Source organism: Zootoca vivipara, chromosome 7, assembly GCF_965207765.1.
Source record: "Zootoca vivipara chromosome 7, rZooViv2.hap1.1, whole genome shotgun sequence".
Lineage (NCBI taxonomy): Eukaryota > Metazoa > Chordata > Lepidosauria > Squamata > Lacertidae > Zootoca > Zootoca vivipara.
This window is the reverse complement of record NC_142590.1, coordinates 25,836,271-26,124,628: the sequence shown is the minus strand read 5'-3', so window position 1 is coordinate 26,124,628 and position 288,358 is coordinate 25,836,271. Positions and strand designations below refer to the sequence as shown.

The 288,358-nt window shown below is 43.0% G+C and overlaps 7 protein-coding genes and 2 long non-coding RNA genes across 15 annotated transcripts; 6 read left to right on the top strand and 3 right to left on the bottom strand.

Moving 5' to 3' along the window:
* Positions 1-59,680: 59,680 nt before the first annotated feature.
* On the bottom strand, positions 59,681-89,562 carry ODF2L (outer dense fiber of sperm tails 2 like). Of its 5 annotated transcripts, XM_035123836.3 has the most exons (18): positions 89,388-89,562; positions 86,818-86,916; positions 86,206-86,360; positions 85,440-85,566; positions 83,914-84,045; positions 82,543-82,605; positions 81,786-81,857; positions 79,929-80,045; positions 74,379-74,564; positions 72,312-72,421; positions 71,579-71,714; positions 71,056-71,166; positions 70,261-70,362; positions 68,960-69,118; positions 67,910-67,995; positions 67,668-67,830; positions 62,822-62,947; positions 59,681-60,276 (listed from the first exon to the last, which is right to left on the bottom strand). In XM_035123836.3, exons 1-18 carry the CDS (start codon positions 89,403-89,405, stop codon positions 60,148-60,150), a joined length of 2,091 nt encoding a protein of 696 aa, XP_034979727.3. In that variant the 5' UTR covers positions 89,406-89,562; the 3' UTR covers positions 59,681-60,147. The 5 variants fall into 5 exon arrangements, with proteins under 5 accessions (XP_034979727.3, XP_034979729.3, XP_034979728.3 ...); XM_035123838.3 differs by lacking the exon at positions 68,960-69,118; XM_035123837.3 differs by lacking the exon at positions 83,914-84,045.
* A 6,705-nt stretch (positions 89,563-96,267) lies between these two features.
* Positions 96,268-118,410, top strand: LOC118088755 (calcium-activated chloride channel regulator 2). Its single transcript, XM_035122805.3, has 14 exons — positions 96,268-97,269; positions 101,299-101,436; positions 102,680-102,830; positions 103,820-103,928; positions 104,598-104,766; positions 106,249-106,476; positions 107,276-107,503; positions 109,030-109,207; positions 109,404-109,510; positions 112,017-112,238; positions 113,159-113,429; positions 113,999-114,169; positions 115,459-115,695; positions 117,345-118,410. The coding sequence occupies exons 1-14, from the start codon at positions 97,081-97,083 to the stop codon at positions 117,770-117,772; spliced, it is 2,826 nt and encodes a 941-aa protein (XP_034978696.3). The 5' UTR covers positions 96,268-97,080; the 3' UTR covers positions 117,773-118,410.
* A 2,292-nt stretch (positions 118,411-120,702) lies between these two features.
* LOC118088756 (calcium-activated chloride channel regulator 1) lies at positions 120,703-149,206 on the top strand. Of its 2 annotated transcripts, none has more exons than XM_088673842.1 (15): positions 120,703-121,079; positions 130,870-131,113; positions 132,739-132,879; positions 133,623-133,773; positions 134,419-134,530; positions 134,931-135,099; positions 137,077-137,298; positions 138,602-138,826; positions 139,007-139,184; positions 141,185-141,291; positions 142,114-142,338; positions 143,972-144,242; positions 145,580-145,747; positions 146,542-146,787; positions 148,472-149,206. In XM_088673842.1, the coding sequence occupies exons 2-15, from the start codon at positions 130,949-130,951 to the stop codon at positions 149,014-149,016; spliced, it is 2,925 nt and encodes a 974-aa protein (XP_088529968.1). In that variant the 5' UTR covers positions 120,703-121,079; positions 130,870-130,948; the 3' UTR covers positions 149,017-149,206. The 2 variants fall into 2 exon arrangements, with proteins under 2 accessions (XP_088529968.1, XP_034978697.3); XM_035122806.3 differs by having other exon boundaries at positions 130,788-131,113.
* Positions 149,207-149,350: 144 nt separating this feature from the next.
* LOC118089221 (calcium-activated chloride channel regulator 1) lies at positions 149,351-190,273 on the top strand. Its single transcript, XM_088673847.1, has 15 exons — positions 149,351-150,109; positions 163,477-163,654; positions 165,732-165,872; positions 166,968-167,118; positions 168,048-168,159; positions 170,245-170,413; positions 171,074-171,295; positions 173,079-173,303; positions 175,032-175,209; positions 176,765-176,871; positions 178,590-178,814; positions 181,677-181,947; positions 185,429-185,593; positions 187,281-187,520; positions 188,729-190,273. The coding sequence occupies exons 2-15, from the start codon at positions 163,502-163,504 to the stop codon at positions 189,262-189,264; spliced, it is 2,895 nt and encodes a 964-aa protein (XP_088529973.1). The 5' UTR covers positions 149,351-150,109; positions 163,477-163,501; the 3' UTR covers positions 189,265-190,273.
* Positions 186,601-209,349, bottom strand: LOC148685011 (uncharacterized). The gene is made up of 2 exons (XR_015950972.1): positions 208,601-209,349; positions 186,601-188,728 (listed from the first exon to the last, which is right to left on the bottom strand). It is a non-coding gene; the product is annotated as an uncharacterized LOC148685011 (long non-coding RNA).
* LOC118089223 (calcium-activated chloride channel regulator 1-like) lies at positions 201,806-225,116 on the top strand. Of its 2 annotated transcripts, XM_088673844.1 has the most exons (15): positions 201,806-205,079; positions 206,691-206,871; positions 207,251-207,391; positions 207,796-207,946; positions 209,344-209,455; positions 210,697-210,865; positions 214,140-214,361; positions 215,560-215,784; positions 216,576-216,753; positions 217,054-217,160; positions 218,240-218,470; positions 219,247-219,511; positions 221,342-221,506; positions 223,151-223,393; positions 223,735-225,116. In XM_088673844.1, exons 2-15 carry the CDS (start codon positions 206,716-206,718, stop codon positions 224,022-224,024), a joined length of 2,655 nt encoding a protein of 884 aa, XP_088529970.1. In that variant the 5' UTR covers positions 201,806-205,079; positions 206,691-206,715; the 3' UTR covers positions 224,025-225,116. The 2 variants fall into 2 exon arrangements, 1 of the variants encoding a protein (XP_088529970.1); XR_015950970.1 differs by having other exon boundaries at positions 201,806-206,871; positions 223,305-223,393.
* LOC148685010 (uncharacterized) lies at positions 221,502-259,616 on the bottom strand. The gene is made up of 5 exons (XR_015950971.1): positions 259,451-259,616; positions 258,592-258,728; positions 229,148-229,207; positions 222,810-223,376; positions 221,502-222,719 (listed from the first exon to the last, which is right to left on the bottom strand). It is a non-coding gene; the product is annotated as an uncharacterized LOC148685010 (long non-coding RNA).
* On the top strand, positions 233,110-253,137 carry LOC118089222 (calcium-activated chloride channel regulator 1-like). Its single transcript, XM_088673843.1, has 14 exons — positions 233,110-233,265; positions 235,799-235,939; positions 237,442-237,592; positions 238,064-238,172; positions 238,711-238,879; positions 240,197-240,418; positions 244,236-244,460; positions 245,343-245,520; positions 246,721-246,827; positions 248,002-248,232; positions 249,386-249,656; positions 250,209-250,373; positions 251,523-251,771; positions 252,504-253,137. Exons 1-14 carry the CDS (start codon positions 233,110-233,112, stop codon positions 252,959-252,961), a joined length of 2,832 nt encoding a protein of 943 aa, XP_088529969.1. The 3' UTR covers positions 252,962-253,137.
* A 127-nt stretch (positions 259,617-259,743) lies between the features above and the next one.
* On the top strand, positions 259,744-280,495 carry SH3GLB1 (SH3 domain containing GRB2 like, endophilin B1). Its single transcript, XM_035122500.3, has 9 exons — positions 259,744-259,942; positions 264,162-264,303; positions 267,765-267,893; positions 268,328-268,461; positions 268,706-268,798; positions 274,940-275,029; positions 275,904-276,004; positions 278,321-278,561; positions 280,022-280,495. Exons 1-9 carry the CDS (start codon positions 259,871-259,873, stop codon positions 280,127-280,129), a joined length of 1,110 nt encoding a protein of 369 aa, XP_034978391.1. The 5' UTR covers positions 259,744-259,870; the 3' UTR covers positions 280,130-280,495.
* Positions 280,496-288,358: the final 7,863 nt, after the last annotated feature.

Genomic DNA, 288,358 nt, shown 5'->3' with positions numbered 1-288,358 from the left:
AAGTCCATTATCCCTAACCAATGGCCATATGGGCAGGGGCTGATGGGAATTGTAGCCTTGAAGGCCGCAAGTTCCCCATCCCTGCTCTACAGTCACTTAGTATCTCTATGTGCTCTCTTCCCAGGACTGGCCCTATATACATACATACATATATATATATATATATACACACACACACACACACACACACACACACACACACACACATTGCAGGTTTCACCTTTCTGCATTTTAAATCAGTGTTTAATATTTGTTATTTTACCCTTATTTCTTTTCTTTTTTTCAGTTTTCAGTGTACCAGCACCAGCAGCAGTTTCCGCTCTCCATAAATAGAACATTCTGTTTGTAAGTTGCCGATCTCGATCGGCAATGCTGCACTCAGCCAAGAAACAGAGACAAGAGGCATAAAAATATGGGCTTCTTTATTTAGTGTGATTCCAAAAGGACTGGCAGCTTCTATTCTTTCTGGGATATGCCAGCAAAGCTCGGCGCTAAAATGTAGAGAAGAATTTAAAAGATGATGGAATGGAGGTTTTTTTTTTTACTGAATACAATTAGGGTACGATCTAAGAACCTTCCTTCTGGAAAATGTTCGAAGAACAGATGTAATTTGGAAGCAACACTGTGCCAAAAGAAACACAATACTCTTCTCTCCCTTTCTGCTGCTTTAACTTCAATTGGTTTTTTCCAATGCGTCTATCTTTACTGTGAAACTCTGTATAACTCTGTCTCAGAGGCTTCATCCAAGCTGTCCCCTGAAACATGCACAGGAAAAAGTTAAACAATACAAGCGAGGGCCCTGTGTACATTATAAAAGGAGTAGTGACAAAAAGATTGCCAAATCCACAGACATTATATTCATAACAAACCCTTATTAACACAATACTCCCACTGACTTCAGCATATTTTCCTGCATGAGGGATTTTATGTGCATGGTGAACATTTAAAAATGTCCTCTGCATGCAACGCAGTTATTTTTCCCACTGTGAAATATTTCTACCACGTACATTAAATTCCTTATCTATATAAACAGAACCTCCGATACTAATAATGTTACAGGAATTATGAGAACAGCTATTTCTCAAAGCAGTTGAAACACAGGAAGGGAAAAAAATTAGATTTGGTGCACCAAATCCCCGCTAGTTTTTATGGGAGAGAATTAAATACATCCTGAAGGTTGTAATAATAAATACACTTCCTGGTCATGGGCGTAGGCAGGGGGCAGGGGGGTAGTTGCCCCCCCCCCCCAGAAGCAAAAGGCTGAGGGGCGCAGCGTGGCGGCCCCAGGCTTACGCTCCCCGCGCACCACTGGAGCTTCGCGCAGGGAGCGGGAGCCTGGGGCCACCTCCTCGGAAGAGCTGAAAGGCACAGGCCACGTAGCCCCGCCCACATTCCCACTGTGGCCCCTCCCCTCCTGTGCCTTGGCCCCGCCCCTTGCCTCCCTAATTTTGATCCTGGGTACGCCCCTGTTCCTGGTTTGACGTGCTTCCTGCTGAATAGGCATAGGATTGAGCTGTACATCTCCTTGAAATCAGTATGGTTTAAAAATACTTAAGATGGCAATTCATGGTTTAGGGCAAGGTCTACTAGGAAGATCTCCTCTACGCATCCTAGTTAAATGCAACAGCAGCAGTGAACAATGGGGATGTAAAAAAGCAGCTGAGGAAGCCCCATGAAGTCCTTGCTGGTGGACATTACAGAGTCAGCATGCTGTAAAAACAAAAGTACTTACAGTACAGGATTTAGCTTAGGTGTGGCATCTGCACTGTGCTAGTTCCAAGCACACCCTGATTTGCAATGACTACCAGCAGTGCTTTTTTCCTAAAACAAAAACAAAAACGTTTAGGGGTCCTCTCATTTTGACTCAAGAAAATCACTATTTTATAGTTCAAATTGGTGGGAAATAAATACGGTAAATGGACACAAGTACAAAGAACATGCGCAACACTGTTATCCCATCTTTTGTTTTTACAGAGTCATCATTAACTTTACAATTCTTTGCTGGCTGTGATGATGAAAAACAGTAATTTTCCTACTCATACTGAAATATTGCCCCTCATTGAGGCCAAACTTTCACCAGTAAAACACCACACATCCACATTCCACACTGCTTCACACATTAAACGCTCGCTTCTGTCTGAGACTCAGGAAACCCCGGGAAAGGAAATGAAGCTGCCATCGGGGGTGGTAGCAACGAAACTGACCAATCACCATGCTGGATTCCAACTGCTACTTCACACATTGAATGCCCGCTTCTGACTGAAACTCAGGAAACACCATGACAGGAAATGAGGCTGCCATTGGGGGTAGCAACAGAACTGACGATTCACCGTGCTAGAGAAGAAACTAATTTTTTAAAAATATATATATTATTTTCTTCTCCCGTTAGATTCACAAAATGTTTAGGGGTATATGTACCCCTGCATCCCCCCAGATAAAAGCACTGACTACCAGTAAGAGTCTAGGGGCCCCACAACTAGGGCAGCCATTCAACAGTTCCGGGCACTACCACTTAACTTGCTAGCTGCCACTGAAAGCATGGTATCACCCAGAAGTTTCATTGCCCTGGCTAAATTTGAGGTGGATGTTCCCATAGAAAATAGCAACAACCAAGTCAGAAATTCAATAAGGGACTATTATTGCCCATTTCCACATACCAGAATTTAAGATATGCCTCTACAAGCATCCTGTGTCTCGTATAATTTAGTTTCGTTTGTTTGGTTGATTTCCTTTCCTCCCCCAGTGTCATTGTGCCTTTCTTAGTACTTCTTCTTTATGAAAAATGATCCCTTTTCTTGGGATTACAATTTTTTCTTTCAGTGGAAAAGAAGGAATGCTGAATTTGCATATACATATATCAGATGTTTTTGAAGAGTTGTGGAAAAGGGGAACACGAGCTATCTACCTGGGATTGCAAAGCAGCCAAGGCAGTACCGTGTTTCTCCGAAAATAAGACACCGTCTTATATTTATTTTTCCTCAAAAAAAACAAACACTATGGCTTATTTTCAGGGGATGTCTTATTTTTTTCTTCCTCCTGCTGCAGCCAGCATTGCTTATATGGCTTATATTCGGGGTATGGCTTATATTCCTTGAATGCTTAAAAATCCTGCTACGGCTTATTTTATGGCTACGGCTTATTTTCGGAGAAACAGGGTACCAATATTCTCTTCAAATGAACAAACAAGCAGCATTGTAAATAATTAGATTTTTAAGGTGCGATGGTTCGTGGAAAAGTATTATCACTGAGATGAGAAACTATAGTAGGAAATTATAGTCAGAATCATTGCAAGTTCATAAAATAAGGCAAAAATATAATGCGCCTTTGGGAAAGGAATGGTAGAGCCCATCAGTCTAAGAAGTATGTAATAAATATTTGACTTCTATATGTATGGTGTTTTTTTTGCTGTAGTTCCTGTGTCTGGCAGAAGAATCCTAAGGAAACTGAAGCTACTTCAAAAAAATTATTTCCTCTGAATACCGCAATATACGGGCTAGGCCATATACCAAGATTTATGGAATGTAACACAGCACAATATTTATTTTAAGTTATGTAAGGGAAAGCCAAAAATTATATTTGATTGCTTTGGTTAAAGAAAATATTACCAGTCTATCAAATATGGATTGAGGAAATCCAAGAAATGGAAAGCTTTACACCATGTCTTTTATGACAACTTGCTAAGCTTATATGGGTTCCTAAAATATTTCTCGTACTTACTACTTTGTGGAAATAAGAAAACTGCAACAAAGTGGTCTGCACATTCAGAATAATCTGGCTGGACACCTTTAGTGGGACTGTACCATGTCAGGCTGCTGTTTAATGGATCCGAATGTTTTCACTTTTACAAAAAACCACCCTGTGTATTGGGGGTTGAATTGAGCCAACCAAAAGGAAACGATTAGCAAAACTTGAGCTGGAGGAAAATAATGTTCTCCTTACAGTCAAGGAAGGAGCCATTGGGATGGATTTATTTTATTCATTTATTTATTTATCTATACTACCATATCATAAAATATAAGGGCAGTGTACAAAAAACCCCCAATAAAAATAGAATTTTAAAGTGACTGGCTAATTAAACAGTTGCAAAGGCCTATCATCATTTTAAAAAACCCTATCAACTTCCCTTTGGCCTCTTTCAGCTAATTTTTTATATATGTTGCACAGCTATGCATTTTATCTCCCACCTACCCACCCGCCCAAACTTCCCAGAACTTCCACTTCATCCCGTCATGGCAGCTGTTCCTTACACTGCCACAGTTGAGACTTCCTCTGGGGTGCATAAAGAAAACACAGGAAACCAATGCATCAGGGAGAATGCTTGAGCTAGATCAATTCTCTCTGGTTTGCTAGTTATGAACTGCAGGATGGATGCTTTGCAAGAGGACATTTAGCCACAGAATCCATCATTTGATTCTGCTGTAGTGCAGCCCTAACCTGACTGCACTGTATCAGTCCAAATGGGTTAGACCAGCTCTAATAGATTACATCAGCTCATATTAGTATTAGTATTTCGTAGAATGAAGGGAAAGGCAGCGCTTTCAGACAGTTGCATCTCCTATTATTTCTAAATCCAGAAAGGTTGCAAGTTAGGGTGATTGCGTATCCTACTTTACAAAGGACAGTCCTCAGTTTGAAATAGCTGTTTATTTGAAAGGCTGCCTGGTCCAAGTCCAATAAGATGGAGAACCATCAGAAGACGGGGAGCAGAGGATGTGGTGTTGCCTAGCAACAGTGACCATCTATAGAGAAGACTGAGCAGGCACTCAGATGACCTAGTCATAGTCTTCCCAACAATGGTGCAGACATACTGTATTTCTACCCTGTTTCTCATATTTTAAGACATACCCATAAAATAAGCCATAGCAGGATTTTTAAGCATTCAAGGAATATAAGCCATACCCAGAAAATAAGACATAGTGATAGGCACAGCAGCAATGCCGGCCGCGGCAGGAGGAAGAGGAAAAAAATAAGACATCCCTTGAAAATAAGCCATAGTGTGTTTTTTGGAGGAAAAAATAAATATAAGACGTGTCTTATAATATGAGAAACACGGTATTTAATGTATAGTGGTTATTTCTAGATTTCCATCTTTAAAGATAAGCTCTAACATGTACAAAGTGGTATCATCCTTTGTCCTGTTTTTTTGCACTCCTAACCCCTTTCTGGGGTGCTAGGTTTCATGCTACAAATCATCACTGGTTTTATCAGCCTTCTTAATTTTCTGCCTTACTGTTGTTGTTTTTAGCAGACTTTTGCACCATGATCAGTTCAGATGAGAAGCAATTACTGTATATTCCTGCGTATAAGACTACTTTTTAACCCAGGGAAATCTTTTCAAAAGTCGGGGGTCGTCTTATACGCCAGGTCGTATTTTTTATACAGCGAGTATATCCCAAACTCTATATTTTAACTGGAAAAGCTGGGGGTCGTCTTATACGCCCAGTCGTCTTATACGCCGGAATATACGGGTAGTAACTTTACTTTGTTGGGGCACAAAGGAGAAGCATTCTGCAGATATTTTAACATCTAATGCATTGACAGCCATAGCTACTTCTGTTGGTGGTAACTTGTAAACATGCTCACAGAAGCCAAACAGAATACCAGATCCCAGTGGAAGAAGCCCACTTTGCTCTCTCTATAATTGCACTGTGGCTCTTGAGTTTCGGGAAATGAGAAAACTATGTTTATTGCAGGAAGCACATACTTCATAGGAAATATCCTAATTCGATCTAAGGAGAAGATACAAAAGAGCCATGCTTGATCTTTCATCTCAGCAGGAGGCACACACAAAGATGTCTCTTCTCTCCAGGTGAGATGAAGAAGGAAGTAGGAAATGAGGTCAGCAGCCTTGAGAGTTACCAGTCTAATACTGAAAGAAGGCCAATAGTTCGGCAAAAGGAGCAGCGTCTAGGAAGGTTGGTGGTTCCTCACTATCAATGCTTCAATTGCAGCAATAGCAGCCTACAGCTGCATCTCAAGACTTCCAACAACTTCTCCCTCTGGTCTGCCTACAGTGCCCACCAAGGCCTTTTCTGGTCTCTGTGTGTATGGTTATTATTTAGGGATCAAGTGGCATGTGGGTGTGGCTCTAATTTAGAGATCAAGTGAGCCTTGGCTTCAATTTGGAGATCAGCCAACACCTGGGGGAATAAACAGTAAGTGGTTGCAGTAAGGCAAAAAAGCTGTTGCCTCAATTAAGCTCCAACCATTCAACCGATCACCTAGTTGCCCGATAATTTGCATGGCCAACCCGCCTGGGCACCAGAACATCTTGAAAACCCAAATATAGAAGTCGTCTATAGGCCTGAACTTGAGGTGGCGTATAGCTCGCAAGAAAAAGGCCAAGCCACAAATAACTATGCAGTCTTGAAAGGTTGTAAGATGAGCAGCTACAGAAAACGAAGGAATGTAGACAGGGAGCGAAATGGGAAAGCGTTGGGGGGGGGGAGATGGGTAAGTAAACCGTGAGGTGGAATGAAGGCTTTATGCCACAAGGCTTCTCAGGCTGAGAAAGAAGAAGTGCTGTGTTTAGGAAGCCAGTATGTGCTGCCCCCAAAACACATTCAGAAAGCCGCTCCTGAAGGAGGAGAAGTCCACGACAAAGCTACAAGCAAAATCTTTGCTGGAAGACTGAGGCGCCCTTAATGCAAACCATCCCATGGAAGCAGCTCTGCGCTTGAGTGGGAAACCTGTCAGATTTCATTTGAGAGATGGCACAGTATGTGCCTTACGAGGAGCCACGAGAAACCTAGGCAAACACCCAACAAGTTACACAGAAGAAGAAAGAAAGAAGTCGGTCAAGGGTATTTGCCAGATGATAAACTGATGAATGTTGACGAGGCAGGAGAGCAAAGATTTATCTAGCCAATTCATGTCCCAATCACATTTCAGTCCTTCCATAGAAATACCCATTGAATTTTTCAGAGGCAACAGCATGATATCAAGTTAACATCTAATGGAGAGGGAATGCAGCGGGCAAAACACCACCACCACCCAAATATAAATTTCTAGAAAGAACTGAATAATCAGCCTATTAGATTTATATCCTGCCTTCTCTTCAGTGAACCCAAGGTATTGTTCTTCCCTATTATCCTTACAACAAACATTGTGTGGTTATGTTAGACTTAGGGCTCATCCACACAGAGAGTTGAAAGGGACACTGCTTCTCTCATGAAACATTTCACTCATTCAAAACAAGTCATTTATTATCTTTTCAGTGAACCCAGTTTGGTGTGAACTATCCTCAAACTTACCTCACATACACTGCTAAACTGTTTCAAATTAGTCTGCTAAACTGTTTCCCAGCTATAAGCCATAGAGGCTACTCCCCGGTTTTTCATTTGTAATGCCAACTCATCCTTAAGATGGCTGTGACTCCATTATATGCCACTATAGATTTTCCATCCAAAAATGACCGCTCCCCACATCAAATGGGAGGCACATTTTGCATGGTCACGCACAGCCCCCTGGATCCCAATGCGGCGCCCAGTAGTACAGGCTGGCTTCGCCCTCCCCAGGCTGGATACCTGGAGGTCTCTGCCTACCTCAGCCAATCGGCATAGCTGCCAAGTACCCCGTTTTCCCCAGGAAACCCCCGTTTTTACTTACCTTTTCCCGGTGGTCCCCCGTATCACTTCGTCTCCCGTTTTTCTCTGTTATTTTCTCCTGCCAGAGGCCATTTTATTTCTTTCCGATTTGCCCTTCTATGGGCACCAAAAATGGCCGCCGCCGGCTTAAAAAATCGCATCTACGCATGTCCGGAATTGCATAGACGCGACTTCCAGTGTCGGTGTCGGCCATTTTTTCTGCCCATAGATGGGCGGAACGACACCAGAAGTTGCGTCAACGCACTTCCTGACATGCGTACAAGCGACTTTTGAAGTCGGCGGCGGCCATTTTTGGTGCCCATAGAAGGGCAAAGCGACACCGGAAGTTACGTCGACGCAACTTCCGGTGTCACACGGCTGCCGCTCCCGGATTCTGCAGTCCGGGACTTGGAAGGTAAGGCCAATCGGCCAATCTCGCCTGGGGAGGCATTGCCAGGGGATCGGCCAGGTAGGGGGAGGGACCACCCTGCCCACACAACAGAAGGTGAATCTTACCCGTGAAGCATCAGTTGGCTCCATAGCATGTTGTCTTGAGTCATTATTCCACTCGGGAGTCGTCTGCGGTTGGGGGGACTCCGCCTGCCCACACAAAATATTACTGTCAAGAAATAAGTTTGCAGACTCTGTTCAAAGAGCATACGTGGTAAACATTCAAAGAACATATATGAGTGTTGCCCCTGGGGCAGTGGCGGACTTTGGGCTTCCAAGTATCAGCAGGGCTCAGTGTGATGCCACAATTCAGTGCCTCTCGCCTTCCATTGTTCATCCTTGTTGTGGCGCCTTCGGCTCGGTGCGGGCGAATCGGTCATGCTCCCCTAAATCTGCCTCTGCCCTGGGTTCCAGGATATCTACAGAAAACCCATAGTGTGCTTTATTTCATCCCAGTCCACCCATTTTGCTCTCATAAGAACATGCTAAATTTTACATTTACATATAATATTGTGGTCTAAAGTTGTTTTCAGAATGCACCCAGGAGCTCTGGCCGCTCTTTGCAAACTTGCCGAGGGTTCCTCAATCAGACCAGCAATGGCAGGCCAGCTGCTCCGAAAGACATCCTGACCAGCGTTCATAGAATCATAGAGTTGGAAGAGACCACAAGGGCCATCCAGTCCAACCCCCTGCCAAGCAGGAAACACTATCAAAGCATTCTTGACATATGGCTGTCAAGCCTCTGCTTAAAGACCTCCAAAGAAGGAAACTCCACCACACTTCTTCAATATCCCTTTCTTCTCTTACGGAACCAGCAAAGAGCGCCAGGGACAGTGGCAAAGTCTAACAGGCCTGGTTAGGGCCTCACAAATCTCCTACAGCACAAACATTACCGTCAGATACCTCCCAAGGTTCCTGAGGAGACACATGGATGGAGGCAAGTTTGGGAGCTACAACTAATCGACGTGACAGCCCTTTTTACGACACGGCTGGGTACCACAAATGAAGGCATCCATCATGTAACCACATTTGCTCGCTCAACTGGCAGCTCACACTGAGGTGCGCTTGTAGTTACCACATTAGAGCCGGTTGTGAAGAGGGGTACTGTGAAAAGATAATTAAGGAATTAATGTGGTGCACATGTGTTGTTGTTGTTGTTGTTGTTTAATTAAATCAATTTTTTAAAAAGCCAGTGTTTCTCTGTGCCTTTGTCTCACCATTCAGGACAATTAGCCCAGTGATTACAGTTGCTAGTAATGCAAATAGAAAAATCGCATTGGGCAAAGGATTGAACTGAACTCCTAAGTGCATTTGCTGCCTCCTCTTTGTGGGAGGACCCACATCACAACTGCAGTGAGTAAATACAGCAAACATTCTGCTTTTATGGATATCATGTTTTATTTTTAAGTTGCCTTTCCATGTGTTTCTCATTATCAATTAATTGCTTTTGGGATTTTTCTGGGACAAAGGTTCTCCCCCCCACCCACCTTTTTTTAAAAGCGTAATACCAGACAGACAATTGGAAGTTTGTGAATAATAATAATCATCTCAAATCCTAGACTTCCTAGGCAGCCCTTTTAATAAAAAGTCTGAAAAGCCAACACATTTCTAAGGGCAGAAATGCACATTCCACTTCCACTCCACTCTGTGTCCTCAGTGGTACAGTCCAGGCATTTAAAAAGTGGGGCTGAGTAGGGCACAACTGCCAGTTGAGAAGGCGTAAGTGGGAGGAGGGCACTTGCTCCCCCCCCCTCCAACAACTGCCAACTGGGTTGTTCGTAGCTCATATCCCAGGCCAGGTTTGCAACAGGAGGGTGGTTCTGGAACTCCAGCTGTGGGAAGCTATAGAGCAGGCATCCCCAAACTGCGGCCCTCCAGATGTTTTGGCCTACAACTCCAATGATCCCTAGCTAACAGGACCAGTGCTCAGGGATGATGGGAATAGTAGTCCAAAACATCTGGAGGGCCGAAGTTTGGGGATGACTCCTATAGAGGAAAATTGGCCTTCTCCCTCTTTGTTGGAAATCATGCTATTTCAACCTCACTTTGCAAAGGAAAAGCTCGAACCAGCCTTTGAAGCATCAAAGTGGAAGCCAAATATGTTGACATTCTGCCTTAGTATCACACCCCCTAATAGCAAGCTCAGATAGTGAGTGGCAGCAGAAATGGATCAAAACAGGGCCACTGAGAAACAAAATAGACATATTGGCATGTTTAATAGTAACTTTGAGGTTTACACAAATAATTATAATAATAAAACTTTTTTTAAGAAACCCAAGGGGCAAACTGAGCTTGCTGAGTACTCATGGAATGTTGACTGTGAGTAAGAAAACAAAAATTGGGAAAACAAGGGGTTTTTCAGTGGAATAGTTGGCTGAAACTACGAAAAGAAACACTCCTTTTAGCGTAGGATACACTGGAACATTTTATTGCAAGCCCCACTTGTCTGCACCAGTGATACTGACTCTGTCCAAAAGGACACTTCAAAAAGTTTTGGCGCGCATTTTCATGCTAAGAAAATAGGAGTAAGCAAGTACAGTGGTACCTCGGGTTACAGACGCTTCGGGTTACAGACGCTTCGGGTTACAAACTCCGCTAACCAGGAAGTGGTTGCTCCAGGTTAAGAACTTTGCCTCGGGATAAGAACGGAAATCGCACGCCAGCAGCGCAGCGGCAGTGGGAGGCCCCATTTGCAAAAACACACCTCTAGTTAAGAACCGTTTCAGGTTAAGAACGGACCTCCGGAACGAATTAAGTTCTTAACCCGAGGTACCACTGTATTAAGCAACTTCGGAGCACATACACAAACTGAGGGACTGGAATTTAATACCCCTCCCTTTTTTAAAATGTGACCTTTTAATAGTCACGAACTATCCAAGGTTCAAGCAAAGTGTGGCATTCTTGAAGCTAAGTCTTTGCGTAGGTGTGATGCCAAATTTAGGCAAGACAAGCATGTTCTATTAGTGGGTCTGAATTTCCTGGCTACAACTGCGTGGCATTTCACTTTTTGTGTCAGGGTGTCCTGGTAGCCATACTAGGAAATCCAGAAACAATTCCTGGCTCACACAAAGAATGAAATCATACTATGAAAATATGGATGGCCAACTCCAGTACTATAATTTTAAGAGCATTCTGCTTTAATTTTAAGAGCATTCTGACCCTACATAGTGTATGACAGATAGTAAGCAACAACAACAAAAATATTATTATTTTTTTAAAAAATTGTGTCCTTGCCCTGAGGAACTTGCAAATTTAAATTTTGCATAACTTTTGAAAATCGCAAAACAACAGGACAACAATATAGGCTACAAAGTTGTTACAGTTGATTAGCCATGCTCATATAACAGCTCCACAGGTTTTGCCTCTGTTATTTCCATTTGGCAGATTGAAAACTAGGGCTCAGAGTCAATTGCCACACAATGGTCCTATTTACACTCATCACTAAACCATGGTTTAGCATTATGTTATGTACTGAGCGGAATCATAGAACAATAGGATCCAGAATCAGCAGTCTGATTGGTCCGCAGGAGACACCCAATCCAACTCCAGGTGGAAGTGAATCCGCAACCTGATTGGCCTGCAGGAGCAGCCAATCAGGCTGCTGGCAGAAGTCAATCCACAAACTGATTGGCCCACAGGTGTAGCCCTGAAGTAGCCAATCACGCAAAGCCCATTGTGTAAATAATGTATATAAGCAGATGATTTTGGGGAAAGGGCATTCTTCTTCTCCTTGATGACTACGAGCTGAATAAAGAGCATGAAATTCACTCTCAACTCCGAGTATATTTCACATTACATGGACAAGCTGAGCTTTAGACTCCCACACTCTCCCTCCCCTTTTTTGGTGCAGTCACATGGAAGTATTTAGAAGCTTTTGTTTCTTTTTTAGATTTCCCTCAGTCTGCCATTTCACCCAAACACGGACAAATAGTGGTTAATCTTCACTAGGTTTTGTTAAAAGCCATTCAGCTTTTTGGAGCCCAACTCCCAACAAACCATAGCTGAGATAGCCACTGTTTCTCCAGGCTCGGATCACACAGCCAGCTGTGGTTAATCTAAAACAGAAGTGGAAACCGAACTTCTTGCAGACATATGAAGAGGAGGTGGGAGTTGTCCTGAAACAACTGTTCAGTGTGACATCTACAGCAGACAAATGACTCCATTGGCATACTGTATGGAGTTGTTGCATTATCACAAACAATTTGCTGAATGCCTGTCTTTCCAAGTCAGTTTGCTGAGCAGAGGAAAAGGAACAAATATTTTCAGAAGGCCATGTCACTGAGATTTAGTATGATTGTACTCTGGAAATTCCTGAGGGAAGCCCATGCAAGGCGACAGTAAACGAGCCCTACACTTGGACATGGCTTGTCTTGCTTTTAGCAAAGGTGATTTATTCATTGGTTGAGAATATAAGGCCATTAAATGCATCACTTTCATAGAGGATAAGGCTACCTGTGGATACTAGTCTGATGGCTATGTTTCTTCCAGTATCACAGGCAATGTGCCTCTGAATACTCGAGGTTAGGGATTGGGCTTCTGTGCTGATTATGTGCTTCTTCCGATTGGCATCTGGTTGGCCACTGGGAGAACAGAATATTGGAGTAGATGGGTCTTAGGTCTGCCTCACTTTCCTTTCTGCAGAAAAGCCAACTGAAGCAGCTCCGAGAGAGAGAGAGAGAGAGAGAGAGAAAGAGAGAGAGAGAGAGAGCTAACAAATATAGGGATAAAAGGCACAGCATTTCTAAGCATATTTACATGGCAGTAAGTGGCTTAGAACACCAATGACATGCACTTCCAATTAAGCATGGTTTTAACATTGGCTGTATTTAAAGCCACTTAACAATTATCTTCAATTCTAAGCATTGCAGCGTCTCTTAGTTTTAAGACTGGTGGAATGGATCCTGAAAACAAGTTTCTGTATTATGCATTTCAGGTAGGTATATTCATAAACGACTATAGAGGATTTGGCCATACACTGACCTCAAAGGAGAAGAAGCTCTAGCCACACATTGCAATGCTCAATGAGTTTTCCATCTTTTACAAAGTTTGTTGCTGCCAGGAAGCAAAAGGAAAATGTTTCAAACCTTATATTTCAAAAACTAGCAAGCTTTTGAGATACCAAGGAGATAAGGAGAGGGCTTCTTACTCCTATAGCTGAAAGCAAGCAGAGAGTTTGTACTTCAGTGCTCTTTAGGTAAATATGTAATGTAAGGCATGCCAAGGGGAAAATGTTAAATCATAACAATCTGTAAATCATCACATAATTTTCCTAGATGCTACTACTATCCATTAGTCAATTTATCTTCTGTCTTGTAATATGATTTCTTCCTAAATTCACCATAATTTATAGAAATTATGCCTCCAGCACTAGAGCAGCTTACAAAGACATTGCAAGCATTGGTTTTTTTCCAGTCTGTGCTCTTAACAGCAAAAACAAACACTTGCAGCACGTAGGAAGACACCATGTACTGAAGTCCATCTAGCTCAATATCATCTATCCTGGCCATTAGCAGCTCACCATAGCTTATGGCAGGAGTCTCCTGAACCCCACTTGGAGATGTCAGGGGTTCTTCCTCAAACCATTTGCATGGCAAGCTTGTCCTTTTCCACCGAGATATGGCCCTTCCCTACTATTCAAAACTATTCGTGGAGCATGATTTTTTCACGTGGAAGAATAAACTTGTGCTGTGGCTCAGGTCCCACCCCCCACTCCCCACAGATCTCTTCAGGCATTCAATCTTCAAATCAACTCAACAATAGAAGGAACCACAGGAATGAGCATGCTAGCTCTGCCGGCCATTGTCATTCCGATGGCTCTTCGTGGCTTGGTGTGCGACAATAATCTTTGAATGGGGAGCACCTTGTATTCACAAAGGACCCCTTGTGCATTTCAGAACATAGACAAAACAGGATTCTAAACACATTGGCAGCCTTCATGTGTATCAGAGGCTGCCTATTCCAGAAAGTCAAGAATAGCAACAGGGAGCAGAGCTGGTGTGCTCACCCCCCACCCCAACCCCCAGCAATCTGTTTGTAAGTTAAATTAATACGGACACTCCGTCTGAAGAGGGCTCATGTCCTCATGGTGTTTACAGTCACTGGCTGATGTCATTCCCAACAGGATTCTTGCAAATTGTTAGAAGTACGTTGCTAACAGAATCCATTCTTCAGATTTAGCAGAAGCAGCAATTTCTGCTCCAAAAAGACTCACAGTGCAACACCACAATCCCATGTGTGTTTCCTTCAAAGCAGATGCCATAGTCTTCAGTAGGATTTACTCCCTGGTAAATATTCATGTTTACGTGGAAGTAATCTTCAGTGAATACCAAAAATGTAAGAAAATCTCTACTGAGTTGGACCAAAAGCCATCTAAATGCAACGCATTACGCTTCATAATATAGTAGTTATATTAGTCAGCAAACTAACAAAAATTTGGTCAGCCAGGACTCCATCTTCCCCAAGCCAGGTGGAAATGGGCCAGACATAAGACTACATTTTGAGGACTCACAGGCAGATCCATTCCTATATGCAGTTAACTACATACAATGACCCTGATTCTGGGATCATATAGCCCACATGCTCACTATTAGCCCATTTTACTTACAAATGCATTTGGGATGGGGAATAAAATTCCATTCTGTTTGCATTTAAAGGAATATCTACTTAATTCACGCTTTCTGAAACAATGTTTGTGATCTGTAACACGCACAGCCACCTTTCAAAATCCGCACTTTTCCATATTTTGCAACGCAGTGCTCCAGCCAAGTAACGTGTACAAAAAAATGCATATGCAAAGGTAAAGTGTGCAATTAAAATACATAGTTGGGTGAAATAGTATTTTAAAATTCATCATAGTAGGAGGAACCTATTTGCAAAAATATGTATTGGGCAAAATTGCACACATATATGTATACTATGAGTAATCTACTGGTGGATTTTCATGAGACTTTTGAAATAAAAAATAAAAATTGCAAATTTGATGTGGGAATGTGGAGAACTGAAGACTAGGAAATGAGACACGGAGAAAGGACTCATCCAAACTTCCACACGTCCTGCCACTTTCCCCTGGGAAAACCAACTCTTTCATGCTGAATTGAATCAAATGTCAACTGTGTTTTCCATAGACTGATGCTTGCTCCAATTTAGTGTCAAATCAGGAAGTTGTGGGACAAGCAGAAAACTGCTCAGACCCATGTTTTCTAGGAGCAGGATTGTGGAAGTGAGCCGAAACTAAAACTGAGGATTGGACCCCACTTCCATTTATCCTGTGCCTAGAAAACACGGGTCCATGCAGTTTTCCACTCGCCCCGTGTTCCAAGTAGGTCCAAGTAGTTTCCCCCTTCCCCGTTCCTTTCCCAGGGAAAACCCACTCTTTAGTGCTTAATTGGAGAAAACATCAATCTGGAGAAAACCCAAATTGCTGTTTGTTCCAACTGAGTGCTAAAGAGCTGTTTTCTCTGGGGGAAACCAGAGGCTTAAGAGGAAGTGTGGATAAGCCCTCATAGACCCAACCATCTCTATTAAGAGACACTCATCTCCCACTGTGGTTCTGGGCATATGCAAGAGGTCAGGATAGTTTTCAGGCTTTCAATCCAGCAATTCTACATGTAACTAACTTCTTGCCCTTTTACGGGCCTTAAATTGAGCAGTGTGGCACAGAAATCTAATACTGTAGTCGAAGAAGTCCCTGACACCTAGATGTAAGGGATGGGGAAAGATTAGGCTGCTTTGTTCCTGCGTGTCGAGCTACTGTGGAGCACAAGCAGTCTTTGTTGTTGTTGTTTTAAAGCTAACAAACCAGGCAACTCACTATTAGATTTCAAGGCAGCAGACTTCAGACAGCTCCAGCAGATGATTGCTATTTTTACCTCTCTTATATTATTAGTTAGAATGCTTTTGTTATTCAGTTCTAAACTTACACTATCTTAAAAAATCCTGGTTGTATTCATGAGATTTAAAGAAATGCCAAGAACAAAGCAGCTGCACAGAAAAATGGTCCTGCACAGAAAAATGGCACCATCTTGTTTTTTAAAAAACCATTGCTATTGTAAGTGAAAGTTATTATAACTGCTCCTTTTAAGCAAGGTCACATAGCACAAGCTGGCATGCAGAGTAAACCCAGAAACCACCATCAGGATGTACAGCTGCAGAACCTTCTGCAGCTTCCAACTTCAGCAGCAACAGCATTGCGTTTTCATTGTGATAGACAGAAAGTGTGTGTCAGGAGGGCCTGAGGTTCCTCAGACACTATGGGTTATATCCTAGAACCATAGAGCTGGAGGTCCTTATGGGCCAGCTAGTCTGGCCCCACCCCCTCAGCTTGATGCAGGAAATCTAGAGCTAGAGCATTCCTCCCAAGAGATGGCTGCCTAGGCTCTGCTTGAAGATCTCCAGTGAGAGACAGAATAGACCACAACCACCCCCTCTAGACAACTGGTTCTATCATCAAATTGTTCTGACCATCAAGACATTTATCCTAATCCTCAACCAAAGTCTCGCGCCCTGTCAATCATTCCCATTAGATCTAGTCCTGCCCTCTGGAACAGCAGAGAGAAACTTATTGGCTTCTTATCTGTGGCAGGCATTTGAAGAGTGCCACACTGAGTGAGATTCCTATCAGTAAAGAAACATCTGGTTCGAAGAGAGGGGAGGCAGATTTTGTCCTTACGGTAGCAGTTCCCCACCTTCCCCCTATTACTTTCCCTTGCAGAACAGAAAGCAACCAGGGCTTTTTTCCCCAGCTGGAACTCACCAGAACTCAGTCCCTGCACCTCCATTATAAGAAGGTGGGTCGGTTCCAGCACCTCTTTTTCTAGAAATATAGAAACCATTCACTTATATGGAAGAAAGTAAAGGGTGATACCCTAAGGAACACAGCTGAGATGGGGGCTAAACTTGCTCCCCCACCATGGTAACTCCAGCATCTAAGGTGAGGGGACATCTGGGCTTGTGGCTGATGTGGAGTAATGGTCTGAACCTTTATTAACTGATTTACAAATAGGATGGGGTAAGAAGGGAAGAGGCATCGTTACCAAGAAATGCAAATACTTTCATTGCACTTGTTCTCTACACAATATAGTCCTACTCCCACCCAAACATTTAGCATTCAGTCCTAAGCGCATTTACATGGGAGATTCAGTCCATTGTGCTCAGGACTTCCTTTGGAATAAACACGTAAAGGATCAGGCTACTGCTGAGCCCTTGTGTTGCCACATCTGCTCACCACCATCGCTGTAAGATGGAGAACCTGTTATCAAGGAAGAGCCCCAAAATAGCACAGCTTTCGCTCCTAGCATTTACTTTGCAGATAAAATGCCATAATTTAAGCAAAAGAGCTTTCATTCGCCAGTGCAAAATACAGCCATGGCTTCAAATGAATTCCATATGGCGGGTTTATAAGAATGGATAAATATGGCTTTAAGTAATCATTCAGCATAAAAAAACCAAGAACTTCTGGTCAAAAGATGGGAAATAGCTGGTGTTTAGGGGGGATGCCTCGGGTGCAAATTACAAGGATCGAGTTGAGGTGCTGCCCCCCCCATTATATTCTTACAAGCACAGTATGGAACAGGAAACCCCCACCCACATCTATCTATCTATCTATCAGTTGAGTGTTTCTTGCTCAGCACCAAGACTCAATCCGGAAAGGTGATCTGAAAGTTTCATATGCCTAGTGCCTCCTGCCTGAGCATTCATATACTTTTTCTATAATCCAAGGCTGTGTTTGTTCATAATATTCTGAAGAGGGGGTGTTTGCTTGTTAAAACGCCTGTTTTCCCATCATATGTGGGCTGGTCTCTTAAGATCACTTTCACATTTATGACAAGGCAGATATTTTAACCACAACCTTGTCGCAGATGTCCTCATTTCCGTGTCTCTTCGGTTTCTTTCATTAAAAGTACCTCTGCAAATAGATGCTGTAGAGCGTACAAGATAGATCATAGGCTTTGGAACAGGCAACCCTACTAATGCCTGACTAGGTGTGCCATATTCTTTTCACAGAGCCCGCCTTAGGTTTCTTGGCCTTTGCTTGCCTTGCTGTTTTGTTCGAGTTATTTTCTTGGCTCCCACTACTCTGTTTTTCAACTTGGTCATTTGTACAGCACAAGTGTTCAGAATGCTGATGGGGTTGGACCGATCTATCAAAGGAAGCTACCACAAAGGGGCCACTTGCGAATTGTGGGTGGTATATCTCTTCATTATGAACTCATCTGGAAGCTTTGGGTAAGCAAGCGACTCTTGAAGCATATTAGGTCATTGCTACTGAATGTCTTAACAGCTGAGCTAAGCAGCAGTTGCTAAGAGGCAACCCTTCTACTTTCATTCAGGCACCTTATACCATTCTTTGACACTTGGAACTGCTTCTGCTCCAAGGCTGCCAACTTTTAAGCTGGCTCCCCCTCCTATGTCTTTAAACCAGCAGCTTGATCTGTAGTCATTATCGGGCAATCCTTTTCACCCCCCTGCTGTACAAAGCTTCAGCGGCCAGTGCCTGTAGATCAAGGTGCTAATAAAGGACCAAGCCAATTTTTTTTCTCATCAGTTGGCAATCTTACTTTCCTCTTAAGCTACGACTGGTCTTTGCATCAAACAGGAAGCTCTTTCAGAGTGTTCGCCTTGGCACACTCTGGTTGTGAAGCCAAGCATGCTCAGATAGAACTCACTCTCATTGAACTTGCTGGGATATACTTTGAAATGCACATGCATAGACTGAAGATTGTCATCAGGCAAGGTTGGGGAACCCGTGGCCCTCCAGGAGTTGTAGAATTCCAACTCCCATCAACCAGAGCCCATGTGGTAACAACATCTGTAGTCTAACAATACCCTGATATAAGGGCTTCCTTTTGCCATGTGGAACTTAAAGTGGCATTCTGGTTTCCTCTATTTAAAGCCAAAAAAAAGAGCTTACAGTAACAATTACCTTGCAGTGCTCAGAATCAATATTCTTCACTTCACAATTTTAAAATTAGTTTGTGAACATAGCAGAATGGACAGGCTGGCTTTCTTGCAAGTGACATATTTTTTGGCTTTCCCACAAGCTGTTTTCTCTTTACACATTTTCCATGCAATTGCTGTATTTGAAGCGAAACACAACTGATGTGAGAACTTTTTGACCTGAAATTAATGGTTCATATTTTGCATCTTATATACTGATTAACTGATTTACAAAGTTAACCTTTGTATGAGAAACTCTGGTTTTGTAGCAGCCAATGAGAATACTGCATCATGTTCTTCTCCTGAAAATACGAGGAGCTAACTTTGCCACGTAGCTCCGAAATCACTTTTTCCCATGCTTGTGGTATGAAGCACTGGTCCTTTGGCATTTCAATCCAAAATGTGCTTACTAGAATTGTGGAGCTACAAGAACTTTAATCTTGTGAGGTTACCCGATTATTATTATTATTAATTTCATTTCTATACCGCTTTGTTGTTGTTTTAAAAAACAACTCAAAAGCGGTTTACAACCCACTAAAACATCAAATAAAACAACCCGGCATAAAACTTTACTGAAGAAAGTCAAAGTATACATTCAAAGCAACATATTTAACGGGGAACTAAATTTTTATCTTAAAGATTTAGGTATAAAACATTACACATGAGGTCAACTACAGAATACACATTTAAAACAGCACAACTAACAAGTGGAAAAGGTATTGCCATAACACTGAACATACCTGCTGCTGTTGCTTCCAGTTCTGCCAATGGTGGTTCATGGTGGCTGGTGGTTGTGGAAGCTCCGGCTGGATGACCTGGGTCTGCGTTAAGAGACAGCCAAGGTGGTCTCTGGCCTCTTCAGCAGCCTCAACTTTTGTAGCTGGAGTCAGTCAGCCACCCGCCTTCGAGGCCAAGTGGGAAACGGCCTACAAGGCAGGGAGCAGGTCTTCCAGGACTCACAGCCAAGATGGTCCTTAGAACTGGGCACTGCTTTCTGTATGTTACAATGCTTTGCTGCATTTCTTTAATTTTCACTGCTGCTCTTAGTAGTTTGCATTGATTGTTTTGCTGTATGTTTCTGTAATATTTGCGGGTTTTGTTCCACACAGCTTTTTAATGTTTCTGCACACCACTTTAGACATCATTCTATTTATCAAGTGGTATAAAAAATGGCCTTAATAAATAAGCCCTGAAATATAAAATGAAGGCGAGACAGGATTATTAATGTTGAATGCCCCCAGAGTAAAGGACTACAAATAATTAGGGAGTAATGTTAACATCTTATAATGTCTCAATAATGCACACTAGTGAAACAAAGGCAACCATCCTAACTAGGCACAGCTACTGAAATAAGACCTATTGGACAGAGTTGGTTTTACCTCTGAATAAATATGCACAATGATATGATTGGGCTGCATATCTCCAGGATTCAGTTATAAATGGAAAGCATGCCACTAATTTTCACGATCATTTCCCAAGGATAAGCTTGACCTAAGAAGTCCATTAGATGCACAAGATGGTATTAGACCATTGATTTGTATATCTGGTTCCAAAAGTTACAGGTAGGTAGCCGTGTTGGTCTGACGTAGTCGAAACAAAATAAAAAAATTCTTAGTTGGTCTTTAAGGTGCTGCTGGAAGGAATTTTTTTATTTTGGTTCCAAAAGTGTTGAACCAGAGTGAACTAAGTTTCGCACCTCTCCTGCTCTTAGGCAGGAGCTTCTCCCAGCCCTGCTGACCTGCACTTCCAACTGCAGTGAAGGAGGTGGGAACCAGTTTAGGGCTTCACACATGGTTCAGTGCCATTAAGCCAAAATAACCCAATTCAGAAAGGATGGTTTTACACTTGCCAGGAATGAAGTCCCAAAGTTGACATGTGAGGGAAGGAGCCCTTGCTCAGTCCTGGCTTCATAAACCATGGTTTACAAAGCGGGGGAAGATTATCCAAAACCATGAGTTAATGAGCTTAGCCATGTTTTAGAACTGTGTTACAAAGGACGAAAATTCAGAACCCAGGTACTGATATCAAAGTTGCTTACCAAGGTACACACATATAGTTACAGACTATATAAATAAATGGTTAAGCTGGCTGAATAATATATTGCAGCAATAATCAAAGGCAGAATGAATTATTGTAATAGCCCAAATTATTACCGAATTTGAAATAATTCCCCCTTGACGTTATAAAGAGTGCTTTTGGAGTTCACTCTCCTTCCCTTCCACTCTTCCATCATACTTGAAGCTTAATCTAAGTGAACTGAATAAGCACATCCACTTTCCACAGGTATTTCAACCTGCAATAACATGCCCTGTGCTTTGATGCATAGAAGATCCTTCAAAGCCTACAGCATTTCTCTGTATGTATATTTTAAAAGAGACTGACATTTCAAGATTTCCTGCACAGGCGTGTCATATCTGTTTGCATCTGGACTGCTCAGCTTTCATAAACTAAACTAAACTAAACTAAACTAAACAACTAAACTAAACTAAACTAAACTAAACTAGATGGACTCCTACAGTGGGAAGTGAATGGGTCACAGCGTAACAATTTTTTGTAGGTCTGGAGACTACGAAGACTCATAGGTTGCTGAAATCTTGCTGTCTGTTGTGATATATTTTTGCATGGTTCACAATCAGTAGCTGATTTTGCATACATTTTGGTTCCAGATTCCTCCTTCAAAAGAAAGAACCAACGGGGAATCACACATAGCTTCACCAGATTGCCTAGAGACTTCTAGCCAAACAGCAGAAAGGAAATTGACCCCCAAAACCCTCTGGTCCCATTTTATGCCCTACTGGGTCCAGATTCTATCCTACTTTGAGATGATCCAACCCATCAAAAATAATGTTTCCTCCCAGGTTTGCTACAAGTTTTTTTTTTTTTAAGTCCACAATCGTAACAATATAAACACAGTTTAAATGACAGTTTATACAAGATGGTTAGGTATGTAACCCTATACTTGAGATCTGCTTCCTGAGAAGAAGAAGAAGAAGAAGAAGAAGAAGAAGAAGAAGAAGAAGAAGAAGAAGAAGAAGAAGAAGAAGAAGAAGAAGAAGAAGAAGAAGAAGAGGAGGAGGAGGAGGAGGAGGAAGAGGAGGAGGAGGAGGAGGAGGAGGAGGAGGAGGAGGAGGAGGAGGAGGAGGAGGAGGAGGAGGAGGAAGATCTGCCACTCTGGGCAGATTCCAGCAAAATATAAAAAATAATAAAATGTCAAACATTAAGCATTAGGCAGAAGGCTGTTATGCCAGCAGAATATCAGATACACTTTTGCCATCAGAGACATGTCAGAAAACCACCGGCGATGTCCTCTGGCTACAGCCATTTCCAAGCACATCCTGAGGCCATCTTGGGCAATGACATAATCAGGGTACATCCAGAACAGTGTGCTTGACCATGCCCTCTTAGACTATCTGGAGGTATGTGGTAGCTGTTGCCATTTTGGGGATGCCCCAAGCATTGCAGTGTGGCAAGCTTTCCTGGGCTGCCATTTTCACTACAGCCAGTCGTTTCACAACAAGAACTTGACCCGTGATGTCTTGGAGATGTCTCCAGTGTGGCCCCTGTCTGCAAATGTCTTGACCCCTGTCTCTGGCATGGATCCATAGCTGGGACAGGACAGGAACCAGTTTGCTTCTCCAAGAAACCAAATATTTGCTATCTTTTCTCCCTCTGCCTCCCCTCACCCCAGCTTCTGTAGGCTTACCTTCAGCACGCAGAGAAATCTCTGCTGATGCATTTCTGGACCATGATGACACACAGCTTCTGGACCTTGGTGCGGTGCTGTGTCCTCTTCAGCACCCAGCGAGACCTCAGGAGCATCACACCCCAGACCTTCTCAGCCAACATCTGGATGTGCTTCCCCCTTGGGACAGTTGAACTAGTGACTCTGGGTACATCTGTGCATTGACTTGTGTGTCTCCTTGTCCTCAGAGTAGACCCATTGACTAGCATGTTGATTTCATTGGCTCAGTACTTTGAGTATCTTTTGTTGACCATCACCCCAAACCAGCTGATCTTCTACAAAGGAACTGTTTTGTTTCCTCCTTGAAAAGAAGGGGGTGAATGCAAATACAGAGTTCAGAGCCTTCTTTTGAAAAGGCTAATTTTGCTCTACATGTCTCCTGGGTGTTGTTGTGTTAAGTCGCTGGAAACAAAGGAGGGGTGAGTAAATGGGGAAAGGGTGGGTTGTGCACATCTTGTACATTTCTCATTTTATTAGCTTCAACTGCATTTCAATAGGACATTAACTCATTGCTGGGCTGAGCCCTATGTCATGAGGATCCTAGGGAAAGCATAACACTTCCACATGGTTTTCCTACTCGTTGGTTTCAAAGTTGACAGGAGCAGCAAATCTGCCTGGCAGCTGCAACTCAGAAGCCTCTTATGAGCTCTGTTCATGCAGGAGGTGAGGAAAATTAGTATATGTATGGTGACACACACACACTTCCTTGTTGTTTTTGACACCTTCTTCTAGACTCAGAGCATGTTCTAGCACTAGGTTTCTGTTATGTACTGAGCTGAATCCTAGAACAATAGGATTCAGAATCAGCGGGAGCTACCCAATCCAACTCCAGGTGGAAGTGAATCTGCAACCTGATTGGCCTGCTGGAGCAGCCAATCAGGCGGCTGGCAGAAGTGAATCTGCTACCTGATTGGCCTGTAGGAGCAGCCAATCAGGCTGCAGGCAGAAGTCAATCCACAATATAATTGGCCCACAGGTGTAGCCCTGAAGTAGCCAATCACGCAAGGCCCATTGTGTAAATAATGTATATAAGCAGATGGTTTTGGGAAAAGAGCCATTCGTCTTCTCTTCTCCTCCTTGATGACTATGAGCTGAATAAAGAGCATGAAATTCACTCTCGACTCCGAGTATATTTCAGTTTCCTTCACTGAGCATCCGTTTTCTTTTTGAAAGCCCTTGCGAATGGAAAATAGCTGAGTAATTTACTTACAACCAGGACAAAATATAGCAGGCCTTTATGTGCAAGCAAGACATTCAATTAAATAAAACTATATGAGAGAACCATAATTAAACGACAAAGGACGCAGTGACAGAGATATACTCTACAATGTCCTTATGCTGCAGTCCCGTACACACTTACTTGGGAGTAAGTTCATTGAAATTAATGAGGCTTGTATTGCCTTCTGCAGTTTATGCATGAACTCACAAGAAGCTGAGTTAATGGTAAATCAAATTTTATTCTTGATCTTGATGAGGCCTGAGAGGCCGCACAGAGTCGTAATTAACTCCTCCAGCCAGGCCACACCTCTGACTTGGTTCTCCAAAGGCTGGCCTCCTGGATCAAAGCTGTTTCTTTTAAAGGAGCTCCATGCAAGGTATTTGGCTGATAATATGTACAAGATTTACTTCAAATTAAATGTGAATAACATACCCTCCAACATTGGGATCAAATCAGAAACTGGGCAGATTCTGTAAATCCAGGACTGTCCCTGGAAAATAGGGACACTTGGAGGGTCTGGCATAGGGCTACACTATTAGTGCAAGGTCTGATTCAGTCCTGCCACAAATATTTAACAAAATTCGTTTGGAACACACATTCAAAATGCACATATTCACGCTATCTCAAACACAATAACAAAAAGGAGGGGTGGTCTCTTAAGAAAAGCCTGCTTGACCCTACATTAAAGGTGTTGTTGACCTTATAGATTTACAAGTGAGGACTCTTGCAATAAAAAGAGAATTTCTTGGGTTAAGTATAAACATGGAGATAAGAAAGCAGCGATTGGCCTCCTCTCCAATAATCAGCATAGTTGTTAAATCAGGAGTTTGAAATCAAAGCCTAAAATACCCTTCCCTAGAAAAGTCACAAAAACAAATATCTTCATTAATTTTAAAACATGTTATTTGGTATTCTAGTTAATTTCAAATATACCATATGTATAATATAACACACAGTAGTTAGAAAATATACAGATATAGCATTTTGTGCATAACTTTACAGGTATTCAGAACATTTTCCCAAGAATTATTTTGACAGACATTATCAGTAAAAATAAAATAAAATGCAATGTTCCCTTCCCAGCAATGCACAATCTTTTTTTCAGTGGGCTGGGATTACATCTCCAAATTGTAGTTCTTACTTAATGCATTTTACAGTGGTTTATATTGTAATCCATGTGGGTAATAGATGCCACATAAAACCTGCTTCTGTTTTCTTCCTAAGCACTAGTGATACATGCTTGATTATACTGTTTTACATGCCTGCTTGGAAATGTTTCTTTCAGCAAGCCTACCCAGGCACCTCATTTTGAAACATTTAATACACATGTCACTAAATCAGGTACCTGAAAAGCCTTGCTGAAACTGAAACGCTACATTTGTGTTACATATTTTATTTATTTATTATTTGATACACACAGACACACACACACACACACAGAGAGAGAGAGAGAGAGAGAGAGAGAGAGAGAGAGAGAGAGAGAGAGAAGAGAGAGAGAGAGAGAGAGAGAGAGAGAGAGAGAGAGAGAGAGAGAGAGAGAGAGAGAGAGATTGAACAACAGAAAGGGTGTGCTAGTCTGCTTACATGCTGTGAAAATTCTCTATTGGCATTTGATGGACAAATCATGCTGATTTTGCTAAGGAAAGCATCCAATGTTAAGAAGGGATTTCTTTTCTCCAGATTAGGCTGGCTGGCAACATCATCATGGGGCAGGGGATTTGTCTCCAACTCCCATGTGCCTTGGTCAACTTGGCCAATGGTCAGGGAAGATGGGAGTTGTAGTCCGAAGATGGGGTAGGCTGTTTTATAAAATGCAAATATAGCTCACTTGCTTGAAGCATCCCATTTTGCTTCTCCATATGTGTAAAAGGTAAAGGGACCCCTGACCATTAGGTCCAGTCATGACCGACTCTGGGGTTGTAGCGCTCATCTCACGTTATTGGCCGAGGGAGCCAGCGTACAGCTTCCAGGTCATGTGGTCAGCATGACGAAGCCGCTTCTGGCGAACCTGAACAGCACACGGAAACGCCGTTTACCTTCCCTACTTGCACTTTGAGGTGCTTTCGAACTGCTAGGTATGCAGGAGCAGGGACCGAGCAACGGGAGCTCACCCCATCGCAGGGATTCGAACCGCCGACCTTCTGATCGGCAAGCCCTAGGCTCTGTGGTTTAACCCACAGCACCATCCGCATCCCCTCCATATGTGTAATTCGACCTGAAAACATATCTGGCATAGTGTACCTAATGCATAACCAAGGTCTAAAATGCCATGTCTTTCCCGAATGCTGGGAACTAAACGGGCTAACCTTTAGGCTGGAACTTCAACCCAAAACTGACCTACTGTATTTGTAACAGCAAATTACCAATGCAGCACAAAACATTTCCAACTATATATGCTTGCTGGAGTTCCACAAGTGAAACAAGAGTGCAAAACCAATATAACATACAAAACAATAGCCCACTGGAATGTTCAACTGCAGAACTGCCCGCACAACGTCTTTCATACACTCGGCAAAATTACTTTTCCATCTTATTTCCCCGCTTGAACAACATTTCAAAAGTGAATGAATTTATCTTCCTGATGTATTTTCCAGCTTTCGCTTAAAAGAGGAAATGGAAAAGACTGCGGTTGATCCACTGAAACAAAAGAAACAACGACGCAGCTTCTGTTTTTCTCTCATATATATATATATATATATATATATATATATATATATATATATATGCGCTGCCCAAGTAAACTCTGCCTCTTGCCAGCCAGCTCTTTGAGGAATAATTTTTCTACCACCGCCCAAAAGGTGAACATTTATACGTACATACACATATCACCATGAAACAAATAATTTGGGCCAATTGATTCTTTTGGAACACTACAGCGCAGTCCAAAAGTGGTGACCAACTTTTCTGTGTCGTACATTTCAAAATGCAGAAATCCTTGACTTCTGTCCCTCGTGTTTTTGTCATTTGGCACGTGGAGTGGGGTGGGAAGAAGAAGCATGTCATACACACTTCTCAGGAATGCACCATGACAGAACATGGGTTGAAGACCGCAAGGTGGGATAAATCTCCATGTCAAAAACTGTGGGAAAGCTGGCAGTTCTTTAACATCGCTTTCTCCTTGACATCAAGATTTCTGTGTAGAGAGTGTTGATTTTTTAAAAAATGTGAGTGAGCATTCGGACATACAGATGACTCCTCCTCAACCTGCATTTTGACCTGGAACAAAGAGAAGCAAAGTCATGAATGTAGCTTACTGGTGGGGAACTTCAGGCTCAGCATGGGGCAGGCCTCAGCAGGCCTCACGATCCAGCTGTTGGGACTTTCCTCAGGCCACACCCTTCACCAGACTTACTTTCGTGTCCTCCTTGAGTGTTTTTGCCTGGCTGGAATATGTCCGTAATTCTGATAATGTCTTCTGATTACCTGGACAGAGAAAGGTGCAGGAGCGTGTCTAGAAACCAGCCCAAATGAGAATGCAGAATTCGGTTTGAAAAAAGGATTCCCACCCCTGCTGTAGGTAAATGTAGCAGACTATGATAGTTTCTCATACTACGTAATAAATCTAGTAGTCCGGCTGCCTCAAAGCACAGTGATGGGGATAACGGTAAGCTGACTTTCCTGGTGTTTTGCTGCTTGCAGGGCCAACCCAAGACATTTGGGCACCTGAAGAAAACCACAAAATGGTGTACGCCCCCTGCCAGGGAAAAAGGCAGGAAATCAAATTTACCAGTTCAGCTGAAGTGGGAATCAAAGGCCATCGAGGAAAGGGCCCGCTCTAAATTATGCAGGGTGGGTGCAGAGCCCAGAAGTCCCCAGAGGGCAGCCCCAGGGAATTTCCGCCTTAGGGGTGGAAGGAGACCAGCAGCTCCTCCTATTCGCCAAGAGGCCGCAGTAAAGGCGGCATTGAGGGGGCTGCTGAGGAGGCAACAGATCCGGCTTCTCAGGAGTGCGCAGCTGCCACTGTGGCAGTAGCTGCGGGTGATGCATTCCTCGGTGGCCGGACACACTGCCCCTAAGGATGCTGCTGCTGAAGGCAGTTGCCTCACTTTGCCTCGTGAGTGGACCGGCCTGGCTGTGGACGGGGTGGACGGGACAGGATGGCAACACCCACCTGCAATTCTTTGTACAGAGTGTCTGCCATACCTGACAACAGCAGGACAAGCTGCAAAACGCACAAGGCTCTCTCCTCCACACTATTCCCCACCCTCCAGCATCTGCTGTTTTCAGTGGTCACCTCTCTCTGCCAAATGGCAGGTCTTGTCCTGAAATGAGCCCAAAACAAGAAGGAAAGACAGCTGGGAGAGACTAGATTCTGGTTGTTGTTGTTGTTATTTATTAAATTTCTATACTGCCCTTTATCTGACGATCACAGGGCGGTTTACAATATAATAAAAAAAATACATAACATAGATTCATAGAACTGTAGAGTTGGAAGGGACCTTGAGGGTCATCTAGTCCAGCCTCCTGCAATGCAGGAATCCTTTGTCCAATGTGGGGCTTGAACCCACGACCTTAGATTTACTGTTCTACTGATTGAGCTATCCTGTATTTATTGAAACATCCTAATTGCTCATGGTCAATTTGATAATGGAATATTTTTTGCATTGAATCAGGGGTTAAATACTATAAAACTAATTAATAACTTGAGCTAAAGCATTTATACAAAAACCACCCTGGGTGGGGGGAGAAATATGCACACAGTCTAGCCAAGTACTATATATGCATTTTTAAAAACTATCAGTAGAGTCAGGATGTTCTTAAACCACTCCCACAAAAACAGAACAATGCAGTCATTCTGACATTCATGAGTTTCACTGAGTTAAACATAACTTACTCGCAAATAAGCATGTTCAGTGTTTTCACTTAGCAGAGTAATGCCTTATGTGTGCTATTGATGAAAATGATACGGCGCACTTTGAACACCCATAGGTAGGCAAACTTCAAAGTAGATCTCAGTGACTGAAGTAGAACACATTTCCAATAAACAGAAAGTGGAATCACAGCTTGAAAACATGAACAGATTTACACATTAGTTACTGGGTAGGCGGGTCTGTCACTAAAAAGCAGAGCATCACGCAGGTATTAGTATATTGCGTGGACAGGCAGAGTCCACCCAACCCCTAGGTGACCCCTGAGCGGAATAATTACTCAAGACAACTTGCTATGGGATTAAAATTGGCCACAACTTTATTAAGTTTCAGATGTAGGGAGACCTTGGCTCAGGCATTGGGTGTTTATCCTTCCCAGTCCCCAGCCAGGGATCTGGGAGACTTCAGGGTTATCCAGAATGTGTGGAGATTGGGCTGGCTCTGGAGAACACATGTTCAAGCAGAGAGCCCGCCCCCCGTTTTCCCGCCGTTGGAGGGGAGAGCAATGACAACCTCTCGGCGTATGGCCAATGCCTCCCCTCAAGACCTTTTTAACGGGGGTATCCACAAGGGGATGGCCACAAGGGGGGCATGGGTCACTGCTTCATGCCCCCCTTTAGGAAGATAGACTAAAGGATTCTGCTGAAGGCCTGAAAGTGCCAAAGGTGTGATGTTTTGCTATGGGAAAGGCAAAACCTGCCAAACCAGGAAAACTCCTTTCCGGCCCTTCAACAGCGACCTTGACGTAGCAGCACCTGCGTACCTGTGGAGAAGAGGTTAACCTGCAAAAGAAGACTTAACTGAGGGAGGGGATGGTGGGAGAAGCTCTGGAGCCAACTGCTGCTTCGCAGGTAAGATTCACCTTCTGTTGTGTGGGCAGGACGGTCCCTCTCCTTACCTGGCCAATCCCCTGGCAACACCTCCCCTGGCAGGATTGGACGATTGGCTGAGGTAGGCGGAGACCTCCAGGTATCCAGCCTGGGGAGGATAAGGCCAGTCTGAACTACCAGAGTCACATTGGGATCCGGGGGGCTGTGCGTGACCATGCAAAAGGCACCCCCCCCATTTGATGTGGGGAGCAGTCATTCAATATAATTTTCAGTCTCAAACTCCTTTCCTGCCTCGTTGTGGGTGGTCATGCCAAATTTGTATGCCAAAACTGTGGAGATTGGCTCACGAAATAAAATATCTTGCTGTGCATTGTGTTGGTTGATTATAATATATAAACAGACCTTGGTAATACAATATGTTACCGAGTCTGGGGGTTGGTTGATTATAACGTATAAACAAACCTTTGTTTTATTTTTCATGGCTGAAATAAGACAGTACTTTGGATTCAAAAGAGGTATGATATTCATGCTAACTTCTGTGTCCTACTAGATGCTTTTTTCTTTTTCTTTTTCTTTAAAGGTTTTCAAATGTTGCACCTACAGAGAACCTTTTCTGCATTGTCTTAAATTCTGCTGAGCTGAAATTGTGCCTAGAACAGGAGCGGGAAATCTCCAGATGCTTCTGAACTACAAATCCCATCACCACTGGCTATGCTTGCTGGAACTGATGGGAGTTGTAGTTCAGCAGCATGATGAGGGCCAAAGGTTTAGGTTTCCCACACCTGGCCTAGAACACATCCAGCAACTACCCATCAATGCATGTTGTACGAGAACCCCATAACATAGCTGCCAAGTTATCCCTTTTTTAAAGGGAAATTCCCTTATGCTGAATGGGCTTCCTCGTGAGAAAAGGGAAAACTTGGCAGCTATGCCCCATAATGGTGTGCAAGTCGTCTTTCAGGGATGCTTTCCCACTGTTGTGGTTGATCTCTTAATTGAAGATCCTAGATAAGCTTCCAAGGAATCCCAGGCCTTCCTGGGAATAAAGTGTGAAAACTACTGCACCGTAAGCAGCAAGTGGGAAACATCATTAACTTTTCTAATAAAATTACAATACCGTCAATGTTTCCATGTAATAAAAGTCAATTATAACCTATTCAGGGGGATTCATAAATACAGCTCTTATTAAGCACAATTCAGTACTGATCAGATCCAAGTCTATTTCTCATTGTCATTTCTATGTGTGCACACAATGAGTGGAGATTGCACCTCCTTGCTACCCCCCCCCCCCAATTCACATTCAGCTCCAGCCCAAACTCTATATGCATACAACTGTACACACAAAGGATCTGCATTAGGGCTGGAATAAGTCCATTCCAAACCACTGTCTTGCCTAAAACAGGTGCAATTTTCAGGGGCAGGGGCTGGAGTGAAACAGGCCATCTCATTTTGCCGGTGCTACCATCATTCTGCAGAGGACCGAGGTGTTCTTGTGGAGTGGCGGACCTTGAAGTCTCAAAATTTGGCAAGCCTGCCTCTTACTCTCCATTCTAAATAATAGTTACAGCACCCGCAAGGCTTCACGCCCAGTGGGACTGAACCGGTCGCTCTCCCCTAAATCCCGGGGTAAATAGAGGACGAAGTTCTGCTCTGGCTGCGACTGCCACTCCGAAAGTGGTGTTATTATAAGGAGAAGATCTGCAGATGCTATGTTAAGTAAGCCCCCGTAATTGCCCCTCTCCCTCCCTCCGCCACCCTGAAATGAGATACTGTTTTGCTCCAATACTCCTCCACCACCACCACCTCAAACCATTGACATGTTCCCTCTGCCATTTGTCAACCGAGTGGGTGAGCTGGGTGGCTGTTTGGGGCATGCCCTACTCTGTACTTATTCTGTGCTTAGAGCCCCTCCTGTGTACAGCTGGAGATGCGTAGAGCCCCTTCTCACATCTGGCTGAACATGTGGGAGTTGGGGGCAGGGCAACTGGACACAATCCTGCTCTTCCCCCACACAGTCAGAGTATGAATTCAGAAGAGGGTTACTATCCTCGCCTTGAAAAGCTGACAACGGAAGAGCTTCAAAATAGATTTGCGGCGCCTCATCCATATGAAATGTGTGAGCCTTGCCAATTTATCTGTTCCACAATTTTCTTAACAACTTACTTACTTATGACAATTCTCCATTTCACAGCAGCTAACTTTCTGCAGATGTAAGAAGATTCTCTAGTGGCAAGCAGGATGCATTTTTATTAGTGACTGAGCGAGCTCAGGAATGGGCGGTTATGAATGACTGGCAGCAGTCAATGACAAGGAAAGTAAATATTAGCTAACCAAAATCCCCATAAATGAATATTTTAGTGCATCTGATATAGTAGGTCTATGGCATCCTTGGCTACATATCCAATAGCCCAATCTAATCATCTTTTCAATGAATGAAATCTATTCATGGCTGAAATGGAGAATCCGAGCATAAATCTCCCATGGGTTGTAGCGTGGCATTGATTTATTGGACTTCACTTAATCTGAGCGTATTTGATATGAATGTCCTACAGTGTCTTTTACTGGCATACGCACCTCATAACAGTAAATCAGAATAGGATTCATCCATCATAAAAAAAAAATGCTGCCGACTGTTATGGAGTGGGGTTATCCCAGTTCATTTTAGCTCCCTGTGGAGGCTAAGGGCACATTTATGGAAACAATACTCCCATTTATCTTTATCCTGGCCCCTGTCCAAGCATTAGCTAACACAGATAGCACCATGTACCATTTCTGCATATTTTGTGAAGAGCCCAAATGTGGTGTGTTGGCATAGGTGCCAGCGCATAAAAATCAAAAGCAGAGAAATATGTAGCACATGAACTGAGCATACTATAGCTAGGTGCGATCTATTGCCCCTTAGCTCAACAATAAATGCCCTAGTCTGGGTAAAAATGAGTGGCCTCTGAAGCCAACAGAGGACTACTACTTGCTGATCATTTACTAAGGAATCTGCCCTAAGGGCACCTTAGACCTTAGACCAGGCGTCCCCAAACTGCGGCCCTCCAGATGTTTTGGCCTACAACTCCCATGATCCCTAGCTAAAAGGACCAGTGGTCAGGGATGATGGGAACTGTAGTCCAAAACATCTGGAGGGCCGAAGTTTGGGGATTCCTGCCTTAGACCTTAGACCTTCAGAGAAGATCTGTTCTCTTAGTTTTACCTTAAAGCCAAATTATGCAGAGCCCTGTTGCATCAAAAGCAAAGGGCTGTCAGTGCCCAGCCAGCCAGTCCAGGGCAACTTACAAGCATGGCATGAAGGAAATACCCCAGAGGTCAGCTGTGTCCCCATTGGTTGCTCCAGCGATGCCCGCAAAATAAATATCTCAGTAAACATTCCCTTCAAAAATCCACAATGCACAAGCAGCTGCTTGCTCTTCCTGCTCAGTTCCCACTTGGATTGCATCAACCTCTCATATATTAAATAGACCCCCTTAAACTTCCCCACAATAACTACAATAAAACTATAGCTACTTCCCACAAAAAGCCCTAAATCCAACATCATCCATAACTGTGGGTAAGAGGGAAATTCAGATGATTTTTTTTTAATGCATGCACGAATCAGCCGAATATTTTCCCACCAAATTAGCTTCAGCTACAATTATAACCTGAGACATTAGCCTGTTCTCCATCTGGATATAAATTAAGAGAACCACATTTTCATCGGCATGTGTTCATAAGATTTAATTTTCACTAAGGGTGGTATATTATAGAACTTCTAATTCTGGCGTTTAAGAGATGTGCAGTTAATTTAGGCCCCACAAATTTACAAAGGATCACATATCTGACCAAGGGCCAAACTTTGTTGTTGTTGTTGTTTAGTTGTTTAGTCATGTCCAACTCTTCGTGACCCCATGCATGCCAGGCACTCCTGTCTTCCACTGCCTCCCGCAGTTTGGTCAAACTCATGTTGGTAGCTTCGAGAACACTGTCCAACCATCTCGTCCTCTGTCGTCCCCTTCTCCTTGTGCCCTCAATCTTTCCGAGCATCAGGGTCTTTTCCAGGGAGTCTTCTCTTCTCATAAGGTGGCCAAAGTATTATCCTCCCAGCAACCCTGTGAGGGACATGTGGCTGAGGGTGTGTGACTAGTCCATGTTCAGCAAGCTTTCACAGAAACAGTCCAACAGGCTACATATTAATTCATTCCTTTTACATGGTTTTGTATCTATTGTGGTATTTTATGTATTGTGACTTGCAGTTAACTTTTATTGACAATACAGTGGTACCTTGACTTACAACTCGACTTACAAATGTTTCGACTTACGAACGGAGCTCCGTCCGCCATCTTGGATGCGGTTTAGATAGGATTTTTTCAATTTACGAATTTTTAGATAGGGTTGCTTCAACTTACGAATTTTTTTCTCCCAATGCATTCCTATGGGATTTGACTTACGAATTTTTTCGACTTACGAAAACCGCCGCGGTCCCCCCCACCAGATGTTGAGACATTCGTAAGCACGCGGCCATTACCCCCATTCGTAAGTCGAAAAATTCGGTTGTCGAGTCGTTCGTAAGTCGAGGTACCACTGTACGGACCTTTGTTGGCAAGGTGATGTCTCTGCTTTTTAGGATGCTGTCTAGGTTTGTCATTGCTTTTCTCCCAAGAAGCAGGCGTCTTTTAATTTCGTGACTACTGTCACCATCTGCAGTGATCATGGAACCCAAGAAAGTAAAATCTCTCACTGTCTCCTTTTCTTCCCCTTCTATTTGCCAGGAGGTGATGGGACCAGTGGCCATGATCTTAGTTTTTTTTTATGTTGAGCTTCAGACCATATTTTGCGCTCTCCTCTTTTACCCTCATTAAAAGGTTCTTTAATTCCTCCTCACTTTCTGCCATCAAGGTTGTGTCATCAGCATATCTGAGGTTGTTGATATTTCTTTCGGCAATTTTAATTCTGGCCTGGGATTCATCCAGTCCAGCCTTTCACATGATGAATTCTGCATATAAGTTTACATAACATTACATAACATGATCACATGTAATGTACCATATTTTCCCATGTATAAGACTAGGTTCCCCCCCTAAAAAATAATGCCCATAATTTGGGGGTGTCTTATACATGGATAGATCTCCCCCCATTTTTTAAAATTGGAGCCCCCCAAAATAGGGGGCATCTTATACATGGGGGGCGAAAAATACGGTATTTGTTCGGGTGTGTTAACAAAAGTTGCAGCGGGACGGGGGTAGAGTAAGGATTGGAACAATGCCAGATGAGGAGGGGAGATTTAGCCCAGGCACCCCCAAACTGCGGCCCTCCAGATGTTTTGGCCTACAACTCCCATGATCCCTAGCTAAGAGGACCAGTGGTCAGGAATTATGGGAATTGTAGTCCAAAACATCTAGAGGGCCGAAGTTTGGGGATGCCTGATTTAGCCTTTCCCAAGCTACAGTTCCAATTAAAACTCCCCCCCCCCTCTGGCAAAGCCGCTAATTTTTCCTGGAGGGAAGCAGCAAGCTACTATTTTTAAAAAAATATACTAAAGCCGACCAGATAAACTGAGGATTGTATTTAATGCCAACATGTAGTTTGGCCCTGTTAGAACTGAGTTTCGGGGTCTAACGAAGAGTCAAAAGTTGCTTCTCCAGAGCCCATGCAGATGTGAAGGGAACTCCGGTCATTGGTAGATTAATTGCTCTTTTCCCCTTCTGAAATACTATCGTAGTTTCGTTTGCTCTTGGTTATCTGGCTAAAAGTCACTGAACTCTAAAACAGTAACTTGCCAGCAGCTTTTCCTTAACTCCTTTTCCATTCCATTCTTACACATTCAGAAGTCATTAGCCTATTTCACCATGGGAACTAGATGTACTTTTGCTTGTAATTAGGGCTTCTTCCAGGGGACGGGGGACACAACAACTCCTAGATATCATTCTTCTTCTTCTTCAGCACTGTGGATTTCTAATGCTGGGGAATGAGTAGATTACATTTACTGTCACCTGAGCCAACCAACCCTCAGACAACAGAGCCCTCCATCAGGTTATCTGCTTTACACGTGGTAAATATTAAAAGCCAGTTGCAGAGCTGAAAATGCTCCAACACCCACTTTTCACATCTTCAAAGTAACATGTGGAAGTCCCATATGATGTGTGTGTGTGTGTATAGATATTATGAATTTGTATATACCAGATGTGAGGGACAAGTGGATTTACTTAAGCTGTTGAACAGAACAGGGGGGAAATGACATTTCGTTTTGACCTGGGTTTTTCAGATGCTTTCTCTTTTTGCTTCTGCTTGGGGAACATTGATGCAATTACTTAAATCCTTTGTTGCTGCTGCTGCTACTGTGGTGGAAAAAATAGGAAAGAACCCAGGGACATACTTTCGGATCAGCTAGTAACAGCCCTTTATCCATAGCAGCACATTCATCTTGTTGAATTAATGAGCACACTCTCTTGATTGATAATTTTATGCCATTATTTCTGTAAAAGTAGGTCCTCAGACTGTGGCTGTAGAACAGATGTAAACCAGGGAAATTGGGTTTATATTTGATGCTTCTATTATTCTACCTATTTATCTAAACCGCTGGTTCTTAAACTGGGATGTACAGATTATAACTGGTGAATGGTTTGCTTCTAGGTACTGTAGATCTGTGAAACTGCAGCGAACAATACTAAGAGACAAGAGGATTGCTGAGCTTTCTCCTCGAGAGACTTTCTCGTGCATGGAGTTTTTATGCTGCGAAAGCATTCAAATGTGCCATTTCCCCACCTGTTGAAGTGATCAATAGGCCGTATCAACTTTCTGTTTACAGAAGCCTAATGAAAATATTCAGGTTGTGAAACCTGACTTGTAAAGGCTTTGTGTCTAATCCAAAATATACTTTGTGAAGCAAACAGAGCAGAACTCACAAAGATTTCAGCTCATTCTGAACTCTGTTGCAGATAGTTCCTGAAGAGTGATGAGTAAGGCTCTAGACCAGGCACCCCCAAACTTCGGCCCTCCAGATGTTTTGGACTACAATTCCCATCATCCCTGACAACTGGTCCTCTTAGCTAGGGATCATGGGAGTTGTAGGCCAAAACATCTGGAGGGTCGCAGTTTGGGGATGCCTGCTCTAGACCACAAGTTTACAGTAAGGTAAAATCTGATTAGGCTGCATTTTCCATGTAGGTTCACACATACGTCAGTTGGGGATGCATGAATCCAATCGATGTCTTACATGTGAAAGCTCATGCTACTATGAATTTGTTACCCTTTTAAGTGCACAGGATTTTCCCCTCAGTCAATTACAGCATTCCATTAATGCATACACATCAATATCACATCACACTTTACAAAACAATATGCAAACAAAAACAATATTTGCACACTTCTCCAAATGTTGCAATGCCGTTCTCCAGGCAGGTAATGTGTACGAAAGTGGCATATACTAGGATAAAGTGTGCATAAAAAAGCATATATTGGTGAAAAAGGCATACAAAATGTAACCTATAAGACTAATGGCTTTGCAAAAATGTGTATATTGGGCAAAATATATACAGTATGAGGATAAATTTGAACCAAAATAGTGCTAAATTATCACGAGGCCTTAAAACACGAGACAAAACAAAACCGACCATTTCACCCATCCCTAATATGCATGCAGTCTTCACATGTTACATGCACATGCAGCAATCCCTTTTCCCCACCCTACCCCACCAACAGATAAGTGATTAGAAATCTGTAATACTTCAAGCGAATCTTATCCATGTCACAGGTGCAATGAATTATGCAACACAATCTTGTCTCCACCGAGCTAGTAAAAATGGCACTTCTTACAGAAACCTTTTTGAAGGCATAGCTCTTCTTGTTGCAATGTGTTTAGTGTTTAGTGGAGACATCAGACTAAGGCAGAAACATCAGAGCATCTCTAAAGTGAAGGTCTGACCCCAGGAGATTTTAAAATTTAAGAGTGGTTTTGAGCTTGTGGTATAATTTATACCATATGTTCTCTGATGTACCATTTTCAGACCAAACAATTTCTGTGATTAGACCTTTTGCACAGGAACAATCCACTAGTGCAGCAGCCCTGCCCTCCCCTTCAGTAGGACATGCCCTTTTATTGCATCTGGGATTTGATTAATAACTGGAGAACCCATAGCTTGGAATTATCCAGCTAAGAGGCAAGGCACAGAAAGGATAACATAGTATGCAACTCAGGTTTGAAAGGCGAGTAAGTTGTTATAATTCATTTTCTGTTATGCACATTTCTTCAAACAGAGGCATTGCTTGTGACATTCAAATTTATTTCTAAAAGGAACGGTATTTCCCAGAGATTGATAGGAAATGGGATTGCATCCTCAGACATGGCAGCCCTCCTTTATTCACTCAAACGTAATAAATATGGAACAGTTCCAATTCCATTTCCACACATCAGTCTTCGGGCTATAATTATTCCACCTTGCTATGTGTGGAGAAAGTTATAGACTCACCAAGGCACACATCATTTTAAGGGATAGGGCCAAGAGAAGGAAACTCCTAAACTCATATATTTAGAAAGCTAAATTGTTCATCTTCCATTCAAAATTAGTTTTTCATATTCAGGACTGGGGAGACCGGGGCCCATATTTTCCCCAGCCTTGGACCTAGGTAAGCAGAAAGGATTACACTAGATCAGTCACAACCTAACATATCTCACAGGGTTGTTGTTAGGAGGATAAAATCAGGTGGAAACTATATTCTGTAGAAATTGATAGAATACACAGAATTAGTAACAACGACCTCAAAATTAAGAAATAAAGATCAGTCGCAGATAAGAGATGAGTGGAAGTGTTTTGGAGAGTATCTTAGAGGGTATAATAGTCCATTTAACCCACAAGTAGGCATGAACATATGAGCAACAGATAACACTGAATAAAGTAAGATTTGAGATGAAAATGGGTGGAAGAATAGAATATGCAGCCCTCAAAAGACTATTTAGAACAGGCATCCCCAAACTTCGGCCCTCCAGATGTTTTGGACTACAATTCCCATCAACCCTGACCACTGGTCCTGTTAGCTAAGGATCATGGGAGTTGTAGGCCAAAACATCTGGAGGATCGCAGTTTGGGGATGCCTGACCTAGAATGCCAAGGAGAGATGGACTGGGAAGTCTGAGGATAAGGGATAAACGATGAATATTGCATGATGTATATATAAGTTGTAAAAATGCATAAATAATTTTTTATTTTTTAAAAAAAATCAGCTGGAAGCTGAAGAGAATCAGAACCACACAAAAGCCATTTTAGGCCACTAGCCACCATAGGTCAGCAGCCACTACACCGAGGCAAGAGGGTCATGTATTGCTTGTTCTGCTTTTTGTAGTCATAGAATCATAGAGTTGGAAGAGACCACAAGGGCCATCCAGTCCAACCCCCTGCCAAGTCGCTACCACTCCCTTTAGAATGTACTGTTGAGGAACAGCAAGGAGAACACACACACACACACACCCCGGGTAAAAATAGTGAAGATAAGGAAGTAATACACCACAGAAGTGAAGAACAAGTTCCATTCTCGGCCCCCATGTGAGTCAGCAGGGAGGCTATCTGGAGAAACCAAGGACAACCTGTGACCTTCCACATGGCAAAGGTGTTTCAGCCACTGAGCTATGACCCTACCCTTAAACAACCTTCATAGGCTAGCGAGACAGGGCTCACATTCACAAAAGCCATGGTGGTTGTGCTTCAGCAAAAATTATAGAATATTTCTTCAGTACTGGCAACAGGACAGCATCCTGGACTGCACCTGGGGGAAGCAGGCTGATTTGGTGGTACAGGGCAAGCCACCTGCCACATGCAAGTCTGCTCTCCAGTTCCTTACCGCTGCTTACTACCCAGCAGCATCTGCTGCCTAAGGCAGTTGCCTCATTCTACCTAAGGTAAGGGCCTGCCCTAGTCCTGTACTACCCATCCTTAGTGGTTCTCCAGATGTTTTTAGTTGTTGACGCACAACAACCAAATATTGTTCACTTGGGTGACCAAGTATGCTCAGTGTTTTATAATTCACCTGATGTTCTTCATAGCTCCATCCATCCTTGGGGACTTTCCACTGAGTAATAAAGGAAGATCACGAATGAAGAGCTTTAGTTTGAAAATGGGTACTTTGCCAAAATGAGAAAATTATCTCCAGCTGCAGGAGCTACACTGATGTTTATATCTTGCATATACTGCTGCTGCATCGTGTGTGTGTGTGTGTGTGTGTGTGTGTGTGTGTGTGTGTGTGTGTGTGTGTACCATTTATCTACCAGCACGATTTTCAGCTTAAATGTGAAGGGAGGAAATATTCATATTGGGCTTTGCAAGTTCTCTTTTCCTCCAAGTCTTGCTTTCCAAAGTTGGAACAATTTCAATTTAGAACGTGCACAATTTTGCTCAGAAAAAAAACAACCTACCCGACTATAGAAACCGAGTTAAGTTCACCAATAAAAGTGAACTTAATGTACAGAAATATGCATCTACGATCCTGGGAAAGATGAGACAATATGAACTGGATCTGAAACAAAATGCTGCATTGCTGAGGGATTTCCTGCCTAGGATTCTAGCCACTTCATTCCTTTCCCCCTCATTCTCCTGGTTTTGTCCTGCCACCAACCAGAGTCAGGTAGCTGTGGCCTTTGAACATGCACAGTTCTCATTGGGCTGTTGCAGTTCTTCTCTATTTAAGGTTGTCTTTTCCTTCTAAATAATTGCAGTTCTGCAACCTTTAGGGGTCCCCCAAACTTTATGATACTTCCATTTAGAAAACGGGTGATGCTGCTTTGGCTATGTTACCAGCAGCACCTTAATCCTGACCACCAGAAATGGAGGGAACAATATGGTTACAAGTGCAAAATCCGAGAGTAAAAAGAGCATACTCTCCGACATTTCTCCTATGAAAACAGGGACCGTCCCATTCCATAATGATAACTTTACTATTTATACCCTAAACGTCTTACTAGGTTGTCCCAGCCTCACTTTGTGGCTTCCAACAGATATAAAAACACAATAAAACATTAAACATTTTTTTAAAAAAACTTCCCTATACAGCAGGCATCCCCAAACGTCGGCCCTCCAGATGTTTTGGACTACAATTCCCATCTTCCATGACCACTGGTTCTGTTAGCTAGGGATCATGGGAGTTGTAGGCCAAAACATCTGGAGGGCCGCAGTTTGGGGATGCCTGCCAAACAGCATTGCCTTCAGACAGCTCAGGGGTCAGATAACTCCATACCCTCCAACATTTCACCAATGAAAATAGGGACATCCTAAGGAAAAACGGGACATTCCAGGATCAAATCAGAAACCAGGACAACTTCTCTAAATCAGGGGCGTCCCTGGAAAATAGGGACACTGAAAGAGGGTCTGAAAGAGAGGTCCAGTAATATTGTACTATAGAACAGAAGGTGATAAATGATTATCAATCTGTAACTAAGCAATCCAAGTGTTTTTAATAGCAGCAGTTCCTCACTGGCCTGACTCCTCTACACAGGAAAGATCAACCCAGGGCATGCCCTATGCCCCACCACTTGTCAATAAAGGCCCTTGAAACAAATGAAGTAGACATTTGTTTACTGCTACAGCAGAAGGTTAACAAAAAGTCAATGAGTTTCAACTCAGTAAACATAAATTAGTATGAATAATATACAGTTAGCTGCAGCTCTGAGGAGGATGCAAGATTTTATTTCCCCAACCCTACTCTCTGTAACAAGAGTGTAATTTCCAAGAGGAATATCTCTAGCTTCCTAAAGCACATTGTGTATATAATATACATTTTAATGCACCTCACTTAAAAGGTTGAGGATGCTAGGCTTACTTTTAAACACAGCCCATCGGACAGCTCATCCCTTTGAAGTAAGCGCCGTAAGGATTTTGGTGCTGTCAAAGTAACTCACTTAACTGTTAATTTAAGCTTTTCAGGCTATAGCTCTCAGAACATAGAATGAAAAGCTTGGATAACAAAATGAAGGGAACGTGAAAAGGCTTTCTTTGATCTGGAGTTCTTCCCAGTCGTATGAGATCACAACCTCTTCATTATGCTTTATTGACTGGAAGAAGTTGAAAGCTCTGAGAAGGCAGAAGTTGGCACTAGCCACCAGATTAAAATGATGCTATTATTGGGTACATACAGTAGTTCCTGGAGAGCTACGAAACCTGGGTTCTGAGAAAGCTTCCTTAAAATATGGCTCAATTGGCATCGTGAAGATTTACATGAATGAAGTTTCAGTATCTAAGACTAGGTATGTTCATTCATCTACACACAGAGAGAGCACACTCTTCAATAAAAGCTGATCTTTAGTGTTAAATCGGAACAAACAGCAATTGGGTTTGCTGCTCAGCCCCATATTTTCTAGGCACAGATCAGCGCCAATTGTGGACAAACCCATGGATGCAGCTGTATCCCTGGCCCCCATATGATAAGGAGGGGACTAGTTTGATGGTGAAAAAAAAAACTTTGCTCATGTTGGAGAAATAGCCGTTTGTGTGTTGAGGCATGTGCTTGTACAGCGGAGGAAGCAGAGTCTAATTCTTAGGAGCTGGTATCCTATTTTGTACTTAAAATAAAAATAAAAATCCTAATGTGAAATTGTCAGCCCATTTTAGATTCTCCAAAATAACGTGTGAGAGCACTTATTTTCAAAAACAGATGTATAGGGAGAGTCTGCAATTTCATCCTGTGCTGATGAGTATGTTTAGATATTACGGATCACTTCAGGCTTGCCTGCTGGCAGTCACTGCAACCATTGTTCAACTTTGGGAAGCACATAAATGAGTTTCAGGACAGACACAAATCAGTGTCTCTAATTGCGCATAATGGCTGCCTGAAGTCTGGAGGAATTGGGTGTCGATAATAATCAAATGAGGAATTTCTTTAAAGGCATCTGGTCCCAATGAAGACCATGCAAATCGCAGCTAGGCAGAGGGTCTGCAATAAGCAGCACACCATGGAAGTATGTTGTGTGTTTATTTATTTGCAGAATGGAGACCACATAAAAATGCCCCTCCATTCACTTTATTTCCCTGGAAATTGCATGCATTTGGAAAGGTCCAACGTTCTTTTCATGTACGTAGCATGAAAGTGTAGGGTTAGGAATGACAAATCTGTCAGTTTTGGTTTATTCTGGTTTCTAGGTCCCCCCCCCCCCCCGCGGTCTTAAATTTTCCACATTTCTGCATCAATTTGTGATTCCCCCCCCCCTTGGCCCTCATGAAAATTTATCAAAATTTTAGTGAATTTTTTTTAATGGTACAATGCATGTTTGTATGTTATGTTCATTATCATATGCAAAATCCAAAGTGCGGCAAAATCCAAAGGAGGATAGCCAAGTTTCAGGTCATACAGTATTTTGGGAAGTGCAGATGAGGTTCATATTAAAATGTGAATCCAACCAAATTCCTGCATCCTCTCTAGTTAGGAATGCTAATAAAAAGGTGTAGCTAAGCAATAAGATGGTGTTCCGTAAAGTATTACCCTATATATATCAATAAAATAGCATGGTGCTTCTTAGTATTGCCTCTCAGACTGTTGGTTGATGCATTAAAATATATCCCTGCTGATTGCATAAAATACAAAATGTTCTTTTTATTCCTCTCGTTTTAGCTCCAGAGATGCTGCAAATTACCGTATGAAAAAATGAAGCCCTTTGGGTATTGTTTAAGGGAATAAATGTTGAATCTGTTTTGTATTAAGACAAGTGAATCAGGTTATTATGGCATGATAGCCTTGATGGCCTATCCTGTGAAAGGCATTCAAAGAGCGTTAGACAATGTAGGGCTTCTTCCTTGCCTGACTAAATGTCTGGATCTGCACCAGCTGTAGCCAGTTACTTCACACCTCGCCTTCATTTGCTCCCTGTCAAGCAAGCAACCATTTTAAAATAAATCCAAAATCCTGTGTGAGCAAGCCCCTGGCCCCCCAATCTCTCTACTGAGCATATTTGTCAGTATACCTTAAATTCCAGGTGGTCCAGAAAGGGTCAAAGCAGCAACTTCTGTGGTGCCAAAATGTGCATGCATTTCCTCCCAATTTTTTAAGGCCGCTTGCATAAATGTGTTTTCTATCCCCACCCACCCCCACCCCGTGTTACTTTTACAAAAAGGAAAAGCTCTGTAAGGTTGTCCTTCTTTACCTAATTCAATGGAAACCCAATCCACATCTTGGTTATGATGGTATTAGCTGTTTAAGTTGGCATGAGAGAGTCAGAACTCCTAAACCAGGCTTCCTCAAACATGGCCCTCCAGATATTTTGAGACTACAGTTCCCATCATCCCTGACCACTGGTCCTGCTAGCTAGGGATCATGGGAGTTGTAGGCCAAAACATCTGGAGGGCCGCAGGTTTGACATGCCTGTTATAGAGGGTTGATTTCCTCAACTGAGACTTGATAAAACCATTCACCAGGGTTGGGGTTGTTTGTTTTTTTGCTGACGCTGAAGAGTTTTCTTCTCAGTCCATACTGGAGGTGCCTGAATAAAAGGGTGAGAGGGAAGAGTCACAGGGGGAGAGAGGCAGAAACAGGAGAGTCATCTTCACTGCAGCCACTCTGCCCAGCCATGCAAGAATAAGTTTTGTCCGGCTGCTTAGTTTCCATTTCTGTGGAGAATTTTATAAAGGGCCCTTGCTATCACAGAAAGGACTGCTGCTGTCCCTGTAAGGGGCTAGCACACACTAGTTTCGCCACACGGTCATGTCTCCCAAGCACTGTGGGGAAAATAAGCCACACACAACCTCCATTGTGTGAACAAAACTACAGATGCTGAGGAGATATCAATTTTACCCCATATGGATTAAAAATTAGCTTAAGATCTATTAAAAAACCACACCATGCATACTTTTTTAAAAAAGAGAGATCCAAATATAGTAGCTTTTAACGTTTCCGTGCCTCAATAATAACACAGCTGCCAGCAATATGTTCTTCTCAAAGGGATTCACCTAACACTGTACATCTGTTGTTCCTAATTTCAAAAGTATGGCCATACTTGGTAGTTGGGCCAAGGGCAGGTGTGTAGTTAAAACCTAATTTTGGACGCGCCACTATGAATGTTCATTATCTGGTCACCTTGCGCAAGAGGGAAATCGTAAGAGGTCTTCTTCCAGATGGTCACAGTGTGCTTTGACCAAAGAATCTTTTAAATAGTGCTGAAAAGTGCTATGTGTTACTGGAGATTCTGATGGCATGAGTCCTGCTAGGATGGTCATCATGATGTAATATCTTTTGATGGATGTGAAGTCCAAGGGGCTGGGTTTTCTCCAGTATGCATCAGCAGCCACATCTCCTTCTAAAGTTCGTAGAAAATTCTCAACAATGATGGGATAATTTAATACTAAACTGCCAGAAGCACTATCAGCTCAGCTGTAGCACCGATTTGTTGCACCTAATATTTTTTTTAGAAGCTTTTTAAACATGTGGCATTTAAAGGAATTAGAGTTTGCTTCTAGAATACAAACATTTCTGATTAAGATATACTGTTGTCGTTCCCAAAGCAGTAGTGTATCATAGCACATAAGTGGAGCACTTATAGCCGCCCAGAGTGGCTGGGGGAACCCGGCCAGATGGGAGGGGTATAAATAATAAATTATTATTATTATTAGAGCAACCATTGTGTGGCACATGGTAGCAAATTGCTCTGCCAGTTATCTCAACCATAAATATTTGCCAGAGGAATGACCACAAAGCCACCACTACAATGGTTAAAAGAAAATCTTGCAGTTACAAGAGAATCAACAACTGTACATGGGTATTCACCAATAAAAAATATCTATGCATATAGAGGATTTTTTAAAAAAAAAATCCATCTTCCCATGTCAGACACCCTTCACAATAAAACATTTATATATACAAATATTTCCTAGTGTTTGAAGCATTCCAGAAGAGAGATGGTTTGTGTAGCAAAATTCCACCCAAGGGCTTGCTAAGTATCACACAAGTTTGCATTAAACAGCATTTCGATCAGTTATGCGAAAATTAATTATAAGCAGTGTGTGGGTATGGGAACAATCTAGTTCAAAGAATGATTAATCAGCTCCAAGTGCAAGAAATGCTAAACAAAAATGATGTATTCCAGACTTCTGGATCCTGAAACCAAAGCCTTGCGCTTCTGCAAGGCTAGCAAACTATATACTGTACAGGGAAAACTCATCACTGGTCACAATAAGATGTCATAGGCCTCAACTGCACAGCAAGGAATCTTACCATTTGGATAACAGCTTGACAGCATCATTAAATGTATTAATTGCAGTTCCACTTACTCTAGTTAGCAAATGAAGAATGCGAGTCCATGTATGTTTTTAAAGCTGCCTTTTGCCTACCTTTAAGCATCTCTGCCATCTATATGCTCTCACATACCACATTACAATTTTCTACCAGCAATACTTTTTCTGGATAATCACAGAATAATCAAATTGTGGAGTTGGAAGGGGCCACGAGGAGCACCTGGACTGGTCCAGTCTCCTGCAAAGCAGAAATGATTTGCCCAATGTGGGGCTTGAACCCACGACCCTGAGATAAAGAGTCTACTCTACCGACTGAGTAGAATCCCCACCCAACAGTTAAAGAAGATTCAGCTATCACAAAAAAAGACTGAAAAACAATCAATGTGTTACACCTGAACAAAACAATCCTGTGCATACGTGCACAGGTAAAGAAAAAAGGTAAGACCCCTGGACGGTTAAGTCCAGTCAAAGGTGTGGAGCTCATCTCACTTTTCAGGCCGAGGGAGCCAGCGTTTGTCCACAGCCAGCTTTCTGGGTCATGTGGCCAGCATGAATAAACCACTTCTGGTGCAACGTGACACCGTCATGGAAGCCAGAGCTCACAGAAACCTTGTTTATCTTCCTGCCGCAGCGATACCTATTTACTGTGCTTTTAAACAGCTAGGTTGGCAGAAACTGGGGCAGAGCAACAGGAGATCACACCGTTGGGCGGATTTGAACTGCAGCAGGAGGCTGGCAAAACTCTACCCTGCTGTACACTAGCTACAATATTTAGTTTGAATCCAGATTCAGGAAGCTGCCCACCTTATCTTGAAGTACACGGTAAATGAGTCAACTCAAGGGCAGGATTCAAATTCACTTCATGAAAAATGAAACCATTAAAGTGGGGAGTCAAAGCAAACTAACTCCCCCCCCCTTTTGACAGAAGTTGTTATAATCTCATGAATACTGGCCCCTCCAGATTGGATGAAGCCAGCCAAATTGCAGACAAACACATCGAGCGAGAGTTGTGTTGGACAGTTTTGCATTTTGATCCCCCCCCCAAAGGAAATGTCAATTACTTTTATTTTATTTGGAGCAAAACTGGTTAACATTTGCCAATGATGAACACTGCCAAATTTCAGAATGATAGCTGTGGTGGTTCTGCAGCAAGGGCAACGAGGTTGGTAAAACAAGAATCAATTTACATCCTTTAGTGTTTGGCAACTAGTAAGACATGAGAGAGGTGCCCCTGGACAAGAGGCTTTTGTGCTAGGAGTCTTTAATGTGGATTTGGGTGGAGGAGTCATAGGGATTTTCTTCCCTCTCCACGGTTTCGGCTTAGGGGAACTGGAGGGGGCACCAATTCACGAGGTGCCCTAGAGGCCTAGATAGCACAGTGTACAGAGTAGCAAAGTGCTTTGAGTATAGAGCAGGCATCCCCAAACTGCGGCCCTCCAGATGTTTTGGCCTACAACTCCCATGATCCATAGCTAACAGTACCAGTGGTCAGGGATGATGGGAATTGTAGTCCAAAACATCTGGAGGGCCAAAGTTTGGGGATGCCTGGTATAGAGGATTAGGCTGGCTTTGGGTATCTGGAGCATAGCTGCCAAGTTATCCCTTTTTTAAGGGATTTTCCCTTTTGCTGAATAGGCTTCCTCACGAGAAAAGGGAAAACTTGGCAGCTATGATCTGGTGCAGCTAGCGGCATGTAGAGGCGTTGGCACTCTGCCCATCTATTCTGTGCCTCAATGCCTCCCATTAACCCCACCCCTTACTCCTCAAATCACAACCAAATTACCCTCTCGGTTACTCTCTGTCTCCTGAACCCCTGGGGCCTACCTGGCAGCAAGGCAGTATGTCAAGTCCCAAGTTCCACTGACAAGAAACACAGTTTGGGGTAAGTCCAAAGGTCAGAAAACACAGTCCAGAGTCAAACCCAAAGCACCATGCCGTAGAGGTCCAGGAACATCCAAGCCAAGGTCCATCAAAATGGGCAGTTGAGCACAGAGCACCTCATCTCTGCTTTCCCTTTGCATGCTGATTGCAGCATCTGGGCTTGACGAGGCAGGTGGCCCCCACCTGTCCTGAGCCTACTCCAGCTGAAGAATCATACACTTCCTCCCAGAGCTTGCGAGCCCCACCTGGCCTGAGCTGGGGGCCCTTGCCTGCCTCCGCCTCCTCTAGGAGCGCCACTCCTGCTGCTCCCTACGCCTCAGAGCCCACCGTGTTCATGGAGAAAGGGCCCCCTCTGGCTCTGGTTCCTGTTGCCATGGTTCCTGTGCACTGACCTCCATGCCCTCCCCATCCCATATCCCCCTGTGAGTACTTCCTTCCTCATCCGCTGCTTTTCCCAGTGTGTCCCAGTCCCTCTTCTCGTCATGCTGCCAGTTCGTGACACTCACGGCCATGTGCCAAGACACAGCTGCATCTGAATGGGCCCCGGAGGTGTGTAAATGGAGAACTCGGCCAATGCTTCTGTTTTTGTTCACAGGGAAGGAGCAAAATAAAATGAGAAAAAAAGAGACCGTTGCCTGTCCCTTGATTCCTGATGAAAAGAGTCAATGGGCTAGCCCTCTGGCCTTTAGTCAGCTCCAAAAACAAAAATAAATAAATACCTGGACTGTAACAGATTTCCGAATTGGTAAAATCCCTGTCTTTCAAGTACACAAGTAGGTTTTTATATCACCCTGCTTTCAAGAGGGGTTCCCGCTTTTATCCTCCCAGCAACCCTGTGAGGGACATGTGGCTGAGGGTGTGTGACTAGTCCATGTTCAGCAAGCTTTCACAGAAACAGTCCAACAGGCTACATATTAATTCATTCCTTTTACATGGTTTTGTATCTATTGTGGTATTTTATGCATTGTGACTTGCAGTTAACTTTTATTGACAATACAGTGGTACCTCGACTTATGACTCGACTTACAAATGTTTCGACTTACGAACGGAGCTCCGTCCGCCATCTTGGATGCGGTTTAGATAGGATTTTTTCAATTTACGAATTTTTAGATAGGGTTGCTTCAACTTACGAATTTTTTTCTCCCAATGCATTCCTATGGGATTCGACTTACGAATTTTTTCGACTTACGAATGTGCATTTGGAACGCAGTAAATTCGTAAGTCGAGGTACCACTGTAGTTTAGTACTTATTTATTGTAATTCTTAAGAGTGTAATTTCAGTTTATTATTCGATGATGGTTTGAGAGTTCATTTTATTGTGTTCTAGATGGTTGAATTATTGTGTACTAGATTTTATTCATATGCTAGATTACTGAACATTACTTTATTTGATCTAATTCGTTCCATTTTAAAGTTATGTTCTATTATGACTTTGTTTTGGATTATAATGCATGTGCATTATAACCACCATTAAAACCGCCTTGTGTTTTGTAAGAGAGGAAGGCAGTATACAAATTAAAATTGAAATGAAATATTATACCCTATTGGTTCTCTCCTTACTCCAATTATTTGCTCAGCTATTGCAGTGGGAGGAAATATGACTTAACAGCTACTGCACCACTCAAGCTCTTGCATTCCGGCTGTTTCTCTTCAGGTAAGCAGGCCTGTCTGTATTAAGGTGTGGCTGCATCCACCACTCATGTCCATCGGGACAGGTAATGACACACATAGCTCTTCCAAGTCTCAGGGCTGTGTCCTACTTACAAAAGATTTGCATGAGTATGCAAAACAGTAAACCCTCTTTTTGCCACAGAGAGGGCAGGTGGAAAAAGTTGTTGTTGTTGTTGTTTAGTCGTTCAGTCGTGACCGACTCTTCATGACCCCATGGACCAGAGCACGCCAGGCACTCCTGTCTTCCACTGCCTCCTGCAGTTTGGTCAGACTCATGTTGGTAGCTTCGAGAACACTGTCCAACCATCTCGTCCTCTGTCGTCCCCTTCTCCTTGTGCCCTCAATCTTTCCCAGCGTCAGGGTCTTTTCCAGGGAGTCTTCTCTTCTCATGAGGTGGCCAAAGTATTGGAGTCTCAGCTTCAGGATCTGTCCTTCCAGTGAGCACTCAGGGCTGATTTCCTTCAGGATGGATAGGTTTGATCTTCTTGCAGTCCATGGGACTCTCAAGAGTCTCCTCCAGCACCATAATTCAAAAGCATCAATTCTTCAGCGACCAGCCTTCTTGATGGTCCAGCTCGCACTTCCATACATCACTACTGGGAAAGTCATAGCTTTAACTATGTTGGCAAGGTGAGGTCTTTGCTTTTTAAGATGCTGTCTAGGTTTGTCATTGCTTTTCTCCCAAGAAGCAGGTGTTTTTTAAATTTTGTGACTGCTGTCACCATCTGCAGTGATCATGGAACCCAAGAAAGTAAAATCTCTCACTGCCTCCGTTTCTTCCCCTTCTATTTGCCACAAGGTGATGGGATCAGTGGCCATGATCTTGGTTTTTTTTTTTTTTTATGTTGAGCTTCAGACCATATTTTGCGCTCTCCTCTTTCACCCTCATTAAAAGGTTCTTTAATTCCTCCTCACTTTCTGCCATCAAGGTTGTGTCATCTGCATATCTGAGGTTGTTGATATTTCTTCCGGCAATCTTAATTCCGGCTTGGGATTCATCCAGTCCAGCCTTTCTCATGATGAATTCTGCATATAAGTTAAATAAGCAGGGAGACAATATACAGCCTTGTCGTACTCCTTTCCCAATTCTGAACCAATCAGTTATTCCATATCCAGTTCTAACTGTAGCTTCTTGTCCCACATAGAGAAAAGTACTTCCTATCAATAGAAAGAGTAGACTGCACAGGTGTCAAATGCCTCTACATGAATGTCAAATATTTACCCAATTTTGACCCTAGATTTATGTGCACTGCAAATAAGAGTCTGCAGAAAGTGCATTATTATTATTACCGACATTGATCTCTCTCCCTCTCTCTCTCTCACACACACACACACACAGGTATCCCTTCCTAGTTTTTCTCTTGACTTCTACAGTTTATTTACACCTGTTTTCAGGAGGGAAGAAATAGCGCACCATTTTTCAGCACACTCTTGTGCTGGATCTTTCTTCTATACAAAATATCCTGCAACCACATTCCGCCTTCTCAGAATAACCCAAAAGTTGCCAACCTAGCATTTAGCTTGTCGAAAAAACACACATTCCCCTCCTTTAAAACCAGGACTGTAAATTAAAGCTGCTAAAAATACATGTTTACTTTTTGTAGTTTATAATTCACAATGGCTTCCTCCCCACCCCCACCCCCCGCTTTTCAGGGTGGGGTTGGTAAATTGGTGAGTGGATTGTTACCACAGATAAGCATACTCCAAGTCTGTAAGGAAGTGCCTTGACCAAGAATAATCATGCGGTCACGGTGATAATTAAAAAGGGGAATTGGCATGACTGATGTTTTGGCGGGTAAGGCCTTAAGTAGTGCAGGTGGCTGCTGGGTGTCTAAAAACTACTCTAAAAATTAGATGGTATGGATGAGCCATGAAGGATTCCAGAGATTTCCTTAAAAACTAAGAGTGTGCACTAAATGTAGTTCCACATGAGTTTCTAGGTCGTTCCCCCCCCCCCAGCTATTAAAATCACACACACACCCTTTTTTTTAAAAAAAAAATGAGATTTGCTTTTGTCCTTCACCTTGAGAAGATAGAATTATATTATTCTTACCAGAAGGTTCAAGACCTTCTAGATCAATACATGGAACCAGTTGCTTGTACCCAACATGTTGCACTAAAGGTACGTCCAACAGCTTCTCACAGGATTTCAGTGTTCAGATTTAGTATACCTGAACTCTGCAATTCGAAGTCCACGTAGAACCCATATCGTCCTTGATGTTCTATATGGCAGACTTGGAATCAAAGGGTCAGCAGTGTTTGTTGGCTATTCTTCTCCAAACCTCCAGTTTGGGGTCCAGAAAACGACACCTGATTCAATTTCATTTCTGAAGCCAAAATATATTTGGGCCTAGTTAGTACCTGGATGGGAAGCCCTCTTATTTCCTTCCATACATTACAGCCAACCTCTACCAGGGAAAAATGGGATGCATACAAACATACATACATACATACATACATACAGAGATAAAAAAAAAGGTAAAGGACCCCTGGATGGTTAAGTCCAGTCCAAGGCAACTATGGGGTTGCGGAGCTCATCTTGCTTTCAGGCTGAGGGAGCCGGTGTTTGTCCAGAGACAGCTTTTCTGGGTCATGTGGCCAGCATGACTAAACCGCTTCTGGTGCAACGGGACACCGTGACGAGTGCCAGAGCGCACAGAAACACCATTTACCTTCCTGCCACCGCGCTATCTATTTATCTACTTGTACTGGTGTGCTTTCGGACTGCTAGGTTGGCAGGAGTTGGGACAGAGCAACGGGAGCTCACCCCGTCACAGGGATTTGAACCACTGACCTTCTGATTGGCAAGCCCAAGAGGCTCAGTGGTTTAGACCACAGCGTCACCCGCGTCACAGGGTGAAAGGTTCACAGGGATAACTAGAAGCTCATATATGGACTGGCCTCCAGACCATACAAGAGGCTCTGGTTTCCAGGACAAGAATGGGATGTATTATACTTATACTAATGGGCTTTGATCTCCTAGCCCATAATAAATAAGTTTCAACTGATGGCAAGTTAACGTCACTAAGTTAATCTTCAGCTAAGAGAAAGGCATCAATCACAGCTAGATATTCTCCAAAAGTCAGTATGGATTATGAGGTGGAACTCAGTAGTGGGGCTATGATGTTATCTGTACTCAGTGACTTTCCAGTCTCGTGGTGAAAATTTTAGCTCTGTTAACCATATGTCTCTTCCCTACCTAGAAAGTATCCTCACAGCCCGAATCACTCAGGACATCAATTAAGAAACACTCCATACAACAGAAAGTTGCCCGATAACAGGAGGCAGCAGTAATAGTTTAGGAGTGAAAAGCCACACATAAAACAATACAGGGCACAAATAAGCTAAGAAACATGTCTTTGGGAGATGGCTAGGAGTTCTTGTTTTCAACTAAGATAACAGAGAATAGCTAGTCTCCTTTGCTATGGTTCACTCTCTTTTCTGCATCACTGTGCCCTGAAAACAAATGATCCAAAACCTCATGAAGTTGTGGCTTCAACACAGGGTACATTTAGATGCAAAATTAAAACCAAGAGTTTTCTCCAACGGGATGAATTGTTTCCTCCTGTTTCAAAAACAATGACATGTATATACCAATGAATTGCATGCTGCTTTGTTTGTCTTCTCTTCCCTTGTGCTTCAAGAAGCCGTTTTCCTTTTTAAAAAGCACCCATTCATTTAAATATTTATTCTGTACCTTATTAAACACACACACACAGCGCGCTACAAAACTGCTCCAGGGATTTGTTAAACCATTCCACAACCCAAGGGCAACTGCTGAGAGGGCCCTCATATTATAGCCCCCATCGTATCTCTCTCAGAGTTCAGGTAAGTATGCTCTCAGGTATGATCTGAAGGTACATAAAATTAGTACCTTGGTAAACGTAGGTCTGGGTCTGGATGCACACACCCCTTAAGATTCCATGGTAGAAGGGAGGAAGGATATAAATTTAAGAAAACAAACCAACAAATAAAATATGGGGTGATGGAAACCTTTGGATATCAAGGAACCAAACCGGGCCCTTTTTTCAGTTCTGGCACCTCTCAGGTGGGCACTATTGCCGTTATAAGATAACAAGGGAGGGGTTCGTGGCGAGTTCTGGCACCTCTTTTTCTAGAAAAACTGCACTAAATAAGACCATAACTTTGAATTGGTCCTGGAAACAGACCAAGAAGCAGCAGAGGTGATTAAGTATTATTACGTGTTCATATTGCCTTGCCCAAGTTGCTAATCTAGAAACCACATTTTGTACCAACTGAAATTTCTGGATCATATACAAACACTGTCCCACATATGAAACACTGCAGTAATCTGTAACAGAATTACCCATAGGACAGGTACTCTTTAAATCTGACTGAATATCCAGAGCTTTGTTCCAGACAATGTTCAGAATCTTTAGCGGATTATTCAAGGAAAACCTGGCAGCCTTCAGCTAATGGTCCACGCAAGATGATCTCAATGCAAGGAACTCAAGTGTGGATTAGTATGCCTTGTAAGAAATTCCTTGAGGCAGCACATTTACAGAGAGAAGCCATTAAGTTTCTATTATCTGGCTGGAGTCACTCTTACAATAAGATTTATAGCAGCTTCATGCCATGGATAGGAAGCAGAGATAAAAGTTCCGTATCAATCCTGAAACACTAGTAATAGTCTATTTGGCAGGCAGGATTAAAGAGGATAGGGGCCCCCAGTTGCCGTAAGAGACTTGGGCTTCTGCTTTAAATTCCGTTTTCCCAGACACTGAACAAATCAAAAGCATATGATCATATGAGCATTCTTCAGCTTTAAACTCCCTTCTTCCCAAGCAAAGGGTGAAGCAATGTGATGAGCTGACTTCTCTTCTTCCAATATTTCAATCACTGTCTTTCTTTCCATTTTTATTTTTGGTTTGCTAGACTATAGACAGAACTCCGTAATTTTATAGAAAATCCAAAACTTGCCTTACTATGCATCTAAGCCAGGGGTAGGAAACCTAAGGCCCGTGGGCCTGATGCGGCCCAATCGCCTTCTCAATCCGGCCCGCGGACAGTCCAGGAATCAGCGTGTTTTTACATGAGTAGGACGTGTCCTTTTATTTGAAATGCATCTCTGTGGGGCATAGGAATTCGTTCTTCTTTTTTCCCCAAAATATAGTCCGGCCCACCACATGGTCTGAGGGACGGTGGACCGGCCCACGGCTGAAAAAGGTTGCTGACCCCTGATCTAAGCAAACCCTTTTGTAAAAGGGTATTTGCAACCAATTGGTGGACAACGGACTGTCATTGCTTTGCAGAATGTCAGCAACCCCATAATCTCAATCTTAGTACAGTATATGTTTTCAAAGAAGTTCTAGCCCTAATGGTGACAGATGAACACATTGAAATAATCTTTCAGCTACAAATTTAGTGGAGGGGCCACAGAATACACTCCATGTCTCCTATGAAAATAGGGACGTCCTATTCAACAACATTATCATTATTATTTATACCCCGCCCATCTGACTGCATTGCCCCAGTCACTCTGGGCAGCTTCAAACATACATACAAACAAACAAACTGAAACTGTGCACGGCTGCCTTCAGATGTCTTCTAAGGGTTGTACAGTTATCTCCTTGTCTTGAGGGTCACATAACTCCATACCCTCCAGCATTTCTCCAATGAAAATAGGGACGTCCTAAGAAAAGGCAGGACATTCTGGGATCAAATCAGAACCTGGGACAGACTGTGTAAATCTGGGACTGTCCCTGGGAAATGGGAGCACTTAAAGGGTTTGCCATAGTTGGGTGGCAGAACACGTTACATATACAAAAGTTCCCTGAAATCATCAGTTAGAACAAGATGGGCAAAATACTGGCCCAGCTTATACCATTGGCCATTTTCGCTGGCGCTGATGAGAGCAGAAGTCCAGCAACAACTGGAGAGATCACAGCTCCCTCATCCCTGCTCTAGAAGTATGAAACATAATTTACTCAGTAGAGTCCAAAATCTCTCCCCTATGGACACATTTTCCTTATCTCTTTGTCTGCTCTTCCAGTGTTTCATAAGCACCTCTCTCACACTCTTCTTGAGAAGTTATGTTTGTTCAACACTTACCATGTACTCTTGAGGCCCGCATAGATGAGTTTAGAAATGTTTCAGATCAAGAGGGCAGGCCCATTTTGTTGAAGTCAATGTTATGGCTGCTGTACAAAACTAACAATGGAAATAATGTGTATGTCCCCTACCATGAAAAGATGGGTCGTATTAGAAGAGGGATAGCAAGAAGGCACATTCCACTGAAGTCAACAATAAAATTCCCACTCCTTAGGAACCCCTCCTCACTGGATGCAAGAGAACCAGAAAAAAAATGTTTACTGGATGCAAGAGAACCAGAAAATAAGTCGCCCCATTTTCTCTTCCAACAGCTTTCTCACAGGCCCATCTGTAGGGCCAACAGAGCCTCAAGGAAAACTGGTTACATACATTAGTACAGTCAAACCTTGGTTCCGAAACAGCTGTTTTGGAATGTTTCTGCTCTCAAATGCTGAAAACCCGGAAGTAAATGCTCCGGTTTTTTAATGTTTTTCAGAAGCTGAACATCCGACGTGGCTTCCGCTTAGTGCAGGAAGCTCTTGCAACCAATCAGAAGCCGCGCCTCAGTTGTCGAACATTTTGGAAGCCTAACGGGCTTCCAGAACGGATTACGTTCAACAACCGAGGCTTGACTGTATTTCATATACGCAAACTAAACAAAGTATCGCCAGGAACAGGAAGGGAATCACCACCTGTTTTCCATCAAGTGTTACAACTTAAAATTATTTTAATTTGGGAGAAATGTAATCATTAATAAGCAATTTTCATTGAACAACCCTAATAGAACCCAACGCTAGGCCAAATGCTAATTTCCATCTATTCAGGCCAGTCTTTCCCCCCAGAGATTATGCCCCCTTCAAGCAGTTAGTTTAAGAGCCTTTTGAATGTTTAAGAAATACTTTGCTGTGTTAAAAGAGCTACAGGATCCATCTTTCACAAAACAAGAACAAAATACAGTGAGTGCTGTAGGTCTAACATGAAGGATCCATTTGATCTCAGAGAGAGAAAATGGCTGTACTTTTTTTGTTGGAAAAAGAAGGCAATGAAAATCATTTACGTGCTAAGATAATAGTGTCTCGATTTTGTTTTCCATCTACGTCGCTCACAACTGTATCAAGATTGCCATCCGCTGCTGTAAAAATTTGAATGTTCCTGATTTCTGTTGCTGTGGGAGTCAACAGAAGGGTAAAAGAAGGGGTCATTTACCTATCAGTCAATAAGTGCATCTTTCATGAAAGATACAGGTAGGGATGCCCATTTGACGGTAAAAAGGCCAACTAAAAGGTACTTTTCAAAGCACAGAACATGCCAGCCACTGTTAATGCAAAATAATGGAAAAAACCTCTCCTTGTGTTGCTTTGTTCACACAGGAGGTGTTTCATTTCATTATAACAGCGCAGGCAGAGGATGAAATTCAATGTCTTGACTTAGCATTAAAATCTTTTTACCAACTTTAACCATTTGGAAGTGATAAAGAACACAACACAGAGCTGAATAACTTAGCTTTCAAAAAAAGAAAAAAAAAGAAAGTCTTAGATTAGGTGACAGAAGCAACCTCCTTCTCCCAGCACAATACTCTTTATTTGATCAAAATTAATAAGAAGTTCATTATCTTTTCCTAGTTAAATCCCCAAGTCGTAAAAGACAGCTTGAACACATAGGCCTCCCACTTCCAGAAGACATTCAGGCTTGGACCTTAAATATTTAGAAACTCTCACATAAATTGTGAGGCAGGTTGCCTCCTTGATGACTGAATACCCAGGTGATTGAATATCCTCCCTTGAGGTCTTTTTGGCACCACGTAAAGATCATTTTGTTTGCCCTTGTATAATCAAACTAGTGCTTTAAACAAACCCCAGGGTCTTGCTGCTTTTATTAGAGTTTCATTCTCCCCTGGGCCAGAAGGAAAAGTTCCCCCTGCCTTTTAATTGTTTCTGATCACTGCATTCTGTGTTCTTGTAACTGTATTTTGTTTCCTTTTGTTCTGCAAAAGGGAACAGGTGAAACGGGTCTGGCTGACCCGATGTTAACTTTGGGACTCATTTGAGACGCTTTCCTGTCCGCTCCCGGGGAACTCAATCTGGAAGGAGGATGAAACGGCAGAGATTTATTAACTTTCATTGAGCCTTGTGGTAAGACTTAGGGAAATCCTTGTGGCTACTGAATCTGAAGGATGCGGCCACTCTAGCCTGCATATTTACACCACACTGTTCTTCTGCCTGGTTTATTTAAGTTTGGGTTGTTGCACCTTTTCTGCAAAATAAAACTTTTGCGGACTGAAATTGGAGGGAACAGCTGAAACCCTATTGGTCCGTTGTGTCACCTGACACCCGCTAAATTATTAGACTGCAGCAGAGAGCAGCGCAGCAGCTCCCTCTGGTGGTTAGCTGCAATGGGGGAGTTTTCCTTCCAATACAAACAGCAATTTGAAATGAGCCATTTTTGATTTTTGACAGAAGAGCAGAAGAGGGAAGGATCGAACTCCCCTTCCTTTGCCTGCTAAACTCATAATAATTATCAGCTCCCTCCCCAGCAGCTGTTTGCATTTAAAAAGAAAAAAAACATGCAAAATAAACACAAATACACATTTAACAACCTATCCAGCTTGGCCTCAATTTTCTAGCAATTTACAAGGGCCCCTGTTGTTCTGTTATTTCTTCATTTTTAGCATTTAGTTCTTGGAGCAGCTTAGGTAAGAGCAATAAAAACAATTAGCAAAATCAGCTCATGACATTTGTTTCATTCCTTGGCGTTTATAGGGCTGTAAACCTAAAACCTTGGCACCATTTTCAGTGTTAATAGCTGCACCTTGCTCTCCATCAACATATAATCTTATGTGCTGCCAGTGAAGATGGCAGAGGTACAATATGAGCCACTGATCAAAATGAAAAGTGAAGAAATGTCTCAACTGGCCAAGTGAATGTCTCATGTAAACGTGATGAGTCAGTCCTGGTCAAGGCATCGACCGGAAAGATGCCCACACAAGAGAACGGGGTCGATAGCTTCTGGCTTTCCTTTAAAGAAGTTATGTGACTACTCTGCGGTCTTGTGAAGAGCAATGTGGGAAGATAAAAAGTAATGTCTGGTTTCTGTATGAAGCTATATCAGCAGAAATACAGTTACCTACAAAGTATGCCTGGTGACTGGGAGCGGCCACCAAGACCATATAACACCGGTCCTGAAAGACCTACATTGGCTCCCAGGATGTTTCCGAGCACAATTCAAAGTGTTGGTGCTGACCTTTAAAGCCCTAAACCAGGCATCCCCAAACTTCGGCCCTCCAGATGTTTTGGACTACAATTCCCATCTTCCCCGACCACTGGTCCTGTTAGCTAGGGATCATGGGAGTTGTAGGCCAAAACACCTAGAGGGCCGCAGTTTGGTGATGCCTGCTCTAAACGGCCTCAGCCCAGTATACCTGAAGAAGCATCTCCACCCCCATTTTTCAGCCCAGACACTGAGGTCCAAGGGCCTTCTGGCGGCTCCCTCACAGCGAGAAGTGAGGTTGCAGGGAACCAGGCAGAGGGCCTTCTCAGTAGTAGTACCTGCCCTGTGGAACTCCCTACCATCAGATGTCAAGGAAATAAACAACTGTCTGACTTTTAGAAGACATCTGAAGGCAGCCCTGTTTAGGGAAGTTTTTAATGTTTGATGTTTTATTCTGTTTTTAGTGTTCTGTTGGGAGCCACCCAGTGTGGCTAGGGAAACCCAGCCAGATAAGCGGGGTATGTATGTATGTAATAATAATAATAATAATAATAATAATAATAATAATAATAATAATGGGATGATGTTCAACAGCTGGGTGAGAGGCGTTAAGTGATATTTGGATCTGTATTAAGCCCAATGGAAATCTTGATGTGAAGTGTCCATAAATGATCTGGAGCCAAGGGTGAACAGCGAAATGGCCACCATTTGCAAGTGCCACTAAAGCACAACTATGAATAGTGTTTCATGTGCTTTCTCTCCTTGGCAGCCCAGCTGTGAACTAGGTTGGTGTGTGTCTTCAAAGTGTTGGGGTGGAGGAATCCCAACCTTCCTTTGGGGTGAGTGGAGGACTGGGTGAGAGGCAAAGAGGAGGCGAGGGCAGACATGGAGCAGGGGCGCTGAGCCACAAAGGCCATATACAGTGATCAGCATCAGGGGGCAAGGCTGTTTTGGTTTAGGGAAGGAGTGATGTGAGAAGCATCCCTGTGTCAGAGTAGAATGAAAGAAGTGGGGGGGGAGAGAGGAGGATAGCAGGTATGAAAAATAAAGCAAGGAAAATGTTCAAATTTTTATTATAAATTAAATGTAAAACCAAAGTCAGTGCTGACTTTTCATAGTTAATAAACCAAGAAAACTTAGTGAAACCAAGATAATTATCAAGTGTTGAGTCCTTAAAAAACAATTCCAGCAAAAAAAAGTAGTAGTAGTATAGCACAAGTATACTCTACATTCACATTTCTACTAGTCCCTGTTTTCTTAGTTGTAACTGATTTTGCAAATGATTTTTTTGGGGGGTGGTGGGGGTAAAAAAACAAAACAATCCAAAGGATTTTTTGAAACTGTGGCTTCATTTACTAAGCCATGATTTACTATGGATTGTTTGAACGCCTGGTGCTGGTTTACCCATCGTGGCTTTCTTTTGCAATAACTATGGTCTGGTGTTGTGCTCAAGTCTTGCTTTGCCATGGTTTACTTGGCCGCCACCCCCCCCCCCCAAGAGATACTTGCTGAAACGAGAAACTTCAACCGAACATGGTTACGTAGGATGTTTTCAGAAACTTCACATAATTCTGGATACTCTGGTTCTGGTTTTCTGATCTTTGAAGGCTGTGTTCCAACTCCTTCAAGGACATTTGACGATGTTTCTCTCTCTGAGGGAGAAGGGGAAAAAAACAAAAGAAACTGTATCAGTAAACTCAAGTGAGGCCTACAACAAAATGTTGGAACGCCAATCCATCTACTATCCCAGAGAATCAGCATGTTCTCTGCTTGGAGTCTCCAATTCTTTTCCCCTCGCATCTGGTTTCTGCCTCCCTGTGCTCCTTCTTGCAGGTAGTATTCCATGCTCTGTGGACTGTTTTTAGACTTCTTCCTCCCTTAAATGTTTTTTTTCACTACAAATGTCAGGGCTTCTCTTGCGCTTCTAAAATCTCTGCCTTGTGCTCAAATGGTGCCATCTTACTTACATAAGCATTGGCACTCGCACCTGAGTATCAGAAAGAGAAGGAATGATCGACACCAATTAAGACAGATTATTCTTATGGTTATTATTTATCAGTTCAAAACGGATACTTGAAAAACGCACCTGGTGTTCCAAAACTCTTAACATATTTTCTCTCAAGCAAGAGACCCAACTTATTTTCACCGGGGAGCCCAAATAACCTTGATCTCTAAACCAACTTTCCACTTGAAAACATGGCTAAAGAGTCGCACCACGAGCTTATCCTAAAGGTTCAACCTAACTTTTCATGAAAAGCCAACAGTGGCCTTATCATCCATCCACTACAATCCCAGAAGTCATGTTACTCTTTTAAACAAAAAACACAAAAAAACCACTGCACCTGTAACCAATTTAAATTATGTTTTTGGTACCATAGGTACTTGTTAAAACAAAATGATTGATAGTACTTTTACTGGATCCATTCATAATTCACCAGCCCCATAAAATCTACATGGGATTCTTAGGATTTGCTTTTATGTTTACTAGAACATAATCTTTAAAAATACATGTGGTTAGAATAAATGTCAAAACTGTCCCAGAATTTGTAAGGGCTGCACATTATTTTTATGTGTAGTAATCACTTCTGGTTAAAAGCGATCAAACAAATTGCTTTCTTGGGACTTCGGTTTCTTATTTTATTTTATTTTATTGTGATACCCTCTAACAATCATACATGGTTAAGCAGTTCTGGGCCTTGTTAGTAACTATTTACAATTCAACCCTACTCCCAGCAAATTACTTCAACAATCTGTTCTGTATTTCCCTTTTTCATAATGTATTCCCAAAATAAATATATATATGTACACGTTGTGTGTCTGCATGGATGTGAGATGAATTAAGAATATGTTCTGTGTTAACTCAATGGCACTCTACTTATGCATGAATATTATTGCTTTTCTATTTATTCTGAACTGTCAGCCTAAGTAAAATTTGAAGTGGAAAATGCTTAAAATGTAATACACCAGTCTTGAAATGTGGAAAGGAAGGGAATTCTGCTGGAGAAAGAATTATCCTGCAGCCTACGATTCCTATCTACCATGCGTCCCAGTGGGATGCTTGGAAGCAGTTAACAAAACTAAAATTAAAGGTCGGCGAATGGGGGAAGCTACTGATCCCTTCAATAGCTGGGGGGGGGGGGAGAGAGAAATTATATACAGTGGAACCTCTGTTTACGAATTTTCGGTTTACGAATGCCGCGGACCCATCTGGAACAGATTAATTCACTTTCCATTACTTTCAATGGGAAAGTTCGCTTCAGTTTATGAACGCTTCAGTTTATGAACAGCCTTCCGGAACCAATTACACCCATGCTTCGGGTTAAGTACGCTTCAGGTTGAGTACTCCGCGGACCCGTCTGGAACGGATTAATCCACTTTCCATTACTTTCAATTGGAAAATTTGCTTCAGTTTATGAACACTTCAGTTTATGAACAGACTTCCGGAACCAATTGTGTTCATAAACCGAGGTACCACTGTATACTCCAAACACACAACACACACACAGAGAGAGAGTTCCTTAGTGGTAGAGAACAGGCTTTGCATGCAGAAGACAATACTGAGGTACATGGACTAAGTCTGACTTGGTACAAAGGCAGCTTCCTATGTTTGTAAAGGCTAACAGATGTTACTGCAGTGTAACATTCTGTTTGCTTCGTGAAGCTGATGCCGCAAGGCAAATCTGATGGTTTTTAGGGTGCTACAGGCCCTGTGTCTGTGCTTGTGGTTAACAGGCTCATATGGCTTCCCTGCTGGAACTTCCCAAACCATCGGCAGTAGAAGACAAGCTAAGTGTACAAATATTGTTGAGTAGTTTTCTTTCCACTGCTGTAAATGAGCTGTCCCAAGCAGGCAATTCCTCGTGGGTTTGCGCATACTCATACATACAGAGGATTTCTCCAACAACAGATTTGCAAGGAGTTCCTTCTGCTGCTGACTCAAAAACTGGCAAAAACAAAACCTTTTGAGGGTGCAAACCTAGCCTTCAGTGGCAGAGCCACAGTTTTCACTTGCATCCCTGCAGAGCATACCAGCTAGGGTAGAAGGGGCAGGGGCAGCCTGGAGCTGGTGCGTCATGTGACAGCGGTGCATCATGTGACAGAGTGGGGCCAGCTTGGGACCTGGGCTGTTTTAGCCCCGCCCTAGATAACCTGGAACTACACAGAACAAAATTATTGAGGGAATGGGAGTCTACTCACAGCATCCAGTCTTCTAGACAAGTGCCTCTGCTCTTCTTTCTTCCGTCTTAACTGATTCTCTAGGTCCAATATTTTCATTTGAAAGGCTTGCTCCTTAGAAGCGATTTTTTCCACCTCCTCTTTTAACTGTGACAACAAAGAGTCAAACCTATATGTCCATCTAAGCGTAATATTCAAAACCCTTACCTTTCAAGTTGCAATACCAAATGTTAACAGCAGTGAGATTTTAATTTAAGATGAAATGTGTTTCATGAGAAAACGATAAAGGAAGACTGATAGGGAAAGATCACGTTTACCGATCAACAGAGCATAGATAAAAATTGCAGGATAATGATCTTATTTTTTTAATCAAGAGGAACATTGATAGTTTAAGTATTACATGAACATTGCCAAATTATCTCACCTTTACTGAATGCCACATTTGTGCTACTGGCTTTATGCTTTTTCCTCATTCAAATCTAAATTATCTATGCCCTGGTAACTTTCAGGTTGGATGCCCTTCTAGCCAGGCTAGAAACTGCAACCATTTCAGAATATAATAATATAATAATAATTTATTACTTATACCCCACCCATCTGGCTGGGTTTCCCCAGCCACTCTGGGCAGCTTCCAACAGAAAAATGAAATAAAATAATCTATTAAACATTAAAAGCCTCCCTAAACAGGGCTGCCTTCAGATGTCTTCTAAAAATCAGGTAGCTGTTTTTCTCTTTGACATCTGATGGGAGGGCGTTCCACAGGGCGGACGCCACCACCGAGAAGGCCCCCTGCCTGGTTCCCTGTAACTTGGCTTCTCGCAGCGAGGGAACCACCAGAAGGCCCTTGGTACTGGACCTCAGTGTCCAGGCATAACGATGGGGGTGGAGACACTCCTTCAGGTATACTGGGCCGAGGCCGTTTAGGGCTTTAAATGGATTTATACTGGATTTTTAACCCGGACTGAGTGGCAGGATCTGAAACCTTCAATAGCTCCCAGTCCATTTTGGGGTTCAATTTAAAATGCTGGTGTTAACCTTTAAAAGTTTTTGTACAGTGGTACCTCGACTTATGAACGACTCGACAACCGAATTTTTCGACTTACAAATGGGGGTAATGGCCGCGCGCTTACGAATGTCTCGACATCCAAAAATAAAACCACGGCGGTTTTAGATAGGGATTTTTCAACTTACGAATTTTTCCGTTTCCAATGCATTCCTATGGGAAATCGTGTTTCCAATGGCGTTTTTCGGCTTACGAATTTTTCGACTTACGAAGGTGCCTTTGGAACGGATTAAATTCATAAGTCAAGGCACCACTGTATATGGGACTCTGGTATCTGTTGCACCAGCCTCCCCCAATCAGGAGTTTTCCAGATATTTTGAACTACAACTCCCCATCTTCCTTGATAATTAACCACGCTGGCTGGGGTTGGTGTGCTATATTATAGGAGTCTTCCCGGTCAGCGAGCTTTTCATCTGAGACTCTTCCCAAGTAATTAAAAAATGTCCGCAGGAGGTGCCTCCAACATGGGGACCACTTAGATAAGAATGTCCCAAGCCTCTGAACAACAGTGACTGGGCTGATATTTCTGGACAAACGCATGCCTGACTTGCCAGAATGCTTAGCCACACATTACACACATTACAAAAGGATGCCTATTCCAAATGTAAGTAGAGAGAGTGGCACAGGAAAAAAAACCTCTAGAAAGCTTTATAATGGGGGAAAGGTGATGTCCTTATTAGGAATGCTCAGTTTTGCTTGGTTTGCATTTTTAAACAAAAGGACCTAATTTGCACTTCCTGGACTCCTATGGGAATTAAGAATTGTTATCTTTCAGTTTTCACATTTCTCCAGATTTTGCAATGTTAAAAAGAATGGTTAAAAAGAATGATGATACACCGAAATGCGTATTTTGGGTTAAAATGCATACTGAAAACTGCATACATTTGCTAGTGTTTGAAAACACCAACGGTGGGGTGGCAAATACAAGTTGCAAAGAGAACTTCTGCTTCACATAAGAGGCATTTGTCTAAAGATCTCGTCCACATGTGGTTCAGGTAATTTTAACTGCACCACTCTAAAAACTACCTGAACCCCACGGGAGACCGCTTCACCCACACATTTTCATTTTCATGGGGCAGGAGTGCCATTAATCAATGTATGAAACCAGCCTAAGTTATAGATTAGTTCAAGGTGGGTTCCCCCCCACCCCCACCCCGGTGCATAATTTAAGTCAGAACTAAGGTCTGGAATCAATTTTCAATGTCAGTGTTCACCCTGGAATATGTAAACAGTCATACAAAAAGAATGCTTTGGGGCATGTATAGAGTACCTTTTCCCCTCACCAAAGAGTCATTAGTGGCTTGATTCCAAAGATTAATGAGTGGAAGGAGAAAATACATTAGTGCTGTTCCTCAAATCCTTCAAGAGATACCCAAAAACTTCTTGTACTGCAGTGCCACAATGTCTCATGGGGGGGGACGGGACGGGACTCAGGCTGTGAAGTATGACTTCTAGCGAGTCATAAAAAGTTTTTTGAGAATTAGCATTTGCACAAAAGGAGGAACTATTCTGGATTAGGAGATTCACTATTCTCACACAATACTCTGTGATCCAAAAAGCATTTCCTTTAATCCTTTTCTGGGATCTGACCCAGCCACTGGTCCACCAATCTAAGTCTAGAGGAAATAAAAGGTGCGACTTCTAGGGAGTGGTCGCCCTATTAGAGAAATCTTCAAATTAATTCATCCTATGAGTTTTAAGGTGCAATCCTATATCTACTTTCTGGGGAATAACCCTCATTGGACTAAATGGGACTGACTTTCAAGTAGACGTCGATACAAGATTATGCTGCTAGCCAATTAATTGAGCGATTAAATTTGCCTAACGGTGGGAAACATAATTTCTTTGACTTTTGAGACAGGGGACAGGTAGCCATGTAGGCTCTTGGGCTCCATCTCCCATTATCTTTGACTATTGGTCAAGCTGGCTGGGACCAATGGAAGATGGGAGTCCAACAATACTTGTGGGTATTGACAACCTGCACATGTGTCGTAGCAGACATCACCTTGGAAGAAGCGTTCCAACCAGTGTGAGAGAAAGCTTGCCACCTGCATTTTTAACAAGTACTTTTTTAAACATCTACTTACGAATAACTCTACTTACGAATGTTTCTACTTACGAATAGAGCTCTGTCCGCCATCTTGGATTTTTTCTACTTACGAATTTTTAGATAGGGTTGCTTCTACTTATGAATTTTTTCTCCCAATGCATTCCTACGGGATTCGACTTGCAAATTTTTTCTACTTACAAATGTGCGTTCGGAACGCATTAAATTCGTAAGTAGAGGTACCACTGTACTTGCATGTGTTTGTACACACACACACATATACTTGTGCATGCATAAAAAAGTAAGGTGAAGGACCTCTGGATGGCTGAGTCCAGTCAAAGGTGACTACGGGGTTGTGGCGCTCATCTTGCTTCAGGCCGAGGGAGCCTGCGTTTGTCCGTAGGCAGCTTTTCAGGGTCATGTGGCCAGCATGACTAAACCGCTTCTGGTGGAACAGGACACTATGACGGAAGCCAGAGCACACGGAAATGCTGTTTACCTTCCTGCTGCAGGAATAGGTATTTATCTACTTGCACTGGCGTGCTTTTGAACTGCTAGGTTGGCAGGAGCTGGGATAGAGCAATGGGAGCTCATCCTGTTGCAGGGATTTGAACCGCCAACCTTCTGATTGGCAAGCCCAAGAGGCTCAGTGGTTTAGACCACAACGCCGCTCGCGTCCCACATTCTGCTGCCCACACATAGCTGCCCAATAAATCAAGGGCACTTTTCGACTAATTACTGTATTTTTTCAGGTATAAGACAAGGTTTTTTCTGCTTTAAACATTTAGTAACAAATTGGGGGTCGTTTTATACATGGGACATGGGCATTTGGGGTGGGGATTTTTTCTTATTTAAGCAAATGTCCGGGATTTTGGCTTGGCCAGGCCGAGGCAGTCTCTCCTGCCACTGTCCCCTTTCTCCTCCCCCTTCCAGCTGGTGACTGGATTGCCTTCTGCAGCCCCTGCCGGCTCAACCACTGGAGCGAGAGCAGCCACTGCCAAGAGCTGCCTTGGCTACCTCTCTTCACCCTTCTTTCCTTTTCTCTTTCCCCATAACCCCCCCCCCCGCCCTGCTCCCCACCTTCCTCGGCTGTTTGCTCGAAATGGGCTCTGCCTTGGCATCCTGCTCGGAAGCCTCCTACCCCTGGGTTCCCCTTCAGCAACAGACGATTGCCCCCCGAAAAGCTCATTTCTATTTCAGGGTTTTGTTTTCTTAATTTTGGGTAAAAAAATAATAACCATAGGGATCATCTGATACATGGGGGTGTCCTATGCATTGAAAAATATGGTTAAATAATTAGTTAATGTTTGGCATTTTCAAAATGTTTTTATATGTCTTAGCCTACCTTTTTTGGGGGGGCTGCATGCCAGACGCAGGTGGGGCCAGAGGCAAAAGTCAGTGGGGCAACAGATATGATTTCTTTTCTGCAGTAGGCTACTCCCCAGCCAGGCAAAAGCCAGAGGCTGACACACTGCAGGCTAACACCTCTCTATCCTCTTTCACCACACTTCAATGACACATTCCAGCCAGGCAAAAGCAGTTGAGGAAGGTGCAGAGTCAGTGAAAGGTGCGGCATAGGAAGGGGTTGAGTGGCCTGGAGAGAGTCCCTCACAGAAATAGTGTGCTCCATGGAGTTTTGAGAAGAGAAGCAACTGACTCGTGTGTGTGTGTGTGTGGGGGGGGGGGGATTCTGTATATAAACAACAACAGGTAGATAAAAACAATGCATATACTCAAACACTCAAGACGAGGCCTACCTTTTTCCTTCCATCTTCCAAAGCAGCTTCCAGTTGTCTGGTTAACGCATCATAGCTGGCAAGTTTCTGTTTGAACTGCAGTTCCGTTTCCTGAAGGCATTCTTCTTGGCTTGCCGACTGATTTTCAAGCTCTTTGTTCTTCAGTTCCGTTTCTTCTAGTTTTCTTTTAAGTCAAGTACAAGTGTAAGTGCAAGGTTACAACAGACAGACAGAAAGAAAGAAACTCTGAATGGCACATTTACCTTTTAACGTCTTCGTATTTCAACCGAATGTTGCGATTCTCCTCTTCTAAAGAAAGTTGTTTCAAGAAACTGTCGTTCTCGACTATCTGTAAAAGCAGGGATTCTGACATAACCCACAGAACTGTAGGCTGAAAACGAGGTGCTAGCTCTTTGCAAATCTTCACATCACTTATCACCAGGACTAATTCATGACAAAAGCCCTGAATTAATGTTAACCAAAAAAAAGAAAAGAAAAAGGACTCTACTATGAATGACAAAAACCTGTTACAGCATCCATACAAAGTTCCCTTATAGGAAAGCTGAGTATTATCACCCAGCGCATTCTGATGTGCCCAGGGCATAAGCTTCTACAGTCCCGCAACTTTCTGAAGTGTGGTGGGCAATGACAGGAGTTGTAATCGGATAAAAAAAGGAGGGTGGGAGGTGCTTCAGAGACTAGAAAACTGCTCTCTGAAGCAACCGCCTCCCTTAAGCATCAGCCATCACTGGAGCGAATTGGTTTCTGAAGCACCCCTTGCAAGCTCCTCCATCCTGACGGCCATTTAGTCAGGTGAGTGCAGCCCACCAGAGTGAAACAATCTTAAAGACTCGCTTAAAAGCAGACAGGGAAGTCTGACAAAGTCTCTTGGGAGACTGTTCTAAAATTGGGGTGCCGCAAACTGCAAAGGCCCCCCTCCCATCATCCCCACCTGTTGGCAAAGAGACGAGAACAGGTTCGCACAAGAGGAGGCTGTTTCCGATACTCGATAGACTTGGGTCATTTTCAGCTTGAAAAGGTCAGTTCCAACACTTCAAATTGAGCCCGGAAAGAACGCTGGCCTCTCTTCCAAAGTAATCAAGCAGACCAATCTCACGAAAAGCACCAACAAAAGGAACATTTGAGCAGCAGGAAACAGGGAGGTGACAGGAGTGCCCTCAGCAGGCAAAAAGTTTCCCTTTCTGAACTACTCAGAAATAAAAATCTCAAGAAGCAAAACGCCGAGTTTCCCAGCCTTCCTCGCATGCTCATTTAGATGTTTTGTGGAAAAAAGAATATTTTCCTCCAAGCACCTGAGCCTGAAGTTCCCTAATGGCTTTGGATTTATCTACACAGCTCTTTTGGCAGGCCAGCAGGCTTTCCTGACACTTCTGCAGCTTCCCTTCGGCAGCTTTCTGTAAATCACGGGCATGTTCTAACTCCTTCAAGCGAGCCTCCGACTGGCCCCTCACCTGTGCAGCCACATTGGGTCAGAGGGGGAAAGGAGAAGTAAAGAAAGAAAGAAAGAAAAGAATAGAAAAGAAAAGAATAGAAAAGAAAAGAAAAGAAAAGAAAAGAGAGAGAGTAATTTTTGCACACTCTCCCATATTCAAGCTACTAAATATAAAACATATTGGAACAAAGACAAAATATGCTGTGGGAGGCATATGTTTTTATATGGGCTGCATATGGGAGAAGTGTACCCAAAAGGCTTAATGTAGCATAAAATCTTATGATGAAATCCACAGTAGGCAGTTTTTTCCCCAGTTAGGTCTGTTACCAACCGTGGAGAGTGAGGGTTTTGTTTTTGTTAGTTTTTATTCATTTTATTCATTTAAACTGTTTTAAACACGGTGGCATTGAGATATATCTTTGTTTACGTGACATGCAAACAATGGCGTAAAAATAAAAATAGAAGAACAATAAACACTTAGGTAAACGTTTTTGAACATTATAACAAAGCTGTGTCAAAGTATATAAAGCAGAGCTTTCTAAACTGTGTGTCATGACACATTAGTGTGTCGGCTCCAGTGTCACACGAACAATTCACTTGCTCCTCCTGGGGGGCTGGAAAGGGGTCAGTTTAACCTCCGGTTTGCTAGTAAAACTGAATTACTGTGTCACAAAATGATGCAAAACTGAATGACTGTGTCATGAAAATATGCATGTGTAAAAAGTCTGTCACCAACATAAAAAGTTTGGAAAGCTGTGATATATAGAGTGAATTTTACTGTGAGAGCAGCAGGTGTTGTTTTAAGCTGTTATGTGACTCAAAATATAAGTCTGTACATATTAGCCAGTCTTGTGTGTGTGTGTGTGTGTGTCAATATATCTTTATCTATCGACCTATCTCTAGTTCTATAACTATTTGCATGTAAATATGATTCAGTAAGCTTTAGTAATGTTCAGTAAGCTAAGTAATGTTTAAATTGTAATCAGAGAACCTTGCATAGTCTTTTGTAGGAAAGTTAAAAAAAACACCTTCCATACATATAATTACCACACTGGAAGCCACCCAGAGGGGCTGAAAAACCCAGCCAGATGTATGGGGTTCAACTACTAAAATAATAATAATAATAATAATAATAATAATAATAATAATAATAATACTCACAGCAATTTCTAAATCTTTGCCATCCATTAGTTTTTTGCCTTCATGTATGACCTTCTCATACCTGGTTTTCAGTTCCTCAGTTTCCAATTCTAATTTTCCCAACTAGAACGATTTTTAAAATATCTATGAACATTGCATTTTTAAAAATTATGTATTTTTTATTAAGTATTATAAATTATATACACAAATATTTTATTATATGCACACACAAAAAATGATAATAATTTATTATTAGTATTAGTATTAGTATTATTATTATTACCCTGCCCATCTGGCTGGGTTTCCCCAGCTACTCTGGGTGGCTCCCAACAGAATAATAATAATAATAATAATAATGCAATAAAACATCATTATTTATACATACAAACAAACAAACAAACATACATACCCCGCCTATCTGGCTGGGTTTTCCCAGCCACTCTCAGAGCCCCCCAACAGAACACTAAAACCAGAACAAAACATCAAACATTAAAAACTTCCCTAAACAGGGCTGCTTTCAGATGTCTTCTACAACTCAGATAGTTCTTTATTTCCTTGACCTCTGATGGGAGGTTCTTCCACAGGGCGGGCGCCACTACCGAGAAGGCCCTCTGCCTGGTTCCCTGTAACCTCACTTCTTGCAGTGAGAGAACCGCCAGAAGGCCCTCTGAGCTGGACCTCAGTGTCTGCTCTGAATGTATACAGAGTATATTTTGGTTTGGACCTAGGAATATACCAGCGGAATGAATTTCGGTGATGTTGCTGTTTTCCGCAAGAGGTAGTGGAATTCTATGCATGCAAAAGACATCAACTTGCCTCATTTTTATAATGTTCAATTATATTTTCTTGCTGCTGTGCCTCCTCACGTAAGTCTACAAGTTCAGCTTCTGCAGAAACAGTGCTCGCTTCCAAAGATGCAAATAATGCCTACAGAGAGGAAACATCTTTAATAAATACTGTGCTGCCAAAAAATGATTAATGCTGCAACAACAAAAATTGTGTGGCGTATGTAAAACTCAACTACATATGCTGTATTATCACCAAGATGTTTCCATGCAGAAAACAAGGCTACGATCGCAATCCTAAATGGATCTGCCTGTACCTCAGTCCCACCGAAGGAACTACTTCTGAGTAATTCATACATAAGAGTGGTATAAATATTCCGAATGCGTTTAGAAAACAGGTAAGAAAATATTTCTGCTTCAATTTAACCATCAGTAAAATTGCTATGATACTAACCCCAACGGGCAAGACTAGAAATGTGTAACTAAAATTAAGGATTAAGGTGCTCTCCCAAAGTGGAATTCCTAACTAAAATTGGAATAACTACAGACCTTACCTTTAATTTAGTATTTTCACGTGAAATCTTTTCATTTTCAGAGGTGATGGCGTTAAGCTTCCCAAGGATCTCATTTGTTGACCTCCTTCCGACATCTTTAAGTCTTCTCAGTTCCATCAGATGGTCAGCTATCTGCCTTTAACATTTCAAACATAACTTGTGTATAAATTGTTTAGCATAATGTTATTTAATTAAATGATAACTAAATTGTGCCTTAACTACATCCACTTTACTTTCAGCTTCTTAGAAGCAATTTTAGATGTACGTGTTTAATGTTGATCATGTATAAACACTTCTTTGTGTGCCTCCTCCATGAAAGGTCCGGAGGGTGGCAACTGTTATTATTATGATAAAAATGAAAAACCCAATAAAAACAATTCAAAAGAGAGAGAGAATGTGTTTTTTCAGCAGCTCTTTGACTAGCAACAGTTCCCCATTCTTCTTCTTTTGGTTGTTGTTGTTATTGTTGTTGTAGGGAGGAGAAACCATAACCGTTAAATGTGATCTTGGTTTCCTTTCCTCCGTGTCTAGCACTGAAAACACTGTAGGCTAGGAGATGATGAAAATATTGCTCCATCCCATTCCAACAGTGAAGGGTTGTCAAGCAAAAACACTTGGGGAGGGCAGACTAAAAAAAGCACATGCAAAATCCTAGATCAACCATATTAGCCTGGTTCCTTGTTTTTAATAAAGAGACTGATTATTTGCAAAGAGGTATTAAGCATTAACTTACTTTTTCAGAGTTTCAGCCTGAACTTCTAACCTGGCCTTTTCATCTACCACTGCCTCGTGATGACTTTTCCAGACATTACAAGCTGAAAGTACCTCAGACAATTGGATTTCCTGGAGAATGTACAAAACACAGACCATGTAATACAAGAACTCATTTTCTGTTTAATTCTTCCCGATTCCCTAGACACAGGAGATATTTTCATTCAAAGCAGTTTCCAAGTGTATTGCAGTAGTATGGAATAATGTAAAAACTTAAAAGCTTGAAATCTCGACATAAACACACACCAATCAAAACCTGAAACACAAGTATCAGCTGGAACCTAAGCGGTTGTACTAACTTTCCAGCAAAACAGAAGTTTTAAACTTGCTAAGAGCGTTTCCCTAAATGAGACAAAATAAAAAAATTCCTTCCAGTAGCACCTTAGAGACTAACTAAGTTTGTCATTGGTATGAGCTTTCGTGTGCATGCACACTTCTTCAGATATAATAAGAATTTATTATTTATACCCCGCCCATCTGGCTGGGTTTCCCCAGCCACTCTGGGCGGCTTCCAACAGAAAAATGAAATAAAATAATCTATTAAACATTAAAAGCCTCCCTAAACAGGGCTGCCTTCAGATGTCTTCTAAAAATCTGGTAGCTGTTTTTTTCTTTGACATTTGATGGGAGGGCGTTCCACAGGGAGGGCGCCACCACCGAGAAGGCCCTCTGCCTGGTTCCCTGCAACTTGGCTTCTCGCAACGAGGGAACCGCCAGAAGGCCCTCGGCACTAGACCTCAGTGTCCGGGCAGAATGATGGGGGTGGAGACGCTCCTTCAGGTATACTGGACCGAGGCCATTTAGGGCTTTAAAGGTCAGCACCAACACTTTGAACTGTGCTCGGAAACGTACTGGGAGCCAATGTAGGTCTTTCAGGACTGGTGTTATGTGGTCTCGGCAGCCGCTCCCAGTCACCAGTCTAGCTGCCGCATTCTGGATTAGTTGTAGTTTCTGGGTCACCTTCAAAGGTAGCCCCACATAGAGCGCATTGCAGTAGTCCAAGCGGGAGATAACCAGAGCATGCACCACTCTGGCGAGACAGTCTGGCGAGATACACTGAAACAGGTTTGGATGCACACGAAAGCTCATACCAATGACAAACTTAGTTGGTCTCTAAGGTGCTACTGGAAGGAATTTTTTTTATTTTTTTTCAACTACGTCAGACCAACACAGCTACCTACCTGTAACTCCCTAAATGAAGAACTGTATTTAAAAGTGTTATACAAACATTTCCCAACTGTGAAATATCAGGACATGCCTGTAAGCTTTTTGGTTATAGAAAATACTCCAGATCACATCTCCTATGCCATTCGTAGACAGGGGTTACAATCTGTTGCTTGGATACTTTCCTTCCGCTTCAACTGCTATGGGCACCTGATTGGCTAGCGCCCATGACATCACTGACTGCAAGGAACACAGTATTCCAGTTGGAATTTTAAAGCAGTATTTCTAAATCAGGTCACTTGGAGCATGCCTTGCCACCAGAGCAGCTCTGTACAAAAGCAGTCGGCTGGTAGCCATGGGCAGTGGTGAACTGCATGCAGCCAAATAAGCAGGCTTGTAGAGGGGTCGGCAGAGCGCTGCATCTAAATCTGGAATAAAACTAGTAATGCAATAAAACCAGCACAATTCAGAGCTGATGAGGGAGTGAAGAAAGGCCTGCTAGGCTGCATTTCATCCCCAGCTTGAAGCTTCCTGTCCCTAATCTTTTATCTGATCTATTATCTGATCATGTACATTTATTAATATGAACACAGAAAGCAAAACATGCGCCTGAAACTTCCCGCTATTATAAATCGAGATGTTGTTGCCATTCTTTCAGAAAGGGATAGGGAAGCTGCAGGTCTCTTGATGTTGTTGGACTCCAAATCCCATCATCCCTGATCACTGGCCAAGATGGCTGGGGTTGATGGGAGTTGGAAACCCTACAACAACTAGAGGACCACAGGTCCCATGTTCCTACTTTGTGAGATTAACATCAAGGTTTAGTTGTTAATTTGAAACCATTGCTCTCTCCCCAATCACTCACCTTCTCTCCAATTTTGGAAATTAAGCTCTCCACAGCTGCTTTCAAAAGCTCCGCTCTTTGTTTCTGAACACTAGCTGCCTTTTTCAGACCATTTCGCCTCTCCTTTCTTCTGTCCTTTTCAGCTAAAATCTGCTGCTTATATTCTCCGACTTGCTGTTTCCATTCAGTAATGTTCTTTTCTACCGTCTGCATCAGAATTAAGGAAGATTATTATCTGCTCCAAACGTGAAAAGTTCGAGGTGGGCGTTAGCCGGGTGGGGGGCAGTGTGTGTGTTTGGGCTTGCATGTTTGTACAAAAGATTAAACTGGAGTTTAAACAAAAAAGAGATGATTGATTTGGTTCATTGGAGCATTTATGGCGGGAATCCCCAAACTCAGCCCTCCAGAAGTTTTGGGACTAAAATTCCCATCATCCCTGACCACCGGTCCTGTTTGCTAGGGATGATGGGAGTTGTAGTCCCAAAACATCTGGAGGGCCGAGTTTGGGGGGGGATATCTGATTTAAGGCAACAGATTTAAAGTAACGTATGCAAGTTAATTCAAATACAGTGGTACCTCTACTTACGAATTTAATGCGTTCCGAACGCACATCCGTAAGTCGAAAAAATTTGTAAGTCGAATCCCATAGGAATGCATTGGGAGAAAAAAATTGTAAGTCGAAGCAACCCTATCTAAAAATTCGTAAGTCGGAAAAATCCTATCTAAACCGCATCCAAGATGTCGGACGGAGCTTCGTTCGTAAGTAGAAACATTCATAAGTAGAGTTATTCGTAAGTAGAGGTACCACTGTAGTTTAACCAGGCTTTTTTATATATATAAAATACATTGAAACATGTGCTGAAGTATTTTGAAGATTCTATTCAGTGTCGAAAACATGAACCCTGAAGTACTCGGTGACAGTCAAACTCTGTAGACTGACTTAAACGGCAATGGCAGGTTGGCTAATCTGGGGCCAGGGGGTCATTTCTGACCCACCGAGACACACTAAGCAGCCCATCAGACTTGCAGCTGTATCTCCTAGTCAAGAGAGAAAAGCTCCCTCAGGCTACCCTTCAGAGAGGATATTCAGTCTTAGCACTAAGCACCAGTGTTTAGGTTGGAGATAAACCACACCTAATTGCTCTTTTGAGAGTTTTTTTAAAAAAGCAGCATTTACCCTTAGCCCACCATTGGAGTCACAAGTAGGTGGAAATGTCAATTGTGTGAGTAGCTCTACACATGTGTTCCTGTGCAAGAGTGTGTATCTGAATGTTTGGCATCTCTGTGATGCTGCATGTCTGTGTTCCAGCAGATGCTGTCTCTGAAGAGGCATACTACTAGTATCTGTGAAATCTGCCTGTGGCAGACACCGTCCTGGAATGCAGCCAAATATTGTCCAAAGGGACAATCAATCTCCTGGATTCCCTGACTGTGTTCACAAGGGCAACACCAGAAGTCGTGGAGGCCTGACCTAGAAAGGTTAAGTTTGCTGGCAAACGGAAGTTGCCTTTTGCTAGAGGACACTGGTGCTATTTATCAAGTTCCCACAAGAGGTCACCATTTCAGCTCCACAACTTGCATGACCAGAACATACACACATACACAAAAAGGTAGACAAACATAGGTTAAAAAAATAGCTTTTACAGCAAGCGGTTCTACATTCTTCAAAAGACCTGCCAACATTAAAGTCTGGCTGCACTTAAGATTTTATATAGTTGCACTATTAATCCTGCGCCAACGTGTTTCAAGGCTAAAGGTACCGTGTTTCTCCTAAAATAAGACACGTCTTATATTAATTTTTCCTCCCAAAAAACACAACACGGCTTATTTTCAGGGGATGTCTTATTTTATTTTTTTACCTAAGTAGGGTACAGCATTATTACTGGTAAGTATGGTACAGGGCTTTCTTGTGCCACCCGCTGAGCCTGCTGCCGGGTCCCAGGGCTTCACGCGGCGCGGCTGAGGCCGCTGCCGGCTCCTGCGGATTCGCGCGCCGCCCGCCGCCGGGTCCCGGCTTTCACGCAGCCGCTGGCTGAGGCTGCTGCTGGGTCCTGCCGGCTTCGCGCGATGCGGCGCTGCTGAAGCTCCTGCCGGCTTCGCGCGCCGCCCACCGCTGGGTCCCGGGCTTCACACAGCCGGCTGAGGCTGCTGCTGGCTGCTGCGGCTTCGCGCGCCACCCGCCGCCGGGTCCTGGGCTTCACGCAGCCGCTGGCTGAGGCTGCTGACAGCTGCTGCCGGCTGCTGCGGCTTCGCAGGATGCGGCGCTGCTGAAGCTCCTGCTGGCTTTGCGCGCCGCCCGCCGCCGGGTCCCGGGCTTCGCACAGCCGGCTGAGGCTGCTGCCGGCTGCTGCGGCTTTGCGCGCCGCCCGCCGCCGGGTCCCGGCTTTCACGCAGCCGCTGGCTGAGGCTGCTGCTGGGTCCTGCCGGCTTCGCGCGATGCGGCACTGCTGAAGCTCCTGCCGGCTTCGCGCGCCGCCCACCGCCGGGTCCGGGCTTCACACAGCCGGCTGAGGCTGCTGCCGGCTCCTGCGGCTTCGTGCGCCGCCCACCGCCGGGTCCCGGGCTTCACACAGCCGGCTGAGGCTGCTGCCGGCTCCTGCGGCTTCGCGTGCCGCCCGCCGCTGGGTCCCGGCTTTCACGCAGCCGCTGGCTGAGGCTGCTGCTGGGTCCTGCCTGCTTCGCGCGATGCGGCGCTGCTGAAGCTCCTGCCGGCTTCGTGCGCCGCCCACCGCCGGGTCCTGGGCTTCACGCAGCCTGCTCCCAACACTACCCGGTATGGCTTATTTTCGGGGTATGTCTTATATTGATTCTACTCATGAAAAGCCTGCCATGGCTTATTTTTAAGGCCTGTCTTATTTTAGGAGAAACACGGTAGATGGAAGCCGCTTACAGAAACATTCAAGAAGAAATTACCAGTGCAAAGGGTTGCCAACAGAAGTTTTATGTAAGTTTTTTTTAAAAAAGCAATTCAATTTATCTCCAATTCTCACTATGTAAAAATGGGTCATTTAAAAAAGAAGGTAGGATTTCATTGACTCAATATTCTACTTTCCTTTTCTTCAGCTGTGTTACTGAAATCACGCATGGGAGAGGGGGAGTGGGGGGGAGAGAACGAGATTACGAATGGGTTTAAAAGATGTAATCTATGTAATGGATTTTGGTATTGCATTGGATTTTATTTTTAATTTGTGTATAAATTTTGAATTTAAATAGTTTTTAAAATAAAAAAATGAAATAAAAAAGAAGGTATGGGGAATCTCAGATATAAATATAAATATAGGCCGCACCCTGCAAGGCCTTTTTCCACCTGGCCTTGGGGCGGGGGGGGGGGCAGACTCACCAGCTCCACTAAAGAGGCCTCTGTTGAGATCAGAGGGACATTGCTACGCCTGACAACAAACCCTAACTATTGTATTCCTTTGCCCCATCTTTTTGTGTCTGCCAAACAGCTGTGATAATACACAATATGTTAATTATGCTGTTTTAAATGTGTATTTTATATTTGACTTCACAATGGTTGTGGTTATTTTTGGAAATGTGTAAGATTTTTTTTTTGTCAACTTTGTTTGCGTTAAATATGTATTCCGTTGTTGACCTCCTTTGTAATGCTTTATTTTGAAATCTTTTAGTTTTCTGTTAATTATGTTGCTTTGACTGTATACTCTAGATTTGACTTTCTTCAGAAATGTTTGATTCTGGATTGTTTTATTGATGTTTTTATACGCTGTAAACCGCTTTGAGATTTTTCTTTAACAAAATAAAGCAGTATAGAAATAAAATAATTAACAATAATAATAAATTTCTGATTTCTTTATAAAAAAAGAAAGAATTTAACACCTCACACAAAACCATTATTTCAGCTTATATTACCAAAAGTAAGTCTTTGCAATATTTATTTCATGTTTCTTTATCTCACGGCTTTAAAAAAAAACCTTTATGCCTGGCGTGCATATCACGCTAATCCAAAACATGGCTGAGTGTGCAAGCCACTAAGGAGGGGAGCGTGGCCACTTTTCTTCTCCTCCACTTCTCCCGATGCTGTATTGCCATGAGCTGAACCAACCATGGTTAGGCTGAGCACGTTGTCTCATCTCCAAGCTCATGGGTTTTCTCTTGCTCCAGACAAAAAAGGCGAAGGTAAAGGACCCCTGACAGTTAAGTCCAGTCGTGAACGACTCTGGGGTTACGGCGCTCATCTCGCTTTACAGGCCGAGGGAGCCGGCGTTTGTCCGCCGAGTTTTTCTGGGTCATGTGGCCAGCATGACTAAGCCGATTATGGCGAAACCAGAGCAGCGCACGGAAACGATGTTTACCTTCCCACCGGAGCGGTACCTATTTATATACTTGCAGTTTGTTGTGCTTTCAAACTGCTAGGTTGGCAGGAGCTGGGACCGAGCAACGGGAGCTCACTCCGTCACAGGGATTCAAACCACCGACCTTCCGATCGGCAAGCCCTAGGCTGAATACAGTTTGTCTGGAGTTAAGACAAGCCAAAAGCCTGGGTTCAAATGACATGTCAAACCAAACCATGGCTTGGTTCACAGCAGTGCAGGGGAAGAGTCCAGCAGCTGCAATTTCTTCCTTAGGAACCCTCATGTTTGTGCAATGCTGCGGTTTGACTTCATGTGACATGTGAACTGTAGTCCAAGAAATAAGTACAGTATAAACCCCATTTTAGAGGCTTCAGTTCGGAATATCGGTCCACAGAGATTGCACATGAACTCTTTCTATAAACAAAGCATTCCAATTTTATTTATGTGGACCCGGAGTTGGGGTGGGATAGTCATAAATGCAATGATTTATGGCCATAGGTCAACTGAACTATTTATAGTTCCAGACTGGAGGTGTAGAGGTTTTTTCTTGAAATAAGCAATTATTTGAAAGACCTACATTGGCTCCCAGTATGTTTCCGAGCACAATTCAAAGTGTTGGTGCTGACCTTTAAATCCCTAAACGGCCTCGGCCCAGTATACCTGAAGGAGCGTCTCCACCCCCATCGTTCTGCCCGGACACTGAGGTTCAGTGCCAAGGGCCTTCTGGCGGTTCCTTCGTTGCGAGAAGCCAAGTTACAGGTAACCAGGCAGAGGGCCTTCTCGGTAGTGGCACCCGCCCTGTGGAACGCCCTCCCATCAGATGTCAAAGAGAAAAACAACTACCAGACTTTTAGAAGGCATCTGAAAGCAGCCTTGTTTAGCGAAGCTTTTAATGTTTAATAGACTGTATTTTAATATTCTGTTGGAAGCTGCCCAGAGTGGCTGGGGAAACCCAGTCAGATGGGTGGGGTATAAATAAATAAATAATTTGTTGTTGTTGTTGTTGTTGTTGTTGTTGTTGCGCCAATGCAGATACAGCTTTCTGAACTGTTTGATAGAATGTGGCTGATATGGATATAACCGATTTGTGGCTTTTCTTGTGAAATTTAGAGAGTGCACCTGAAATTTTTTTTTCTTGTTATAGCTCCTGTGTGACTGGCAACTTCAATCCATAGCAACCCTCCCCAATACTTCTAAAAACACACACACCGTATCATCAATCGATCAAAGAAGCAAAACCAGCAAAAAAAACAGTAACCTTAAATTTTGTTCTCAGTTGATTATTCTCAGCCTCCTTTCTCTCTATCTGGCATTGCAAGTGAGTCTGCACCAACTGTGTTGATTCGGAATGACGAGATGCTTTTAATACATTAGCCTAAAATAATAAAACAAAGCCCATAATAAATTATGATGTATACATGGCTGCACCTAGAATGAACTTTCGTACTCTATGTACGGGCAGACTTTAGACTTGTTGGATCTACTTCAATTTTTCGTTTGTTTTAGAACCCTGGGATCTACCAATTGGAGACAGGTACCAAGACATCCAACAAGATTTGATACAGCAAGTTGCCTCTCAGCACGTTACGAGTCTAAGAATTCGTTTTCAGCACCAGAACTGAATGCAGTCCTTCGACCGTCACCTCCTGGTTAACTTTATTCATTCGGGCAGCCTAATTTAAATGGGAAAAGTCACTTCGTTGTTGCAGTTGTTATACAGTTGGGAGTCAGAAGCCTTGTTTGATCCACTCAGCGTTCGAAACTCCCATTGTTCTGGGCGCATTTTGTGACAGGGAATTTCATAAACATGAGCAGTTTCTGAGCTCTGGGCGCAGTACTGCACCTAAGATTTCAGATTAAAATGGCCACTGTTACTAGGAACTAAATCCCAACCAAGTTCAATGGGGCTTCCTCCCAAGTAAAACGTGCATGGATTGGGAAAACTTTCTTTTCTTTTAACCCAACATGTTTTGTTTAGGTTTTAGTTGCCCTGTTGAATGTACTTTTAATGTATAGTGTGCTTTTAATTCGAAATATGCTAGCCAGTTAGTTATGATCTTTTAATTAGTGCATGTTAAAGCGTTATCTACCTCAGACGCTCACAGGGATGCTTAAAATCTGAACAAATTTTTGGAGTGGGATCATTGAAGGACCCTTAAGTCTTAGGGTTGTGAACTGGACACTGAATGTGGGTGTTTCTGCCATCAGTTGTATAGGCCTTTAATATTTACTTGTGGTGCCAAAAAGATATTTATATGAAGGAAATGGGGTGTAGGGAGAAACCAGGGCTTGTCTGCAGAGCGGAAGAAAAGGAGGACCTTTTTCTGCCTCCCCATTTCCAGCCACTCTCTGAAGACTGCAGAAGGGACCCTTTTAAGAATATTAGGGGGTCAGGCAAGGGAAACATGGCTTTGTTTTTTGAAGTCTTCAGATAAGGTCTATCTATACCATGTGAAAAATGAACAGAAGATTTTAGCTGCCGTTCATTCATTTCCAGCTTTGTATTCTTGTTATTAAAAAAAGCACGCCTAGACATTCCGTTGTTCCGCCCTTCCAAAAGAAAAGCAGCTAACTTTAATAGAAGAAATTGAAAACACTATTTTAAAAAAACCAAACAGGTGATATGAACAAGTACCTAGCAATAATTTTTTTAAAAAATAAAATGCTACATTTGCCTATCAATAAAATTTCAATACCGAAGGAGAGGAAATAATAATTCAATTACGGTAATACATTCCACAAAATCAATACAATCCTATTGCACATACATTTCAAGTAACAGGTAAGGGGATAACAAAGCACCTATTTTAGTAAAAGATATACACTCTTAGGCTGCAATCCTAAACACATTACATACCTGAGAATAAGATCCACTTAATGCAGTGGGACTTACTTTTGAGTAGACAGATGTGAGACTGCACAGCTACACTCTCATTCTGGAAGTCAACATACTGAAATATTGACACACACCAAAATCTAGCTTAGAACTAGCAGGAACCACAAGGGATTGATGAGGTTGTCAAGCACATGACCAGGCACGGAATTTGGTAAACATAAACTTATGGCAGGTGAAGCTAAAAGTAAAACAGCTGTTCAGAGGGAAATGTTAACTTACCTTCTCATGCTGAAGCTGAGTAGAAAGCTCTAAAATATGCCTTTCTTTTCGAAGCACTTCATTCTTGAGTTCCTTCAAAGGAAAAAAAACCCAGATATTATTATTTTTACATACTAGAGAGCAAGAATTTGTAACTCGAGGGGGGCGGGAGAGAACAAGGGTAGAAAAAATACTGGCTTTCATGACAGAGGGCTCATTTGGATATCATCAGCAGACCCACAAATAGCCAAAACACTGTGTGAACTGTTCCAGAAGCTCTGCGAATGCCATCTTGGTAGTCAAGATAACCTTACAATTAATTGGTAGGTGTTATAGCCGTGAGCTCATATATGTTTATAATCACTTGCTTTGATAGAAACTAATTGGTTTGCTTTGATGTTATCATTATCTGGGGGCTTGGAAGTGTTGGGCTCTGGGCCCGGAAAAGGGGAACTATCAGTAAGATTTTGGTATTTGCCACCTATGCTCTCATCTAGTTAGGTGAAGTGATGGGAAGTCCCATCCAAAGTGGCGTATGCTGTTTTGTCTATAAATAACGTGAACATTTCCTTGGGCGCGGACAAGCCATCTCCTTGCTGCAGTGTCCATCCTGTGTCTGATAATAATAATAATAATAATAATAATAATAATAATAATAATAATAAACAGACAACATGCAGCATGGCTCCCTCATCCTATGTGCAACTGCTTAAAATGCCTAAAACAGGCTGTGGTGCCGCCTTCACGAAACAAGGACACGCCAACGAACGGAACTTACTACAGCCTCAGTTTCGCTTTCAGTCAACTTCCATATCAAATCTTCAATCTGTATACTGATAATCTAAAAATAAGAAAAATGAAACAAAACTGATTCAGTGTCACTTAATATTGATTATAACATATTACATTTAACATACTTCCTGCGACATAAAATTCTTAACATTCCAAAAGTGACCATGCCATCTACTTACAGTTAAGGACTAAGAAAAGGGGAAAAAAACCTACAAGCACAGATAAGAAAGTTCCTTTGTGAATTAAAATCTGATGTGTTTTTTTTTAAGCCCAACACGTCTATTATATTAATTGATCTAAAAAAAAGGAGAGAGAAGTGATTTTCTACCTATTTTTTATTATCCAAGTAATAGTTTAAAGGGGTATTCTATTCACTGGGCAATATCCAATGATAGATAATAATTTTAAAAAATCAAAATTATTAGTGTTTCTCTTGTTCAAAAGAGCTCTGTTTGTGTATGTGAGACCTGCCCACTCTCTCCCAGGCTACAGCCCTCCACATATAGGAATAACAGATATGTTTTTCTAAAAAGTTATCAGATACTAAATTTCCTGCCAAGAGAATGGACAGGTGGATGTCAACTCAGCCCTGTTTCAGTTCAGGAACAACTTTGTTGCCGGACTGAAGGTTTAATTCTTCTAAGAAAATGTTTGTCTAGGTTGTGTTCCAGTCCAGGGTCCCCATGACATTGTGCAGGATTCAGGTAGCCAAAGCATCGTAAGTACAATATGCAGTTCTGTGAAGAAAACGCTAGCATATTAACGTTCTTCATAAGCACACTGCTTGCCAACAGGGAGGTTACAAGCTGCTGTGTTAAGTGGTAAGCCGAAAACCTTTTCCTCAGGCGCAGATTAACTGGCAAGGAAGACGATGCTGTTAAGTAGCCAGCTGCAGCTTTGGTCTGTAAACAGATCTGCTGCAACCCAGGGAATCTTTTGGTGGCAGCAGGAGGGATCTAGTTTGCCCCTGTGCACGACACAAATGCGACCCAGTCCAGAAGGGAATGGATTCATGGCCACCTGACAAATGTGTCTGGGGGAGAGAGCTACAGCTTTGCTACACAAAGCAAGAGACTTAGAAACCTTGTTCACAAAAGGATCTAATCAAAAGCAATTCCTGGGCTAGACACAAACAAAGAACAACACAGAAACTTATCAGGATGGGCCAACAAGCTCAAGGGCTTGGCCCCCACCCCCTTGTCTCAGGACACTGCTAGATATATTATCATCCTATTTTATTTTTCTGTGAATTCACCTCCTTCTTTGAAAATTCTACTTCAAACAATGAAAAAAATACTTTAAACTTGTTGTTGATAAATACTATACTTGGTTGTGGTTTCAGCACATGTTCTCTTACTTCTTTTTCCTTGCTTGATCTAAGTAGCTGCTGTAACAGTCCCTTCATATTTTTGAGAGCCCCTAGCTCCATTACCAGTAAATCCTCTTGCATAGAAATCTTTATCATATCTGCTGCAGAAATGTAACAAGCCTGACAAAAATATTAAATCGCAGTTAAGTCATTTTGTAATAAAAGAAAACCCTATTTTTGCCCAAACCATTTTTGCCCAAGTCCTTGGTCTACAGCCACAGGTTGAATTGCAGCTAGTGCATAAATTGCCATTATACGGAATGACACAAGGCACATCACTTCAATATACCCGATTCAAAATTTCCAGGAGGATAGCTGCATTAGTCTTTTGCAGCAAAGAGTCTTGCGGCACCTTAAAGACTAACAAATTCGTTACGGTGTATCGTCTACAAAAACTTGTGCCATCATTATTATGGAGCATATGATGAAGTCCACGAAAGCTTGTGCCACAATATATTTGTTACTCTTTAAAGTACCACAAAGCTTGTTGTCATTCCTTCTTCAAACTGTACACATAATGGTGGTCAATGTTTTTGTGTTTCAGCAGCAAACAGCATAAACATGGATGTAGCAAAGTCATAGCATGAGAGAAAGAGGCTTCCATTCATGCAAAGGAAGGGTCCATATTTTCTGCCAGTTGCAAACCCAGCGGCAGCTCTCTGCCGAACTGAGCACAGTGGGCTTCAGGAAAATCCAGTATGAAGAACAGAACTCTGTTGTTCTTAGGCCATACTGCAGCCGAGTATCATTCAGTAATTGCCAATGCTAACTTACCTTTGGGACACGGGTGGCGCTGTGGTCTAAACCACAGAGCCTAGGGCAGCGTTTCTCAACCGCTGTTCCGCGGCACACTAGTGTGCCGCGAGACGCTTGCTGGTGTGCCGCGACGTGCAGCGATGAGAAGGGCGATTTGCATTGTCACGTGCCTGGCGGCCGCCAATAAACAACGCTGACCCGCCGGAAAGCAATATTTCTCCTCCTCTTTCCCAAAGGTCAGTGCAAACGAGCCTGGCCGCCGCCAATACACAGCGCTGACCCGCCGAAAAGCAGCAATTGGCAAGTGTTTCTTACAGTCATAATTATATAGTCAATATAGGGCGGCACAGAGTTAATTTTTTTTAACTTTTTTAATGGTGGTGTGCCTCGTGATTTTTTTTCACGGAACAAGTGTGCCGTGGCCCAAAAAAGGTTGAGAAACACTGGCCTAGGGCTTGCCGATCAGAAGGTCGGCGGTTCGAATCCCCGCGATGGGGTGAGCTCCCCTGCTCCTGCCAACCTAGCAGTTCGAAAGCACGTCAAAGTGCAAGTACCGGTAGATAAATAGGTACCGCTCCAGCAGGAAGGTAAATGGCATTGCTCTGGTTCGCCAGAATTGGCTTAGTCATGCTGGCCACATGACCCAGAAGCTGTCTGCGGACAAACACTGGCTCCCTCGGCCTATAGAGCAAGATGAGTGCCACAACCCCAGAGTCATCCGCGACTGGACCTAATGGTCAGGGGTACCTTTACCTTACCTTTGAAATTCTAGTTAGAGTTTCTTTAAAAGATGGCAGGAACATTTCTGCTGAACCAATTGCCAACTCTGCTTCGTGGAGCTTTTTCTGAAAAGCGACCTCGTCCTGAATGGTGTCTTCCCACAACCTATAAACAAAAGACTAATGTTTATTAGGAAAAACTGTGCACATGTTACTCTGTATAACCTTAATTTAAATGCTAGCTGCAATTCAGCCCGTGGCTGGGCACACTTACTAACATAAAGTCTGATGTTCCATCAAAAGTAAGAGTTAATTATCATTTTGGAGTCTTCCACAGTGGTTCTTTCCTTTTGTGAATCGCGAGGACTTAGTACATCATTTCACCTAATGCTTTTTCACACATAGGGTATTTACTTTGCTTAGTGTAAACATGTATGATGTGCATCCATAGGGCATCTATGCAATATGAAACCATGGAAAGTTAGGGGCTGGCCAAAACGTGTGCACACTGCAAAACATATATGCAAATTATGGCTTGTTTTACAATAATAAGTTTTGAGACTCAAACAGAATTTTAGTTCCTTAAGGGGGGAATATTGGTATTAAATAAAACTTTTGTGTGCTTTAAAAAAAACAATTAAAAAAATGTAGGAACAGCACACATGTTAAACCCATGTTTCAGATAGCTCTAGTTTGGAAGTAATTGGCATTGTATGGCATTCCCCTAAATGAATAGCTTTAGGAAAATATTCCTGGGTAAAATATCTGAGCTGCAGAACATGCACCACTCAACTTAAAAGCATACCGTCTTGTTTCACTTTCACTTTCCGTTTCTTCCAAGGACCTCTCCTCAGATCTCCCTATAAGGCAAGGCAAGGCTTCCTTCATCCGGGTCCTGTGTTTATCCACAAGTCGGCTGTATGAACCCCAGTTCTCCTTCAAGCGTTCTTGTTCTGGAAGCTTATAAAATGTTTTGGCTTCACTGCTTATTCTCTCTCTCTCTCTCTCTCTTTTCACACATGCACACAGCCACCAAATCATCTGCATCAAAATGCATGCAATCCAGGATAGCAAATTTGCACTTCAGAGATTCTAACATTTCTGTCTCCTCCTACCAACACAATAGGACGCAGCAAGTCCACGCTTCAGCTCGTTACATCAATTGTATTGTCCTCTTAAAATATCATACAGTACAACAAGACTGCCCAGGGAGGCACAAATTTGACTCTGGTTTACTTGTGTGAACCAAAGTAGTTCTTCAGACTGTGCCCATCCTCCTTTAGACGGTAAATCAGAAGGAGTGCAGAAGGAGTCTTATTCTTTTATATTTAAGAATATACTGTCCCCATTTGCAGAAACAAACTTTGGAATGGGGGGCATAGATATTTCAGTAACAAACCTCCTTTTAACAGCATACCTCGCAACGGCTAGAAGAGAAAAGTTCCCTCTGCACATGGTCATGAGACCCATCACTGTTCTGTTCATACAAGCTGGATGGTGATGCTTCCTCTTCTTTCTGAAAAAAAAAATGAGTGTAGAGAGTGTCTGAATTTTTATTGGGTTCACAAGTTAAATGCTGCCAGATTTTTTTATCAATTGCAGCAAAGGTGCTCTGTTTCAATTCAGTGTTTAACAGAGTAATCCTAGCCATGTCCATTTTGAAGTTAAGTCCTACTGAACTCAATGAGTCTTAGCCCCAGGTAAGTGGGCAGCCTTAAAGAGGACAAAGCAATCCCCAGAGTTCTTAATATATTTAATACATTTCCACTTGAGCTAAGTGCTACAATTTTGTTTACTAATGTGGTGAAAAGCATTGTTCGGTAAAGCTAGCATATTTGTAATCTGCTCAAAATAAATACACACACACTTATAGGATATTATTCAAAACTCAATTCTTCAAGGTCTTCCAAGTTTAGTGATGCAAAAGCCATTTTGCAAATGAGGCATTTTCAAAATATTCTAACGCACAATTATTCCAAGTAGAGTTTATTTCTATTACAGTGGTACCTTGGTTTATGAACTTAATTTGTTCCGGAAGTCTGTTCTTAAACCAAAGCGTTCTTAAACCAAGGCGTGCTTTCCCATAGCAGCGGGGGACTCAATTTGCAAATGGAACACACTCAACAGGAAGTGGAACATGTTCTGCTTCCAAGGCAAAGTTCACAAACCAAACACCTACCGGGTTTGCAGCATTCTTAATCCAAGTTTTCATAAACTAAGCTGAGGTGGCGCTGTGGTTAAACCACTGAACCTAGGGCTTGCTGATCAGAAGGTCAGCGGTTTGAATCCCTGTGACGGGGTGAGCTCCCGTTGCTCGGTCCCAGCTCCTGCCAACCTAGCAGTTCGAAAGCACGTCAAAATGCAAGTAGATAAATAGGAACCGCTACAGCAGGAAGGTAAACGGCGTTTCCATGTGCTGCTCTGGTTTGCCAGAAGCGGCTTTGTCATGCTGGCCACATGACCTGGAAGCTATACGTCGGCTCCCTCGGCCAATAATGCGAGATGAGCGCGCAACCCCAGAGTCGGTCACGACTGGACCTAATGGTCAGGGGTCCCTTTACCTTTACCACTGTACTATGCTTTTTATTATTATTTATGCTGTTCGGTCACTGGAGAAAAAGCCAAGGGTACCCATCGCATAAGCAGAAACACATTGCACATCCTAAAAGTTCCTGCACTGAGCAAGGGGCTGAACTAAATGGGCTTCTAGAACTGGGGGTGCCCAGTTCTAAAATTCTCTGGGGCTTTCTGGGTGCCACGCAATGATCACACCCCTCTTATTAGAATTCCACAGAGTGATTGCCACCCTTCTGATTATTATGCATCTGACAATCCTTCCTAGTAATTGTGGTAGCGTGGACGTGTTATCTGAGGGAAAACACACAGATAAAGATCTTATTGGGGGACACGTGTTAATTTATAACCAGAAGAAGGGGCTCAAGACTTCTGAAGCCTCCAGCTGGGAAGCATGGCAACTGAGCTTAGGTTCAGGTTAAACCAATGACATGCAATACCCAAAAGCAATCCCACCCAGTCGTCACATACATACATATACCCACTTCATTGTGGGCCCTTGTACAAAATATATTACATTTTTGGGGAGGGGGACCACCTCTCCCAATTTGATTTTGTTCCAGTATCCAATAACATGTTTTCTGGCCAGAGACGAAATGTTGTTATGAGGATGCAAATTCAATGTGAAGTGTGCGCTGGTGCAGCTTTTGCACACAATAGCATTAAGTGAGATTCCAAAGGGAGAATGGGATTTTTTTTAAAAAAAATCATTCATGGTAACTTAGATTCAGAGGTGCGCCTCTATAGCCACAACTGGCGAGGCAAGTTCAGAGCAAGAAACTGCAAGCTCTAAGAGGCGCGCACCATTCGCCTCGCAGTAGCAGCAGTTGCCCAAGCTAGAATCTAGACACGTGTAAAAAAAAGTTGCGAAAATTCCTTTAAAAAAAAAAGTTTTGATAAATGTCTTGAATTTGCAGTGGATCACCACCGCCATCTGGCGTCTCTTTGGTATAACGCACCTTTACAACGTTTTATTTGCAGCTTATATTGCTATTTGAGTCTCCAAGACTGGCACCTCCGCTACTTGAGAGCAATAATCAAACCTTTTTAAGCCTGCCTTAAAAAACTTAAAAGCATTTGAAAATAAGGGAATAGCTCGAGCGCAGGGGGTGGGGGTACATTTCTAAAAAGCCTTTTTCGATCCGTGGAAGCGCTGCCCCCCCCCCCCAGGGAGGAGGCGCGGCCGCCCCGCAGCAAGCGCGCTGGCGGAGGGCGCTCTGCACGCGCTCAGAGGCACGCTGCTTTCCGGGCGCCGGAAGAAGAGGCCGGCCACCGGCGGAGACCGCAGGTGTTGGCAGCAACGCCTTGCAAGGTCGCCGGTGACAGGCGGCTCTGGGCCTCGACCAGCCTCGTCCCCTCGCCAGAGCGCCGTTTCCCGCCTCCCGACCCCTTTCCCCCGAGCGCCGCCATTACCCCGCTGCTGCCTTCCATGGCCGCCTTCCTTCTGCTGCAGCTCGCCGACGCCGCGCTCTCGGGCGGGACAACGGAGCAGCGCTTCCCGCCCTCGCCAGGCAACCCCGCGAGGCGCCGCCGGGATAGCAGAGCGGCGGCAGCAGCAGCAGCAGCGCCGACGCCGCCCGGCTCCTCCGGAGAGCCCTCGCTCCGCCTTCGGGGCTGGGCTCCGCTGCGCGCCGGCTCTGGCGCGCGGATTGGCTACCCGAAAGGCGGGAAGGAGGAGAGGGACGCGCCGCTTCACCAGGGGAAACCGCCGCGCGCCTCTTGGGTGCAGGCAGTGCCGGATTGATGTATAAACTGAACAAGCTATAGCTTAGGGCAGGCATCCCCAAACTGCGCCCCTCCAGATGTTTTGGCCTACAACTCCCATGATCCCTAGCTAACAGGACCAGTGGTCAGGGATGATGGGAATTGTAGTCCAAAAATCTGGAGGGCCGAAATTTGGGGGTGCCTGGCTTAGGGCGCCACTCTCTTGGGGGGGGGATATCAAAGGGGGGAAATGGATGTACATTTCCAAAATATAAGATTAAAAAAACCAAATAAAATAGAACCTACATAAAGCAACAGTGTTTTGTGTTGTGTAGGCTCCGTAATCGGCCCCACCTGCTAGCCTGCTCCCAAAAATATCACTGGTTTGCTCATTTCTATACAGGTGAAACTCGGAAAATTAGAATATCGTCGAAAAGTGCCTTTATTTCAGTAATGCAACTTTTTATTTTATTTTAATTTTTACAAATGCTTTCTTTCGGAAATTCCACAGCAATAAAACAAATAGTTACAATAAACATCGCTATTTGTTGTTGTTGTTTAGTCGTTTAGTCGTGTCCGACTCTTCGCTATTACATTTTATTAATTACATTCCATTTATAATTGACCCGCCTAACAACAAATAATTACAACAAGGCTTGACATATCTTGCTTTGCATGTCATGCATCTATCTCATATATTTGTTTCACCTTCTAAGTTGCATTACTGTACTGAAATAAAGGCACTTTTCGACGCTATTCTAATTTTCCAAGTTTCACCTGTACGTATAAGTTAAACAAGCTATAGCTTAGGGCCCCTCTCTCTTGCCCCCCCCAATTTTTTTTAAAGGGCAATAGATGTACATTTCCAAAATAAAAGATAAAAAACAAATAAAATAAAACCTACGTACAGCAACAGTGTTTTGTGTTGTGTAGGCTCCTATGTGTTGTGTAGGCTCCTATGATGTAAGTCATGGGTCCCGCCTGCTAGCCTGCTCCCTAAAATATCACTGGTTTGCCCATATCTATATATAGGGTGCCTGCATTCTGCATGGACTGGTTGCATGGCAACATGTGCAAATGGCTTTAAATACCTATTAGGTCCCTAAATTACTATATCATTTGTTGTTGACAAAGGACAGCTGGACATATAAAGGGCCCCATTACCTTCAGTAACTTAGGGCCTCATCAAACCTAAATCCGGCCCTGGGTGCAGGGTTGCCACCGTTCAAAAAATAGCATTCCTGACACCCCACCAAGTTGTTGACTTTTTATTTTTTAGGAACCCATTAAAATTGTTGAGCTTTTTTTCAGTTAAATGTTTCTGAATGTTTTGAGTGAGCAACTTCAGGCGGTGATATTCTATGAAGAAGAAGAATCTTTATTTGCATCAGCCGCTAGCCATAGCAATGAAATAAAATGTACTTAAGATAGAGGTTGAAACTTAACTATAGAAAAAGCACTGGGGGGGGGGTTACATCAATAAGCAAATAATAGATCCTATTCTAATTGCCCCAGTAAAAAACCTTGCCGTTTTTTGCTGTCACCTGATCTGCTAAAAGAAAGGATAGTGGTTGAGCGACCCAGCATGGAGAATAATAATAGAGGGGTAATAACATCAAATCTTTATAAAGAGTGCAGGCCAGAAGCATATGAGCCACTGACTCAGTACTGCTATTTCCAAAGGGAGATATTCTAGGAAAATGCAGGTTGCCTTTTGATAGCATAGGTGCCAGGGTGCTTCTGACCCCCCCCCAAAAAAAACTCCAAGTCTGATCCCAAGTGGAACTTGTACAGTATAGAGTTGCCCTATTTCAAAAATGTAAAATTCCTTTTTTGGAAACTGCCAAAATTGTTTGGCTTTTGGGAACAACCCCAAATGGTTGAGCTTTGGGACATCCCATTCCATAATGGATAATTTTATTATTTATACCCACATATCTTATTGGGTTGCCCCCCAGCTACTATGGGCAGCTTAACATTAAACATTAAAAAAAACAACTTCCCTATACAGGATTGCCTTCAGACGGCTTGGGGGGGGGGTCAGATCACTCCGTACCCTCCTGACATTTCTCAAACGAAAACAGGGACAGCCTACGGAAAAGTGGATCAAATCAGAAACCGGGACGGCTTCTCTAAATCAGGGAAGTCCCTAGAAAATACGGACACTTGGAGGGTCTGCAGCTCCTAGGGGCCGAGGAGACTTGCCCCCCATAAAATATTTGAACCCCCCCCCCCGGTTGATGGGCATTTCTGTGCATGGGCATAGCCAGGATTTCGAGAAGGTAGAAGATCACACTCTAAAGTTGAGATTATTTTGAGAATTCACAGGTAAAAAATACCCCCAAGAAAGAGGACATTACGGAGGCTAGGGGGCAGACCCTCAGTTAATTGAGTACTTTCAATGATGTGTGTGTGCACTGCGTCATATAATCAATTATGTGTGGTGGGGCTTACCTTCCCCTCCCAATATTTTATTGGCACACCCGGGGGCCAATAAAAAAGAAAGAAGAATTGGGTGGGCAGGAGGTGTCAAAAGAAAAAGATGTCCTCCTCCTGGTTCCCCACACTTCACCCTTACAAGGATCCCATACTGTCGCCTTCATGCGCTTGCACAAGATAAGGGGCACATGAGGGGGGTGGCAGCTGGGGCTATGTACATGTGTGCATATGTCTGTGTGCACACACACTTGCCATTCCTTGGGATCGGTAAGCTATAGCTCAAAATACAGATTTATATGTGTTGATTTTTAGATGTAAGTACAGATGAATGCTGTATTCTCGGATGTGAGCTGACATAACAGAAGAAAAGCCTGCTGGATCCTGCCCATCTAGTCCAGGATCCTGTTCTCACCAGGGCTAATCAGATGCCTGTGGGAAGCCTGCAAGTTCAACATCAGCACAACAGCATTCTGCTAGCGGTGGATCTTGCAGTTTCAAATTTCAGCGGTGCCCTGTGCAGCACCAAAATTCAGAGTCCCTCTGCCTCTCTGGTGCTTCATTTTAAATCATAGCTATGGCGCCCCCCCAGTGGCACCCCCAAGGCGCCCCTCAGTCAACCCCAAGGCTCCGCACCCGTGTGCCCAAACCAGCTGTGACCCCCCCCCCAAAAATTGCCTCTTTAACACTGCAATTCCCAGCTTGCAAGCAAATCCGTTCAGATGCAAATCTACTCATGTTTCTTGCCAAAATTTCCTAATTTCTGCAACCTAATTGTATTTTTAGGGGGGGGTAGTTTGTTTGCTAAAGCTGCTGTTTAAGTATTTTAAGAAACAAATCCTTTTAAATACTCTGCATGTGTCGCGGCATTCTTCAGATCCTTATCAAACGCTGTAAAAATAATATTCATTCAGGTATGATTTAGGAAACAGGAAACTCCAAAGCAGCTCTTTGTCCGTTGTTTTAATTTTGGCAGCCGTGTTCTCCCGAGAGGATTCTCTGCTTCCAGTGCCTAGCAGAAACTTTATTTTTATATATTATCTGTGCACAGCCTGCAATTTGCTGAACATCGGCTGCTCTGATTCCAGAGGCACTGGTGTCCGTAACTGTTGCATAAAGATGGGGTGCCTACCAATTTAACTCCCAATGTCACATACTGTACTCCCAAAAGCGAATAGCCAGCCACTGGAATTCTTGCCAGCTTCTGCTAAGCAATTATGTTTCTCCCTAATCTGATCTGACCTCTTTCTTACTGTACAAGTGGTTTGCAGTGAAGCTTCATAAAATAATTATACATTTTAATCTCCTCCCTGCCCAAAATTAAGGCTGCAAGTGCACACTGTCAATAAAAGCAACAGCAAGCATAGCAAGCCTGACCCTCAACGCAGATAAATGCACTGCGTATCACTGACTGAAGTAATCATGTAAAGGTAAAGGTACCCCTGACCGTTAGGTCCAGTCGCGGATGACTCTGGGGTTGCGCACTCATCTCGCTCTATAGGCTGAGGGAGCCGGCGTTTGTCCGTAGACAGTTTCCAGGTCATGAGGCTAGCACGACTATGCCGCTTCTGGCGAACTAGAGCAGCGCATGGAAACGCCGTTTACCTTCCCATCAGAGCGGTACCTATTTATCTACTTGCACTTTGACGTGCTTTCAAACTGCTAGGTGGGCAGGAGCTGGGACCGAGCAACGGGAGCTCACCCCATCGCAGGGATTCGAACCGCCGACCTTCCGATCGGCAAGCCCTAGGCTCTGTGGTTTAGACCACAGCGCCACCTGCGTCCCGAAGTAATCATGTAGTATAATATAAATAGTTGGCCCATCATTATTCATTTGCATATTCAGGAAGGGTTTATGGGTGTTTCCTTGCCCGTAATGAACCCATTGCATGCCTTAGGGAGAAAAATTGTGCAATGGTGAAATGCCCCTCAGAATACCGGTAATGGTTTTACAAATAAAACTCCTGTTTTATGTGTGTGTTTTTAATCAATGACAGGGAGGGTAATAATACTGTACTGTAATATAGAATATGCATTGCAGTTCTAAAATATTTTTAAAAACATTAATGCTAGAACAGTGCTTCCTTTTACAGCAAGTAGCAAAGAGATTGCTCATCCTCTCTTCAGTGGCAGCTTCAAGCCTAGACTTGCCGGATGCCAGGGTTTACCTGGGTTTGCTGGCAGTTCAGGTTTTGTTCCATGCTGATGAGTTAATGCAAGCACAGAGCAACCCAGAATTCCTGCAACTGCTGAGTCTCTGGAGGGCAACCACCACATCCACACTTTTGCCACTCACAGCACCAAGCAGGTGTGGCAGGGAGACTACTGATCAAGTCCAGGAATGGTCAATGCAGGCCGTGATAGTAGCTCAAGAACCATCAGATCCTGGGTCAGCACAGCCCTGCCTTCAGAATGACCCATTTGGGGGGGGGGGCTTTCTGCTGGGCACTGCTGCTCAACCCAACCCTCCCACAGCCCGAAGTGGGTGTGTGGATTGTAGCCTTTGTGTTTTGTCATGGTATAGAGATCATAAACTTCCCTAGCTAATCTAGGTTTGAAGACCCAAAGGAATAGCAAGCAATGCTAATCATTTACCCAATCTGAAGGTGTCTGATCATAAGATTCTTGCCCTCTCCATTACTGCTGGACCAGTGGGAGCCTTGCAAAGTAGACCAGTCACTGGCAGCAAATCTGGAAAAGAGACTAGGTTGTTTTTTTTTAAGTGCATTTGATTATATTGTGTTACCTAACAGCCAGGGCCTGGTAGTGTTGGGTTTTCTCAGAAAGTGCAGCTCTGCTGTGGCGGACAGTGCATGGCTACTCAAAAGTTCAGTCCCACACTGAGACTTACTCCCAGGTAAGCACGCACAGGATTGCATCTGGAGCTTTTCAAGAGGCATCTGCAACAAAAGGAAAAAAAGGCCAGGTGGGAGGGCCAGATCAGGAAGGCTGTCAACAATCTTAAGAAAAATGACTTGGGGATGCAACAAATTTTCTAAACAGTAAGAAATGCCACCATGTCCTGTTCTTCACCAGTCTCCTGCCTTGACTGCTACAGCCGCGTTCTTGTCACCGAAATCATTCATTAAATTATAACTTCCTGCTTGCTATCATTTCTAGCACAAACACTTTGTTTATTATTTTCAAAGCCCTTCATTGCCTTGCCCCCAGCCTGTAATCTTCAGCCCTCCCACCTAAAAACAACAACCCATCTTAGTCCTTTAGAATCATAGAACTGTAGTGCTGGAAGGTACCCTGAGGGTCATCTAGTCCAACCCCCTGAAATGCAGGACTATGCAGCTGTCCCATATGGGGGTCAAACCTGCAACCTTTGTACTATCAGCACCATGGTCTAAGCTACTGATCGCAGTGCTCTTTGCAGCAGATAAATCTCATCGGGAGGTCTGATCTTTAGAATGTGGGAATTGTTTTTATATGTGGAATTATTTTAAATATGTGGAAATCATTTTATAGTTGTTTTATTGTAGTGTTTCTTAAATTGCTTTCAGGTGTTTCATATGAAGCAATTTGTAAATGGGCTGCAGTAAATTAACCCCATCACAGCTGGCTGAAGCTCTCTTGCGCCCTTTCTCCCTCCCTCCCACCAACCTCTCTCCAGGAACATCTCTATCTCTTCCTTCAGATCAGCCTCGAAAACCCAACTTCCCAATAAAACCTTTGCCACGGCACTTCAATTGTCAACCCTTACTGGAATCTAACTGAACTTAAACTTCCTCCGCTCCTCTTTACCGCTGCCCCAAATTGAATGTTAACTTGCAAATTCCTTGGGGGCAGGAATTTCTGTTGCTACTGTCAGCAGGCCCCATTTTAGCTGGGGCTGCTACGAAACACACACACACAAACAAACAAACAACACCACACACAAAAACAAGGTTTGGCTAAAGAACCTTGCACAGTCCCAGCCATAATGGTCTGGAATTATAGGAGTTGTGGTCTTAACAACATCTGGAAGGCTGCCAGCTCTTCAAACCTGCTCTATGGCACACAAGACTCCAGGAGGAGCTAGAACTGCTACCTGTATGAACCCCACACCAAAGGGTCTGCATATGGCTCATTTTTTTATAGTGACCCCACAAAGCTCTGCAACACCACACTCAGGAATAGCATGTTCCTCCAAGACTTTTGAAGTGGCATCTCAGGGTCTTTAAGGGCATTTGGCTACTTTGGTTATGCTCAGATTTTTAATGCAGAATCACAGAACAGTAGAGTTGGAAGGGACCCCAAGAGTGATCTAGTCCAGCCCCTTGCACTGCAGAAATCCACGACAGATGGCCATCTAACCTCTGCTTAAAAACCTCCAAGGAAGGAAAGTCCACACAATCTATACATATATGTATTATACTGCCACTCATGCTACGTTTATGCATTCTGGTGGTAAAAGCCACCTGGGATAAGCCGCTCCAAAGGCCGATTAAAGTGTTTAAATATACAGTCAGTAAATCTGCTCGACGTGGTGGTATTGCAGCTGCCAAGGTGCGATGAAGATGCGAGTTTTCTCTTCCATCCTCGCTAGGGAACTACGGTATCTGCTTTAAGGCCGTCCTATCAGAGAGCACATATTCGAGCGATCCGCTTTCTTTGCTGCCCACGTACGACTTTTCTCCGGGAGAGGCGAGCGCAACTTGGGGTGAGGGCTGCGATTTCAGAAGAAGTTGCGTCCCGTCTGCAAGGGAGAACAACCCATGCGCAAGAGAAACTCTCCATTTTCCCGATCTCGAGAAGCAGCTGCTGAAGTGAGAGAAGATGAAGAAATCCGAAGCGCCCGCGGGGGAGGGAAGACAAAAAACAAAACCACAAAACACAAATCCCGTCTCCGTAGCCTACGACGCGCCTCGTTTTTTGCAATCCCCAGATCTTTGCGCGCAGCTGCAACAAAACCTGCCGCGCGTTGTTGTCTTGCGCGAGGGAAGCGCTGCCGACTTCCGACGTGCTCCTCCAGAAAAGGATGGCCAGAAAAAGCGACGCGGGGGCCGGCCCCGTGGGGCTGCTGGGGCTGAGCGTGGGTCTCGCCCTCCTGCAGCTCCTCGGAGGGGGAGTCACCGCCACGACGCTGAAGGGCAGCGCTTACCAGGGGCTGCTGGTCGCCATTCACCCCTCCGTCCCCCAAGAGGCGAAAATCGTCTCCAGCCTTAAGGTAAAAGATGGAGGGAGGAGGCAACCGGCGCTGTTGCCAATGGACCCTTCGCGCATCTGGTGATGGGAAGCTGACCCGAGGAGGAAGGGAAGATGCTTCTATCGTCTCCCTGTCTTCTGAACTCCGCACGACGCGTCTTCAGTTGCAGCGGGGTGCAAATATTTTGTTTGAAAAGCACAACTCTAATGCTATAAAAGGGTGGCAGGCTGTTTGTGCCAATTTCGCGACTCTCAATGGTTTGATGCGTTCAGGGGGGTTTTCTATGTGAAATCCACCAGTTGCACATTCCTCCCCGCCTTAAGGCGTTGGTCACGGTGCTCGTGGTGTTGCATAGATCTCCCTTTGCACCTTTAGGCAAAATGTATTGATGCATCTGTTCTTTAAAATTCTGTTCCGTGGCTGCATCTTTCACAAACATGCGGTGTTCCTGATTCTGAACATATTTCTTCCTCTGCGCCTTTTGCAAAGTATTTTTCTCATTTCCATGCTCAGGAAGAGCTATATAGCTACCCCGTATTGATCAGATTCAAAGCATTCACGGAGGAAAGTGTGGAATCCCAAGGATGTTCGCTGTGCTCTGAAGGTGCACTTTGAAAGAACAAAGGTCCTTAGGTCCACTGCCTGCTTGATTGCATCCTTTCATTCAGCTGGATAGATACCGTAGATATTCCGCCTAATGCTCCTTTAACGAGCATATACACCAAGCACTACACAGAATGGCCCTGTTGGCTTCCGCTTCCACTGACTTTGGGCTCATAGTTTGTAAACAGGTACTTTAGTCTCAATAAATGCAGTTGGAACCTAAGACAGAAGGCAGCCTGCCTCTCGGAAGGATGGCTGCGGCTCAGGATCAAGCATTGGAGCTCAGTGCAGTATAAGCTAAACAAACTACAGTTTAGGGGCCCCCAATTAGGTCTGTAAATTACCATAAAGCATATATTCAACACAAAAAACCAGTGACAATTTGTTGTTGACAAAGGACAGCTGGACATAGAAAGGGCCCCATTACCTTCAGTAGCTTAGGGCCTCATCGAACCTTAATCCGACCGGCCGGGTGGGGGGCTACTGACCTCCACCCCTCCATAGCTGTACCTCTGGGCAGATCTGGCTGCCATCCTAACCCCAGTTACCCCTAGGAGTAAGCGCAGTTGAATTAACGGGGACTTACATATGAGTAAGACATGATTAGGCTTGAAGTCTTTAAGGTGCTGCAAGACTGGTTTGTTTGTTTTTAATGTCATGGATGCTTTAGCTGAGATTCCTGCATTGCAGGGGGTTGGACTAGATGACCCTTGGGGATCCCTTCCAACTCTACAATTCTGTTGCATTCAGTGTGAGATGCTGCTGTCATGGGCATTGTGAGGTTGGGCGGAGAGAGAGGAGGAAAAAAGGCAGGGATAAAGATCTTTCAAAGTCTGTTTTATGATGATGATGATGATTTTATCCACAGGACAGCTGCCCCTGTTGTTTCCCCCCTAGGTCAATTCTTAGAGGGTAACCTTCTCCTGAAAGAGACCTATTATCTTTTATTTTATACAGCAGCATGCACACTAATGGGACTTATTTAAATAATAATTACTGGTAAGGGTCAGCCCCTTTTAGCTTTAGTAAGTCTGCAGCAGTATGTGTTCCCAGACAACTCTTTCCCCCCCTCAAAATTTATTATTATTATTTTTAAAAAATCTAGTAAAAACAAAACACTACAAATAACAACAACCAGAAACAAAAAAGAAAAACAACAACAACAAAACGAAACATACATAATTTCATATTCTTAACCTCTTATCAAATCATTGTACTACGATGTTCCCAGACAACTCAATGGATACCGCAGCTCTAATATTTCTCGCTATTCGTACTAAAAACATTCCCTTCCCCCATAAGGTGTCATTTCAACAACAACCTTTATCATCTTGTCACCATTGGGCTTGGCTTCTCCACAGAGGGTGGTTTCCTAAATTTATTTAGGACCATCAGGCTTTTGCCCTGGCTTCTAGCTGCATGGCTGGCAAAAACCTGCATGTCAGGCAGCACGTCAGAAATCGTTCCTCGCCTTCAGCTTTTGGCTGGCCAAATAGCTGCCAAAAACTGAATGGTAATCTTAAATCCAGATATATATATATATTTAATAGAAAAGAATAATGTTTGGGATCCTGATCCCCTATTGTTATGGATTAAAAATCTGAGTGTGTTCCCCCTCTTTTTTGCTGTACATGTGGATATGGTCTCTGCTTCCAGTAGTCAGGAGTTAAGGGAGTTTCTGTGGCAGACTTCACTGCAGCACATCCTGAAAATTATGAAGTTGCACCTCTTTCAGAATTCACCAGATCTTCTGGATCTGGGTGAGAAAGGTCACTGGATATACCTGCCCAGGGCTCTGCAAACTACGTGCTACTTCCCATGGCTTGTTTGTCCAGCTCCTACAACTTCCTGTTCCACTCCTCCCTCCTGGCTCCTTCCCTGATGTAACTGGTTCCAGACAGGCAGGGACTTGTAACCCTACATACATTTTCAGGAAGTCATAGACTGTGATTCTTGGATCAATGAGATGAGAAATGCAAAGTTGGTCCCCCAAGTACCCCCTGTGCCCATGGGAATGCCCTCCTCCTAACTGGAGAAATTACGCTTTTATGCCAATCTCTTCTAGCATTGATGTTAAGCAACTTAGCAATCCAAATAAATAAATAAATAATAATTATACCCCACCCATATGCCTGGGTTGCCCCAGCCACTCTGGGCGGCTTCCAGAAAAACACACACACAAGCATCAAACATTAAAAACTTCTCGAGACAGGGCTGCCTTCAGATGTCTTCAAAAAGTTGAGTAGTTCTTTATCTCCTTGACATCTGATGGGAGGGCGTTCCACAGGGAGGGCGCCACCACCGAGAAGGCCCTCTGCCTGGTTCCCTGCAACTTGGCTTCTCGCAATGAGGGAACCGCCAGAAGGCCCTCGGTACTGGACCTCAGAGTCTGGGCAGAACAATGGGGGTGGAATGCTTCTAGAATTAGCAATATTTATTGTGAGGAGAACAGATTTGTGTTTCCTCGGCTCCAGAATGCGTGTGAAGTGAATCCAAATGTTTCATGATAATGGCAAGCTTGGTTTGGAAATCCCTTCGGATTTCCTAGTAGAATAGACATCCCCATATTGACACTGGTGCTTGAACCGTGTTGTTAAGATGGTGGATTTAAGGAGTGGCCTGGACTGGAGAGGTCTAGTTTTAATGCGAGTGAATCTGCCGCAATAGAAGCCGGTTGTTTTTGCTGCTTCAGCCCATGTTTACAGTTGTGAAATTATGAAGGCAATTATAATTGCCCAGACAAGCTGTGTGCAGTGTGTGTTTCGAATCTGGCTTCACGCACGCTGCATGAAAACTATTGCTTTGAAAGCGTTGTGAAATTGATAAAATAGTCCTTGTGTCCTGGCTCTCTGTGGCAGAATTTCTATGCAGTTTGAAGCACAAAAGCTTCACCTTTAGCTTTAAGGATGGGGGGAAAAGGTTTGCCACTTTTCGGTTATCATAAAATGTTTTCATAAGCAGCAAAGCATTTCAGGAACGCACATATCACTACCAAGCCATTTCTTGGCATTTCTCCTACCTCCCTCAGCCCTGCAGCTGCTTATTATGGGTTGTTTGTGTTCGCTGTACACTCCTTGCACTTCGAGTGCTGGGATTTTTTTATCATCCAACATGCATTATGTTTCCCGTACTTTGTTATAAAATACTGTCATTAAATGTGTTGTTTCACAAACCAACTTCATACCATTGGGGGGGTCTTTAAACCATTCCTAACTTTGGGAGCTCTTTTTCTCGAAAAATAGCGCTGAAAAGGACAAATTATTAATTAAGAATTTCTGGGTTAACATAATCTTCACTATTTCTCAAATCACTCCCCCCCCCCCCCCCGCAGCTTCATTCCAGTCTGACTGGACGATTGCATAATTATTTATGAGTTTACACTTTCCTCCTTGCATGAACGAATGATTCTTGCTAATCCACTTTCCTATCATTTCGTTCTCTTATTAGGAAATGATTACCGAGGCTTCTTTCTACTTGTTCAATGCTACACAAGGAAGGGTTCATTTTGGGAGTGTCAAAATTTTAATACCTGCAACTTGGGAAAGAAACACTTACGCAAAGCCAAAGCAAGAGGCGTACACAAAGGTAATGTATTAAGGGCAGTGACCTGGGCCTGCTATTCCTCATTTCTTCCAGCCATCTGCCTCCAATTAAAATAGTTGCTGAACACAGTAAAGGTAAAGGACCCCTGGACAGTTAAGTTCAGTCAAAGGTGACTATGGAGTGCAGCGCTCATCTACCGGTAGTTTCAGTACTTAAATGGTAATGCCTTTGGATGCTCTGTTAGTAGGACTTGGGCTTTTTAAAAAATGTAAACGTTAGTTGGATCCAGAATTCCCAAGATTCTGATCCTAATAGATGCTGGTTTGCTACAGGCATGCATAGAATACATGTCCTTTTTTGTTTGGCCAAGCATATCCAGATACTGTATGCATAATCTTGACCTGTGATCTGGTTTTTAGCTTATCATTGATTTTAATTTTCTTTGTTCTAAACAGTTGCATTTTTACTGTTTTTGCCGATTATCTCATTGTTCTATTCCTCTTCGTAAACCGCTCTGAGGCCTTTTACAATCAAGTGGTGTTTAAATTTTACAAATGGAATGAGTAGCATATCCCCGTCCTATGAGTTTATTTGCTTGTGTAGCGAGTGAATCTCAAAGCCGCTTTATTTATCGGGGGGGACGGGGACATAATGTATAAAGTCGCTTCAAGATTTGCTCAGAACAAATCTTGTACACCACATCGCTAATAGCACAAAGAGCAGGTTATTTCTGATCACGTGGCAAGTACAGCTAATACAGTAGTTAATTACTGCCCACACCCACAAGCGCATTTGTGTGCCTCTCCATACATTCCAGCTTTTAAATGCACTGTGTTGATGCTATCATTAATCAGGGGAGTCAACTTGGGTCCCAGGTTATGGGTGCCCAGTGTAGGTGACATCATGGAGTCATGCAGCCCCCCCCCCCCCGGCTCAAGCACCCAAAGCCCCCTATAGTTGGTGCCCCTGTCATTAATTAACAAGCAATAGGACTTATGTTGAGGCCCATTGAACTGATTTGGTCTTATTTTTGAGTAGGCATGCATAAGATTTCACTGTCAAGTGCAATCTTCATAGGATGACTAAAAAGGGTGCAGTTTGGTACTTTTGCAGTTCAAAAACATGTTTACTGTATTCCAGTGTCTGTTCGGGGGGAGGGGGGGAGTATTATGAAATCTGGCTATGACATGTCAGTAATTGTTGGACTGAACTCCTGCTTTTGTCAGTAATTAATAATAAGCGTACCTATTCAAAACCTGCTCGTTAAACAAAACTTTTATTTTAGGCAGATGTCATTGTTGCTCCTCCTTATTGGAAACATGGGCACGATCCATACACGTTGCAATATGGAGGGTGTGGAGAAAAGGGAAAATACATACATTTCACCTCTGACTTCCTGGTAAATAATGATTCGATTGGAATCTATGGACCACACGGTAAATCCTAAACAAATAATTATTGTCTTTCTTCTTCTGTTACCTTTTGTGTATTCAAAAAAGTACAAATTTAAAATCTCACATCTGCACTGTAACCAACAAAGAATATCTTTAATAATTAACAGTAACGGTGTCGTCATACGTGCCTCTTTTTGGTTTTTAATTAACCCTTATCACACTGTCATATATTGCATACCATATGCCAGTATGATTAATCCACCTATAGATAACATTCAGTATCAACACAAGGGAACTGATCCTCCCAGAAACATTTTAAAAACAGAAATAAATAAAGTACTGGTTGCTGAATCTTGAAACCAGAAGCCCCACATTTGAACTGGGACATAGAGTATCATGTGTGCGGCCCTACATATTACTTTTCAGATAATGGGGGGAAATAATTGATTAAAAGTACCCTAGTGGGTTTTTTGTTTTTGGAAATTTATTAAACGGCACACTCTGTTTGCTAAAGGAAGCTGTATTATCTCTCGATTGCTGTGGTGCCAGGAAAATATTTGAAATTCTCCAAAATATTCTCTTGCGATAAAGGCACTGAGAAAGTTGGGAAGGTGTCAGCTGCTGAAAATTGGCACAAACTGGTGCCATTGGCAGCCTTAAGACACTTGGACAACATGCATTTCGTAAGCTGCAATAGGCATCCTAAATGGGGTGGGGGTGGGGGTTTCACTGCCATCGATAGCCAGGAAAAATGTCATTGGGGTTCCCTGCAATGACCTACAGTTTAAAGAGTGACTGTTTAAGGGTCTCAGGACCAGATTTGTGCTTGGGAAGCTCGCAGATTCAGCTTTTGGGGGAGGCTCAGCCAGTTAGGGTGTCAGTAGAGGAACTTGAACTCCTCCTGTCTTACAAGTCAAGCACACAATCCCCTTTCCTGCAAAACTACCTGCTCTGTAGCGTTTCCTGCTATGGGACTGTGTTAGATTACTACCAAATGTCACAATGCAATTTCCGTGCTTTTATTTATGCAGGCAGGCTTTTCGTCCATGAGTGGGCCCACCTTCGGTGGGGGGTATTTGATGAATATGACAGTGAAAAGCCTTTCTACATATCGAGTCGAAACCAGGTGAAAGCCACCAGGTAAAATTTGTGTATGTGCAGGTGTGTTTGTGTGTGTGTGTGTGTGTGTGTGTGTGTGTGTGTGTGTACAATTTCAAACTAAACAATTCTGCATATAGTTTGCAAAAAACACATTATCAATAATGTGCGGCATTTCAACACCTTCTATTACATGGAATCTTAAATAATATCTACAATGCCAAAACAATAATGACATGTGCCATTCAGTATCTCAGCCAAACAGTTCGAATATTCCTGAATTAAGTCCATGAAAGCGATTCTCTCTTATATACTTGTGATGGTGCGATCCTGACAACGAGGTGCCTGGATTTCAATCTCTGTTTCGTGAATCTTCTTCTGGTCGGCTCAAAAAGGAACTCTGAATTGTACATAACATGCTTGTAATAACTTCATTCAATACAAACCATAAACAATGACAAGAATTGTGGGCATATGACAACTCGCTTACGTATAATGACAATTCAATGCTCCACCAAATAAATCACCTCTAACTGTGCTCTTTTTCTTGTAAAGGCTGATGCAGCTGCAACCATAGGTGTGCTTTTTCAGAATAAAAATAACCTGCTTCATGTTTCTTTAAAGGTTTTAAACGTTCATTTTCTTTTGCACTCACACACCCTTGGGGAGCACAGTATGTTCATGTCCTGATTGCCTTGTGCGTATTCCTAGGTGTTCTTCTGACCTAACTGGAATTTACGTCTGCGAGAAGGAATCCTGCACCGAAGGCACCTGTGTCATTGATCAGGCGACAGGACTCTTAAAAGAAGGTTGCACTTTTATACACGACAAGGAACAAAATGCATCGTCTTCTATAATGTACATGCAAAGCTTATCTTCTGTAAGTACAGTTCAAGAGAAACCGTACATTACGTTTCCTGTACTTCAGGGATAGGGAAACTGTGGTCCCCCCAGATGTGGTGTAGTGGTTAAGAGCGGTGGACTCGTAATCCGGTGAACCGAGGTCGCGTCCCTGATCCTCCACATGCAGCTGCTGGGTGACCTTGGGCTAGTCACACTTTTCTGAAGTCTCTTAGCCTCATTCACCTCACAGAGTGTGTGTTGTGGAAGAGGAAGGGAAAAGGAGATTGTTAGCCGCTTTGAGACTCCTTAGGGTAGTGATAAAGCAGGATATCAAATCCATACTCCCCCTCCCCTCCCCCTCCTCCTCCACCTCCTCCTCTTCTTCTTCTTCATCATCATCATCTGCGGTGGAGCTTCATGCTCCGCCACCGGGGGCGGAGAGCAGGCGCGCTGCCCCCAGTGATGTGGCACACGTTCTGGGGACGGGGCGCGCTGTGCACAATGACATGGTGCACATAATGGGGCAGGGCGCACCATGCGCAGTGACGTTTTGGGGCGGCATGCACCGTGTTTTGGGGCCGGCCGCGCCTTTTGGGGGCGGGGCAGGCAGCGGCGATGGTGCCCCCTGGGATCGCGTCGCTCGGGGCGATCCGCCCCCACCACCCCTATCTTCCTATGCCCCTGATCATCATCATCTCCCACATCTCTGACCATTGGGCATGCTGGCTGGGGGGTGGTTGGAGTCCAGCAGCATCTGAAGGATCAGTGGCTGAAGGTTGCATGTAGAAAAGGGGGCTTATATCTTTCCAGGTGTTTAGGTGATGTTCTTGAACGTATTGCTCATAATCTGTTTTTGTCATTCGCAATTGTTCATTTCTAGAAGAAGATGGGATGGGAACAGCACTCTTGGAGCTGGAAGACTTTCTCTCTAAGCCCTTGTGTGTGGGGGATTTCTGTAGTTACTAATGGAGATGCTTTCTACCAGTGTTTCACACAATCATAGAATTGTAGAGATGGAAGGGACTCAAGGGTCACCTAGTCCAACCCCCTGCGATGCAGGAATCTCAACTAAAGCATCCCTAGAAGATGGTGGCCATCCAACCTCTACTTAATAACCTCCAAAAAAGAGAGGAGAGTCTACAGCATTCTCAGAGCACAACCTTCCGAGGGAGTCAGTTCCCCCGTCAAATAGTTCTTACTGTCAGAAAGTTATTCCTGGTGTTTGGTTGGAATCTCCTTTCTTGTAACTCGAAAGCATTGGTTTGAGTCCTAGCCTCCAGAGCAGGAGAAAACAAGCTTGCTCCATCTTCCATGTGACAGCCCTTAAGATATTTGAGGGTGGCAATCATATCTCCTCCCAGTCTCCTCTTTACCCAGGTTAAACATTCAACCGTTCCTCATAAGGCTCGGCTTCCAGATCCTTGATCATCCTGGGTGCCCTCCTCTGTACACATTCCAGCTTGTCAATATCCATCTTAATTGTGGTTCCCAGAACTCTCTTGCCGTTTTCTGTTTTCAGGTGTTTGAATTCTGCGATGCAAGCAACCATAACGCTGAAGCTCTCAATGCCCAGAACAGGATGTGCAGTTACAAGAGCACATGGGATGTCATCATGAGTTCTGATGACTTTAAATCCGATATTCCTCTAACCAGCATGAACAGTCCTTTGCCCCCGACCTTCACACTGTTACAAGCGACAGACAGAGTGATCTGTTTAGTCTTGGATTTTTCCAGCAGCATGGATGAGGTAAAGTCTTACTCATGGGTAGGCAAACTAAGGCCCGGGGGCCGAATCCGGCCCAATCACCTTCTAAATCCAGCCTGCGGATGGTCCGGGAATCAGCGTGTTTTTACATGAGCAGAATGTAAAATGCATCTCTGGGTTATTTGTGGAGCATAGGAATTCATTCATTCCCCCCCCCCCCAATATAGTCAAGCCCCCCAACAAGGTCTGAGGGACAGTGGACCAGCCCCCTGCTGAAAAAGTTTGCTGACCCCCCAGTCTTAATCTTTGAGGCAAAAATGAACACCTGCTCTGAAATTGAAATTCCTTTGCTTTTGTTTTCAAAAATGCTATCAATTATAGAGTTTATTAAAGATCACCTATATCAGGTAAGTGCCGGGGAATAAAAATTAGTTTTTATTAAAGTTTTTTTTTGTATTACAAAACAAACTTAAACAGGGAAAGGCACATCTATCACCTCTACTTTCAATTCATGGTCTTTTTCACAGTTCATTTATGTTTAGTGAGAGATACTTTTGTCACAGACATCTCGCGGTTGGGGAGAGAGTTTGGGCTATATTGTTCTTCCATTCTATCCTAATCTCTCACATTATCAAAAAGAAGAATAAACTTTTAATGATACCTCTTTCTCCCCCCCCCCCCCCCAAGACAGTCTTCTGTTTGGAGAACCACATGAAGATTTTCTGGTTGTAGGAGAATTCTTGAACAGGCAGTATACCCTGCCTGATATTGTTTCCGTGAAAACATGTTGCATTATTATTTGTGGGTGAATGAATAACAGGTGATATTTTACCTCCTACAGAACAATCGAATCATTCGGATGCGTCAGGCAGTAGAAGTATATCTACTGCAAATTGTGGAAGAGAACTCCTACGTTGGGATCGTCACATTCAGTGAAGGAGGGGAAGTAAAATCTCAGATCCGCCAAATAACGAGTGTTGATATACGGAAGCAGCTTGCTTCCAACTTGCCAGTTACTTCATACGGTGGTGGAGCAAATGTTTGCACGGGTTTACAGCTGGCGCTGCAGGCGAGTCCTTTTTGTTATTGCCTCTCTTGCCACATTTCGGCTCATAGGAACATTTGGGTTTTTGGTGCAGGAACTGGAACTATTCTTGCGGGGCAATTGTGTAGTCACCCAGTGTTTTTGAACAGAACTTCCAAACGCAATTGAAAAGAAAAGGCTTTGGAAACGTCATCTATCTAGTTAACACAGACAACAAACGGAAGGAAAAATAGAAAACTTAAAATACCAAAGAAATTAAAACAGAATAAAAATAAACCGAAATGAGGTACACGTTAGGTGCTCAGACTCATAATCCTTTGGTTTAGGTTGCAATCTTTTATACATGGAACTCAATAAGATGCACCTGGTCTTAATAGGACTTAATTTCTGGGTAGACATACACTTCCATAAAAATACAGCAAGGGAAGTAGACAGCATGCAAAATTGCAACAAAATAAATACTGACATCACACAAGAACATAAGCAGTTCTTGCTGGATCAAGCCAGTGACTCATTTAATCCTGCAATCTGTTCTCACAGATGCCTGTGGGAAGCTTACAAACAGGGCTTGAGCAATAACAGCACAATAAAACCACCTGCAAAAAACAACATACCGTAGGTTGATGAGGGTGAAGTTCTGTACCTACAATAATAAATTGGCTCTCACTCAGCATCTGCTTGGTCAGAAGTAGGCTGACTTTAGGCTCGAAGTTTTCCTCCCCTAAAAACCTGAGGCCCAGCACCCAGAGCCAGGGCAAAACAGTGGCTTGAGTCAATTGTGTCCTGGCTCTGTGGGTTAAACCACTGAGCCTAGGGCTTGCTGATCAGCAGGTCGGCGGTTCGAATCCCTGTGACGGGGTGAGCTCCCGTTGCTTGGTCCCAGCTCCTGCCAACCTAGCAGTTCGAAAGCACGTCAAAATGCAAGTAGATAAATAGGAACCGCTACAGCGGGAAGGTAAATGGCGTTTCCATGTGCTGCTCTGGTTTGCCAGAAGCGGCTTTGTCATGCTGGCCACATGACCTGGAAGCTATACGCCGGCTCCCTCGGCCAATAATGCGAGATGAGCGCGCAACCCCAGAGTCGGTCACGACTGGACCTAATGGTCAGGGGTCCCTTTACCTTTACCTTACTGTATTTTGCAGATTAGGAATACTAAGGGTGAGATAAATAAGTGATGAGCATAAGGCTAGACATGGCAGATTTTATTATTATTTTATTTCATAGTTATTTTTTAGATTTGCTTTCTCCCCTGCTCCCATTGCTGATGTCCTCAAAGCAGTTCTCAACATTTATAAAACACAAAAATTCCACAAAACCCTTACTATGTAATAATTAAAACCATCAAAGAAATGGATGCTTTTCATTTCCTTATTTTTCTCAAAAGTTGTCAGTATACCAATCTTTGGAAATACATGACTTTAGTCCTGTGGATATGAATCACAGCAATATAGTGAAGTGCTAAGGAGTCTCTTAACTTGTGACCTTTTCCAAGTTGCCAAGAAAATTCACCGAGTGTCCTTCATATTAATGGTTAATTATTTGCTTCCAGGTAATTAAAAAACATGATGAAAGTGTTTCTGGTTCTGAAATCATCTTGCTGACCAGTGGAGATGGCACCTCACTTAGCAAGTGTTTCTCTGATGTCATCGACGCTGGTTTAATCGTTCATACCATCGCTCTAGGGCAATCTGTATCCCAAGAACTGGAACAACTGGGCAAAATGACAGGTAAGACTGTCTCTTTCAGCAATAGCAAACACCCTTTATAGTTGTTGCTCATAAAATAAACAAGAATATTTCAAAGAAAAATTCAGTGCGAGCCAAAGTCTGGACAGCTCCATTAATCTCTGAAATAATAACCTAGTCAAACAAAGTCAATCTTTTATTCAACTTTTAAGATAACTCCTTGTACTCTCTTTTTCAGGGGGCCGGAGTTTCTTTGTCACTGATAAAGAAGATTCAAATAGCCTAATAGACGTCTTCAGTGCCATTGTAGCAAGTGATGGAGATACCAGCCACCAGCCTGTCCAGGTCTGTTCATGTGTAGATACTGCATATCTTGCTTTATAAGGAAGGCTGTTTTACATAATAAGATGAATACATTTTAAAAGGAGGCGTGGAGAAAGCAGCTCTGGAGCTGACGCATTCACAATCCGTTATTTTAGTACACAATTTTAGTTTGATAAAATAGAACGGGTGTTATTTCTCGTACTGCAGCTCTAGACTTTTATCTCAAATTTTGTATTATTGGAATTTGATAAGACTGCTTGGACTGACTTGGATTAGTCAATCGAGGGCATATTGGGAAGAAGGCAGATATAATAATAATAAAAAAGAGTCTTAGAGCCATAGATTTGGAAATGGCCACAAAGATCATTCTGTCCAACTCCCTGCAATGCAGGAATCTTTCACCCAACGTGGGGCTTGAACCCACGGCCTTGAGATTAAGAGTCTCATGCTCTATGGACTGAGCTATCCCTCAGGTATGCATGCAGTGAGTTGCACTGTGAGCTTAATTTCCTCAGGCTGTACAGTTTGAATGGCGTGGCATTACAAGCAATTGATCGCTAGTTCAGCTCTCAGTTCTATGTTTCAGGTGGAATATGTATCTTTTGGGCTGTGTATGGATAAATTAAAGCAATATATGTACAATTTATCTGCTTATTTATTCATCACTGCATTTAAAAAATAAAGTAACAACACTCAGAACAAAAAAACATTTTTTTAAAAAAAATTGAGGGAGGAGGAAGTTTCTTTGCGATAATCATCTTTCCCAGGCCCACCAATCCAAAGGTACCTTCTACTTGAAGCATAAAAAACTTATTTAAGCATAGAAAACACAATGAAAGCATTCCAGAGTCACACCCTGCTCTAAAAGGGTTACACCTCCCTTTCCGCTCAGTTCACTAATTTCCCATCCCACTGTCCCGACCAGCTCCTTCCCCAGAACCAGATATTCATGTTTTTTTAAAAAACCAGGCAAACTGTGGTGACATGTTTAATTTGGCCCTTTATCATTCCTGCCCGAAATGTGCAAATCTTACAACATACCTTAATAGCTCTGTTTACTTAGTTATCAACTTAATTTTGTACCATAGCTGTCAAGTCTCCCGTTTTTTTTGCGGGAAACCCCTGTATTTTGTTACCGTTTCCCGCTGTTATCCCAAATTGATTATATCCCGTAAATATCCCGTAAAGCTCCTGCCGGTGGCCATGTCCCGGCTCCCGGCTGTCTGCGCATGTCTGGACATGTGCAGAAGCAATTTCTGGTGCCCAGACATGCAGACACGGGCAGCCCAGCACCGGAAGTCGCTTCTATGCATGTCTGGACATGCGTAGAAGTGACTTCCGGTGCTGCGCTGCCGCTAATCCCGGATTTTTCAATCCGGGAGTTGAAGGGTATGTTTTGTACATACTTGCTGTGCTTGTCGATGCTGCCCATGGCAAGTTACAAAAGGGCCTATAGAAGGTAAAAGGTAAAGGAACCTGGACGGTTAAGTCCAGTCAAAGGCAACTATGCGATGCAGCGCTCACCTCGCTTTCAGGCTAAGGGAGCCAGCGTCTGTCCACAGAAAGCTTTTCCGGGTCATGTAGCCAGCATGACTAAACCGATGGAACACTGTGACGGAAGCCAGAGCACATGGAAATGCCGTTTACCTTCCCACCACAGCGAAAACTATTTATCTGCTTGCCACTGGTTTGCTTTCAAACTGCTAGGTTGGCAGGAGCTGGGACAGAGCAATGGGAGCTCACCCCATTGCGGGGATTTGACCTGGCAAACCCAAGAGGCTCAGTGGTTTAGACCACAGCGCCACCCGCGTCCTATTACACTGCATTTCCCCTGCTCAGTGGGCAGAGTCCTCCAGAATCTCCTCCTAGGGATGGTGAAAGGGATGGTGGCTGGGCAAGGGTACTTTTGTCCACCTCCCATTCATTGTTCTTATTATTTATTAAATTTGGATACCGCCCTCCATCTGAAGATCACAGGGTGGTTCGCAACATAAAAAAACAAAAACGAGAACACAAAATACATCCCTCTCCCCGGAGATAGTTCGCCTGGCATCTTCAGTACAGGTCCTCATTAAGCACAGGGAAGAATAACAATCAAGGCTGCAATTCTGAACACAAGTATGAATCTTCCATTCCATTGAAATCCATGAATTGCAGCCTTAGGGTTGAAGTGTTGGTTTATGATATGTGCTGTCTTTTTTGGGGGGGGGGATGGAATCCAGAAGGAATTTAACTGCTTACTAGCTCTGCGATTGCCAGAGTGAGCAAAGAAATTATTTTTGTAACATGGCTGTGGTGGAAAAGGTGTGGATTTCTGATACGGTTGTTTTGTTTTGGGGGATTTTTGTGCCCCTGTCTGGCTTTGCTTTAATTGCTTGTCAGCCATAGCATTTTAAAATGCGATAAATAATCATTACGATGTGTGCCGAATGGAATATTTCAACCGGGTCTTATTTTAAATTGCTACATGACGAAAGTGGACATGTTAAAGCAAAGGGGAAGTTATCATTATTCTGGTTTTGTACAGATTGAAAGCGCGGCTGAAAGGGTGAAGGGCAACGGCCAGATTGAAAGGTCGACAATTATTGACAGCACCGTAGGAAACGACACATTTTTCGTAGTGACGTGGCTGGCAAAGGAACCCGATATTGTTCTTCGTGGCCCTAGAGGAAAACACCATACAAATGGGGAATTTGATGTCGATCCACGTTTGCGCACAGCTCGCCTGCGGATTCCAGGGATTGCTGAGGTAACAGTGAATTGTCCCCTTCAGTTGTTTCTATCGGGGACTTGCCTTTGGATGGAAAAAGCATACGAATCACTCACACCCCGCTCACACACACACAAAAACAATTCTCTCTACAGCCAACCAAAGACAACCAACCACACCTTAAGCCACCTCCAACTTCTCTCACCACCAAGGAAATATATCAAGTTAACAGGAAGAGAATCCACACAAGTAGAATAATAGAAGCATAACCACCCGACCCCACCCCACTCGCCACTCGCCACACACCCCTCTCCCCCTTTCCCCCCTTCTTCTTTCTAATCATTTAAACTAGGGGTGGCCAACTCCCAAGAGACTGCGATCTACTCACAGAGATAAAAACTGGCAGTGATCTACCCCCTTTTTGTGGGTTCAGGTCAAAGCTGTTGAGTTTTTTTAAGGAAGGAAAGCCCTGTTTTGGGGGGTTCATGTAAAAGTTGTTGAACTTCTTTAGGGAAGAGAAAAGCGACGTTGAGCTTTTTTTTTTCTTTAGGAAGGAAAGCCCTGTTTTGGTTGGTTCGGGTCATTTTAGGGGTGCAGGGCAAAGATGTTGAGCGTTTTTTTAGGGAAGCCAAAGTTTTTTAGCTTCTTTGGGGGGAGCCACTGATCTACCGGTGATCTACCACAGACATCCAGTGATCTACCGGTAGATCACAATCTACCTGTTGGACATGTCTGATTTAAACCAATTCATGAACCAATAACTTATACGTTGACCACTAATAATGAAACATCTGTTGTAGATATTTCCCCACATTTATTATGCTATTTTTGCGATATACAGGTGGCATGAGAAAACGTGCTGTACTTATTTGTACAGCATTATTCTTGTTTATAAAACCCAATAAAAAAATCTATTTAGGCTGAACGCTTTTGAGCACATATATAAATTTGTTTTTCAGGCTGGGGATTGGACATACTTGCTCACTAACTCTCACGGGGTCCCTGACGTCCTCACAATGACCGTGACCTCGCGAGCCGTAAAGTCTGACGTGTCTACCATCACCGTGAGAACCCACGCAAATAAAGATACGAACGCCTACCCAAGTCCAATGATTGTGTACACACAGGTTAATCAAGGCTTCTCTCCCATTCTTGGTGCAAATGTGACTGCCATTATTGAACCAGAGAGTGGAGATCCAATTATCTTGGACCTTTTTGACAATGGTGCAGGTAACATATGTTTTTATAAGTTTATCTTTTTTTAGTTATAGCTGATGAATGGATTAATCTGCTTCAAGTGAGATTCCTGTCCTGTTTGACCATCCATTTTTTTAAAATAAAATAAAAATAGCCCATAGAAAAAATGTGTGCTTAAGGTGGAAAATGTGTATTTTATTGCAAAAAATGTACTTTATCCTAAAATACATATTTCAAACACATTTGGGTAAGGTTTTTGGCTGAGAATTGCGTTGAAAAATTTGGAGAAGTGCAAAATATGAATGACGGTTATCATCCAATTTGTCCAGAAGGTTTAAAGGATAATCAATTATATACGAGTTAAATGGCAATGGAATACAATGAAGTATGAAGTGAGAAGTGTGTTCCATAAGGTTTACCATCAAGTAAATATGTATAGAATTGCAGGCTTAGTGGTACTTTTCACCATTACTTAAACAAGATTATATTTTAGGGGTTTTTTTTGTGGGTTGGCAGAAACTGGCTGATTCAAGCACAGACTAAGAGGATTTTTCCAAAGCAGATTAAACACTTTTTGTGTTTGTATTCCCTCGCTGCTGCAGGTGCAGATACGATCAAAAATGATGGCGTGTATTCTAAATACCTCTTTTCTTTCACGAGAAACGGAAGATATAGCTTGAAAGTTCGTGTCCAGAGGGACAACCAGACAATTAGCCCATACCCTGCAATGCTCTGGAGTCCTGCGATGTATATTCCTGGTTACATAACAAATGGTAAGGCTTTGGGACGTCAGTCGCCAAGCCGTGCTCTTCAGCGAGAAGAAGCACTACTTTGCACAAGCACCGCTGTGGAAATATTTAGGGAGACAACTATTTCATGCCAACAGGCTGGCTCTTTGAATTCTCCTCATAATCATGTGGAAGACTCTCACCAGGCTGTATTGGTTGTACTTCATGGAAAGCTGAAACTAATTTTAAAAAAAACTCATCGACACGCAGATCCAAGCGGTTTACATGGATGGTCCATTGGGATGAAATATTTCTAGATGCATGCATCCTAGAAACATTCATCCTCCATAGTGTGTTTTGTAGCTTCATCATCCTGAGCTCTCCTTTATGCCCAACCCAGTTATCCACTCTGAAGGATGCTGAAGCCTGTTAAGGTCTCAGACAGGCTATTTTCCTTTCCTTCAACTTCTTTCCTCCCCCGGCTGGGACCCTCAGCATTTTGTGGCCAAATCACCCTCATCATTCTGTAGAGGTCATTGGGGTCCTTCTTTCAGCACTTTGGTTTCTAGCAGCTTTTAAAATAAAAATAAAAATAAAAATTGCTAGCACATATATTGTTACATACTTGGTGAGCCGCCATAATATGAAGAAGCCCATACCTTCTACTGTATGTTGGGGTGGCCCCATTTTGCTTCCAAGCTGATAGGCATCGGACGAGCCAAACTCGGTATTAGAAGGAATGGAGATGATGATTGCTGCTACTGACTAGGAAGGGCTTTCCAGGGATAGAGCCACGGGCATCGCAATGGCTAACCTGGCTGGGGCAGGGTAGCAGCAAGGTCAGGATTGCGTGGTTGCATCAGAGGGACCATCAGTGGCCCTCTGTCCGTCCTCTGAACCGATCCAGCACTCCCCTCCATTGCAGCCATGAGTCTCAGCCTCACTCCAGCCCTGCAGCAGCAAAATCAGTGCTCTAACCCACCATGAGCCACGCTACTGGGCATCCCCAAAGCTGTTACCTTAGACCAGGCATAGGCAAACTCCAGCCCTCCAGATGTTTGGGACTACAATTCCCATCATCCCTGACCACTGGCCCTGCTAGCTAGGGATGATGGGGGTTGTAGTTCCAAACAACTGGAGGACCGGAGTTTGCCTATGCCTGCCTTAGAAGAAACACGGGTTCTACCAATGACGTAGGGACCCATTACTGTCAGGTTGTTTATTTCCTTTCTGGGCTACTTGCCCCAAAGTCCATTAGTCGCTAGTTAGCAGGAAGCATGCTCAGCTGGTCTTTAGCTCTCTTTTGTGTATTTGTTTATGTTGGTGTGGCATAGGTACAATCCAGATGAACGCACCGAGGCCATTGATGAATACTGAAGATACGCACATCAGCTCTGGGGGCTTCAGCAGAATAGCTGCTGGAAGTGCTTTCACCATATCTGGAGTTCCCACTGGCCCCTATAAGGATGTGTTCCCACCATGCAAAATTACTGATTTGGATGCCAGAACAGAAGAGGACAAAATTGTTTTAACCTGGACAGCTCCAGGGGATGACTTTGACCAGGGACAAGGTAGGTTCAGTGTTTCTTATTCTCTTTGCTAATGAAAACTGGTTAAAAGTAGGGTATTTAAAAGAAACAACAACCCAAAAAACAACCACCAGTGTTTCCCAAACTTGGGTCTCCAGCTGTTTTTGGACTACAACTCCCATCACACATAGCTAGCAAGACCAGTGGTCAGGGATGATGGGAACTGTAGTCCGAAAGCAGCTGGAGACCCAAGTTTGGGAAACACTGTTTCAAACTGTGTTGATAAAATCTGCAAGCAAATCCATATTGGATGTGCACTGAGCTTTGGATATATGTACTTTTGAGACCCATAAATGTAAGGAAAACAGAATTCTAGTTCAAAACGACCCTATGTACATCTCTGCCGTAACTTTGACTCTGGAAATCCTATTTGTAGAGGGAAACCAGAAACCAAACAATTCGTGTGCATGCACACGAAAGCTCATACCAAAATAAAAACTTAGTTGGTCTTTAAGGTGCTACTGAAGGAATTTTTTTATTTTGTTTCGACTCAGACCAACACGGCTACCTACCTGTAACTAATTCCTTCCTTGTTTGTTCCTTCTTAAATATCATCATGACAAGTATTGGTGATGATCCTCTCTTAGTTAAACCTGCTCTTTACTGCAGTAGTTTTGCCCCAGTAGTCTCAGTTGCTCTGCATGCTTTTATACACTTGTCCAGTTCTGCTGCCCATGGATAACAGAGATATATTGTGTGCTTTTGGCAGAGAAGAACATTTAAAATCATAGAATCATAGAGTTGGAAGGGACCCTGATGATCATCTAGTCACACCCCCTGCATTGCAAGAATATGCAACTGTTCCATACGGGGATCAAACCTGCAACCGTGGCGTTATCAGCACCATGCTCTAACCAACTGAGTTATCCAGATAGGAATGCCTTCCTGACATAGCCAGAATGGCTCTATCAATGTACAAGAAGGGAGATATCAACAGGCTTGAGAAAATCCCAATATTTGCAGAGGCGGTTCGAATCCCCGAGACGGGGTGAGCTCCCGTCGCTCAGTCCCTGCTCCTGCCAACCTAGCAGTTCGAAAGCACATTAAAGTGCAAGTAGATAAATAGGTACCGCTCCAAGCGGGAAGGTAAACAGCGTTTCTGTGCGCTGCTCTGGTTCACCAGAAGCGGCTTTGTCATGTTGGCCACATGACCCGGAAGCTGTACGCCGGCTCCCTCGGCCAATAACGCAAGATGAGCGCCGCAACCCCAGAGTCGGTCACGACAGGACCTAATGGTCAGGGGTCCTTTTACCTTTTATGCCGACAGTTTGTGGGGGCTCCAGAGTGAAAGAGGGTAGCAGCACACTGCATAGTATAATATTTTGTTGCAGGGCCCACTTGCCCTCATGTTAATTCAGACACAAATTTGTATCTGCCTCTAAGTGCTGACAATGGTAAAAATGCCCTTGGTGTCCTATTGTGTCCTCAGACTGAAACCATTGTTTTTTGCGAATTATATCCTGTCTGGTAGTGTCTGCTTATTTTGGTTGGCTAAGGCTGCAATTCTGTGGGCACTTTCCTGTAAATTGACAATAGCTTGGGGTGAAAAGTGTTGAATCCTGTTACTTCCAGGCAACTGCAGGAAAAAACCAATGCTTTATAGCTTTTTGTTATCTTGGTGTTTTTTTCAGCTGCAAGGTACGAAGTGAGAATAAGCAAAAGTTCTCTGGAACTGAGGGAAGAATTTGAAAACGCTGTACCCGTGAATACCTCCAGCTTGGCACCTCAGCCGGCAGGTTCCAAGGAAATGTTTGTGTTTAAACCAGAAGCCTTGGCAAATGTCACCCTAATTTACATGGGTGTCCGCACAGTGGATAAGTCTTTCTTGTACTCTGACCTCTCCAACATAGCCCAAGCACTTATTATTCCTGGGAAGGCTACTCACATTGCTCCTGCCAAGTACGGTGCCTTAGCAGTCATTCTGACAACCTGTGGGCTGCTGTCGCTGGTTGCTTCTTGCCTTATTCTAAGCGCCATTCTATGGACTTCGAAGAAAAAGAAGAAGGTCGCCCTTGATGAAGCAGTACTATCACATTCAGATTCAGAACTGGCAGTTTAGGTGTTTTCTTCTTTTGAAGTGATAAGGAAGGAAAGAGATCTTGGGATTATGGTGGGTGGGTCAATGAAAACATTGACCCAGTGTGTGGCAGCAGTGGGGTGGGGGGAGAGAAATCTATGTTTAGTGATAATTAGGGACCGAAATGAGCACTCGTGCCTTCCTTTGTGGGCGCTCTTTGCGGGACTGTGCGCAGCACCTTGGGCCACGGGCAACCCACCAGCTGGTTGAGCTGGCCTGCCTCCCTGTGTTAGTCATTGGAGGTTCCCGCCAAAGCTCAGTTAGCCAATCAGTTCAGCAGGGAGGTGGAGCCAGTTGCTTAAATAGGAGGTGGAGCTGGCAGCAACCCTGTGGTTGGCTCCGGAACTTCAGGGTCCCCTCTTAAAGGGGTTTGTAAAATGGGAGTCAGTGGCCATACACTGGAAGGTTGTCAGTGAACTCCCCTGCGTTGCAGTGATATGGGGTGGGCTGCCTGCGTACACAAGCGTCTTGCTGTGCACCCTCCCATATCCCATTCACCCTGAGGAGCCCCAGGTCCCCCGGCTGGCGGGCTGGGAGGGATACATGCCCAATGCCCTAAGTCAAGGTCTTCCTACATCTGAAAGGTTTAATAAAGTTGTGGCCAATTTTTAATTCCATAACACATTGTCACGAGTCATTATTCCTTCTGGTGGTCTCTCGGGGCTGGGGGGTGGGTGGGTCTCTGCCTGGGCACACAAATAAAATTGCTGATATGATATTTATAGAAATCTATGGCGTGAACACACTTGGAATATGGTACACCATTCCGGATGCCAAAAAGTAAACGTTAGAGTTGGAAAAGGTTTGGAAAAAGGCAAGCCAAATGAAGATGGATCATCTCTCCTATGAGGAAAGGTTTTAATATTTTGCACCTTCTCTCAGTAGGCAGGACAGCTTGCTGCTGAATGACTGAAGAACATGATCAAAACAGGGCTGCTGTGCTCATTATCTGCTTGTCATCTTCCCACTGGCATCTGTTTGGCCATTGTGAGAAAAGAATGCAGAATTATATAGGCCTTCGGTCTGATCCAGCCAATCTATTTTTGCGTTCTTTTACATCCATTTCTTAACTACTTGGATTTTTTTTGCATATGGTTAGTAAAGATTAAACTCTGAAATCAGAATCTCTCAATGTGAAGTTGCTATATGCCTTTTCTCCCATGGCACAATATGGTTTTCTCTTTGTGCATTTGCAGCAGTGTGCACAATGTGTGCAGTTGTGGATATTAAGGAATGTGGAAGGAGATTTGTTGTAATTCCTTCAACATGAGAAGTACAGCTGGTTTTTCCTCTGCTGCCCAGCATTTGGGCAAATCGATTGCTTTTTGTTTTGTTTTAAATGGTTTTCCACTCAACACTGACAAATTTGGCTCTAATTTTTATGGAGTTGCTTTCCCCATCATAATGATATATTAAGCCAGCTCATCTCTCTCTCTCCCTGCCCTCCCATGGGTGTACCCAGCGAGGGGTGGGGGGGGCAGCTGCCCCCCCAGAAGCAAAATAAAAATAAAAATTAAATGGTTAGAAAGTGATGAAATGAAACAAAATTAGGTAGGGCGATGGCGAATAATCAGTTGTTTACCACACTGAAATGGTGTAAAAACTGAGAAGTATCTAGAGCCACCTAGCGACTGGTAGAGGAATCTATGTCAGCCAGCCACTGGGATTCAAGGGAGGGAGAGGTCTCTAGCGGGCTCTAGCAGAGAGAAGAGGAATCTTCTAGAGGGGTCTAGTGAGTTCCGCGTCACTAAACTGAGCCGCCAGCCGCTAAACTGAGCCGGCCGCTATTAGTTTACCTTCTTATTTACATTTAGAAGACATTGAGGCTGCCTAAATAGATATAAGAAACTGGTTCCAAAAAGTAATTTCTGTAGAAAATTAAATTTTAAAGGGTAAAGACCTGTCTCAGAAGTACAATGGGAGAGGACAGACTGACCGGGTTGTGTTTGGTGAGCGTCCATCGGAAATTCTTCAAGGAAAATCAGGACTGGATTGAAACAAAAGTTTTGAACAAGTTTTCTTCAAACCCAAGAAAAATGATATTAGTATGACATGTATCTAGAATAAAAATTAATTTTTTCAAGCAAATAATTGTAATTGTAATTGTAATAACTACCGTAATAAAGCACTGCTATAATTATATATAGTTTTCTTAAAATTTTGGTTTCATTCGCCTTTTCCGTGCTGAAATGTCACAACCTGAACGACCGTGGCTTGCCCACCCCCCTAGTTTTGATCCTGGGTACGCCCCTGCCCCCCCTGTAATTTTCTTGGTTAGAAAGGGTGTGGGTTTCTGTGAAATCGAAAACTCACTGCAGCCCACAAAGCAGCACCTGGCAAGCTTGCCCCCAAAGCAACTAGAGAAGGGGCTGCCCTCTCATCCCCCAGGGTGTGGAGAGGCCAAATGCAGGGTACTTCAGAAGCCACAAGAAGCTGAACTCCCAAACCTGCCTGGCCCACCTTTATCACTGCAGACCAGGGTTCCTCAACCTCGGCCCTCCAGACGTTTTTGGCCTACAACTTCCATGATCCCTAGCTAGCAGGACCAGTGGTCAGGGATGATGGGAATTATAGTCTCAAAACATCTGGAGAGCCGAGGTTGAGGAATCCTGCTGCAGACATTGTTAGAGTCACAGAACAGGTAATACGAGGCCCCCTTTCTAGACTAGCCAGTAGTCTAGATTGCAGGCCACCCTCCTCCAGAAGATGTTGTCCCAAGAAAAACAACACTGCATCCCTCGGCAGCCACAGACTCCTATGGCTGCAGTGAGTGATTGCCCCTCCAATCGTGCTCTCTTGAGGGACACAAGATCTGCAGAGGCTCATTGTTCCTCAAGATTTCTGCTCCATCAAGGTTGGCAAAGTGCCCTTGAATTTCAAACGGGAGCTCAGCTCGTCCTAGGGAAGGTCAGAATGGGTGTGTGTGAGACAGGCATGTTAGTTTGCCTCTTCTAGGAAAAAAATGTCCATGAATCACGTAGCTGTCACATCAAGATAAATGGAACAAGGGTAGGGTCCTGAGGATCGTAGCCTTTATGTGGGAGACAGAGAGATTCCTGGACTTTCAGCAGATGCACGAAGGATTGTCCAGAGCACACAGATGCCTGCCTTCCTACAAAGGCGGAGAATGTGAGCACAGATCTTCTGCTTTGTCCCCTTCACTGTTCTGATACTTTTTTTCTGAAGAATAACAGGCCTGCCAGGAGGTACCTGTGGGGATTTGTTTCTTAGAGATTTTCCCGCCTTGCTGCCCCACTGCACAGCTGTATCTCTCCAACCCTCTGAGCAGGTGGGTAAGCAATTTCATTTCTTAACTCTTCCACTCTTGCCAGCTGACGAACAATGAGATCCAAAAAGCACTTAGGCAAAGCAGTTCTAGTTTCTGTCTATCATCAAATGAGCCTCAAAAGCTGGTTTTTTGTGGGGGTTTTTTTTGGTGATGTTCACATTTTAGGGCCAACCTACATGTCATGATAAAGATGCTTTTACAAAAGTGAGCTTCAGCGGACTGTTTTTATTTTTAAGGAAGCAGCTGTACGAAGTTCTGATCCAGGGACTCAGCTACACTCAGTTAGTTGTATTGTTGTAACTCTGTTGTAAAGATGCAACACCAGATGGGGCTGTAGAGCACAAAATTTGTTTGTGGGATTTTACATAGGGTTGTTTTTTTCTTTTGTTATAACGATCTAATTTATGACTTATTTATAGTGTTTTCCCCTCTGTGTGTAGATCCAGCCCAGGTCACAACTGTGACACAGATTGTGGCCTTCCATGAGTTTCTCACCAAATATCCCCCCTTTGGTTGCTATGGGTGTCTGAAGGTGCTGTCAGGTGTTGAAGGAAGGATTTGGGGCAACAAGATAGCACAAGGCTCCGCATGCCTTCCCCTTCAAAATGTGTTGAGCTGTTGTTTAAATTGCTGTTGAACAGCAGGTAATAACATTTGTTGTGATGAATAAAAAGTGAGATTAAAGATTCTTTAAAAGCATTACTGAGTTCACAATACAATTTTGTGTGTGTGTCTCAATTAAGAATTGATGCTTTTGAATTATGGTGCTGGAGGAGACTCTTGAGAGTCCCATGGACTGCAAGATGACCAAACCTATCCATTCTGAAGGAAATCAGCCCTGAGTGCTCACTGGAAGGACAGATCCTGAAGCTGAGGCTCCAATACTTTGGCCACCTCATGAGAAGAGAAGACTCCCTGGAAAAGACCCTGATGTTGGGAAAGATTGAGGGCACAAGGAGAAAGGGACAACAGAGGACGAGTTGGTTGGACAGTGTTCTCGAAGCTACCAACATGAGTCTGACCAAACTGTGGGAGGCAGTGGAAGACAGGAGTGCCCGGCGTGCTCTGGTCTATGGGGTCACGAAGAGTTGGACACGACTAAACGACTAAACAACAACAGAATTACAATCATTAGCCTGTGAGAGCCCCCCCCTTTAGGTAACAAAGGGGAGCCCCATACTTGTAAATGTGGAGGATGTATGCATTTTGTGCATATTTCTTAGCTGGAGAACTGTCTTGCAAAATTCCGAAAAGTGTGAATTTCACAGGATAGGAATGTTATGTTTCACTTACTGCTTCGTAAAGTGCAAATTAGGTAATGTTACATTTAAATATGAACTGAACTGAACTTTTCCCACAGTAGGAAACAAGTTTTTGCTTGTCTCCATCCAAGTGGATGTTGAGTTTTTTTCTTATTTGCTTTGTTTATACACATGAATAACATTACTTAAACCTGGTCTCGTTGCTCTGGAACTGAGATGTGATTTGGGAGCAGCAGTTAGCAATTCTGTGTGGCACACCATGCAAGTGATATTTCAGGGCACAGAGGAATGGGCAGCATTGGAGCTGAGTGTGGCCCCATAGTGCAGAATCCTAAGCATCAGAGGAGCACTTCCCATCCTCTAGCATCAGTGCATAGCAGTATTTGCAGAAAGAAGGCTGGAGCTTAGAAAAGATGAGCCAGTGCTGGAAAATTCTTCACTATATGCAGCATTCTAAATGTTATCATCCAAGACCACAAAATAGATTTCTCAATTTTATTGTTGTAATCTTTATCTTTTCTTTTTCTTTTACCTTGCAATATTTTTTTTTAATGCTTATACAAGCATGACTTGCATGGAAAATTGAGAACTGAACTACGAGGAAACAATGTGATGAAGGAGCTCTGTGATTTATTTGCCTGATACAGAGAATTTGGAGCTCTCTGTGCCTTTCCGGCCCATAATGCAGGTGGAGGGGCTTGATTTGAATCAAGTCCAAGGTGAGAGGGAGGGTAGCTTTCTGCCCTGGTGTCACCCAATAGCCAACCAAAATACAATATTAGATTTGGGGAAGGGGCTGTGCTGTGACTTACCATCTTCAGTCTGTATGCATCCCCATTCATAGCTAATAGGGGTGTTTTGTGTGTGTGTGGCTTCAACCGGATCAGAAGTTTGGGGGGCAAAGAGCCAGATTCCCCACACAGCATGAGAGAGCTGAACAAAAATCTAGCTTTGTCGTTAGAGGAGAGTGGCTTGGAAAAAGTCTGAATGCAAAATGCAAAAATCTCTCAGAACCATCAAACCAGCATGTCTTTGGGGAAGAAGATGCTATTAAGAGAGGAAAGGGAGGCGAGGAAGAGAAAATATCGTAGACCAAAGGATTGTAAGGAGGTTTGTAAAACAGAGAGAGATTAGGATAGGAAGGTGAGTTTGGGTAAGTAAAAACATAATCCTCCTAGTGTTCCCAATACAGAAGGCCCTTCTCTTTTCAAATATTTTCTCACACTCCGATGGTTCGCCCTTGCTACACCCCTGAATAATTTCCTCCTCATTCAACTATAGCCCTTCATTATTTTAGAGTGACAGTGTCAAAATTCATTCTCTCCCTCCTCATTGTACCATAAAATCCTCCAACTTCCTTATCACAACTAAATTTTAAATATAGTTGAGACCAGCAAAAACTTGACAGCCACTGGTCTCTGGCAGAAATCTTTTCAACCTACAAACTTTCAAACTACAGAGGCTTCTTCCTCTAAACAGGAAAAGGAAATTACTTAAATGGGGGGTGGGAATCCCCTAATATAACAAATATATTGTGGAGTCTATCAAACTTGGGAACTTTCCAAGAATTTGGACATCCACTTCCCTCTCTTTTAATGGGGCTGTGGATGGGATAAATTTCATTTCTCTTGAAACAGAAAGTTTTCAATTTCCACAGCAAGATAAGATAAGATATCTTTATCGTCATTGTCCCCTTGCGGGAACAACGAAATTACTCGGTTGCTACATCCACTCAGATAAAGCATTCCGCATAATCCAAAATTACAAAACCTAATTAAAAACAGTAAATATAATACAAATAACAAGTAAAATAAGATGACTTCAAAGTCCAGGCTTTCCATTTAAAGCCAAAATCGCTCTAGAGAAGAAACTGTTCCTGAGACGGCTCGTTCTTGCCTGCATAGTTCTATATCTCCGTCCCAATGGCAGGAGCTGAAAGAAATGGTGACCAGGGTGCGTTGGATCTCTTGATATATCTAGTGCTTTTCTATGGCACCTGGTGGTATAGATTTGTTCTAAGGTGGAGAGTGAGCAGCCAATAATGCTCTCTGCTGTTTTAATAATTCTACACAGCCCTGCTCTGTCCTGAGAGGTACAGCTTCCGTACCACACACACAAACCGTATGTGAGCACGCTCTGTATGGCACAGTGATAGAAGGCAAGATATACTGAGATGTATGTTTTGCATCTTAACTTAAAACACCCAACATTTCGTCTGGTCTCATACTTGGTTACTTTTAAATTCTGCATTGACAAAAAACAAAAACAAAAAAAATCTACTTTTCAGTTTCTTAACCTAACAGGACATTCTATGGGATGAACCTCCCATAGAACTCTGAAAAAGGAACATGTCAATTCAACTATCCCAATGGATAATATTTCATTCCTATTTAAGCAAAGATCCTGTGGTGTCCCAGCACAGGCTCAAATGGATCAGAGAGAGAAGTTATCTACTTATCTTGTTTATTTGCAAAAATGGGAGGCAGCGGGGAGGGGGACAGGAAGGAAACTAGAATTTTTCTAATGGTCCATTTGATGCCATTGTTAGCATTATCCTCCATCTAGATGCCTTCATCACCAGGAAGGATATAGGACTTGTCTCAGTGCTTATTTCAAAGTTCTATGGCAGGAAGAATGACCCTCTGTAAACAAGAATGCTTGGCCAGCATCTTTTTACCTTCCATGGCCTTTAGCCCAGGCCTAGAGCATCGTTATGGATTCCTGAAAGCATACTTTGGCTCACACAACGCATTTGTTACAGTGGTTCTTTTATTTCTGTACAGCACCTCAGAAACCATCAAAGAAGTCGAAAAAGTACAGTGGTACCTTGGTTCTCAAACTTAATCTGTTCCAATTTATGTTTAATCTGAGAGTTAATTTGTGACGGGTATAATCTTATAGAGCGCAAAACTAAATAAAGGGAAGAATAAACCCAAAAGAGAGAGAGGTGGAAGTCGAAGTTAAGGGAAGAAGAGCAAAAATAAACTTTTTTGGGAATGAGAAAAGGAATCGAAATAAATAAGTTATAAAATGAAGGTGATGTATGATAATAATTTTTAGTTTATCTAAAAACAACAATACAAATTTTGGATTTTGTATAACCTTTATTTATCATTTTTGTATTGTGTATTTCTTTCTCATCTCCGTTGATGCATGTACAGAAAAATTAATAAAAATGAATTAAAAAACAAACAAACAAACTTAATCTGTTCCAGAAGTCCGTTCCAAAACCAAAGCATTCCAAAACCAAGGTGCACTTTCCCTTTAGATAGTAATGCAAAATGGATTAATCCGTTCCAGACTTTTAAAAACAACCCCTAAAACAGCCATTTAACATGAATTTTACTATCTAACGGGACCACTGATCCATAACATGAAAGCAATAAACAATGTTATGCAGTCACACAATCAATCAATCAATAGCTGAACTGGGTTCCACACAGTCACAAAAACAAAACAAAAAAGCCGCAAAAACAAAAGCACAAAATAAATAGACTTCGGCGTAGCACTCAAAACAGCAGTGTGGCACTCAAATCGGAAGCGTAACACTCAAAATGGAGCACATTCGGCTTCCGGGAAAAGTTTGCAAACCGGAACACTTACTTCCGGGTTTGCAGTGTTTGGATTCCAAGTTGTTTGAGTACCAAGCCATTTGAGAACCAAGGTACCATTGTACACAATTAACAGTAGCTTTCTCCCAAATGGCCAGCATCAGCACATAAAAGGGATGTGGTTCTGCACAGGAGTTTTAGTCCATTTCTACCAGGAATTAAATGGGTGTTGTGTTTTAATTCTGCGTGTGTAAGAGAGGGCTCATATTCAACACTTCCATTTCTCCAGGGAAACCGGGTCTTTATTGCTGAATCGGAGCAAACATCAACCAGGTTTTCTGTGGATTGACAGTTGCTCCATGACCTGAACCCCTGGACCACCTCTCAGCAAGTCAGTATGGCAAGTGCAAAGTCCAAAGTCTAGGGCTCAAGCCACACAAGCAAAGTCCAAAGGTCAGGAAACACAGTCCAAGGTCAATCCAAGAAGCCAAGTCTGAAGTCCAGCAATCAGAATATCAGTCCAAAGTTAATACTGAAGCCACAGTCCCATAGGGACGAGAGGTACCCAAAAACCTTTGGGATAAATAAGGATGCACAAATGTAGAGAATTTTCTTCCTCAAAAATGTTTGGACAGAACCAGAGGCCTCTCACTGAGGACCTCCTCTTAAATGCTAGCCTGGTGCATTGAAGTTGCTCAGCAACTGGGAGAGACCCAAAGGGAATGGGCTGCTTTTTCCAGGCTTTTCTTCAAGCATGTTTGCTCTACTCCCTTTTCCTCATAAGGTAAAGGACCCCTGGATGGTTAAGTCCAGTCAAAGGAGACCATGGGGTGCAGCACTCATCTCGCTTCAGGCCAAGGGAGCCGGCATTTGTCCACAGGCAGCTTTCGGGGTCTTGTGGTCAGCATGACTAAACCGCTTCTGGCACAACGGAAATACCGTGATGGAAACCAGAGTGCACGGAAATGCCATTTAGCTTCCCTCCACCTATTTATCTACTTTCACTGGTTCAACAAAGTCCTCTTTATAGTAGACCCATTGAGATTAATGATCCTGAGTTATTTATGTTTATTAACACCTGTGGGTCAACTCGGAGTAGCACTAAACTTGAGTAAAACTCATGACCTCTTAATTAATAAAACAAATCAACAAACATGTAAGGGAACAAACATCTCTTCCACTTGATTTACGGGAAATAGTTTTCACACACACCCATGAGGTCTTCCAAATGTTTTCCCACTATTGTTTGTAATGCACGTATAAACGTGCTCTGAAAAGACAATGTCTTATTCAAAACAAGCCTTTTGGAGGTTAGGTGGGGTGCTTGGATTGTGGCTTGTGTCCAATTCAGGGTTAAGAAAGTCTCTCATCAGGGCAAGGATTTTTAACAATGGGACTTTCCCTCCTCTCCTTCCCCTCTGCCCCCTAAATCTGTTCTGAGGGTCCCCCAATCCTCTGCTGCAGATTTAAGCACCTGTGTGTGTGTGTGTGTGTGTGTTGTGTAGCAATTGTGCAAGTGGAAATACTTGTGCTGATAGGACAAGAGAGTTGGATACCAACCTGACTGATTGCTGGCACGTGTGTGAGAGAGGACAGAAAGACAAATGAGGAAGACATAAAGACACACAGATGTTTTGACTTTATATGCATCTCCCCCAACCAATGATATTTTATGCATAATTCCATAGTGACCAATGTACCACTTGTAAGCTTCCTTACATAATATTTTGTTACAGGTAGGTAGCTGTGTTGGTCTGACGCAGTCAAAACAAAATTAAAAAATCCTTCCAGTCAGGGCCGTCTCAAGCCGGTTGGGCGCCCTGGCGCCGTGGTGCGGAGATCGCTCCACTGCCCCCGGCCTGGTGGGCGGGCGCAGCGCCCTCCTGCTGGCCCAGCGCCCTGGCGCCCCATGCCACTGAGGCTACCCCTAGAGCCAGGCCTGCTTCCAGTAGCACATTAGAGACCAACTAAGTTTGTCTCCTACTGGAAGGATTTTTTTATTTTATAATATTTTGTATTTTAGCTAATATTATTGAACTCTAATTAACATTAAACTATGTTTGTTAAGTGCCTTGATCAGGCATCCCCAAACTGCGGCCCTCCAGATGTTTTGGCCTACAACTCCCATGATCCCTAGCTAACAGGACCAGTGGTCAGGGGTGATGGGAATTGTAGTCCAAAACATCTGGAGCGTCGAAGTTTGGGGGTGCCTGGCCTTGATCTTCCCTACATAAATAGTCAAGAAGTACGTCACTTGTAGTTGAAATGTTAGTCTGCTTTAAAATCTGCGACCCATTCACACCCTTCCCCAAATGTACGGCAATATACATAAAGAGCTAATGTTTCATGGAGAATTTTCAAACTTACAACATTGTTTATTGGAAACTGGGAAAAGGGGTTTTCTGGCAAATGGCCTGTGACCGAACATGACCAATGTACCATATGAACATTCATTAATAGATACCCACAAATAAATACCTCCCAAGCAAGACCGTCCTATACTATGCATTTGCAAGTTGCTGCTCAGCATCAAGTTTATGTGGGAAGCCATAAGGTGCTAACTAGGCTTTGGGAAGGAGGTGGGAGAAGACTCTGGGACCTTGCCAGAGCCCTCTTGCCTCCTTCTCAAAACCCAGCACCTCACTTATGTGGGTTTGGGAAGGCAGCGTGAGGGCTGTGGGGGGCATCAAATGACAAGTACCACCCCAAAAGGCATTGAGGGCAGCTTGCTGGACCACACTGTCCCAGATTATGCCAGTGGCAAGGCAGGTACAGGGCTCAATAATTGCTTCTACTGCATAACGCAGTCCACCTAGTCTTGGGGTTTGAACTTTCTTCCACGCCTTGAGTGAGCATTACTCATACTTGCAGGTGCTTCTGGAGAGTCATGTGATGAAAGTCCTTCTGCCTGCGGCTCTTGTGCATTCTCTTTCTCTCGCTAGCTACTGGGTGGCCTTCCCGAGGTGTCCAAATTGGCCATGGTTTCACCCATTTTAGCATCTTCCCTTTGTCTCGTCTCCTGTTTCAGCAAGTGTTTGCTTTAGTAACCACCCACTTTCTATTGACACACCTGGACCATCCTAAAGTCTCTGCAACCATTCCAGGGGGGGGGGGCATTTCCCATCTTGGCTTTGTGCCATGATGTTTGAATTTCTGGGTCATAGTATTTTGGCTCTTTCATCCTAGTGGGATTTCTATTTTAATTTTCCATTGTTCCAGCTTTGTTTTACTTGGCGGTCATCTCTTGCTCTTGGCTTCAGGACAGAGTTCACAGCAGGCACCTGGATTTGAGCCTTCTGCTCATAAGGATCATGATTCCATGGGTGCGTTGCAGCAGTTCAGTTGCAGATTTGCAGCTTGTGGGCATGGTCGTCCCTCCTCGCGACTGTTCTGATCCTGCCTAACGCTATTTCTGTAACCCATTGTGTTGCCAGGATACTTCCCAATCACGTGGAACCTTACTCCAGAACAACAAAAAATGGATTAGCTGTTGGCTATCAAGTGAATAGGGATGCGGGTGGCGCTGTGGGTTAAACCACAGAGCCTAGGGCTTGCCGATCAGAAGGTCGACAGATCAAATCCCCGAGACAGGGTGAGCTTCTGTTGCTCGGTCCCAGCTCCTGCCAACCTAGCAGTTCAAAAGCACGCCAAAGTGCAAGTAGATAAATAGGTACCACTCTGGCGGGAAGGTAAACGGCGTTTCCGTGTGCTGCTCTGGTTCGCCAGAAGCGGCTTAGTCATGCTGGCCACATGACCTGGAAGCTGTATGCCGGCTCCCTCGGCCAGTAAAGCGAGATGAGCACCGCAACCCCAGAGTCGGTCATGACTGGACCTAATGGTCAGGGGTCCCTTTACCTTTACCTTTTTATCAAGTGAATTGTGTTAAGAGGATGCTGAGTGATCTGGAGTAAAATGTTGGCTAATAATATTGAGAAAAAACTTTATATCAAGGTTGGGCAGTTAACTATCTATCTTGAGGTAAGAGACAGTGCCAGGAAATAAGTGAGGCACGGTAATAGTAGAAAGGCAAAGTTTGATTGTTAATGTATTGCCTTGGTAATGGATTGGATGAATGCCAATAAATTGAAGCTCAGTCCAGATAAGACTAAGGCATTGTTAGTGGGTGGTTCACCATCTGTATCTTCACATAGTTGTCCAGCTTGCCCAGAACTTGGTCTCACCAGCTGCATTAGAGCTCTGGCGGCAACAGAAGCTCTGGTTCCATCTGCATCTGGGCTCCTTGTTTTGTGCCCTCCCAATCCCATTGGGCACTGGTCCTCACTGGTTTGACCCCTGCTGTATTTCTGGTTCTTGGCTCGCCATCAAGAATAGCTCAGTTGGTAAAGCACAAGACTCTTAAGCTCAAGGTCATGGGTTCAAGCCCCACATTGGGCAAAAAGATTCCTGCATTGGAGGGGATTGGACTCGACGACTCTCATGGTCCCTTAGCCAACTCTACAATTCTGTGACCCCTGGTTTATTTTTGGTGCTCAACCCCCATCTGCAAAAGAGGGAACAGATTTGCACGAGAGGTAAAGTGTTTGCACATTTTATGCAGATTAGTGTCTTCTTTGGCAGGTGCAGAAGAGGGCCCAATATATGGTATACCCCACCCTTTTGGTACCCCTGGGCACCCAATAAGATAAAGCTAGGAGCACATCACTTAGATTAAGGTGAAGTTTTTCTTTTCAGGGTGTATAGCTATAAAAGCAATCTAGAAGTTCCAGACCGCTGCTATTATTAACTGTAGTTTCGATTTCTTTAGAAATGCTTGCAATGTATTGGTGGTAACTGGCAATGATACAGTTAAACATTGTATTCGAGGATGTTTAATTGTTATGAGTTGGACCGTTCTAGCTCTTAGCTTATTCTTGTGGATGCTTTCAATTTCCTAGGTAGTTGTGTTTGCCTGTACATCAGCAAACAGCCTCAAGTTCTGAGCCTCCAAAGTGAGCAACTGTGCCTTTTGTTAAATAGGAAGTTGAAGTTAAAAGTATTTACGAGGATTTGAACAAGGAAGCACCAGGTTGGGGATAAATAAGTGCCACAAGGAAAGATGGCGCTTAACCAGTGGCTTCTTCTTCTTCTGCTGCTGCTGCTGCAAGTACTGCACGAGGTGACAGGTACCAGGGTAAAACTCAACATGGGCGGTTTTGAAGACGTCGTCATCGCAATCGATCCCCAGATCCCGGAAGACAACAAATTGGTGGATGCCATAAAGGTAAGATAGTTAAATGTTTCTGAATGTATTGATCAAGCGACTTCAGACAGTGATATTCTAGGGAAATGCAAGTTGCATTTTGCAAGCGTGGGGTGCCAGGGTGCTTCTGACCCCCCCCACCCCACCCCACAAGTCTCACCCCAAATATACAGGTGGGACTTGTATAGCGTTGCCATATTTCAAAAAGTAAAATTCCTGACGCCCGCAGAGTTATTAAGCTTTTTTTTTTGTAGGAAACCACCAAAATTGTAGAGCTTTTTTTAGTTTCTGAATTCTGCATTTTGCAAACCAAGGTGCTTCTGGCTGCCCCTACACCCCACAAGTTTTTCATCCCTTTCTAAAAGTAATATTCCACAAAGTTGTTGAGCTTCTTAGGAAGACCCCAAAAGCTCCCCCCCCCAAGTAGTGATTTTAAGTTTTTAGATCTGGTTTCTGCTGGTTCGGCAAAATTCCACCCTTTTTACACTGAAAACCCAGGTCATGTCAGGATGTTTCTGCAACAGCGTAAGCCTAGGTCACTTGCAAGGGGAAAAAATTGATAGCCTGGAATATTCCTCTTCCTATTCCATTCAGCTGGGGTAGTTCATTCTATCTCCCCCTAGCACCTCCTTCCATTGAGCACATTTAGTCCTCATTCCTTTTTGAGGTCTCTCCCCATTGGTTTTTTTGTTTTCAATTTCTGCAATACCTGGAGTTCTCCCAAGACCACTAGATTACTCTTGTAAATGGGCGATTTTCCATTTTGGCTGCCCGAGCGACAGCAATCGCAGACTGAACGTTGAAAATAGAGGGAAGGTTGATGATAGTGAAACAGCAAGGAAACTCCAGCATTGCACCCAGTGTGTGATTTTGTTACCTCTGTGCCAGAACTGGTGGTGTGTACTCTGAGGTAAATGTTGCGCAGGTTTTGACCATTAGAGGTTAAAATGTTCTGTTCATAAGTTTCTTTAACTAACCGGAGCTCTTCAACACCAGATTTCAGGAAACTGTTCCAGAAGTGGAGTGCCATTTCTGGGAAGTGGTCTCCCTTCTTCTCAGTGGCTTTGCCTTAGCTCAGATGGCAGCTGTCCCCAGTGGAGGAAGGCGATTTCTTTGCTCTAGGCTTCAGCTTCCTGCCTGGCATTGCAATAGTTTATTCTGTTTAGGGGCCCCGTGGCCAGCTCTATTAAAGGAGAAATATACAAACGTCCCACTTCGTATGAATCACTTCAGATTGCTCTGTTAATAAGCAATGCAGAAGAACCTTTGTTACTAAACAGGACTGATTGTGCACTTGAGGTTGTTGCGCAGTGTAGACTTCCACAAACAATATGGCGGCCACGTAAAAAAAAAAAAAAAATGGCCGCCCTCCTGTCATGTACAGCTTCCCCTGCTATTTCCCCCTTCATACCAGGAATAGTTTTGCATACTATGTCAAGCAACACTCAATGGCATGGGAGGATCCACCAAAAAAGTATGTGAATTGCATCTACCAGCTTTTTGAAGACAGGGGCTCAACTTTTCAACATGCTAGGCACTCCAGCTTCCGGAAAAAAGGTGGCAGAAGAGACCAAAGGTCACATTCTGTAAACACAAATGCCAATAACTAGCCATTGACACACAAAGGTCTCTCCTTTCCCTGTTAGGACATGGTGAAAGAGGCATCAACTTATCTCTTCAGCGCTACACGGCAAAGATTTTATTTCAGGACTGTGAAAGTTATAATTCCTTCCACATGGAAACCGAAAAATGAATATCAGAGAGTAACTACAGAATCCTATGATGAGGTAATGCTGAAGAATACATTAAGATTTAAATATACTTGTGGTATTTTTTAAAAAGATTGGGGCAAATGGAGAGATTGGGGGTGGAATACAAGATATTGTATGATCTAATACAAATTCTCATTTATTTAGCTATTTTTAATTGATTGAAGTTCTATACCACCCTTTATCCAAAGATCACAGGACTCTTTACAATACAATAACACAATAATATATACCGCAATAACAAACAAACAACAACCCCCCCCCCCCAAGTTTAAAAGTCCATAGAATGTTTAATTAGCCCAAAGCCTGAGAGAAGAGGAATATATTTGCCTGGTGTCTAAAGTTAAGTAATGCAGATGCCAAGCTATAATATCTATATTTTCCACTTTGGGATGCAACTGGATTTATTTTTGAGTAAACATGCAGATTTGGGCTGTATACCACCTAATGTTCTTATAGATGTGATGATATCTAAGGCTGGGTTAAGGTGGTTGGGGGCCTTGGTGTGTTTCCCCACCCTTCTCCCCAAAAGGAATTCATGACATAACAGTACCAGAAATACATCTTGAAATATCTTTAAAAACTAATGAATTCAGTACATCTTATTTCATGGGCTCACTTATAGACCTGAAGCTATTTCTTGTATAGTAGCATTGTCTAGTAAGCTTTTTCTTTTCTTTTTCTTTTAATGGAAACTCAGTGTATGGCAGGGATTTCTAGACTGTCCACCTCTATGTCTTCTTTGTTCTATTTCATTTTAGGCAGATGTCATAGTGGCGGATCATTACTTGAAACATGGAGATGATCCCTACACCCTACAGTATGGCGGATGTGGGCAACCTGGGCGATACATTCATTTCACTCCTAACTTCCTGACGAATGACAAGTTGCATAATGCTTATGGTCCACGAGGTAGCACCTGTTAATTCAGATTAAATAGTCTGGTTGTTGTTTTTTTAATTACAGTATTAGAATTGCTAGTCAAGTTTTCAAAAGGTAATAAAGATCGAATTCCTAAGAAACCATTAAGACCTTCAATGCAGTTGCTTAATCGCTCTAAAGGCTCCTAAATTTACATAAGAAATCTGCAATAGTTTCACATGAGGTTCATCAATACATTTTCAACCCTGAAAAGCTATCTTGCTGAAGCTATCTGAGCCTCTCTTCCTGTTTCCCATGTTACCACAGCTGCTTGTACACTATACATTTAAAGTATGACTTCCTACAGCTCCCAGGAAGTCGTGTGCCTTGAATGCAGGGGGCATAGTTAGACCCGCCTTGTCAGATACAACTGTCGATTAAAAGGTCATCACCTCATTGGCTTCTGTGATATAGGGAGACAAACGGGGACTTCTCTTCTGAATCAGATTGAAATGTTGGCTATCCTTTCTATAGTTATTCAATTGCTGATGTGATTTCACAGTATTTCAAATTTTATTTTAGTGTTTTTTTTTAAACAGGATGTATGCTTGGTATAATTACTAGCTGTATGTCGTACATTTTAAAAAACCCAAAAACTGTGTCACAAATTTTAGCTTTGTTATTGATCTTCCAAAGGCAGGGTCTTTGTTCATGAATGGGCTCATCTCAGATGGGGTGTCTTTGATGAATACAACAATGATGCACCTTTCTACACTCCTGGGGGAGACAACTTGCCTGAAGCAACAAGGTACTTTTACAAATACCTCCAACAAATGTATCTCTTCTTTAAGAAGTGATGTTTGTCTTGGGCTTGTTAGTTTTTTAGTGGTGTGAATTATCAACCTTGGGTCCCAGATGTTGCTGGATTACATCACCTCTAGCCAGAAAGGCTGCTCTAGAGGATTAAGGTGTAATTGGAAGATATACAAAAGAAAATCTCTTATGGGAGCCAAGTCAGGCAATGTCCTGCCTGCTGGTAACCCCAGCTAGTGGCCACTTGTGGTCTGCTCAACCCCTTAACATCAACAAGCTTATTCAGTGGGTAACAATAAATTCTCCGTGCCGGGTACCACCTGACCTTGCTATGCCACTGATTGACATTTATTGACTTTTAAATTGACTATATCTGTTTCTTTTACATTCTTTAGATGCTCAGCTGGTTTCACTGGTCAATACATATTCCCGCTTGGTGGAAAGAATTACAGAGATTGCAAAATTGACCACCGAACTCAGCTGTATGAACATGGTTGCTTGTTTGTTCCCAAAAGACATCAAGATACTGCAGCTTCTATAATGTACTTGCAAAGTCTCCCTTCAGTAAGTATGAAAAATCTCAAATGGGACATACACTCCCCCAACATCTGTCTTCAAAAAGGTGCACCGTGGCTTTCTGTTTTTAACAAACCTGCTTCAAGTATTGCCTTTTATTTGAAGGATTATTCAGTCAGGTGTGCCTTGAATAAAATGAGCTCCTGGAGGAAGAACCCACTGTGTAAAAGTGTGCGTTTTCTTACAGATAGTCCTGTCCGTTATCAAAATGGCCTCCAGCGAGTGCCAAAGGAAGCAGCCATTTCCTAGGAACGGAGTGGTTTAGAATTTTCCAAAATTCTCAAAATGCACTTCAGAAGACAATTTTTGTGTGTGTGAAAAACAAAACAATGGTTGCTCAGATTCTCTTCCTCCACAAAATAAGTTCACCTCCCCCCAAAAACGCAGCTTTGGACTTGGAGATGTATAAAATATCTGAGAAATTGTCCTTCATGTTTCAGTTCAGTGCCAGATTAACAAATAGGCAGAGCAGGCACCAGCCTATTTATAGGGGCCCCACGACAATGGATCAAAATAATATTGATTTGATCTTGAAATAAAATCACAATCCAGCTTTCTTAGTTCAATGTTATCCCACTAGAGCAGGGGGCCACGAGATTTTGACTGCCTAAGGGCTTCCACGGGGTTTAATTCGGCACTGTTTCTGTTGAGCTACCTGTTCATCTTCTTTCTTCTCTTACTCCACTTAATAGTTCCTTCACCTTCTGACTCTGTATTTCTGCAAACTTTGGGTTTGCCCCTAACCCTCTTGATACCTTCCCCTCATGCACGGAATGGCCCTTTCTGCAGCGTAATGACCAACATTCAGAGACTGCCCAGAGTGAAAGACTAGGTAGGTGACCAAGTGAGTGAATGAGTGAATGAGCCAGGCAGATAGCCAGAGAGGGCGAGTAAATGGACAGCTAGCAGGGGGCTGACTAATGCTCAAGTACTCCTCCGGTGGAGCCAGCTGGTCCAGGTTAGAACTGGCTATTTCATTCCGGCTGATGGTCTCATAGTTAGGCCAACTCTTCTCTCCTTGAGTTGCAATGGTGCTGGGCACTCTATGTACAGGGCGAGTCTTTTAAAAGAGTATCCTCTGTATCCACGGGGCCTCTTTTAAAGGACCCACCCTGTAGTAGGCAATCTTTCTGCCTTGCAGGATGCCCAGACCTTGGGCACCAATGAGGGGCCTTTCTCTGCTTCCCTTCCAGGTGTGAAGGTATCTCATTAACATGTGATCTTTTGCTGAGGGATGGTGGTGATGAGGGGGGAAAGAGTTTGCTGGGCAACTGCTGAAGCTTGGCTAAGCTGTCAGGGCGATGCTTTGAGTGAAGCTAAACCCTCCTATTCTTATTTCCTCCTATTCTTATTTCCGTAACACAGAAGACACCCTTTCCATCTGAGGAAGAAGGCAGTGGGGCTTTGCTTGACGAGGCAACTTAATCCCCAATGCTTTAGAGAAATGGCTTTCATTCTTCCCCCACCTGCAGGAGTTCAGGGGGGGGAAACAGAGCAGAGTAATGCAGACATGTGTGTAGCCTATGTCTGTGTAGGTGTTGGGTTTTTTTTTTGGCTTTTTAAATTATTTAGGGGTTCACCCATTTTTTTTCCTATTTCTGCATACCTCAAGGATTACCCAAGTTGTCTTATACCTCCCTCTTGTGTATGGCTGTTGCCATTTCAGTGACATAAATGTCGATGTTCTCCCTTGCATGTATGTATAGATATTAACCCATGACAGGGAAAGTGAATGTCTCTGTGAACCCTGGATCAGCAGCTAAATTAGAAGAGACACTTTGAAGACTGTTTCTATTACATTTTTTGTGAGGTTAAGATCCACCTAACACCCTGTAGCCTTTTTTTTGTCTGTGTGCCGATGAATGTCCATCTTTGCAGCACCTCTTCGTAAGGAACAGCTCTCATGAAGTAGGAATTGCTAATGAGGTTGTGATCTTGACCTGTCCTTCCCTATCTTTTATTTAGGTTACTCAGTTCTGTGACAAAAGCAACCATAATATTAAAGCAACAAATATGCAGAATAAAATGTGTAACTACAGGAGCAGCTGGGAAGTAATTATGGCCTCTCCCGACTTTGCCAGTTCATCCCCAATAACAGTTCCCCCACCTGATCCCACTATCTCCCTGCTGCAAAAACAGGAGAGAGTTTTGTGTCTTGTGCTTGATGTTTCTGGAAGTATGGATTTGGTAAGTCTGATTTCCGTGTTCAGAAGATCTATTTTGCCCAAGTGAAAACAAGTGTCAGTACAGCACTGGCATTTATGTACTGGATGCCAATGCATTAGGTATAGCGAGGCTAAATTTTGCTGTGCCTTGGATGTTGGGAACCTTTGGCCTTCCGCATATTGCTAAAGTACAACTCCCATCAGCCCCAGAAGCACAGAAAATGGCAAAGGCAATGATGGGGGTTGCAGTTCAGCAACCTTTGGAGGGCCACACATTCTCCACTCCTGGTCTACTGGATTAGTTTATTTGGATATTTATCAAACTACAGCAAGTTGTGATTAGAGGTCAGAGGTTCTAGGGCAGGGCAACTTGGCTGCTGTAAAAGGCAATCACCCTCAGCCTAATGTCACGTTGATGCAGGGAACCCAGAGGGAGAGATGGATTGAGGGAGGTGAAAAACATGGGAGTGGGGAACCAAAACAGATGGAAGAATAGAAGCAGGACAAGGAAATCCCACTGCAAGCATTCAGTTTAGGCATCTAGTCTTTCAGGGTTCTCGATACTTCAGGAAGCTTCAACAGATACTCAGAACTCCCTTCTGCAGAAATTCACGGGCCTAGAAGAGCCACTTAGCTTTTGGGGGAGGGGTTTTTAAGAGAGACCGAAATAATTTGGTTAAAACACAGGGTATGAATAACTGATAAGCAAAGAAAAACAAGATTGTAGAATTGAGTTGATAGTTGCCCAGAAGATAATAACATAGACATTTGTACAGCAGCCACAAAACAGCTGTTGATTCCTGGCCCTTAGAGCAGTGTTTCTCAACCAGTGTGCCTCCAGATGTTTTGGGACTACAACTCCCATCATCCCTAGCTAGCAAGACCAGTGGTCAGGAATGATGGGAGTTGTAGTCCCAAAACATCTGGAGGCACACTGGTTGAGAAACACTGCCTTAGAGTCCTTTCTAACTCTGTGTACAGTTCTGTGGTTCATTATTACATAATGAAAACATTATGTAATAAATACTATTCAAGGACACAATTGATGGGACAAGCCCCACTGAAACAAACGCCGCTCTTGTGCACCTCCCATCTATTTCAATGGAGCCTGTGCATGAAAACATCCAAGTGAATTGTGTCCTAAATCACAACACAGATTAGATTATTTGGATACTCATAAATGTTATGGACTTGTCTATATTCTTATTTGTTTATCAAGCCTTGTTTTTTTTTGAAGTATACTTAACATTTGTGTTTTCAGTCATCTTTATTTGCTTCCCAGAATGCACTGTGAATGCTGTTGTTGCCTTTTAATTCATATGCAGAACAATCGCACTGTTCGGTTGAAACAAGCTGCAGAAATATTCCTCCTGCAAATTATTGAAGCGGGATCCTGGGTTGGAATAGTTGCATTCAATAGCACAGCAGCAGTTAAGACCCACTTGAAGCAGATCATCAATGACAGTGTGCGCAAAACACTCACAGAGTACCTGCCTACCAGAACTACTAGAGGAACCAGCATATGTTCTGGAGTGCGGTCAGGATTTCAGGTGAATAATTTCTCCCAGATTCTTTTATACCTATGCTTCTACTTAGTAGGGTGACCAGATGCAAAAGAAGGCAGGACACCTATGCATATTGTTACAAGCGAGATTTAAACCTAAAATGCTGCACCTGTGTTGTTTGTTTTAATATCGCTGCTAAAATTTCAAATCTTCTTTTCCATACAGGTGTTTTTACACAAGTATGGAAGTACCAAAGGCTGTGAAATCGTTCTCTTGACAGATGGAGAAGATACAGCTATAAGCTCTTGTTTTGATGAAGTTCAAAGAAGCGGGTCTATAATTCACACCATTGCTTTGGGATCAAGTGCTGCAAGAGAACTAGAAACGTTGGCAGACAAGACGGGTAAGTGAGTAAGAATAACGTCTTGCAAGACTCTTCTATGCTACTTGGTAGCCAGCTGGTGTCTCCCCAAAAAGTGAGTTCACTCCAAGGCCCAGCCAAGCTACTCCCATCCACACAATATTCCTCCTACTTGCTCCATCCACAGAAGCGTTTATTTCAGCCTTGACAGCTAAATGAGACTGCCATATTCAGAACTCGCAGGGAATCCATTTTGACCTCAGGTTCTGCTTGTAAGTAACCCATCTGCATTTGGTTGCCACTGATGGAAAGAGAATGTGGGCTTTGACCGAGACAAACCATTGCTCAAGGATGCAAAATTGAGGTGCAGGATAATAATAATAATAATAATACTAATAATACCGGTAATAATAATAATAATAATAATAATAATAATAATAATATATTTATACCCCACCCATCTGGCTGGGTTTCCGAAGCCACTCTGGGCGGCTTCCAACAGAAAAATAAAACACAGTAATCTATTAAACATTAACATCCTCCCTGAACAGGGCTGCCTTCAGATGTCTTCTAAAAGTCTGGTAGTTGTTTTCCTCTTTGACATCTGTTGGGAGGGCATTTCACAGGGCAGGCGCCACCACCAAGAAGGCCCTCTGCCTAGTTCCCTGCAACTTGGCTTCTCGCAACGAGGGAACCGCCAGAAGGCCCTTGGCGCTGGACCTCAGTGTCCGGGCAGAATGATGGAGGTGGAGACGCTCCTTCAGGTATACTGGACCAAGGCCATTTAGGGCTTTAAAGGTCAGCACCAACACTTTGAATTGTGCTCGGAAACGTACTGGGAGCCAATGTAGATCTTTCAAGACCGGTGTTATGTGGTCTCAGCGGCCGCTCCCAGTCACCAGTCTAGCTGCCGCATTCTGGATTAGTTGTAGTTTCCGAGTCACCTTCAAAGGTAGCCCCACGTAGAGTGCATTGCAGTAGTCCAAGCGGGAGATGACTAGAGCATGAACCACTCTGGGTAGACAGTCTGCAGGCAGGTAGGGTCTCAGCCTGCGTACCAGGTGGAGCTGATAGACAGCTGCCCTGGACACAGAATTGACCTGTGCCTCCATGGACAGCTGTGAGTCCAGAATGACTCCCAGGCTGCGCACCTGGTCCTTCAGGGGCACAGTTACCCCATTCAGAACCAGGGAATCCTCCACACCTGCCCAGTTACTGTTACTGAGAAGCCAATCCCCAAACTCCATACAAGGCAGCTCTCCATCTTCTTTCTTTCCCTCAACTCTCCAGTCATAGTTAAGGTTTAAGTGGCCTCTGTTTTGTCTTGCTCTTAGCTCATTGCTTTTACTAGGCTATAACTTGGCATTTTGGTGGCTCTTCTCCATTTTCTTTAACCAATAAATCTTTATTGGAGAATAAATCTTTAACCATAGTAACACACTTCTTGCTAATTCCTTGCTAACTCTTGCTAATGGCACTGCAATTGTGTCAATTGAAATAACCTAAACAGTCCACAGGCATGATAGGAACATGTGTGTAAGAATTAGGCACACGTGTATTGACACGGGTAAAAATATGTAAGAGATCTGCAATCAGCTTTTTGAAATAATGTTTTCACACTATATTGATGAACACATTTTTTTTAAAAAAAAAGAAGCCTAGGGAATATTAGCAAAAATGCTTGCAAATCTTATGAAAATTTGTATCTTTCAGCTTCTTTCCAAAATCTGTTAAGAACCCCTGGCCTCCCTTTTAAATGTGTGGTTTTTATTTTATTTTTAATGATGCTCCTTATAATCCAAATTTAAGATTTCAAATCTGATAAAGTTAGTTCCTTGTAAATGTCTGGCCAGATGTAAATAACTGATTTAGAGGAACTGACAAAAAGGGGGTATTCAGATTCTTTTTACTACATGCCTCTGTATAAGAAATACTATTTCTATTCTCACAGAGGCCACAGACACTACAAGGCACAATGCGTATTGCATTTTATTCCACCTGACAGAATAACTATTCCAATTATTCCTTCAATCACATTTCAGGGGGTCTGAAATTTTCTATCACTGACAGTTTGGATTCCAACAGCCTCATCGATGCTTTCAGTGGAATATCTTCAGGAAGTGGAGATATCAGTCAACAAGCTCTTCAGGTTTGAACTGCAAAGATTTGAGTGTATCATCACTATCACTTTCACTGCTATCACTATCATTATTATTATTTGCTTAAAATTACTAGGCAGCATAGGAAAAACTAAAGACAACACAGAGTGAAATCAATTCCCCAGTCCGTATTTTGGTATTGTAACAATGAGGGAGACCCCAGGTAGAGTTCAAAGAGAAGGCCAAATGGCCAAGATGGATTTTGGCAGAGCTGAAACATTTCACAATGTACCATTCTCAGTTCGAATGAATGTGTAACATACTTTATTTTCCTCTGTCGGGACAAATAACAAATTGGAGAAGAGGTTTCATTAGGAAAATAGCATATGGGGAAAGTGTTTCTTTAAAAACCACCCCAGCGCCATGGTTCCAGCCCAGAAGATTGTATCTCCTTGGCAACCCTTTGCCAAAATGTGGAAACTGGAGATTTGAGTTGCCTCATCTAGCATTATCCAAATATTGGCTGGCCATTTCCAAGGCTGTTGAGGTAGAGTTGCGATTCTTTCCACCTGTTCCAATGTAGCTGCTTTTCTGCCTTCCTCCATTTCTTTAACATTGAAATATTGATAGAAACTAAATTTATCACCACTGGGGAAACCAAGATCTGTATGGGGCAAGGCCATACCGGCATTTTTATTAATGTCCGAGTACTGCGTATTTCTTGTCCAGCAGAACTAACCACTGTGAAGGCACCTTCTAAACAATGTACCACCACTCATTTCTTTACACCTTATGAAAGGAAATAAGCCATATTTATTCAATTTGTAAAACTTTTCAGATACTGTATACTTATTCCCCCCTACCCCCAACAGCTTGAAAGTAGAGGGCAAAGCGTCGGTTCCAAAGACCAGCTGAATGGTATTGTAACCATTGATAAAACAGTAGGAAATGACACTTTCTTCGTGGTGACGTGGGGCGTGTCCCCACCGGGAATTCTGCTGACAGATCCCAAAGGAAGAGAGTACACAGAAAAAGACTTTGCAATTGATAACACCAATGTCCAAACAGCTCGCCTCAAGATTGATGGAACTGCAGAGGTAAAAACCGAGCTCTTCTTAAACTTCTCTGCTTGTCTAACCAAATGGGGCAGTGCCTGTCTCGTTGCATTTTTTTGGAACAAGTGCCAGCAAAGGGTTGTGCCACTACAGCTAAAGTAGCATATTGATTATGCAAGCAGGGAAGAGCCATTTACTTCCAGAAATCCCATATGTAGCATTCTACACTGGTCTTTATGAGCTTTAGTATTCCAGATTAGCATTTCCCACACCCTCAGAATACGGTAACGAGGGCTGGGTCTGCGGAGCACAAAGCTATGAAATGGTTCGTGAAGTGTGTTAAGGTCCCTGCACAGCTGCCGCTGAATCTGTGTTGGCTTCTCTGAAGCTGGACCTCAACTGGGAAATTGACAAGCTTCCTTCCTGTCTTCCTGATCCTAATGGTCATTTGGGAAGCGAGCAAATCCGCAGGTGTGTGTACCTGCACACGTCCATCACCTCATCACCCTCACTTGAGCATACAGCATACCCTGAGGCAAGACACATAGTTCAATGAGTAATTACTGGCTCATTGAGTTTTCAACCAGCTCTGAAATTGCCCTAGAAAAAAAGGTAAACAGTAACATTAGTTCTGAAAAGCTAAAGGACCAGATCAGGAATAGTTAACAATAGTGAAATGAGAACTGAAACAAAATGATCAGAGTGAGGAGTCAATTGAATCATGTTCCAAATTGGTACCAAGAATCGGATTATAAGCGGGAACCATTTTAGGCGTGTCCAGTTGACACCTGATCCTTTTGGACCTGGAAGGGGGCAGGGCGGGGTGGAATGGAGGTGGGGCATAATGGGGCGTGGCACTCAGGGGGCTGGAACAGAACCTCCATCCATCATTCATCCTCCCTGGAGCCCACCCACTATGTTGCAGAATAATGAATCCTTTGAAAATCTAGGGTGGAAATATCCTGGGCACTCCTGGGCGCCTGTAATTCTTTATTGTCTACCTTTCCTGTGCCCAAAGGAGTAATACTCTCATGGTGCACTGTTTGGGAATTACTAGCTGTGTCCAATTCATCTGAGAAGCAATTTTGCTTATTTGAGTGATATCAAGCTCTTATGTGTCTTGGTGGGATGAGATGGGTGAGAGGAGCATGGGACTTTGAAGGGTGGCTGATTCTTGAAGGAGGTGGCAAACTGAGAGAAGAAAAAGACAAATCAGTCCCTCCTGCAATAGCCTTGCTAATTTGGCTCCTTCCTGCAGCAAGAGAGAGAGAGAGAGAGAGAGAGAGAGAGAGAGAGAGAGAGAGAGAGAGAGAGAGAGATCAGCTTCCCTATGACATCATTGCTCACTTACTAGGCTAAAGTTAACAGGGGAAAAAGTTTGTAGGGCTGACTTCCCTCTTTTTATAAAAGTGTGCGTGTGTTAGGAATGGCAGAGAATTTTGCTGTGAGCAGACAAGGGGATAGAAATTGCTACTGTGCTTGTGGTCAAGGAAAGAAATCAGTATTCACCCTTGTTGGTTTTTTTAGTCTGCAAACAATACATAGTTGTAATAATTTTAATAAAAAGACACCTACCTTTATCGAAGCACAACAAAAGCCAAAGGAAATGGAAATGCGTTTATAAACACGGCTTAGATACTTAATATTCTTCTGTCTTTCAACACTTGATTTTCAGACAGGAGATTGGATTTATTCAATTCAGAACACACATTCAGGAGCACAAGTCATATCAATAGCGGTAACCACTCGAGCAGCTTCTGCATCTGTGCCTCCTTTGATTGTGAAGCCCTACACGAAAAGTGATACCAATAAGTTTCCTAGTCCGGTGGTTATTTATGCAGAAGTCAGCCAAGGATTCTTGCCTGTCATTGGTGCAAAAGTCACAGCGACGGTCGAACCAGAGATTGGAACACCAGTAGAATTGGAGCTTTATGATGATGGTTCGGGTAAGCTCATTTTGAAGCATTTACGGCAGTGTGCATTTTATAATTTTTCAAAAGCAAGTTTTCCAAAAGTCAATTTTCATTGACTCCTTTGAAATGGAGTCAATGTATTATTATTGCAAATGCAAATATATGTATTTGACTTGCCTTGTACCATGTGGCTCACTATACTTGCATTTCTGAACTGGAATCATTGCATATAATGTCCTCATTCTGGGCTCTGACCCAGGCTCCATCAAGTCATGCAAATAGTGTCTGTGAAATGTTGGTGAGCATGGTGACCTACGAATGTTTGGGGAAAAGAAAACATCTTTGCCTGGTGCCAGGTTGGTATCTCTGGGAGAACATTACATAAACATGGGCCACTACAGTTAAGTCCTGTACATAGCTGCCAAGTTATCCCTTTTTTACAGGGATTTCCCCTTATGCTGAATAGGCTTCCTCGCGAGAAAAGGGAAAACTTGGCAGCTATGGTCCTGTACTGTCCTGTTCTCCTCCTCCTCCTCCTCCTCCTCCTCCTCCTCCTCCTCCTCCTCCTCCTCCTCCTCCTCCTCCTCTTCTTCTTCTTCTTCTTCTTCTTCTTCTTCTTCTTCTTCTTCTTCTTCTTCTTCTTCTTCTTCTTTATTTATTGAATTTATATACCACCCTATACCCAGAAGTCATTGCCAACCTCTAGACCTCCCTCAGAGACTGCACACAGGGAAGCATCCCAGACGATGATCTCAGGACCAGGGCTGGTTCATATGTGCAACGGGGATCCTTTAGATCTATTTATCACGGTATTCCACCAGGAGTTTGATAAATGCTGATTTTCCTAACTGCCTGGAACTGCCAAAAACTGAGCTTGTCAGGAGTACAGCAGGCGACAATACAGTGGTACCTCTACTTACGAATTTAATGCGTTCCGAACGCACATTTGTAAGTAGAAAAAATTTGTAAGTAGAATCCCATAGGAATGCATTGGGAGAAAAAATTCATGAGTCGAAGCAACCCTATCTAAAAATTCGTAACTAGAAAAAGTCCTATCTAAACCGCATCCAAGATGGCGGACGGAGCTCCGTTTGTAAGTAGAAACATTCGTAAGTAGAGTTATTCATAAGTAGAGGTACCACTGTACATGCTGGTGTGTTTGGTTGGTCCCACATTTTGTTGGCCTGTGTTTTATTGACATCAGCTATTAACATTATGATTCCATATTACCACTTTCAGAATCAGATAGTCATCTGTTTCCACGGATACATACTGTGAAATGAACATAGGTTTCGTAGGTGTTTTTTTAAAAAATGACCAGAAGCGTGACAGTTGCTTCGGATGTCACATTTCAATATTTATGTACTCAGGTGCCGATATTCTCAAGAATGACGGAATCTACTCAAGGTATTTCACATCCTTCAGAGGAAACGGTAGACACAATATCAAAGTGCGGGTCCAAGGAAAAGACCAGACCCTCAGACGGTCCCGTAGACAGAGTCAAGCTTTCTATGTAGCAGGAGTTATAGAAGAAGATGGTAAGCAAGAGTTATGAAATAGCTTTACTGCTGGTATGTTAGCTCTGTGGTTCTCCAAGTATGAAATTGGGGGTGGATCTACACAGGGGGAAAATGCTATAAATAAGTCATAAATTAAATCGATATACTGTAACAAAGGGGGGGACTGCTATGTAAAATCTCAAAGAAAAGGTTTGTGCTCTACAACGCCATTTGGTGTTCCATGTTTATAACGCATTCAAAACACTGTTTCTTGACTAATGCAGCTGAGTCCTGGGTCTCTCAGTAGAAACACAAGTATCTTCCTTCCCTATCGTTGTCATTATGTAGATCTGGACCATTGAGTAAACAACTCTGATGGACCCGCACCCTTCTCTCCTATAATATTCCAATCTACTGTGCGCTTCCCAAATTAGTGGGTAAATGGAATGTGTTCTTGAACCAATGAAACAACCTAATTCTTACTAGGGTTTAAAATATTGCTCTGCCATCCTTCTTTTGCTCCTAAGTGCACAAGAGGGCAGCCTTAATTGATTTATTGTTTGCATATACTTATACTTCGAGCATTTTAGGTTCTCTTCTGTTTCCACTAGTTGCCAGCACAAAGTCTAGAGCAAGTTGCCATTGTCTTGCCATAGCGCTTCTAGCCAATCATATGTAATGCAGCCTGGTTTTGTGTTGCATGTAGATAATTTATATGCCCCTCAATTACATTGATTTCTTAAGTGGTACACGAGGAATGCAATACAACGAAAAAAAAAACCAAGAAAGTTTAGACGTTTGTAGTTATGGCTGTTCTTCCCCCACTTTTGTAGGTGAAATAACAATGAACCCCCCCAAACCTGAACCTACAGATGATGAACTCCAAGCCAATCTAGGAAGTGTCAGTAGAATTGCCTCAGGTGGTTCTTTTGTAGTATCAGGAGTCCCTTTGGGAGGCACCATCACAGATGTCCTTCCACCTTCTCAAATTACTGACCTTGAGGTAAAACTAGCTGAAGATGATGATCATTTCTGCTTGGCTTGGACGGCTCCTGGAAATGACTATGATACAGGAAAAGGTAAGCGTGGAAGCCTGCTTTAATCAACCCACAAGGTTGCTTTGCTTACAGAAAAGCTCATTTTAAAAAAAAGTATAATGGGGTGGATGGAGAATTTACACCAGCCACCTCTCCCTGTAATACCCTGGAGGTAACATTCCACCGCAAACTGCCTTCTCCACATTGTCTTCTCCGCAACTGGCCCTGAGACAGAACTGCCTTGACATAAGCATGGGACACAAATCTCCATCCAATGGGATCCAGAATGTCATTGGGTTGCAAAAGCAGCATAGCCCCAAACCAGGGTTGTCTCCACACTGTCACCTGCATGGCAACATCCTCCCAAAGTTTCCGCGTAGCAAAGTAGCAAAAGTCTAGATACCTGACATACCATGGAGGAGTTGAGTGGCTGTTTTTCTTCTGTTGAATGGGTACCCTATGGTGCCCATGGCAGTTTCTTTTTTTAAAAAATAATAATCGTCACTATTTATTAAATATGTATACTGCCCTTCATCTGAAGAACCCGGGGTGGTTCACATTAGGAAAAAACAAAAACAAAATGAGAACACAAAACACACCAAAAAACCAAAAAAAACACCCACACCCTATAACACCCTCCCCTCCCACAAACACATTTAAAAGGCTGTAGAATGTTAATCACCCAAATCCCTGGTTGGAGAGAAATGTTTTCACCTGGCGTAAAGATCGATGTGACATGCTCAAGCCGTCTTTCCCCAGTTAGCAACCTGGGGAAGTTTCTGAACTGTCTTCAGAGGCAGCCCTATGAACACATTGCAGTAATCTAACCTAGAGGTTATCCGAGCATAGATGACAGGCTATCCCTGTTCAGATAGGGGTGCGGCTGTGCCACCGGCTGGGGCTGATGGAAGGAAGGCACTCTGTGCCACTGAGGACTCTTGAGCCACAAGCAACATTCAGAGGGAATGTAATTCCATCTATTCTAGAGCAAGTCACCATGCATACATCCAGTACAGGGAACTGCCCACTGCCAATGTCTCAGTCTTATCAGGACTGAGCTTCAGTTAGTTGTCTAACTGAAGGAGAGCTGTGTGTTACCAGCATATTGCTGACAATGTACTCCAAAACTCCAGATTGCCCCACTCAGCAGTTCCATGTAGGTGTTAAACAGCATAGGGGGTAAAATTAAACCCTGAGGAATCACGCCTTGAAGGCTCCATGGGGCTGAAGACCACCCCCAAAGCATCACCCTTTGGAAGCAACCATCCAAGTAGGACAGGAACCACCGCAAAGCCGTGCCTTCCACCCTCAACTCGGACAGCCCCCCCAGAAGGAGACTTTGGTTGATTGTATTGAAAGCTGCTGAGAGGTTGAGGAGAACAAACAGGGACACATTTCCCCTGTCTCTCTTCCAACAGAGGTCATCATACAAGTGTGTCCCCCCCAAAAAAGGTTGTGGGAATCTGTGACATAGGCCAATATTCTTACGCTGGCATGAAATTACAGTTAACCTCAACAAGCAGCCTGTGTGAACAAAGAACTTGGCCTTAGGACATTCTCCAGGGCTCTTTGCAACATGCAAAGATGCAATGACAGTTATGCATTCAACCCAACGTGGAGAGAGTTCCCTAAGGAGTTTGTAAATACACAGAAGGAGATTTTTGTCTCTGTTGTTCCTGAAGAGGTAGGTCCTAATGGATGCCTGTTGTGTGTTTTTATTTCACAGCTGAAAGATATGAAATAAAAATGAGTGAAAATCCCTTGGAATTAAGACATGGAACTTTTGATATCGCCACTTCTGTGAATACTACTGGACTTGCAGTGGAAGATGCTGGGGTCAGACAAATATTTCGGTATAAGCCTGACAACTTCATGAAAGAAAATGGCACCTCCATCTACTTTGCAATTCGTGCTATTGATGGCAGCAGCAACATTGGAGAAGTATCAAACATAGCAAGAGCAGTTGTGCTTCTTCCTGTGTCGCCACCTACTCCAACTAGTCCAGTCACAACTTCTACTGCTCACACTACTCCAGCTGACCAATACTCTGTTTTGCCTACAACTCCCTCTAATGTGAAACCCACCTGTGCTAATGATACCAGTGCAATAAATACCACTATGGAAACTGTGATCATCGCATGTGCTTCTGCAATTATAATTTGTGCTATTGTAAGTATAACAGTTTGTGTTTTGCGTAAGCAGAGATACAGAAGTTATGACACTTGCATGGATATTACTGTTGTTAATAAGAATGCCTCCACTATTTTGTAAAGGATCATATATTTTATTAACTGTTTTAATGTTTACAAACAAAATATTGAAACAAACAAGAACAAACGCTACCCAAAACAAACATAACCTGAGTGTCTGCCCACAAACTCTGGCACTATGACGAAAACAAGAGTGCTGGAGATGATTTTACATATTCACAATAAAAATTAACAGCGCTTTATAAGCCTCATGTGCTGTTTTTGTCTCAGCATCTATATTTTAAAGCCAGCAACCAATATTAAATGGGGATCATATAAAATCAAGTACAGTACATAGATTTTTGAGAGACAGGTGGAAGACTCTTGGTACATAAACTATGAGAGAGTACCGTGTAGTATACTATCAAATGTACTTTCCATTTTGATTCCCTGCAAACATCTGTTTTTTCCTCCATTATCTTTTCCATAGCAGCCGACCCCTAAACTTTGGCCCACCAGGCTTTGGAAGTAAAGAGTGAATCGTATCTCTAGTGATGCGCTATTTCTAATCGGAATGCTCCCAATAGAAAAAAGGGTGAACGTTTTGTAGCTTGTATTCCGCATAGTTCCTGGCTGTAACAGAGCGAAGCCCGAGTCCACTGTAATAATTTGGAGTACAGTAGCAAAGATTTATTGAAAAACTCTGCCAAAATGATTTTGGCACTTCCATCGCATATTGCTAAAACTTCCGATGCGGCACTTGAAATAGGAACGCACCCTAGGTTGGCCATTGAATCCCTTCAAATGACAGCAATACCGGTAAATATGCAATCTTGTATGGGGCTCATTGCTGTAATTTATGAGCAACAGGATTTTCCGAGTCCTTGGATGAAACTGACTGACATTTGGGGTGGGGAGAAAACAGATCACACTTGAGGAGATACTCAAGCAAACGATTGAATAACTATTGAACGCTATTGGGTTATTCTTAAATGCTATTTCATAAGTTCAGAGCTAGATGGTGCTGGTGTGACCTTTTTCCTCCCAATGATATGTAAAATTTGTTCAAGGAATGTAAACGGGCTCATAAAACGCTGTGAAGAGGAGACAGATAGGGAATGTTATTAAAACGGAGAGTCTCGTGATAGAGGTGCTGCAGGAAAACCATAAAAAACGTGAGTTGATTGATTCTTCAATCATTTAAAAGTTGCAATGCCTGGGTTTTTCTTATTAAAATATCTCCCAGGTGTTTGCAGGTTGTTTAGTGTCGTCTGCATACTTTTAAATACTTGGTTGTTGCTTTTTAATCTTTTCCATATTTTTGTAAACAGATTTTATTTTATTTTATTTTTTTACAATAAAGTGTTCTTTACATTTTGCTAAATATAATGAAAGGGGGTTTCCTATTCCCCTACATCTGTCTCCGTTGGAACTCTATTTTGCTTTGTTGAAACTCCTTTTTTTGATATTAGCATCGCTGCTCGGCCGATGTGTACGGTATGAACTCTTCCTCACCTCTTCTAGCGGAGAAGAGACAAGGTTGTTTTTAAGTACGAAAGAGTCCCAGTATGGAATGCAATAACTGATAAGCAACCTAGCACCAAGAAAGGAATGCGAGGGGAATGCACTGATAGGCAACCTCAGGCCACTAGGATGACTGATATGTTATCCACGGATAATGAAAGCAATGTTGCTATGCACCTGTTTGAATACAGTATAGCAATTAATCAACAAGGTACTGAAAAATAAGTATAGATAACTGCACATTAGTATAATGAGAAGTTGGGGGTGGGTTTGAAGCATGTTGCAAACTCTTTCCTTCCTAATTCTCTCCCCAGGGATGCTTGCCTTGTGTCATCATTATATTATATTATTTATATTATTAATGATGTTTTGCTCATAACATTATTATCTTGTGAACGATGTGACAGGACCTCTTCTGAGGATAGAAGGGCAGCACCATCCTGCTCTCAGACCCTACATTTGTATCATTCTTTCCTCACACCCTATGAGCTAAACAAGGTACTGGCATTTACTAAAAACAAACATGTCTGAGTCACAGTATTTCATGGAAAACTCCAAAGGTGTTTCCTATCCCTTGACATTTTACATCACCTAACTGGGTTTGCCCTAGCTGCAAAGGCAGACATAGTTTTGCATACTGTTTTTTAAAACTGTAGAACCCCAAATCTTATCAGTCCCCCAAGCATATCAAAAGTACTTCCCGTTTTCTTAACTTCAATCAAAACATCCATCTTCGCGTTCCATTTACCTATGACCTTAAAACCTATGTCATATATTTATGTCATTATTTCCCCACCCCCCACCCCAGCAATTAGGGAAACCAATCCTAATGATAATTGAGCACACAGTCATACCTCAGTTTAAGTACACCTCGGTTTGAGTATTTTCAGTTTAAGTACTCTGCGGACCTGTCTGGAACGGATTAATCCACTTTCCATTACTTTCAATGGGAAAGTTCGCTTCAGGTTAAGTACGCTTCAGGTTAAGTACGGACTTCCGGAACCAATTACACTTATACCTTGGGTTAAGTATGCTTCAGGTTGAGTACTCCGCGGACCCATCTGGAACAGATTAATCCACTTTCCATTACTTTCAATGGGAAAGTTCGCTTCAGGTTAATTACGCTTCAGGTTAAGTACAGACTTCCGGAACCAATTGTGTTTGTAAACCGAGGTACCACTGTAGTTCCTAATTGTTCATACTGCCTGACTTGACCATCAATTTAATATTGTTAATTTATTTGTTCAAATGTAAAATAGCCATGAAAACCATCTGGACATTTAAATTTGTTTGGACCACCTTCTGATATCCATTATCCACCTTCAATCCATGCTTGCAAACCAAAGGACTTTCCATAAATATATATATTTGTTTCATTCAATTTTTCTATAATGATTTCCATAAATTTCTGGGATACTGCAACACTTACACTGTTCAAACATATATACCTCTAGGTTTTAATTGTTGCAAGCTTAGAAAACTTCATGAAGCGTGTATTTAGACAGTTCAATTAAAAATAAACCCAAGTGGGAGACAGAAAACACTGCTTATTTCACATTTGTGGACACTGGTTGTAATAAAACCTAAGTGCCCCACTTCCCATTCTACAAAGCAAGTCCAGAAGGATACCATGGTCAATGGTGTGAAAAATTGAAGAGAGATGAAGAAGGAGTAGCAAGGTCCCACTTCCCCTGTCCTGCTCTGTGCAAAGACTGAGACCAAGGCTAACTCTGTCCCATGGCCAGGCCTGAACCCAGATTGGAAAGGATAAACCATTTCATCCCACAACACTTGCACCTGCCCAATCACAGCTATCTTCCTCCAAAAGGTGTGGCGTTGAACGTGATGAGCTTGCTGCTGTCTTTGTCCAAACTTTTAGTTTATTTTCACTTAACAAAGCTTATACCCGGCTTGATTGTAATGAAACCTCAAAGCAGTTTACGAAATAAGACTGATTTTTATCTTCTTCTTCTTTGGCGATCACTCATAGCCGAGTAAGGGCATCTAGAACATTAAGCATCCTGGAGGCTGATAATTGGTGAGTTATGTCATCCTATTTGGGCAAGGTATGGTGGCTTTATTCAAGACTGTGGAGTTGTCTACGTATTTCCTGATAACAGTGGTGCTTTGGTTCTCAAACGCCTTGGTACTCAAACGCTGAAAACCCGGAAGTAAGTGTTCTGGTTTTCGAATGATTTTCAGAAGCCAAAAGTCCGAAATGGTTGGCAGCTATTGTTTCCTGGGTGCCTGCACCAATCAGAAGCTGTGCCTTGGTTATCAAATGTTTGGAAGTTTGGCGCTTTTGTTTTTGCTATTTATTTTGTGTTTTTGTTTTTGAGGCTTTTTTGGTTAATTTGTTTTTGTGACTGTGTGGAACCCAGTTCAGCTACTGATTGATTGATTGATTGTGTGATTGCGGAAATGGATAAAAGCCCCCTATCTGAATAGTGACTATCATCAGTACAGGTGAGGGGAAAAAATATTTTTAATTTTTATCATCTACAATACTGTCTTATTTATTTTATAGTACAGTACATTGATTATTGCTTCATTTTATGGATCAATGGTTTCATTAGATAGTAAAATCCAAGTTAAATTGCTGTTTTAGGGGTTGTTTTTAAAAGTCTGGAATGGATTGATCCATTTTGCATTACTTTCTATGCGAAAGCACACCTTGGTTTCGGAACGCTTTGGTTTTGGAACAGACTTCCGGAACGGATTAAGTTTGAGAGCCTTAACCTCTGGTTAAGAACTTAATTCGTTCCAGAGGTCTGTTCTTAACCTGAAACTGTTCTTAACCTGAGGTACTACTTTAGCTAATGGGGCCTCCCTCTGCTGCCGCACCACCGGATCACGATTTCTGTTCTCATCTTGAAGCAAAGTTCTTAACCTGAGGTACTATTTCTGGTCTGAAGCGTTTGTAACCTGAAGCGTTTGTAACCCGAGGTACCACTGTATTATGTTTTACAGTGACCATTGATTGGATTTGACAAGAGTGCCTGGCGTGCTCTGGTCCCTGGGGTCACGAAGAGTAGGACACAACTAAACAACAACAACAACAGTTCCTTCATCTATTCAATTATACCCTAACTGTTCTTCATTGTTAGTGGGTTAGTCTGTGTGGTGCAAGAATCACTGCCATGGCATCTTCAGACAGCCCAATTCAAAAGCAGTCTGGTAGATAACTGGTGCCTTCCAATAACATCTGGAAATCTTTTTGTAACCTGTGAGGAATCTGCTTTATCAATCCCACTGTCATTAGGATTTTTTAAAAATCGTTTTAAGGATTAGAAAACATTTCATCCTAATACAGGTTTCAAACCACCGAAAAGTCTAAATGTCGGTATCTCTCTTCTGTGTGTTTATCAAAGGTTTTCCCTACTATGCCAAGTGGATGTTTGGCCCTGTGCAATGGGGGAAACCTTAAAAGCAGAAAACCCACAATTATGCCCTATGACGGGGCCTCTAAATAACTCGATGCATTGATGAAAAAATAACAGCAATAGAAAAAGCTCTAACGCATGACAGAACCACACCTTAAATGAGGAAAGGCGACATAGGGAGAGGTGGAGCAATGGCTGAAATAGTGTAGGTTAATTTGTACCGCAGCAAGCTATGTATCTGGAGGTAAGTGATAATGAAATGAGTGTGGCATGGCGATAGCAAAAAGGCATCGGTTGATCACGAGTAACATGCTGCGGTGCACAGATAAAATGAAGCCCATGCGGTCACAGTGGCAAGGAATTGCAAGGGAAATCCTCAAAAAGCCTCAAGTTAGTATATGACACACACTCTTGAATGGGGGACAACACTTCATCGGACCACAGTATCACACAACTCTGGGCATAGTAAGAATCTTACCTGTTAGCTGTCCTGATCAAGTTGTTTAGTAAGGCTTATGCTGTGTTGGAATAACATATCTGCTATTGCTTTAGAGTGTTAGATTATTAGACTTGGGAATGATGCATTGCACAGAAGAGTTGGGCTAGTAAATATAAGAGCACAAAAAGCATCAAAGAGGCATCTTGTGTCTGTCTACTCTTGGGTTTAATGAAAGGGTGGTGGTGGTGGTGATTGCATAAAAGCCCTTTTAAGTACAACCAGGCTCTCCAAACCATGAATTTATGCAACAACAACAACAACAACAACAGCAACAACAACAACAGGTAATCTGGTTGGCTAACAAATGTCCTGTATAGCCTATCAAATTCTCTGCTTCAGGTGATACCTGTGCAACACAGTGGGATGGATGTTTATTAGTCAATTCACCTGTTGCTTGTGTGGCAATTTTAAATGTTTTCGGTATGCTCTTTGGCCGTATCAGGATGGTCAACTAGGCTTCCTCCTTTCCTTTTTTCCTGAATAGTAGCTGGAAACAATGTTGAGTTGTCACAGCTGTATTCTTCTTCTTGTGCATTCTGCAGATGTGTGCACCCTTGCTTCTCTGTTGCATGACATTGACATTTTGGTTATTGTTGTTAAGCAATTTTCCTGAATTGCAGCAAGAAACACTGTTGAGTCAACAAAGCTGAATTCTTCTGCAGTTGGGTGCTCAGTTTATTTCGTTTCTTTGTGTGCATATAAGTGGCATGCTGGTACAAAATGGTTTTGCTTTGTGGGGATTCCTGCATATTTCCCCTATTCTTTACAGGTGTACCTGCAGCACAGGGATGGTGTCTTTTAGGTAGAACTGGGTAAGGCATCAGAATGTTTCTGTGAATGTTCTCTAAACACACTTCTCACCAGCATGCCCTTCCTGTTTCTAGTTCATTGGCTTATCCTGACAACCAGATATCTGCCGTTTTAAATGCTAGTATTTCTTTATGCTGCCCAGTAAGATGTTAGTCTCATGATTAAATATTAAGTGACAGGTCAACCGATTTGTTTTCTTAAAAGATCAACTCCTGATACAAAGCCTTACTCAAGCTTACTCTTTGGGTACCCTTTGTCAAGTAGCTGGTTACGTATTTTAAAAAAACAACAACACTTTCCGAGAAACTGTTTCTAGGCGTTGCCAATAACCAGCTTCCTGTTCCTTTTTTAAAATTATCTCACCCATTTCCCCTGCCTTCACAAGCACTGAAGCCTCAAGTTTCAAAACTGCTGCATTCATTTCTTTTACCCCCTTCTGCATTCTTTCTGCTCTCCTTAGATTTTTTTTTTAAAGATGACGTAGGTGTTTTCCAATTTGCCTTTGAACTATCTTTGTACTGATTGCAAAACGAAAAGAGGATATGTCTCAAGATCCTGAAGATGTTGATTCATATTGTGCCATGGGCTGATGTCTCAAACCTTTTCCGAGTCCTGATAAACCAACCTTTCAAACATTTGTACAGGCAGAACTGTAGGTCTTTGCCGGCCTGAGATGTTTTGCTGCTGTATGCAAAATGGACTACCCCTGTCCTCACAACAACGCCCACCCCCTGCAGATCTGGGTCCCCACCATGTTCCCTCTATGCCCCTGGTATATCACCTGTGCTGCTGCCAGCCCCATCACCCCAGCTGTACCCAGGGCTACACTCATGCTTCTGCCACGATGCAGCAGCAGTGGCAAGAAGGCAGTGGCAACGGATAGTGGTGATGGCCGTGTGGCTGTGTTGGTGGTGCGGGTCAAACTGCAGCAGGGCTCTCAGCCGCGCAATAGCGGGGCTGTGGAAGGGGTCAGGGGTCGCATCCACCTAACGTAGGGCTGCCACTGCTGTAGGTCCAGGAGGCATGAATGTAGAAGGAGAAGGTGGGACCTGTGGATTTAGACACCGTCCCTCGACACCGTCCCTCCAAAAAATGGTGTAATTTTAGGTTTCCGAAGAAGGAAACAAAGTCTAATCTTTCTTATACAAGCTCGAAAAGCAGTTTCCTCTTTGTCATTCCAAAAGGTCTGCTTTTTCAGATTACACCCATTCTACCATGTGGGAAAATGCATGCCTTTATGTTTGGAATGGGGGGGGGGAAGAACCACACACACTCTGTAACCTCTGCGAATGTCAAAGTTTGAGGTCTTTGTTCTGCTATGATGTTGCAAGTCTGTTGTGGTGTTGTGAACCTAGTACTGCTAGGTTCTGAGGGGGGAGAGAGGCGATTACTTTGAGAATTTATTAGAAACATCCAGCATCAGAAACATTCGTGCTGATTCGTCTGGGCGACAGCAGACTCTTGATAGTCTAGCAGTCCCAGTTAGCTGGGAGATAACTGTCAGCATTATTATTTTATTTATTGAATTTATATCCTGCCCTTCCTTCTGAAGGAGCCCTGTTTATGGAAATGATCAAAACTTGTCCCTTGAAGAGTTGGAAAGAAGGAAGCTGATAACGGAGGCTTGGGGGGAAATGACCCAAGCGAAAAGTCAACTAAAATAGCTGAGGTCTGAACATTAAACCCAATATTTAGTTTATACAGTGGAACCTCGGTTTAGGAACACCTCAGTTTACGAATTTTCGGTTTACGAATGCCGCGGACCCATCTGGAACGGATTAATTCACTTTCCATTACTTTCAATGGGAAAGTTCGCTTCAGTTTATGAACGCTTCAGTTTATGAACAGACTTCCGGAACCAATTACACCCATGCTTTGGGTTAAGTACGCTTCAGGTTGAGTGCTCTGCGGACCCGTCTGGAACGGATTAATCCACTTTCCATTACTTTCAATGGGATAGTTCACTTCAGTTTATGAACGCTTCAGTTTAAGCACTCCGCGGACCGTCTGGAACAGATTAATCCACTTTCCATTACGTTCAATGGGAAAGTTTGCTTCAGTTTATGAACAGACTTCCGGAACCAATTGTGTTCATAAACCGAGGTACCACTGTACCTGCCTGGTGAAGACCAAAAGCTGGTGGTTGAGTTACCCTGAGAGGCAGCCCAAGGTGTGACGGACTTACCAGAAGAAGATTGCACAAATAGATCTTTGAAAGTTGGCTGGATGAGCTTTGGGGCTTCGAGGCAGATTGTCCCCAGTGACGGGACTGGTTTGTGGGAGTATTTGGCTGGGGTAGAGATTTAAGGACACTTAGAGGCTGGTGTCAGGAACAGTGTCTCTTGACTATCAGAACTTCTCAACAAGTACCTTTAAGAGCCCATTGTAAATAACAGTATTCCCTTATGTGCATAGCAACTCTTTAATAGATCAAGCATCTTAGTGAAGTGTTTGTCCTGTCCCTAGTGTTAGCATTCATTGCACACCTAAGCCTACTTATCTGCTAGGAGGTGTTGAAAACATTCTGAGTGGATTTCTGTCAGAGGTAAAAAATAAGGTAGCACAAATACCTAAACTTGCCATGGCACAGGATGGTGCAAAGCCATGGAGAAGAAGCCTTTGAAGGAAGCTTTCATAAGGAAATCACTTTTTCTCCAGAGAAAGTTTCTGGTGTGCTTAGTGCCATCTTAAATGACAAGATAATAAAAGGTAAATAATACTGTAATAGCCAGATGGCTAAGGGGTATATGTTGAGAGACAGAATGGACATGAAAGTGGGAGACAGAGGAAAGAAAAGAAGCAGAAAATGCAAACTTGTATCATTTTGGGTTGTGGAAGTTATAGTTTATTTGCTCATCCCCACATAACCTTTCATTTCCTCCATGATAATGATATCTTAGGAGAGTCGTCATGTCAAAGTTCCATGCTAGAAAAACATAGACTTCAATCTGCTTTAATTATATGATCCCTTATTGTCTGCACAAATATTCACTGTGACTTCTAACATCCAAGTAATCTAATAATTTGTTCCAAGTTCTTACTCATTTAAATTGTTTGTTTGAAATCAACTTTAATAAAATAAAAGTTCTTACAAATTATATTTTATTAAAGTTTATTTCTCAAACAAACAAACAAACAAACACAGTTTAAACATTTGTTTTAAGCAAATAGTGAAAAGGTGTGAGTTGACTTAGAGGCTGAAATGCACTGCCTGGAGGAGACAGGACCATTTTAACATTTATTCTGGTCCTTCCTTGAGGGAAGAATGAAGAAGGTGTTTCTGGGTTGCAATGCCTGTACTGGTTGCCGGTGTGTTTCTGGGTACAATTAAAAGTGTTGCTGCTTACCCTTAAAGTCCCAAATGTCTTGAGTTCAGGATATCTAAAGGACCACCTCTTTCAATACCAGCCTGCCTGCTGCCTAGTCAGGGTCAGATTAAACTCTTCGTAGGTCCTAGGCACTCTTAGACTCTGAGGCCCTCAAGGTAGGTAAATATTTACATTGTATAGGTACCGTAATCACAGATCTATATTAGTGTTGCCATATTTCAAACAGTGAAAATCCGGACAGAAAAGTTGTTGATATATTTTCTTAGTTTTGCCGGCTGTCATATGTCCAGATTTTCCCGGACATTTAACAGATTTCTGCCCGGACACCACTGCCGACTGCAGCATTCTGGATATAGTATGGCAACCCTGTGTGAATAGGCTAGCTGCTAGAGAAAATTAAGGGTTCTGTCTTGGGGCCAGTCTTATTCAACATCTTTATCAATGACTTGGATGATGGGCTTGAGGGCATCCTGAGCAGATGACACCAAATTGGGAGGGGTGGCTAATACCCCAGAGGACAGGATCACACTTCAGAATGACCTTAACAGATTAGACAACTGGGCCAAAGCAAACAAGATGAATTTTAACAAGGAGAAATGTAAAGTACTACACTTGGGCAAAAAAATGAAAGGCACAAATACAGGATGGGAGACACCTGGCTTGAGAGCAGTACATGTGAAAAGGATCTAGGAGTCCTGGTAGACCACAAACTTGACATGAGTCAACAGTGTGATGCAGCAGCTAAAAAAGCCAATGCAATTCTGGGCTGCATCAATAGGAGTATAGCGTCTAGATCAAGGGAAGTAATAGTACCACTGTGTTCTGCTCTGGTAAGACCTCACCTGGAGTACTGTGTCCCGTTCTGGGCACCACAGTTCAAAAAGGATACTGACAAGCTGGAATGTGTCCAGAGGAGGGCAACCAAAATGTTCAAAGGCCTGGATAAAATGCCTTTTGAGGAACGGCTTAGAGAGCTGGGTATGTTTAGCCTGGAGAAGAGAAGGTTAAGGGGTGATATGATAGCCCTGTTCAAATATATTAAAGGATGTCATATAGAGGAGGGCGAAAGGTTGTTTTCTGCTGCTCCAGAGAAGCGGACATGGAGCAATGGATTCAAACTACAAGAAAGAAGATTCCACCTAAACATTAGGAAGAACTTCCTGACAGTAAGAGCTGTTCGACAGTGGAATTTGCTGCCAAGAAGTGTGGTGGAGTCTCATTCTTTGGAGGTCTTTAAGCAGAGGCTTGACAGCCATATGTCAAGAATGCTTTGATGGCGTTTCCTGCTTGGCAGGGGGTTGGACTGGATGGCCCTTGTGGTCTCTTCCAACTCTATGATTCTAAGATACTTTGTGGACATATCTGTCTGCATATGAATATGAGATGAGGGTGGCAGTTGAGTTATTGAAGAATTTTGGTTTTTTCATGGTGTGTGGGCTTGCTTCACAAGGTGAGAAATCTTTAGTTGATTACAGCACCTGCCCAAACGCCAGCCATGCAACCAAGCCAATTTATTGACCTGGTGGAGAACATAACAATTTCATAAAACTGTATCATGTTGATGATGATTCCATTTTCTTTTGAGCCTATAGCCTACCTTTTACAGCACAAAACTAGTCCTGTTATGTAGCAAATGTCTGTTCCAGGACACTGAGCAGGAATAAACTGTTGGAATCTATGGTGACCATTGTACGAATGAAAAGAGACTTGGCTAGGCATGGCAATTGTGATTGAACTTGAATTGTTTTGTCGACAGGTGAAAGAGAATATTGGGAGACCTTTAATGAATAGGAAAATTAGTCAAAGTCTTAATAAGGAAAAGCACTGAAAAGTGGTTATATGTTATCAAATGGTGTTATGAGGAAGACTGATCTGAAGAGCCAAATGATTTTGATTGGTTCAGGATAATGGCATTGGGTTGCAGCTATTAAGATAGCTGCGATCCTTTGATTGGTGAATAGAAATCATGCATGTAATCTGGAAGCTTATAAAAAACATAGCTTGGGGTGGGGTTCTTTACAGCCTCCTTATTTTTGAGGGTCTCCCTATGAACATTTGTATTTCAGTAAGGGCCTATCTTTTCACTTGGAGCTTGCATCCTTTTCTTTTGGGTTTCTGAGAGAGACACCTCCAGTCTAGGAACCCCTTTTAAATATCTCCAACAGACCTCTGCAAATTTGATATCTACAGAAAGATCTATTAATGCAGCAGCATAGTAGATCTCAGGAGCACCCTGTTACATGCTACAGCCTCCCTCCCTATTTCTATTTAGGGCTGTGTGCGCACATTATCATTTGGCTCCCATGCACACCCACCCCTGGTGTTTGAAGCCAAGCACACTTGATGTGAGCCGCAATCCGCATGTGTTCTGTAGCTTCTTGAGAAATACTGTTGTTTCCTTTGAACCGGCTTGCGTATGATTTGTAAATGTAAGCCACAGTTCAGCTGAGGTGTGGACACTTCAGGAAACAGCTGCGCATGCAGAGATGACAGCGTTATCGAAGTTTTGAGAGACGAGGGGTTGGCAGCACAAGGAAGCAGATCATGTAATGTGCATCCCTGTCTCCTCTCTGGTGAGTGCAGCAATGTAAAAAGGCAATTTCGATTGCATTGGAGGGAAGCAACATTGCATGGCCTACGTGTCTCCCTTAAAAAGACACCTAACTCTCCCCAACTTCTTCAGCATAGTATACCCCACTCATATTTCTCTTCTCATCTTCTGCATCTGGCTTCTCCCCCTGCCCCCCCAATCAAAATCTCAATCAAGGTTCCACCCCGCCCCCAACGCAGGAATCGGAATACCTTATCCCACTATTTTCCTGGTCCAGGTGACCCTTTGGAAATCTAAGCAGCTGTTGTGGGCAGTGGTTCTGGCAAGCTGGCAATTGAGTCCATCTCACGACACTGCAAATGTTTTTGCATAGGAAAGAAATGCAAACAAAAGAGTTAACAAAATAATGGCAAGCAAACGCCCACCGGCCAACTATGAGAAGGGTCCGTAGCTCAGTGGCAAAATATGAATGAGTAATTTTTGTTTGTGCCATGTGGCAAAGCATATTCCTTGTATGCGAAAGGCCTTGGATTCAACCTCCAGCATCTCCAGGTTGCACTGGGAATTTCCTTGTCCGAAACCTTGGCACACTGCTGTCAGTCAGAGTAGAAATACTGAGCTAGATGATCTGACTTGGTATAAGGCATCTCCCTGTGTTCCTGCAAGGGGACTCTACTATGCAAATCACCTGCTTTTGTTTATGATATTGACATCGGTAATGCTGACTCAGCTTTGAGGGCCAGTGACAAATTCTGCAGTCCAGTCTATCCTACCAGACAGCGAGTGGCATATGCCAGGTTTGAATATGCCTGTGGCATATTCAGACAGGTTTAGTTTCCTTGTGGCTAGCTCACAGGTGGATTTCTGTTGTTCTCGTGTATGCACAAGACAGGAAATCTGTGGCTAGAATTATCATTGCACAAATAATGGACAAGTTTTCCAAGTGTCAACATTGCTTTTAGAATGCATTTTGCCATTTGGGGAGCAAGTTGTGAAGGAGAGATCTCTTTTTCAAAACTGAAACACATAAAGAACTATCTTAAGCCAACCATGAGATGGAAACAACTATATTCACTTGCAGTATTCTCAACTGAGAATGAGCTTTTGCAAAAAATATTGAAATTTGAAGATGTAATCAGTGATTTTGCTAAGAAAAAAAAGAGCCTCAAAGTTTGTTTTTAATTGACATTTACTTAAGACAAATTATGCAAACTATACATAACAAGGTGTGCCTTTGGCATATGACAGAAACTACGTAATGTTATGAGCAGGGCCGTCTCAAGCAGGTCGGGGGCCCTGGTGCCGTGGCACGGAGATCGCTCCGGTGCCCCTGCCCTGATGGGCGGGCGCAGTGCACTGAGCTGCGCTGCGCTGTGCTGCGCCGCGCCCCCCTGCCGCCCTGGCGCCCCGCGCCACCGCGACTACCCCTAGAGCCGGGCCTGGTTATGAGTTTGAGGGGGGGAATCAATCTGGGTGATGCCCTTAATTCCTTTCCATTTTGTGTGTGTGTTGGGGGGGGGGAGATCCTGTATCTGTGGGGATAGAATGCATCAGAGCCCGTAAGGACTTTGGCTACCTAGTTAAGCACCACAATTAGCCTAGCCAAAGAAGTTGCTTTGGGCCATAGAACAAATGGGTGGGCCTTCTCCACCCCTTTACCCAGCTGCTAGGAAGCAGACTAGCCAGAGTTGTGGGTGAGTAAGCTGGAAGCAGGCAGGAATACAGATACATGTTTTGCACTGCACTGTGCTGGAGTTTAGGGCTCCCCTGAAAACCAAAAAGGGAAGAAAGATCTGTTGGGGTGTTAATGCTGTGAGCCCCTATATCCTATGCTCAGGTTGTATTCTTGTGTAAATAAAACTAATATGTCCAAAAGACACCACATTGTCCACTGACCTACAGTCTAAGGAAACCGAACCTTCAAGAGCACTTAGGGGCCCCTGGAGTTTCTCCCTGCTCAGACATAGCAACGGTAGAATCAGAATAATCTTTATTTGCATCAGCCACTAGCCATAACAATAAAATAAAATACAAGGTGCTGCAGATAGAGGCGAAAGCTTAACTATACAAAATACATTCTGGAGCTTTATAACCAATGAGCAAATACTGAAACAGATCTTGAGATGGAAATGACAGAGTTAAACATCAGTTTCCCGTTGCCGTTGGAGCACTCCACCCATTTGCTTGTATCGTGGTTACTTTCATTTCCCTGTGCAGTTGCACGTTAGCCAACAGCCTCGTGTTCTGAGCCTCTAAAGTGAGTAGCCATGCCTTATATTATTAAATAAGAACTTAACGGCATTTGTGATGAATAGCACAAGGAAATGTGGGGTTGGGTTGATTTGCTGCACTCTTTGTCCTGTCGGAAAAGGGCTTTTCTGCCTCCCTCTGCCTCTCTCTTTCAAAGCACTTGCCTAAATAACCCTTCTATATTTCTCTCCCTGAGGCTGGATTAAGAGGCGCAAGCAGAGATGATGATGAATTGCCGGCTTCTGCTGGCATTGCAAGTACTGCATGGGGTGGCAGGTACCATGGTAAAACTCAACAACGGTGGGTTTGAAGACCTTGTCATTGCCATCAATCCTGGGATACGTGAAGACGGCAACATTGTTGACCGCATAAAGGTAAGACGGCCAAATAGTTGTGAACGTGTTCGATTGGCATCTTACCCCCCAGCAACTGTCGCGCTGTGATAGGCTGCAAAAATGCACTGTGCGTTTTACGAGCGTAGGTTTCCCCCACAACAAGGCTCAGACTTATGGCAGCTGCAAGAAAACTGGCTGTTTTCCCCCACTGGCACATTAAAAAAATATATTTTCAAAATCTGCAAAACTTGCAGTGACTCCAAACCTTCTGATTCTTCCCTCTTGTGAACTGGTGCTACCATTTTAGCTCTGTAACATAGGAGCCAACTCCTAGGGGACGAGATCTCTTCAACTCCCCCAGTAAAATATTTGAGGGGGCCAGGTACACCCACACACCCTAAAGTTAATGGGGATTGCCATTGAAATGATGTTTGTGTGCTGCATCTTGTGACTGATTATGTGGGACAGGACTTATCTGCTCACCCCCCATATTTTATTCAAATTGGCAGCCCTGCTCTATAAATGCATTGGTGCTCTCACCCTGAATGCTGAAAATAGAGGGAATGGGGAAGATATATGTGAAACAACGAATGGTTCCTGAAGGACCACATGGCTTCCTCTGTGTGGTTTTGTTTGTGTGCCAGAACACTGCCCATGTACTTGGAGGTGAACGTTGCACAAGTTTTGACACCGTACATTTAAAGCACAACCAACACACATTTAAAGTGAATTCCCCCAGCTTTTTATCTTTCCCATTCTCAGAGCTACTTGTTCCCAGCATTTTTAACTAGCTACAATTTGCAGAATTCCTTGGGGTCAAGTTGTGGGCTTTGAATGTATGGTGTGGCTCTGAGTCTGCAGGTGTAAAATGTCCCATCGATAAATAAATAGATAAATAAATAAATAAATAGCGTATATATTTTTACAAAAGTAACTCCACTGACACACTTGGGGGCCGGGAACGGAACCCCCATGCGAAATGGTCATTGTCTGAACTTATGTGTGCTGATTATACTATTTTATTGTCTCAAACTCCGTGAGAAGACCTTTGAAATCTTTTAATCAATTTGTAGTGCAAGAAAAAAACCAAAATTAATTTTGAAAAGGCAAAAGTTTTGGTTTTTGCCAAAAGGTTTAAAAACCACATGGCAAATTGATTGAGCAGTTGGAAATCCTTCAAATTATCTAGGATTAGCAGGCATAGGCAAACTGCCTATGCATGGATTATAGGTTTAAATTAATCAGAGTTCTGTGAGGCACAAAATTTCTGGAGATCATTCCAGAAGTGAGATGCCACTACCAAGAACGGCCCTTCCACCCACCATCACTTGACAAAATGGCTACCACTTTGAAAAAACAAAACAAAAATGTCTTTAACAGGAGGTAATTCACCCAGAAGTTTGTCAGAACTTTTTGCAGAACTTTTTCCTCATACCAGGGTGGAATCTACACACATATAAAAAACTGTTCTGAAAATGCTTTTGAAAAAACACACAAACCAACATTTTTTTAAAAAAAGCACATTGAATTTTCCATAAGGCTCACCTTCGCCACCTAGTGTCACATATTACACTTGAAACACACTTAAAACATTTCATTTGCAGCTGTGTAGCTGAGTCCCAGGTGTAGTTTTGCATGCTAAAATCCCTATATGCCAGGCTGCAATTAATGACGCAGGAGTATCCACACAAAAAATGTGCCTGATGCAGGCATGTGCAATGCATCTACTTGCCCAGGGGTCAGCAAACTTTTCCAGCAGGGGGCTGGTCCACTGTCCTTCAGACCTTGTGGGGGGGCTGGACTATATTTTGAAGGAAAAATAGCAACGAATTCTGATGCCCCACAAATAACCCAGAGATGCATTTTAAATAAAAGGACACATTCTACTCATGTAAAAACATGCTGATTCCCAGACCGTCCACAGGCCAGATTTAGAAGGAGATTGGGCCGGATCCGGCCCCTAGGCCTTAGATTGCCTACCCATGTACTAGCTTCTTGGAGAAAGGGATTTAGGGAAAGAAAGATGGCAGAAAAGACCAAAGGGCACATTCTGTACAACCAAATGCAGATACTAGTCACTGACACACAGAGGTCTTTCCTTGCCTTGCCTTTTTAGGACATGGTCAAAGAGGCATCAACGTATCTCTTCAGTGCTACGCAACAAAGATTTTACTTCAAGACTGTAAAAATTGTCATTCCTTCAACATGGAAAGAGAAAGCAGAGTATCAGAGAGTAACTACAGAAACCTATGACAAGGTAAGTCTAGGGGAATACTTTAAATTGCAACTGTACTTGTAGTAATTTTTTAAAAAAGATTGGGGGCAAATAGAAAGATCGGAGGGAAAAATAAAGACAGAATAAGACTATGCCATCACTTTTGAATACAACCGGGTTTACTTTTGATTGAACATGGATATCAGAGAGTAACCACACAAACCTATGATAAGGTAAGTCTAGGGCAGACATCCCCAAACTCGGCCCTCCAGATGTTTTGGAACTACAATTCCCATCATCCCTGACCACTGGTCCTGTTAGCTAGGAATGATGGGAGTTGTAGTCCCAAAACATATGGAGGGCCAAGTTTGGGGATGCCTGGTCTAGGGGAATTGGGCTGTATAAAATATATTGTTCTTACAGATGTGATAATGGTCAAGGCTAGATTTAAAAGGTTGGGGGACCCTGGTGCGTTCCCAAAACAGGATCCCCCCTTTACCCTCAAAGGAATGCATAAAATGAGGAACCAGAAAATATATTTTGAGGAATCTTCAATACTAGTACAAACACCTCGGGTTACAGACTCCTCTAACCCGGAAGTAGTACTTCAGGTTAAGAACTTTGCTTCAGGATGAGAACAGAAATTGCGCGGCGGCGGAGCAGCAGCAGCAGGAGGCCCCATTAGCTAAAGTGGTACCTCAGGTTAAGAACAGTTTCAGGTTAAGAATGGACCTCCAGAACGAATTAAGTTTGTAACCTGAGGTACCACTATACTGTATTTCTGTTCAGAACCAAAATCATCGTACAGTGGTACCTCAGGTTACGAACTTAATTCGTTCTGGAGGTCCGTTCTTAAGCTGAAACTGTTCTTAACCTGAGGTACCATTTTAGCTAATGGGGCCTCCCTCTGCCGCCGCACCACCGGCATGCGATTTCTGTTCTCATCCTGAAGCAAAGTTCTTAACCCAAGGTACTATTTCTGGGTTACTGGAGTCTGTAACCTGAAGCGTCTGTAACCTGAAGCGTCTGTAACCTGAAGTGTCTGTAACCCGAGGTACCACCGTATAAGATTAATATCAATGGTATTGGTAGTTTCTTTTCTCAGTGATCATTTAGCCATGCTCTGTTTTATTTCAGGCCGATGTCATAGTGGCAGATTCTTTCCCCAAATATGGAGATGATCCCTACACCTTGCAGTATGGCGGATGTGGGGAACCAGGGAGATACATTCATTTTACTCCTAACTTCTTGACCAACGACAATTTGCTTAATGCTTATGGTCCTCGAGGTAGTACCTGTTGTTGTTGTTGTTGTTGTTGTTAAAATGTGCATCAAGGTTTCAAAAGATAAAACTTTCTCGGGAATTCTATTAACTCCTTAAATGTAGTTGCTTAATCACTCGAAAGCCTCCTAATTTGTCTGTAACAGATCAGCAATATTTCCACGTCAGATTCATCAGAACATATTCCCATCACAACATCTCCCTTTTTGAAGCTAGTTGAACATGCTCCATCATACCTTCAGACTATGCACTGGGACAGCCATTTCCACCTCATCCCCTCAACCTGAAGCCATTAATAAATTGGCTTTAAAACGACCATAGCTCATAATACCCTGTGCTGTGAGAGCTCGAGGCTCACAGGTGAAGCCCAGCAATATTCCATAAAAGGTTAAGTCACTTCGCCAAGTCAATGGTTTGAGTCAGAAATTCAAGGTGAGAGTCCATGACAAGGTCATGAGACTACTCTACAAGATGTTATGTGAAGAAGAGGAGGAGGAGGAGGAGGAGGAGGAGGAGGAGTTTGGACTTGATACCCCGCCTTTCACTCCCCTTAAGGGTCTCAAAGCGTCTAACATTTTCCTTTCCCTTCCTCCCCCACAACAAACACTCTGTGAGGTGAGTGGGGCTGAGAGACTTCAGAGAAGTCTGACTATCTCAAGGTCACCCAGCAGCTGCATGTGGAGGAGTGGGGAAGCAAACCCGGTTCACCAGATTATGAGTCCACTGCTCTTAACCACTACACCACTGCTGGCTTGCACCTTGACTGAACTGAAGCCTTATAGACGTTGACGGGAGGGAAGGAGGGACTTTTCAATCAAAAGTTGCCTATCCCTTTCATAGTTATTTAATTGCTGGTGTGTGTGTGTTGTACATTATATGTCCCCCCCCTCCAAAAAAAGAGTGTCACAGTGAGCTTTGTTGTTGGTCTTCTACAGGTAGGGTCTTTGTCCATGAGTGGGCTCATCTCCGATGGGGTGTCTTTGATGAATACAACAATGATGCACCTTTCTATGCTACTGGGGGAGACAACTTGCCTGAAGCCACAAGGTACCATCCCATACCGTCCAGTTATTGCCTAGACTGGATTAGCCTGTAATTTGATGATATACAGAAGAGACTTTTCATTAGGGGGAAATGGTGCAATGTCTTGGCGGATAGCTCACCACCAATGAGTACCTTTCTCACTCTACACGCCCCCCCATTTTGTAAGAAACACGTTTATTGAAAAACACAAAAGCCCATCACCACCACGTTCCACAATAAGAGTTATCAATGCATTGAGAAAAGGCTGCGTCCGAAGTTACTGCCGCTTCTGGAAAATGTTGCCATGCCCCATGCCATGCCCTCTTCCTCTGGCTTTCAGGATAGCAGCTTTGCCCCTTCCAGCCCCAGAGCCCTGGTTTTTGTTCTTTGTACTTTTCAGCATAGGGATGTGGGTGGCACTCTGGGTTAAACCACAGAGCCTAGGGCTTGCCGGTCAGAAGGTCGGTGGTTCGAATCCCCACGATGGGGTGAGCTCCCGTTGCTTCTGATATGAGCTTGCCATACGCCTGGGTTTTTTCCGGACATTTTACCCACTTTCCGAAAATTCCGCCATTTTCGACGGATGAATCCTGGCCTTAGTCAGTCTTAATCATCTTTGTACTTTTCAGCACAGGGACACGGGTGGCGCTGTGGGTTAAACCACAGAGCCTAGGGCTTGCCGATCAGAAGGTCGGCGGTTCGAATCCCCGTGATGGGGTGAGCTCCCGTTGCTCGGTCCCTGCTCCTGCCAACCTAGCAGTTCGAAAGCACGTCAAAGTGCAAGTAGATAAATAGGTACAGCTCTGGCAGGAAGGTAAATGGTGTTTCCGTGCGCTGCTCTGGTTCACCAAAAGCGGCTTTGTCATGCTGGCCACATGACCCGGAAGCTGTACGCCGGCTCCCTCGGCCAATAAAGCAAAATGAGCGCCGCAACCCCAGAGTTGGTTACGACTGTACTTAACTGTCAGGGGTCCCTTTACCCTTACTTTTCAGCACTGGCACATTTTTCAGCATATTGGGCAAGATGAGGAATCGGGTTTTGCTCCCTTGAATGTACACCTGCTCTAGATGTGCCACATGCCCATCTCTGTAGGTCAGTGTCATGATGCCCAGTACCTACTTTTTCTTGCCCAACTCCTTATCAGCTGCAGTCTTGCAAGCACTCATGCATCCAGTGAGAAAGCCTAGGTAGGGTGTCGAGAGAGACCCCTTGCTCCTCCATTAAGCCTTATTCCCATTGTTAATATCGAGGACCATAGCAGTTAGCACAGACATAGGGCCAACCTAATCAACACCCCTAGGTCAGTCTTAGGATTGCCATATTTCAAAAAGTGAAAATCCGGACACAAAGGTTGTTGAGTTTTTTTGGGGGGGGGGTTTGAGGGAAATCACCAAAAACCCAACACTTCTTGCCATACGCCTGGGTTTTTCCGGACATTTTAGTCACTTTCCGAAAATTCCGCCATTTTCGACAGACGAATCCTGGCTATGTCTGGGAAATTCCAGGCGTGTGGCGGCCTTAGTCAGTCTTAATCATCTCCCCAGCCAAATCCAGTTGTTGCTGCTGGACCACCACCATCATTATTGTTATTGTTATTTTAATTATTATCCCATAGCAGCAAGGCAGGAGTGAATGACTGATCGAATCTGCACACAATAGTCATTTAGGAAAAAAAGAGATATTTTTTTCTAAATGACTATTCTGTGTAAATTAGATCACTTTAAAAAAATTAAAATTGTTATTAGTCCAGAGGTTCACATTATCGCCACAGGAAGAAAACTGCCTTAAAATGGTACAGAAACCACTGTGTGCATGCCCATATATTTGTGACATAAAATGCTTGTCTGGAAGCAGCCTATATGACTGAGGGCTCATCAACACTTCCACTCGTGCCACGCCACTCAAAAGTGGATAAGCTCTTATTCAAACTTTATTATATCCACGTTACTCAGAATTCTACAGTCTGATTTTCTGGGAGTGCTGGTGAGTGTTTCAGCAATTGTGGCATGGACAACAACAACACAGCATGCAACCATGCCAGCACGCAATTGCGTATTTCTCGACTTTTAAACCGACTGACCCTTATTTGTTTCTATTATGTTGATTAGGTGCTCGACGGATTTCACCGGTAAATACATATTCCCACTTGGTGGCAATCAATACAGACGTTGCAAAATTGATCCCCAAACTCAGCTGTTTGAACACGGATGCGCATTTTTCCCAAACAGGCGACAAGATACTGCAGCTTCTATAATGTATTTGCAAAGTCTCCCTTCAGTAAGTAAGACAAATCTCAGTCGGGATTTATTCTTCTTTGGTGTCTGCCTTCAAAAACACAAGGTGGTTTTTGTTTTGTTTTGTCTTGCTAAGGAGGTGGGCAACCTCAACCTCCGTGTTTAAGGGGGGAATGGACTGCATTCTTCCCTCACCTGCAGGAGCTCAGGGGAAAAAAAATCACAGCAGAACGGGGCACACACAGACAACCTCTTTCTATCCACACACCCCCTTTTGACTTTTTGAACTTTTGAGGTTTGCCCAGGATTTCTTCTACTCCTGCTTACATCAGGGATTTCTTGTGTTATCTTATACCTCCCTCTTGTGTTGTGCTGTTGCTATTTCAGCCACATGAGCACTGAGACTCCCCCTTGTGATATATGGACATTAACTTGTGACATGGGAAGTGAGTGTCTGTTCGAGCCCTGAGAGATCAATAAGTAGACTAGAACAGACTCTTTGAAAACTCTGTTCATTGCATTTTTGTGAGGTTAAGGGCAAGAGATGTCTCGAACTAAAAATCCACCTAACACCCTGTAGCCTTTTTTTGTCTGTGTGCCAATGAATGTCCATCTTTGCAGCACCTTTTCGGAAAAGACAGCTGCCATAGGAATTTCTAATGAGGCTGTGATCTTGACCTGTCCTTCCCTATCTTTTATTTAGGTTACTCAGTTCTGTAACAAAAGCAACCATAATATTAAAGCAACAAATTTGCAGAATAAAATGTGCAACTACAGGAGCAGCTGGGAAGTAATTATGGCCTCTCCCGACTTTGCCAGTTCATCTCCAATTACAGTTTCCCCACCTGATCCCACTATCTCCCTGCTGAAAAAACACGAGAGAGTTTTGTGTCTAGTGCTTGATGTTTCCGGGAGCATGGATGCGGTAAGTCTGCTTTCCATGTTCAGAAGATATGTTTTGAGAAAGTTCAAAAATTATGGTATTCATGTCCATAGCAAAAACAAATGGGCACTGAGGTTTAGCTCCAAGGGCCTTCTGGCAGTTCACTGCAAGTAGTGAGGTTACAGGGAACCAGGCAGAGGGTCTTCTCGGTGGTGGCGCCCTCCCTGTGGAACACCCTCCTATCAGGTGTCAAGGAGATAAACAACTATCTGACTTTTAGAAGACATCTAAAGGCAGCCCTGTATTGTGAAGTTTTAATGTCTAACGTTTTACATTTTTTTATTTGCTGTAAGCCGCCCTGAGTGGCTGGGGAAACCCAGCCAGATGGGCAGGGTATAAAAAAATAAAATAATTATTATAAATGTCAATACAGCATTGACATTTCTGTAGTAAATGACACTCTGTATTAGGAACGGTGAGGCTCAATTTTGTTGTATCTCAGTTGTAGGGAACCTTCAGCTTTCCACATATTGCTGAACTACAACTCCCATTAATCCCAGCAAGCATGGCCAATGACCATGGGATTTGTAGTTCAGCAAACATTCATTGCACTTGGTCTACCTGATTAGATAAGTTTTTTTGGATATTTATCCAGCTGAAGTAGCAAATCCATACAGGAGAGGTGCTGCAGGGCAGGGCAATGTGGCCGTTGTGTGCTAGAGAGGTCAACCTCAGTCAAATTCTGTGTTGGTGCAGGGAACCCAGAGCAAGTGATGGATTGTGAGAGATGGAAAACACTGGGTAGGGGAGAGACAGAATGGATGAAACATGGAGGAGGGGGGAAATCCAACTGCAAGCATTCAGTTGAGATATCTAAAGAGATCAATCAGGTCTTTTAGGATTCTCAATAGGACAGGAAACTTCAATAGCTACCCATGTTCTGGTGATAATCTCTGAAGTGGTTTCAAGAGTCATGGGAATCATTTGACTGAAAGGCAGGGCAAAGACCATCTAACTAACCAAACAACTGCTAAGCAAATAGAAACGAGATTCTGTTAACTGAATTGGTATTTCCATATATAATATATGGAAATGTGTTCAGCAGCCACAAAAGTATTGTTGTTTAGTCATTTAGTCGTGTCCAACTCTTTGTGACCCCATGGACCATAGCACGCCAGGCACTCCTGTCTTGTCTTATAGGAGAAATAGTATTATAGGAGAAAAAAAAGTATTACAGTGGTGCCTCGCTTAACGAATGCCCTGCTTAACGAAATTTCCGCTTAACGAAATGATTTTTCGAGCGGAGGTTGCCTCGCTAGACGAATTCGTTTTATGAAAAATTCGTCTAGCGAATCGCAGTTTGCCATAGGAATGCATTGAAATTCAATTAATGCATTCCTATGGGCAAAAATTTTTTTTTCAAAAAAATTTCAATGCATTCCTATGGGATTCGCTAGACGAATTTTTCGTTATAAGAAAAGACCCGTGGAATGAATTAAATTCGTCTAGCGAGGCACCACTGTATAGGAGAAATATCCTTTGAGAGCACAATTCACGGGAAAAGCCCCATTGAAATGAAAGCTGCTGTTGTGCACCTCCTGTCCATTTCAGAAAAATTTCCAGAAGGATTGTGCCCTGAATCACAACATGGATGAGGTTATTTGAATACTCTGAAATATTATGGATTTGTCTATATTCATGAATGTTTTGCTGATCACTATACTTACAAATAAAGCTTCAGGATTTTTTTTTATTTGCTTCTCAGAATGCACTGGCAGGTCTGTGAATGCTGTTTTTTTAAAAAAATATTATTATTCATATGCAGAGCAATCGCATTGGTCGGCAGAAACAAGCTGCAGAAATATTCATCCTGCAGATTATTGAAGCGGGATCCTGGGTTGGGATAGTCACGTTCAGCAGCGGAGCATCAATTCTGACTGGCTTGAAACAGATCAGCAGCAACAGCATGCGGCAAACACTTGCAGACTATCTTCCTACCTCAGCTGGTGGAGGAACCAACATATGTTCCGGAGTGCGGTCAGGATTTCAGGTGAAGGAGAAGAAAAAGAATCTAGATTATTTTATTCCTATGCTTCTGCTTAGTCGAGTGTTGTTGAAGTTTAGTCGTTTAGTTGTGTCCGACCCTTTGTGACCCCATGGGCCAGAGCACACCAGGCACTCCTGTCTTCCACTGCCTCCCACAGTTTGGTCAGACACCAAACTTAGTCGGGTAGCCAGATATAAAAGAAGGCAGTGTTGCTGCATATAATAGTTGTGTTCTAGGGGGTCTATCAGGTCTCATAAAAGCCAAGAAAACTGAAATTCAGTGCAGACAAGATAGAGGTGCTGTTAGTTGGTGGTTTGCTGCCTGGGTAAGTGGTGTTCAACCAGTTCTGGATTCTTACTCACCTGAAAGGTCAGGTTTATAGCTTGGTGGAACCAAAAGAGCCAGTGTGGTGTAGTGGTTAGGAGCAATGGACTCGTAATCTGGTGAACTGGGTTCAATTCCCCACTCCTCCACATGCAACTGCTTGGGCTAGTCACACTTCTCTGAAGTCTCTCAGGCTCACTCACCTCACAGAGTGTTTGTTGTGGGGGAGGAAGGGAAAGGAGATTGTTAGCTGCTTTGAGACTCCTTGAGGGGAGTGAAAGGTGGGATAGCAAGTCCAAACTCCTCCTCCTCCTCCTCCTCCTCCTCCTCCTCCTCCTCCTCCTCCTCCTCCTCTTCTTCTTCCTCTTCCTCTTCCTCTTCCTCTTCCTCTCCCTCTTCCTGATTGACTTAGCAATGACTGGGCAGCCTGATAAACTGGTCCTAAACTTTGAAGGAGCCATAGTGCATCACTGTGAATTCCCTGCAGTGGAAGCTATATGCTTTCTCTCCCTTTCCATATTGAGGCCAAAGAGAGTGCAAAAGCTGGCATCTCCAAGCGTGGGGACAGGGAAGGGGAATTTGTTCAGTTTGCATTTAAAGCCGAGTTTATCACTTTCCTAAACAATTTGACAACCCAAACAAACCGCCCTTCAAAATTTGGTGCTTTAAGTTTTCCTCTCTCTTTTTGATAAAATTTTAAATTAGTTTTCAATTTATTAGTTTTCAATCCAAAATGAATTGCTTTAGTTTTCCAACTCACCAATGTTTACAAAAAAATGAACATATTACGTACAAGTTTGCCTGAAATGGAATCTATTATAGAAAAACCTATAATCAAGATGCATAATCAAACGGGGGGAGGGGGGAATCTATAACCAAGATGCATTATATTAGGAGAAACTGCTTGCAAAAATATGCACTTGAGTGAAAGCTGCATATTAAAAAAAAATGTTTATTAGGAGAAATGTGCACTAAAATGCTGAATAATTTTCATGAGAAATTTTAAAAATAAAATTCCGAAATTGCTGTAAAAAAGCGGAGATTGAAATTTAAGAATTTAAAAAAGAGAAACTTTGATGGCTGATATTGACAGGTCTTCTATCCCTAGGCATGGATTTTAGGGGAATGCTATGGCAGTTGTTGTGGAACAGCAGCTAGAGAGAGGAGTGAGCAACCCAATTTGCACATTATTTTCTACCCTTTGAAAGTAGTGAAGTAGCAAATACTGTTAAGGGAGGAACAGTCTGCTTCTGTTAGAGGTATGAAATTAATTCACACATATGTCACAGAACAGCAACCGTACAACATACTTGCAGAGCTTTGTAGCAGTTATGTCATACACTTTAAGCATGTGCCCTTCTACATTGCTAGTTGCTGTTAAATTTTCAATCTTTCCCCCCCATACAGGTCTTTTTACAAAAGTATTCAACTACAAAAGGCTGTGAAATTGTTCTCTTGACAGATGGGGAAGATAATGCTATAACCTCTTGTTTCGAGGAAGTTCAAAATAGTGGGTCTATAATTCACACCATTGCTTTGGGAGAAAGTGCTGCAGAAGAACTAGAAAGATTGGCAGACCTGACGGGTAAGTGATTGAACGAAATGTCTGAGTCTTACAGGAGTCTTCTGTGCTACTTAGTGCCAGCTGGTGTCTTGCAAAAAGTCCGTTTCACTTTAGACACACACTGTCTGCAGCAGTATTCAGAGAAGCCTCTCTCAGCAGCCATTCCCTGCACACAGAGAGAAGACAGAAAAGCAGTTAAAAACAACAGTTACAATCGTACCTTGGTTCTCAAATTTAATCCGTTCCGGGAGTCCATTCAACTCCTGGAACCGTTCGAGAACCAAGGCACAGCTTCCGATTGGCTGCAGGAGCTTCCTGCACTCAGTCAGAAGCCGGACGTTCAACTTCCAAACATTGTTCGAAAACCAAACACTCACTTCTTGTTTTCGATTGTTCGGGATCCGAAACGTACAAGTTCCAAGGTGTCCGGGTTCCAAGGTTCCATTGTACTTGAAAAACAGTCACAACAGAATGGAACGCTTCTCACATGTGACTCACAGTCAGCCAATCACATGAGAGAGCTACTGCCCAAGGAAAAACCCCATGTTAAAAACACACAGTAATTTAACATGAATAAATATGACTAAGGGACCCAGGTGGCGCTGTGGTTAAACCACTGAGCCTAGGGCTTGCTGATCAGAAGGTCGGCGGTTTGAATCCCTGCAACGGGGTGAGCTCCTGTTGCTCGGTCCCAGCTCCTGCCCACCTAGCAGTTCGAAAGCACATCAAAGTGCAAGTAGATAAATAGGGACCGCTCTGGCGGGAAGGTAAACAGCATTTCCATGCGCTGCTCTGGTTCGCAAACAAACGGCCTTTAGAGCGAGATGAGCGCTGCAACCCCAGAGTCGGACACGACTGGACCTGATGGTCAGGGGCCCCTTTACCTTTAAAATATGACTATTTTAGGAAATTAAACCATGATCCTTAACAATCCCAAGTCCTATTGCCGTATTTACTCAATTCTCATACATCAGCAAAACTAACGCACACCTCAACTTTCAGAAACTTGAAACAAAACAAAAAAAGTATTTGCTGGTGAATGTAAATGTGCTGTCGAATCTAACGTGCACCTTCATTTTTCGCAATGTGATTTGGCCCCCAAAAGTGAGCATTAGATTTGAATAAATGTGGTATTCTGTCATTGTGCCATTTGTGAGGACAGAATGCCATACTGAAAATGGGGAGACCGCGGATCAGGTAGTCATTCAGCCACAAAAGCTCACTGGGTTGTGAGGATAACATTGGAAGGGGTCTTTTTTGTACTGGGTTAGGGGAGAAGGTGAAATACAAGGGCAATAAAGAAATCTAGAGATTCCTTCCTTCCGCTGAGTTAAGTGGGCTAAATTTTCCGTAGCCATTCCAGTTGCTGCCTATGATCACAAAACACTAATACCTTGGGGCGTGGCATTCTATGGAATAAAAAGCCCTAGTGCAGGAATTAGGGATCGTTCAATGAATTTTTCACAATCCCCTCCCCTGCACCATGTAGTGGCCACTACAAGGCATCATACGAAAGCTAATTGCATTTTATTCCACTTGAAAAATTCTGATTATTAATATTTCAATCACATTTCAGGAGGTTCAAAATTTTCTGCCACTGACAATTTGGATTCCAATGGCCTCATCAATGCTTTCAGTGGAATTTCTTCAGGAAGTGGAGATATCAGTCAACAATCTATTCAGGTTTGAACTGCAAAGATTTGAGTGCATGCAGCAGTCTATTTTTATCATCATCATCATCATCACAATAATAATAATAATAATAATAATAATAATAATAATAATAATAATAATAATTTATACCCCACCCATCTGGCTGAGTCTCCCCAGCCACTCTGGGCAGCTCCCAATTGAATATTAAAATAATACAGCATTAAATATTAAAAGCTTCCCTAAACAGGGCTGCCTTCAGATGTCTTTTAAAATTAGAATAGCTGCTTATTTCCTTGACATCTGATGGAAGGGCATTCCACAGGGCAGGTGCTGCTACCGAGAAGGCCCACTGTCTGGTTCCCTGTAACCTCACTTCTTGCAATGAGGGAACCGCCAGAAGGCCCTCGGCGCTGGATCTTAGTGTCCGGGCTGAACGGTGGGGGTGGAGACGCCCCTTCAGGTATACAGGACCAAGGCCGTTTAGGGCTTTAAAGGTCAACACCGACACTTTGAATTGTGCTTGGAAACGTACTGGGAGCCAGTGTAGATCTCTCAGGACCGGTGTTATGTGGTCCCGGCGGCCGCTCCCAGTCACCAGTCTAGCTGCCGCATTCTGGATTAGTTGCAGTTTCCGGGTCACCTTCAAAGGTAGCCCCATGTAGAGTGCATTGCAGTAATCCAAGCAGGAGATTACCAGAACATGCACCACTCTGGTGGGACAGTCCACCGGCAGGTAGGGTCTCAGCCTGTGTACCAGATGGAGCTGATAGACAGTTGCCCTGGACACAGAATTGACCTGTTCCTCCATGGACAGCTGTGAGTCCAAAATGATTCCCAGGCTGTGCACCTGGTCCTTCGGGCACAGTTACCCCATTCAGGACCAGGGAGTCCTCCACACCTGCCTGCCTCCTGTCCCCCACAAACAGTACTTCTGTCTTGTCAGGATTCAACCTCAATCCGTTAACTGCCATCCACCCTCCAACCGCTATCACTATCACTATTATTATTTGCTTTAAATTACTAGGCACTATATAAGAATTAAAGTCAATGTAGAGTGAAATCAATTCTACAGTCCACATTTTTCTATTATTGAACAGGGGGAGGAACAGGTATTAAAGTAATTAAAAGAGAAGGGCAAACGGTCAAAATGGATTTTGGCAGAGCTGAAACATTTCACAATGTACCATTCTGAGCTCAAATGAATGTGTAATATAATTCATTTGGAGATGAGGTTTCATTAGGAAAATAATATATGACAAAAGTGTTTCTTTAAACAAAAAACAAAAAACAACCCCAGCACCATGGTCCCTGCCCAGAAGATTGTACCTTTGGCTACCCTTTGCCAAAATGTGGAAACTGGAGATTTGAGTTGCCTCATCTAGCATTATCCAAATATTGGCTGGCCATTTCCAAGGCTGTTGAGATAAAGGTGCGATTCTTTCCACCTGTTTCAACGTAGCTGCTTATCTGCCTTCCTCCATTTCTTTAACATTGAAATATTGATAGAAACTAAATTTATCACCACTGGGAAAACCAAGATCTGTATGGGGCAAGGCTATACCAGCATTTTTATTAATGGCTGAGTACTGCGTATTTCTTGTCCAGCAGAACTAACCACTGTGAAGGCACCTTCTAAACAATGTACCGCCACTCATTTCTTTACACCTTATGAAAGGAAATAAACCATATGTATTCAATTTGTAAAACTTTTCAGATACTGTATATTTATTCCCCCCTACCCCCAACAGCTTGAAAGTAGAGGGCAAAGCGTCGGTTCCAAAGACCAGCTGAATGGTATTGTAACCATTGATAAAACAGTAGGAAATGACACTTTCTTTGTGGTGACGTGGGGCGTGTCCCCACCGGGAATTCTGCTGACAGATCCCAAAGGAAGAGAGTACACTGACAAAGACTTTGCAATTGATAGCACCAATGTCCAAACAGCTCGCCTCAAGATTGATGGAACCGCAGAGGTAAAAACTGAACTGTTTTCAAACTTCTCTATGTGTCGAACCGTTACTAGGAATGTGCCTGTTCCTTTTTGAAAAGGGAGAAATGATTGTAGCTGTGTTAGTGAAGGGTTGTGTCACTACAGCAAATTATTGAAGAGCCATTCACTACTAATCCGTACGACATTTAACATTCAGTTGCTTGTCTGATATTACAGTTTCTGTGCAACTGACCAGTTTATTACTTTATCCCTTATAGGGCAGAATAATCACAGAATAATCATAGAATCATCAAACTGTAGAATTGTAGAGTTGGGACCACGAGAAAAATCTAGTTCAGCCCCCCGCAATGCAGGAAATTGATGTTATATCTATACTACTAGCTGACCCAGCCACGCGTTGCTGTGGTTCTTTCCTGTGGTCCCTCCCCACCCTGTCCCGATCCATGACGTATCCTGCCCCTCCTCCATCCACCCCGGCTCATCCCTGTGTTTCGGTAGGATACCCTTTCCTCTGTTGTCCCTGGGGAGTGTTGGCCCCTCCCCCATGTATCTCCATACCTTGCCCCCCACCCTTGGAGAAGGAACTGTTAGGTTCTGGGTTTTATTTCCCAGCATGCACTTCTGTCTGAGCCCTCTGTTGTCCCTGGGGAGTGTTGGCCCCTACCCCCGGTATCTTCCTACATTGGCCCCCACCCTTGGAGAAGGAAATGTTAGTTTCTGGGTTCAATTTCCCAGTATTTACTTTTGTCTGAGCCCTCTGTTGTCCCCTCCCCCCTGTATCTCCATACATTGCCCCCTGCACATGCATCCTGAACATTTCTATATATTTAGATTAAGGATGGGGATGATGATGTGCCCTGGGACGCAGAGAGCTACTTAAAAAATTCCGAGGGGGGGATCAAATAGCGAAACCCCATAGCCCCGTAGCAACAGACAGGCCCAGACAGAAGGAGGGGGGTCATATGGGCCACTTGCCGCGGGCCTCTGGATCTAGAGGGGGCCTCGGTCTGCATATTCACAATCAGTAAAATGAAAAAAGTAACAAAAGGGTTAAAAACAGGGACACATTATCTTATCTACCTGGGCCAGGCCTCTGTTTGGCCCTGCAAGGGCCTGGCAACAGAAGGCATGTTCTGAAGCACCCGAGTTGTTCAGTTCCATAAAAAACCCAGGAAGTGGCAAGGGGAAGGTAGGGGGTTGTAAATGGGTTGGGGGGTGGCCACTGCAAATATCTGAGGACTTAAACTGGGGAGAGAAAGTGCATGGTTGTGGTTTTTTTTAAAAAAAGACACAGAGGCTTACAATCAGTTGTTTCTCCTAAAATAAGACATACCCATAAAATATAAAATAAGCCATAGCAGGATTTCTAAGCATTTGCGCAATATAAGCCATACCCCGAAAATAAGACATAGTGATAGGCACAGTTCTGGAGGGCCCCAAGGAAGAGGCAAGGCTGGACGCGTAATAAATAAGACATCCCCTGAAAATAAGCCAATGTGGGGGGTTTTTAGGGAAAAAAAATATAAGACAGTGTCTTATTTTTGGAGAAACATGGTTAAAGCCTAGGTTAAAAGGGGCACGACTGCCCTTACTTAAAATGGCCACCAGAGCCTCGCATGTGACACAACGCCCACTAAATTATAAAGCGAAAACCCCTCGCTGTGCCCCCAAGTGCGTGTTAGGATAAATGATGGACGACTGCCTAATGCTGCCAGGCATTTATTACTGCAGCCGCCGGGAGAGGCTTTGGGTGGGCTTGGGGTGTAATGGCCATTTTGGTGGTTGCAAAGCCTCCTGTTTTACAGGATCTCGTGGCGGAGGCGGGGTTTGTGGGTGTGGCGCGTCGTTGTGTCTAATCCCTGTGACTGCCCCCACGTGTCCCGATCCATGATCTATTCAGTTTGTTCCCCCCCTCCATGTATCTCATGACGTTTTGAAGGATGGTATTTATTTTTGTCTTGTGGGGTTTTTTGGGGGGGGTAGTGGTGCTAAATTGTAAAGTAAAAACCCCTTGCCGTGCCCCCAAGTGTGTTGCTGTGGGTTATCTACCCCCCCCCGGGCCTAGTGGGGTCTGGCAGCAGGGGCCTACATAAAACAAAGGCCTAGTTTTGGCCGCCTTGGTGATTTCAGTTGCTTGGTTGATTATGTCATTTGGTTTGTGGGTGTGGCTTAGATTTCACAGGAAGGGAGGGAGTGTACTGTGGGAGGAATTCCACTTGAGGCCGGTGTTTGACTTGGTGGAAAACCAGGTCTACACCTGGCCAGGTGTGTGATTTGAGGTTTTCTTGTCCCCAGCAACCCCCATGGAGTGGCCTGGATCGTTGTGTCAAAATTTCAGGACGATCGGTCAAGCGGTTACAGAGAACATAGCGGCCAACAATTTCAAGATTTTTATATTTATATATATATAGATTAGGCAGTCCATTATACCATTATACCAAGTCTGAGGCTTTTGTCATTCTGGTCAACTGCGCCACTTAGGGCAGCCTCGACCTACTTTTATGCCTGAGGGAAGATTGTGCCCCTCATGTCTGCTCCCCAAACCCCCTCCACCCAGGCTGCCATGGACTGGCTGATTCAAACTGCGGGCCTGGTGGTGCCCGTGATGTTCTGTCGCGGCCGGGAGTGGCAATGGCCACAGAAAGATGGCGAGGCTCCATGGGGCTGAGGAGGCGCTGCAGTGGGCCGCAACTGCCATTCACCGTGGAAGGAGTAAACGTCCATTATATGTCCCGCTCGACACTGCTGCCAGTACCTTCTGCACTTGTAGATATATATTTTGTAGAAAATGACATCCATCTTTATCAAAGCACAACAATAACCAAAGGAATGGAACTGTATTCACAAACATTACTTAGATATGCAATATTCTTCTATATTTCAGAGAGGAGATTGGATTTATTCAATTCAGAATACATATTCAAAGGCTCAGGTCCTATCGATAACAGTCACAACTAGAGCAGCATCTGTCAATGTGGCCCCGGTGATTGTGAAGTCCTTTATGAATAGTGATACCAATATGTTTCCTAGTCCGATGGTTATTTATGCAGAAGTCAGCCAAGGATTCTTACCTGTTATCGGTGCAAAAGTCATAGCCACAGTTGAACCAGAGACCGGACCAAGTGAAGAGGTAGAGCTTTTGGACAATGGTTCAGGCAAGTTTATTTTTAAACCTTTATGGCAGTATGCATTCTGGATTCCCCCCCTCCCCCTGGAAGCAGAATATTAACTCATCAACTCTAGCATCATCTGAGCTGACATAGTGGATTCAAAAGCTGATCTTGGCTGTTCATCTTTTGCAGTGGCAAATTCATTCATTCTTTTCCGACAGAGTACATACATTGCAACCAAAACCGGTGTATGTATTTGGCTTTTCCTGTAGCATGTGACTTGCCTTATCTGCAAATGTGAACTGGAACCGTTATATATCAGGATCTCGATCTGGATTCTAGAGGGGGCCTCGGTCTCTGGATCTAGAGGGGCCTCTAGAGGGGCCTCTGGATCTAGAGGGGGCCTCGGTCTCTGGATCTAGAGAGGCCTCTGGATCTAGAGGGGGCCTCGGTCTGCATATTCACAATCAGTAAAATGAAAAAAGTAACAAAAGGGTTAAAAACAGGGACACATTATCTTATCTACCTGGGCCAGGCCTCTGTTTGGCCCTGCAAGGGCCTGGCAACAGAAGGCATGTTCTGAAGCACCCGAGTTGTTCAGTTCCATAAAAAACCCAGGAAGTGGCAAGGGGAAGGTAGGGGGTTGTAAATGGGTTGGGGGGTGGCCACTGCAAATATCTGAGGACTTAAACTGGGGAGAGAAAGTGCATGGTTGTGGTTTTTTTTAAAAAAAGACACAGAGGCTTACAATCAGTTGTTTCTCCTAAAATAAGACATACCCATAAAATATAAAATAAGCCATAGCAGGATTTCTAAGCATTTGCGCAATATAAGCCATACCCCGAAAATAAGACATAGTGATAGGCACAGTTCTGGAGGGCCCCAAGGAAGAGGCAAGGCTGGACGCGTAATAAATAAGACATCCCCTGAAAATAAGCCAATGTGGGGGGTTTTTAGGGAAAAAAAATATAAGACAGTGTCTTATTTTTGGAGAAACATGGTTAAAGCCTAGGTTAAAAGGGGCACGACTGCCCTTACTTAAAATGGCCACCAGAGCCTCGCATGTGACACAACGCCCACTAAATTATAAAGCGAAAACCCCTCGCTGTGCCCCCAAGTGCGTGTTAGGATAAATGATGGACGACTGCCTAATGCTGCCAGGCATTTATTACTGCAGCCGCCGGGAGAGGCTTTGGGTGGGCTTGGGGTGTAATGGCCATTTTGGTGGTTGCAAAGCCTCCTGTTTTACAGGATCTCGTGGCGGAGGCGGGGTTTGTGGGTGTGGCGCGTCGTTGTGTCTAATCCCTGTGACTGCCCCCACGTGTCCCGATCCATGATCTATTCAGTTTGTTCCCCCCCTCCATGTATCTCATGACGTTTTGAAGGATGGTATTTATTTTTGTCTTGTGGGGTTTTTTGGGGGGGGTAGTGGTGCTAAATTGTAAAGTAAAAACCCCTTGCCGTGCCCCCAAGTGTGTTGCTGTGGGTTATCTACCCCCCCCCCCCCCGGGCCTAGTGGGGTCTGGCAGCAGGGGCCTACATAAAACAAAGGCCTAGTTTTGGCCGCCTTGGTGATTTCAGTTGCTTGGTTGATTATGTCATTTGGTTTGTGGGTGTGGCTTAGATTTCACAGGAAGGGAGGGAGTGTACTGTGGGAGGAATTCCACTTGAGGCCGGTGTTTGACTTGGTGGAAAACCAGGTCTACACCTGGCCAGGTGTGTGATTTGAGGTTTTCTTGTCCCCAGCAACCCCCATGGAGTGGCCTGGATCGTTGTGTCAAAATTTCAGGACGATCGGTCAAGCGGTTACAGAGAACATAGCGGCCAACAATTTCAAGATTTTTATATTTATATATATATAGATTAGGCAGTCCATTATACCATTATACCAAGTCTGAGGCTTTTGTCATTCTGGTCAACTGCGCCACTTAGGGCAGCCTCGACCTACTTTTATGCCTGAGGGAAGATTGTGCCCCTCATGTCTGCTCCCCAAACCCCCTCCACCCAGGCTGCCATGGACTGGCTGATTCAAACTGCGGGCCTGGTGGTGCCCGTGATGTTCTGTCGCGGCCGGGAGTGGCAATGGCCACAGAAAGATGGCGAGGCTCCATGGGGCTGAGGAGGCGCTGCAGTGGGCCGCAACTGCCATTCACCGTGGAAGGAGTAAACGTCCATTATATGTCCCGCTCGACACTGCTGCCAGTACCTTCTGCACTTGTAGATATATATTTTGTAGAAAATGACATCCATCTTTATCAAAGCACAACAATAACCAAAGGAATGGAACTGTATTCACAAACATTACTTAGATATGCAATATTCTTCTATATTTCAGAGAGGAGATTGGATTTATTCAATTCAGAATACATATTCAAAGGCTCAGGTCCTATCGATAACAGTCACAACTAGAGCAGCATCTGTCAATGTGGCCCCGGTGATTGTGAAGTCCTTTATGAATAGTGATACCAATATGTTTCCTAGTCCGATGGTTATTTATGCAGAAGTCAGCCAAGGATTCTTACCTGTTATCGGTGCAAAAGTCATAGCCACAGTTGAACCAGAGACCGGACCAAGTGAAGAGGTAGAGCTTTTGGACAATGGTTCAGGCAAGTTTATTTTTAAACCTTTATGGCAGTATGCATTCTGGATTCCCCCCCTCCCCCTGGAAGCAGAATATTAACTCATCAACTCTAGCATCATCTGAGCTGACATAGTGGATTCAAAAGCTGATCTTGGCTGTTCATCTTTTGCAGTGGCAAATTCATTCATTCTTTTCCGACAGAGTACATACATTGCAACCAAAACCGGTGTATGTATTTGGCTTTTCCTGTAGCATGTGACTTGCCTTATCTGCAAATGTGAACTGGAACCGTTATATATCAGGATCTCGATCTGGATTCCACCCCTAGTTTCATCAAGCCGTGCAAAAGCTATCTGTCAAATGTGGGATAGTATGGAGACCTACCAATGTTTGGGAAAACAAAAAAACATCTTTGCCCGATGCTGAAACGATAGCAAGATTGGTGCCAAGTGGGCCTTCCTGGGAGAGCATTACATAACTGTGGGCTACTACAGAGAAGGTCCGCTCACTCTTTGCCAGTCTCCCAACTTCCCTCAGAAATCACACACAGGGAAAGGACCCAGATGGTGATGTCTGAATCTGGGTTGGTTCATATGGGGAAAGGGAGTCTTTTAGTTTGATAAGTGTCCTGATTTTGTTAACTGCTTAGTACTGCCCAAAATGGAGCTTGACAGGCATACAGCAAGCTACAATAATGCTAGTGTGTTGTGTTGTGTTGTTGGTTACAACTTGTGTTGGCCTGTGAGGCACAAATATTAAAACATTGGTCCCTTATGATCCTATATTACCGGGATCAGAATCAAATATTCACCTATTTCTATTGAAACAGCCACACACATTGTGAAATGAACACCTCCCACATAGGTTATGTAGGGTTTTGGTTTTTTTAATGAGCAACTTAGAGGTGAGCTTTGGGATGTTACATTTTTATATCTGTGTATTCAGGTGCTGATATTCTCAAGAACGATGGGATCTACTCCAGGTATTTCACATCATTCAAAGGAAATGGCAGACACAACCTCAAAGTGCGTGTCGAAGGAAAAGACAAGGTTCTTAAACGGTCCCGTAGGCAGAGTCACGCTCTCTATATGCCAGGTTTCGCAGAAAATGGTAAGCCTGGGTTATGAAATAGCTTTACTGGTGGTGTGTTAGTCCTGTGATTCTCAAAAATGTGAAATTGGGAGTCTCAGGAGAAACACAAGTTTCTTCCTGCCATTCTCCTCCTCATAATGGTCTTTATGTAGATCTGGACACTTGAGCACACATTTCTGATGCCTTATAGGATGGAAGAATATGTCCCCATATTCGTCTATAATATTCTGGATGGGTTAATCGAATGTGTCATTGAACCAATGAAACAGCTCCCTAATTCTTACAAGGCTTTAAAATACGACTCTGGTATCCTTCTTTTGGCTAACACTTTTGGCATTTTAGATTCCCATCTGTTTCTATTATTTGCCAGCCCAAAGTCTAGATCAGGCACGTCCAACTCCCAAGAGACTGTGATCTACGCCCAGTATAAAAAATCTGGCAGTGATCTACCTATTGTCATTGGAGGGAGGAGGAGCATGGTTGGACATGCCTGGTCTCGATCAAATTGCTTTATTTTCCCCATATTAACTCTAGGCAACCATGGTGGAATCTACACACATATATATAAAAGAAACTGCTGTGAAAATGCTTTAAAAAAGAAAACGTTTTGAAAAATGCATTCAGTTTGGTATAGCTCACTGTCGCCATCTAGTGTCACATTTTTATATTGCACTTTACATTTTAAATGCTTTATTTGCAGATGGATCCACGTATGTAATGCATTTATGATACCTGTGGGTGGGAAAGAGGCACCCACAGGTATCATAAATGCATTATATATGTATTTGTCTGCATACAGCAGCTTCAGCGTAGGGGAAGCAGCTCAGTGCAGGAATGGAGGTGGAGGGGCCTCACTTGATCTGTATTGAGAAGGTGGTGTATAATAAAGTGATTTTAATGTCTTAAATTTATCTGGAAGGTGGGCACGCACACACACACACACACTATAGGTATTTGTCCAGCCAGATGGGTGGGGAATAAATTGTTGTTGTTGTTGTTGTTGTTGTTGTTGTTTATTCTCAGTCTGTTACTAGAAAGGTAAAGGGACCCCTGACCATTAGGTTGTCGTGACCAACTCTGGGGTTGTGGCACTCCTCTCGTGTTAATGTACAGCTTCCAGGTCATGTGGCCAGCATGACAAAGCTGCTTCTGGCGAACCTGAGCAGCACACGGAAACGCTGTTTACCTTCCCGCTGTAGCGGTACCTATTTATCTACTTGCACTTTGATGTGCTTTCAAACTGCTAGGTTGGCAGGAGCTGGGACCAAGCAGTGGGAGCTCACCCCATCGCGGGGATTCGAACCGCCGACCTTCTGTTCGGCAAGCCCTAGCTCAGTGGTTTAACCCACAGCGCCACCCGCATCCCAGTTTATTCTCAGCCTGTTACTATACTCAGCAACAAACAAAAATCTAACATGTGGTGTGGTAATGGACAAAGCGCTAAGCAAAATGATCCCCGTCACAAAGATTTCTCCTTGTGCAAGAGAACGTTCTCCTCCCTCTTCTCCCCCTAAATCTGTCTGCATCTGGAGCAGATTTGGGTATGGTGAGAAACAGGCATGGTGGAGGGGGGAGAGAGGAAGACATCACACTGTGCTGCCAATAATTAGCATAAATCATGGGTTACCTGGATACCTGGATATAATCCGCCTATCAGCCGTAGTGTACCCCATCTGACATATCTCCCCCCCCCACACTTTTGTAGGTACTATAACAATGAACCCCCCCAAACCTGAAGCTAACTTCAGTGAACCTGAAGGAGATCTGGGAAATGTCACCAGAATTGTATCCGGTGGAAGCTTTGTAGTATCAGGAGTTCCTCCTGGAGGTAATCACGATGTTCTTCCACCCTGTAAAATCACCGACCTCAATGTACAGCAAACCGATGATGGTGGATTTCTTCTCTCCTGGACAGCTCCTGGAAATAACTATGATGTGGGGAAAGGTAAACGTGGGCTTCTGCTTTAATCATTCAGTAACGCTTCTTTGAGAAATGCAGTATTTAAATTTTGTACTAACCTGGTTTGGGGGGGGGGGCGAGCCAAACAACAGTTTTAGTTACACTAACTTTATAGGCATGCAATATATGTACATCAGGGTCTCCCCTGGACAGCTCCATTAACCCTCCAATGTCCCCAGCCACACACCAATTTTTAATTTTTCCAATTGATGTTTTTGGCCTTCTGCTGTTGTTGTTCGGCGGGAGGGGGCTGCCTGTTTCAGGCATTGTTGCTTCGATTTTTAAATCCATATTTTGTTCTTATTTTAAGTCATGTATGTGTTTTGACATTTTGCCCCCCCCCCAGGCAGAAGAGTAGTGTCAGGTTTTATTCTGGGGAATAGCATACCCTCCAACATTGCTCCAATGAAAATAGGGACATCCTATTCCATAATGATAATTTTACTATTTATACCCTTCACATCTGACTGGGTTGCCCTAGCCACTCTGTGAGGCTTCCAACATATATAAAAAAACATAACAAAACATTAAACATTTAAATACTTCCCTATACAGGGCTGCCTTCAGATGACTTCTGGGTCGGTTAACTCCATACCCTCCAATGTTTCTCCGATAAAAATAGGGACATCCTAAGGAAAAGCGGGACATTCCGGGAGGGATCAGATCAGAACTGCAAATTGGCGTCTGCAAATTGGGGACTGTCCCTGGATAATAGGGACACTTGGAGGGTCTGAAATAGGTACCCTGTTGGGTTCTGTGACATAGGCCATGTTTTTGCATTGGCATGGAATTACAGTGAACCTCAACAGGCCTAAGTGGCAGCCCATGTAAACTAACAGTATGTTCTGGAACATTCTCCAGAGTCCTTTGCAGCAAGCAAAGATGCAGCGGCGGGTGTGCATTCAAAGCCAATGTGCTAAGAGTTCCCTAAAGGCAGGAAGTTTGAAGTGCACGGAAAGCAAATTTGGGCATTGTTATTCTTAATGCATGATTACAGACATAGCTCTTGTGTGTTCTTTAATTTCCAAAGTCTTCTGCAACACAGAAAGATGCAATGGCTGGTGTGCAACATGCTTAGGGTTCCTGGAGGACAGGAAGTTATGCACTGAAAGATAGGCTTGTCACTGTTTCCTTGATCCATGTTTGAAGATGTACATCTAATGCATACTTGTTCTGGGTCCTTTATTTTGCAGCTGAAAAATATGAAATAAAGATGGGTGAAAAACCCTCGGAGTTAACCAATGCAACTTTCGATAGCGCGACTCCAGTGAACACTGCTGGCCTGATGACAGAAGCTGCTGGGACCAAGCAATCCTTTCTCTATAAGCCGGTAAACTTCGCAAAAGAGAACGGCACCTCCATCTACTTTGCCATTCGTTGCATTGATGGCAGCAACAACGTTGGAGAAGTATCTAATATAGCCAGAGCAGTCGTGCTCCTTCCTGCATGGCCACGTTCTCCTACTCGTCCAATCACCATTTCCCCTACTCCAGCTGAGAAAACCATTATTCTGTCTAGTCCAGATGACAAACATGCTGCCCCAGTTGACAAATCCACAATTATAATTGTGATAATTGCATGCGTTTCTGCAATTATTGTTTTGGCTGTTGTAGGTATAGCAGTTTGGATTCTACATAAGCGGAAATATGGAAATTATGTGCCGCCGCCGCCCGATGCTACTGTTTCGACTGCGGCAGACAAACAGACAAACACTGCTACCCACCTGTAACTACTACCAATACTACTGTTGCTCCTTGAGCTCTTTTTTTTATAAAAAAAAAGCCACTTCTTCAACAACATTTCACAATACGTCATATATTGCCAACACAAGGGAAATAAATGAACATAGTTATATCATATTGACGTTTCATTAAAATTCAGATGAAGGAAAGTGGATAAGTTGTAAATTATACTGAGTTGTATTCAGAGTAGAGTGCTCTGTTTTACTCATAGTAGCACTGAAGCAAGAAAAATGCACTTATTAGCCTCTTTTCACATAGAAATGACTTACAGCAAACACAATAAAACCTCCCCCAAATATATTTATACAATTAAAAGCCAGGTCTAACAGATTTTGCTGGACACCTAAATTGAAATAACAATTGCACTTGGCAAGCCTCTCTAGTGGGAGAATTCTGCAAGTGGGATGGCATCCAGTACAGACAGGTATCCTCTTCTCACCATATACAATCTTACCGTAATTCTTTAAAAATTTAGCAAAAGATCTTGCCACTTTTTCATTTGATTCTGGGGGGGGGGGGAGTTTTTCATAGTACCTATACTTTCAGTAGTGAGATTATTTTTTTTTGCTGAGAGTGGTAGATTTAGTATTTTGCACTGTTTTATAAGATCTTCGGACTGTTTGTGCAACAGTTCAAAATTATTTTTATAATAGACTCTGGCAAAACTTAACTGGAAAGCTCAGGAACCAAGAGGACAAGAACTTTAAAAAAGAATGGGGGGAAATTGTAATCTACTTAGGAGACCATTGTAAGCAGATGAAAATATTAGCAGGGTTTTAATCTCACTTGTAAGGTGACTGTGACTATGGACAATTCAGATTGATAAAAAAAATGTGGATAAAAGGCTGATATGCAGGTATAAACGTTGACATTGGGACCCGTGGAGGGGGTGGGGGGAAGTCTGGAGATTCAGAGGAATCTCTTTGTATGGATTTGTAATTGTTTTTGTTATAAATTTGCATTTGTAAAATCAATTTTATATACCATATATATATATATATATATATATATATATATATATATATATATATATATATATATAATGCTGTGCTATTAGTTTTTGTTTCCAATTGTGTATAAATATCTGTCATCTCTATTTCCAGCATCTGCCTCATATTAATGCTTAGAATTTCTGCCTTGATTGATTCTATATCCGGTTAAAATATCCTTGTCATTTTATCAGCCTCTCTCTCTCTCTCTCCCCCACCCCCCCAGCGATTGACTTAGATTTGTTAATGCAAAGTACTAAATCATTGGGGTGTAGCTTTATTTCATGATTATTTAAACTAATTCTACAGTATTTTGCTTCTTCACATTCTCTTATTTTTACAGCTAATGGTTCTAATCCTAAAAACAAACCATCATGGTGATGACTGATGACGGGATGACAGGCTGCCTTGCCCTTGCCCTTTTAGTTAATTCAAAATTGGCCGATAACATACCATTTATGCAGATTTGCGCTCATGGGTTTGCATTAACTCGGCTGATAAGTTTGTTTGTTTCTGAAATGCTGTGTGTGAGAGAGAATGAGAGAGACCGTGACCTTTAGCACTTTTGGCTTCATTTCCTAGGCTTTTCTTCTGAACTAGACTCAGCTTGGTTTTCTCCTAAAATAGTTATTTCACTCACAAAGATTTTGTCTGTGTGTCAGAGAGAAAGAGCTTGCCAATGACTTTCAGTGCCCATGGCTTTGTTCCCCAGCCTTTTCTCTGGAACTAAGTTCAGCTCAGCTCAGCGCTCCGACCCCATAATGCTATGGGCTGGTCATGATCCAAGATACGAAAGATGTCTTTCGCTGGGCAGATAAGTTCTTGCCTTTTAACAAATCTCATGTATTGCAAAGTTAACTAAACCATCTCCATTCTTTCCACACTGTAGCCTGTAACCAATATGCTTTAACCATATCTGCATACCCTTCAACATTTCTCTGATGAAACTAGGAATGTCCTATTTAATCATCATCATCATCGCCATCATTTTATTTATAAGCTGCCATTTGACTGGGTTGCCCCAGTCACTCTGGGCTGCTTCCAACATATATAAAGCATAATAGAACATTTAAAAAAAGAGAAATAAAAGAGGACTTGGACAGGTGGAAGAACCTCTTCCTATCCATGTCAGGCAGAATCGCAGCTATAAAGATGGTGATATTACCAAGGCTCATATTCCTCTTCCAAATGCTCCCGATAATAGGGAAACGAACAGTATTTGAGGAATGGAGGAAAACCCTAAGCAAATTTATATGGGTGGGAGGGAAACCCAGGATACAGTATAAATTATTAACAGAGACAAAAGAAAGAGGAGGTTGGGGAGTACCAGACTTGAGACTGTATTATGCTGCGTCGGGGTTCTGCTGGATTAAAGAATGGCTCACGTTGGAGAACAAAGAGCTGTTAGAGATAGAAGGATTCCGTAACATCAAAGGCTGGCATGCCTACCTTCTATTGGATCAAAAAGGCAATCCGAGAGAATTTTCTGACCATATAATCAAAAAATCGCTATACCAAATCTGGCAAGAGTTCAAAAAGCTAGTAGAACCCCAAAGCCCCTGGTGGGCGTCCCCAGTGGAGATGACGGCCATGTGTAACAGCAGGCCAGAGGGTAAGTGGCCATCTTACAAGGATCTAGTGATGAAGGCAAATGATCATTTAGAATTGAAATCATATGAAGAAATAAAAACATATTGTGCAAGTTGGCTACATTATGGCCAAATACAAAGTATCTTTAAATTACACAAAGAAATTGGATTTTCGGCAAAAGATTCCAAATTACAAGAGATAATTATAAATAACGATAAGAAGCCACTGGGGAAAATGTACGAATTCCTATTAGAATGGGAATTAAAAGATGAGCTAACCAAAAAGGCAATGATAAAATGGGCAATAGATGTGGGCAAGCCAATTCAAGTTTACCAATGGGAAAAATTATGGAATTCGGACACCAAATTTACAGCATGTATGACAATTAGAGAAAATATCCTTAAAATGTTTCATAGATGGTATATAACCCCAGAGAGGATTGCCAAATATCATAGAATCATAGAATCATAGAATCATAGAGTTGGAAGAGACCACAAGGGCCATCCAGTCCAACCCCCTGCCAAGCAGGAAACACCATCAAAGCATTCCTGACAGATGGCTGTCAAGCCTCTGCTTAAAGACCTCCAAAGAAGGAGACTCCACCACACTCCTTGGCAGCAAATTCCACTGCCGAACAGCTCTTACTGTCAGGAAGTTCTTCCTAATGTTTAGGTGGAATTTTCTTTCTTGTAGTTTGAATCCGTTGCTCCGTGTCCGCTTCTCTGGAGCAGCAGAAAACAACCTTTCTCCCTCCTCTATATGACATCCTTTTATATATTTGAACATGGTTATCATATCACCCCTTAACCTTCTCTTCTCCAGGCTAAACATACCCAGCTCCCTAAGCCGTTCCTCATAAGGCATCGTTTCCAGGCCTTTGACCATTTTGGTTGCCCTCTTCTGAACACGTTCCAGCTTATCAGTATCCTTCTTGAACTGTGGTGCCCAGAACTGGACACAATACTCCAGGTGAGGTCTGACCAGAGCAGAATACAGTGGTACTATTACTTCCCTTGATCTAGATGCTATACTCCTATTGATGCAGCCCAGAATTGCATTGGCTTTTTTAGCTGCTGCATCACACTGCTGACTCATGTCAAGTTTGTGGTCAACCAAAACTCCTAGATCCTTTTCACATGTACTGCTCTCAAGCCAGGTGTCTCCCATCCTGTATTTGTGCCTTTCATTTTTTTTGCCCAAGTGTAGTACTTTACATTTCTCCTTGTTAAAATTCATCTTGTTTGCTTTGGCCCAGTTGTCTAATCTGTTAAGGTCATTCTGAAGTGTGATCCTGTCCTCTGGGGTGTTAGCCACCCCTCCCAATTTGGTGTCATCTGCAAACTTGCTCAGGATTCCCTCAAGCCCATCATCCAAGTCATTGATAAAGATGTTGAACAAGACTGGGCCCAAGACAGAACCCTGTGGCACCCCACTAGTCACTACTCTCCAGGATGAGGAGGAGCCATTGATGAGCACCCTTTGGGTTCGGTCAGTAATCCAGCTACAAATCCACTGAATGGTAGCATTGTCTAGCCCACATTTTACCAGCTTCTTTACAAGAATATCATGGGGCACCTTGTCAAAGGCCTTGCTGAAATCAAGATAGGCTACATCCACAGCGTTCCCTTCATCTACCAGGCTTGTAATTCTGTCAAAAAATGAGATCAGATTAGTCTGACATGACTTATTTTTCAGGAACCCATGCTGACTTTTAGTGATCACAGAGTTTCTTTCTAGGTGCTCACAGACTGTTTGCTTAATGATCTGCTCTAGAATCTTTCCTGGTATTGATGTCAGGCTGACTGGGCGGTAATTGTTTGGGTCCTCTCTTTTCCCCTTTTTGAAAATAGGGACAACATTTGCCCTCCTCCAGTCTGCTGGAACTTCGCCTGTTCTCCAGGAATTTTCAAAGATTATTGCCAGTGGTTCTGAAATCACCTCTGCCAGTTCTTTTAATACTCTTGGATGTAGTTCATCTGGCCCTGGAGACTTGAATACATCTAAACTAGCCAAGTATTCTTGTACTACCTCCTTACTTATCCTGGGCTGTGTTTCCCCTGCTGAATCATCTGCTCCATATTCTTCAGGTCGGGCGTTTTTTTCTTTCTTGGAGAAGACTGAGGCAAAGAAGGCATTGAGGAGTTCTGCCCTTTCTCTGTCCCCTGTTTGCATTTCACCATCTTCTCCTCTGAGTGACCCCACTGTTTCCTTGTTTTTCCTTTTGCTACGGACATACCCATAAAAGCCCTTTTTGTTGCTTTTAACCTCTCTGGCGAGCCTGAGTTCATTCTGTGCTTTAGCTTTTCTGACTTTGTCTCTACACGTGCTGGCTATATGTTTGAATTCCTCTTTGGAGATTTCCCCCCTTTTCCATTTTTTGTACATATCCCTTTTAAATCTTAACTCAGTCAAAAGTTCTTTAGATAGCCAGCCTGGCTTCTTTAGGCACCTTCCATGTTTCCGTCTCATTGGTATTGCCTGAAGTTGTGCTTTTAATATCTCCCTTTTAACAAACTCCCAACCATCATGAACTCCCTTCCCTTTTAGTATTACTGTCCATGGGATTTCACCCAGCGTTTCCCTAAGTTTTCTGAAGTCGGCTTTCTTAAAGTCTAGAATTTGGACCTTAGTATGCTTGGTTGCTCCTTTCCGCTGGATAATAAACTCCAGAAGAGCATGGTCACTCCCACCTAATGATCCTGCCACTTCTACCCCACTAACCAAGTCATCACTATTGGTTAGGACCAGATCTAAAATGGCTGATCCTCTTGTTGCTTCTCCCACTTTCTGGACAATGAAGTTGTCTGCAAGGCCAGTGAGGAATCTGTTCGACCTTATGCTCTTGGCTGAGTTTGACATCCAACAAATATCAGGATAGTTGAAATCCCCCATTACTACTATCTCACTTCCTTTGGAATGCTTGGCCATCTGTTCCAGGAAGGCATCATCTGTGTCCTCAGTTTGGCTTGGGGATCTATAGTAAACTCCCACAATGAGATCACTGTTGTTTTTCTCTCCCTTAATTTTGACCCAGATACTCTCAATTTGGCTTTGAAGTTTTAAATCCTGGATCTCTTCACAGGTATACATATCCCTAACATATAAAGCTACTCCTCCTCCTTTCCTGTTTGGTCTATTTCTCTTAAATAGATTGTATCCCTCTATTACTACATTCCAGTCATGAGACTCATCCCACCAGGTTTCAGTGATGCCTATTATGTCATATTTAGTTTGCTGTACCAAGAGCTCAAGTTCATCTTGTTTATTTCCCATGCTCTGTGCATTAGTATACAGACATTGAAGACCGTTGATCATTCCCCCATGTCTCTTATTTAAGGATATTTTCATCCCACCACTAGGTCTGCATGCTGCTTGCTCCATTTGGTCCTTGACATTCGGATGATCATCTTCAGCATTTGATAGACTCCTACCTTCAGGACCACTGTCTCCCTCCCCCACATAAGTCAGTTTAAAGCCCTCCTGATGAGGTTTTTGAGTTTCGTGGCAAAAACATTCCTCCCAACTTTTGTGAGGTGCAGCCCATCACTTGCCAGAAGTCCATCTTCAAGAAACTGCAGGCCGTGATCTAGGAATCCAAACCGTTCCTGTTTGCACCATTTGCGAAGCCAGTTGTTCACTTCCCCTATTTTTCCCTCTCTCCCTGGGCCATGTCGTTCAACTGGGAGGACAGAAGAGATGACAATTTGTGCATCTAATTGCTTCAACTTCCTGCCCAGAGCCTCATAATCATTTTTGATCTTCTGTAAGCTATGGCTTGCAGTGTCATTGGTTCCCACATGCACCAAAAGGAAGGGGTATTTGTCAGTGGGTTTTATGATTCCTTGCAGCCGTTCTGTTACATCTTTGATCTTGGCCCCAGGTAGACAGCACACCTCTCGAGACATCTTGTCAGGCCCACAGATTACTGCTTCTGTACCCCTCAGTAGGGAATCCCCAATCACCACTACACGCCTCTTCATAGGCTTGGTTGGGATTCTTCCATGTGCTGTCCCTTCCAAGGTTACCTGCATATTCCCAGAGGACTGACTTGGTTGCTCGTCTTCATATTCCTCATCAACTGTGATGAGGGAGAGATCCTCAGGTGGAGTCTGTTTCTCGTCTTCCATGAGCACTTCAAAACGGTTGTGTAATTCTAAGCACTCAGAGCGATCCCTGGGCCTTCTACTTCTATGAGTCACGTTCCTCCATACATCTGGCTGCTGTGTTGGGGAACTGACCTCCTCCTCAGGGAGATCCCCTGTCTCCTCCTTGGTGCAGACAGTGTGCTCTGCTGCATCCAAGAAAAGCTCCAGCTCTTTAATTCTCTGGAGCGTAGATACACGCCCCTGAAGCTGCTGCACCTTCTCTTCCAGAAGGGCAACCTTGTTTTCTAGTAGGGCAACCAACTTGCAATTGTTGCAGGTGTAGCTACCCACATCCTTTGGCAAGAAAACAAACATTGCACAGGAATTGCAGGTGACAACGGTTGTTCCCTCCACCTCCATCTTGAAAACCTTGAGGTCAAGGGGGAAAGAGGAAGAGGCCTAGGCCCCCCCTAACAAACGTTTGAGACTTGCTACCCTAGATCAGAAAGATGGGTCAAACTGCGCGCGCCGCTAGGCGCGCGCCGCTGCACTCCAAGCTCTGACTAGCTCCGCCCACAGCTAATCACCTGAACTTCCTGACTCACACTTCTAGGTGAAAGGTCACAGCCAGAAACAAACACCCACACAAGCCTGAACAGTCACCCAAATCCAAGAGGCAGCAGCCCTTCCGCTCCTTCCTGAACAGTCACCCAAATCTGCTAGGCGCGCGCCGCTGCACTCCAAGCTCTGACTAGCTCCGCCCACAGCTAATCACCTGAACTTCCTGACTCACACTTCTAGGTGAAAGGTCACAGCCAGAAACAAACACCCACACAAGCCTGAACAGTCACCCAAATCCAAGAGGCAGCAGCCCTTCCGCTCCTTCCTGAACAGTCACCCAAATCTGCTAGGCGCGCGCCGCTGCACTCCAAGCTCTGACTAGCTCCGCCCACAGCTAATCACCTGAACTTCCTGACTCACACTTCTAGGTGAAAGGTCACAGCCAGAAACAAACACCCACACAAGCCTGAACAGTCACCCAAATCCAAGAGGCAGCAGCCCTAGAAAACCAGCACAAGCACACAAACAAGTAAGAAAACAGATAAGCACACAAACTTACTCACACACAGCCCCAAAAGACAAAGCCACAAAACCTACAGAGTGTCTCCCAAGCTCAGCTCACCTTCCGCTCCTTCCTCAGTCGCTGCACTCCAAGCTCTGACTAGCTCCGCCCACAGCTAATCACCTGAACTTCCTGACTCACACTTCTAGGTGAAAGGTCACAGCCAGAAACAAACACCCACACAAGCCTGAACAGTCACCCAAATCCAAGAGGCAGCAGCCCTTCCGCTCCTTCCTGAACAGTCACCCAAATCTGCTAGGCGCGCGCCGCTGCACTCCAAGCTCTGACTAGCTCCGCCCACAGCTAATCACCTGAACTTCCTGACTCACACTTCTAGGTGAAAGGTCACAGCCAGAAACAAACACCCACACAAGCCTGAACAGTCACCCAAATCCAAGAGGCAGCAGCCCTTCCGCTCCTTCCTGAACAGTCACCCAAATCTGCTAGGCGCGCGCCGCTGCACTCCAAGCTCTGACTAGCTCCGCCCACAGCTAATCACCTGAACTTCCTGACTCACACTTCTAGGTGAAAGGTCACAGCCAGAAACAAACACCCACACAAGCCTGAACAGTCACCCAAATCCAAGAGGCAGCAGCCCTTCCGCTCCTTCCTCAGTCGCTGCACTCCAAGCTCTGACTAGCTCCGCCCACAGCTAATCACCTGAACTTCCTGACTCACACTTCTAGGTGAAAGGTCACAGCCAGAAACAAACACCCACACAAGCCTGAACAGTCACCCAAATCCAAGAGGCAGCAGCCCTTCCGCTCCTTCCTGAACAGTCACCCAAATCTGCTAGGCGCGCGCCGCTGCACTCCAAGCTCTGACTAGCTCCGCCCACAGCTAATCACCTGAACTTCCTGACTCACACTTCTAGGTGAAAGGTCACAGCCAGAAACAAACACCCACACAAGCCTGAGCAGTCACCCAAATCCAAGAGGCAGCAGCCCTTCCGCTCCTTCCTCAGTCGCTGCACTCCAAGCTCTGACTAGCTCCGCCCACAGCTAATCACCTGAACTTCCTGACTCACACTTCTAGGTGAAAGGTCACAGCCAGAAACAAACACCCACACAAGCCTGAACAGTCACCCAAATCCAAGAGGCAGCAGCCCTTCCGCTCCTTCCTGAACAGTCACCCAAATCTGCTAGGCGCGCGCCGCTGCACTCCAAGCTCTGACTAGCTCCGCCCACAGCTAATCACCTGAACTTCCTGACTCACACTTCTAGGTGAAAGGTCACAGCCAGAAACAAACACCCACACAAGCCTGAACAGTCACCCAAATCCAAGAGGCAGCAGCCCTTCCGCTCCTTCCTCAGTCGCTGCACTCCAAGCTCTGACTAGCTCCGCCCACAGCTAATCACCTGAACTTCCTGACTCACACTTCTAGGTGAAAGGTCACAGCCAGAAACAAACACCCACACAAGCCTGAACAGTCACCCAAATCCAAGAGGCAGCAGCCCTTCCGCTCCTTCCTGAACAGTCACCCAAATCTGCTAGGCGCGCGCCGCTGCACTCCAAGCTCTGACTAGCTCCGCCCACAGCTAATCACCTGAACTTCCTGACTCACACTTCTAGGTGAAAGGTCACAGCCAGAAACAAACACCCACACAAGCCTGAACAGTCACCCAAATCCAAGAGGCAGCAGCCCTTCCGCTCCTTCCTGAACAGTCACCCAAATCTGCTAGGCGCGCGCCGCTGCACTCCAAGCTCTGACTAGCTCCGCCCACAGCTAATCACCTGAACTTCCTGACTCACACTTCTAGGTGAAAGGTCACAGCCAGAAACAAACACCCACACAAGCCTGAACAGTCACCCAAATCCAAGAGGCAGCAGCCCTTCCGCTCCTTCCTCAGTCGCTGCACTCCAAGCTCTGACTAGCTCCGCCCACAGCTAATCACCTGAACTTCCTGACTCACACTTCTAGGTGAAAGGTCACAGCCAGAAACAAACACCCACACAAGCCTGAACAGTCACCCAAATCCAAGAGGCAGCAGCCCTTCCGCTCCTTCCTGAACAGTCACCCAAATCTGCTAGGCGCGCGCCGCTGCACTCCAAGCTCTGACTAGCTCCGCCCACAGCTAATCACCTGAACTTCCTGACTCACACTTCTAGGTGAAAGGTCACAGCCAGAAACAAACACCCACACAAGCCTGAACAGTCACCCAAATCCAAGAGGCAGCAGCCCTTCCGCTCCTTCCTCAGTCGCTGCACTCCTTCCTCAGTCGCTGCACTCATGGATCAGGAGATGGCAAATGTTGGAAATGTCATGAGAAAGTGGGAAATTTCTTCCACTGCTGGTGGACGTGCCCAAAGGTGGCAAAATTCTGGAATGAGGTATATGAAAAAATGAAAAAAATGATGAAATATACATTTGAGAAAAACCCTGAGCTATTCCTTTTAAGTATGGTCCCGACAAATACCGTGTTTCCCCCTTTTTAAGGCGTAGTCATAAAATAAGCCATAGCAGCATTTCTAAGCATTTGAGAAATATAAACCGTACCCGGAAAATAAGCCATAGTGATAGTCGCTGTGCAGAAGAGAGCACTGAGCTCCCCGAGTCAGCAGCAGCAACGCCGGCCGCAGCAGTGTTTGCTGAGTCCTTTCTTGCTTTTGGGACTTGGTTACTGTGCTGGCTTGGGATGGTGTGTGTGCAATTGCTGTTGCTGCTTCGTGTTTTTCAGCTGGATTCTCTGGGTTCTAAGCACTTTCCCCCGTTTGTTTGCGAAGCAGCACTCGGCTGCAGCCCCTGCCTCTCCCGGCGGCTGCAGGAGGCTGCAGTTGATCGCTATCTCCTTTTCCATTTCTTTTGTCTTTGAGCACCCGGCCCCGCCCCCTCTCCCCTTCGTGGAATGAAGAACGGAGTTTTAGCAGCATTTCCTCATTATAAAAAAAAGGTCAGGAACTTTTACTTTAACCTCAAAAATGGGATATTTCCTCTCTCTAAAAACAACTCTGACCTGAACACCAATAAAACAGGGGTAGATCACCTCCAGTTTATAAATCCGCAAGTAGATCGCAGTCTCCTGGAAGTTGGGCTCTATACTTTGGCTGATTGCAAGCCTTTGCATCTTTAAAAAACAAAAACCATGCGCCTCTCAGTCTTAATTTTCCTTTAATTCATCCCCCTATACCCTCCTCCAACCATTGCCTCCTTCCATTCCTTACCCCCCTCCCTCTCTCCCCACTTCCCTCACTCCTGTGCGATCTCATTTAGTCATATACTTGCTTTTTCTGTTGTGTTGTCTATTTTATATTTAATATTATTACCCTTTATGATGTTATTTTTTCCCTTGCGATAATTATTTATTTTTTATCTTTAACTAACTTTCCTTTCCATATTTTTCCATATATAACTCAACACTTTCCCATTCCTTCTTAACTCTTTGGATAGAGTGCCCCCCCCATTATTGTTGTTGATTTTACAGTTCCTGGATTTTTTATGGAACCGAACAGCTCGGGTGCTTCAGAATGTGCCTTCTGTTGCTACAGGGCTATGGGGCTTCACTATTTGACCCCCCCCCAGGTTGGGATTTTTAAAGTAGTTCTGTGGGTCCCAGGGCGCAGAATCACCCCCGATCCTTTCCTTTGTCTAAACAGACCTCTTCCCCCCTGACTTTGGAAGGCTGTGCTTCAAGGGTGATACCAGGGTTTTTTTTAAGACCTGCGCCTCTTAAGGATTGTTACGGTCCATAACTTCCATTGCTTTCTAAAGGGTTGGGGGTTTAAAGCACTGCCACCCCCCACCCCACCCTGCAGGCGCTCGGAACTGGCAGCGCCAACAACACGCCCAGCAGCGCGCAGAAGAGAGCACTGAGCATCCTGAGCCAGTGGGTCCCAGTTGTACCAGCACTTTTTTAAAAAAAGACACCCCCTGAAAATAAGCCACTGTGTGTTTTTTTGAGGGGAAAAAGTTATAAGACGGTGTCTTAAAAAAGGGGAAACACGGTATACCAACAGATAGAATAAATATTTTATTATATGCTTGTGCGGCAGGAAGGATGTTGATCGCCTCAAATTGGAAAGAAGAAAAATGACCATCGGTACAAGAGTGGCAGGAGAAATTGATAGATTACTTGAAAATGGCAAAACTAACGGCGATAATAAGGAATGTACCTAGGCAAAAAATAATAGAGGAATGGAGGTATGTACAGGAATACCTGGAAAAAGAAAATATAGAGAACAACTTGGTGACATGCTTAGAATAGAGATATAAGAGGAGAGGAGAAATGATAATACAAAAAAAGAAGTTAGAAACAAGAAGATATAGAAGTACGGTAAGGGATAATGAGTATATAAAGTAAAGCGTATTGTAAATAGTAGGAAGTAACCATTTTTTCTCTCTCCTTTTTCTTTTCTTTCCTTTTTCTTCTTTTTTCTTTTCTTTTCTCTTTCCCTCCTTTCCCCCCCCTTTTCTTCTCCCCTTTATCCGTCTCTTTTCCTTTTTCATCTCTTCTTTTCCTTTTTCTTTGCCCAAGGAGATTGGGAACTACTATATGGATGATTCTTTTATATTTTGCTTAGTATGTATCCAGTAGGTATCCTTGGCCTTTATTTGTATCTTAATTTGTATCTTAATTTTGGATGAGTGACTGTATTGTATTTATGATTTGTTTGAGTTATTTTTGTATTTATGACTGATATGAGTTACTTTTCAATGTAGCTCTATTTTAAAACTTTTTTCCCCTTTTTTGTAACATGTTTAAAGAGAAATAAAGTTTATTAAAAAACAAAAAAAAACAAAAAAAGAACATTAAACATTAAAACAATGTTTGGTTTGGGGGGGCGTGCGATTCTATTTTTTGAATGTGCTCTGGAAGATCTGATAAAAATAAACTAAAAAGAAAAGGGGCAATAATACACCCCTTTTAAAACACCTTTCGTATTAGGGATGTTGGAAGAGAGGTGACCTTTCGCATTGAGTTTGATTTGGCAGGTGTTAAAGAAATTTAAATTCTGTATTAAGATCTAAGATTCTATGATTCTATTATTCCACCCCGCATGTCGCCCCTGAAATTGACTCTGACCAGAGCAGCACATGCAGGGAGCAGAGAGGTATCATTCTGTCTTGCAAACTGGAACGCTTGTGCGGACGAAACAATGGGAAGAGCGCAATGTTGAATTTCACCTGCAGATATCTTGTGCAAAGAAAAGGGAACCCCCCTCGCTTAATGTTCTTTATTGGTCAAGACCTTTGTTTCACCTGCCTAAGTCAACTGTCAGTGTGGCTTTTGCTGCCATGCTTTCTACATAACCAGTTCTACGGAATAGTTGCTTAACGGTGCCTTTGGGTGAATAATGATTCAGCATTAAAATAAGTAGATGCATTTATTTATTTACTAAAATGGTGTCCTTCCTCCCAAAGGAGTGAACCTAAAAATATTTTTTTAAAATAAATAAATCTAAATCTAAAAAATTAAACCATCTTAAAACATTTAAAAGAAACCACACACCCTCAAAGTTACTAAATTCAATATCTGGGTAAACATGAATGCCTTTAAATTTCCCCTGAAAGTCAATACTTAGGGAGGCAGATGCCCCTCTCCAGGGATAGCATTCCACAAACATGATCAATAATAATAATAAATAATAATAATAATAATAATAATAATAATAATTTATACCACGCCCATCTGGTTGGGTTTCCCCAGCCACTCTGGGCAGCTCCCAACAGAATATTAAAAGCACAATAAAACATTGTGCTTTTAACATCCTCATAATTTTCTGCTCCTTTCCATATGGATGGTACCTAGCTATATATCCCCTCAGAGCTACTCAAAATATTCCCTACCTGTTGGAATCAGCATTAAAAAAGCCACCTAGTTTTACAGGTATGTTTGCATTTCAGGCACTGGGAGGGACAGAGGGATGCTGTCAATGGATGGGCGGCAGCGAACTTAACTTCTTGTCTTTTAGTGTTTGGCACCTTTCAGCAAGAAATCGTGTGTGCTATCCTAAAGTAAAACTTGAGTCAGGAAGGCCCTCATCCATGTTGCCCAGAAAGCCAATCAAGAGGACTGGGTGAATGTCTCCGTTTTGATTTTTCTCACTTTCTCATTTGTCCAAACTCAGGTTTGAGTCTCCGCATTTCCATGGTTGCATTTTGTTAAAAACGAAAAGTCCCCAGGATCATTTGTTAGCATTTGAGTGCAAATTTCTCTCCCTACACCCATTTTTTGTGCAACTTTGCCTAGTATAACCAGAATGTTTCCTCTGATGTAATGTATTCACATTACTTGCTGCTACAACCGAGTCAGTCATTCATTCCTGGAGACGAAAGAGCATAAGACACCAACAGTGGGAAGGATAAATTGTATTGTTTTGTGACTTTGTGTGTGTGAAAACATATGGGGGTAGGATAGGTCAGAAGAAAGTTCGACTGAGTGCAATAGGATTTTACACATAGGACTGCTACCTTTGGGATGGGGGGGCAAATGAAGGATTTGTGTGTTTGTGGACACCCACTTGCATGCCTAGGAACCAACCTCTAGGGGCTGAGGTCCCTTTGCCACCTCCGCCCAATAATGTGGGGTGCTAGGTAGGCAGGGGTGTGGAAATTATCAGAGAGTCAGCGACAATTGGGGGGGGGGACACAACAACTAGCAGCCCTGGTGGCTCTGCAAGAGGAGATTGCTAGACTAAAAGCAGAACTAAAAGCTCTTTAAAAACATACAGGTAAATGGCAGTGAAACATAATAGTTAGAATGCTTAGAGACTGAGAAAAAAAGAATCAAGCAAATGGTTTATATAAAGCAAAAGGATGAGTATGATAAAAAGTTACTAGCGAATGTTCTCAAAGGAGGGAAAGCTAAACGCCAGATGCTATTCACTCCGAAGGCAGCAGGGTAAAAACCTTTCATTCTAAAGGGATAAATCAGGAGTTTGCTGAATACTACATGGAACTGCACAAACCCATCCACCCATCCACAGAGGATATGGATTGCTTCTTATCTACCTTTTCCAGTTGTTACCCAGAAAGAAGCTTCCTCTTTTTAATATATTTGGAGACTTCTCCTTTTTCAAATTACCCAATTCCACCGACCGATGAAGGTCATGTACTCTCAGAGACGTGAGGATCCTGACAGATCCAGTTGAACACTCGGGGGGGGGGGGCTCCTAGCAGGCATAGGCAAACTCCAGCCCTCCAGATGTTTGGGACTACAATTCCCATCACCCCTAGCTAACAGGACCAGTGGTAGGGGACGATGGGAAGGGCCAGAGTTTGCCTATGCCTGCCCTAGTGGAAAGAGCCAGTGATCCGGTAAAGGCTCCCATCTCATTGTGGAATGGCGAGATGAGAAGGCTTGTTACACTTATCACTCCTGAGCACCCTCTCCGGCACTGTGGAGCCCACAACTCTACTGAGTTCAAGGCAACAAAGCAAGGCTGGTTACGTACTGGTGGAGTAGATGTCCAGCAGCCCATCATCCCTAGCTAGCAGGACCAGTGGTCAGGGATGGTGGGAATTGTAGTCTACACCCCCCCCGCCCCCGCCTACCCCGTTAGAGACCCAAGTTTGGGAAACCCTGACCTAAAGTTAGAAAGCTGTGTAGTTTGACCTCATGCTGTCTCCAGAATAACTAGCAGTAAAGCATGTGAATTCGTTTAGGGTGAAATCTCAAAGGGCACTAGAAGCATATTCTAAACATAGCTTTCAAAAGGACTCGGTGAGAGACAAAGAGAGTTCATCTGCCCACAGAACAGTTTTGGCCAATTTTATACTTCTTCAAAAAGTCCTCAGAGATTTTGCAACAGGGTGAACCCTTCGGTTTTGAAATCATTTAGAGGGAAATCGGGTGTACCTTTTCGTTTTGAAACCCTTTTAGGGGAAAATTGGGTGGACCCATTGGTCTTGATATTATATAAAGGAAAATCAAATGTGCACTTCTCGGCGTTCATCTCCTGGCTCCTGAACCTTTCAGAACAAGCCAGCGTCCTAAAAAGCAGAAGGTAATCTGCAGGACGAGCCTCATGCAAATGTAATCGATCTCAAAAATTAGTCCTGCTGGATTTACACCCAGGTAAGTGTGTATTGGGTTGAAACTTCGATTTTCTACATGCGATTTTAGCTCTTTTGACACAGCAGGCTCTCACTGGAAATATTCCTAAACCTCAGGGCCAAATTATGTGCTGTGTGAAATGCATGTCTTCATGTATGCCCTTTATTTAAAAACAGAGACCTGAGGGGATCAAAAAAGTACTAAACTCTCCCCAACCCTGTGGCTTAGCTCTCCAAAAGGATGCTTTTCTCCTCAGCCAAGCTGTGATACTGAAAGTGGGGTGAAGAGGGAGAAAATACTTAGGGGAAGAAGCTATAGGAAGCTTCTGGGTTTGATGTGTTTTGATGACCACCCTCTGTCATTCCCTTCAGGGTGTTGTGCTGACACCACTTCTAGCTCAGCCCTTAGCATTACACTGAAGTGTGAATTTCAAAGTCCCACAGATTACCTTAATCAGTAGCGTTGCTGATTATATTTTTAAAGCAACAAATGTCTTGGGTCCCGGATACCTGAAGGACCCACTTCCTCCCATATCAACCGGCCTTGTGCCTAATATCTGGTGAGAGGGTTTACTCTGTGTCCTGACTATGGTGGAAGCATGGCTGGGATAATGGTAGGGTTGTCATATTTTAAAGAGCAAAAAAGAGGACGCTACGACGACTCTCCTTTTAAATACCCCTACTATATGTAGGTTATAGAAGCTGTGATATATTGCTGAGTGGGGCAGCAGAAAAGAAGGGGGAAGCAAGTCTTCAACCATGTCTATGTCTCATCCAAAAAGTATAGCCACCCGGACAAAAATTTTACCCCTGAAAAGGAGGGTGTGTCCTGGGAGAAGAGGACACATGGCAACCCTAGATAATGGTCAATACTGTGGTAACACCTGAGTCCTAGAAGATACTGCCTTGTGGGGTTATTTTATTGGTGTTTCCCACTGTAAAGGCTTTTCAGTTCCACCAAGGTGTTGCTGTGCTGTGTAGGTAATGCTCTGGTTTTAAGTTTTCATTTTATCCGTTTATTGTATTTTACTACCGATGTGGTTTTCTTGTGATATTATTACTGCATTGTTGTTGTTGTTACCGTATTTATTGACTTACCTCCCTTCACCATAATGTCCCAGGTGGATTAAAATAATATACAGTGGTACCTCACGCTACAAATGCTTCAGGTTACAAACGCTTCAGGTTACAGACTCTGCTAACCCAGAAATAGTACCTCAGGTTAAGAACTTTGCTTCAGGATCAGAACAGAAATTGTGTTCCGGCAGCATGGCGGCAGCAGGAGGCCCCATTCACTAAAGTGGTACCTCAGGTTAAGAACAGTTTCAGGTTAAGAACGGACCTCCAGAACGAATTAAGTTCTTAACCAGAGATCACTGCCTACCTGACACCTCCTGCTCAACCTCTCTGCCCCCTTTCAACCCCTTTTTACACCTCACCCCCAACCCTCCACCCACCCATAGCTGCCTCAACAGCAGAGTCCCATCAACTGGGTCATTGATCAGCTTTTCTGTCTTTGTTATCCAGGCCAATCAGAATTTCCAGTCTGGTTACAAAACATACAGCAAAGTTTTAGCTTCCTCCTCTCTCCTTCCATAAATAACCCTTCTGTGCTGTAATTTTTCTCCATGAGGCTGGAGTAAGAAGCACGAGGAAAGATGGCGCTCAGTTGGTGGCTTCTTCCATTGACATTACAAGCGCTACATGGGGTGGCAGATGCCACGGTGAAACTCAACAATGGTGGGTTTGAAGACCTTGTCATTGCAATCAACCCTCAGGTACCCGAAGACAACAAAATCGTCGACAGCATAAAGGTGCGGCTGCTAAACGTTTCTGAATGTGTTGAATTGCTTTCTTACCCACTAGTGACGTTTTAAAATGTGATATGCTAGAAAAAGGCTGCATGCATCTTGCAAGCATAGGTGGGAATATAGGTGGGAACTGCAATAAAATGTTGCAGTATACAATAAGCTGGTGTAGAGGAAGCCAGCGTAAGCTAAGCCGATGCAAAGTACATCCGATTCAAGCTCTGTTCAAGACTGGGGCTACTGCTGGTTGAGCCAGCCTAAGCCTGGCAGAGGGAAGGCAATCCTTGAAAATTGTTACACCACCCTTAAGAGCACATTCTACAAACCCAAAGGCAGATACTAGTCGCCGAACACAAGAAGGTCTCATCTTTCCTTTCCTTGCTAGGGCATGGTTCAAGAAGCATCTGCTTACCTCTTCGGTGCAACACAGAAAAGATTTTACTTCAAGACTGTAAAAGTGATCATTCCTTCGACGTGGAAAACAAAAGCTGACTATCAAAGAGTAACTAGAGAGTCATACGATAAGGTAAGTCTGGAGAGAAAGCATTGAAATGTAGCATAGCTGCCAAGTTATCCCTTTTTTTAAGGGATTTTCTTTTATGCTGAATAGGCTTCCTCGCAAGAAAAGGGAAAACTTGGCAGCTATGAAATGTAGGCGTACTTAGGGTATGTTTTTTAAAAGATTGGGGCAAATGGAAAGAAAAAGTACAAGGCTGTGACTCACTCTGTATACAGCTCAACTTACTTCTGAGTAAATAGGCATAGATTTGGGCTGTGTACATTCGCAGACCCTCCAAGTGTCCCTTCTATTAATAATAATAATGATGAGGATTTTTGCTAAGGCAAAAATCAGGATATAACATTAATATCAAAGGTACTTTGCTGCTGCTTTTCTGGGCGATCTTTCAACCAAATTCTATTTTATTTCAGGCAGAAATCATAGTGGCAGCTCCTTACTTGAAACATGGAGATGATCCCTACACCCTGCAGTATGGCGGGTGTGGAGAACCTGGGCGATACATTCATTTAACTCCTAACTTCCTGACAAATGACAAGTTGCTTGATGCTTATGGACCACGAGGTACTACTTACCACCTGTTTGTTCAGATTAGGCTGCCTGTTTTATTATTAAAATGCTATTCGGGTTTTCCGAAAATAACAGAGTAAGAAAAGTCCTGAAGAACCCATACCACTTTAAACTTTATCACTCTAAAGGCAACCAAAACGTCATAAAGAACCAGCAATATCTCCGTGCCCAGTTCATCAGCACATTTTTCAACCCACAAAAACATGTCCCTGTTTCCTTTCAACAACATTCCTGCGGCTGCTTGCACACCATAAAGTACATTACTTCCTATTGTTTTCAGGATTATTTAAGGGAGAACTCATGTGCTTTATATTTAGGAGGTGTATGCAGTCTGTATCAAGTACTTTCAGACTCTCTCGTGGGTTAATATCTGAAGCCATTAAGAACTGACTTAAAATGAACATAGCCAAGGAATATCCTGTTCTGTGAGAGCTCAAGGCTCACAGGGGAAGCCCAGTAGTGTCTCATCAAGAGACTAAGTCAATACTCCAAGTCAGAAATACAAGGGATCCACAGCCCTCACTGAGGAAATGATGCATGATGATGCCTCAGGAAGCACTTAGACTGGGCCAGACTGAGACATCTTGACTGGATGAATAGCGAGCCCCAGCTTCCAAAAGAAGATGGCTGCCTTTAAAGGGCACTCACCTTGTGGTTGGGGAGTCAGGAGTACTGCGGGAGATTCATCTTCTGAATCAACAGAGGAGGGTGGGCAGGATGTGCCTCTGACTGGCAGGATCCAGAAGAGGCTGTGGAAAGCTGGAGTATTGTCCTCCTCCGTTGCATCATACACAGTCCCCGGGTCATAACAAGGAAAGCGAAATTACAATTTTAATCTGCCTCTTCCACCATTTCCTAAGCCGCACTACTTACAAAATAATAAAAATAAAATAAATACAGGAGGGCTAAGATTGAAAAGTTGGCTAATCCAATAATAATAGATACTTAACCGTTGGTATGACTGCACAACATTTCAGATTTTATTTTAGGCTTCTTGGTGGGGTGGGCATGTTATAATTGTCAAGGAGGGGGTTGCTTTCCCCAGTCCTCCCTCCAAGCTAGTAATCAATCACATGCAGGTACTGAATGGGTTGCCAGGCTTGATTGACTTCTTCTCGGGCACCAGCTACAGAACATCAAACAGCAAGTCTAAAACGTGGCATGTTCTCTCCCCTTGCCCTGCCGGCAAGTTAACTCAAAGAATTATAGGGGCTGGGGAATGCTGTCAACCATCCAGCCCCATCACATGCTCCCACTTTGGGGACTAATTCTTACCACCTGCCTGAGGTACCCAGCGATACTTGCTCACTACTTCATGGCAATCATTTCTATCTACCTGTACACTGTACTTAAAAAAAAGATATATAGGTTTTACTCTTGATCTTCCACAGGCAGAGTCCTTGTCCATGAATGGGCTCATCTCCGATGGGGTGTCTTTGATGAATATAACAACGATGCACCTTTCTACACTCCTGGGGGAAATAGCATGCCTGAAGCAACAAGGTACCACCCCAAATCTCCAACAGATGCATCTCTTCTTTTATAAGTGATGTTTGCCTTGGGCTCGTTAATTTGGTTGTGGTGTGGATTATTGTCTTGAGGATGAGCTTTCATGATATATATGGAAGAGAATTCTCATTAGGGCAAAGTGGGGGCAATGCCCTGCCCTCGGGCAAGTGCCCACTTTTTCCCTGCCCAAGCCCTTATTTTCAGTCAGCTTACTCAGTCTCTCTGGAGACCATTTTCAGCCACAGTCCTGCATGCAATTTAGTCCAGTAGTGCATTTCTTTTGGCATGGTGATAGGGTTGCCAGACTCAATAGAGGACAGGACTTCTGTGCCTTTAATTGCCCTGCTCTCTTTTGAGTCTGGAAACCTTAAAGAGAAACCAGCAGACCCTTTGTTTAATTTCCAAGCAAAGGGTCTGCTGGTTTCTCTTTAAGGTTTCCAGACTCAAAAGAGAGCAGGGCAATTAAAGGCACAGAAGTCCTGTCCTCTATTGAGTCTGGCAACCCTACATGGTGACGTTTCAGCGGGTTGAACCTACTTCTGTTTGCTCCTTACCTGAGTCTAACCTGGCAATTTTGTTTCCACTGGCCCACAATGCCAAACAAAAGACGCCAATTGTTGTGTGTGCTGAAGACGGGCCTGAATTTTGGCATGGCTTGGAGGAGTTAGTTACTAGAAAGCCTTCCAGACCCTCCATGGCCCAGAACCCGGAGAGCCTTAAAAGTAGGAGAGCAAAGAGCTCAAAGACAGAGGGCACATAGCAGCACACATAGAAGTGACGAATGAGGAAGTGGGAGAGACGGGGTGTGTGGAGATTCATTCGGGACAACACCATTATTCAAGAGGCTGGGTTCCATGGCCTCTCTCTGTAATGTTTGAAATAAAAAGGGACTGTAAGAAACTTTCCCTTGTTTTTATACTTTCCTGGGCAACCAGTTGGGAGCATTCTGACATGAGCTAATGTACCAACTGAGCACACATAAAAATCAGATCTGAACCACGTTTGCTGAATAAAGTACCTGTCTAGAAATCATCTACATAATTTATTCAAATACTTTCATCTCTGCCCATTATGAAGACTTTTACAATCTGATATTCAGGGTGGGCTGGTGGGCGTTGGAGTTTGTCTTAGCAGTCGTGGCATTACAGAAAACAAGGTAGCATGCAATCATACCAGCATGTAATTATTTCTTGACTTTTTAAACCGACCATGTCTGTTTCTGTTATATTGATTAGGTGCCCAGCTACTTTCAAGGGTAGCTACGTAGTCCCACTCGCTGATGGAACTACCAGACCATGCAAAGTTGAACCAAAAACTCAGCTGTATGAATCTGGATGCCAATTTATTCCAGAAAGAAATCAAAATACTCCAACATCTATCATGTATGTGCAAAGTATCCCATCGGTAAGTATGATACGTCTTAGTTGGGATTTATTTTTCTCCAATGCCTCAAAAATGCAGGATTTTTGCTCAGTTAAATATAATATTTGGAGATTTTTAGCTTCAATTCTTGCAGGTGTGTGGGTGTGGGTGTGTTTCACTAATAAGATTGCGTTAGGGCTGGGGAAAGCGGCATAGGGAGCCGTCGCGACACCCAGGGCGGCAAATTGCCATGCACCTGGGGGCGCGGTGTCGCTACGCATGTGCCGCTATGTAATGACATGCTAGATATGGCGCCTGCGCACTCCGTTTGGGGTGCTGCTTGCGTGCAGCGGCTCCATGGTGTTCCACATGCATGAGAGCGGCACCCCGCAAGGGCCACCGAGTGCATGCAGAACACCGTGGAGCCACCACCTGGCCTTGGAGCCCCCCACCCCACTTGCTCCGCCCCTGGCTGGGGAGAAAGTATTCCAACCAAAATTTAATTATATTGACCTAGCAATTCAAGAAGAAACTCCTTCTTAAGGGCCTGCAGTTTTCCCGTCCTTCCCTCTTGAAAACCTCTTCTCAATTTATAGAAGTCACATACAGCACAAGCTAAGGGACCCAGCTTGACTGAGTAGCCACTAGGCCCAACAGTAGGGTCGCCATACATTCGGACATAGTCGGCAACTGGCCATCAGAAACTTTGCCAAAAAAAGCGCAACCCTACATCGAATGAGGTAGCAGAGGCACATAGTCAGACTGAAGGAAAGTGAGATGGGTGGTGCTCTCTGCAACGGAACAACTAACATTTGGGATCTCAATATCCCCTGTTAGTCTACCATTGACAATAATTCTGGCTTTTGGCTTGCAATAAATTGCACCAATCCCTTTTTCAAAATTTGAGATCTCAAAAGGAACTAGACAAGGATGCCCTTTATCTCCTTTACTGTTTATATTGGTGCTAGAAATATTAATGAATAAAATTAGAAAAGATGAGAATATAAAAGGGATTGTAATAAAGGGGGGGGGTATAAAGTAAGAATCTTTGTGGACGACTTGAGCATATCACTACTGAAAATCCAATAGAATGTATCCCAAGTGCAATAGAATGTATAAACGAATTTGGACAGCTAGCTAGCTTTAAGATAAATTATAAAAAAATGAATCTATTAGTTAAAAATATGGGGAATCAAGAAAAAAGTGAGCTACAAAAAATCTCAGGGTTGGAGATTTTTTTTTAAAAAAGATGAAATATCTTGGCATATGGATGACAACAAAAAATATAGACCTATTTCAAGAAAACTACGTTGAAGTTTGGAAGGAGATAAAGAGAAATTTAGAAACTTGGAATAGGCTACGTTTATCGTTTTGGGGGCGTATCTCAACAGTAAAGATGAATATATTACCTAGAATGATATTTCTATTTCAAGCCATGCCGATTCTAGGAGGCATGGGTTGTTTTAAGAAGTGGAAAAGAGATCTAGCCAGGTTTGTATGGAATGGGGGGGGGGAAACCCAGAATAAAATATAAATTACTTATTGATCGAAGAAAGAGAGGCAGATTTGACCTACCTGACCTGGAATTATATCATTCTGCAGCAGGTCTGACCTGGTTAAGGAAGTGGATTAAGTTAAAGGATACTGATTAGGCATGCATACCTAATAAATGAAAAGGTGAGAGTCCACAAGGGTTTTATGGACCATATTATAAGGAAATCATTGCATAAAATATGGATGAAATATAAAGAGATCCTAGAACCCAAAACACCTTGGTGGGCCTCACCCTTAGAAATCATGACCGTAAAGAGAAAGAATATGAATAATAATTGGGCAACATATAAGATATTACTGGAAGAGGAAAATAACAAACTTAAATTGAAAGAATATAAGGAAGTTAAAAATATTTGAACGATTGGCTGCAGTATTTTCAAATTAATCAGAGAAAAGATAAACAAAAAGGATTTGAGAAAGAAATTTCAAGATTGGATGAGTATTTACAGTAATTCAATCTAAAAGTAAACATATTTCCAAATTATATGATTTGCTCCTAGAATGGGAGGTAAAGGAAGAGCAAGTGAAGACAGTGAGGGTAAAGTGGGCCCAGGATTTAGGGGAAAATATTATGATGACCTAATGGGAAGGGCTGTGGGAAAGATATTAAATTTACAGCATGCTATAATTTAAGAGAATGTAATGAAAATGCAATATAGATGGTACCTGACCCCGGTTAGACTGGCAAAAATGTATAAAAACTGTAGTGATATCTGCTGGAGATGCAACAACGGGGCAGGAACCTTTCTACCCATGTGGTAGGAGTGTAAAGAGATAGTGGGATTCTGGGAAAATATTTATAACGAATTAAAAATGATGTTTAGATTTTCATTTGAAAAAAAACCCAGAATCCTTTCTCCTAGGTATCATATCAGAGGAAATAAAAAGAACGGTCAGACCAATAATTATGTATGCGGCTACGGCGGCAAGGTTATTAATTGCCAAAAATTGGAAAATTGCAGCGTCCCAACTAAAACAGACTGACTATCTAAAATGATGGAATACTTCCATATTGCCAAATTAACAGGGAGGATAAGAGGAGACATGGTACAAAAAGCGAATAAGGAATGGGCTATCTTTAAGGAATACATCAAAATCTATGTGGAAAAAGTAGAATTTTTGACAGATATTGAGTGAATCCAGAAAATGATTAGAGTGAAAGGAGAGTAAAGTCAAGATAGAAGAAGAAATTAAAGAAATAATGAAATGCCTTTAAGCAACTGGAAAAATAAATTACCGTAAGAAGAACGGCTGGAAGTCAAGTCACTTGGTGGGTGTCCGTGTGGGGTAGGTGTATAGTTGATATGTATAGTACAGTATAGGTAGGTATTATATAGAGTAATGTAGGTATGTTTTATGCTATGAAAATAAGGTAGTGTGTTGTGTAAATGTAAATGTATGCATTTTATATGTTAACAAAATTTAATAATAATAAAAAAGAACAACTAACATTTGGATAATTGTGTGGGGTTCTTCAAAATGTTTCTGGTTCGTGAGTAGCGTTGAGATAGCCTTCAAAGTTCGCCCTCAGACACTCCAACTGTCCCTATTTTCCAGGGACAGTCCAGGATTTACAGAAGTCATCTAATTTGACCCCAGAATGTCCCGCTTTTCCTTAGAACGTCCCTATTTCCACCAGGGAAATGTTGGTGTGTATGCCCCCTTCTTCAGCAGGAAACTGCTCAGAGTGAAAAGCTAGGGAGGTGAGCAAGCAAAGGAATGAGGTTGTGAACTTGATTTATTCTTCTTACGTTTCATTTAGGTTACTCAGTTCTGTGACAAAAGCAACCACAATACTAAAGCAACAAATATGCAGAATAAAATGTGCAACTACAGGAGCACCTGGGATGTAATTACGACTTCTCCTGACTTTGCCAAATCAACTCCACAAACAGCTCCTCCGCCTAGCCCCACTATCTTTCTGCTGCAAAAACAGGAGAGAGTTTTGTGCCTAGTACTTGATGTTTCTGGAAGTATGGCTTCGGTGAGTCCATGTTTTCTGCGCTCAGAAGAAATATTTCAAAAATGATGGAACTGACGTCAACAGTGACAACAAGTGTCAACACAGCATTGGCATTTTTGTCATAAACGCTACGCTGTTTTATAGATAGGGAGCCTCTTTTTCGTTTTACCTGATTAGATTTGGTTAATTTGGATATATATGAAACTACAGCAATTAATTCATATAGGAGAAGAGTTCTAGCGTGGGGTGGGCAACCTGGCTGAAATATAATGCAAGGTCTGCTCATCCTAAATTCCCAATTGGGGCAGGGAACCTAGAGGAAGAGATGGAGCAGGGGAGGTGAAAAACGGAGGGGTGAAAGCAAATGGAAGGAGGTAGGGGAAATCTTGATTTGGCCAGATCAATCAGGTCCTTCAGGTTTCTAAATTGTGCAGGAAATGTCAACAGCTGCACAAGGCTTCCCTACTGCAGAAGTTTATGGTAGACACATGATAGGGCTGGAGAAGTCATATAGCTCCTGGGATGGGTAGCTCTAAATGCGTTTTCCTGCCGCCCTGGCTTTTCTATGTTCTGGTGACAGGCTTGTGCAGAGCTTGTCGGAGGCCCAGGGTCTTGTTAGACTAAAGTTATAAACTCAAACCCAAAACAGCCAGTTCCTGGCAGGGTCCCCCTCCTGGCTTAGCCCTCCGAGGCCCGGGGCAAGTGTACCTGGCTGCCTCCCACCCCCACTGCATGGGCCTGTCTGGTAATAGTCCTTGAAGTGGATCTAAGAGACATGGGATGTTCTTATTTTCATTGGAGGAATGTTGGAGGGTATGGAATCTTTTAATTGAAAGGCAGGGTTTACATCATCTAACTAACTAAGCAACTGCTAAGCAAATGGGGTGGGGACATTCTGGAATAGAGTTTATATTTCTATAATAGCATATAGAAATTTGAATACCAGACATAAAAGCAATGAATGCAATGAAACAGCCAATTCAAAGGAGCCTGTGCAGGAAAACATCCAGGTGGATTGTGCCTGAAATCGCAACATGGATGAGGTTATTTGGAAACTCAGAACATTATGCATTCAGCTACATCCACTTATGTTTATTAAGCCTTGTTTTTTAAAGTATATTTGACAGTTGCATTTTCAGTCACCTTTATTTGCTTCCCAGAATCCACTGGCAGTTCTGTGAATGCTGGGTTTGTTATTGTTATTGTTATTCCTATGCAGAGCAATCGCATTGGTCGGCTGAAGCAAGCTGCAGAAATATTCATCCTGCAGATTATTGAAGCAGGATCCTGGGTTGGAGTAGTGACATTCAATAGTGCAGCAACAATCCAGACTCAATTGAAGCAGATCAGCAGCGACAGCGTGCGCAAAACTCTTGCAGGGTATCTTCCTACTTCAGCTGATGGAGGAACCAACATATGTTCCGGAGTGCGGTCAGGATTTCAGGTGAAAAAAAATAAAATTCTAGATTCTTTCATTCCTATTGTTCTTCTTAGTAGGGTAGCCAGATGCAAAAAGGATACAGGGCTGCTGTGCATCTAAGAGTTGTGCACAAGAGGGTGTTTCAGTAGGTATGCTCTCTCATAAAAGCCAAGAAACTGAAACTCAGTGCAGAGAAGATAGAGATGCTATTCGCAGGTGGTTCCACTGCCTGGGTAAGTGGTGTTCAACCAGTTCTGGAGGGAGTCCTGATCCTCTGAAAGATCAGGTTCCTAGTTTGAGTATACTTCTGGATCCATTGATGTGACTGGAGGCAAAAGTGGCTTCCACCAGGTGTGGCTTCTGCCATCTATGAAATGGTAGCCTCTCAGTTTGATTATTATTGTCCTTCTATCTCTGAGGAGGTCAAGGTGGTCTCTCAGGCTGAGAGACTGTTTGGCCTGAGGTTGCCCAGTGAGCTTCCTGGCTGAGTGGGGTTTCAAACCATAGTCGTGTCCAACATTTCCATGGTTTCAAACCACAGTCCTAGTCCATGGTTTTAACCGTTACATCTACGGCTTTCTAGTGTGAGGTAGCAAATGCTAAGACTTCTTCAACAACCATGGAAGATATGGCACCCGTCTCACCAAACTCTGCTTCTGTTACAGGTGGGAAATGAGTTCACACAGAACAGCAGCAACACACCACACTTAATGGCGCTTCGTAGCATTTTCTCGTTCATTTTAAGCACAAATGGTGCCCCGTGGCTCCCACATTCCTAGTTGCTGCTAAGATTCTAAATGCTCTTTTCCATACAGGTATTTTTAAAGAAGTACCCAAATACCAGAGGATGTGAAATTGTGCTTTTGACTGATGGAGAAGATAACCAAGTAAATTCCTGCTTTGCTGAAGTTCAAAATAGTGGGTCTATAATCCACACCATTGCTTTGGGACCAAGCGCTGCAAAAGGACTAGAAACGCTGGCAGACATGACAGGTAAGTGAGTGGGCAGAATGCCACACCCTCATTCCACTTGGTGCCAACCGGGGTTTCGCTAAGAGTGAGTTTACTAGTAGGCCCAGCCCCCCCTGCCATGCTACTCTCATCCGCGCAATGTTCCTCCTACTCGCCCACAGAAACTTCACTGCTTTTCAGTGCTCTAAGCACCTACTTTACATTTACTGACACAGATGTGTTTTGCACACAGGTGTATAAAAAAAACCCACAGTACAACAACATATTGCCTTTTATTCCATCTAACCAAGTATCCTAACTCTTCCTACAATCGCATTCTAGGAGGTCTGAAATTTGCTGCCACTGACAGCTTGAATTCCAACGGTCTCATTGATGCTTTCAGCGGAATTTCTTCAGGAAGTGGAGATATCAGTCAACAATCTATTCAGGTATGCATTGCAAAGATTAGAGTGAAATAAGCAGTTCTACTACTATTTCCTGCCAACCTAGCAGTTCGAAAGCACGCCAAAATGCAAGTAGATAAATAGGTACCACTCCGGCGGGAAGGTAAACGGTATTTCTGTGCACTGCTCTGGTTCACCAGAAGCTGCTTAGTCCTGCTGGCCACATGACCCGGAAGCTGTCTGCGGACAAACGCCGGCTCCCTCAGCCTATAGAGCGAGATCAGCGCCGCAACCCCAGAGTCGTCCGCAACTGGACTTAATGGTCTGGGGTACCTTTACCTTTACCTTTACTACTACTACTGGTATTAGGTACTGTAAAAAAAAAAGTTTAAAGCACAAAGTAAAATTAATTGTATAGTCCATATTTTGCTACTATTGTGCAGGGGGAGAACCAGGCAGAATTCACAGAGATGGTCGGTCTGCAGAGGTGGATTTTGGCAAGGTTGAAACAACATTTCAATTTTTTACTGGTCCTAGTTCAGTTGAATGTGTAATCATACAAGCACCATGATCCCATTCTAGATTGTGTCTCATTGACTTCTCTTCACCTAGAGTTGCCCCCAAAATCTCCCTTTGCATTGACTGCAAATTTACTTCTCTTTGCCTGTAGAATTAAGAGTTGTGTCTCGCAGAGTTAACCTCTTGTTTGAGATCAGTGACTTACATTTGATCAGAGGTTGCCCCAGTTTTTGAGCTTCAAACATGCCATCAGAAAAATCTCCTAAACTGCATGTTTTTGACCCTTGGCGTTTGTAGCAAACCTTTTGGTTTAAAACTTTCAAGGTGGCTAGCACCCAGTAAAAGCCACATGCAATCACAATAAATATATTTGGTGCAGGAAAATAAATTATGGCATCTGCAGGGAATGGATTAAGCATCCAGCATCTTATATCTGGGAAGGGCTGTTGAGCTGGAGTTGCTACATCATTTATTTTCCTCCATGTCTTTAACAATGGAGATATTGTAGGATACTGTACCAATTTTATCCCCATTGCAGATCTATTCAGCTTATAAAACTTTTCAAATATACCAGCGTACTTATTTCCTCTCCCCACCCCCAACAGCTTGAAAGTAAAGTGAATAATGTAGCTGCCAAGAAATGGATGTATGGTACAGTATCCATTGATAAAACTGTGGGAAAAGACACTTTCTTTGTCATTACGTGGAGCACAAGCACAACTCCACCAACGATGCTTCTGACAGATCCCAAGGGGAAAAAGTACAGTACAAAGGACTTCGTGATTGATAAAAGCAACCTACGAACAGCCCGGCTCCAGATTAGTGGAATCGCAGAGGTAAAATATCCATTCTCTATGCAGATAACTCTTCTGTTACTTGCGTGCCTTTTCTTTTGGAAAATAAGGAAATGCCTGTCTTGTTGGAAGTGCAGCTGTGCTAGCAAATGTTTGTGTCGCTACAGCGAAACTAGCAGGATACATTATGCAAGTGGGAAAGAGCCATTTACTTCTTGAAGTCCTTGATGTAAGATTTTGTAATGGCATTAACAGTGATTTTTTTTTCTAGAAGAGAAGGTGCCAGTACTCACTGCCTAGGAATGGCTGGAGGAAGGACAGCCAAGCGGGCATAAGGGGGGGGGGAGGAGACACTCTGCACATGCTCAGGGAAGGAAGCAGCAGGGCTCTAGGATACTGGCACAGTCTCGTGCCTCGTTCCCCAAGCCCAGAAAGCGCTTGCCTGGCTCTGGAGCAGAGGCAGGAGATACCACCCAAAACCTCGGGTGCAAATGGGGGGGTGTTGAATAAAAATAAGGGGGGTGGAAGCATGTTTCGTCTCCCAGGAGGGCGCTAAGTAATTTTTGTTTTCCCCAAAAAGGGTGCGGTAGGCCAAATAAGTTTGGGAACCTCTGGTCTGGAAGGTGCCATGAGACTTTCTAGCTTATCAAATGCCTAGCATGACGCTGCTGCTAGTATCTGCTCTTGGTATTTTTTCTATAAAAAAAGACACCCCACCTTATCAAAGCATAATAACCAGAGGAAATAGGAACTGTATTTATAAACAGTTAGATATGGGATATTTAATACCCTTCTAATTATCATCACTTGATTTCCAGGCAGGAGACTGGGGGTATGCCCTGCAGAATCAAAATACAGCTCAAACCATGACAATAACAGTCACGAGCCGATCAAGATCAGCATCCGTGCTTCCAGTTCTTGTGACGCCTCTTATAAAAAAAACGCATCAGTTTCCTAATCCGCTGGTTATTCATGCAGAAGTCAGCCAAGGGTTCTTACCTGTGACTGGTGCAAAAGTCACAGCCACAATTGAAGCAGACAATGGAGCAGCTGAGAATCTAGAGCTTTTGGACAATGGCGCAGGTAAGTTTGTTTTGAAGCGTTTGTGGCACTACACATTTCCCACAGAATCAGAACATTAACACATTCAGTCTAGCATTATCTAATCCGACGTGGTGGCTTGTCAAGATGCCTGGCAACAGTATTTTCAAAACTAGCCTTAGAAAAAATAATAATAATTGTTTGTTTGCCCCGATTTATGATATTTACAAACCACTAAAAAGTCCCAGTTCAGACTACGCACATAGTTGAAATAAAATTAAATGCAATAAAATAGTATAGTATAATCCAACATTCAACCTAATATCAAATATGAAATAATCAGCTTCTAAAATGCAGGCTCATAAACAGGCATAAAACTCAAAACTGGCTGGCAAACAGCTCTGTCCTCCCCAAAGCCTGAGATTCTTTTTAGCTTGCGTTGCCAGAGATATAAACTGCCTGCAGAACATACACTCTACCCCTGAGAAGAGACCAATAGGGAAGACTCCATTCTGGGTCTTTGCAAAACCCGTCTAGGTGCTAACATCTTCACTCCTTCTGTCTTTCACCTTTCAGAGATGGCAAGGAGATGCCATGCTTTCCCATACCCTCCAACATTTCTCCGATGAAAACAGGGACGTCCCATTCCATAGTGATAACTTTGCTATTTATATCCCACACTGGGTTGCCCCAGCCACTCTGGGCAGCTTCCAACATATATAAAAGCATAATAAAACATTAAACACTTTTTAAAAAACCCAACCTTATACAGGATTGCATTCAGATGGCTCAGGGGTCAGATAACTCCATACCCTCCAACATTTCTCCAATAAAAATAGAGACATCCTTAGGAAAAGTGGGACGTTCCGGGATCAAATCAGAAATTGGGATGGTTCCTCTAAATCAGGGACGTCCCTGGAAAATAGGGACACTTGACGGGTCTGTTTTCCAGGTGTGCTTCTTGAGATACAAGGAGCTAATAGCCCCATCTGGATGCTTTAAGCCCCCATGTGATTAGAATGGAGGAAACAGCTGCCCCCATAGTAATCCTTGTCATCCTCCATCAGTTGGTGACAAACGTCTGCAGTGGGGAGCCTGCTCTACTTGTGCAAACTCCCTACACATTTTGAAACCCTAAATTGTGCAGGGATCCTGCTGAAGTAGAAATGGCTTCCCACTTCAGAACTTATCCCCCTCATCAGTGCCATTTTGCTAGGAAAAGAGGTGCTGGAACTCACCTTGAACACTTCCCTTGTTCTCCTATAATGGCAATGGCTTCCACCTGAGAGGGGCTGGAACCGAGTTCCGGTGAGTTCTGGCGGAGGGGAGCCCTGCCCCATATCACTTGAAGGATGCCAGAATAGGCCTACTCCCAAAGACAAATGAAACATCTGCCTCAGGTGAGGATAACCTTTGCCTCACCTAATTTTGCTGAACTAGAAACTGCCATGTAAGAAGGGGCTCAGATGGTGTTCTTACAGTCCAGGCAAGTTCATGAGGGGAAAGGCAGTCATGGCTATATTTAGCAATGGCAGCCCGCTAAGAGCTTGATAAATCTAATTTTGCTAACTGCCTGGGACTGCAGAAAACAGAGCTTGTCAAGCAGGCATCAGGCCACAATGCATGCCGGTTTGCTGTCTTCAGGTTGGCGAGTTACAAGTTGTGTTGGCCTGTGTTGAACAGGGATTAACATACTTATGACTCCATATCACTACATATTCAGAGTTAGGTACTCTTCTGTTTTAATTAGGACAGGAGCAGATACTGTGAAACAAACATCTCCTACATAGGTTATGTAGGGTTTCTTTCTTTTTTTTATATAGCAGTGAGGTGTTTGGTTTGGATGTTTAATTTTAATATCAATGTACCTAGGTGCCGACATTATAAAGGATGATGGAATCTACTCGAGATATTACACATCGCTCAAAGCAAATGGTCGACACAACCTAAAAGTGCGGGTCCAGGGGCAAGGCAAGACTGGCAGAAGGATCCGTAGGCAAAGTCAAGCTTTCTATGCACCAGGGTTTATAAATAATGGTAAGGATCTGTTACGAAATAGCAATACTGGTGGTATGCTAGCTCTGTGATGCTCAAAGTGTGAATGACATTGGGCGTCTCTAGAAGGAAATGAACTTCTTTCTGTCATTTCCCTCCCCGACATTGTCTTTATGTAGATCTGGATACACACACGAGTACATATCTCTGACACATTCACACATACGGTATATGTACACACATCCTTATTTCCTGCAATATTCAAATCTGCCATGTGCTTCTCAACTTAGTGGGTTAGAGAGAGAAAATAGATCTACAACAGATTTATTATTGTTGTTGTTGTTGTTGTTGTTGTTGTTGTTATTATTATTTCACCTTTCAGTTACGCCCCAAGGCAATGTAGAATGACCGCTCCCCACATTAAACCGGGGGTGACTTTTGCGTGGTTGAGAGCAGCCCCCTGGATCTCCAGAGCAGCTCCCTGGTAGTTCAGAACTGACACTACCTTCCCAGGCTGGATACCTGTGGTCACCACCTACCCCAGCCAATCGGCCAATCCCGCCTGGGGAGGTGTTGCCAGGAGTCTGGCCAGGTAGGGGGAGGGACTGTCCAGCTCACACAATAGGATTTGAATCTTACCTGCAAGCAGAAGTCGGCTCCAGAGCTTCTCCCACCCTCCACACCCTCATTGAAGTTTTCTTTTGCAGGTTAACCTTTTCTCCACAGGTATGCAGGTGCTGCTACGTCAAGGTCGCTGTTGAAGGGCCGGAAAGGAATTTCCCTGCATTGGCAGGTTTTGCCATTCCAGTAGCAATACGTCATAACTTTGGCGGTTTCAGGCCTTTGGCGGAATCTTTTTGGCTATCTTCCTGGGGGGGGGGGCGTGAGGCGGTGACCTCACCCCCTTTGCGGCGGCAAGTTCAGGGTTCCCCCGTTAAAGGGGTCTTGGGGGGAGGCATTGGCCATACACCGGGAGGTTGTCATTGCTCTCCCCCCTCCAGTGGCGGCGAACGGGGGCGGGCTCGCTCTGCTTGAACATATGTTCTCCAGAGCCAGCCCAACCCCTATACATTCTGGATAACCCTGAAGTCCCCCAGATCCCCGGCTGGGGACGGGGAAGGAAAATGCCCAATGCCTGAGCCAAGGTCTCCCTACATCTGAATCTCAATAAAGTTGTGGCCAATTTAATCCCATAACACGTTGTCTTGAGTCATTTTTCCATTCAGGGGTCGCCTGGGGGTTTGGGGGACTCCGCCTGTCCACGCAAAAGAAAATGAAAACGGTTACAAAACAGCACAAAAAAATTAAGAGATTAGTTTAAGAGCAATGCAAAATGGATACCTACGGTAGAGAACTCTTCATCCAGCTGGGATAGCTTGTCAGCATAAAAAATGTATTTTAGAAAGTGTGGGCAGGATGTCGTATCTCAACAGGATGCTGTTCCACAGAACAGGGGCCGCCCCCCCCAAAAAAGCTCTGCTTTAAGAAAATAATTACGATTTTCTGTATATTCTGTCTTTGTTTTGGGTTTGCACAAAAGGAAATAAATGGGACTTTCAAAAAAATGGGGAAGTTTGGAGGTTTGTAGTCTCACCATATAATCTTCCTTCCTTCCTTCCTTCCTTCCTTCCTTCCTTCCTTCCTTCCTTCCTTCCTTCCTTCCTTCCTTCCTTCCGTCCATTCTAGGTGCAATAAATATGAATCCCCCAAAACCAGAAGTTCGTGATGATGACATCGAAGTTGACGTAGGAAATTTCAGCAGAGTAGCATCAGGCGGCGCTTTTGTAGTATCAGGAGTTCCTCCTGGTGGTAGTAAAAAAGATATTTTCCCACCCTGTAGAATCACTGACCTTGAGATAAAACCACTTGGTGATTATCAGTTCCTTTTGTCCTGGACAGCTCCTGGGAATGACTATGACGAAGGAAAAGGTAAGTGCAAAATTCTGCTTTAATCAATTAGTCAATCAATCAATCAATCGATCAATTAGTAAGACTGGTGTGTGTATGCATGCGCATAAAAAGGGGGGGAGAGCCAACCACCACTTTTATTTGCAGCCTTATCTCCCTGTAATATTATATTACAGTAGCATATTATTGCTCTGGGAAGAGGGATTTCATCCCATCTGGTCCACCGTTGTTGAGGGCAGAGGGTTCCCTGGGGACAGGAAGTTTGAAATGCATTGAAAAGGATTTCTGTCGCTGTTATCCTTGATGCACGACTGAAGACGTACATCTTAACGCATGCCTGTTGGCTGTTCTTTATTTTGCAGCTGAAAGGTACGAAATAAAAATGAGTGAAAATCCCTCAGCCTTAATAGATGCAGCTTTTCAAACGGCCACATCTGTGAACACCGCTGGTCTGAAAACGGAAGTCGCTGGGGTCAAGCAATCCTTCCAGTATAATGCAGAAAACTTTAAAAAATCGAATGGCACCTCCATCTACTTTGCCATTCGTGCCATTGATGGTAGCAACAATGTTGGAGAAGCATCTAATATAGCCAGAGCAGTCGTGCTTCTACCCATATTGCCAACTATCCCAGATGATACTTTTTGTCTGTAGCTTGCGTTTTGCATAAACAAAAAACCAGAAGTTTTGATACTAGAATGCAATATTACGACAAGGATTATGTTTCTGTCTTGAATTTTAATTGGCTCATTATTTGTATCCTCTTTTTTTGTAATTTTCATGTCTACTAACTAAGAAGCTTCCATAATAGAAATTGTCGTGATTAAAATGTATTGTGTATCTTAAAACATGAATTTAGTAAGTTGGCAACCCTAATAAGCAGATGTACTGGGGAAAACCTGTGTGTTTGGCAACCTAGTAAGTTATTGTTTGTTAGAGACACTTATGCTTGTGAGGTATTCACATGTAATGTTTTAACAACATGTACCAAACCTCTTTATTCTATTATAGGCTTTTATTCTACCAAGTTAAGAAAACTCTTTTTAACTCAATTGGCTTGTGAGATCTGCTGAGCAGAATTGATCAGCTTTGCTAAGAAATAGTTCCAGTGACTGCATGGGAATGGAACAGTTATGTGCTAACACAGTTATGTGCTAAGGTGGCTTTTGCTTACAGGAAGGCAGGAGAAAAGGATTGAGATGTAACTGCCAAGCTAGCAATCTGGAGTTTTCCTGCTTTAAAATGCAGAAACTGTGGGTCTTTGAAACATGGGGTGCTCCCATGCATGTGGAGAAAAAAAAATCATGATAATTCAAAAGTCTGGATCACGGCAGAGAAGAGTGCTGTGTTCACAAGACAAGACAGATTCTATGGGAGAGAACTTTTGTTGTCCATAATATGTGCCAATAAAATCAGCGCACTCTCAATGGCATTTTGGAGAAGAACTAATTCACGAAAAAGGGTTGCAAATTCACATAATATTGCACAGCAGAAATTCCCAAAGGCGAGGCATGACCACAGTGCTTCCATTTCTTACCTTATTTTTTCCTTTTTGTACAGAGCTCTCTGGCCAGGATTCTCTGCTTTTGTGTGTGTGTTTGTGCTCTCCTTGGTGGGAGTCACTAGGCTTAGGGTACTAGTATGCCTTCACTTTCGATTCTCCCTTTCCAGTGTTTCTCTTTACAAGGGAGAGAGGACATCCTAACCTGTGTAACATTTTGTTATGCAATAAAGCTTTGAACTTTCCTTTTTGCACTGGTTATCTGTTCATCTATCTTCCTTTGCAAAGGAAGAACCCAGGTTGTGGTTCGATTGTTTATCCTGGCATCTTTGCAGAGAAAGGCCCCGGGCTGATTCCTTTGCACGCACGCGCGCGCACACACACACACACATCAAGCCTATCTTTTAAAGTTCACTAACTAGTGAACTTTAAAGTCCCCAGACTGAGTCATAACAGAACCTGACTAACTCATTCCATCAGTGCAATGTCAGGGCATCCTGAGCAAGTTTGCAGATGACACCAAATTGGGAGGGGTGGCTAATACCCCAGAGGACAGGATCACACTTCAAAATGACCTTAACAGATTAGACAACTGGGCCAAAGCAAACAAGATGAATTTTAACAAGGAGAAATGTAAAGTACTACTCTTGGGCAAAAAAACAAAAGGCACGAATACAGGATGGGAGACACCTGGTTTGAGAGCAGTACATGTGAAAAGGGATCTAGGAGTCTTGGTAGACCACAAACTTGACATAAGTCAACAGTGTGATGCAGCAGCTAAAAAAGCCAATGCAATTCTGGGCTGCATCAATAGGAGTATAGCGTCGAGATCAAGGGAAGTAATAGTACCACTGTATTCTGCTCTGGTCAGACCTCACCTGGAGTACTGTGTCCAGTTCTGGGCATCACAGTTCAAGAAGAATACTGACAAGCTGGAACGTGTCCAGAAGAGGGCAACCAAAATGGTCAAAGGCCTGGAAACGATGCCTTATGAGGAACGGCTTAGGGAGCTAGGTATGTTTAGCCTGGAGAAGAGAAGGTTAAGGGGTGATATGATAGCCATGTTCAAATATATACATGTAAAAGGATGTCATATAGAGGAGGGAGAAATGTTGTTTTCTGCTGCTCCAGAGAAGCGGACACGGAGCAATGGATTCAAACTACAAGAAAGAAGATTCCACCTAAACATTAGGAAGAACTTCCTGACAGTAAGAGCTGTTTGACAGTGGAATTTGCTGCCAATGAGTGTGGTGGAGTCTCCTTCTTTGGAGGTCTTTAAGCAGAGGCTTGAAAGGCATATGTCAAGAATGCTTTGATGGTGTTTCCTGCTTGGCAGGGGGTTGGACTGGATGGCCCTTGTGGTCTCTTCCAACTCTATGATTCTATGATTCTATATTCCTGGTTGTTGTTGTTTTTAATTGCCATATTGGCCTGAATATAATATATATTTTTTCCAAATTCCGACTGTGAAAAGTTAAAGTATGGCTTAAATTCACAACCTTACAAAAATTGCTGCTGCCGATATCCCTGCTGAAACAGACATTTGGTAAAACGAACCCAAAAAATGTTTTATTGCTGATTTCCGAGCTTGAGACTGTTCGTTTGCCATTTATGGGTGTGAGTGCCTGCAGAATTGTAGCAAATGAATAGCAATTTGTTATTTTAGTGATTGTATGGTGACTTTTGTGGGCTTGCAAGATCAAAGGCTTAAATTGGCTCAGTTACAATTCTATCATTTGCAGCAATTTTCAGCCTGTAACCCAATTTTAAGGGAGTGGCTTATATTCAGGTATTCTCTCCCCCCCCCCCCCCGGAATTTTAAAGGTGCAGCTTATTTGCAGGTGCGGCTTATATTTGGGGCAATACGGTAAATATTTGTGTCAAAATACAGTAGATTATTATTCTTCAACCGCAAGTACTGGGATCTATTTGTAAATCAGCTGATCAGAAGTAAGTGACTGGTGGACTTAACCATTGCCCCATACTTTCAACCAGATACTGGAAAATTGCTTTTAATGGTCATTCGATAAAGGTAACTTGAATAGTCATATTTTACAGGTGAGGAATACAAAGGCTGAGATATAAGTGGTGAGCCCAAGACCAGCCATGGCAGAGATTTTAACCTATGCTCTGCTCACCCTTTTCTTATGTGATCTTTGACTTAATGGCATTGCTTAAGTGAAAATCCAGTATCTATGCATCATATACAGATTTTGCAAATCTTATCATGGTAATGCATGGGCAACAACACATCATTTAGGCACTCCTGCAGACACCACCTGTTTGCTCACTTCTGTTTTATTGTGTCACATGTATATTTGGTCCTCCAGACAAACTGATATGCTGAAGATGGAGTGCATCTGTGTGTGAAGGTCAACGCCTCTTTTGAGGGTACAATAATATGGAGAGGTGTGGACCACAAGATCATTATGAGAGCAAGGAACTGTGTTGCTCCTGACTTTATTGCTCTGGTATGTTTGAAGTATTCATCATGCAAAACTTTCTTGTAAGAACTGGCTGCAAAGTGTCAGGGTGTGTATTTTCTGTGAAACTGAAACTTCTCAAATGTATGTGACTTAATTTTGCACAATAATTTGGTGTGAGCCCAACTGAACATCTACATCAATCTTTAGATCTGTACAGCAGCCCAATGAAGTGAATGTTTTATTAAACTTTGAAGGTATCTCCCAGGACTCTTTCGTGGGGTCTGGGGTTTTTCTTTCATTTTTTGATAGCTTAATAAATGTCCTCATGAGGCTCAGCATGCAGCCCATATAGGTCTATTCATGTAGCTACTGTATATCTTGCTATAAGGAAGGATATACATAATAGAATTGTAGAATTGGAAGGGACCAAGAGAGTCATCTAGTCCACCCCCTGCAATGCAAGAATCTTTCACTCAATGCCTCATGCTCTACCGACTGAGCTAGCCAAATAGGATACATTTTAAAGAAGGCAAGGAGAAGGAAGTCTGGAAGATATCACATTCATAATCCACACTTCTGTTTGTGCTGTGATTTCCAGGCACTGGTCCAAGCATTTTGTTCATTTGTGCCACCGCTTTCCCTGGGAAAATCTGCTGTTTACCACTGAAATGGAACAAACGTCCATTTTTGTGGAAAACTCGATTGATGTTTGTTCCAATTCAGTGGTAAATAGTGGGTTTTCCTGGGCAAAGCAGCAAGACAAAAAGGGGGGGGGGGACCACTCAGATCCGTGCCTACAAATCGTGGCACAAAATGGAAGCCTGGATAAGCCCTTGGTCCTTTATATAATTTGATGCCCCTGATGTTGCCTGACATTTAAGTAGTTAATCAACACGCACACCTAATGTGTTTAGTCCCTCATTTTTCCAACTGCACATATTGTGACCAGGTACATATTGAAGAAATACTGTGCTGTGTGAAGTTGGACTTGAAACTCTGCTCACTTGGTACCTGAACTACTGGCGTGTCAGAGGCTGTTCTGAACTACGTAATTACAGATGATTAATATGATGATAAGGAGGCCTCTGAGTCCAGTCCATGTTCCTTGCCCTGGAAAGCTCCAAAGCAGAGCATTCTGAGGGCAGGGAAGGAGCAAGTCTTTGCCAGTATTACATGTGAGATTATTGGGTCCAGACCTAAATCTGGAGAAGGCAAAACGATCACGAATAGTGATCACAAACAGATTGGCCTCCCCTTCTGCTCAAGCCCTCTGTCTGTAAAGCCCTGCAGGCAGGGAAGGGAGTCAGAATTGTGCCAAAGGATGTAATACTAACCCCATATACCTGGGAATAAGACCCACTGGATGTACTGTTGCAATCCTGGCAGCACTTCCCTGAATGTGATCAATGGCTTAGGCCAAAAGGGTTTCATCCTTATTTCTGTGCAAGTGGCTTATTCCATTATTTAAATAGCTTTCCAGGTGCAGGACAAGCAAAGTGTGGACGAGCTCTAATTCTCTAATTTGAGCAACAGGTCAATAGTTTCATTTGCAAGTAAACATGCTGGGGAAACCTTTCACCCCCACCCCCTTTTTCTTCTTCCAACTGTATGTTGGGAATAAGTGAAAGTCCCCTGAAACTTGAAAATACTGCATCCACGAATACCTCCAGCCTGACCCCTCAGCCTGCTGGTTACAAGGAAATATTTACAGTTAAACCAAAAGCTTTGGCAAAACCGCACACTAATTTATGTGGGTGTTTGCTCAGTTGATAAATCTTTCCTGTACTCTGACCTCTCCAACACAGTTCAGGCATTTACTCTTTCTTGGAAGCCATAATAGTAGTTCAAACCTCATGTGGGCTGCTGTTGCTGATGGCTTCTTGCTTTATTCTAAGCACAGCTCTATGGCCCTTGAAGAAAAAGAAGACAATAGGCCATTGGTAAAACCATACCAGGGAACCCAGATTTACTATTTACAGTATAGGCCTTTTCATGTTTCTAAGTGACAATTACTATACAGTGGTACCTTTGTTCTTGAATTTAATCCATTCTGGGAGTCTGTTCAACTCCCGAAATGGTTCAAAAACCAAGGCGCGGCTTCTGATTGGCTACAGGATTTTTCCGGACATTCGGTTTCCGAAAAACATTCACAAACTGGAACACTCACTTCCGGGTTTGTGTGGAACCTGCTTGGTCTAAAAAATGTTCCACCTCCCTCTTCTAAACGCTATGTTAGCAGGGCTCCCCCCCCCCCGCCCAGAACTCAGTTCCAGCACCTCTCAGGTGGGTGCCATAAGAGGACAAGTCAGGTGTTCATGGTCTCCCTCAAAATTATCGCCCCATTAGCCTGCTGGATATCCCCTCCAAACTCTATGCCCGTCATCTGCTCACCAAGTGAACAGACTGGCTAAGAGAAAACAACACCTTACATGAGGAACAAGCAGGGTTCAGAGCTCATATCATCAACAAATATACTCATCAAAACAAATGTAACCTGTTTGCTGCCTTCATTGACCTATCTGCTGCTTTTGACTCAATCAACCGTAATAGACTGTGGAAAAAACTCTCAAATGCTAATATAGACCCACAACTTTTACTATTAATTTGTGAATTGTATTGTGACACCAAAGCACAAGTTGAGGGGAAGTCTGTTGGAATCATTTAAGACTGTAAGGCTGTATATTGGCTGCCACACTTTTCAACTTTTATGACTTGGTGCCACATCTAACACAGGCACAATCCCCCGCTCCAGCAATTAGTAATAGGAAGATATCCTGTCTGCTGTATGCCGATGATGTGGTCCTCCTATCATTCTTCCAACTAGGTCTTAATAATCTGCTCACAGCTTTCAGCTCGTATCGCAAGTGGGAAGAGCTTATCGTGAATTACTCCAAGACCAAAATTTTGGGAAGCGTAGCCCCAGCTTCAAATGGGAAATGGACCAGCAGAATCTTGAGCAGATATGCTCCTTTAGGTATCTGGGAGTTCTTTTCACTGAGACACTATCATGGAAGGGGCATATTGAGGCTGCGAAACTCAAAGCGCAGAAAGCTTGTGGGGCATTAATGAAATTCTATTTTATGGTGGGTGGCCAGTTACTAGAACCTGTGTTGAAAATCTTTGCCAGTAAAGTGGTCTCCCGGATGCTCTATGGAGTAGCGATATGGGGCATGGAACCAAATGCTAACAAAGCCTTAGAAATAGTGCAGAACAAATTCCTCAGGAAAGTGCTCTCGCTCCCAATGGGACCCCAGCTGCTCTTCTCCGCATGGAAGCGGACATGACAACAATACGGGCTAGAACTGACTATCTGTGTCTAAACTATGTGAAAAGACTCCAATCTCTCTCAGAGGAGAGATTCCCCACTATGTCCCACACAGAACAGGAACAGACCAAATGTTGGAAGGATGGCATGCAATGCCTCTTGACCCAATATCAATTACAAGATCGGCAGATGATCAGGAAGAGAGATTGTCTCTTCAGGTCCGACGCAGAAAGGGATTTAACCATGATTGCCTCTACTAAAAGTTCACCATGGTTCCCAGTTATCAAAATGGAGCACATCTGAGCTAGTTATCTGACATGCTAAGAATCACTTTTACAGAATTACGATTCCAATCAATGCCCTTGGCGGTGGTGGATGGTCAGTACGGCAAAGTACAGTACAGGGAGAGACTTTGTCTGTGTGGGCAACCTTGCATAGAGGATCTGTACCACTACCTATTGCAATGCCTGCTATATATAGAACCAAGAGATTGATTTATAAAACACCTGCTAATAATAATAATAATAATAATAGTAATAATAATAGTAATAATAATAATAATTTTTTATTTATACCACGCCCATCTGACTGGGCTTCCCCAGCCACTCTGGGCGGCTTCCAGAAAAATAAAACACAGTAATCTATTAAACATTACGAATGGAATACACTCGAACAGGGTGGAAAGGGTGAAATGGCTGCTGAGTGATACTGGTGACTTCGTAACTTATAAAGTAGCACTATATGTGTTGGCAGCCAAGAAGACCAGGAGAAAAGAACTAGACAAAATAGTGGTCAATTGCAAAGGAGACTCGGACATTTAAGCTGGCACATCCTACCTGAGAACCCCCTGCTATTCTATCGTATGTAACTAATAATTTCTAGGAGACGTGACCGTGGTTTATTGTATTTGCAGTGTCTGATGTTTTTATGGTTTTTATGGTTATTGTTGTTTTTCTTTTTGTCCCCTTTGTGAATGATGCCATGGCCTTCGGCTAACGCAATAAAGTTTATGAATGAAGGAGTTCATGGTGTGTTTCGGCACCCCCTTTTCTAGAAAATAGCACTGTATGATAGTAATACTGTATGTTAGAATGTGACACAAGGTTGTTTGCTTGTGATGACCTATGCCTACAGAATTGTAGGACCCAGCCTTCGGGGATAGTACAGAACAGTGTAGAACTACAACTGCCATCATCCCTGGATATGGTGCCTGCTTACTGGAACTGATCAGAGTTGTAGTCCAGCAATAATTGGAAGGTCAAAGGTTCTCCATACCTGTTATAGAGACAACAAGAAGGAACCCTTCATAAAGAGATCAGTGTCCAAATTAAAAATAGTAATTTGTGATAGATTTTTTTAATGTGTTCTACAAACAGCACTAGTTACAGGTAGGTAGCCGTGTTGGTCTGACGTAGTCAGAAAAAAAAATTCCTTCCAGTAGCACCTTAGAGACCAACTAAGTTTGTCATAGGTATGAGCTTTTCTTCAGATACCCTGTCTGGTGTCATCTTACGTGACAAGAAGATAAAGGGTAAATAAATAACTGTATCATTGTGGGTGAGAAAGATATTTCCTGGCATGTATTAAAAGCATACCTATGTGATTATCTGATAAACCAGTAACAGGAATTTCTTTGCCTATGCTATAAGTGACCCAGCCCTCCTTGTCAAGCTGACCTTTGCTGTCAAAGATTTTTATAGAAGGGCAGCCTTGCCCTGCCTTTCAGAAGGCATAGCACTTCACCTGCCAGTCGAAATACAGAACTATAAAGGCTTGTAGAAAACATTACATGCATACAGTATGTATGCAAAAGCCCATCACAGGTGACGCCTGAGGATTTTATTTTTGCTCATTCTCATTTAACTTTTCGTTTCTTCCACAGAAAAGAAGTCGGTGTAGGAGATTCATCATGTGCAAAGCGTCACTCATGGAGGACAGACCTCAGTCTGCTTGGATTACATAATCCCTCGGCTCTTGCTCACTAGCGCCCCCTGAAGTGTACACTCTGCACCCCTAACCAAAGTCCACTGTGTCATCTAACACACAACTGGTTGCTGAATTCCAATATTTCAAAGTCCTTATAAATGCTGTTCTATTAAAGGGACTTGTGGGTACAGGGCAGGGTATAAATTCAATAAATACAGTCGTACCTTGGAAGTCAAACGGAATCCATTCTGGAAATCTGTTCAACTTCCAAAATGTTTGGAAACCAAAGCACAGCTAATAAGGCCTTGCTTATAAGGCTTCGCTAATAAGGAAATCTGAACTGTTGCTATGACTAACTTTATATCAACACCTTCAGAAAAAGTTTGCAATGTATTAATGGTGAGCAGAACAAGGAAGTGCAGGGTTGGATAAATTTACAACATTCCTTAAAGATTCCCCAGTTGTTACCTGAAGATGGCACTAACAGGAAATAGAAAAATAGCAGAATTTCCTTGACGGAACAAAGTCCTGTCATAAAGCAAGCAGTTATGCACTTGCATAAATAGCCCTCTCGTTCTATTAGTCCTTTCTGTGGGACAGGAGTAAGTGGCAGAAGCAAAGATGGTGTTCACTCAGTGGCTTCTTCTGTTGGCATTACAATTCCTACGTGGGGCGACGGGTACCATGGTAAAGCTCAACAGCGGTGGGTTTGAAGACATTGTCATTGCAATCAATCCTGCAGTAGCTGAAGACAACAAAATTGTTGACAACATAAAGGTAAGGTGGTTAGATGTTTCTGAATGTATTGAATCACTGTCCCATCAGTGATATGCTGGAAAAATGCAGCGTGCATCTTGCAAGCATAGGTTCCAGGGTGGTACCAGACACCCCTGCGCCCAAGCTTATAGGTGGGACCCACAAGAAAATGTCAAAGTGTGGGGTGCTCCTCTTCCTTGTTCTATTCAGCTACATCTTCCTCTAGGATAATCCAATCTACCTTCTCTTTGTCTCCACCACCATTTAGTTCTCATTAGGCTGTTTTTTAAGGTGTGTCCCAAACCTCAAGGTTTTTGTCCCGTCCCCCCCCCCCCGAATATTTTTTTTCATTTCTGCAAAACTTGTGGTGAATCCAAGCCGTCTTATATGTCCCTCTTGTGAATTAGCGGTGCAGATTTGGCTCTATAATTAATGGCACTGGCAGCCTGAAAATTGCAAAAGGAAGGAAGGATGGTGGTGAAGAGCTAAGTGTGGTTTTGTTAGCTCTGTGTCAGAGGTAAATACTCTGGGGTAAATGTTGCGCTGGTTTTGACCATTAGATGTGGAAGTGCCTCATTAACCAATTAGAGCTGTGTGGGCACCAATTATCAGGATAGTATGTGATATGGAAATAAACTGAGGGGCAACATATAAACACAAAACCTTTTTAAATGTCTAATCAAGGTATCTTAGACCACATTTGTATATATGTGTATAGTTTTTTAAATTTTCTTTTAAGAATTTATAGGCCACTCTTCAGTTAAAAATATTAGCAGGAGAAATTCATACTAAAATGCTGGTGAATCTTGTTGAGGTTTTTTTTTAAAAAAATAAAATCAATTAATCAATCAAAAAGTGCTGTGGAGAATTAAATTTAAGAATGGAAAAAGGATAAATTGAGAAAAACCAAAATATTTCATCAATCTCTTGCCTACATCAATGTCTTTTTAGTGCCATACATAGGCATTTTATTTTCCATAGCGTTCTAACTTTCAGTTTTAACTGTGCTGTTTTATGCTGATTTTTATCAGTATTTTGATTTGATTATTGCTTTGCAATAAGCTAGATCACGGGGCGTTAGCTGAACTTAGGTCCCATTAAAATCAGTGCAGTGAGCTGGTCATGGCTTATATCCCATTACGTAGTTTCAATAAGAACTAAGTGAAACAAACAGCACGTTCCTATGCATGTCTGTTCAGAGGTTTGAGTTTGATGGGTTGTACACCCAGATAAGTGAGCATAAACTGAAGCCTAACTTACAAGGCAGTCTAAGCTTGCCACTGCATACCCTCTAACATTTCTCTGATGAAAATAGGGACATCCTAAGGAAAAACGGGACATTCCAGGATAAAATCAGAAACTGGGACCGCTTCCCTAAATCAGGGACGTGCCTGGAAAATAGGGACACTGGAGGCTCTGCAATTCCTGTGCCAGATCCAAGCTGGCGAGCAGATCCCGGTCCTGCTCAGCACCACCTTGGCCTCACAATGATCCATTTTGGTGCCTTTGGACAGACTTTCCATCTGCTCAGGCATTCAGTAGGCAGAAGGGGGAGTCTGCCCTGATGAAGCGGCACAACTGTCACTCTGGCACCAGTGGGAGACCAACTGAACCAGTGGAAGTGGGCACAGAGATACCGCCATTCAGTCCAATTCTCCCAGCTTGGCATAAGAGGGAGTTGGGTTACAGTCTTAGCATGGATCTAACCCTTTGTATTTTATTCTATATTGTATTGCTTTATTTGTAAATGAGGGTGGAGATATTTATGGGTGAATTTATCCTACTAAACAAATTATCATATGCAGTTTTTACAAGTGTGTATATATGAAGAGAGAATTTCCCTAATATAATATTTGTTTGATATTTTTTCTTATACCTACATTTCTGTATCCACTTTCCCCCAATAGATGCATTTTAGTGTACATGGCTTGGTTAGGGAACTACACTGAACAATTCGGCAAAGTGCAAATTTTGAAGGCTGGAGTGTTTAGGGTTCATGTATTGGTCTGGGAAATGCAAATTAGTTAGATTCTCATTAAAATGCAAATAAAATAAAAATTAACACACACACACACACACACACATTCCTAGAGTAGGCAGTAGACAAGCTTTCTTGGGGAGATAATTCCCAAAATATACAAATATCCCACTAGGGAATTTTCTGTTAATTGTCTCTTAGGCTTAGTAATGGCTTTTTCACTAAACAGGGATGGTTGTACACTCTATGCAGTGCAAGCCTGAATAAACAATATGGTTACACACCCAGAAAGTTAAGAGACACAACTTTTCTCACTGCTTCAAACCAAACTAAGAATGGTTTTGTATGTTGAATTCCTATATATCAGGTTGCTGTTCAAACCATTAGAGAATATGAGCACATGAAGGGCATCTATCATCTACTTAAAGATTGGAGGATAGGGAAGGCTGCCCATCCCACAACCTTTTCAAATGAATTACCTCCAGGTTCGGGAGGGAGGGCAGAAAAGACCCAATGCACGTTCTACAAGTGTGAATGTGAATGCTAGTCGCTGAACACTCATTATTTTCCTTGTAGGATATGCTTAAAGAGGCATCTGCTTACCTCTTCAATGCCACAGAACAAAGATTTTATTTCAAGTCTGTAAAAGTTATAATTCCTTTGAAATGGGCAGCAAAAATTGAATATGGAAGAGTAGCTACAGAATCCTATGACAAGGTAAGTGAGGCGTATGCATTTAAATTTAAATGTACTTGAGGGATTTAAAAGAATATTGTGGCAAATAACAATAAACATTGGGGCAGAAATTGCAAAATAAGACTGATCTAATATTCGCATGGGGTGGTGGGGAGAATCCTTCAGATATTCCTGGGCTTACATTTTGCTAAAGATCCATATAAGTGAGCTGCATGCAATTTACCAAGTAATACAACCTCCCTACAGGTGGGAGTAGAGGGACGCGGGTGGTGCTGTGGGTTAAACCACTGAGCCTAGGGCTTGCCGATCAGCAGGTCGGCAGTTCAAATCCCCACAATGGGGTGAGCTCCCATTGCTTGGTCCCTGTTCCTGCCAACCTAGCAGTTCGAAAGCACGTCAAAGTGCAAGTAGATAAATTGGTACCGCTACAGCGGGAAGGTAAACAGTGTTTCCGTGTGCTGCTCTGGTTCACCAGAAGCGGCTTAGTCATGCTGGTCACATGACCTGGAAGCTATACGCTGGTTCCCTCGGCCAATAAAGCAAGATGAGCGCCGCAACCCCAGAGTCGGTCACTACTGGACCTTATGGTCAGGGGTCCCTTTACCTTTACCTGTGAGAGTAGGGGTGGCTTAGATGGAGGGGTGGCTCTCCCAGCTAAGCCAGTCTCCTCCTGGCTGCCATGGAGTGACATGCCAGCGCAGCATTTCCTCTTCTACCCACGGAATGTGCATTCCAGGGCTAGGCAGCGGACTTCCCCAAATGGGATGTTCTGGGATGCAGGAAGGGACCGAGGCAACCTGGATCGCCAAGCCAGTCTCACTGCCACTGTGTGCCAGCTTTAGGCCCAATGGGAGCTGCCCATCCCACCCCTTCCGTCATGACCATTGCAAGCAGCAGAGTTCTGGGGCGGGGGTTAAGGACTGCACCCTTAGGGTTAGTGTAGAAGTGATGGTGGCTGTTGGCTTTGGTAGCTTTAATAAGGGCTGAGACAAATTCATGGAAGATATCTCTAGCCATGACTGTTAGCCATAATACCTCAATGTAACTTCCCATTGAAAAGGAATGAGTCTCTGAATACTAGCTGTTGCTTGCCTGTCTGTTCGCTTCTAGGTAATTGCTGTTAGGGTCGGAACGCTGGACTTGTTGTTATTTATTGCATTCATATTCCACCTTTCCCCCCCAAGGGGCTTAAGGTGGCGTACACAGTTTATCCCTCCTCATTTAACCTGCACAACCTGTGGGGTAGGTTAGGCTGAGAGGCGGTGAATGGGCCCAAGGTCACCCAGTGAGCTTCATGACCAAAGGGTCTCCTAGGTGTTTACTCAAAAGAAATAAGGAATCCCCAACTGTTTTAAGAGATTTTTGTTTCAGGCAAAAACTTCCGTTCAGCCCTACAGTCCAGAATTGTGCCTTTCTATTCAGAACAAAAATCTGAGGGTGGTTTGCTGAGGCAAACCCCACCATATAGTATTAATAGCAAAGGTATTTTGGTGATCTTTTAACCAGGTTCTATTTTACTTTAGGCTGATGTCATAGTGGCAGAGCCTTACCAGAAATATGGAGATGATCCTTACACCTTGCAGTATGGCGGATGTGGGGAAAAGGGAAGATACATTCATTTCACTCCTAATTTCCTGACCAATGACAGTTTGCATGCTGTTTATGGATCACGAGGTAGTACCTGTTAATTCATCTTAAATTATCTGTATTTATTACTACAGTCTTAAATAGTCAATGTTTCAAAAGACAGTAAACAGAGCAAGAACTGAGAAACCATGGTTTGGTTTTATATGCTTAATATCTCCTAAGTTTATATAAGGAATTAGCAATAGTTTCATGTTAGGTTCATCTGAACATTTTCAGACCATAAAAGCTTGCTTTCTGAAGCCAGCTGAACTTGTTTTTGTTTCACTTCAGGAAGCTTGCTGTATCATATGCTTTCAGACTAAGCACTTTGACTTCCATTTCCATATTGGCCCTTAAAAGCTTGTCATCAACAATTGACAAAAATGTACATAGCAGAGGAATGCCCTTTTCTGCAAGAAGCTGAGTAAATAATTTGGTTCTGCATGAGGGATCCACTGTATTTAGTACCCAGGACACCTGAAGTGTGTAACAAATAGCTTTGTCAATGGTCTTCCACAGGCAGAGTGTTTGTTCATGAATGGGCTCATCTCAGATGGGGAGTCTTTGATGAATATAACAATGATGCACCTTTCTATACTACTGGGATAAAGCAAGCTGAAGCAACAAGGTACCGTCCATAATGTATACCTCGAACGATATAACAAATCCTTTACGGCTGATGTTTGCCTTGGGTTTGTTAGTTTGGTTGTGGTATGAATAATTGTCCAGAGGATTAACCTATAATTTGGTGGTATTGTAGGGAATACAGTTAGATTCCCGACTGGGGGTGAAAAAAAGAAGAAGTTGATGAAATCATTAAACATATATTTATAAGTACAAGGTAGAGCACAACCCAAACTCCCCTCTCCTGCCTGTGGGGCCTCCACAGTGGGGACCCCACCATGGTAAGCATGGCAGAAGGTGGGGAGCAGAATGATCAACTTCATAAATAATGTCTAATATTCTTCCATAACCTTTTAAAATATTTTGTCCAGAATCAGTCTGCTAAGTCCTGATTCCCATTTTTATATATGAATGTCTAAGCGTTGCATGATTATTTGTTATATTTTTCCAAGAAACCCTTGCAATTAAAAAAAACGAGTACAATATGAGATCCACATATTGACTTTTTAACTAACTATATTTCCTTCTATTATACTGATTAGATGCTCTGCTGGTGTCACTGGTCAATATATATTCCCAATTAGCCCAGGAAAAACGAGAAAATGCAAAGTTGAAAGCCGAACTCAGCTGTATGAAGCTGGATGCCAGTTCATTCCAGACAAAACGCAGACTGCTCAAGCATCTATAATGTACATGCAAAGTCTCTCTTCAGTAAGTATGCGTAATGTCAATTGGAAGCTATAGGCTTCCTTATTTAGTCGCTGTCTTGAAAAATGCAAGATGTTGTCCATACTCAACTTTGGCTAAATTAAATATTATTTCTTAAGATTATAGTTTAAATCCTGCCACTAATATAAAATAATTTCAAGCTTCTGCTGGCTGTTTCACTAAGGTTGGGAGAAACTGTGTCTCCAAAAAAACCATGGTATTGACCTAGTAGTTGGGTAGGAGAGCTGGAAAAAAAATCACATCTGACAAGCATTGCACCCCTTTGGTTTCAGATAGAACATGGGTCCAAAAAGCCTGGAGCACAAATTTTCATGGTCCTCTAGCGGCTATGGTGGCTCATTTATCTGAAGTAATGTATTTAGCATTAATTCTGGAAGTGTATATTCAATTCTGAATAAACTAAGCCTCCTGATATATATATTGCTCTAGGAGCACAGGAGCCAACTCCTAGGGGCCAAGGTCCCTGTGGGCTCCCCAATAAAATCTTTGAGTGGGCTGACCCCCTCCCCCCAGTTGATGGGCATTGGATTGATTCTGCAGGTCAGAATCGAGTATTAGTGATTAGGCTGCCTGTGCAAGAAAGGACCTGCTGCCTCTGTCCCCAAAGGGAACTGCTTCTTCCCTCTTATGGGATACTGGAAAACAAGGGATAGCACTTAGCTACACCCAATACAAGCCTCCTCCTCATTTAGCCAAGTTTCAGCAGCTGCCCAGCTATTTCTTCCTACCCTTCCCTCTGAAAAAGAGTACAAATTAATGAGATACCCTTGTAGCTACAGGATAAGCAGAGGAAGCTCCCTTATTGGCGCTCAACTGCCTTGTAAAGAGATGGGATCCTGGGCAGAGGCGGTTTTAGGGTGCTGCAACTGTGAATTGCACAGGGTGCCACTGCTGCAGGGGGTGCCAAATGTTGTAGAACGGAGCGCAAGAGGCGGGGAGGGCAAATTTTAACTTCACACAGAAGGCTGCTGAAATGCGAGAGCCCAAAGTCTGCCACTGTCCTGGGTGCCACACACAAGCACTGACACTCTCCGCTGCAAACTTATTAACTCTGTTGGACATGGGACCAGTGGGTGAACAGAAACAGGCTCTTTGGAGACGCTTGTCACTACATTTTTTGGGGGGGGGGGTGAGATAAAGGGCAACAAATGCCTACAAAGAAAAACCCAAATAACACCCTGCAGCCATTTTTGTATGACAAAAAATGTCCACTTTCACAGCACCACTTCATAAGGAAAGGCTGTTAGGAATTGCTAAGAAGTGTGTGATCTTGACCAGTTCTCCTTCTCTTTTATTTAGGTTACTCAGTTCTGTAATGAAAACAACCATAACATGAAAGCAACAAATATGCAGAATAAACTGTGCAACTACATGAGCACCTGGGAAGTAATTAAGAAATCTCCTGACTTTAATAATTCAACTCCAATAACTGCCCCTCCACCTGATCCCACTATCTCCTTGCTGCAAACACGAGACAGAGTTTTGTGCCTAGTACTTGATGTTTCTGGAAGTATGGATTCAGTAAGTCTGTGATTTACATGTCCATAGGAAATATTTCCAAAAAAATTCAAGGGTTCGGAATTACCGGTGTGTGTGTGTGTGTGTGGAATTACAGCAGCAGCATTTATTATCATTATTATTATTATTATTATTATTTAAAAAAAATGGCATTCTGTGTTAGAAAGAGTGAAGGTCAATTTTGGTTTACCTGATTAGGGTTGGTGGTAAGGGCAAAAATAGGTACAGTATATAAAAGGAGGATTCCCTGGATGCCAAGATCCAGGTTTGGGTCAAGTGCTCTTTGGTGAAAGAACCCCAGCAGATATTTTAAATCACCAAATACACAGCAAAGTACAGTCATACCTCGGGTTGAGTACACTGTGGGTTGTGTACTTTTGGGTTGCGTAATCGCCGGACCCGGAAGGAAACACTTCCGGGTTCCGCCGTGCGCGTATGCGCAGAAGCTTTCTATGAGCTTAGTGCATGCGAAGAGTTCTGCATGCTTCGTGCATGCGCAGAAGCGTTCTGCGCGTTTTGCTCTATCGGTGCTTCGTGCATGCTCTAAAGCACCGCTCGGGTTAAATACTTTTCAGAGTGCGAACGGCACCCCGGAACGGATTGGGTACTTAACCCGAGGTACCACTGTAAAACATGGAAACACAGACTGTTAGACCTTTAAAATATCCCTTTCTGAGTTCTTTCCAAAGTTTCCCTAGCATAGAAAAAGAAAAAAATTAACATTGGTTAAGTTAGGCTGAAGGGGAACAATAGGCTTGATTATCTTCCTCCCAAGGTGAGGGTGGGGTGACCTAGCTACGCCTGGCAGGACATCTTACTCTATGGTATTAATCTCTTCATGCATTAATTAGACTTAAGCATGTTGGTTATATGAGGCTGGTTATCCCACAATTAGATAGTTTAATCTGGATCTTTACTAAACTACAGCAACTAAATCAAACAGAAGATCTAGGCTAGGAATGGGCAACCTGTAGTGTAACATTGGAACATTATTAAACCCACTGCCTAGCTTCATGCGGGTGTGGAGATCCCAAAGGAAGAGATAGAGTGTGGGAATGGGAAAACATGGTGGGGTGGAGCCAATACTGAGCAAGGGAAGGAGCCATGGCTGCTTTATTAAGGTGAACTGGGCACTGCCTGACCAATCTCAGTTTGCCCCCAGCCAGCTCCTGCATGCCTACTTTCTTAAAATTAGTCCAGGGAGTGGCTCTGCCTGCCAGCTTCCTTATCTTTTGTCTCAATGATGCCCTTGTATTACTCAACACAAGGAAGAGGATGGGGCAATACTAGAATTAGCTGGCTCTGCCTATCATTGGTTCTGGCTCCACCTGCTGTTGGCCTGTCTTTCACCCTACCACTGGGAAGGACGGAAGGCAAAAACCCTACTGCAAGCAATCAGTTCAGACTTCTGGCAAAATCAACCTGGTCTTTCAGCACCCTCAACAGGGCAGGAAGCTTTAACAGATACACAAGGCTCCTTGCTAGAAAAGTTCACTGTTAAAATGTGGTGGAGTTGGAGGAGTCCTGTGAGTAGGGCTTAATGTGTGTTCTCAGAGCTCATTTTCTGATGATAATCCCTGAATCATTTGAGATATACTCTGCTATGTTTCTATCATCAAACCAGTGCCTTTTCCCCCTAGAAAAATAGATGCCAGTACTCACCATGAAGTTGTTAGTTAAGTGTCACACTTTTTAACAACAAAAGTGGTGCCGGTACTGTATACCCTTGAGTATCCCCTTTAAAAAGCCCTGCTTCAAACTAACTAAAGAATAGCTAAGCAAATAAAAACAAGGTTCTGGATATGAGTTTATATTTGCCTAGGAGATAGAAGCATTTCGACATTTGTAAAACAGTCAGAAAAACATAGAATAATTATTCTCCAAGAGCACAATTCATGGTACAACCCCATTGAAATGAACGATACTCTTGAGCATCCATTTCAATGCAGCATCTGCAAGAAAATCTCCAGATATATTGCACCCCAAATCAAAATATGTAAAAGGTAATTCAGGATATCCATAAATGTTGTTGCATTTTGTCTATATAGTATTCATATATGTTTATCAATCTGTATTTATAAAGTACAACTATCAATTTTTAAATATATTTTATTATTTTCAATTTTATACATTTCAATAATTTTACAATAATTTTAATATTTCAAAACTTGACTTCCTTCCTCCTCTTTCTGCGGTTCCTTAAATTTCTTTTTAATATTTTCTGCATATCCAAATTAACTTAATTTGCTCATTTATTCTTCAACTTTAAATATCTACTCTTATACAACTGCAGGTTATTACAATAATCCTGACAATGTTCTTATCTGTTTATATTTGTAAATATTCAATAAACCATTTCCATTCTTTTATAAAAAGTTTGTGTCAGGGGATTGTTGCGGCTACTCTCGAGTAAAGACGCCCCAGTCCGCTCTGTCCTTCAGAGTTTTATTGTGCATATTATTTACAGTGCAGAGATATCAGAAAACATGACCGCCTAGTCCGATTCAGAACCCGGCAATGGCTGCTTCCGGCTCTTCGGCCAGCATAAAAGCCTGGGCACCCCAAAGCGCTTCCCCCAAGCCCTGCGTGTGGGCACGTGCCTCAATTCGGGCACCGGAAAGGGCTGCGTTCCTTCTCCTGTCCTCTGGCTGGAGCGTTGCAGAGGCTCCGGCACCTCGCTGCGCTGCCCTTCCCTCTCTGGCCAGCTGAGTCGGTGCCTTGGCTCTGACGCGTCTGAGAGTCCTCTCTCCACCCTGCTCCATTCCTCATTCCCTCCTCCTGACCCGCTGCTAGTGCTGTCACTGGGCGAAGTGCTGGTCAGGATGACTGTGGAAGGGTCCCTGTAAGGAGTCCCCCTGACAGTTTGTTATCTTGATTTCTTATTTTTCCAGTAAGTTTCACAATTTCTGCATATTCCATAAGTTTTTGTATACATTCTTCTTTTGCTAGGACTTCTTCTTTCCATTTTGGGCAAGCAACATTCTTGCTGCTGAAGTCACATACATGAATAAATTTCTAGCTTGGGTATTCTGTCCCTATAATTTACAAAGGGAAAGCTTCTGGGTTGTTTTTTTTTAACAAACATTGTTTTAAACATCTTTTTCAGTTCATTATATATTGTTTCCCAGTAAGCTTTAACCTTACTACAAGAGCACCACATATGACAAAAAGAACCTTCTTTCTCTTTACATTTCCAACACTTATTGGATTTGGATTTATACGTTTTTGCCAATTTACTCGGTGTTAGGTACCATTGATATATCATTTTCATATAATTTTCTCTTAAGACCATAACATGCTGTAAATTTTATATCCATATTCCACAATCATTCCCATGCTTCCATATCTATATTATGACCAATATCTATTACCCAATGTATCATTGAAGATTTTACTTGCTCATCCTTTGTCTCCCATTCCAATAATATCTTATATATTTTAGACAGCACTTTTACATTACATTCCAACAGGTCTCTCTCCAGTTGTGATATTTGTTTCCCAAACCCTTGTATCCTATCTTTCTTAAATACTTCGTTTAAATAATAGTGTATCCATGTTGTTAATTTTCCCGATTACTGTAATTCCTTAAATTCTTTTACTTTATATTCTGCTCCCTCTTATTTTAATAAATAAGTTGTCCATCCTTCTATCATATTCTTTTACTTCACCACTATAGCTTCCAACAGTGAGAACTAAAGTGGTGTTTTTACCTTTAATATATTTTTGCATTTATTTATAATTTTTCCTAACTATCAATTTTTATTTGCTTTCGGCAAACCACTGACAGCTCTATGGATGTTGTTTTTTAATTCATATGCAGTACAATCGCATCAACCGACTGAAGCAAGCAGCAGAAATATTCCTTCTACAGATTATTGAAGCGGGATCCTGGGTTGGAATTGTCACATTCAATTCCATAGCACAAATTAAGTCCGATTTGCAACTGATCAGCAATGACAGTGTGCGTGAAAAACTTAAAGCCTTACTGCCTACCACAGCTGGTGGAGGAACTACCATATGTGCTGGAGTGCAAACAGGATTTCAGGTAAAGTAGTTTTTCCAGATGCTTATTGTGGTGCAGTGGGAAGGATTTGGGTCCAGCAAAGCCATCCAGAATCAGCAAGGGAGCAAGAAATGCATCGGACATGCTACCTCTGAATACTAGGTTGGAGGAAGCACAATTTTCTCATTTGCCTCAGAAAGCTTTGGCCAGCCCACAGTGCAGATATGTGTTTCCAGGGAATGCTATGGCAAACATAGTGAAAGAACACATGGGCAGCGGGCAGAACAACCCATTTTGATTCTGCCCATATTCACTATCTTTTAAAATTAGTGAAGTAGCAAATGCTATTTCAACATGAAATCATATCACACCCATCTCACCAAAGTCTACTTCTGTCACAGGTAGAAAATTAATACACACTTTTGTCAATCAACAATGCAACACAACACACTTGTAGAGCTTTTCAGCAAGTTTCTCTTACATCTTAAGCACAAAGTGTCCCATTGCTTCTACATTACTAGGTAAAAGGTAAAGGGACCCCTGACCATTAGGACCAGTCGTGACCGACTCTGGGGTTGCGCGCTCATCTCGCATTATTGGCCGAGGGAGCCGGCGTATAGCTTCCAGATCATGTGGCCAGCATGACAAAGCCGCTTCTGGCAAACCAGAGCAGCACATGGAAACGCCGTTTACCTTCCCGCTTTAGCGGTTCCTATTTATCTACTTGCATTTCGACGTGCTTTCGAACTGCTAGGTTGGCAGGAGCTGGGACCAAGCAACGGGAGCTCACCCCGTCACAGGGATTCGAACCGCCGACCTTCTGATCAGCAAGCCCTAGGCTCAGTGGTTTAACCACAGCGCCACCTGGGTCCCACATTACATTACTAGTTGCTGTTAAATTTTTAAATTCTCTTTTTCATACAGGTGATTTTAAAAAAGTACCCAGATACCAAAGGCTGTGAAATTGTGCTCTTGACAGATGGAGAAGATAGCGGTGTAAGCTCTTGCTTTACTGATGTTCAAAATAGTGGGTCCATAATTCACTCAATTGCTTTGGGACCAAGAGCTGACAAAGGACTAATAAAGTTGGCAGATATGACAGGTAAGTGATTGAGCAGAATGTCTTACATGACTCTTTGGTGCTACTTGGTGTCCCCAAAAAAAGTTTAACTTACACACAGATTTACTCAGGAAGCCAAGTAATATGTGTGTTAGTTGAGAGATTCATTTAAACGACATTGAATTAGGAGGCTGATGTTGGTAAGGATATGAGTTTGGGGAAATGAATTTATTTAAGATGACTTTATTTAGATAATGATGTGCATGACAATGAATGAGAACTGCACTAATTTGGTGCAGGATCTGTTTGAAAATTAACTGAGGGTGAATTAATTGAAGACAAACTGATTTGGAGTGATCTAGGGTTGGGTGCAAAGTAACTAAGAACCTGAATTGGATTATTTGGATTGTTTGACTTGCTTTTGTGACATTTGAAGTCTAAATTTGCTTCTATACATATAAATCAGCATTTGCAAATTTATGTAAATTTGTAGCTATGGGCCTCTAGCCCAAATGGTTTAAATACTCCTGGCCTCCCTTTTAGGTGTCTGTGTGTTTAGCTGGTGCTCCTCATAATCCACACCTAAGACAACATGGGGTGCAGGAGCAATACATGCTCCAAGCCAGAAGGGCCCCTGAACTCTTGGCTTTCATTTTTATTTTAAAAGTAAGTCAATTGGAAATCAATTAGAAAGCAAAACATGGAGGCAAATATTAGGCAGATACAGGGAAGCTTCTGTTGCTAAGGATGCTTAATCACTTAATCAGTGTTGCTAAGCAATCAGCATTAGGAGTGCTGACCACTCCTGCCACCTGGGACTCTGGAGAGGTGTGGGAGCGATCTGGGCCCTGGGAGTCCTGTCAGCATCCTTGTCAGTTCCTAACATTAAAAAAGCTGCACCTACCATTCAGATCAGTGTTTATGCAACCATACTGGATATACTACTACAAGACCCAGCACAATAATGTACAGTGGTACCTCTAGTTACGGACTCAATCCATTCCGGGGTGCCGTTCGCACCCCAAAAAGTCTGCAACTAGAGCGCTGCTTCTGTGCGCACGCAGCACGATAAAACGCTTCTGAGCATGCGCGCGTGGCGAAACCCAGAATTATACACTTCCGGATTTTCCGCGTTTGTATCCTGAAAAAACACAACCGGAGACTGACGTAACAAGAGGTACGACTAATACATTTTATTCCATCTGATAGATTATTCTAATTATTATATCAATTGCATTTCAGGAGGTTTGAAATTTTATGCCACTGACAGTTTGGATTCCAATGGCCTCATAGATGCTTTCACTGGAATTTCTTCAGGAAGTGGAAATATCAGTCAACAATCGATTCAGGTCTGGATTACAAAGATTTGGGAGCAAGCAGTAGCCTATCGTAATGATTCTTATCTTATAATTACTAGGCACTGTACAAAAACTGCAAACAACAGTGTGTGAAATCAACTCTACAGCCTGTGATTTGCTCTTATTGTACAGAAATACCCAGGTAGAAAGGCTAATTGCAGAGGCAGATTTTGGCAGAACTGAAACATTTCAAAATGTTCAGGTCCGGTACAAAGAGCATCCTATCTCCCACCTCTGTGAAATAGGGCACAGCTGAGTCTCCTACCCCCCCCCTTTCCGTAGACTACATCTAGAGGGCAAGTAGGGAGGCCATTGCCCCTGCTTCCCCAGGGGGTGAAGGTAGGAAATCCCTAATTCAAACCCATATGTAAGTAGGAGCAAATTTGGCTATACCCCCAACCAGTTGGAGCCCACAAGTTAGTAGTGCCCCAGCCAGGCCAGAGTGCAAACTCCCCTGGAGCTGCTTTTACAACTGTTTTGCTTGCCAGGCCCATGCCTGGAGACAAAGCTGGTGGTATGTATCTCCTGTCCTGGTGAATTCTTGCTTACTTCTCTTCCTCTGTGGCAGGTGTGGTGATCCTTTGGTTCTCCAGATGCTATTGAAATACAACTCCCATCATGCCTTAAGCCATGCTTGCCAGGGCTGATGAGAAGTGTAGTTCAACAACATCTGAGAGCAAACTTTCCCTACCTCTGGTCTATGGAATTAGATTTGTGTCTTCCAGTTTCAACCTCTTGTTTCTGATCACTGGTCGGATTTGTCCTAGGTTTTTTTTTTTTTTTTACAAAACCATTTCTGTTTTCAGGTATCCTGCTTATAACATAGCTTTGTGTTGAATTCAAAGACACCATCAAAATGTTATTATTGTTATTATTCTTTAAATTTCCATACCACCCTTCATCTGAAGAGCACAGCAAAAAGGTAAACAGTGTTTCCGTGTAGTCTGGCACTCGTCACGGTGTTCCGTTGCACCAGTAGCCATTCAGTCATGCTGGCCACATGATTGGGAAAGCTGTCTGCAGACGAACGCCGGCTCCCTCGGCCTGGAAAGCAAGATGAGCGCCGCACCCCACAGTCACCTTTGACTGGACTTAACCATCCAGGGCTCCTTTACCTTTGTACCTTTTACCATAATACTTAATGTTTTGTTTTTAATACCAACAGCTTGAAAGTAAAAGTCATAACGTTGGTTCCATGAAGTGGCTTGATGGTATTGTAACGATTGATAAAACAGTGGGAATTGACACTTTCTTCGTTGTTACATGGGACACAAGCATATATCCACCAGGAATTCTTCTGATAGATCCCAAAGGAAAGAAGTACAGCAAGAACGACTTTGTCATTGATAATACAAATGTCCGAACTGCTCGACTCAGTATTAGTGGACATGCAGAGGTAAAATCTCAGCTTTCCATGTAACTCCTGCAATTTCCACACAGAAAATGTGGAAATGTCTGTCTTGTAGAGCTTTATGGAACTACAGCTGTGCTATTAAAGGGTTGTGCCATTACAGCTAAAATAGCATGATATATCATGCAAGTTTGGAAGAACCATTTACTTCCTGAAGTCTTCTATGTAGCATTTTGTGATGGTCTTAAAGAACTTTAGTATTCCAAATTAGCATTTTCCCCACCTACACAATGATTCGGAGGGTTGTGTCTGCAAAGTCCAAAGCCCTAAAACGGTTCATAAAGTGTGTTAAGGCCCCTTCACAGCTGCCACTTGAATCTGTGCCAGCTTTGCTGAAGCTGAATCTCACTGGGAAGTTGTACAAGCTTCCTTCTTGGCTCCCTGATCCTAATGCTCATTTGGGAACTGAGGACACTTCCCTGCTCCTGCCCACATGATACCCAGAAAATCATTTGCCAATGTTTTGGAAGGTAAAGTATATTTTTTTCTAATTAAAACTTCAAGGCCTACTTCCCTCTTTTACTCTCCAAACTTCTAGAGTGCTAAATCCAAACACGCAGAGAATGGAGTATACTCATGCAAATGCATACTAAGGTCTTCAGGTAGAAATCCTGTAACAAATAGGAAAAGGATTAGGCTTGCAGACATGTGTTGCCTCTTTGGATTTCTGCTGTTTAAGACTTCTCTGCATTGTAATCCATTTCCAATTGGCTTCTTCCAATTGGCCTTCTCAGAATTGGTCTTCTCAGGTCCACTTGGGTTTTTTCCACCATTGGCTTCTCCATCCCATACTGTGTTCTCTGCCTTGGTATTGAGTAGGAACTGTTTTAGTAACATGTTCCAGGGAACAAAAGCCCTTTCTCATAGAATCCATATTGCCAATGGGCCTGTGCCAAAATTCAGGTTTGAATTGTCTGTATTTTTCCCTACACACACATTTTCATTTCCTAGTTCATCCTGTGCACAGGATGACACTGCTGCCAGTACCCATTTTTCTTGGTAGTACATTTTTCATAAAAGACATACTGTACCATCTTTATGAAAACACAACAACCATAGGAAAAGCAAATGTATTTCTTCAAATTCCTTAGATATTGTATATTGAATATTCTTTTGTATTTCAACACTTGATCTGCAGGTGGGAGATTGGGAGTATTCACTTCAGAATACACATTCAACACAGCAAATCATATCAATAATGGTAACCAGTCGAGCAGCATCTGCATCTGTGCCTCCAGTTCTTGTGAAGCCCTATATGAATCAAGATACTAATAGCTATCCTAATCCAATGGTCATATATGCAGAAATCAGCCAAGGTTTCTTACCTGTTAAAGGTGCAAATGTCACAGCCATAGTTGAAGATGAGAAAGGAAAAACTGAAGAGCTTGAGCTTTATGACAATGGTTCAGGTAAGTATTTATTGCAGTATGCATCTTGTTATTTTTTTCACTGACATCCAGTCTTGTCTAATTTGACATAGTGGCCTCCAAGGCCTCTTACAAAGATATTTTCAAAACCAGCCAGGTGTGCTCCCTCAGATGCATTGAGCCAATATCCCCATTTGGAGCCTACTGCAAAGAAGGCACGCTCTCTCACACCCAGCCCTCAGAGACAGCGCACAGAGAAAGGCTTCAGGTGATTCCAGGGTCTGGACAGGTTCATATGGGGAAAGGTGGGACTCTGTGACTGCAGGAAATGGAGCATGCAGCAAGCTCTAATACATGTTATTGTATTATTTTGGTTTGGTAGGTCATGAGTTGTGTTGGCTTACGTTGTACAGATATTACTAATCAGTCCCTTATGATTCCATACTATCACATTAAGTCAGGCATATTTTCTATTTCCATGAAAACAGCAGCAGTTACTATGAGACAAACATCTCCTGCATGTGTTATGTAGGGTTTATAATGACAAGTGAGAGGTTTGCTTTGGATGTTAAGTATTAATATTTATGTACTCAGGTGCTGATATTCTCAAGCATGATGGAATCTACTCAAGGTATTTCACATCATTCACACAGGATGGTAGATACAACTTAAAAGTGCGTGTCCAAGGGAAAGACAAGGATGTCAGACTGGTCCCTAGACAGAGTCAAGCACTCTATATACCAGGTTTTGTGGAAAATGGTAAGGATTCATTGTGAAAAACCATTTACAGTGGGTACCTTGGGTTACAAACACTTCAGGTTACAAACACTTCAGGTTACAGACTCCGCTAACCCAGAAATAGTACCTTGGGTTAAGAACTTTGCTTCAGGATAAGAACAGAAATCGTGCTCCGGCGGTGCGGCGACAACAGGAGGCCCCATTAGCTAAAGTGGTGCTTCAGGTTAAGAACAGTTTCAGGTTAAGAACAGACCTCCAGAATGATTTAAGTTCTTAACCAGAGGCACCACTGTACTAGTAATATGTAGCTCTAGAGTTCTCAAAGTATGGGTGTCTCGAGAGAAATGCAAACCTTTCCCTTCTATTCCCCTCCCCATTGTTGACCTTTTAGATTTAATACAGATATTGAATATACATCTCTGGCACCTCCACAACAGTGGTGAACTCCCGTTGCTCTGTCCCAGCTTCTGCCGACCTAGCAGTTCAAAAGCACACCAGTGCAAGCAGATAAATAGGTACCTCTGTGGTGGGAAGGTAAATGGTGTTTCCATACGCTCTGGCTTCCGTTGCACCAGAAGCGGTTTAGTCATGCTGGCCACATGACCTGGAAAGCTGTCTGTGGACAAACAGCGGCTCCCTTGGCCTGAAGCAAGATGAGTGCCGCACCCCATAGTCCCCTTTAACGGGACTTAACCGTCCAGGGGTCCTTTACCTTTTACAACTCTGACATATTCTACTCTCCTACAATATTCTATATGCTGCCCAACTTGTTGACTGAATGCAGAGCCGGCCCAACAATGAGGCAAGGTGAAGCACCTGCCACAGGTAGCAGAAACACAAGAGGCAGTGCCCCACCCACACCACTGCTTCTGCCATCAGAATGTCCCCCTGCCAGCAAGGGGCAGTTACAATCTCCTTTCTTGTAGTTTGAATCCATTGTTTTGGGCCCTACCCTCTGGAGCAGCAGAAAACAAGCTTCCTCTATCTTCCATGTGATAGCCCTTCAGATATTTGAAGATAGCTACCGGTATCCTATTACCTCTTATACATGCCTTGTCTTCTTTTTGTGTTTGCACACAAGGAAATAAATCAAACAGACTTTCAGAATACTGAGAACGTTTGCAGAGATTCTAGTTACATCTTATGACACAATTTTTCTTTCTTTGGAAGGTGTAATAAAAATGAACTCACCAAGACCTGAAGCTACTGAGGATGAAATCCAAGCAAACCTAGGAAGTTTCAGCAGAGTTGCATCTGGTGGTTCTTTTGTGGTATCAGGAGTTCCTAATACCGGTACAAAACCCCAAGATGTCTTTCCACCCTGTCAAATCACTGACCTTGAGGTGGAGCTAGCTGCCGATGATGATGAATTCCTTTTGTCATGGACAGCTCCTGGGAATGACTATGATGTCGGACAAGGTAAGTGTGGAACCCTGTTTTAATCAACCAGTATGACTCCCTTGCTTAGAGATATATATATATTTAAATATGGCAAGGGAGGGGTTTATACCAGAATTAATCTCCCTGTAATATGCTAGAATAGCATGACACTGTTGCTCTGGGAAGACTGCAGTTCTCCCCTCCCAAGGCTACAATTCCAGCATCCTTAAACTACTGTTCCCAGGATTCATTGGGCCAAGTCAAGTGTTTGACTGCATGGTTTTAACACAGACATTGCTTTGTTTTAGTCCAGAAGGACTCCTAGGTATAGAATATGCTTTATTTGTTTGGAGGTGTAGCTGTTTTTCCTGTGTTGTGGGGGCAGGCGGGTAGAGCCACATTAGTTTTTCTTCTGTGGAATGAGTTGTTTTTGATGCCTGTAACAGTGCTTAGATTTCTAAATGTCCCCCTGGACCAAAAATGGTTCTGGACATCCCTGACAAATACCTGACAAATACCATGCTTTTAAATTAGCATGGAATGACAGCTGATCTTAACAACTTTGACATGGTGGCCATGTGAACCAAGCGTGTGCCCTGGAATATTTTCCAAAGTCTTCTGCAACACACAACGATGCAATGGCTGGTATGCAATATGCTTAGGGTTCCTGGAGGATAGGAAGTTATGCACCGATAGGCTTGTCACTGTTTCCTTGATCCATGTTTGAAGATGTACATCTAGCATGTCTGTTGTGGGTCCTTTATTTTGCAGCTGAACGATATGAAATAAAAATGAGTGAAAATCCCTTAGAATTAAGAGATGCAAGTTTTGATAGTGCCACTTCTGTGAACACTACTGGACTGACAGTGGAAGTCGCTGGGGTCAAACAATCTTTTCAGTACAAGTCAGAAAAGTTAACGAAAGAAAATGGCTCCTCCATCTACTTTGCCATTCGTGCCATTGATGGCAGCAACAACACTGGAAAACCATCTAATGCAGCAAGAGCAGTTGTGTTTTTTTCCACATTGCCAACTACTCCCATTTCTTCAACCACTTCCACTGCTCACACAACTTCCACTAATGTGAAACCCACTGGTAGTGTGATAAATGACACTACCAAAATCGTGATCATTGTATGTGCTTCTGTGATCATTATTTGTGTTATTGTAAGTATAACCATCTGTGTTGTACATAAGCGAAGAAACAGAAGTCCCCAGACTGGAATGTAATACAACTACAATGTTGGAGGAGCATCTAATATAGCAAAGGCAGTTATGATTGTTTCCCCATTACTTGGAGCTACTCCTAGTCCAAACAACATTTATACCACTCCTTCTAATGTATAATTCTATTCCTAACACTTGTGATAATAAAAAAATTCCTTCAGTAGCACCTTAAAGACCAACTAAGTTTATATTTTGGTATGAGCTTTCGTATGCATGCACACTTCTTCAGATATCTGAAGAAGTGTGCATGCACACGAAAGCTCATACCAAAATATAAACTTAGTTGGTCTTTAAGGTGCTACTGAAGGAATTTTTTTTATTTTGCTTCGACTCAGACCAACACGGCTACCTACCTGTAACTTGTGATAATAGTATGTACCTCTGCAGTTATTATTTGTGCATTTGCAAATCTAACAGTGAAGATACTGAAGCCCTAGAACTTCTGAGACTGGAATGTAATAATTATATATTAACTTTTAGGAGTCACTTATCCTAAATTATACAATGGAGAAAGAGAGTATATTCCTCTTTCTCCATTGTGTAATTATATAATTAGTTACATGATTTTAAATAGAACTCCTTCTGTATCTATGGTTTATTTCATGGTTTCCCAAAATTCTAAATGGTAATGTATACACACACAGCTTGAATAATAGATTAATATTATCTATTGTAAACAATGAAAGGTAGATTATATTATTATTGTATGTTCATACCCTGTAACATTTCATAGATGAAAATAAACACATCTGTGTTCAATAAGACTTACTCCCAGGTTAGTGATTGCAGCTTAAAATAGATTAGAATCCCTGATCTGTATATATAAAAATGTAAAAAATCGTGAAACTGTGTTTGACACTTTTCTCCGTAACCGCTTGACCGATCGTCCTGAAATTTTGACACAACGATCCAGGCCACTCCTAGAGCATTGTTGGGGGCAAAAATCCCTCAAATCACACACATGTCCAGGTACAGACCTGCTTTTCCACCAAGTCAAACAGCGCCCTCAAGTGGCGTAGTACCCTCCTCCAAACCCTCCCTTCCTGTGAAATCTAAGCCACACCCACAAACCAAATGACATCATCATCAACCAAGCAACTGAAAATCCCCCAAGGCGGCCATTATCATACCACTACGCCTTTGTTTAATGTAGGCCCCTGACAGGCCCGGGAGGGGAGGGAAACCCACAACAACGCACTTGGGGGCATGGCAAGGGGTTTTTACTTTACCATTTAGCACCACTAACCCCCCCCCATAGCTGCCAAGTTTTCCCTTTTCTCGCGAGGAAGCCTATTCAGCATAAGGGAAAATCCCTTAAAATAAGGGATAACTTGGCAGCTATGCCTCCCCCCAAAAAACCACCAAAAAACCAACATTGCCAAGTGGAGGTCGGGGCCTGCCTGGGGGGGGGGGTGGCACAGGCCACAGCACAGCCTTTGATTTATGTAGACCCCTGCACGGTAAGGGGTTTTTACTTTACCATTTAGCAACACTACCCCCCCAATCCACAAGACAAAAATAAATACCATCCTTAAAAACGTCCTGAGATACGCCGGTCATGGAGGGGGGGGACAAACTGAATAGATCATGGATCGGGACACATGGGGCCAGTCACAGGGATAAGCCACAACAGCACACCACACCCACAAACCCCGCCTCTGCCACGAGATCCTGTAAAACAGGAGGCCTTGGCTTCATTTTACATACTAGGCCTCAGGTCTACAGCCCATTAAATACTATCCCAAATGGAGCCCTGGGTGGGAGGTGGGGGGAGGAGGAGCCCAAATAGGTCATGGGCTGACGTAGGGTGGGGGGGGTAGATAACCCACATCAACGCACTTGGGGGCACAGCAAGGGGTTTTTACTTTATAATTTAGCACCACTACCCCCCCCCAATCCACAAGACAAAAATAAATACCATCCTTAAAAACGTCCTGAGATACGCCGGTCATGGAGGGGGGGGGGACAAACTGAATAGATCATGGATCGGGACACATGGGGCCAGTCACAGGGATTAGGCACAACAACACACCACACCCACAAACCCCGCCTCTGCCACGAGATCCTGTAAAACAGGAGGCCTTGGCTCCATTTTACATACTAGGCCTCAGGTCTACAGCCCATTAAATACTATCCCAAATGGAGCCCTGGGTGGGAGGTGGGGGGAGGAGGAGCCCAAATAGGTCATGGGCTGACGTAGGGTGGGGGGTAGATAACCACCCCATTTACAATCCCCTACCTTCCCCTTGCCACTTCCTGGGTTTTTTATGGAACTGAAAAACTCGGGTACTTCAGAACGCACCTTTTATTGCCAGGCCCTTACAGGGCCCGGGCCAGGTAGATAATGTGGCTCTGTTTTTAACCCTTTTGTTACTTTTATCATTTTACTGATTGTGATTATGCTGACCGAGGCCCCCTTTAGATTTGGAGGCCCACCCCAAGTGGCCCATATGACCCCCCCCTCCTTCTGTCTGGGCCTGTCTGTTGCTACGGGGCTATGGGGCTTCGCTAGTTGATCCCCCCCCCCGTTGGGATTCTTTAAGTAGTTATCTGGGTCCCAGGGCACATCATCATCCCCTATCCTTAATCTAAATATATAGAAATGTTCATGATTCGTTCGCAGGGGCCAATGTATGGAGATACAGGGGGGAGGGGACAACAGAGGGCTCAGACAAAAGTAAATACTGGGAAACAGAACCCAGAAACTGACAACTCCTTCTCCAATGATGGGGGCCAATGTAGGAAGATACCGGAGGTAGGGGCCAACACTCCCCAGGAACAACAGAAGGTTCAGACAAAAGTGCATGCTGGGAAATAGAACCCAGAACCTAACAGTTCCTTTTCGAAGGGTGGGGGCCAAGGTATGGAAATACAGGGGGGAGGGGCCAACACTCCCCAGGGACAACAGAGGGAAGGGTATCCTACCAAAACACAGGGATGAGCCGGGTTGGAGGGAGGAGGGGCAGGATACGTCATGGATCGTGACAGGGTGGGTGGGTGGTGTCACAGGAAAGAACCACAGCAACGCGTGGCCGGGTCAGCTAGTTCACCTATAAAAATTGTATTGCCTTCTTACTTTTTGACAGCAGCGCACAAACTGGTAAGGGGAGAATGGTGAAAAATTATTAAAGAAGAAGATTCCATGGAGAAGATTGGAACAATTTTATTTATGTTTTCTGATAAAAGGAAAGAAAAGTGGTCCACCGTCGCCATGATTAGGATACTGTGCTATGGACTCCCCCTCTCCCATGTCATGCCCTAAGCAGCCATCTCACATACACACGCCCATACACAAATAATCTCTTAACTTCAACTGGTAGGTTGATTTGAAGAGGTGCTGAGGGGCTCATGCTACATGGCTGACATGAAGAACTGCACCAGGGCCAGATCTTATTGGTGGGCTGCCCTCTCTCCCTGTTAAGTTTCAAAAAAGAAATCAACCACCTGGTTACCAAAACTGCCAATTAAGGATCTTAGAATTGTAGCGTTCTGCTCTAAAGTTTCAGTATCACCTTACCTACGCTCACACACCTACAATTGATGCAATGCTCAGATCTGGAAAAAATGATACTTATTCTATAGTACAATCCTATTCATATTTACTCAGATATAATTTTGTTCATGTTCAATGGTTGTTATTCTCTCCCCAGTCTGACCATGTTCATTTTCATATAAAGGCATTGAACTGAACCAAATATTCTTAATTGGAATGTAGAAAATTATATTTAGACACTGTGACATCTAAATCATAACCAGACGATGGTCTGAAGATACAGGTTGCATCAACCCTGCTGAAGTGAGACTCTTCTGCATTTGGTCAGTGTTTAAATGAAAGACTGCCTATGTACATAACATGGATGCTTATCAATGAAAAATGAGATTGGCATTAATGATATTTCTATGATACCCTATGATCAGAGGTCTCTGGGCATCTTACAATAAAATATTCAAATAAAACCCAACTATAAAAATCCAACAAAATCAAGCAACAGCCCACAGAAATCAATTCACAGCCCACAGAAGCAGATTACAAACAGTAAAAAGCCATTGTGCACTGTGTTTTTAATATTCGGTTGGGAGCCGCCCAGAGTGGCTGGGAAAACCCAGCCAGATGGGTGGGGTATAAATAATAAATTATTATTATTATTATTATTATTATTATTATTATTATTATTAAGCAGGGGTGGCTAACCTGTTGTTGGACTTCAACTCCCATCAGGCCTAGATAGCAGTGTCAATGGGAGTTGGAATTCCAATGACATCTGGAAGGCCACAGGCTAGCAACTCTTGCCATAAAGCCTTTAGAATTATAAAGTAAAAAGGGGGGTTGGTGTTTGTGTGTGTGTGTGTGTGTGCATGCACAAGTGCACAAGTGCACATCATCACACTTATGGCTCTTATGGCTCTAAATACCACAACTGCCATGTTTCTATTCACATATTGCTAAACTGTATTGCTATACAGTGGCAGACATGCCCAAGGGAGGCCCTCATTTCTAGAGCAAAATAAGTGTGCAGATGTGAGGTGTTCTATACCCCTTGCCCAACTTTTATTTGTTCAGCTTTCCCCATCTAAGTCAGTGTCTTTCATTCCAACAGAGACAATTTTTTGCAATGGAACTCGTTCCGCTGCACAAGAGGGCACTGCAGGACTTTCCAAGTTTACGGTAACTCCTCTCCCCTCTCCTTGGGAATCCTCTGGGCAGCCACTGGTCTCTGAGCTGCCCCCCTGCTCCAAAGAGAGGTACCTCCTCACACTGCCCCAAAGGGGCCTGGGAAGCACCCCCTGGTCAGCCCCAGAGGCACTATTCGCCTGGAGAACTTGTAGCCAGGGCTGCTGCTACAAACAGCTGTGCAAGTCTTTGGGAGGCAGAGATGCAAGAGGGCATCAGAGGAGGGAGGGAAGGAAAGAGGGACAGACGCGACTATCATCAAGGCACCCCAGGATGCCACGGCTGGTTGAAAACGACTGACATAGTGGTTGAAAACGACTGACATAGTGAATTAAGCAGAAGGCGAGGTGGAGAGCACCAATTTTTGGCCTTGCACAGGGCTGAAATTTTAAAGGCCGCATTCTGCCACTGATTTCTCCCTGGCTTTAAATATTATTTGGGCAAACTTGAATTTACCTAATGGGTCTGTTGACATCATGTCTCATACTTAGATCACCAAACTAGAAAAAAAAATGGGTGTTCACTACTCTCTTTGGGGAAAGGTTTTTCCCATTGTGATGCTGCAATCCAGATAGTAATCTCTTTATTTCAGGTGAAACTGACACATAGTGCTGGAACATTGTGTAGATGCAACTTGGGCCCCACCCCAACAAAAGTAAATAGGTTTTATTATACTGACATCTAGTGGACTCCCAAAGCACACAGAAATACTGTGTGGTGTCATCCTATGTATGCTTTATCAGAAGTCCCTCTGTGTTGAGTAAGGCTTACTTCTTTGTAAATTCATCCACCGCCACGCAGATGTGTGATGTTACACGCACATACCTGCACGTAGTGTGTGTGATGTCACATGCACTATGTGCAGGCGTTGAAAAGAACTAAAGAAAACTGTCAAGCATTTAACCACCAAGTGTCACAGCCTGAAAGGACAAAAAAGGGATAATTAAATATTAACTCATACCTTCTCAAAGCGCACACCTTAACGTGCCTCTAATTCAACTCAATCGCACACAGCGTTCGAAACTCCCATTGTTCTGGGCGCGTTTTGCGGCAGGGAATTTCGCAATCCATTTCTGAGCTCTAGGCCCAGTACTGCACCTAAGATTTCAGAATAAAATGGCCACTGTTATTCAGAAATAAATTCCAACCAAGTTCAATGGGGCTTCCTCCCAAGTAAAACGTGCATGGATTGGAGACCTGAAAAACCGTTTTTTTGCTTTTCAACCTAACATGTTTTGTTTAGGTTTTAGTTGCCTTGTTTAATGTACTTTTAATGTATGATGCGCTTTTAATCTGAAATACCGGTATACTAGGCAGTGAGTTATGGTTTAGTAGTGCATGTTAAACTGTTCTCTACCTCACTCTCACAGGGATGCTTAAAATCTAAATAAATTGGGATCACTGAAAGACCCTCAAGTCTTAGGGTTGCGAACTGGACACTGCCACCAGCTGTACAGGTCTTTAATATGTGTTAACTGTGGTGCCAAAAATGATTTAAAAAATTTATGAAGGAAAGGGGGTGTGGGGAGAATCCAGGGCTTGCCTGCAGTGTGGAAGAAAAAGGGGACCTTTTCTGTCTCCCTACTTCCAGCAACTCTCCGAGTTGTGGGGTGGGCAGGGGGAGGACTAGACACTGTGCAATATGAACATAATATTTTAGCTGCAGTTCGTTCATTTTCAGCTTTGTATTCTTGTTAGTAAAATAGCGCGCCTGGACATTCCGTTCTGGCGCCTATAACCTCTGTTTAATTTAATATCTCAGTTTCTAACACTGAGAGGAAAATAAGTTCCTTGTCGTTTCCCCTTCAGACTCAACTCACCCGAAACGTGGTATGAGAGGAGTCAAAAACCCGCAGCCTGACCGTTTCCTCCTCATGGCGCCACCCGGGCAGATAGGAAAAAAGAGAAATGAACGCTCCCATGTCAGCGACTAAAGAAGCCGTTTCCTCCGTTAGGGAGCAGCAACTGCTCCTTCGACTCCCCCTTGCGAACCCTCCCTTTTAAGGGGAGGATTTGGGGGCGGCGCTTAACCCCGCCTCGCACCTCCTTTCCCCTCGATCCCGCCCACCCCGCGCTCCTCCCGCCCAATCAGATGCCGGATCCGCAGCAGTGCCCGGCCGGGCCCGGCAGCGCCCTTACGCCGCCGCCGCCGCCTTGGCCGGCAGCTTCTGAGGCGGGCGCGCCGTGACGGACAGACGGGACGGACCGTCGCCGGGGGCACCGTCACACCCCCTCTGAAGATGAACATAATGGACTTCAATGTAAAGAAGCTGGCGGCCGACGCCGGCACGTTCCTCAGCCGCGCTGTGCAGGTAACGGAGAGGCGAAGGGCGACTAGAGCTGGCCTGCCTTCGCCTCAGCAGGGAGGAGGACGAGAAGGCCGGCGGCTCCTCCGACCTGGCCCTCCTCTTCCTCCCCCCCGGGTGCCGTTGAAACCGTTGGTTGCGCGCGCCGCCCTTATTTGTTTATTCAATGGCAGAGCTGGGGCACGCACACACCCCTCCGCTAAGTGGGGCCTGGCCGGGCCTTGTCACGGATTGGCAGCCTGGTGGCGCCTCGGCCTCTCTCTCTCTATCTCTCCACACCCCCGCGCACGTCTAAGCCGCCGCCCATCCGTTGTCGCCTCTCTGCAGGCTTGGAAGCCGAGTGTCGCCCTCCTTCCCTCCTTGGCCGGCCCTTGAGAGCCTCAGGCCGGCTGTCCTCTCGGCGGCGGCGGCGGTGGTGGGTGGGACGGGCCTGACCGCCCGCTACCGGCCTCAAGGGCTTACGCAAGACCTTCCCCTCTCCTGGGTGTCGGTCTCTCTCTTTCCCCCACCGCCGCCCACTCCCTTCCCCTGGCTAAGGGAAAACGGGGCCTGCTCGAAATTTGGGCATGGCCAGTGTTCCCTGTAGGCAAAGACTAGTAGAGCCCTAGTTTTTAGTGTTTGACGTTTTATTACGTTTCTATATGTGTTGGAAGCCGCCCAAAGTGGCTGGGGAAACCCAGACAGGTAGATGGGCGGGGTGTTATTATTATTATTAATTGATGGGTGGGGACGGGGTGCTATTAATATTATTTTTATTTAATTGGGGAGGGGTGTTAATAATAATAAGAAGTCCAAATAATGTTTTGGAATACAACTCCCATCTTCCCTAGCCATCAGAAACTGGTCAGGGATGATGGGAATTGTAGTGGAAAAGACCCAGCTGGAGACCCAAGTTTGGGGAAACCCTGCTCTAGGCCCTCTCATGTGCTATCTGTGGAGGCAGTCATATGGGGAGTGGAGGAGAATTGTGTCTTGTGGCTTTAATCTCTGCACCTTTACCCACATTTCTGAGGGTTGTGAGGTGGTGGGGAATTGGTGCTTTTAAAATAGGGTGTTGCTTCCAGCTTAGCCTTGAATACACAATCATTTCTACAGAACCTCAGTGCGGCAGTCCTCCCACTACGTATTAAGAATTCACAACTTAATTCCAGGGTAGTGTTTCATATCCGACAGGATTTAATTAGAAATTACATAGTAATTACTAATTCGAGAAAGTGGAAATACATTCTTTTCCCCTCTCCCTGTGCTGCAAAGAGTGACATTTCGTTGATCTGTGAAGTATATTGAGTTGTCCTCTCTGCTGAGCTAGTCTTGCCAAAACCTTTCTGCACCTCCTGTCTTCTCTTGCCCTTGAAAGCTCCTATCAAACATGCAAGCTGACTGGAAGTGCCATGTTCTAAGAAAGCATATAGCTACCCGATGCTGAAGACAAACTGCATGTGGAGGTGGTGCTGTTGTCCTTGTGGGCTTCAGAGGCACATTTCAATTGCTGGTGTTGGGCTAGATGAAGACAGGTGCTTGCTCAAGACCAACCACAGTTTGATTGGAACACAAAGTGCTGGGTGTGTGTTGCAAACAATAAAACACTGCAAATGAACCTTCATTTTGCTTACCCACTAAACATTAATTTCCTTTGCATCAAAGATGTATCAGTTTTTTCTTTTGCCTCTTCCCAGCTCTCTTCACTCCTTTTTTTTCCAAATTAAAGAGTGAATAAAGGTATGAAGGTCAGCTACTGTCCACCAGTACCTGGCAACCAGCTATCCTGTGCCTACCACCTTTTCTCTACTACCATAGGCTGCAGTGTTGTCAGTGAACCTTGTGGGCCTCCTTTGCATCCTTGTGCTAGCTCTGGTGTAGAGCAGGCATCCCCAAACTTCGGCCCTCCAGATGTTTTGGACTACAATTCCCATCATCACTGGTCCTGTTAGCGAGGGATCATGGGAGTTGTAGGCCAAAACATCTGGAGGGCTGCAGTTTGGGGATGCCTGGTGTAGAGTCTCTTAAGCTAGAAATGTCCCATGCTGAATGGCCACCTACTTTTGAACCTTCAAAAGCATGTTGTGATATGGCGGTAGATCTTGTGACTAAAAAAAGTAGGGCTGAGGTACAGATCATGCAAATGCTATTTTTCAAATCTTTGCTTTCTAGGGTTCTTCAAAAAGTTAACACTTTAATTAGGAATTATTAAGCAGCAGTTGTTTCATAGATTAATAATAATAATAATAATAATAATAATTTATTATTTATACCCCGCCCATCTGGCCGGGTTCCCCCAGCCACCCCATTAGTGATTTTGTGCTATTCCTCTTTTCCATGTGAAGTTTCTGCATCTGTTGCCTATCTTCACAAGTACTGAAGAGATGACAAGAGAAACTATCTTCTTATTTAGAGATCTTATGATGCCTGTCTTGTGATGTTTAATGTGATTAACGTTTCTGTGAAAATGTTGTACTTAATGTTTTTTTTCCTCAAATTGGTTTGACTTCAAATAAATATATTGGTCTGAGTTATCCGTTTCACTCAGACCCATAAGTGGGTTAGAGAAATGGGTTGTCATAGCAATATTTTTAACCACTGTCATACACTTTCCTGTTAGCTTCCTTTCTCTTGAACATTACTCCATAATTTTTGGGAGGAGTCAGTTGCATAATAGCTCCTAAGAACATTGGTTATGCATTTTTGACAGTGGCTACACATGCTCAGTTTCTTTTGTCAGTGCTATTTATAATATTCCATCTTTTCTTCAAGGAGCTCAAGCTTTTTCTCAAGACAAAACTCTACCTTAGGGCTGTTGGGATAAGAAATGGGAGAAAGTAGCCCTAAGGTAGTTTTGTCTTGAGAGAAAGTGAGTGGCCCAAAGTCACCTAGAGAACTTCATGACTGAGTGGTGATTTGAACCTAGGTTTTCCAAATCCTAGCTCAACGCTCCTGCTGCAATTGCACCATAGTGTCATGAAAGTTCATCTGCCTCTAGATAAAAGCAAATCAGGGTAGTTAACATCATCAATAACAAACAATATATGGTAACTCCTTCCAGCAACTTAGAGACCAACTAAGTTTGACATTGGTATGAGCTTTTGTGTGCACTGTTGTTGAACAGCATTAAATAGCCAACAGCTCTGTGAATTGTGCTGAGAATCATGGAAGCCTATGGAGTTCATAATTGGTGGTTCCAGTAACGTGAGTTAATGCTTAGTGTCTGTTTGTTGAGTTCCTGAAGTTTAAGAGCAAACTTCCCATACAGCACACTGCAGTACAGTATTTTCAGTCAAATCTTTAACACAAAACTTTACATAGAGGTCAAGTGTATAAATGTGGTCTTATTAAAAGAATACCAAATTAAAAGGGTTACAAATACAAATGCAGAAGTATCAATAGAATTTACACTTTGGTCACTTACTGGGGCAAGCAGCAACTGCTCCAGGCCACACCCCTTCCATGTCAACACTTCCTCCGGATTTCTGCACTTCCATATCCCAGGCAGAGGAAACCTAGAATAGTGCTATGATGCTTTTATCTACAAAGCTGCATTGTATCATCAACCATATTTGATACCATATTAAATAACTTCATATGTTATTTTGGAAGGAGTATATTGATGAAGGGCCACACAAAAGCCCTCCAACTTTGTTCTAAATCTGTTATTGAATAGCTAATACTAGAAGAGCTGTTGGTTAGCTGTGCTGCATACTGCATTGGTCCCAGCCTCAGTGGAAATACTGAATTATTACTTAGCATCAGTAATGGACTGGATGAGGGTCATACAGAAACTCGAACCTGACAAGACAGATGTATCATTGTAAGGTAGCTCATCTCTCCAGAGAGGCAGCATTCAAGTTATTGTGAATATGATTACTCTCCCTTTAAAGAACAAGTTTTACAGTTTGGTATTGCTCATAGACTTTTGGAAACCAAGCTGGATTAAACAGCATTGAACATCTTCCACCAGCTGAGACACCTGCACCAAGACCGCTCTTGCATAGAAGGAGCTTAGTCATACCGGTAGTTATCCATGTTCTGGTTACTCCAAGAATATACTACACTACTAGTTAGACATCAAGCAGTTAGTAGCTTCATTTTCATAGCAGTTTGAAGGAAGAAAAAAAATATCTTTCTTGGATAATATTTCTGTTATGACTTCTTTTTGTATTGATACTAACAAAAGTTGTATTTCTGGACTGTAACATGAAAAGTGATTTATTTGTTTGTTTAACCAATGTAGTTTACAGAAGAAAAACTTGGGCAAGCAGAGAAGACTGAATTGGATGCTCACTTAGAAAATCTTCTGTGCAAAGCAGAATGTACTAAGCAATGGACTGAAAAGGTTATGAAGCAGACAGAAGTGTTACTGCAACCCAATCCAAGTAAGAAAAGCATGTTTTTATTTTGCTCTTTATGTTTGCCAGGTAACACTTTGTGCATGCTACATAGGACAGCCTTGTATTTAGCCAACAGGAATTCATCCTGGTTTGGTTTCTGCGCTAGCTGTGGAAGACAAGACCCTTCTACTATAGGTAGCAAAAACATGCAGTGGGCTGGAGTAATGTCTCTCAGCCAGTTTGCTTGGCAGAAAACAGCTTTTCCAACTTGCTAAGATGTTACTACAAGCCTCTTAATTGTTGTTGTTAAGTCATTTAGTCGTGTCCGACTCTTCGTGACCCCATGGACCAGAGCACGCCAGGCACTCCTGTCTTCCACTGCCTCCCGCAGTTTGGTCAAACTCATGTTCGTAGCTTCGAGAACACTGTCCAACCATCTCATCCTCTGTCGTCCCCTTCTCCTTGTGCCCTCAATCTTTCCCAACATCAGGGTCTTTTCCAGGGAGTCTTCTCTTCTCATGAGGTGGCCTCTTAATAGACTAGTATTTATTATTATTATTATTATTATTATTGGTAAGTTGGTTACTTTTGGGGTCTATTTGCAAGACTGACATAGCACAATCTGCTAATTGGAGCACAGCTAGAACTTTTCTGTTGTTGACTATGGAGAGGCTTGTATTTGTAAACCTTATCTTTTGTGGTGAGCTATGAAGCCTGGCTTCAAGGAAAGTCCATTGGTTCAGAGTCTTGCTGCTGCTTCAGTAACTGCAAAATGATCAATAGCTTTATGACTTAAGAAAGTAAATGTTTTGTTTTCAAAGACAGCTCTGTAGAATGATCTGCCTCAGAACAAGTGGCTTTGTTCAGCTCTGACTTCCCATTTCAATCTGAAAACAGAATACAATTTATTGCGAACTGAAAAGTAAAATGATGGTGATGATGGGGTGCCTATTTGAACACCACTCCAGCTTTTATTTCCCCTGAGCTAGTGTTGGGACATATATGTGTGCAGAGGGATAAATTTGAACCCTGGTAAATCGGTAACTAGTTTAATGCAATAAAACCAGTTTCCAGTCTGGAGCTAATTCTCCACGTGTTCTTTACAAAGATTTGAACAATATCTTGAATGAATGTTGCTGGTTTTACTTTAAATATAAATTCCAAAATGTTTCCTAGTTTTTTAAAGAAAAAAATGGGTATCGAGTTGAATATTATTATTATTATTAAAAAAAAGAAACAATATTTCATTAAGATACAATAACATCTGAAAGGAAAATATCCTAAAATCAAATACCATCAATTGTTGTTGGCATCCATCTGTTTCAAAAGACAATGGAGTGTGCCTCTGGGGTAAAGTCAAACCACTGGAGTATCACAGCACCCACTGTGGCTGTAGAGAGCGGTAACTTGTCATACTATCTTATGCTGACTTCAGTGTTCTCATTGGCATTTGTTTTGTTTTCAAGCTTTGCTTTTGAACTTTGGTCTTTTGAGGTTCATCCTGATGTGCTTAGTAAATGATTGCATGCTGGAAACTGGGTGGAATGCTTAATAAACAACAACCTAGCATCTTGTATATTTATTACCCCGGCCTTAATAACAAAAAATGCCTACTACCTTCTCTGTAGTTCATGTTTAAGGGTGAGAAATTACTTTCTAGGCCTACAGCTTTGAAAGAGTGGGTTAGAAACTTAGTTATATAAGGTTGATATGCAGTCATAGGCTAGGTGGCCTTATTGTATATTGAATCTTTTCCTTGAGTATGTGTGTGTGTTGAAGTTTCAGTCTTCTAATACTAGAAGACGGTTTATGGAAGAAGAGGGGTGAGAGGGTGTTCACTTGTTGCTCACTAATTTTTTTGTTGGTATGTGGTATTATTATTATTATTATTATTATTATTATTTAAGTTTATATAATAAATAGTATGGATGAAGTCCAGAAAAACTTGGGTTCCGATCCCATACTAATGAGTATGTTATTAGTTTAGGCTCAGTTACATCTCTAAACAGGAGAAATAGTAACACCGCCATATGGTTAGTGATAACATTTATATAGCATTGGCAACAATAGGTAGTATAGTCTGACGGCATGTGTTTGTTAGTGGAGTAGATCCGCATTAAGAAAATTCAGCAGTTCACTACTGCTGGTCTGTGTTTTGTATTCCCTCAGGCTGTTGGGGAATATCTTTTCTGGAAATGTATAGGGGTGAGGTATTTTTTTAAAGCAGCTACTTTGTTAATTAACATAATTCTGAAATGCTGATAGGACAGAAAATGATATTTGGTCTTCAGTGTATTTCGCTATCTCTCAGAACTATATAAAGCTGCTGATTTTCTGAAAAAGGAGCTTCACACTTCTCAGCTTAGTCAGACAGCTCATCTGTTTGGGGAAGGGAGGCTGTAATATGTCTCTTGAGTATTTGTATACTTAAATAGATTTCCTCATTTAAATCTTGAGTGATGATGAAATCTTTTAAAACTGATCTTTTTGCTGTATAGACAGGGATCCACAAACCTCCCTGGCATGAGTATAGCATCTAGATCAAGGGAAGTAATAGTACCACTGTATTCTGCTCTGGTCAGACCTCACCTGGAGTACTGTGCCCAGGTCTGGACACCACAGTTCAAGAAGGATACTGACAAGCTGGAACGTGTCCAGAGGAGGGCAACCAAAATGGTCAAAGGCCTGGAAACGATGCCTTATGAGGAACGGCTTAGGGAGCTGGGCATGTTTAGCCCAGAGAAAAGAAGGTTAAGGGGTGATATGATAGCCATGTTCAAATATATAAAAGGATGTCATATAGAGGAGGGAGAAAGTTTGTTTTCTGCTGCTCCAGAGAAGCGGACACAGAGCAATGGATTTAAACTACAGTACAAGAAAGAAGATTCCACCCAAACATTAAGAAGAACTTCCTGACAGTAAGAGCTGTTCGGCAGTGGAATTTGCTGCCAAGGAGTGTGGTGGAGTCTCCTCCTTTGGAGATCTTTAAGCAGAGGCTTGACAGCCATCTGTCAGGAATGCTTTGATGGTGTTTCCTTGGCAGGGGGTTGGACTGGATGGCCCTTATGGTCTCTTCCAACTCTATGATGGCTTCTATTTGTTGTGATATGAGTTCCCATATTCCATTTCAGAGAGGAGGATTTTTAAAAATGCTGCATGAAACCTTGTAACAGATAGAAGCAGAGACCAACACAGCTTCTGCTGTTTCAGTGCCCTATGCAGTTTATGCTGCCTCTACCCCCTGTCTTCTGGTGTGCACACAGCATTTTGAAGAGTCAGTGGTGACCAAGAGTTGTGGCTGGGTAGTAAGTGAAGAAAAATATGTGCAAAAATGACTGGAGCAGTGTGAGTTTAGGTGCTGTTAACCATGATAGGGTTTTTTAAAAATAATTTTTCACATTTGCCAGTCATACATAAAAAGGGTGTTGGGTATTTTTCCTTCTTCAAAAATAACTGCTTTTTACATTGGCCAGTAACTTACAATTGGTTGTGTTATCTTTTGCTAGATGCTAGAATGGAAGAGTTTGTCTATGAAAAACTAGACCGTAAAGCTCCAAGTCGTATGAATAACCCAGAAATACTGGGCCAGCACATGATTGATGCTGGGAATGAGTTTGGTCCTGGAACAGCATATGGTAAGTAACAACTATTTCATATCACTTGAGCATCCCAGACTAAGAATTGTTGGTGTGGTAGCAACTTGCGCTGATTGCACTGAGTCAGTGTATACAGGATTGCAGTGTTATTTAATTAGGAATAAGTATGTGCAGGATGGCAGTCTTGAATTAATTAGGAACTAGGGGTGAGTGATGCTTCTGTAAGGATGATTTGTAACCTTATTCTGAAGCTGTACGTGGACCAGGTATGAGAACTTGAAACTGACTTGAGCAAAATGCAATATCAAAAGTAAAACTTGGAGCATGCTATAAAACAATGCAAATACAAAAAACCCTTAGTGACATTGTAAAAAGTCACTATGTCAACATTTTGTGCTTTACGTTTCTGTAATGTTAGATGGGTGGCTATGTTAACTCATACTGGAACGACTTAATGCTCTTTTTTGTTGCAGGAAATGCTCTCATTAAATGTGGAGAAACACAAAGACGAATTGGAGCAGCAGACCGAGAACTAATTCAGACATCTGCAATAAACTTCCTCACACCTCTGCGAAATTTTATAGAAGGAGATTATAAAACAATTACTGTAAGTTGTGAATACGGTTCCTTAACTTTAAGGAAGTAGTTCAAAATGCATAAAGTATCAATTTGATTTTGTGTCATTAAGTGTTACTCTTGAAGGATTCCTACTACAAAATAGTGACCTAGAAGGTTTTAACCATTATATAACAGAGAGAGAATAGGAAGTGCCAAGTGGCTTATGCTTCTCTATTTTCTCTAAAGTGAACGTTTTCCATGTACTCACATGCAATTTTCTTCAACGTTCACAGAGGGAACGCAAATTATTACAAAATAAAAGACTAGACTTGGATGCTGCCAAAACAAGACTGAAAAAGGCTAAATTAGCAGAAGCTCGAGCTGCAGTAAGTAAAATTTCTCCATAAATGTTCAGAATATTGTTAACTTGTTATGTGGTGATTCATGGTTCAACATGCGGCCCTTAAATATTGAATTAACTAAGTGTCAGTAAATTTAGATATCTAAACAGGGTTAAGCAGAAGTTGTCTCTCTGTGTGTGTGTCTCTTGTCTCAGGATGTGAACAGACTGGGAGCAAATCTCTGTTCAGTCTGCAGTGAGATTTTGTAAAGGGAAGCCTTGCCATTCTATGTCCCCAAACTTTCCCGCACCATACAGCTTGGAAACAGATAACAAAGGGTTTTTCGATGCCTAGGAACTTAGATTGCTTTAGGAAAGATCTCATAAATACAGTTCCCAGGCACATCTTCAAGTAAGATTAGGGAAGGATACTAACTCTGTATTGACTGCAACTCCAAGGCGCTTATCAGTGGGGAAGACACCTGACTACAACGATGGTATACCAAACTTACATTTCAACTGATCACAGATACTACGGCTATGCTACATATGATATACTTAAATAGATATGTATACATTAGCTTTGGAAAGGAAGTCTCAAAGTTGTGTGCCTATGTTCATAATTTGTAGCTCATTGGCCACCTAAATGAAGAAAAATCCTGAGTTTGTAAAATTATCTACCTGGTCACCTTGAAACTCATTTTATTGACATAGGAAGCCAGATAAGGGACAGTAGGAAAGCAGTGATAGGTATTGAACCAAGAAAGTATTCTACAAGTTTTCATTGACTACTTTAGAAGGCTATGCTCCAGGCATTTAATATAGTATGTTAGGTTAGACCCTGTGTTTTCAATTTTTTAAAATGTGTTTGGTAATATAATGGAGGCCACATCTTCTATTCTTGTTCTCTGGCCTAATTGAGTTGGTGAGCAATAGTGAGAATATGAAGCATTTTAAGGCTTTTAAACTTATTTCAAATAGTACTTGGTTCCACATATGGAAATGATAATGGAAAAGAATACATGCATAATGGCTTTGCTGTTTATTGTTTGCTTTTTTGTGTCTTAAGTCTCTGACATTGCAGTAGCATTTAATGATCAACAATTTACCTTCTTTCATAAAATAACATAATTTTGTTTTTATGCACTTTAAGCAACTAAACCTGTCTCCACCTGAAGAAAATAACATTATGGTAAATGTCTCATACATGCTCAACTTGGTGCATGTAAAATGGCTACAGGTTTGTTGGCCTCTTGTCTTCATAACATTTCTTCAAGTGTTTCCTCTTGCTTTCTGTTGATATGTACTGTCCATCCAGATTCCTTGAATGACAGATTACACCAGATCAACATATTTACATCAAATTAACAGGTTTATATAATGTCTTATTGACTTTAACACTTCTTCTGTGGTATAGTCTTTGGGAATAAAAAAATATGTCAAACTAAATGTTGACTAAAACAGTAGCAGACTAAATTATTTTAATAATTGGGTACGCTGTTCTTTCAATGATATATAAGGCTTTAGCAAATTGTCCAGTTACGTGGTGCTTTTTTCTAAACATAAGATCCAAAAGCTCAGCTTTCTGGAGAGTATGCTTTCTGTCTTAATATGTCTGAAGCATGTCAGTCTTAAAATCAGAGGGATCTTTGCATATTTGTCTAGAAACACTGAAACATTTCTAAGCCTTATGAAAACTCTTAAGTAAAATACTTTTGTATGGACTCAAGTTGTACTGGACTCTATTATAGCCTTAAACGATTTACAAGGGAATATGTTCCTTGTTTACTATTTGAATACCAACTTCCTTCCTCAGTCCCGCTCTTCATTAACTGCAACTTTTCCTGGAATATCTGAAAAAAGAGAAGTTGCTCATTGTACTGAAATTTCGTCAACAAACAGATACTCCAGCATAAATGAAATATGGAGTAAGAACTTCTGAGTCGCATTTGAAACTTTCCTCCAATTCAGCCTCATAAGGAACACTGCGAACTGTAATTTAAAGATGCTGGAAATTGCAGCTCTGAGCAGTAAGCTACAGTTCCCAGGATTCTTTGGGGTTAGCAGTGTTTTAAATGCATCATGAGTACTCAGCCGAAGGCTGTCTACTGTGGACTATATTAGTGGAAGAATGGGGTAGAAGTGTTCTATAACCATTCAAATGACCTAAAGGTCTAAATTATTGACCTGATCTGATAAAGACAGGCTTGGATAGCAAGAGAAATCACTGGTGTTTCCTCTATCATTGTATTAGCCGTTGTTGTGATAGACTTTGCTTGTGTAGGGCACCTTTTCATGAAGATCATCCATGCATTCGTTCATAATTCAGGCAAATTTTACCTTAGACTGTGGTCTTTGTTTGCTTTGAAAGTAATATGTTTTAGCTGGTTTCTTTTAATACTATATTCTACTTACCGGTATTTCACACAATGAAATCTTGAGATCTTGTGGGCAGAGTTCTGCTCACAGAATGAGGTGGGGAGAGGTGGTGTTCTTAGCCTAGACCTACCCTACCCATGTGCTCTAGAGCAGGGGTCAGCAAACTTTTTCAGCAGGGGGCTGGTCCGGACTATATTTTGAAAAAAAAAATTGAACGAATTCCTATGCCCCACAAATAACCCAGAGATACATTTTAAATAAAAGGACACATTCTACTCATGTAAAAACACCAGGCAGGCCCCACAAATAACCCAGAAATGCATTTTAAATAAAAGGACACATTCTATTCATATAGAATGCTGATTCCTGGACCGTCCGTGGGCCGGATTTAGAAGGTGATTGGGCCACATCCGGCCCCTGGGCCTTAGTTTGGGGACCCCTGCTCTAGAGGAACAATAGGAGGAGGAGCTGCAGGAAAAAGTGGGAATCAGGGTTAGGTGAGTTCCTTTCCATGAACAGGAACCTCCTTTCTGCAGGCAGAACGACCCATTCTGTCCATAGAAGGGGTGCTCTGCATCTTAGATACTTAAGGATACTGTTGTAAGAAACTTTGTATCTAGCAGGCAGCTGCTTTCAGCTGAGGACAATTTGGAGGGTAGAATATGCTTAATACCCCATTCCGGTTATAGCCAGCTTCTTCTGAGAATAGCTGGGAATAAAGATGTTACAAAAGGTCTTCAGCTCACCAGCCAGTTTCCTCTGCTGCTAAAGTCTTCTCAAATGCATTGTTCTTGTTAAATATAATAAAATTAGATAATAAATTTGGATAATAGGTATGCACACCTAAAATATTACATTGGTGATACCCTGTGTGAACCATAATAAAATTCACTAGTTAATACCTTAACTAGTATACAAGCAAAGGTGTCGCTCTGTTTGTTATCAAGCACATTACAAACACTGTGGGTAAAGTGAATAAGGAAATCAAAACAGGAAAGATGGGAAAGAACAATGAGTGCAAGTTCACCAGACAAATTCTTCATACTGTTGTTTCTCCACTTCTTTATGCATACAAGATTTGGGCAGAGGAGGTAACAAAAGTAAGTAATCTAACTGAAGCTGTTGGTTATGAAATTACATAATGTTGAGATCTGATTCAGCATGGATCTCGTCCCTGATATCAAAGGGTTGGTATTGATACTGTGCATTGTAGTACACAGTTTGAAGTGGCAGTGGCAAAATGATCCACATAACATGTGGGAAATAAATCTACCAGAAAAGAGGGGTGGGTGTTTATGAAGATGTTATAATGTTTTTTCTTTTTCTGAATTTAATAACACATGGTAATTCTCTGATCCTCGGTCCAGGCAACTACCCATCTGACATGCGTGAAACTAGTAGCTCAACACAATTTCTCCTCAGAGCAATCAATGTTCCCATTCTGTTTATAGAAACATATGAAACTGTAAAATATTAAACATCCCACCATGTATGCAACCAAATCCTATGAATCTTCTTCATAACTTGTTTTCTTACTTAACTTGCATTTGTCCTATTTTTAGTTGTTGTTTAGCTTTGTAGAAATATTGAAAGGTGCATTTTAGGGCCAAGTCTCAAATGTTGCTGCTTAAGACTACTTAATGTTTACATGAATACTTATTATTGAACTCAATAGCTGCATTACTACTCAGCATTTACTATTTGTTTTCCCATTCTCTAAAGAACTTTGAAACTATAATTACTCAGAATATTACCTAGTTTAATATTCTGCAGTCAGAATAAACAACATACATGGAAAAAACAATCAGCCTTCATTTCAGCTATTAACATACAATTAAAATTATCTATGAGCCTTTTCTTATCATGCATTGCTATATTTCCCTGTATACTGAAATGAAAATGCAGCTATTACAGTCAAGTTAAAAGTAGGCTTAGTAAAAAAGTACTGTATTTTTCTGTGTATTGGATGCTCCCATGTATAGGACGCCTCCTATTTCGGGGGACTCCAAATTAAGAAAATGGGGGGAAATTGCCCTGACTTGTAGAATTTGGGGGGGGGGGGTGTGCCCAGAGGGGCTAACAGTCACGCACGTCTAACATGACACCTATCAGCTGTTCCCTCACCGGCAATCACTGAGGGGGGGGGCAGAGTTGAGCTTTTTTTGGGGGGGAAGAGTGATTAAGCTTTTCCTCCCAATTACTTTTAGCACTTTTCGTCTTTCCCGTGGGGCCTCCATATTCTGCTTGCCTCCTCCCACTCTGCCCGCCATACAGCTGGGAGGGAGGCTGTAGGCAGTCCCTGTGCAGCGTCTTCATGCGGCTCCATTTGTGTGCAGGTGGCGCAGCATTGCACAGGAGGAGTGCAGCGATTGAAATAATACCCCCCTGCACCTTTCACATCAGCAAAACATTGCCCCTTGCACTCCTCTTGTGTAACATTGCACCACCTGCATACAAATGGAGCCACACGAAGACGCCACACAGAAAAAACAGATCACATGCAGCCTCCCCACAGCTGTAGGGCGGGCAGAGTGGGAAGAGGCAAGCAGACTAAGAATGCCCCGCGAGAAAGGCGCTGCTGCTCGAGTTGGCCGCAGTGATCGAATATATCTCTCCCCACTGCGCCTTTTTTGCGGGGCATTCTTAGTCTGCTTGCCTCCTCCCACTCTGCCCACCTTACAGCTGTGGGGGAGGCTGCGTACAGTCTGTTTTTTCTGCACAGCGTCTTCACGCGGCTCCATTTGTGCGCTGGTGGCGCAACGTTACATGGGGAATGCAAGGCACAATGTTTCACTGATGTGAAAGGTGCAGAGGGGGGATATTACTTCAATCGCCGCACTCCTCTTGTGTAACATTGTGCCGCCCACTCACAAATGGAGCCATGCACAGCCAAAATGGACTGCCTACAACCTCCCAGCTGTAGGGCGGGCAGAGTTGGAGAAGGCAAGCAGAATATGGAGGCCCCGCAGCTCACCACTGCCAGGAGCTGTGACTGCTAGACCAAGTACCGTGTTTATTTATATATTTAATTGCTATATTCCATGGATAAGACGGCCCACATTTTTAAACCTAAAAAATTGGGTTAAAAAACCTCATCTTATAGACAGAAAAATACGGTACTCTGCAAAAAATGGAAAACCATCACAAATAATGCAAGGAAATCTAGATGCCTGTCAGAATATGCCATACTGGTAGGATCATGAACAATGGATGTTAGATATTGTGGATTTATTCCATACAAATACTGCAGGACAAGATTGAACAGTATTTCTCCTGCTTAATGGAGACTCCTGGATAATCTTTGAAGCTGGAACAGTTGGCTAGCCCTTCATGTTAGTAAGCAGTGTTTTGCCTTGAGCAGAGATGGCGAGCTCTGGCAGATGCATTGTGCTAATTCTTTTCAGCATGATAGGTGGCTTGCTTGAGGGTTTTTAAAACCACTTTCTCAGTGTCAACTTACAAGCTTCCTAACAGGTTTTGACATCAAGTGAGAAATGCAGTGCTGTATGTGTTTTGAAGAAGGCTGTTCAATACTGTGAAATAGTAGAATATACTGACTATTCCCTACCACTTACTGAAATGTACTGTAAATTGAATGATGGGACTAGGTGTGACAATGGATTACTTATAGGCAAAGCACTGTGGTACAATCCACATTAATTTCAAGCAAATCTCGTAGAAATAAAGAAACTGAAGTGCACAGTTAAAGCTCTTACATTAAATTTTAGTGGCATTTGCTCTTATTTTCTCCACCCTAGCAGCATAATTAATTTTATGTATCAAATTCTAAGTGAAATATATCTTACAGTCTGAACAGGAAGTCAGAATAGCCCAGAGTGAGTTTGACCGTCAAGCAGAAATTACTAGACTTCTGTTGGAAGGCATCAGCAGTACTCATGTAAGTACTAAGTAGAAGAAAATACTGTAAATGCATCTCATAATAGTTTGTAGAAGACTACGTAATCTTACACAACTAAAAATAATTTCTAAAAGTTGGTGTGATACGTGTGTAATAACTATTGAGGATGAGAAAATCAAGTGATTGTACAAGCACTATGACAATATTTCAATTACCTCTATCCAAAGAGCATTGGAGACTCATAGGGTTATTTTAGTTATGGAGGTTGAAGTAAAGGCTTCCTTCTCTCTCTCCTGCCTGAAGACATCTGGCAAAATAGACAATAACCAATGAAAAATAATGCCCTGAAGTTAGAATCATAGAGAATCCCTATGTCCAGTCTCAATGCAAGGTTGCATCTATGACAAACGGCTGTCCAAGTTCTGTCTAAATATCGCTGACAAAGGAGACACCACCATTTTCTGTTCTATCATTGAACACTACTATTAATGTTCAGCCAAAACCTGCTTCCCTGCTATTTTCACCATTGGTTATAGTTCTGCTGTCTAGAGTATCAGACAACAAGTTTGCAGGATGGCCCATCAGATATTTTGAAGAACACTATCATATCAGTTTTTAAGGCCAGTCTCTTCCGTTTTTATATTTAAAAAGGTTCAGAGATAGGGTAGTTCAAGTTCAGCATTTCAGTCTTTGGCTATCCTCCTAAGCACTTTATTTGAGATAGTTACTGAAGTTGGACATTTTTGTTGGGGCATATTGGAAGCAACCTTTAATATAAACACAGTTATCTGGAATCACAATGAATTCGTGTCAAACTTGCAATCTGGCTGGAACTCTCTAATTGTTGCAAGCTAGTTAATGTAACACAGTATACACAGTTCTGTACTGATATTTGAACTCTGCTGCATTTCAGGCACATCACCTTCGCTGTTTGAATGATTTTGTAGAAGCTCAGATGACATATTATGCACAGTGTTACCAGTATATGTTGGACCTTCAGAAACAGCTTGGAAGGTAAGGAAATTATAGTCTTCATAGCTACTTTCCTAAATTGCATGTACAGTGCTGCTAGAAGTACCTCTGATTAAAGGATAACTTGGAGGACAGCTGAGTTGATGCTGCTTCACTTCATTGTTCTGACAGGCCAATTTAACTCCAGAAGTTGCTACAGTGATCAGATAAGGAAGAGAAATTAGTGGAAGTAACAGTCTTCTTTAATAACCCTCCTTCGGTGACTTTTTAGACATCTGAGGAAATGGTCTGACATATCACAGTAACAGGTCAGCAGGTGTAACATATGGATGGCAGGAGAGAGAGATGTGAATAAGTGCTGTGGGCTTGAATTGCTCACAGGCTTGCACTGAAGTACAGCTAGGCTTCTCCTGGTGTTTTTGGATGTACGTCAAGGTATCTGCAGCAAGCCCAGCAAAAGAAGTAAAATGCTTTACAGCAAATAAAAAATGCTGCCTACTTTCTAGGCAGAGGGAGTTCAGAACATTTCTTGCAATTCACAACAACTGTCCTGCTGGATAATTACTTCCATGTTAGCAAACAGTTGTCACATTCACTAAAAGCCAGTCGCTAATGGGCAGCTGCATCTTGGCCTACTAAAAAAAGGCCTTGACCTGGTTCGAAAATATTTCTGGGAGTTTGCCAGAGAAAACAGCAGCTTACAAAGTGCACAAAGCCTACTATATAGATAGAGAGGGGTATGTGTGAAAAAATAAAGATAAAATCTTACTGCAGAAAGTCATAGGTTTAAAGCAGTAGATGAATATGTAAACTGTAAACTTGTAGTCACTTTCATTTTCATAATAACTGCATGAAGTCATTCAGTGTTTAGATATATCAGTTTGCCTGATAAAAAGTATCTTAATCCTCTTTTCCCTTAGTAGCCTAAAGCTTGGTCTTCTTTTGGAATGTGTTTCTCTGTAGCTAATGATTTCTTTGCCAGAAAAGCCTTTTAGAATTAACTGTAGTTATTCCAGCAAAAAAGGGAACAGTCTTCTGCAGTTTGAATGTGTTGTCGTAAGGAATATGGTAATTAAGAAAATATTTTTAGTGCTTAGCTGTGTTGGATGTTCATGTGCTTGTGTATCGTGATAAGCCTTTATGGCTTATATGAGTTCTCTTTTGTTAGGACATAGATAGTTCCATTTTTTCAAAGCTAGCTGTCACAGTGGCCTGAGTGGGCTACTTCAGAGTAACGACCTCCCGATATCTTCTGTCCCTCACACTAACTTTATAGACTTTTTATAATTCAAAAGAATCAGTTGTGGGCATGTTGCATGTGTGCCTTCAAATCCTTACTGCCATGTAGAAAAAATGAGTTGAAGAAGGTTGGTGACAAGGCAAGATTCAGAGGGGCTTTACTTTGTACCCAATCATATCATTGTAAATAGAAAAGATGTACATTATTGATTCCTCTGGTTTGGTATAATTTCACATCATGGCTAGCCTGCTGAGGTACTTGATTTAACTGCTTGTGGTCCTGGGACTGTGAAAGCATTTCTGCATAGAAATTCCCTCCCTTGCACATGTCAATACTCTATAATCTTCCAACTCCCTGTTGACTGTTCCACTAGTGTGGAATATTTCTCTACCACAACCTGTAAAAATTATTGTTTCAATACAATTTGTTTTACAGCTGGAATAAAATGGGTCATATGTTTCTTGTTGGTTTTTCCCTATCTTGTCGGACATTACCTTTGCCTAACTTTTTGCTCTGCTGAGCTCTACAAAGCCCCTGTTGGTTTTTGTGCCCCAGGACTCCTTAATAATACTGTGTAGATACCTACACAGTATCTGTTTCTCTAAAGTGCAAATAGATCCAGGAATGCCCCTTGAATGCTGTTTCTTGTAACACAATGGAGCCCTATTAGGATTTTCCACAATGTATTCTTCATTGTTAAAGTTGATAGGGCAGGTTCTTGAGAAAGATTTCTGGAAAGGTTCTGAGCAGGTCCAGTAACTTGTAATAAGGGTAGGATACAGGGGCACCCTTTCTTTCTGAATAGAGAAACAAATTAGGGATGGCTACGTCTAAAGAAGCATATAAGTGTACATCTCTCTTGCAATATCCTTCCCCCCACCACCCCCAGGCATTATTTATAGGCTTCCTTTGTGAATTCTGGATCATGTTTGCAACTGTGCTTTGCACACCTTGTCATAAGAGGTTTCTGTTGGAAGATAAGGAGAAGCCAGAGGTGGCATTTAACTAAAATGAAAGTATATGAATTGCTAATAGTAAGTGATAGATCTGGGTCATGAAATGCTCATGGTAACATTAGTATGTACCTATCAGTGCTATATTAATTTTGTGTTTCACAGCTTTCCATCTACGTTCCTTGCCAACAATCACCAGTCTTCGTCAAGCTGTGCTCCAAGTAGTTCCATTACTAGTACAGGTGCCTCCTCTGCCTCTGTTACAGCCTCATTGTCCTCAATAAGCAATGCAGCAGTTACTTGCAGCTTGGGTGAAGCGAAGTCCGCAAGCGGCAACAGAAAAGCCAGAGTTCTTTATGATTATGATGCTGCGAATAGCAGTGAATTATCACTTCTTGCAGATGAGGTACACTTTTTCTATTCTTGATTATAAATAGAAGTAAACAAATTTAATGTTCTGCTCGCTAAGAGTAAAAGTCAATTCTCTGGTCATCATCCAAGGCAATAAACATACATAAGTATCCATTTGACCCTTGCAACGTACCAGGAATTAGTAATGAGGAAAGAGTGGCTTCTTAGGGAAGGTTTCTGATGTTACCAAGCAATAGACCAGGCATAGGCAAACTCGGCCCTCCAGATGTTTTGGGACTACAACTCCCATGGTCCCTAGCTAACAGGACCAGTGGTCAGGGATGATGGGAATTGTAGTCTCAAAACATCTGGAGGGCTGAGTTTGCCTATGCCTGCAATAGACTGTCTGTAATGTATATCATATGACTATAGGATTACTTGGATGTTCCAATCCCTGATTATATTGCATGTAACTGCATCAGCAATAGATTAACATGTTAAATACTCATTTTTTGTGTAAAGCTAACGAGGCAGATATTTTATGCGTGCACTTCTTTTGGAGATACTGCTGGGATTGCAAAATCTTTCAGCCTCCTGACCTGCCTCTACTATATATTTTGGAAAGTTGTTTCACTATGCGTTTGGACCCCTTCTTAGGAAATCATAACTAAGTTTTGCATGATAGTTCCTGAGATCAAGGAGCAGGTTTTCATCTATGTTTGGATATAATTAGATACAGATGGCAGACTGAAACTTCCAAAACTACCGTACACTGATTTTTTTTTGGGGGGGGGTGCCTCTTAGCTTTCTTGAATATATTTTTGACATAAAATGTTCTTTCTACTCGTCACTATACAAGGCTCCAGGACACAGAGTACACACTACTTCACCCATTATTTTATTTTACTTAATATTTTTATACAACCCAATAACAAAAGTTCTCAGGGAATTTATCAGTAAACAAATAAAACCATGACGTGCAAAAATGCAACCTAAAACTAGCAGCAGCGGGAATAACATTAGTACAACGGATCCATCCCATAATACTTGTGTCCCGCATTTGTAAGAAACAGTGTGGCAGCATCTAAACTTTGGAACTCTCTGCCCATTGAGAGCTGGCAGGTGCCTTCACTGCATTCTTTTCAGTGCCTGGGTATGTCATTCACATACCCAGATATATGGATGTTGACATGTGTTTTAATTTGTTTCAATTTATTGCTGGTTTTTTTTTCATGTTTAGATAATGGTTTTTAACCATTTTTTATTGATTATTTTTGTTTTATTCTCTTTGTAAACTGCTTGGAGATTTTTTATCAAGCAGTGTATCAATTTTATTAAATAAATAAAACTACTAACACATATTTAGAGTGAACCCTAGGCGGCAGCCCAGGTTTCTAGGCTAGTGCCTACTCGCAAAGTAGGAGAATTCACAAAATTTTCAGAAGCATATTATCTAATTTATTTATTCATGACACAAGCATAATAAATAAACATTGCTTTTTGTTTTTGTTTTAGGTAATAACAGTGTACAGTATGCCTGGCATGGATTCAGACTGGTTGATGGGTGAACGAGGAAACCAGAAGGGCAAAGTGCCTATTACTTACTTAGAACTGTTAAACTGAATAACTGGCTTGTATAAAGACTGCCAGTTATGGTGAGACCATATTTATATGCAATTAACTTTATATAAAACCAGTTTAAGTGTCTTCCATGTTAACATCTTAAAGGATGTGAATACCAGCCATTAGAAATGGGCTTTTCTGCCAATATTCTTGCATGGTAGATACTCTTTTCAGATCTAAGTTGTTTAAAAGCTTTTACTTTATGTGCCAAGACTGTTTCTACAGAATTTTGTTTCTACTGGAATTTTCACTAATAACAAACTTCTGCTTTTGAGTAATCTAAACTGAAAATGGGAGGTATTGTTTTCTACAGAACTTTTCATAATGGCAAGCTTCTTCACCAACAATAAAATTGTTAAACAGTAACTTCTTTTGCTAAACAAGTATTTGATGTTTAATGTCTTAAAGGGCTATGATTATAGTTATGCATCTGAATATTACACTTTTACTGAAAACATTAAATAGAATTCTGAAAGGAAATGTACAGCATAAAAAGAGCCCTACTAGAGGGATCAGATTAAGGCCTGTTAAGTTGAGTTTTCTGTACTCACATTAGCCAACCAGATGTCTATGGGCAGCACAAAAGCTGTTTGTGATTAACCAGCAACTGGAATTCAGAGACAATTTGCCTCCCAGTTTTGGAGGTAGCACAAAACTTAGCTCCATTTTAAAATGTACTTTAAAAATCGAGAATTCCAAATTTGTCCAGGTGGCATTATTCCAAATAATATATAATAAAACTATGGTGATCCCCATCAGAACACAAATGGTGTAAATACCACAACTCATCATTTATTTATCATTTATTTATTTTAAAAAACTTTTGATTTGGAAATAGTTATTGATTTTATTCGCAAAATGTATTGTGTTCAGTCGTGTTAAAGAGCAACAGCATACAACAGTCATGAGTAGTTTGGAGAGGGATAGTGAATATTAAGTTTTATTGAATACCATGATTTGGAAAGAAGGCTTCCAACATTTGAAGGACATCGGCTAATACAGTTGGCAATCAAAACATGTGATGTCATCAGCTGAATCCAGTGTTGGTCCTACTCAGAGTAGCCCCATGGAAATTGATGGACATAACTGACTTAGGTTCATTAATTTCAATGGGTCTACTTTGAGAAGAGTTGAATGGAAACCTTGTATGATTAGAGGTGAGAGTTCCGTGTTATCTGGGACTGCAAGATAAACGCTTCTTAGCTAAGCCTTCTGAAAAGCAATCCACTGACTGATGAGTGTGAGAGATAGTCTTGAGCTTAGTATATAGGGAGGGAAACTAATTGCTTGGCTTATTGACTGATGAATTACTTCCATGTGTGAATTTGCCATTGGTGATGGAAGGAACTAAATACTGATCGCAGAATGGAGAGACCTGCCTATATATTGCAGTAATTGGGGCAGAGGGAGAGGAGCAGTGGGAGAGGAGCAGCCGTTGCACATTTCAGCTGTAGTTCAAAGCATAAATTTTTTTTCCTAAAAAAAGGTAAGAACCTGAGAAAAGATTCTGAATATTCAAGTAAGTTCAGTACATTGAGGGAAATCAGAAATTGAATTTTCACATGCTGCTATACACTACTGAGCATTTCCACAGGAGGCATGCAGGAGTCAGAAAATGAAGAACAACAGTGGTCAGAAAGCTGGCTGAGTTATCCTTTCAGTAGTTCAAGGAGAATATTCTGTAGTCTGCATTTCTCCACGATTAGCAGAAGCAGAATAAACTAAAACATGAAACTGTGCCTGACCTGCAACCTGTATAGATTATTCAGAATCCAGCTCTTCTTAATGCAGAATTTTGATAATATTTTTTAATACCTAGTACAGCTCTGTACATAATCTGTCCTTGGAATGCCAATTTTTGTGCCATTTTGGTAAAACCCCCCACAAACTTTCCTATGTGAGGCAAAAAAACACAGCCTATGACTAGTGTGTTGGGAGAGAGTTTGGACAGTAAGAAGGGAATCCCAGTTTGTAGCACCTGAACTGGGGGTGCGCGCGCGCACACACACACACACACTCCCTCACCCACTAGCCATGGAGTGGCTAAAATGGTTTTGAGTATATGGAATTTTGTGTGTGTTACATGGAGCCCTTAGAACCAAGCCCCTATGTAAGGTGCAGGATTACTGTATACTGAAAGCTCAGCAACTAATGACAGTGTTCCCAGCTGTTCTTTGTTTACATTTGTTTTTGGGAATAAATATAGCCAATTTATTAGGGGCAATATGGGTACAGTTGCAAGTGCAGCAAAATCTTTTTCCAGGGTCTATGACACAATTGCATTTGCAGCTTTTGCTGTCAGTGAGATAACACTGTTCAGGGCTGTGATGCCCTTGCTTTCCTCTAGCTATTTGTCAGATTGTTTGGCAACCTCACAACACACTTCAAGGCAGCAGAAAACTTTTAATGAATTCTCACCAAACGCTTATGGAAAAGTTTAAAATACTTTTCTTGATTGTCTACTTGTGATCCAGGTGTGCTGTACAAGGGCTGGGAAGGGCGAGCTGGTAAGCCCTGAATGATTACCTGCTTATATCAAACTGGATATTGATGTTCTCCTTGGCAACTTAAAATAAATTGTCTGAATTGTGAACTGAGGCTCTCAATGACACATGTATCTTGAATATGTGGTGCCACACCCAGCAGAGCTATGAAACCAGTATTGGAGCTTTTGGGACAACTATATAAAGGGAAGACTCTGTGTATGCCTCATCTGCAGGACATATTCTCCATTGTATCTAACCAAGTGGCTGGACTTCTGGGACCAAGATCACACACATGTATGCACTTAATATCTTTACACTTAATATGTTGAACAGATAGGTGATTTTAGACATACAGTAATACATTAAGCCATGGAAAGAGCTATATGTTCCTACAGAACTGTATATTGAAAAGTTAAATGTAGTCTTATGCATTCAGGAAGAGATACTAATACATAATTTGCCATTCAGAAGAATTCAAAATGAAGAAGGACCTATACTCACAAGAAATTGAAAAAGAGGAAGAATGGGGAAGGGATGTACCAAAGAGGGGACCTCAAATATATTGTGTCTCATAGGAGGTCTTGCCAAAAGAATTCTAGGACCTGCCACCTGTTCAACCTCTTCTAGCTCTGTTGCACGAGAAGGGAAAATTATGAGCTGTATCCACACAGTACATCGCTGGGATCGAAAGCATTCTCTTGGCATGCAATGGCATGAACACCATACTCCCCATTTTCATTCATGGCAGTAGTTTTGCACTAAATGGAATATTACACTGAAAGTTCCCCAATCTTTCGGTGGGGAGGCGTGTTGTGGAATACTCTGTGCCCAAGTTTATATGGAAATGCCTCTGCAGTTCTTTGATCCCATACCCATACCTGAACTTGAATAATTTAGCTTTCCTGTAGTTAATGAATCCAGAAGTATTTTTTAGAAGGATTTAAAAAGAACCTTCTGAAATGACTGCTCATGGTCTAACTACTTTGCATGCCATAGGGTGCAATAAAAGTCTTGCCACTCTTGCTTAGCATCTTGGGCTGTGTTAATAGCTTCTGCTTTTGTTCAAACTTGATTGTGACTAAAGGAAACAATTATAGGCGGCCCATTGTTCCTAGAGAACTTTGTCAAGGCTGTGCCCTGCTTTCTGCATGGCATATTCCACAAGAATGGGAGGGTGGCATGATAAGAGATAGTGTCAGATTGCACCACTGTTGTGCATCTTAAGGACCTAGCACATTTCAAGCAGTGAAGCCAAACTGTTCAAGAGTGATGTCAACAGTTAACCTGTTATTTTGCTAGTCAGTACTACATTGAAGGTGTTTCTTTGACTTCAGTTGTAAACAGTAACTAAACCCAGCAATTGGCAGGATTGTGCACTATACACAAGGTTTTATGTTCATAGAGAACAGGAAGCTTACAGTTGGCCTGTACATGTACCTTCTTCCGCCACTGTTTCCGCCACTGCAGTCATTGCTATTTTGCAGCTGGGATATTTTGGGCCAAACCAAAAAAACAATGTGTGGTGATCTCATGCACAAGTCCCCCCTCCATTTTCCCCATGGAATTCCTCGCCCCCTTTTTGGAAGAAATCACATTGCTGCCACATACACTGACTCTGGCTTTCATCTGAGCTCAGCAGATTCATGGTACAGGCATGTCACAACCCTCATCCTCTCTGATCACCCGTTTCTGATCATTGCCTCTTTCTGCTGTTTAATGATGTGGAGGTGATGCCAGCTGGTTGGAGGCAGAAAAAACCCTGAATAATGGGGCCAGTTGAATGGATGCTACGCCTCAACTTTTTGGCATGGTGTGGTAGATGTCTGGTAAACAGAAATGCAGAATTACTTTGTGAATATTAAATCTTTTATAGTTTGCTGACAAAACTCACTGTTTGGAAATGCATCGGTACCCAGATCATGCAGCCAGTTAATAAAGCAAATGCTAAGGAGCCCCTCCACCCTCCCCTACGGATCAGAATTGCCTTAGATAGATAGATATATTTGGAAATGTGAAATGAGTGTCTGACATGAGCAATTAAGGGAATCTCGTTAGAATTGCAAAAATGGAATTAAAGTTTTCAAATGTCTTTGCACAGTTGTGGGCAGAAGCGCAACGACTAGAATTGGAATAATTAGCTGGGAAATTGCTGCTTCTAAAGGAGAATCTGCATGTAAACTACATTTCTGGAAATAAAGGGTTTTCTTTTTCTTTTCAGTGCAGGTTCTCTGAATGCAACTATTCAAGGGACTAATTCAGAAATCAAGCTCTAGTCTGGCAAACATGCAGGGTGGGGTAGATTCCTGGAGAGAGATTTTGGACCGTGGGGAAAGCGATGCCCATTAGCCTATATAGCTTGTCACTTTCTGTAGTTCAGGGTTGAGGAACCTGTGACCTTCCAGATGTTGCTAGACTAGAGCTTCTATCATCCTTGACCACTGGCCATGCTGGCTGGAGCTGATGAGAGTTGGAATCCAACAACATCTGGAAGGCCAAGGTTCCCCATCATTGTTCCTTCCTCCTCTTAGTAAATTATATCATTCTGCTCCAAGCACTATTAGGGAAGCAACAAACCTGCCTCAGTTCCCATCTGCCAGATGATAGTACCATGCACTGGTGTGAGTAGAGATGGACCCCTATAATTTTAAATTCCTCACTCTTCCATTGCCCAACACACTCCACTCAAGTCCCCTGCTTGCCATTGATCTAGGAAGTCTGGTTCTTGCATAAAGAAAGGCACCTTCCATATGTATCTAAATTTCTTAAGAGCTGCAAAAGGAGGCTTTATGTCCTAGGGCAGGCTTCCTCAACCTTGGATCCCTGGATGTTGTTGGACTACAACTCCCATCATTCCTAGCCAGCATGGCCAGTGGGGGCTGGGGACCCAAGGTTGAGAAAGGCTGTCCTAGGATTTACATCCTATTCCATGGGTAGGCAAACTAAGGCCCGGGGGCCAGATCTGGCCCAATCACCTAAATCCGGTTCGCAGATGGTTCCGGAATCAGCGTGTTTTTGCATGTGTAAAATGTGTCCTTTTATTTAAAATGCATGAATTCATTCACCCCCCCCCCAAAAAAATATAGCCCAGCCCCCCCACAAGGTCTGAGGGACAGTGGACTGGCCCCCTACTGAAAAAGTTTGCTGACCCCTGCCCTCTCCAATCCTTCACTCAGATGCAGCAATTGAGCACCTAAACTGTGTTATCAACATCACTTTAATTATGCAGAAGGACCCCTGAAAGAAATTGAATCCTGATAACACTTCACTGAAGAAGCTGTCAAAAGCAGTGTATAGTCTGAGGAGAAGTTGGAACAGAGGGTCCCCCCCCCCCCTTTCAGGCCTTGTACATAGCAGGGAGACATTCAACCACACATACGGAAGAAAAAGTCCCTCCGAACTATACAGCCATCAGAGCATGTGCTACCTCAGCTAACATCATGCCACTGCCTGATTGCTAAGCAACACACCCACCCATCTCCTTGGCTGGCTGACTTACTGATGTAATAAAATCAACCTTTATGTTGCAAACTGAACGATCTTTGCTGTTGCACTTCCAAAACGCAGTAGAATGCACCCCGCAAAGAATGCACTCATTCTGCTTGCCTATGAAAATGTAGCTATGTTGAAAGCTACTGAACGGCCTGATTTAAGTTTTTTCTCAGCCATTTTGTTAGCCTTGCTGTTCTCTAGCTATTGTAGGATTCACTGAAGGCTTGGATCTTAAAATAAGTGAAGGAAGTTGACAGGAAAAGCATTTCATTTTACTTACATCCCCTGAAGCCACATGGGGCCCCCTCCTAAATAATGGGGAACCCTTTTAAACTGGGCAGGTTTAGGATGATTCCCTTCTCCCAGAGCAGCCCCACACACTCCATCCTATATTATTCAGGAGGGTCCCTTTATCCTCTGTACAGTTGGCGTTTTGTCCTGGATCTTAAAGGTAAAGGTAAAGGGATCCCTGACCATTAGGTCCAGTCGTGACCGACTCTGGGGTTGCGGCGCTCATCTCGCGTTATTGGCTGAGGGAGCCGGCATACAGCTTCCAGGTCATGTGGCCAGCATGACAAAGCCGCTTCTGGTGAACCAGAGCAGCACACGGAAATGCTGTTTACCTTCCCGCTGTAGTGGTACCTATTTATCTACTTGCACTTCAATGTGCTTTCGAACTGCTAGGTTGGCAGGATCTTAGGGTCTTCCTAAAAAGGTCAACAACTTTTGGGGTGTCCTGTATTTTTTACTTTTTGAAATCTGGCTACATATTTCTTTCATCTATGCATGCTATTTAAGCTGCAAAGACAGCCTGTGGTTCATCATAGGTAAAGGTAAAGGGACCCCTGGCCATTAGGTCCAGTCGTGACCGACTCTGGGGTTGCGGCGCTCATCTCGCGTTATTGGCTGAGGGAGCTGGCGTACAGCTTCCAGGTCATGTGACCAGCATGACAAAGCCGCTTCTGGCGAACCAGAGCAGCACACGGAAACACCGTTTACCTTCCCGCTATAGCGGTACCTATTTATCTACTTGCACTTTGATGTGCTTTCGAATTGCTAGGTTGGCAGGAGCTGGGACCAAGCAACGGGAGCTCAACCCATTGCAGGGATTCAAACCGCTGACCTTCTGATCAGCAAGCCCTAGGCTCTGTGGTTTAAGCCACAGCGCCACCTGCGTCCCGTGGTTCATCATACCACTTAGCTATTCAATGGGGACCCCCATATTACGTTCTTTGCTTTGTCTTAACGCCTGATGACAGATGGTGTTCAGCTGGTTAGACTCCCTGGAGAGGCAGGTCTCAGGGTTCCTGACCCCAAGCACATCTGTAATGATGGGCTGCCTCAGCAACCATGTTTGCTAGAAGACCCACAGAGAGCCTTGCCCTCTGTCTGCTGCCACTACATCAACCTTGCACAACCTCCTTCCTTTTGGGAAGGAACTATATTTCCATAATGGAGCACCAACCTTGCAATGGAGATGGTCCCAGCTTTGATCCCTGCCACCTCCAGTTAAAAAGGATCACAAAGGAGATGAGACTCTGGAGGGACACTGCTCAGCTTGGGGCAATTTTTTTCTGTGTTCGCCTCCAGGCACCAGATCAACAACTGTCTTCTGCTTGTGCAGTAGTAAGGGAAAATTCTCCAATGTGTTTGTGGGCACATGCTTTCTGTACATTTCTAGGGAAGGAGCATTCTAAACTGATTAGGAAAGCAGTGGACACTGCACATGCTTGGAACTGTCTGGGAATAAGTTCCCACTCAGTGCTGTTGCTTCAAGAGTCTGTGTTGTTGTTTAGTCATTTAGTCGTGTCCAACTCTTCGTGACCCCATGGACCAGAGCACGCCAGGCACTCCTGTCTTCCACTGCCTCCTGCAGTTTGGTCAAACTCATGTTCGTAGCTTCGAGAACACTGTCCAACCATCTCGTCCTCTGCCGTCCCCTTCTCCTAGTGCCCTCCATCTTTCCCAACATCAGGGTCTTTTCCAGGGAGTCTTCTCTTCTCATGAGGTGACCAAAGTATTGGAGCCTCAGCTTCACGATCCGTCCTTCCAGGGAGCACTCAGGGCTGATTTCCTTAAGAATTGATAGGTTTGATCTTATAGCAGTCCATGGGACTCTCAAGAGTCTCCTCCAGCACCATAATTCAAAAGCATCAATTCTTCAGCGAGCAGCCTTCTTGATGGTTCAGCTCTCACTTCCATACATCACTACTGGGAAAACCATAGCTTTAACTATACGGACCTTTGTCGGCAA

Coding starts and splice junctions, on each gene's coding strand:
- ODF2L (XM_035123836.3), bottom strand. Junction 82,606..83,913: donor GATCAAGCAAGGAAAAAGAA/GTAAGAGAACAT, acceptor TCTTATTTTTAG/ATTATCAGTATACAGATTGA. Junction 81,858..82,542: donor AAAGCGAAACTGAGGCTGTA/GTAAGTTCCGTT, acceptor TTTCCTTTGAAG/GAACTCAAGAATGAAGTGCT.
- LOC118088755 (XM_035122805.3), top strand. CDS start 97,081: ATGGCCAGAAAAAGCGACGCGGGGGCCGGCCCCGTGGGGCTGCTGGGG. Junction 104,767..106,248: donor ACATGCAAAGCTTATCTTCT/GTAAGTACAGTT, acceptor TTCTGTTTTCAG/GTGTTTGAATTCTGCGATGC. Junction 115,696..117,344: donor TGACTTTGACCAGGGACAAG/GTAGGTTCAGTG, acceptor TGTTTTTTTCAG/CTGCAAGGTACGAAGTGAGA.
- LOC118088756 (XM_088673842.1), top strand. CDS start 130,949: ATGGCGCTTAACCAGTGGCTTCTTCTTCTTCTGCTGCTGCTGCTGCAA. Junction 141,292..142,113: donor TCAGTCAACAAGCTCTTCAG/GTTTGAACTGCA, acceptor TACCCCCAACAG/CTTGAAAGTAGAGGGCAAAG. Junction 142,339..143,971: donor AGATTGATGGAACTGCAGAG/GTAAAAACCGAG, acceptor CTTGATTTTCAG/ACAGGAGATTGGATTTATTC.
- LOC118089221 (XM_088673847.1), top strand. CDS start 163,502: ATGATGATGAATTGCCGGCTTCTGCTGGCATTGCAAGTACTGCATGGG. Junction 178,815..181,676: donor AGATTGATGGAACCGCAGAG/GTAAAAACTGAA, acceptor TCTATATTTCAG/AGAGGAGATTGGATTTATTC. Junction 181,948..185,428: donor GCTTTTGGACAATGGTTCAG/GCAAGTTTATTT, acceptor CTGTGTATTCAG/GTGCTGATATTCTCAAGAAC.
- LOC118089223 (XM_088673844.1), top strand. CDS start 206,716: ATGGCGCTCAGTTGGTGGCTTCTTCCATTGACATTACAAGCGCTACAT. Junction 210,866..214,139: donor ATGTGCAAAGTATCCCATCG/GTAAGTATGATA, acceptor CGTTTCATTTAG/GTTACTCAGTTCTGTGACAA. Junction 216,754..217,053: donor AACGCTGGCAGACATGACAG/GTAAGTGAGTGG, acceptor ATCGCATTCTAG/GAGGTCTGAAATTTGCTGCC.
- LOC118089222 (XM_088673843.1), top strand. CDS start 233,110: ATGGTGTTCACTCAGTGGCTTCTTCTGTTGGCATTACAATTCCTACGT. Junction 248,233..249,385: donor GTATTAGTGGACATGCAGAG/GTAAAATCTCAG, acceptor CTTGATCTGCAG/GTGGGAGATTGGGAGTATTC. Junction 249,657..250,208: donor GCTTTATGACAATGGTTCAG/GTAAGTATTTAT, acceptor TTATGTACTCAG/GTGCTGATATTCTCAAGCAT.
- SH3GLB1 (XM_035122500.3), top strand. CDS start 259,871: ATGAACATAATGGACTTCAATGTAAAGAAGCTGGCGGCCGACGCCGGC. Junction 268,462..268,705: donor GAGATTATAAAACAATTACT/GTAAGTTGTGAA, acceptor CAACGTTCACAG/AGGGAACGCAAATTATTACA. Junction 275,030..275,903: donor AAGGCATCAGCAGTACTCAT/GTAAGTACTAAG, acceptor GCTGCATTTCAG/GCACATCACCTTCGCTGTTT.